Genomic DNA, 211220 nt, shown 5'->3' on the forward strand with positions numbered 1-211220 from the left:
TATTTATTTAAAACATCCTGAAACCTATTTTATATCGATTTTGTTTTGCGTTAAAATTAGAGGGAATCTGATATCATAGCTGTTAGATCAAAGCTATCATAACATATTTGAATTTCCATTTATGTTTGATCACAGCTATCGTTTACTAGCTTGTGAATTATAAAAACCATGTAATTGTCAGTACAAAAGTTAGTCTAAGTTTGGTTCCCATTAAACTACAACTAATAGTTCACAGTTCATAAGTTAGTTTCATTCTGGAAGTGTCCAGATATAACAATAAGGAGTATTCATTTTATTAAACGGAAACCTAAATGTTACGATAAAAAGTTTACGTTTAACCCAAATTTGATGAAACTGGTTTCATCGCGTGTAAAAGTTTGTTGACAAAGCACTGACATACTTTTTGTGTGAGAAAGCGACTGGATTTTGTAAATTGGGACGAATTGATAAAGAAACCCGTGTTTTTATAATTCAAAAGTACTGCTCAGATGAACTATCGTGTAGAAATATTGCAAAGCTTGTGAAACGATCGAAGTCTGCGGTTTATCAAATCATCAGGAAGTTCGGAGAGCACCATACTCTTGAAGATATGTTAAGATCCGAAACCAGAAGAGACACAGTGAATCCACAAATCGAGAAGAAATGTGTTAAGCTTTTGTTGTCACATGAACACAACTCTGTTGGAAGAATTGCCAAGAAACTGAAAATTTCCGTTGGGACCGTCCAAAACATAATACGAAGGAACCGCATTAAGACCTACAGGAAGCAGAGACATCATAAACGGAGCGCGGAACAGCACGAACGAGCGATGCCGGAGACTGGATACGATTTTGAAGAAGGAAGTAACCGTTGCATTTTGATGGACGATGAAACTTATTGCAAACTGGACACAGCCGCTCTTCTTAGGCCGCAATTTTTCAACGCAATTGTTGATGATCTGGCGCGGCAAGTTGTAAAAGAACGACTGCTGGCGGAGGATTTGAAGCGGACCGATCGACATGGAGACAAGGTGGAAAAATTCAAACCAAAATGCTACTAATTCGGCAAGCGAGGTCATCTTCAGAAGGACTGTCGAGAAAACGTTGCAAACGAGGACATTTCTACGAGTCAGTGGAAGGCGGTGAGTTTGGATTTCGGATCGAGTGAATGCCTGATCAACAGCGATGACGATTTTTTCGAATCTAACCGTTTGAAAACTCCCGTCGTTATTAACGTTGCTAAGGAAGGGCAAATAATCGTTGTCAAGGTAGCAGGAAGATTTTAAGGTCGTAGAAACACAGGCACCTTTTTGGTAATCAACGACGTATGTTTTGTCCCTGAATTAAGAGCAGGTTCACTGGTGTTGGAAAAAAGTGGTAGAAATTTTGACACTTTTAGCATGCTGTGATGCAAAAATAGCAATATTTTCATCACATACAGCTGAAATAGAAAACAGTGCTGTAAAAAATACAACGTCCAAAGATCTTGAAAACATTTTTACATGGTAGAATTTTCAAAACGTGCCACAAGTGTCAAAATTTCTACCACTTTTTCCCAAAACCAGTGATCTTGGAGGGATAACTTGATTTCCGTGAGAAAAGTGGCGAGTGCTGGTATCCATGTTACGGCGTGTTCGTAAATTGATTTTTTCTATCGAAGTGATTTTTTTTATCGATGCTGGCGTTCGTAAATACCAAACAAACGTATGCAAAAGCATATGGAAAGTGATTTGACATCTACCAAACAAATCAATCGACTGATGCATCACCCAAAAAAATCAATTTACGAACGCGCCGTTAGTTTTGGAGCAAAGCACTGTTCACAAGAAAAGCGGAGAAATCATAGCAACGGCCAAACAACGTGGTGGTTTGTACGAGATGGAAATTGTCTTCGAGCAGAACTCGGCCAAAGTCAAGAGAAGCTCCAAATCGCCGTTTATCGTGCAATAGGCGATGGAAGCGCTGCCGAATTTGAGTGATAGTTTTGCATTAGTGCCAAGGGGGATGCAACTAAAATTTCACCCAACTTTTGACAGATCTTACGGGTTTTTCTTAAGGAGAGAAAGAAGAACTTTTCGATTTCATCGCCCGTTCTCTTCCGAGCGAGAGGGGGATAAGCTTGAAGTTCCAGGTCAAAGCGATGGCGATATCGATGCCGTTGCCAAAGGTCCCATCGATGATGATGTTCTTGACAAAGAGAACAAGCTTGACGATTTAGAAATTTTCGAAGCAGCTTGTGATGATTTGAGTGCAGAGAACGCAACACCAGGAGCGCTCCCTTCGCACTCAGAACAGCACGAGTCCTGAGGACAAACGTCTTTCCCTGGTAAGTTCCTCAATTTTTCCGTCAGTCCACACTAGGCAACTTGGACTGCGATTTCGGTTGCTGAGACTTGTTTATGTTTTCATTTGATGTCAAGTTTCCCGACAAGTATGGGAGACTTTCAGCAACCAAGATGTAAACATAAACAAGTCTCAGCAACCGTCTCGAGACGAACCGTCTCCTAGTGTGGACTAGGCTTTAGAATTAGGTGTGTGTGGCTCTCGAAACCTAGGTGCGAATAATGTGTGAAGCAGCGTTGCCAGATCTACGGATTTTTCCGTAGATCTACGGATTTTTATCACGTCTACGGATCTACGGATCGATGCTCGAAATCTACGGATTATCAGCATTCCCAACGGATGTGCAACGGATTATCGAAAATTGTCAGGGAATTATACGGATGAACGAAAATTGTACCTGACGACAAAAAAAAAAGGTCTTCAAGTTAAAAATCGGTACGTTTTCAGTTTTTCGCCAAAACTACGGATTTGAGAGGCTTGCAATCTGGCAAGGCTGGTGTGAAGAGAATCAAAAACTCTCACCAGGGTGTTTTGCAACTATCGCACGGTGGCAGGGTTGCCAAAATTTTTTTTTCAAAAATTTTTTTTTGGTCGTCGCACCACAGCAATGGTATCTTATGCAGTTTCTTACTACCCATTTTTCACCACATTCGCTAAAATCAGGGAAATCCATAGGCTTATCAGGTTGTCAGGCTGAGCCTCGAAAAATTATTCAAATCTTAAAAAATCAGGCAGATCCTGAAAAATTAGGCACATTGACATCTCTGCACGTGTTTTTTTATTCTACGTTCTCCTTCTTTCACGTTGGAGAATGGCATCTCTGGTGGCAACAACTGAAAATCTTTTTTTTTCCCTATGCGTCGGACAATCAACACTGGAACATTAAATAAGTAAGTCTTGACCATCTGCAAGGTGGATCTCGTGGGTACGTTTCGTGTGTGGTAGGATAACTCCTCCGAGTTGGGAGAGTATCCCAGTAAAGGCGTTTCCTACGAACGATGCTGCGAGGATAAGACTAGACTTTCTTCGCTGTGGAGCTCGCCGTAGGGCGTAGAGGGGTATTTTACTCTTGAGAGATACCTGCAGACTGGCCGAGTAGAATGGCTTCCGACGCCAGGTGAGCCGGTGTTGGATGACGTCTACGTGGGGAATCATTCGAGTAGTAGCGAAAAAGGTCGACATGCGGAAAAATGAAATAAAAAGCTGCAGGGTTGCTAACTCAAGAATAGACTGACCCCATCGGCGGAAGGTTAAGCCTTGTGCGTGCGGTTAAATCATGTAACTTCATCTCTGGGTAGTATCTTAATAGAGTTGATCCCTTCGATCGAAGCTGTGAAGATAAGGCTTGACCTTCTCCGCATTAGACATTGTAGGAAAGCGGTTGTTGCTCGATGTCGGGTGAGTCATTTGAGTCGTTGTAGGATGGCATCTTCATCGGCAATCATCCAAGTCGTTGCGTAAAGTCGTGACAGGTGTTGTGATAGGCGTAGGTCCAGCATAAGCGACGCACGACGGACAAATTAAGAAACCTCAAATCATTACGAGCAGAGGCCGGATCCTGAACCATCTCCTTAACCAGACCTTAAGTTGTTAAGACGAGAGGTCATAAAATTAATTTTATCAAATTGATATAAGTTTAAAGAGAGCTTGTCAAAGAGTTTTGCCGTGGAGCGCCATCGCGTTAAGGCAGTCCTTAGGCCCCAGATGGGTTAGATGAGAGATCAGTGATGGTCTTTAGGGCATAGCGGGGGTATACTTCTATAGTCTGCATCAGATATTGGCAGTTTTAAAATGGTAGTCATACATTGCTTCAACAAGTATATTTTCGACAGTATAAAACCTGAAAATTTTAAACCTAGGAAAAATAGCTTAAGGAATGACTCATATGTTCGCGCCTGGGGGATGCAGAAGAAAGTTAGCGATATCGCGAGAATGCGTGCAATCGACGAACAAATAAAAGAGTAATGGTACATGATAACATTAGTACGGGTGGCAAAGACATTTTGGTTGCAATTGAACGCGGACGGATAGATTATCGGTTTATGAACTTTTTGTGTAATGATAATGTCGATACATGTTAGCTACACGAGCGATAAAAATATACATAGACGAGAAAAGTTACACAAATCATGGCTCGCAGATAAAATGCATAGGGTGCGGAGTGGATTAAACGGAAAATGGTTGGAACCCAACAGAAAGGAAAAAAAAACAATTTAAATCGGCACTTAGTTTGAGGAGCTTTGAAGAGAACTTAATAGTGATGGTTTTCATGGTAAGTTCACTATGGCCGAAACTAGATGAAACCAAAAACAAAATAATGAAGAAGGAGAGCAATGAAAAAGTAGGAGATTCGATTCTGTTGCTAACCCGTTTGCTCTGGCCCAGGGAATTGGTAGCGCATGCGTTATCTTTCCCCTCGGTAAGGCCACTAATAATTGTTCCACCGTTGGCGACCGCGTGGATCACTCCTCCATTGACGGGACCAGCCCGTGTCCTCTGGCGCTGTTCAGTCTGTTCACTCGACGTGACCGCCAAGCTTTTCGATGAACCATGATGCTTATTCCTATTAATACTATTACTACTATCACTGTGATGAAGACTAGCGAGATGATGATTCGATGCGACTGGCAGCTGGGATGCTGATGCGGACATGCGAATCGCAGCAGAAGACGCTGAATGGTGATGATGGTGGTGGTGCTGCATCGGAGGCAGATCGTGTCCACCCGAAACCAGCGAGTGGATCGATCCGTTCAGGGTGCTTCCACCACCCCCGGTCAGATCGGCTGCTTTGCTACTGTCGTCGTGGTCGTTCAAAGGCACTAGCTCTACCGTCTCCTTGCGGCTGCCACTCATCGAGCGTATCAGCTGTGGCGCGCCACGAATCAAAGGTTGGGGGAGCAGAGAAGTTTAAGAAGGGAAAAAATGGAGGCAAAGATACAGTAGTTTATCGACAATTTTATTCTGACAAATAATGCATTAAAAATAGTTACTGGCGAAATAAATTGCGGGTGCAGAATGTTAATCACAGACATAGCAAGTTCTTTTTACAATATCTTAAAAAAAACAAATTGATCTTGAAGGAAGAAGCTTCTTTGTAAAGGCTTTTTCTTTTCATTTTTATAAAAATGAAAAAAAAACATATTGATTAGGGTGGTGATATGCCTATATTATCATCGAATTTCAAGAACATGTATCTGCAGATAATTCACATTTTATTAATTTGCCAAAAGTCCTTACCAATGCAAAATTTCAATACAATCGCACTTGTTTCAGGGCTGTCTCAAAGCTCTTAAAAATTTTGATTGTGTGACCCTCGAAAATCGCCTAACTTGGAAATTGGAACATGTTCCTTTTTGATTGATGCCAACTTAAAAATGCAGAAAACCTTAAGATTTGGTGTTATTCCTAAGAAAAAAATTGATCGAAAAACAAGTTTTTGAGGCTTGTTCAAAACTTTCTATATTTTTGTTATTCAACAGTGATGTAAATTGCGATCAACAAAATTTCGACTATCTTTTGGAGCAGGTTTCGTCACCGTAAAATTCTTGTAATGTGCGATGAATTAAAACAAAAATTGCCTTGAAACTTGAAAAACAGGGTGGCCACTCAGTTTTAATGTTTGATTTCCCCCCTTTTTCACCGACTTTTTCCGCATTGTTTCACGAAACTTCTTTTTTTTTAAATCAGTCACAAAAGCTCTATTTATGGGTTCTCTATCCTAAATAAGTGGTTTTATTATAACTTTTAAACTAAACTTATAATTCATAGCATATTTAAGAAGATTCCATTTTTGAAAAACTTCACTGTTACCGGGCAAAGTTTTACCGTGGCAAAGATTTAAACTAAACAGAAATGGTACCGGTTTGGGTAATTTATGAGAATACTCAGGGCCGGATTAAGCCATCGGGGGGCCCGGGGCAATTTATCTCGGGGGGCCCTATAATTCGATTTTTTTTCAAATGCTACCCAGAAAATACAAAAGCTTTTAAACGTGTTAAAAAACTGGAGATGAGTTCAGTATACTATCTTCAAATAGCCATGTTGTCTGCGTAGAAAATAGCTTCTAGTATCTTCAAATAAAAATTGTTAATCAATCACGTGCAAACATTGCGGAAGAGTTTCGAAAATTTCTTAGAAATGAAAACTCTTATTTAAGCTGCAAAATGCTAAATTTAATTCTTTTTTTTTTAAACCTTATCATTAACTAAAATTCTCTAATTTTAAAAAATGACCAGATAGATATTTTAAATGATTTTCATATAATCATTGATCGTTTGGTTTGTGCTAATCCGAGAAATATTTACCTAGTGACAATAAGGAAGAATCTTGAAGATTTGAAACAGAGAAAACAAAATTTTAAAAAAATAAACAAAATAACTAAATCTATATTCCATAGAGATACAGATATAAGAGTTTAGAAATTCAAAACTTTAAATCACGTTATATTCAGAACCAAAATACAGTGTCCCAAATCTAAATCATTATCATTCAATCAAGTTTTAAGAAACAAAACATGAATTAAGTTTAAAAAAATAGAGATACTAAGTTACTATCAGAGCAAAATCAGAAATTTCATCAAATTTGAATTTCAATTTAATGTCTTTTAATGATATGTTTTTGAATACGATTCTCATCAGATAATTTTTTTTTTATCAAATTGTTATTCTAAATGTGACGAAAGTTTCATTCGATGCCCTCAAAGCCAAAGGGGTATTAGTGCAAAAATGATCGGTTGAAAAAAAATTGAGAATAAAGATTAAATGTTTAAAACACAAAACCAGTTATTATTGAAAAAAAAATCAGATACGGAATCCAAATGAGTATAGTACGCTAAGCTAAGGTTGCCAGAATGCCCGGTGTTTTCCGGGTTTGCCCGGATATTTAACAACAAATTTGACAAAAGTCCGGTCCTGCCCGATTGTCCGGATTTTATTCACATTATTTGCCAAAGCAAACAGAGAAAATCATATTATGTTGTGTTGTCAATAAATCAACCCAAACGGAATTTTTGAGCAAGTTTTATGAATTTAAAAATGAAAATTTTTTTTTTGAAAGCTTAAATACGATTTATAAATTGCAGATGAAACAAAAATCAAGTTTTTTTTCTCGATTTGTGTACTTCCTGGGTCAACATTTTGGTATTAAATGTCTGGATTTTGCCAGGTTTTTAGCTAAAATAGCCTGGATTTGAAAATTCTGGCAGCCTTACTCTAAACAAAAATCCTGACTTTTCAAAATTCAGAAAAATGATGAAACTGAACTTCAGTAACTGAAGAAACAACACAAGACTTGAAAATCCCAATGAATTGGATCTGGAAAAAGATCACAGAAATATTCATATTAAGAATGATAATTTGAAAAATGATCTGCTGAATTCAGGATATTCACTTCAGTAGATGATAAAATTTTGGTTAAATCAGTTGAAAATGTTCGAGTACAAATTTCAAGTCGAAGACAGAAATTGATATGAAAATTTAATAAAGAAACCCTGTACTGCCGATTGGGCCAATTTAAGCAACTACAAAGATTTAAAAAGATTTTACTTTCAAAAATAGGGAGGGAAAAGGGTTAAGAATTTATAAACCAGTGAAAATTTCAAAAATAATGACTGAAAGGTGGAAAGTTATTATACCCGATATTAACCTGGATACTGCCCGGGTAAAATTCTGAAATGTTTATCATAAAGCGAATGTTATTTAAGTGCAGAAAACCATAACTTGGAAATAAGTTACGTTAAGACGTAACAACAAACATTATTTTTGTGCAAGACGTTTGAATGTAATGAAAATGTGTAAAATTTTACCTGTTCTGAACAGAATATCGTAACTGATATGTTTCGATAAAAAAAGGAAAATTTGGGGTGTTTTGCCTCATATACTTCTTAATTTTTTTTTCGAATTCAGTTTTGTCCAGAAGATTTTGATATTCTCAGCTCGCAAAATGTGGGAGAGCTCCTTCACTGTTTACTCTAGGGGGCCCCTTAACTTTTTAAGACAAAAGCTAATCTAGATATTTTTTCACGTGGGCCCTTTAGTTTTTATATTTCAAGTTTTCATTCCGATTTTCTAGTTTTGATTTCTTTTCATGGATTTGTGGTAGTATGATTAAAGTAATGTTAAAACTTGCCCGGGGCAATTGCCCCTTTTGTCCCCCCCCCCCTTTAATCCGGCCTTGAGAATACTCAAAGCGGTGATAACATTAGAGAAAATAAGTAATTTACCATTTGAAACTTAGTGTTTTTTTTAACGAAATATAGGGGAGATGAGGGCATAACGAGCACCCAGGGCATAACGAACACCCAGGGCATAATAAGCACTCCATTTGTCTACATAAGTACGTATTTTCTTAAAAAAAATTTCATGAGGACTTGTTTCGTACTACCTATAATATTAATTTTTCACCAAAAAAGAAATATCCTTTTCATCTTTACAGAAATATTAAATAATAACCAGCTAGGTTCTCAAGTGACGAAAATATTATAATTTTTGAGCACCACCAAATAAGCTTTTATGACCTTTAAATCATCTTGATCCGAAATGTACGCACTGCAACATGATCTACACATTGTTTCTCAATTTTCAGCATCATAAAATTTTTGATTTTTCACTTTAATCAGTTTTAAAACGCATTTTTACTTTAATTTGTTCACTGGAGGCGAACAGAGCACTATCAATGAAGGCATAATGAGCATTTTCTGCCGGGGAATCTAGCAGCGAATTCGACTCGATGAGGTCAACTGAGTAATAGAGCTACAGCTTGACTTATATCGTCTGACGATTTGGCCTAATGGTTAGATGTCGGAGAGGTAATCAGTAGACTTGAGTTCGATTCCTGTTCGAGGGGATTTTTTTTTCACATACCATTCATAATTGATTTTTTTTATTGTTACATTATACGGCTAATAGCATCAAAGCATCATCCTTCAAACAAAACACCAGAAACATAATGTATGAGCATGTGTTAATTCTTTGAATTCTACAAACAGACCTAGATTATTTTGTTATTGCTTTGTTTGATGAATCTACGCCTCACTGTTTAGTGCAATCATGATCATGAATGATAAATGATAAAAAAATCACCTCCACGAGGAATCGAACTCGAGCCTACTGATTGCCTCTCCGACATCTAACCAATAGGCCAAATCGTCAGACTATACAAGTTAAGTACAGTTTGGTACAATAAAGAACTGGAAAATAGCAGTATCAGGGGTGGCCAGTGAGTTTCCATTTTGAAACTCCCGGTTTTCCTGATTGTGATTTTATGGTTTTCCCTTTTTCAAAATGCGCAATTAAATATGTTATCCAGGTTTTTTTTTATTAAAAATGAAAATATTTTTATGCAAGTTGAACGTAGTTTGAAGTTTGAGAAGACTTATTTTTTTAATTTAATCTTGAAACTCAAAGATTTTTCAGAATATGGTGATGACTGATGGTAATACGGTAAGAAAATAATTCTAGTTGTCCTTATCTTAACCGAAAATTGTTACCTTCTTTTCAGTCTTTCATACCATCTTCGCCTATTATAAAGGGAAAATGCTTTATTTTTATTATTTGCATGAGATAAATATTAGTTTTGCTATGATGCCATGTGAATAATACTTATAAAATTTCAAGCTGAAATAATGAATTTTACTGTAGAAACCTTGCTTCTTGTTTAAGTTGCCGTTAGTTTCTATGTCAATCTGGTGATAAACTGTTTTTCACTTTTTAGTCATTAATAAACTATCTCCCAAACCGGTAAGGCCTGCTCACATCTTCACCTTTGAATCCTGAAATTTGAAACATAATCATGCGCGATGAATTTCGTATTGAATGACCGATCCATAAATCAACTTAATTTCAAGTTTAGATCCGTTATTCAAATTTCAATTTTATTTCTGACGCTTATTTTATTTTTGGAACAAGAAATCAAGTTTGAACTTATAGCCTGGCTACTGATTGATATTCTAATATTTTTCTTATAAAGTTATTAAAAGAGATTCCGATTAACCTTATTCATACTAAGTAATCTGAAATTTTATTTGGGTTCTCATATTGAATACTTAATCATGTTTGTTATTGGATACCTTTAATTTTTATTTTAGAATGCGCTGAGTTCTAGATGCCTGAATCTTTTCACCTAAATTCTGGAAAATTTATCTATATGAAATTTCAGTACTATCTATATAAAAAAATCCATGATTTTATTCGATTTTTCAATTTGAAATCATACTGGTTAGGAAAATGTATACGTGAATCACACAATAACTTGGTAGCGCCTTCTGCCTTCTGTGCGTTTACTAATTAACCAAATAAAATGGTGGCATCTTATTTTATTTATTTTTTTTTCGGCATTTTTCCCGCATGGGAAAATTCCCGATATACATAAGTTAAAATTGAACTAAATTAGAAGAAAATATTTTTTCGAAGCCAAATAAGATAAATATTGATGCAGATTCGAACATCATCAGTTCTGAATTAATGTATAACAATTCCAGTTATAAGATAGATGTTAAGCCTTAGTAAATCTTAGTTTTCGAGATGTAGTTTCAATCGAAAACTGTCTGATTTCAACGTATGAATTTACATCAGAACTAAAAAGTCGCAGCAATTGGATTTTTTTTAATTCGTTCAGGTTTTTAAGTTCTCTTTTTTCCTAAGAAATTGCTCTTGCTTCACAAACCTGAAACAAACGACTATACGCTTTAGAGAAAAAAAATCGTCATGATCTAATGATTTTAGGATTTGATAGGTTTATATATGGGAAAAAATAATCCATAAATAATTTTCCCGGTTTTGATTTCAAATTCCTGGTTTTCTCCCGGTTTTCCCGGTCCCATTTTCAATTCCCGGTTTTCCCAGTTGGCTGGCCACCCTGAATAGGAGATCTGAGAGTGTAGTCTATCTAAATGTCCAGAAACCTTAATTAATAGGCATCGCGACGCTCACATGCATTCGAGAATACCAAACGTGGATAAAACATCCATTTTATAAGGCACATGATCAAAACGATGGTGGAAAATGGATTGTATCCCATTTACCCGAAAACCATTGCCCAGAATGAATTTTTCCCAGAATGACAAATACCCGAAATCAAACCCCAGAATGAACCATTTCCCAGAAAAAAATTCCCCAGAATGCACCATTTACCAGAAATTTTTTTCCCAGAATGGACCATTTCCCAGAATTTTTTTCCCCAGAATGGAACATTTACAAGAATGGCACAAATCCCAGATTTTTTCCCCTAGTATTTTTATTTGTTTTCTTTTTTTTTCTAATGAATTCTTGAATATTTCATATGATTCGAAATTAATTTTTTCAAAATGATTTTTTTGTTGAAACTAAGACTTTGAAATTTTCCAACTAAATTTATTTTAGAACCAATATTGTGCTTTGTTTATGGTTTGGGTACTTTAATTGATTCAATGCTTATCATGGTCCTTTAAAAAACCGTTTTGGTATCCGACTCCTCACGCTGCGCGTTCGAACTTGGAAGACGTTTTGTCCTTCACGCTGTCGCGTGGCGGACGGGGCTAAGGGATCACCCCTAGCTTTCACGCAGACCTAGGAAGCCCCGGCAGACCTAGACCAATGTAATGGGGCCGCCGCTTCCGACGGCGGGTCGGCGGCCACCTCGGATTTGGGAGCTTCGGCGGCTTTGTGCCGCCTCAGCCCCTTCATCCTCGTTGGTTGCGGCTTTGCCGCAAAAGAATTAAGTTAAGAAACCCCATTTTTTTGTAACAATTCCTTTTTTTTTTATTAATTTCTAGTAGGGATAAATGTTTTCAATTTTCTGGGAAATAGTTCTTCTGGCGAAAAAATTTCTGGTAAATGGTTCATTCTGGTGAAAAAATTTCTGGGAAATGGTACATTCTGGCGAAAATTTTTCTGGGGAATGGTTCGTCTGGGGAAAAAAAATTCTGGGGAATGGTTCTTTCTGGCGATTGGAATTCTGGGGATTTTTCATTCTGGGCAATGGTTTTCGGGTAAATGGAGTACAACCGGAAAATGTTCTTGGTTACTAACTTTTGTTATTGACTGCATGTACAGTACATATGTGTGTATGTGAATGTCTGTATGTATGTATGTACGTTTGACATTTATGGGCGCGTTATGTGTGTATGTTCAATGTTAAGTATGTGTGTATGTATCACCCCATAATGTGTATCATGACTCAACAAGTCAAATTTGTACAATTGAAACTGATTTGAAAAAGATTGTTTCTAGGTCGATAAATTGTCATGATTAACCATCGAACCCAAACATACTGCAGTACCTCAACGTCAGTATTATCGGGAGACGGCTGATCGCACAAAAAATTATCAAATTCACTCTTATCAACTCGGCCGCAATTTGTCACGTTGAATTCAGTTTATCAATTAGTCGAAAAGAGCACGTCTCTATCTTGAACAACACGTGTAATGATCCACATCTTCGAGGTGTATCGAAATTGTCTATTGTATTGTTAGCCTATTAATTGTCGTTGAGTAAAGTTAGTTGAATCATTCTTTAAGAAAGCATTTGTTTCAAAGCATATGTATAAAGGCGAATGGTGGTAAACCTTCGATTTGCATAATTCGCACAGATTGACGCTTTCTTATAGAGAGCTCTTTTTTGATAACCGTCGGGATTTAATTATTAAATTGTGCACATAAACAAATTTCAATCAAATTTTACTCGTCATTATAATAATGTGAAAAAATAAATAAAATCATGAATAATGACCATTACAAAATAATTAAAATTATAAAAAGCATTAAAGGAGTGGCAAAACAAACCAGACGACTAAAAAAGGCAACTTAGAAAAAAAAGAGAGAGTTAGTCACGGAACTAAAAGGTTATGAATTAAATCCTAGAATTAGTTATGAAATGAAATATTGATTTCGCCTGATCGGATGAAGCGGTGCACTTACCTCGTCCTCACGTTTTCTCAGATCAGATTGCACCTCCTCCAACTCTTCGGCAGCTTCCGTCGCGGACATATAGTAGCCCTCTTTGAGCATTTTCAATCCGAACAGGGCAAACAGAGCCGTCGAAATGTAGTAGGTGTACACCCGGGGGATGATTGTGGCCGCCATGCCGAAAATGGCCGACAGAACAGTCATCAGGGCTAGCGCTGCGATGGCCCCGGTAAATACGGTCAACCGGGGGTGGCGCATCGCCATAATTGCGGCAATGAAGAATGTTTTGTCGCCCAGTTCGGAGACGATAATGACCGAGAACGACGCGATGAACGCATGCACGAAACCGACATCGGAACTGAAAAAGCCACCGGAGCCGGTTTTCTTGTCCGTCGGGCTTCCACTGCTGTCCACCGCAGGATTCTGGAAATGATCAGTAGAAAAAAAACATATTAGTTTGAATTTGTGCAAAAAGTTTGAAAATTCTGCCAAAAATACAACACTACTGCAAAACGCTTTAAATTCTGAAAGCTTCTCAAACTGATTCTCAACCTGTTTTATTACATTTTTTTGAGCTCAGAAAAAAAATTAGAACGCCAGATCTCGCACCTTATATTTCAGGAACAACTGAACCGATTTTTCAAAACTTTACACCATCGATTTACTAAAAAGTCTCAAAACTTTTTTTTTGTCATACAACATTGATTTATACACTCTACACCAGTGGTTTTCAAAGTGGTCCCTACCGCCCCCTTGGGGGCGATGAGAGCTTTTAGGGGGGCGGTGAGCTCAACTTTGAAATTTGGGGGGCGTTAGAAGGGCTCAGGGGGGCTCAGGGGGTCGAGTCCTTTTTAAATGCACATTTTCACAAATTACGGAACAACTTAAAATTGAAATGACAACGAGAACGTTCAATGCCCAACAATGAAACGATTTTGAAAAACTCTGAAAATCTAATTATAACCAGGTTTAGGACAAATATTTATCTGTTAACTCACAGAGTTGATAAGCATGTTTTTGTCTCTGTAAGTCACAAACACAGACAGATTATTTTTTAATTGTGAAAGATTTCGTATATTCACAATCTGTTTAGTTAAAGTCTCTATAATTCAACAACAAACAAACAAACAATCTGTTTTTTTTATCTGGTTTTGTAAGTTTATTTTGGATTGAACTATTTTTTTTTGTTTCGATTGTAGTCGTTTTACCATCTTTATGGCATTCGCGACTTTATCAACGTTGCAGTTGGCGGATCGTTATTGAAAAACTTATCCGGTACAACTGTGTTCGATGTTTACTCTTGGGCTCGAACTCACGGACATCGGCTCAGGAGACAACAGACTTGCCAACTGAGCTATATCACAAGCCGGGGTTGAACAAGGAAGCAACATTTTGGATGGCAATGTGTTTTAGGTCAAATAAATTTGATGAATTCTTAAGCTTATACAATGCATGAAAATTATTAAAATGTATTCTATTGAAAAATTGACAAAAAATCTTTCGAAGATAATTTGTGATAAAAGGCGTCGCAGATATGGTCATAGATTTTTTGAAGAAAAGAAAAAAAAATGCCAACAACTCAAACAGAGGATCCTTCATTTTTAGTTCTGATTTGCTGATCGTTAATAAAATGAAATACGGCAATTTTCATGAATAAACATCAAAAGTTATTCGATTTTAACTAAATTTTTGGAACCTATGTTAAATTTTAAGACCCATGAAAGAAATAGTGTTCAATTTCAGTCTACAACTGTCATAAATATAAGTTGAAATTTATTTGATCAAGAAATGATATTATTTAAAATACATTTTATGCGATTTCACCGAATTATCAGTAATTATTTTGTGAAAAATATATGGCACATTTAATTAGTAAAGAATTCTGTTTTCCAAAACTTTGATAGGCGTTAGTTGTTTTTTTTTTTGAAGTTTAAGTGTTTGTCCTGAAAAAAAATAATTTATTTCAATTTCAGTCTTGATGTTTGAAGCAATTTTGAATTTATTTTGTGTTTTGATTTGCTACAATTGATGGTTATGCGTTGGCTTTTCGATCTTCTCAAGTCAATCATAACAGTTTTTGAACGTTTCAAATTAAACTACAATAAAATTTCAAAAGCTTTTGGTTTTGCAACAATGCCAATTAGCATTCTTTCTAGAGATTTTTCAAAAAATCACTCAGGGGGCCGGGGGGCAATTAGCTCAAAAATTAAACGAAAGGGGGCGGTGAAGGAAAAAAGTTTGGAAACCACTGCTCTACACCATTTCTAATTTTGAAAAAAAAGGAAAGTGTAGTTGACTTAATAGGATCAATCGGAAAAACTTAGTTCCGCTATTGAATTGTAATTCAAATTTGAATCCAATTTGAAATTCAAATTGAAACTTTTCCTGCTAATTTAGCCTAAATTTCACACCTTTGATTCCTTTTTTAAATTTATCGTCTACTAAAGGAACCCTGAATTTAACATAACAGTTTTTAAATGAATTCTCAGATTATTATGATCATAAAAACGCTCTCATAGTTTAATTGCGAATTTCATTGAGCGATTCTCTAAACATATATCTACATTTTCAATCTCATCTTATTCGAGATTTATGATTCTGTATCTTGAACATTTTATTTCCATTCTGAATTATTATTTTCGGAAGTAACTATTGTCAGAACACTGTTGATTGTGTGTAACTTTTAATGATTACCTGAAAATTAAGATATTTAACAATTGTAAGTTAACAATGATTAATTAAAATAAAAAAAAAGAAACATAAAAAAATCAACATATTCTACGCTCAAAAGATCCGATCAACACTATGGAATTTGAATTGAAAGCTGTTGTATGTTTTAAATTTTGTATTCTTTGTCTGAAGTCTTTATGTTAATGCTCAATAGTCATAGGGAAATATTTATTCTGCTTTCGATAAAGCTCATACTAAGTGATTAATAATTAAATGAAAAGAGTTTTAATATTTATCTTTAAATTTTTCTAATCAAGAGATTTGTAGATGGTGAAAGAGTTATTATGTAAATTGTGAAACGAATTTTGCATCTAACATCTGTAATCAGCATTTTGATTTTTGATTAGTTGATAAATTTTTCCACGTTTAAACTGTGAACCACTGTGATAAGATGTACACTGTAAATTTTTGCCTCGATTTCCAGCAAAAAAAAATTGCTGGAAACGTTCAGCAATCCAAATTTTTGCTGGAAACCAGCAATCGGTTTTCGAATTGCTGGATTTTTCAGCATTCGGTTATGTGCTTGTCATTTTTGCTGAAAAATCAGCAATCGGTTTTCAAATTGCTGGACTTTCCAGCAATTGACCTAGTTTGCTGGAAAATCAGCAATCGAGTTGTCAATTTGGAGTTTGTTTTTGTTTCGTACGCTGAAGTAAGGTGAGATTCTATTTTACGAATTAAGGTTAAATTAATATAATTATTTTATTTTCCTCTATATTCTACCAACCAGGCATCAAGTCAAGGGTAAGTTTTTATTGTACAGGTAGATATTCCATAGAAGATACTCATCAAAACTATTTTTACAGGTGGCGGATGATCAACATTTTGGCACAAAGCGGCCACCCCAGAGCCGGTGTGAAAGTTGTGAAAAAAAAGTTTTTTTTGGAAAATAAATTAATCCCTTATTGAAAATGGGAGAAAATAATTGTATTTATTGCTTATTATATGCACAGCCAATATTAAACTTTAATTTTGAATTGAATATAAATTTCATACTAAATACTGCCGGTTGTGTTGAAAGAAATAGCTGGTTTCCAGCAATCTGGATTACTGATTTTCCAGCAATTTGAATTGCTGGAAACCAGCATTAACGTTTGCTGTTTTTTCCAGCAATTCAAATTGCTGGAAATTTTGCTGGAAAGTCAGCGGGACAAAAACCAGCAAAATTTGCTGTGTACATTGGACGAAACGAAAGGAAACTGATAGATAGATTCGAGAAACACATGGCTATAGCTACACTGCAAAAAATATACACTTAAAGAGTATATGTATCATACACATACCGATTTCAAATCGTTCTACACATAAATTTTATGTTCTTCAAATAATTATTATGTTTTGCACATACAATGTATGTAATAAAACTTTAGCATGTATATGGGTAAAAATGAAAATTATGGGTGAATACAAATAAGCGTACCCGAAATTTTCTGCTTTGTTCAAAATGGCGACCGAGAGAAAAAAGTTGGCGTCTATCGTATTGCACGATATGGAGCTGCCGGTAGAAACGCTGGAAGTGTTTGGTAAGTATTTACGGGGTGTTCGTAATTTGATTTTTTGTATTGCATTGATTTTTCTATCGATACTGGCGTTCGTAAATCAAACAAACTGCATGCAAAAGCATTGGAAGGTGATTTGACATCTACCAAATCAAAAATCGATGCATCACCCAAAAAATCAGTTTACGAACATGCCGTTGATAGATTTAAAATATTTGTTTTAATTTTCGATATTGATTTTATTTTCTTTCAGGAAGAAACCAGATTGACGCGAAGCGGCTAGGGGAGGTATCTCGAGACGAAATTGTGGACCTTTTTGCCTCATCTTCGTCAGGCTCGGAAATCAAATGGAATACGGAAGAAATTTTCCGACGAATCTCGGATTGGCGTCAAATGCAGGTAAGTGTTTTTGTGGCAGGAAATTAGTGACTTTAAATAATCCCAAGTTGTTTGTCACGCTGATGACCTTGAGTGCGCTGCTAGTTTTCTTTTCGAAACCTCTGTATGACCCATTTATTGCCGACGAATCTGCAGTGAAGCACGAGATTAGTTCGGTCCGTATTCTTTTTCTTCTTTCTACTTTTGGATTGCGCACCGTTTCCCGGGCCAGCGCAAGTGGGAAGGGCTAGTGGCAAAGACTATATGCCCGAATTTTTTCATTTTTACTGGCTCGACTACCGGGTGATAACGGATGGAGCTAGTCATATTCTCAACTCAAGCTTGCCTTCCAAAAGACACACTTATCGTTACACATAGCTGTTCCTGCTGGAATGCTAAAGAGAGACGAAACTGGAGACGCTTAACAATCGCAATAAGTATTTGATCAAACGAAACCATCATATCGCTGTTCATGTCAACTTCAACGTCAACAAAATAAAAAATAATTGAACATTTCACAACGCTGAAATTCGATCACACTAATATTACATGACACAGAACTCGGTTTTCTGATGTAAAATACCGTCATATATGAAGATTCTTTTTATTTACATCATATTTGATGTAATTTTTCACAAGAAATTGATAATAACAATATTACGTGACACGGAATTCGATTTTTAATCTAAAGTTTATAATGATGAATCATAAACAATACTGAATTTTGAATGTAATGTAAAAGTTTGATTCCATAAAATTAATATTTTAATCAAAGTCAGTTTTGTTTCGTTAAAAAATCCAATTTTTCTCTGCGTGTGGCAGTTGCCGGCTTATCTACTCGAATTCAAAAGCTGGAACACGTTCGATTTCATTTGGGTGCAAAGCGTGTGTTTTTTTTTCAACACTCTCATCCTGCAGATGCTGGTTAGCAATTACGATGTGACTAACAATTATAAAATCGATTGAAGTGAAGCTATTATTTATTTCACTAGCTAATTGATAGCATCTTCAGAGGGAAATCATAGTTTCATTCAGCCAAAAAGTTCTTAAACCTTCTTTTAGAATATAAGTGTCTTAATTGCATGTTTGCAGGGATACGATTTTATTACGTTCGAAGCAGTAGACGTCGAAAACTGTTCCGAAATCCAGGAAACTGTTGAACCGTTTGTTGAAAACTGCCAAGAAACATCCATCGAGCAAGGTCAAAAAGAACATGAAACATGTATCCCACAACATCAAAGGGAGCAGGAAGCCTTGACTGATAACGACGAGCCTTCATCTTCATTCAAGGTTTCGTCAATTCGTTCTCGCATCGATCACCATTTACACCGGAGGTTCTTTTGGACTTGCTAAAAAAAACGGAAGGTGGGCAATGCATAATTAAGCGCAGCACCTATGGTTTGCTCTCTGTAGAAAGCCGAAAAGAGCTTCTCTGCTTCATTGCCAAATTTCATCTCGATCATGGTTTCCGGACTGACGAGAGTATTCTTAATGAATACATAGCTGCAATATTCACGGTATTTCCCTTCGAAAAATCTATTGCCAACAAATACTTTATCCCAAGAGGTGGTTCGAAAAAGAACCCGGGAGGCCAACTGTATAATTTAATAGTAAATACGAAGCAAAAACGAGCTAAAAGAGCAAAGCTAGAAGAACTTCATCAAAAAAATTTTGCTCCTGTGAGCAACGATTCCGTAGAAGAGGTAGACGTTCTCGTCAATAATGCAGTTTTGTGGTTGAAACAATATTCCAAGCCGTGGACAACTACACTGGACAAATGGAACATTTCTTTTCCAAAAAGACGACCCAAACTTTTGAAATCAACGATTTTTTTGGATTTAACTGCGGAATTTCGTCACTACGGCGATGAATACGGTTTTCAATTGGTAAGTAATCATTTCTATGTTCTAAGAAAAAGGGGGTACGTGTAAAATTGAAACTGATTTTATCAAAACTCTCTATGACAATATATATATATTAATCCTTATTAAACTGAAATTAAAATTCACGAATATAACATGAAACAGATAAAAAACATGACACAAATTATGACTTTTTCAAGGAAATTAACACCTACGACCAAAGTCAAAAACTATAAATTCAAGATCCATGAGCAAATATAATAATTCTTATCAGCTTGTTTTTCACTAAACTACATATTATAACAGCATAAACATTTATTGAATGACAACTAAGCATTTTTTTAACAAAACTTTATTATCTGCAATTTAAAACAATATGTATTATTTTGTCGCAGCTGTGCTACTATTTCAATTCATAAACACCTAAAAAATCTGAATTCTTAAGAGCACTGAAAGTGAATTTCAATTGCATTTATTTGAAATGAAATATTGCGAGAAGTGCGATTATTTTGAACGAAATAGTTCATTCTGCCCCACTATGCTGGTTGAAAACAAAACAAGACGAAAACAAAACAAGACGAAAATTGTTATCTTACACAAAAACATCAACGGAGCTGTTCGATAGAAATCGGGAAACGATGTTCCGTGTTGTGGTCAAGTTAACAAGAAATTTAATCGGGAGTGTATAGGTAAATGAAGATCAGAAGTTTCAACTACCCAATTTCGGATTTCTAAATTTATTCATATTATCAGGTTACCACTGCATCATCCGACAAAAACAGCCGGCGGAACACACAGTATCCGATAAACAAAAGTGCCCAACAATTCACGGTACCGTGAATGAATGCGGTAACCCTTTTAACTGCTACAGCCAACACGGTCCGTTGGTCCATCGTTGGAAGTTTGGCCACCGATACGTAAGTTTCGTCCTAACTGATCCATGATTCCACACGTGATTGGATTTTAACTGCAATTCGTCGTCCACGGCCTTTTCGATCATGTCGGTCAGAAATTCGCCACAGTAGTCCGATACATCTGTGGCAAGCGGGGCAGCAGAATTCGAACTGTTGGAAATATTGAGAAACTTACCAGGGAACCTGCGCCTCAGCGACATTTGTCCTCGGAACTTGTGATGTTTCAAGTGCGGAGGTAGAGCTCCTGGTGTTGCGTTCCCTATACTCGAATCATACTATACTTCAAATAGCTGTCATATCAGTTTGAGCGAGGAGTCAGATTTCTGAAAACGTCGCCGGAAAGTGCAGATAACCTTACGTGATAAAATTTACCGATTTTTCGGCTATGTGAAATTCAACTCACACTTAATAGCGTGTAGTTTAAAAAATAAATGAATAGCTTCAAAGACTTATACAAAAAATCATGGAGCTTGACTTTATTACTAAACTTTAAATTTCAACTATCAGTTTTTTATTTTGAGAACAATTCACATCATATTTATGTTGAGTTTTAAAAGTCTTGATGATCTTCATGATTTTGCTGTACAATAATGATATTTTCTTTTTTCTCAGGTTGATATCGATTTTCGACTTTTGGGAAACGGCAATCCAGATGCTTTCAATAAATGGGAACGTCTTATACCAGCTTTGACCAGGTATCTGAATAGGCAGTACAATGACGAATTATCGAAAGATCTCTTGTACCACTTAACTTCTGAATCATCTGACTCGAGTAAGTATTTTTCTAATTTTGAATTTTTATAATTTTGAAGTTTTTAATGGTGAAGCACTAAAAACATTTTGTATACGATTATTATTTTAGATCCGGATTTCCATTTCCGACTAGTTTCAAGAATCAGATCCCAGCACGGATTATAATTTCGGGAAAAGGTCAAGATTTCAAATTGATATTTTGGACTTACATACCTACTTAACTATAGAGTCGGATCTTAGAATCCGAACAACTTACGAATTAAAATTTCAGATTCACATTCTGAATTCTGATTCAGATTTAAATTCAAAATCCATCTTAAGTTTGCATATTGAGATTTAATATTTAGTTGTCAGATTTGGTATTTGCAGATTAAGATTTTTGAATGAAATTTATTTCAGATTTTAGTAGATATCAAATTTCCAATTGAATCTCACATATTGATTTTTATTGTCATTCTAAAACTTCAGATTTAGGTTCAAATCTCAAAATAATTTCCTGATTCCGATTTCAAATTTCATTATAAGGTTTCATACTAAGCAGCGAATCTCAGAATCTTACACATAAAGATTTCAAATTTTTAATTGAGCTTTTGAATTCAGTTTCAAATGATTGATACCTATTTCCTTGCAGTTAAAATCAAATTTCAAAATTCCGCTTGCAATTCAAAGATCAGAATCAGATTTATCTTACAAATTAAGATTCAGATTTCGGTTTTAAAATGCTGAATTTTGATTTCTACCAGATTTCGAATATGTTTAAAGGAAACAATTTCAAAACCTGGAAGCGGATTCAGATTAAAATTTCGTGTTTATGATTCTCATTTCTGATCTCTTATAGAATGCCGATGAAGCTTGTTAATTAATATCACTAACAGATTTCTGAAATTGAATTTTAGATCCAGATCTCAAGTTAAGAATCCAGATTAAGTTTGTTGAAAATGACTATTATCATGAAAGGCTTTAGTCAGAGAAGTTAAAGAACATGGCAAATTTTTATTTCAAAGTTACCCGCAACCTAGGCCAATACGTTACCGACTCTAGTCAGCGCACAGCACAGTCAGTGAAATTTTTGACATTTCCCTATAAAAAATTATTCATATTCTTTAACTTATCTGGCAACTGAATCTTTTCTGATACACCCATTTGTAAATTAAAACAAAATGCTAAGACTTAGGTTAAAGTCGATAAACGTTAAGAATTGAGATTAAGTTTGCAGATTGAGATTTAGATGTCAGGTTCAGATTTCAGATTTGAAAATTACATCTAAAAGTGATTGCAAATGAAGACTTTTCTTCGATCCCGGTTACAAATTGCAGATTCAGATTTTTTATCTAGCTTGCAGATGTCAGAGTCTACACAGAAAAAAATTGTGTTGACAGAAATGTTTATAGCATTTTTTGTAAACATCTGTCTAAGAATACTTAATAGCCACATTAAGCCTAGTCCACACTAGGCAACATGAACTGCGATTTTTGTTATGAGACGAACTTTGTTGTCTGCTGTTGTTGTTGGAAACCTGAGACGGTCTCAGTGTCTCCCGAAGAAAATGGGAGACGCTGAGACCGTCTCGAGACGAACCGTCTCCTAGTGTGGACTAGGCTTTAATAGGTATTATTCAAAAAAATAATAGAATAAACAACTTGAAACAAACGGCAAATCTCTAATTGTTTGTTATTTCCGAAAACAAAAACAAATTAAATAAAAGCAAAAAACAAAATAAAATTTGATTACAGGCCCGTAATTTTACAGGTGCTTTTGGTTGATTTGTACACTGATAATTACAGGTCCTTGAATTTTATTTCGTCCAGTAAAATTGCGGTAAATATCCTGCTCCTTTTTGTTACAATTCTCGGGCGCTGTATTCAAATTATGATTCAGATCTCGATTAAGATTTTCGAATTAGTTTTGGAGGACAAATTTATAATTTTTTCTAAGGTAGATCTGAGATTTGAAAACTTCAGGATCATTAAATGTTTGAAGTTTAATAATCAGATTTCAGCTTTTATAGAATCGTTTTATTATTGTTCCTGGGTAAATTTGGGTGATCTGTGATATATTTTTTTTCTATTTAAGCTATCAGTAAGAAGTGTCTGACTTATTATATTATTTTTTTTTATAGATGTAAAACTCTGTTCCGTTTTACTGCTGTTGAACAATATCTTCAAGCCTACTAAAGTTACCCGAGAATTCAAGCCAACTGTCGTCTTCGCACAAGAAGACATCATTATATTTGCATCGACGGACGAAGAAGTGGACCAGAAAATCGCAGAAAGGGAAATATCTTACGGCAAATTCGGATTTCCGCCAACACCAAAGCTTTTATTTCGCGGAGAAAATGCCTGGACTTTAACCGGAACATTCGAATTGCATTTCAAAGATATCGTGTACCGTATCGACTCGGTTGCTGGTGCAGTAAACGCATTCGTGAAGTTCATTACTGTATTCGGAATAAATTGTTCACCAGTTTGCAGGCTGGTGTGGAATTTCATCAGATCGTATGTGTACGAAATTCCCGTTGCGGAAAAGTATGAGTGCATAGAAACATTAAGACGTATATTGGATAAGGCATAATGTTTACCTGTTTTGTTCAAAACTGTTGTGTTGAGTTCACATCAGCACTTGCATTTTGCAATCATTTAAAAGAAATTCATAAAACTCCGATAAAATATCGATACAAATGTTCATATAAGAATTGCCAACAAATAGCATCAAACTTTTACACGTTTAAACGCCACGCTATGGCGCACGATGCTTCGTACACTAGTAATAGAAACACAAGTGAAATTATTACACGCAGCCCAGAACATATGAACTCGAGTCAACAATTTGCCACAGCAGTTTGTTCTGAGAACGATGCAACTGATGAAAATAGTCATGCCACCCCGGAAACTCAACGCTATTTATCCACGATTTTGGACATTCAGAAGGGAGCCGTTGAATTCACTCTGGAATTACATAGAGAAAGCAATCTTTCAAGATTAGACGTAAGAAAAATTCAGTTAGATGTAAGTCGAATGAACAAAAGAATAACGCAGAGAATAGAAGAATTGCTTCCATCCATATCCTGCCCTGCGCAAGTGGAATATGAATTGAAAGGTTATTTGCATAAGCTGGAAAATCCATTTGAATTAATTAGTTCGGATTATCGTTTTTTTAAACGCTTGGAATCTATAAATTTATTCAGGCTGCCAATAACAGTTGCAATAGAAAATGATCAGATTGTCACATGTAACGAAACACACCGTTTTAATGAAAATCTCAACTATTTAGTACGAACTGACATTGAGTTCCATATAAGATCTTTTTTTAATTGTCCTTCGATACTTGTAAAAACTATAGAAAACACAGTAAAATTAGAAAACTGTGATACCATTAACAGCATTGTAAATGGATTTGTTTGGAACAATGTGAAATCCAAATATCCAAATGAAACATTGATTCCCGTTTCATTTTTTGTGATGAATTTGAAATTAACGATTCTCTTAGCTCGCACAATAAGAAACATGTAATAGCTGGCTGTTACTGGGCCTTATTCTGCGACGCGAATGACGTGACTCGGAGTCACATTAGTCGTAGTCACGTGACTCTAGTCGGGGTATTCCAAGAGGCGACTCACTCACGGTGACTAGTTCATTGCCTCGGTGGCTTGATGTTCATTTTGACGTTCCAGAGGCAATGAACCAGTTTCATCGGGTTCACCATGCGAACTGTCAAACATGTAAGAAACATTCAAAGCAGGTAGTGTGATATTCAATTTCTTGGATGACGTCATATTCATGAAGAATTTGAAAATAATGCATTGAATTTTTATGTAACCAAACCCAATGTAGGACTTCAATAAAACAAAACACGCATCAAAAAGTTAATTAGCAATAGAGAATTTCAAATAAAAAGATCAAATACAGATTGAAAACTTAAATCTAAAATTTCATTCTATATTAACAATAATCAGATGAATTTTCATTTTTATTTATTTTTAAGAACCTGTTTTAAAAACATACTTCATATTAAAAGTTTCAAAGTTTTTGTTTTGTTTCTTTTTTTGTAAAATTTGGAAAATTTTCGTTTCTGTTCAACAAAAAAGTATAACCAAAAAAAAAATTAAAAAATCTGAAATTTTAATTAGATTCAGATGAAGGTACGCAAAAAACGATCAAATCGGATGATTTTTCAACATACATGCATATATTTCAAACTAGGATTTGAGTTTTTTTTTCATGTATTTCAAATTCATGTGCCAAAGATCATATTCATAATTCAATAGTTTTGACACGAATGCCAAAGCGTTGGTAAAGTGTCACAAATAAACAAAAAAAAAATCAAAAGTTAAATTGAAAAGTTCAGATCAAGATTCCTTACATAGATATGATATGATCAAACTCTTAATATCCAAAATAGAGTTTTAATTAAAAAATTAGATGCAACTTTCATTTTTGTAGTATTTGTCATTTTTTTTTCTAATTTTAGTTGTTTTCAGTTGAAACATCTTTAGTGGTTAACACATACGGCTTACATGTGGATATTTTTACATTATAACACCAGCCAGTTTATCCATTTAAACATAAAATGTATACAAACTGTAAACGACTGAAAGCATTATAACTTTTCAAAATTTCAAACGGTCTCTCCCAAATGGCAAATGAGCAATGATCATAACTAAGACTGGTAATATTCAGTCAATTTCAACTCATTTTTTTAAATAACTTACTAATACGTATGCAATTAACAGAATGTTGTACCTTGAATTTGGTACCTCGACGATTCATTGCAGTTCATTCGAAAAAAAATTCTACAAAGTATATTCATATTCAGGTAATGCAGATTAGTTCGATTTAATGCAAAATTACATACACTAAACTTAAATTTTTAAGCACAAAAACGCTTCGCTCAGTATGTTGAATAATTTCATTGTGTTTGCGTATAATTTATACTATAGTATATGCACATATAGACAGCATTAATGTGACGTTGATTTCTGTTTCGGATCGACTAAATTTGCTCATCATTTATTGCGTCACCTATACTTGTACTGACTTTTTGCCAACTCTCTAAAATGAACAAATTCATCGCGCGAATTGTCAAAACATACAAATGTTAAAACACGGAACGGGCTCTTAAAAAAAGGGTAAGTTTTTAATTTAAAAATAGTATTTGAATGCTTTTCTAAATTAAAAATCTTTTTTCTAGGAACTATGCGAACTAGCTTAACATCCTTCCGTATGTTTGCCGGGATCCGAAGGAGCAGCAGCTTCTGTCGTTCCAGTGTTTTGAGAAGTTTAACCACTCAGTCAGTGGTATTACTGCAGATCGGAGCTGCAGCTGCAGATCGTATGCTGCCAAAGAGGACTAGCGGATTTTTTTCGAAAAATTTCAGCAAACAAGAACCGATTACGAACGATGAGTACCGAAGCGAGATTCGGAAAAGATAACCATCCGGCGGGGGCTGAATCGTTTGCTGTAAGACGACTGGTCGCTGACCAGTTTTTTTTACCATTCAGACGACAATTTGGGATAGATCTGCAATAAGTTAAAAAGACGGATGGAAATATAATGGAGTTAATCGTCCAACTGTTTACCTTAAATATGTACATAATTTATCTTTACTTTTAATTTAATAAAAGCTATTGAAATTGTAAAATCGTGAAATTTTCTTTCGCCTTCCATGTGTCATTTTCCGTCTAAAGTTATTTATATGCAAAGAATTTTCATACGAAGTTATGCACTCTATTGAAGGTTGGTCTTATCACTCGAACCCCTGGAAATATTATAACATCTGAATTGAAATTGAAATATTAAAAAAAAAACATAATATCCAAAATCTCTTTTTTGATAAAGGACTCCTTAAAAGCTGTTCAAATTAAGTCCACTCGAGTTTTAGAAATGTTCCCAATTTGATGTACAAATGATGTCAAACGTCTTCAAGTTTCCCTTGGACTAGAAAACTATTAATTTTATTTTTGTTTTAAATTTTTTCCTTCCAAGTCACCTGCCGAATAGGTAACGACTTCAAAAGTCACTTGGCACCGACTTGAGTCACGCCATTCGCCTCTGAGAATACGGTGACAGTAAAAAAAAGTTCATTTAAGTCACCTAAAGTTCATTCAAGTCACGGCATTCGCCTGCTAGAATACGGTGACTCTAAAAAACGAAGTCACTTCACGTCACTCGCCTCGCAGAATAAGCCCCTTCATTTCCAACAATCCCTGAAGAATTTAGATGTAAACTTCGTAACATTTTTCTAGCATCTGCAATAAAAAAAACCGATATTAGTGAAGTAGGTTTGAATAAGTTGTTTAAGTATTTAATAGAAGAGTTCAAAAATATCGAAGCAAATATCATGGTGTTTAGAACCGATGGCAAAATACTCAATGTTCGCTTTGTGTTAGTTCTATTACAAGGAGACAATTTAGCATTACACAACATGCTACAGTTCATGACATTCAACGCAAATTATTATTGCCGGTTTTGCAAGCGCGATCGGTCACAATGCCAAGTTGATACTAAAGAATACCCTGAATACTTACGTACTAAGCAATGTTATACTGAAGATGTCGAAACAAATAGGCCTTCTGAAACCGGCATAAAAACTGATTCTGTTTTTAACAATTTACCCTCGTTTCACGCAGTTGAAAACCTTTCGGTTGACCCAATGCACGATATGTTCAGCGGAGGTGTTTGTAGTTTTGCTCTGATCAATGTTCTTAATTATTTGATATACGAAAAACGGTATTTTTCTTTAAATGAGTTTAATAATAACAAACGGCAATTTTGCAAGGTTGCTTTAGATTCATCATTATCAAGAATGCCGGATTTGGGTGAAATAACTCACCCCAACAAAAAAGGAAAATCCGTTTCTATACGAGCAACAGCAAGTGAAACTAAAGCTTTTATGCATTTTTTACCCTTATGGTGGGATCGTTCGTTTCACTAGAAGACCCTGTGTGGGAGTTTGTTAAAATTCTTACAAAATTGTCTGATAAGATACTTAGTACATCTTTCACTGAAAATGATATAAATGAATTAAATTTCCTTTGCGCTGAACATCACCGACTTTACAGAGAGTTATTTAAAGAAACTCTTAAACCCAAACAACATTTTCTTTGTCATTACGGAACAGTCATCAGAGCTAGTGGAGCTGTGAATAAATTAATGAATTTTCGATTTGAAGCTAAACATAAGGAATTTAAACAATATTGTAATGTAATGCAATCCAGAAAAAATATTTGTTACACCCTTTGTGTCAAGGCAGGTTTGCAGTTTGCAAATGATTTATTCAAAACAACTTTTTTTCAAAATCCTCCTGACCATTTCGAATGTTGCAATTTAGAAAACAAACTATACTTCAAAATGTTACCTTTACCTTTGCCATTGAAATCTAATAATATTAAAAGTTCACATTCTATGCAGTATAAGGGGACCGAGTTCAAAGCAGGCTTCTATGTCACTTTGACAGAAATTGCGCATATTCAGTTATTCGAAATTGTAGACATACTGACTGATTGTCAAGGTATATATTTAATTTGTGTTGAGTGGACTGTTGGAGGATATAACGATCATTTTGTTGCGTTCGAGGCTACAACAAAAACAGGAAAATACAACATATTAAATATCAGCGATGTAGATGGCCCCGCAATTAAATTGCATTCGTTAGGGAGAAAACAACTGTTCCGTAAGAAAACGGATTTCAATCCATGAGTGTTTAAGGTAGTCAATAAGCTTTAAAAGTTGTTCGCAAATGAAGAGAAATGATATGTTGTAAAATATAATGTATAAAATAATCGATAACTTATTTTTCATTTATTTTTTCATAACCTTCCTTTAAAATACAAAATTGAGTCATAATTAACTAATTAATGATATTTTTAAGCTTCATAGAACCCATTTCGCTACTTTTTAAAATCTATGTGTCTAATTTTTTAAATTATATGTATCGATCTAGCACATTTTATGTTAGGCATTTTATTTTTATGTGTGATTTTAGCTATATGAGTGACACATATTTTTCAACTGGAAAACAAATTGCAAAAATCTATATAGGCTGACACATAGTCTCAATGTGTCGAATTCGTTGAGTGTAGATCTGACTCAAAGAAGAAAATCTTTCCTTCGCAGAATCCTAGATCTGCAGTAGCATTACAAATGTGTGAATCTGGTAACTTTATTGATCGAGAAAATGTTTCGCTGATTTGATCTTTGAATAAAGGGTGTCCACGATAAAATTGCCACACACAAAAATTGATTCGCAAAATTCGAGTTTTCATCCAAATTCCATCAAATTTTCAGGGATCAACCGTTTTCTGCATGCAAACCCATACTTTTTTCAGTTCTTCGAATGTCTTCACTACCTTAGGTCGTTTAACAAAGTGCTGCTCCATAATCGCCCAGTACTTCTCGATGGGGCGGAGCTCCGGAGTGTTGGGAGGGTTGAACTTTTCCGGCACGAAATTGACCTTATTGTCCGCATACCACTTCAGCACGTCCTTGGAGTAGTGGCATGAGGCCAAATCCGAACTAGAAGATTGTTGGGACGTTGTGGGCCTTCAGAAGACGAAGCAGCCACTTCTGGAGGCACTCTTTCATGAACACCTGTCCGTTCATCGTGGGTCACGAAAAGTGCACTCCGCTTCCCGCACGTGCAGATGGCTTGCCAAACCAGGAATTTATTCGCATATTTGGACATCTTTTGAGTGCGGACATGCTCCGGAACGCTGAACTTAACCTTGGCCGTGAAAAACAAGTTGCCGGGATTTGTTTGAAGTCGATCTTCACATATGTTTCGTCGTCCATAATGCAGCATTCAACTTTCGTCAACTTGTTGAGATACAACTTCCTGGCACCGGTTTTGGCGGAATTGTTCTGCTTCTCGTCGCGATTAGGGGCCTTTCGTACCTTGAGCGTTCGAAGCCCAGCCTTAGTTTTGGCCTTCTGGGCAAAACTCCGGCTTAGGTGCAGCTTCTTAGCCACATCCCGAACGGAATTTAATTTATTAGGTGAAAAGAAATACAATAATTTGATTGACCCAAAAAAGGGTAGATAAACAGGGAAAGTAATTACCCTTGAATGCTTATTTATCCTATCACAAAAAAAATTGAAACTACAATATTTTAAGGAAACTTGAATAAATTAAGTCTTATTTTTTCATTTTTAAATAATAACTATGTTTTTTTTATCTTTTCCATGTGCTATATAATGCAAATCCAGTATCTTAAGATAGTACTTAGTACACATATGCGAACGACCTCTTTTGAAGATTATCCCACTTTTCAAGATGGATGATCTCCCTGTAGAAGGTCCTACGCCGTTTGGCCTAAAGTCATTTGGCCTAAAGCCGTTTGGCATAAAGGTCGTTTGGGATAAAATCATTTGGCATAATGGTCATTTGGCATAATGGCCGTTTTGCGTAATGGTCATTTGGCATAATGGACGTATGGCATAATGGACGTTTGGCATAATGGCCGTTTGGCATAAGAATATAAAAACTCATAAGGTAACATAAAATGTTGCTAAAAATTAAAATACCTACATTAGTTTTTTTTTCAATTTACCGAGTTTCTATGTTTATTCAAAGCCCTAGGAAGGCCCCGTGTTTCTAAGTTTACTCGAAGCTAGGGACCTGTAAAAATTGATACTTCCGGATCGTGATGACAATAAAGCTCAATTTCCAAATTCGTAACGTTCCCTTTTATTCGTACGAAGCTCTACCGGGACACGTTTTAAATTCCTACAATTTTAATATAATTAATTTAGGAATATTCTATAGAACAATTTTCAAGCTTACGTTTAGTGAACTTTCTATCGCTTACTTCCGTCTCGATTCCAGCTATTTTCCGCCGCTAGTCCCTACCTTTAGTAAACCTAGGTTAAAGATTCATTTTACACTTTTCTCAATTAATTTCTCACCTCAATTCGATTTTGGTTCAATCTGGCGATTCCTAATTGAAAACGCTTTGTGCGTGGTATTGTAACCTGTGCTCAACCTTCCTGCGCAGTTTCACTTGCAAATGCCTAGATTTGGATAATTTTCCATTATAATTTGCGTTGCGCAATTCAATTTGATTTTAGGCCTACCTTAGCGCGTAAATTTAGGGGTTTCACTCGAACTCAACAATAACCACTGTGAACTTTAGCTTTAGTTTTCTTTGAATCACCGAACTACTATCCTGGCTTGAATTGAACAATTCTAGAGTTTGTTATTGTTTATTTTTGTCCTACGACTTTCCCGCCGAATAAACCGCTTTCTTTTCTCTCGCTCTTTTTCCCTGTTCAACTGTCATCAACTTGAGTGCGTTCAGTGCTGCCCGTTTAGTAGCCCCGTTCAGTAACACTCCCCCCCAGTTTGCTGACTCCGTCTCTGAGCCAGCCAACTCTCTCTCTTAACTCACGACTCTACAAAATGAGCGACCGTGCGTTGATGATGCTTTCAAACCCGACCATAATACTCCCCAAGCTCCTTCTTCTCCACAGTGGTAACTGCGACACCGCTAAGATGGGCTTGACGTATTGCATAACTTGTTCCCAGCTCCCCCCCATATGGGGAGCTACCGGTGGATTGGAACACCAGATGTTGGTCGCCAAAATAAGCCTTTGAGCCATCTTGTACTGATATATAGCTTGCAACCCTTGCTTCAGCTCTCGATCGATGCTAACGAAGTTCTTTTTCCTAGTGCTGTCGCTGTGTAGGTTTGAGGTTAGAGAGCTAGCGAATTTTAGGTAGACCCCAAGGATAAACAGACAAATCAAAGGACCCCCTTTTCTCTTCTCAACTCTACTCCCTATAGCCACTTCCTTTTCGGTTTGTGCGGATGGTCGAGCCAGTGCGGCTGGTTGACAGATCGATGCGACATCTATAGCAGAAGTACGCGGACCGGCGGCTGGCATCGATTTACCGTTCGACAGTTGCATGTCACGTTCGAGTTCCTCTTCAGGGTATCCTTCTGCCTTATGGTCGAAGGAGGCAATGTGATACGTGTAGTGTACCATACTAAGCGACTCTCCCGTCGGCGCTCCACCGTAGATGGTCCACCCTAATGCAGTCTTAACGGCGATCGGCTGACCAGGTTTGCCTTCTCGACTCTCCCTTACAAGTGTCATGTTTGCATATTGCACACCGATCAGTAAACGAGGCTGAATATTATTATACGACTCCAGGGGGATCCCTCGCAGATATGAGTTCTCGGCCTGAAGTTGTTGCGCGTCGAATGTCTGAGACGGTAGTTGCAGTCCGCTTACAGTGCGTACGTCCCCTAGACGAAAGCGCTCTCCTTTTAGGCCAGACACTTCGAAGCTGACACTCTGGCTGTTATCCTCGGTACGGTGCGTGCCTCCAGTCCATTTGAGACTCAAACGATGAGGTTCTCCAGTCAGGTTCAGTTCATCCGCAAGTTCTTGGTCCATGAGCGTTACCGAAGACCCGTCATCTAAGAAGGCGTAGCACTGAATTACAATGCCGTTACCATACACGACTACTGGAACGTATCGGAAAAGACAAGTGTTGGACCCCGACAGGTGAGTGTTGCAGGACCGCTCTTCCCGTGGCGCGTGGACAGGCATCTGGATCACAGTCGACTCTGCGTTCAGCTCTTTGTGCAACAACGGGTGGTGTATGAAGGTGCATCCGTTGACTCCGCAGTTCTGGGAACGACATCCTCCTCTATGCTGCTTTAGGCAATTCTGACACACGTTGGCTTCGCGTGTGATTGCCCACCGCCCATCGTATGACAGCTCCCGAAAGCCTTGGCAGTTCGCGAGAGATGCACAAGATCCCCTGCAGACAATGCACGCTGTGGGGTAGGCTCTTCTGGCACGGGCTGATGTACTACCTCCTGGCAAATGAGCGTGGTACTCCCCCTGGTGCTCAACGTGAGCATTCACGTATGCCTTAGTTCTCCTGCGTGGCTCCTGGTTGTGAGACGATACTTTGGTCTGACGCGGCTTCGAAACCAGACATGCGTCTTCTCCTATTTCGTAGATCCATTTGCCGAAAGTCTTCAGGTTGACCTTCCGAATACTTCTTGAGTGTTTCGCCCACTGTAGTTGCATTGGTCCCGGAAGCTTGGAAACCAGTGAGCTCAGCAACGAAGCATCCTGCTTGAGCTCCTTCCGACCACAGGCGTCGATCGTCACCGTCAGGTTCTGGACGTCCAGCGCGAAATCGACAATCGCGTTCATCGACTCAGGGTCGACCGGTGGAATGGCAAGAACCTTTTCTTTCAGGGATTCGATGATAAACCTCGGCTGTCCAAACTTTAACTTGAGCGCATCCATCGCCCTGTTTACTGTCTTCGGATGGAGAAGAAAACTTCGAACGGCAGCAAACGCATCTCCCTTCAGACAGTTCCTCAGTCGAATCATGTTTTCGTCGGCTGTGTAGCCGCACATCCGGGTCGTGCTCTCAAAGGTGGAGAAAAACATCGGCCATTCCTCGGGATTCCCTGAAAACACAGGCAAGTCCTTAGCGACAACATGGCGAGCGGCGAGCTGATTGCGCGTCAGGTTACAGGTTAACCGGCTACTGGTTGCGACTTTTCGTTTGCTTTCGCCTTTCTTAGCTGGCGTAGAACGACCCTTCGTATTGAAGCTGGATTCGTTACTTCCTCCCTTTTCGTCCTCATCGCTGCTGTCTGTCACCGTTTCCTCCTCGGAATCATCGCTGGAATCCATTTCTCCACCTTCTTCCTCTTCTTCGTCGTCGGAGCACTCTTCTTCTTCATCCGCACTAGGAGATTCCTCTTCTTCTTCTTGGCACCTTCCACCAGTGGCGCCTAACCAGTTCTGCACCTTAGTATCAGCGTCCACTTCCTCTTTATCAGCGTCTTCTTCATCCTCCAGGTCGACCAACTCCTCCAGAATGCTGAAGTGTTTCTCCATCAGCTTCTTTTTCTCTTCTAACAGCGTCTGTTCTGCTTCGAGTTTCTGCAATTGCAGCTCCAGATGCGCTTTCGCCGACCTTCTCGATCCCGCTGACTTAACAGATGCTGCTTTGGGTGGTTTAGTGATTCCCACGGGTTTCCTCGGCAAAGAATCTTCCATCTCTTTCATCGCAGATGAAGTCTTGTTCTTCTTCCCGTCGCTGGTTTTCTCCGGCTTCGAATTTTCGACCGTCTTCGCTGCAGCGGTGTTCCTGGCAACCTTCGTAGCACCCGTCTTCTTCTTTTTCTTCGCCTGGCACTGTGCACAATTCCACTTTCTATTCTCCACACTTTGGTTCACTCCCACACAACTAAAATGGTTCCATCCATCACAATCATCGCACTGAACCATCCGGCTGTTATCGACCAACTTACAGGTTCCACAACTGTGACCGACATTAACAACCGTGTTCGCGGAGGAAGTATGGCTAGTATTGTTATTGGCTATAGGGTAGTGTTTTTCGGAAGAGGTTTTCTTTTTGGTTTTTGTCGTGCCTGGTTTCGATTTTCCGTTCTCAGTGTTAGGGCCAAGAGCAACGGACTTGAGTTGAGGGGGGGTATCACTTTTCGCCTTAGGGGTACTACTAGCTAAGCTCTTACCTTTTTGGGCAGGGGTGGCTGCGGTACTGGCTGAATCAGACATCTCCGTAAACGAATTTAAAATGTAAAAATTGATACTTCCGGATCGTGATGACAATAAAGCTCAATTTCCAAATTCGTAACGTTCCCTTTTATTCGTACGAAGCTCTACCGGGACACGTTTTAAATTCCTACAATTTTAATATAATTAATTTAGGAATATTCTATAGAACAATTTTCAAGCTTACGTTTAGTGAACTTTCTATCGCTTACTTCCGTCTCGATTCCAGCTATTTTCCGCCGCTAGTCCCTACCTTTAGTAAACCTAGGTTAAAGATTCATTTTACACTTTTCTCAATTAATTTCTCACCTCAATTCGATTTTGGTTCAATCTGGCGATTCCTAATTGAAAACGCTTTGTGCGTGGTATTGTAACCTGTGCTCAACCTTCCTGCGCAGTTTCACTTGCAAATGCCTAGATTTGGATAATTTTCCATTATAATTTGCGTTGCGCAATTCAATTTGATTTTAGGCCTACCTTAGCGCGTAAATTTAGGGGTTTCACTCGAACTCAACAATAACCACTGTGAACTTTAGCTTTAGTTTTCTTTGAATCACCGAACTACTATCCTGGCTTGAATTGAACAATTCTAGAGTTTGTTATTGTTTATTTTTGTCCTACGACTTTCCCGCCGAATAAGGCATTTCCCCACTTGTCAGACGAACAGCTGATTCCTCATGTTTACATTTTCTCGGCATATCGTGGTAGGGTAAACATAACAACAACATTACGTATGTTCAATGTCCAGATAGTAACGATATGAATTGGCAATGCAATTGTAGTGGTTTTGCAAGCGCACCTTGGTGAGGAGCATATAAATTCTTTGTTTAATGATTTGTAAATTCATAACAAGTTGAGACATGAAGGTTTTTTGATGCTTTTAATTAAAGAAGTTTTTAAAAGAAAGCATTGAACAGTGCTTATCATCAAAGATCAAAATGGCGACCAGTTGGTGTTTACATTTTTCAAAACAAAAACAAAAAGCTACCCTACCACAATCTGTCTCAGGAAATACTCTATAAACCGCTTTCTTTTCTCTCGCTCTTTTTCCCTGTTCAACTGTCATCAACTTGAGTGCGTTCAGTGCTGCCCGTTTAGTAGCCCCGTTCAGTAACAGGACCAAATGGCTTCATGCCAAACGTCTTTTATACTAAACGGCGTTATGCCAAACGGCTTTATGCCAAATTGGAGTTATTAAAAATCAATGGTTTTTTCAAAAAAATTAGATTGTTTTTTATTTAAATCGGATTTTTTTTATTTAAATCAGATTTTTTATGAGATATGTTCTATAAATTGAATTTCAGGGAAATATTTTAGCATCCGAAGGTTCTTCAAACATGTGATAAAGCTGAGTTGTTAAACTTTCAGATTGAGTTTCTAAAAAGTTTCATGCGATGTTGTAATAGGTTGAAACAAGTTGAGCACCACTGCCTCTCAGTGTGTGCTGCACGGCTAACTTTTACCCAAAACACAAACACTCAAAACCCAAAACTTGTAGCAATTTACATTTTTACTTATACGACACATTAAAAACCTAGGCTAGCTTAACACAATTTCTACTCACGGGCCCGTTTCCTACCATAACATCCAAACAATAACAACAATCATATCACAGCTCGGACGGCACAGGTGTATCACAGCTTAATATCTCGGATTTTCTGGCAACCCTGCCTGGTTGCACTGCTCCACGGGCACGCACCACTGCCCGGAGCACTTCCGCTGTCTGCTTCCAGCTGGTTCTGTTGCGACTTGGCCAAACGAGCACTAATAGTGCGTTGTGCTCCCGAACAATGACACTCGGCTCTGCAACAACGGCCCTGTAGAAAACCAAATGTTGTTCCTTTTTCTCAAAAGTTTCATAAGCGCTAATCGTCACTCACCCAGTTGGGGCCGTTGGAATTAAGACTACCAGCACAGTCTACCATCTTCGACGCTGGATGTTGTGGCGAGATGCCTGGGAGTTGAAAAGAATGGATGTTTATCCAATCCGTTTGTTCCGAATTATTTTCGCTCACCTCTCGCCGATGGGAAACGACCGGTTCCTTTATAATTTACGGCTTCGGGATGCAACGGACTGCGCGACACAAACCGAAACGGTGAATTGTTTTGCTGTTCTATGTTGTTTTCTTCTCTTTTTGTTTATGTTTACACATGTGTTTTCGTTTGACAGGTTACACTCTTAATTATAAACATTGAATGTTGGCTTGAATTAACACAATCACTACACGCTCAGAACTAAATAGCCATCAAAAATAAATTACAATGCTACATACACTACCGCAACGGAAGAATTTTTCATGAATCGGAGACAAACGATTCATGAAAAATTCAAAACCTCTATACCTAGGCAACGATCAGAGACATCGGTCTGGCCACCCTAAGGCAACCACGAAACTTCGCAAGCCACAACAATGCTTGCCAGATCGAAACTTAAAGGCCCAAATCGAGAATACTACTCCAGCGACTTCTGGAAGACTTGACCGAACGCCAACGAGTCTTGGCAAATCGTCTCTGACCGTTCCTGTACCAGCTTTCAAATTCTTGCCTCCGCTACGGTTACAGTCACAAAACAGTAGCTTAAACATTACAAATTTGCTCAAAAACACAAAACATTGAACAAATATAAAAATTAAAAAGAGGTTAAAAATATGGTGATTAAAAAGAGGGAAAAGCAGCAAATCCGTGGAAAGGGAGAATTTAGTTCCCTGATCGCCAAGAGCCCGAATGGAGGTTTTACCGCGCCTCCAGATCGCGTTGCTTTTGAATGGAGGGTTTTCTTGGCGACCCCATTTATGCTACTTCCCTTGGAAATGACAATAAGTTCAGCATGCCTTCTCACAAACGGTTTCGCTTAAAGGAGCGATTTGCTGGTTTGTCACGTTCCAGTAACGGCGTGTTTGCATAACGCATGAACACGGTCAGTTTCTCCCGCCCTGACTAACGGCTGACCCGCAGGAGGTCTTACGGGTGCAAAGTGACATCTTTCGGTGCTGTATTGGGATACCTAGCTTTGGCATTCCAATACTATCTCTTGTCGGAATTCTCTGTGAGCTGCGTCCAGTACACAGAGTACGATTTCTCTCGGTTCGTGAACGGCAAGCGCTTCAGCGCTGAAGAGTCGTTTCCAGGTGTTCTTCGGTCTGCATGGTCCTGTTTGTGACCTCCATTTATAAAGGAGCCTGTCCAGACGGCAACCTGCACACTCCGTACTGCTTCAATATGCGTTGTCAATTTTGGGAGGTTACTGCTGTCGCTCAGGGAGCAGATTTGCAGAGTGAGTTCCGCACTGTCGCTGCGGAGGAGCTCAATCCGCTTGCGATGGCGTTATCTAGTGCTCTGGTTGGGCATATTGTCACGTTCGGTGTAGTGTAGTAAGTAACGCTGTGCGTGTTTTGTACGGTCGATGACGATTTCGTTGTTGATCACCCTAGGTGATAGACATAGCTGAAGTGTACATCAAGCGAGGAGGTAGTGAAATATGTTGTTGCTCACTGCGCTTGACGAAAGCTCGAATTTACCCGTTCGGCTTACGGTGTTTCTGGATCGATGACGATGTAGTACACAGACAAGGTTCTGTCGTCATAGCTTTAACAATATCTCACAAAAATGTCGGTCATGAGATGATTTTACGTTGATCATTTTTTGAAAAGCTTCTCAAAGAAAGATTTTCTTATAAAAAAATGATTTAATTGCATGCTGAACTTCATAAAACTTATGCTAAGATTAAAAAAATAATTTGATGTGGGTATCGATAAGAATAAAAAGTAGTATCAAATCCACAAAATTATAAAGATTAGCATTAATCACCAAATACAACATTAATCTCGAATTCAAAACATAAATCACAAATTCAAGACATATTTTAACTTTTGCGGTAGCATAATTTAGTGGGTTTTTGTGTTGGGCGCCAATGAAACAGGTTGAGCACCACTGCCTCTCAGTGTGTGCTGCACGGCTAACTTTTACCCAAAACACAAACACTCAAAACCCAAAACTTGTAGCAATTTACATTTTTACTTATACGACACATTAAAAACCTAGGCTAGCTTAACACAATTTCTACTCACGGGCCCGTTTCCTACCATAACATCCAAACAATAACAACAATCATATCACAGCTCGGACGGCACAGGTGTATCACAGCTTAATATCTCGGATTTTCTGGCAACCCTGCCTGGTTGCACTGCTCCACGGGCACGCACCACTGCCCGGAGCACTTCCGCTGTCTGCTTCCAGCTGGTTCTGTTGCGACTTGGCCAAACGAGCACTAATAGTGCGTTGTGCTCCCGAACAATGACACTCGGCTCTGCAACAACGGCCCTGTAGAAAACCAAATGTTGTTCCTTTTTCTCAAAAGTTTCATAAGCGCTAATCGTCACTCACCCAGTTGGGGCCGTTGGAATTAAGACTACCAGCACAGTCTACCATCTTCGACGCTGGATGTTGTGGCGAGATGCCTGGGAGTTGAAAAGAATGGATGTTTATCCAATCCGTTTGTTCCGAATTATTTTCGCTCACCTCTCGCCGATGGGAAACGACCGGTTCCTTTATAATTTACGGCTTCGGGATGCAACGGACTGCGCGACACAAACCGAAACGGTGAATTGTTTTGCTGTTCTATGTTGTTTTCTTCTCTTTTTGTTTATGTTTACACATGTGTTTTCGTTTGACAGGTTACACTCTTAATTATAAACATTGAATGTTGGCTTGAATTAACACAATCACTACACGCTCAGAACTAAATAGCCATCAAAAATAAATTACAATGCTACAAGGTTTTAACTTTTTCCAAAAAAAAATGCACGTTTAATTGTATTATCCCCCAATTAAATTACTAGTCGGCTATCAAAGCGTTGAAGTCGTAGCCTTCAGCTTATAGGTAACTCTGAATTTAATTAATTTTTCTTCCACTATAAGGAATTCCAAAAATATTAAATTGGTTGGTTCCTAAAAGCTGGAACATTACTTTTCAGCACTCTGTGCAAATAGTTATTGAACTGAAGCAGTTAATTCATTATGAAGATGAATCAATGCATCCATACTTTGCACACTGCATATTCTTATACTCTCAACACCCCCCGCGACGGTAGGAACCACTTTGAAAACCACAGTTCTAATCCATATATTCTTAACAGGCGAGTACCCAGTATTGTTTCATCCTAAATATAGGCTCATGATTTCATTCAAAACCCTCGTGCTTGTGCCCCGTGCTTCGAACACTATAAGAAACAAAAAAGTCCGCCAAAAATGTCCGCTCTCAAAGTTTCGATTATTAGCAGGCTTTGATTTGCTGTCCAGTACACGTGAGTCACGTGACGTGACCTCTGGATGTTCCTTTGAGACGAAAGTAAAATAAAATAAAGTTATTTTTTCATTTTGAACAATTGTCACCCCGAACAATGGTAGTATTATGTATTGTGCATCCGAATTGAAAATTTGTATTTTTATCCGTCTGGAAACATTAAGATAAGTTACCACACAGGCCAAAAAAAAGCTTTAATCTCTTGATCCAGTCATCTCTTGCACATACGACGTCTTGAGTATGTTTTTTTTAATTATACTCCAGTTATCTATCCTCAAACAATAATGATAGATAAATGGTACAGGCGAACAAAAGCTGTTCAACCTGATAAGTAGTTTTTTTTCGAAATATATAAGCACTTATACGTTTTAACGCTTACGCTAACGCTTACGTTTTCACACATTAGGTATACAAACATAAATCATTGTATATTTAATTAATTTTAAATTTATTTAATTAAATTTAAAAAAAATCAAAGAACAGGCACCTATATATTATATAGAATAACGTTTTTTAAGGTAAATATACTACAGTATTGTACTGTTATATTAAAAAATGTACAAATAAAATTAATTTCAATATGTTGTTGAGAAGTAGAAAAAAGTTGTTTTCAGTTTTTTAGAATTACCTACAACAAGACACCGTCAAGGGTTGAATGCATTCTTATCCTTATCTTCTCGATGATGACCTCCCAAGGATAGAAAACAAAGGCGGAAATGGAACAAGTACCTATAATGTTAAACACCCTTTTCGTTTATACTTACGTTGATTTCCGTTACCATTGATATGTCCTCCTCCGGAAGTTTATTTGCACCGACCCCTGCCGTATCCAGCAGGCAGAGCAAAACCATGTAGAAGAAGCACAGATAGGAACAGCTAACAGCCGCTCGGGTCATGTTTCGGATAACGAATTTGTTCATGATACTTTTTCCAGACATTTTCGAGTTATTAGGTAGCTTTACGGGTAACAAATTTATATAATCAAACTATTCAACATTTATCACTATCACAAGAACCGTCGATTGAATCGCTAGCTCCTAGCTTCCAGTTTCCATGCACTCAGAGGTTGCGTATTATCAACCTGTTTGCCCTTTTCTATTAGCATAAAATATCAATCGATTTTAGGTTCATCAATCTTCGTCCCGGTTTGTTTGTCTTATTAGTGGTGATCCAAGGTTTCGAAAAATGTATCAGCCAAATCTTTAGTCGTAACTAGCTTGATCTAAAGGCAAGATGCTACGTCAGCTTCTTGGTAGACCGAAAACTGCCAACAAGTTCGCTTTGATTAGGGAAGGTACCGCGAACGAAAACACGATCTCCGAACAACACTTTGGAACACTGCGCTCGGCGACTGCTACGTATCAATTAGACGACTATAATCGAGTGGTGCAGAATTTGAATGGAACAGATAAAATTGATTAGATACGCGTTGTTGAATTTTTCACTTGTTTTCCGCAGTACCAGTCACCGAAAAACTCAACACAAAAATTTCCAATGACGTTTCACGACCGACTGAAATGTCAAATTCGCGGAAAATGTCGATCATGAACAGCGCTGCCATATTGAAAGCTATACCATCAATGTTCTCATTCTCAATATCAATTTAGAACACAAACGTGTTAAAAACTGTATAGTAAATTGAGGACCTATAGTCTGGGTTGCCAGGTGCCCAGATTTGTCTGTAAAACCAAGACTTTTGAGCCTTCGTCCAGATATTGGTCAGACACAGATTTTGCCCAGATTTTTGCTGAGAGTGCCCAGATGTTACAGACTTTCAAAATTGAGTGATAAAATCAATATTCATGTATCGGATTTGAACCGTAAGTGGCAGACTAGACTGAAATTTGGCTTGTTTTCATTGGTATTTGCCCAATCATTAATTAAACTTTTTTTTTTTAAATAACATCGGCAATGGTACTTGGCAGGAAACAGTGTTTGTTAATTGTTGTACAGTTATCAACTCGAAAATAACCCGAACACCATAGCACAAACACCCCCCCCCCCCCCCCCCGCTCTCACGATTCATCAAATTTAAGTACCAAATTTGTGATTTTCCTTATGCACAGACACACACAGACTTTTTTTGAAAATTGCCCAGATTTTTCATCCTCAACACCTGGCATCCCTGCCTATAGTTTTATTTTTTGACATTTTCTTCATCTTCTTTTGATAGTAATGGACAGTCCGTGTGTTGTTGTAATTATTTGATATTTTCTATAGATATTTCTTCCCAATATGCTATTTCTTACCATAGCCAATTTTCATTCAATTTATTGTTATACAATATACATAGAGTTTTAATTCTGAATAAGAATTTCTGTTCAGATAGTTTAAAGTAGTATTTTTTCAATAATTTAGTTAGGCAACCATATCCATGAGTTCCACTGAGTTTCGCTTGCGGATGAGTGTATTAATTAGTAACGTTTCATAACGTTGTAATTAGGTCAACTCCTCAACTGAGTCAATTACGGTCTGTTCAATGTATTAATATGTATAATTTCAAATTCCTGATGAGTATTCAAAATAAGTTTTGTTTAAACCGATTTTTTTTTGGAAATTTCTTTTTAAAAATTTAGTAGAAACTGACATGGTAAATATTCAGCCAAAAAAGATTTTCAATATTTTTGTTTTCACTATATCATCCAATCTCTCACCACCATACTTTGACACCGCACCGGGCGTTGGTATACGGGTAGAAAAAATAGGGCCGTTGCCGTCGGCACCGACAGATTCAGCAAACTTGCTTGCCCGTAAAGGGCGTAAGTTTATTTAACTGCACTGGGCAAAATGATCTCTGGCAAAATATTAAAGTCTCGCGTTAGTTTTCATTACGTCGAATGAAACAGAAACAACCAAACAAAAAAAACGCTCTATTTGATTTTGCTTGCGCTTTGCTGCGTTTGCTCTAAAATCACAGAGAACAGACGTAGGCCGATGACATAGTGAATACGATGCGATGCGATGCGGTGAATGCGGTTCAATGCGGTGAACCACATTTGATGAAAATGTATGTGAATCGCTTAAACCCGACATACTCAACGCGGCGAAGCAGATGTCAATTTGTTCCGCCGCTCGAGTTCGCGTAGGCTGCGTCCGTAAATTTTCCGCCAATTCGCATCGCATCGCACTCACTATGTCATCGGCCGTACACGCTAGCCCACGAAACTTGGAAAAATTTCCAACGACCGTTTTGAACCAATTTTAGATTTTTTGCTGGGCCACCAGATGTCTCCAAACACACCAAAGTGACTTGTCAAAACCAAACTGAGAAAAAAAACAAAATTTTGGTCAGTTTTCAACAGGTCGTATGAACTGTTTGGCATGTTTCAAGAAAATTGCTGTTAAAGTTTCGTAACACTTTCGTCCGGTTGCAAAATGGAAAAAAATATTTTCAAAGTTAATCTCTATTTCCTTCAAGCTAGAAGCTATATAGAGCTGGGGACATCTGATGTAGGTGAAGAAAAGCTACCCGTAACGTCAAGTAAACTTAAAAAAAGTTGTTTCACTCATCGAAAAAGGCCAATAAGTATAAACCGTATAAAATAAAGTAAATGAAAATCTGTCCAGTCAAAAGTAACTCCTATTGCATTTATCTAGCAATAAATTGAACCCGTCTATTTCAGAGCAACATTAGTTTAATTATTAATGAGTTCATATATGATTACGCCTTTTCGAAAACTGGGCGCTTGAAAATTTGATTTGTATCTTTTGAACGGTGCAATAGATGGCACTGTTTCAAGTCAATTTCCAACGTATTTTTTGATGTCAGCATTTGAAATTTTGTCACTTTTTTTAAACTTTTTTATTCGAGCTTGTATACTGTTGTATTCAAGAAGATTTATTATGGTATAAAAATGAATTTTTATAAACTTGATTTTTTCTATCATCTGTTTAATTTATTATAATTATCATTGGTTGAAAAAATTTAAATCAATTTTACGCTTTTGATTTATATTGAAAAAAAGTTCTTTTGAGTATCGACGCACGCTTTGCTAGACTAGTACCACCTTTTCCCAGCCTTCACTTTTTAGCACTGGGTGCAGAGGAAAAATGCCAATATAAGTTCCGTTACCGACCATTGTAGGCAAATGGGGCACTGCCGTAGGAATTCAGTGATGCCATACAATTTTATCGCGATTTCAACAAACATACTGTATAATATTATTGTGTTTCACTTAGAATTTGTCCATCTAAAACAAATATTATGCTCTACAGATAAATTTTGAAATTTTATTTGAGATAAAATGATCAAATTCTACTATCTTGTAAGGAAAACTATTTGGAAGGTTGCTTTACTTTCTGTGTTTGGAGTAATAATAGGAAAATATTAGTACAAATTATTAATTGCCAGCCCTGTTCAGCTCAAACTCGGACCGCGATATCGACACGAAGCCAAAAAGAAGAAACTTGCGAAAACTTCACAAACTGCCACAGTCGCGAACGGGTGTGCATTTTCTCCGTCCGTACGAATCTGTTTCCGCGAAATTCGGTCCCCACGGGCTTCGACAAGTAACGAAAGGTGCGTCTCGCAGTATCTGGTATTTTCGACAACTGGAACACCGATTTCCGGTCAACGAAAGTGCATCGCTTCGGTGGGAAAAGTGGATAATTTTAGTCCCATAGTCTATCCATCCATAGTGGATTTTCTTTCTCCAGAAACGCGGAGACGGGGATCTTGTGCTTGCAATAGAGTGTTGAGTTGAAGAGCGCTGGCTGGCTGGCTGATCTTTTCCCCGCTTGCGTCCATACCTTTGCTTGCTGTGTTGCTTTACGTGTGCGTTCCTCCGGCTTCCCTGTCCCTGCATCTTTCTTTGTGACTGTCCAGTGATACCTACAAAGCCTACAGATCGCGCCACGGAGGGGTGGACCCGTTGTGTGGGGATCGTGTTTCTGAAGTTTTTTTTTCTCTCTCTCCTGTCTTATGGCGTATCTGGATGTTGTTGACAAGAAATAGTTTTTTTTTTGACGCCGCCAGCTTGCGGAATCCGTGAAGGGCACCTGGCCAGTTCCGAAAAAAATGGAACCGAGAAAAAACGGAACATCTAATGTGGATCTTACATTTTAGTGGAGTGAATTCCCGATGGAGAATCTCAGGGAACCAACAACGTTTGTCAAAAGCTGATCTGTGGGATTCCAAATAAAGTTTTTGATTCTACATTGTGATTCATAAAATTTTCGGTTTTGACTTCCGGGTTTGCTAATTTCATGTGTTTAACCTACCTTCTGGGTTAGGGTACATTCTCGATACGATATGTCATAAATTGTTACATTAAATGTAACAATTTATGACATATCGTATCGAGAATTTTCTATAAATTTCTGTACGTATGGAGAAAACATTCCTGACAAACATTGGTTGGTGGAAATTATTAGCCAAGAATTGTTGCTTGTAGGCAGTTTTTAAATGTTAAACGAATTTTTCACTTAAGCTAACGCTTTTAACATTCGAATTCACAAGTTGAATTATGTTGTTTTAAATCGTCACAATTTTCAACTATTTTCTGTGCCTTAACGAAAGGGATATCTAGATAATGGTAAACCCTCAAAACAAAAAAAGTATTGAACAAAAAGTCACTTCCTCCATATGATGTTATGTATTCCGATATATTTTTTACAAATTTATTGAAGGCCTTGATCTTGGGGACAAGAAACAGATGAGACGACTTACAAAGAGAGTTTATAATAAACTTTATTACCTACATCTTACTTCTACGAAATACTGTTTGAAAATTAACTGTTAAGAAAAAATAACAAGTTGTGGTACTCCAGTAATGAAGCGATTGCTACTATTTTAACAAAATTCCTATGCAAATTTTAAATATTTTTTTACAAATTTCAACGAAACTTAAATTTAAATAGATTCTATGTGGCTCAAAAAATCCCTAAAGCCGTTTAATTTTCAAAATTAACACATTAGCGACAACGAAGAAATTTCATCGGAGAATCAACGATATTTGGCTTGATTTATCTCAAACTTTGCTAGAACAATTTTTTTGAATTTAATATTTTTGAGTTTCAGAAAATGTTGCGTTCAATTTTGTAGAATGGAGTTTTATAATGTAAATTATAACATTTGAGTTATGCAATATGCTTCATAAAGTATGCTCCTAGAAATAGCTCATTCGTGGCAAACGAGAAAGCGAGAATTCTCGAATTTCGTCCGCAATGAGTAAAGTGTGCTGAACTTATTTTTTTGCAAAATTGTTGAATATTCAGAGAACAACAATTAACAGCTTCGAATTTTATTTATAAACACTCCAAAAGTTTTTTTTTCAACGCAAGTGTTTTCCTTAACCTGAATTCATAGTTCATTGATAGGCTACGTTTAAGTTAATAAATTACAAATTACAATAATCAAGGATGCAAAAAGCTAGAAAATAATATTTCACTTCTTCGTCAGACTTTGACCTGAAAAAAAACGTTATACATTTAACTCTCAAGTATTAACTGCAATCTGGTGTTAAATACATCTAACGATCAAAATTGATTGATGCAAAGCATATCCACTACTTAAGACATTATAATTTTACCATAATTTCACCAAATTAGGGTTTCGTCATTTTCACGATGATTTTTTTTTTGAGCATAATAAAATCGAAAAACTACTGTATCAAAGTTAAACTATTGTTAAAGGACCTTTCAAGCACATTTTTATTTTAATGTTGGTGTTGTTCCGGCAATTTTCGGCTAAACCAAAGTTTCTCTTAGTGTCAGAAGGAAGGTTGAATCAATTTTGAGTGTTATAAACCGGATGTTTTTGTGAGTTGTACCCTCTCAATCGAAAAGTTGATTAAAACATAGAATTCATTCCTATCTCTTGGTGTTCATTAGGAGAAGTTAGTCGTTCGAATTTTTGTGTAACCCAGTTGATTTTCCCCAAATTGAATTAAGTGAACCTGAATGCTGTGACAATGTTTTCCAAGAAGAAGAAAAAGCCACAAATCTCGTTTCCGAGTAATTTCGAGCATCGAGTTCATACGGGGTTCGACAAGCGGGAAGGTCGCTATGTGGGCCTGCCCCTGCAATGGGCTTCGATCGTGGGAAACAATCAAATCCTGAAATCGACCAATCGTCCCCTGCCACTGGTAGACCCTTCCGAAATCACTCCGACTGAAATCCTGGATCTGAAAACAATCGTGCGACCCCATCAAGGTCATGGAGGTCCAATATTGGGCCCACCTTCGACGACCGGCAGCGTAGCGGAACAACCCGGCAAGCTGATCCTGCCCAAAACATCCAGTGTAGCCCGCTCGAACTCGCTAAGAAGTTCCAGTCCACCACGCGTTCGACGTGGCGAGTTGCGGGCTAACACGAACGTACCACCGTCAGTCCCAGAGGAACCGTTGCAGCTCGGCGGAGGACAATCGCCCTTCCCAACGGCCAACAACAGCTTCCCACCGGTCCCATCCAAGCAACATTTCCCCGGAAATCCGCACCATCTTCATGCTCCTCAGCATCAACAACAACAACAGCAGCAGCAGCAAAGTTCTCCTTTCGCGGATAATCAAGCTCATAATTTCAATCATCTTAACAACAACGGCTTCGATCCGCAACACCCGCATCAACATCAACATCAGCACCAGTTGCCCTACAATCACAACCACCAGGCAGCGGCAAACCAACAAACTCAACCGGTGGCTGGTCTCAATCACCACCATCATCATCATTTGAATGGAAATCTTGTCACAGGGCAGCAACAGCAACAACAACAAATCCACCAGCATCAGCCGGCTGCAGTGTCCCCTGGCAGCAATGGTAGCAGCAATGCGACCAACGGAAATCATCTCGCCAATCCGGTGAATGTTGCGACCAGCGATGTGGCCGGTGGGGGACCACCGTATCATAACAGGTGAGTTTGTTTTTTACTTTCATTTTTTTCCTACCGTCACTGTTTTCTTCCACCAATAATACATAGGTCTCGGTTCGTTATATTTAGTTACTTTCTTGCCATTTGAGCTTCTGAAGGGTTTTAAGGGAGTACTATTGGTGTCGGATCGTTTCTGACCGGAAGCTATCGGATTCCGCTCCACATCTTGAAGTTGGTGGAGATATAGGGTTGCATAATTGGGTGAGTTGGAAAAATATATCCACCAAATTTGTTGGGATTTAATAGGAACAAAGTTTGATGTTCCATTAATCGAAATTCTAGGCATGGTACTCAACGAAATTGAGTAAAGTTGTCTTCTATTGGATAAAAAATCAGACTCTTCGATACTGTAAACTTGTTTAGCATTTCTTTTTTCGCATCGAAAATTAAACAAATTTTATTAGAATGTGTTTTTTTAAGATAACTTCCTTCAATCTTCTTAAATTATTGACATTTTCGTGTAATTGAGAATTTTAAATTTTGTAAGAAATATCCTAGAAAAAATTACCAATTTTTTTAAAAATAGAGTTCTTTTTTAACAAGCGAAGACAAAGATTCAAGACTCACATTATGCTAATAAGCTTTTTTAGTGACATATTTTTTTTTTATTTGAGCAAGCACTTACGATATTCGAATTGACATCATACTGATTCATTAATTTTTTAAATCGTCACAATTTGTTGTCAAACATTCTTGACAAAATTGTGTTTTGATTTATATTAAACTACTATCAAGTCACCATCCACTGTCCAGTTAAACGATTTGTCAACTTAAAATATGTGTAATAAAAAACGATGTCAGACTTTTATTCACTTTTTGTTACAATACATCCCAAATTTGTTCTACTTTCAATAAAAGAATAAGTGGTAGCGAAAAATAAACACTTTTGGAAATAACTAACTTAACTTGTGGATTTTTAACGGGTCCTAATGACGCCCACTCGACTTTTTTCAGCTCCGATAATGTTTTCTTATGGAAAATTGGTTCTTTTTTAGCTGTCGAAACTATATTTTGGATCTTCAGAAGATGCAGTTTGTGAAATTTTTCTCTCAAAATTAATACAATTTTAAACAAAGCGTGAATGTACTTGAAAAATTATGATTCCTGGCAAACTGGTTAATTGTTCTTTTTTAATTAATTTTTTTTTGTTTCGATTATAGTCGTTTTAGCATCTTTTATGTCATTCGCGACTTATATCAACGATGCAATTGGCGTAGGGTTACCAGAACCCGCAACATCAAAAAGAGTACATTGGGATCATTTACCCAAAAAGTCAAGAGAAACGATATAACTCTTGTTTTCTGAGCTCCCAGCAATCAGGTTGATACAAGATCCATTTAATTATGGAGCTTTGCTCCCGGATTCAAAACAGAAGGAAAAGGATTTATATATTTCGAATTATCTGAGGAGGCCCTTTCTTCCTCGAATAAGCCGGGATCTACTGTAATTGAAAACCAAATTCAAATTCTGTCAATCTGTTGAGGTTACTACGTACTTCATAATAACTATTTGAGATAAGACACGAATGCCATAACGCTGGTAAAGTGTCAAAAATAAAACCTGAAAAAATATTTAAGATTTGTGCGTATTTAAGCATATTACCTAAATTGTGTACATATTGAATACTGTTAGCATACTCAAAGGCGCTTATCTCGCTGACCTTATTTCAACTAGAAAAGCATGTTAATGAAAACAACATGTTAAAGTAATTTGTTGTAGGTCGTATTCCTTTCGTAGTTTTAGCATAAGATGTAAAACAACCTCATAAAATGGAAGAAATTCGTAGGTTCTTCAGATGAAATGCATTTCAACAAAAAAAAGAGTACATTTAGTGAAATTTCACAAAAAGAAGAGTACGCCCATTTCTCGACCTGAAAAAGAGTACATGTACTCTTAAAGAGTACGTATGGTAACCTTAAATTGGCGGACATTCATTGAAAAACTCATCCGGTACAACTGTGATCGATGTTTTTGTTTACTCTTGGGCTCGAACTCACGGACATCGGCTCAGGAAGCAACTGACTTGTCAACTGAGCTATATCACAAGCCCCGTTACCTGTTACTTGTTCTTTTTAGCGATTAAACATTATTTTCTTACAAGATCACACTAAATGGTTCTTATAACCTACACATCTGACCCATAACGTTTTAACTTTTGTTTAAAAGTTATATAAGTATTCTTTTTGTGAATTTTTCTTAATTCTGAGAAATATGGGAATTTTGAAAAAATAAAATTTCGTCAGAAAATTTGAAATTTCTTTTCGTTTTTTTGGATCTAAAATATTTAGACAAGATCTGAATCCTTGATTGAATGAAAGATAGTGAACAGATTCCAAATATGTTTTTAATTGTCATGTTCATTTATTAGTTTATCAGTTATCAAAGATCGATTCTTCTCAAAACTAATCAATTTTAAAAATTTTCTCACGCAATATCATCAAAACTAGAGGTGTTAAACAAAATCTGACAAATGATTCGCCAAAACTTTCAAAATGTGTTATTAAACCATAGTCACCAAAAATGACCTTCCCGAGAGTTTTTAATAATATGGTTGCTTTCGCAAGACTATATGCATTTTCATCATTTCCAGATACTCTCAAAAATCGTTCTAATACAGTTAGTTCTTCAATGTAGACTAAAAACTTTCATAAATTTGTTCCCAACATATATGAAAAAAAAATATCAAGTCATATCTGTCCCATAAGAAATATCTATTATATAAAATTCTCTTGTAACGGTGTTTGTAGTACTACTCCTCCGAAATGACCCAAACGATTCGAATGAAATTGTTTTTAGAATATTCTGTAGCCATGCGAATCGGTTTATATCGAATAAAAACAACAAAAAGTCGCATCAATTGTCCGTAATCATAAAATTTGTAATAAATTGAATCAAATTAAAGTCATGGCCTTCAATTTTATCGAGATTTTCTTTCTTTTCGGCGCCGGGCGGTTTGTTTTTCGTCTCCATGGTCGAGGCGTCGCGAGCAAGCGTCGTAGGAGATAAGTAACTATGGCATAGCATACTGTTTAGTGAGAATATTTGGGCGCGCATTTCTCAACCAAGTATAATTTCAATGCATGTGGTGGCCATATGAAGCCTAGATGTGTTTTTTCTTCTTGATTCCTAGATCATTTGTACAGCACACAGTAAAGAATGACGCTTACATTTGATCCAGATTGATATTTTGCCGATCAAATCAAAACCATTTAAACGATATGAAAAATTAAAACTTTAATTCGTGTTATTTAAAGAAGGAATTGTTGTCTGAATAATATGAATTTAGTACTGATGCGTATGAAATAATGGTATGACTCTTTGCGGACATTTGAAAAAAGAAAAATGGAAAGATTTGGTTTATAATCCTATTCGCTAGAAATATTTTTCGAACATGTACAAATGTGCTTCACAGAAGTTGTATCAAGCGCCTTTAATTTTATAGAACAACCACAAAATCCGTTGCAAATGGCCAGACACATGAACTGAACAAGAACCTGTCCTTTAAAATAAATTATATAGGATTGATGTTCATTTAAAGACCGAATGCAAAAAAATTGCAAACGTTCAACATTTCCAAAAAAATTGTATGCATGGTTTCTTAATTTTTAAATGGTTGGGCCCAAATACACAATCTGACTAAATAAACTTAACTTTTTTTTTAAATCGTTTACCAAAAAACTGTTTACAGGTTCCCTGTTTGTTTACACAGAATTCAAGTACGTACTTAACATAAATGTGTGTTTTTGTTTAACAAATTTTGACTACATAGAAGAGACTTTAGATCCGATTGTTTGTTGTAAATTTTTTTTGTGATTGATTTTCCAGAAGCATAATTTTTTTGATAGCAGAAGCAGAATTTTTTATTATGACCTAAAAGTGTTGAAAATAATATTAACTCCTGTCATTTCACACGGTGAAACAAGTGGCAACACGCCTTTTAGCCATGAAACATATACCAATTTTTCTCTAAAATAGTCAGATAGGGTATCCCGAGTGTTAAATTTGAAGCGGATATTTAAAATTTTTAAATGTCGAGGTAAATTTCGAGGTAAATGTACATGAGAATTTCCAGAAAAAAGAATGAAATGATCGTAGCCTTAAAAGATTAGTTCTTTTTTATGTATTTAATTTTTCAAAACCTGCATTCCAATTAAATGTTATTGAATCTTGAAAATATCACATAATCTTAAATAGAATCGCAAATCACCTTCAACACTGTTTAGGAAAATTTTAAATCAGACAACAATGGTTTAAATTGGCAGGTATGTCTTTAAGGAAAAAATGAAAATAAAAATGCTTTAATACGGTTGAATAACAAAAAAATTAAACATAAATTTTCTCCTTTCAAAACCAAATTAAATTCCTTTGAACATTAATCCAATAAATAAAGTCTTCTTGATTTAATTTGCATTTTTTGCTCGAACAAATAAAAAAAAGGGCGAACTTTTTTTTTGAACATGATTTTGATGAAAATATGGAAATAAAAAACCACTGCTTCCAAAGGCGAGGAAAGCGAAGCTGCTTGAAAATGGTTTGTAAAAAATCTTATCTAATGTTTTTATTTCTTCAGTTCTAAAAAAAATATACCATCAAAAGCTACTCGGGAGCTAAAAGTGCTGCGCTAGGCAGAATATTGGGCAAAACTCCATAAATTGTCCCGATATTAAAAATTCTTCTTCCATAAAGTTTCATATGCAATGAATTCCAATAAATGAGAAACTTTTGATTTCGATTTAAACCTTAAAGTGAACTCGAGCAAAGCGGTGAAAATCAACTAAATGGTAAACAATAATAAAAACATAGATATAATCACATATGTTATTTATGGAAAAGTTATAAAGAGTAGATTTTTTTTTAGCAAGATGCTTGCCAAGTTTGATGGTAACGTTGCAACGCGTTGAGTGCTGAAAAAATCGAATTTGCAACGGGAAGCTGTTACCTGATTTCATTCGCCAATATTCAAAGCATCCGAATCAAAGAAAAGTAAACGAAAAGGATTCATGTAATATGCATGTAAAATTGATAGGAGAGAATTTTTTAATATTTTATGAAAAGACCCGTGGAATTGAGTTAAAATTCCTAGATTTGATTCCGATATAATTGAGCGGGACAATTCGAGCAAACGGAAAAGATGGATATGTTAAAAAACTAGGACATGTTCAAGAAAGCGATACGATTAACAACTCAAGACTTGATGTTGTTTTTAAGTCAAACAGAGAAAAAAAAATTAAATTGACACCAAGTTTAACATGGTAAGACGAAGTTTACCGGGTCTGCTAGTAAATATATAATAATTCTTTAAAAGTGCAAAGTTAGACTAGATAAAATAAAGTTTTTTGAACAGTGTTAGCGAGAGTCAAAAGTGCCGGGCGAACTGTGTTCGACAGTGTTTATTCAAATGAACAAAAAGAAATAAAAAAACTTCAAATCTAAAAATATACAAAAGGTTTTAGATAACATTTCAACTATACCAAACCTCAACTTACAATCAGTCAACCGAGCAAACTCTTGGCTTGACTTCCTCGCTAACCGGGTACAACGTTTCGGATCCGTAATTGCACGAAATCGCCTTGTAGCGAACTATCCGAAACCCGCACAGCAATATTGTGGTCCGATTGGACGTAAGGGAATCTGTCGGTTCCTAATTTGGTAATATCGAGACTACCTCGACCTCGATTCTCCTTGCGCGACCGCTTAAGCTTCACTTTCTCTTACTACCTATCTATCAACTTTCAAACTTTCTTTCTAAATTTTCACTCTACTTCTATAATTTCCTCTTTCGAACTATCAACCACGCGCTTTTTTTCTTCCTACTAAAAATGAACTCTTCTTTTATTTCTTACTCCTCTTTTCTTTTCCCGCTCATCGAGAACTGTCACACGCTGGAGTGTCGTCAGCTCCCGGTCTAATTGCCCTTGTGGCAACAAACAGTAATGTCAAAAATAACAATATTCACAATTTTTTCAACCAAAGTCTAGCCTAAGTAATGGGTAAATATCACCAAACTATTTTTTTTTTCAATTTCGTATGAGGCTTATTGAATTGTTCGCTTTAAAACAGAAAATAATCGGCTACAAACCCAAGCGACACAGATTAAGAAAACTATAATTTGAAAGTTTTTTTTATGGTTTTACTATAACGTTTTGTTGGCAGCTAGTTTTATAACTGTTTTATTATGGTCATAAAATATGCTTAGATTCTTGATTCAACCATTTGTTTTCAGGTAGCTCTAAACGCTTTTCTAAATATAATGATCAAGTTATTTAGAAAGAGTTCTGAATGCTCTATTAAAACTCCAATAAAACATAAACTAAGAAATCTTTTTTAGCTTTTTTTGCATGTTTCATAAAGGCACGCAGTGCTCGATTTTAAAACCATAATCAAATTCGGTGATAGTTCTCGATACATCGATGTCGATAGATGTCAAAACAGGGCACGCGCATACTGGATTGCACATATTTGAATTGAAACTTTCATTTTTACATATTTTTGATAGGTAATGTGTGTTATTTTTTAGTTAAATAGTTAAATATCGCTATCTTGGCTATCAAAATAGCATCAAGTAGCGAAATTCGACTTTTTCTAGTTCAGCTCTTTCACCCATGCGGGGGTGGGGTTTCACCCCTGGGTTTCATGCGATTTTAAGTTTTTTAGGCTGATGTCAAGCTGAGGCAACAAGCAACGCAACACGTTCACCCGACAAACCAGCTCTCATTTGATCTCCGTGGAAAAAGCGCAGACCTGTCATGCTGAGCGCATTGGAAAGCGCGACAAAGCTGATGCCAGGGTGTTTTGTAGCGCGACAAGTAGGAAATCCAATGGGAATATTGTTTTTTCTCGTTTTAAAACAGTGATTTCGGGTTTTAACCACAATAATTCGAAGATCCGTCCAAATTTGTGATAATAAACTAAATAATATCTGAATCGACAAGAAAATGTTCATAAATTCTTGGTTCCCGCAAAAAAAACAAGGAATTTTGTCGGTTCAAATTTCGGAATTCTTGTAATCCGAGCATGATCTGATAAGTTTTTGACGGTTCCCGAAAGAAAGGAGACGATTCAAAGCATTATCAGATGTAGAGAAGTGATGATTTGTAGGGAATTTGAAGGCGACATGTCGCGCCAGCATGACATCCCAATGCGTTGCATTGCAATTCTTATTGGAACGTAGAACCCAAAGCGTTGCTTGTCGCCTCAGCTTGACATCAGCCTTAGAACAAGTTAAGTGGTAACTAGCATCTTGGAGTTCAAGATGGCGTCAAACAACGAAATTTGACTTCAATTCATGGTATCATTCCACTGGACATTCACAACCAATACCTTATTTATTTCAGGACTAACATGTGAAAAGGGTATTAAAGACAAAGTAAACAAAACCCGTTTTCAGTGGATTGAAGTGGCCCAATATGAGCACCACTTATCACAAAAGCCGTTTTTAGTTTATCAATTTCCATCAGCTTTAAAATGCAATTTGAGCAAAGGGTCTGAAAGAAATATAGCCATAAGATGACATTTTCCTCACAAAAATTGGTTTATACACCCTTAACTCTACAACAAAGAATTGAGAACTTATGCTAACAAAATTGTATTGGGCTCACCCCCCCCCCCCCCCCCTCCTCCCATGTACCTGCTCACTGAAAGGAGGATGGTGTGTCAGATAATCATAGAATCATATCAAAATAGTTTTCCATGTCAACTTTTGTTCATTTCTCGGATTAAAAAAAAAAAAGTTCAATATAAGCTTTCCTCTTCCCTTCCTGAATTCCCAATTCTATTCTCCTACTGACAGAAAGGAATTGTTTCACATAGAAAAGTTTCTCGTATCGAAATACCATCCCATGCCAAATTTGGTTTAATTTGCGTAGTAAATTCTTGAGTTTTGCATAAACTTGAAAGGAACTATCATCCCCCCTTCCGTTCTCCCCATTGAATGAATGGGTGAGAACTTAATATTCATAAAAGTGTTTTTCGTACTCAAATACTTTTTGATGCCAAATTTGGTTTCATTTGCTCGATGAATTCTCGAGTTATGCAAAAAAATTGTATGGAAGCCCTCCTTTCCCCCTTTATATATTTCCGCTGAAAAAAAGGTGGGGCTTAAATTTATAATATATACATTTCTCGTTACAAAATACCCTCACATGTTAAATATGGTTCCATTTGCTCGATCAGCTCTCCAGTTATACTGAAAATTTTTATGGAGACCTCTCCTCCACCTTTTCATCCACCTCTCGTACCCAAATGTCGTACAATGCCAAATTTGCTTAATTAGTTTTTGAGTTATGAAAAAATTGTAAAAGAGGCCCTCTTCCCCCTTTATATCTCCCTACTGGAAAGAGGGAGGGGTCTCAAATAATCATAAAAATATTGTTCGTATCCAAATACCCTCCCATGCCAAATTTGGTTCTATTTGCTTAATTAGTTTTTGACTTATGAAAGAGGTCCCCTCCCCTTTTCTACTGGAAAGAGGGAGGGGTCTCAAATAACCATTGAAATATTTTTCGTGTTAAGAACCCTCTTTGGCGGCGTACAGAAGAACGGAGTGTGGAGGCGAAGGATGAACCACGAGCTCGCGCGACTCTACGGCGAACCCAGTATCCAGAAGGTGGTGAAAGCTGGCCGGATACGCTGGGCGGGACATGTTGCGAGAATGCCGGACGACTGTCCTGCAAAACAGGTGTTCGCTACGAATCCGGTAGGAACAAGACGAGCGGGAGCGCAACGAGCGAGGTGGTTAGACCAAGTGGAGGTGATCTGGCGAACGTGGGGTGCCCGAGAAATTGAAGAACGGTTGCCATGGACCGAGTGATTTCTAGGAATTATGTTCGTCAAGTTATGTCGTGAGACGGAATACTATGTAAATAAAATAAAAATAATATTTTTCGTATCCAAATACCTTCCCATGCCAAATTTGGATCCAGTATCTAGATTAGAATTCGCGTTATATGAAAAATTGTAAGGTAGCCCCCCTCCCCTATGCCTATCACCCCACTGAGAGGACGGAGGGGTACCTAATATTCATGAAAATATTCCTCGTTCCCAAATACCACCCCATGCCAAATTTGATACTATGTGCTTGATTGGTTTTCGAGTTATGCAAAAAATAGTCTTTTATTTTGGAGGCCCCTCCCTCCCTTCATGAGAGAGAGAGAGGGTCTCAGACTATAATAGGAACTTTCCCCTGCCTCCAATACCCCCAACTGATTGATTTGGCCTGAGGAACAATCACATTAAAATTTCAAGATCATGTTAATTAAACTTGTTTTTGCAAAATTGTTGAAATTATGGAGTAAAACAATGAATAGATGCCAATTTCTTTGGATTCTTTCCAAAAATATATGAAACCAATCAATATTGCTGGAAATTTTCCTGGAAAGCTAGCGGTACAAAAAAAATGAGATGTATAGATGATTTATAATATTGAAAAACCTCTCTTAGTTTTAAATAGGAAGCAAGCAATTCAATTTTATGTGATTTTATTCAAATGTAAATAATGGTGTATTCTACGAAACAGAATTCGGATAATATATCTGAAAAGACATGTTTTTTTACTCTTCAGGGTCCTTTAATATAGTCCTTTAAATTGAATGCTATTTCGTACTGTAAAAAAGGACACACAGCTCATTTTGTATTGAATTTATGGTAAAACGAAATCTACAGGTTAGCTAGTGTTATAAAAAAAAAATAGACACATACTAAACGACCTCTTTTATCGATATTTAAAAAAACTTTGTCTCTACCTATTTGAAATTTGCATTCCGAAAATCATTACTAAAAAAAATAGTTTAGCAGTAATCGATTTATGAACAGTATCGGTTTTTGTAAGCCAGGACGCCTCAAAATCCATACGCAATGACGACATCCGAACGAATGACTGATCGATGAGCTTTTGCCCGTCATCAAACGGGGACGACAGGTAGCTTGCTACCTTCCTACCAGTAATCGATTGGTGTTTTTTTTTGCTGATTTTTTAAGCTACACTCAACAATGGTTCCCGTTGCTCCGAAGCTAATTTGATTATGTTTCACCGAAAATTTTATTACTTACGTACTCTCGGCCTTTCCCATTGAACGATAAACGCATGGGAAGCTATAAAGCGTAAAGCAGAACTTAAAACCCAAAGCAAACAGACAAATGACAAATGCTGTACGGAAAAATGTACCTACATTTTTCGTCAACCTAATGCGAACTTTTAGCTTTATGAGACCGAGATAGTCAGTCTTCGAATGCACGGTCTGTTTGTTTTTCCAGCGTCAGTACGACACACATTAGGGCTCATTTGGGAAGGTGAAATACACCTTTTCAGATGAATATATGTATGTACTCTGTAGAACTCACTTGTTGTAGAAGTAAATAAGTTGAGGAGAAGCAAAACGTTGGTGAGAAAGGAAAATGATGAAAGTGGAAAAAACAATCCAGCAGATAAAAAAGTCGTCTGTTTTAGCTTTTTTTACCGCACAGATTGCAAACTACCCTCCCGTTTCGAGTCTAACTAAAGTGACACAGTATCTGCATATCGTTGTTGTTAGTTAGAGAAAAAATGTGTGCTAATCTGTTTCTTCCTGTATGATTCATTCATGTTTCCACGCCCGAGTTCCTTTCCTTAGAGAGCAGTTATACTTGTTCACTCCACGTACCTGCCTAGTATCTAAGTACGAATTAGTCTCATGATGACGACGCATGGTGCTAAACCTGTTATCTCAAACACTCTCACTGTATACTCTTCAGCAATTGCTGCTCATCCGGAGTTGTGGTGGGAAATTTATAACGCAGGAACATATGTAGGGCACTTCCGTTGATTTGCATGGCACATCAAGAAAATACCAACCAGGTAATAAATTAAAGCCAAGCACTAGATGATCAGGTTGACGTATCCCGTGATGTGATTGCTAAATGAGACGTGCTTGGCGCCTTCGTTTAAATAATATTTTGGTTTACCAATCCCTTTTAACTTCACGGCTATTTTGAACCAATAGGGTTGATAAGGGCTTTGAACGAAGGTACGCAATTCCGAAAATAACTTTTAATGCGAAACGCTTCTGGAGTCCATAGAGTATCCATCTCTAAACAAAAAAGTAACCTTCTCTTCAAGTTCACCAAAATATATTCTTAATACCATTTTTTTTTAAATTAAGGAAAATTATAATTTTCCAGAACAAGGAAATAAGCTTTTAGGATAGATGTATCTTCTTGATCAGTAATAAAAATACTGTAACATCAGGGCTAGAAGATGGTCACTTTAAAGTAACTTTGTCACTTTTTTCAGGCTGGGCACTCACAAGTTACTTTTTTCGAAATTTGGTCACTAAAGTCACTATTTTTTCGATAATTTCCTTAGCTTATTTTTTTTTTAATTTTTCCTCCTTTTCTTTCTTTACGAGTCCTGTGGGAATTCACACGATCTAAATTGGGAGATTGGCTCAGATTCAGTAAAGGAAGATTATTGTTTTGTTTAGCTTTGATATATACCTAACACTTAAACATTCTATGAATAAAACTTGAGTTTAAACAAAAATCGTTTTTCGCCTTAAACAATATGTATTTTTTGTTTATTTGTGTCACTTTACCAACGTTTTGGCATTTCGTGTCAAGAAAAAAAAGTATTATTAATAAACTTTTTACATAAAATATTTCCCAAAGAGACACTCTTACAACATGTTCAACCAAGATTTAAAGTGTTATGACTGTTAAAGCTTGAATTTGTTAAAATATAATTCTCAACTTAATTTTAAAAAAATCAATCAAAATCTCTACAGTACAATTAATCACATGGCAGGAAACTTCCATGCTATTAATACTCTTGTTTGTATTGAATGGAAGGTAAACTTGTGAAACGTGACTCAATTGAATCGAAAATATCAGATATTTAATTTCTAAGTTCCTTTATCTCTAGACATTTTGGAATCATTTGAAACATTGGTAGATATACATAGATATCAATTTAAAATTTCAAAACCTATTTGAAGTTTTCCATAACTTTCAGTAATTTCTGTACCTTTTTAGGGGTTTACTGATGATATATTTTCTACAATATTCCAAGAAATTTCTGAGGTGTTTCTTGGATCTGTTATGTTTTTTAAAGAAATGGTCGTGTTAAATCATTTGTGAATATTGTTTTTGATTCCTTCTTTTTTGAACCTCTTTTTTTTCTATGTGAATCATGCAATAAAGTCTGCAGTGAATCTCTTTGAAAATGATTCATTTTTTGACGGTAAATTCTCTTTGAGTTAGTTTTAAATTTGAAAATATTTATTCTACCTTGAAGATTAGTCTCGTAAAACTGTTTAGCCTTTTTTGTGTTATTTTCTTAATCTTAAGTCAATTTTTCGCTAAAGTTCTTTGAGTCCTTGTCAATTTTCTGCAAACATTTGGTCGTTTATCTATTTCCAATCTTCTATCATTATTTTATCAATTTTTCATGAGGATTTATTAAATTTTAATTTCATGACTCTTTCTCGAAAAGAAATTTCTGTAAATGTAAATCTTTACTCAATTTCAAGTAGGGGAGATGAGGGCATAACGAGCGCCCGAGGCATAATGAGAACTACGCTTTTCTACGAAAGTGCGTATCTTCTTAAATAAATTTTCATGAGGATTTGTTTCGTACTTCCTATAGTATTAATTTTTCACAAAAAAAGGAATCTCCTTATCATCTTTACAGAGATATTTAAAAAAAACTAGCTCGGTTCTCAAGTTACGAAAATATTATAATTTTTGAGCACCACGAAATAAGCTCTTATGATCTTAAAATAACCTTGATCTATAATGTACGCACTGCAACATGATGTACTGTTTCTCAATTTTTACCATCATAAAATTTTTGATTTTTCACTTTTATCAATTTTAAAACACGTTTTTACTTAAACTTGTTGACTAGGGGCATATAGAGCACCATATTATCGAGGCATAATGAGCATTTTCTTCCGTAGAATCTAGCAGCGAATTAAAATTGATTTATAGCGCCACACCTTGACTAGTTTTCATCCGACAATTTGGCCTATTGGTAAGGTGTCGGAGAGGTAATCAAAAGACTAGTGTTAGATTTCTGTTCGAGGTGATATTTTTCCATTCACAATTCATGATCGATATTTTTATTGTTACATTATACGGCTAGTAGCATCATCCTCCGAACAAAGCACTTAATGTATGAGCGTGCGTGAATTGTTTGTATTCTACAAACAGACCTAGATTATTTTGTTATTGCTTTGTTTGATGAATCTACGACTCACCTGACTTCATCGAATTGAATTCGCTGCTAGATTCCCCGGCAGGAAACGCACATCTTGCCCTGATTAATGGTGCTCATACTGCCTCAGGGGGAGTTCTCATTATGCCTCCACATTGGCTGGTTTTCAGCTTTTGGCAAAATTTTTTAAAATGCATTTTTTAACGTTTTCATCTAGTTTTTCACGTTTCAGCCCGTTAGGGAATAGGCTTTTCAAGTGTCTGAACACGAAACAATAATGTAACCTCCATATTATAGCTATTAACTATGGTTAAATAACCGTTTTCCTTAAGGTGGCCATTATGCCCCCATCTCCCCTATATTTTTAAACTTGAACATGAGCTGGTTTTTTATTTGAATTTGAAGATTTCTCACGTATAACCATTTTGTATAAAATTTTTGGTTTCTCTTAATTTATTTCGATTTGTTCACTTTTTTTCAATATAATATTAGACTTTTTGAACTGTTTTAGTGACATTGAAAAAAATCGGATTTGGGTGTGTATACACTGTAAAGTGAAGTCTCAAAATTTGTGGATTTTTTCCAAAGAAAATCGATAAACTCGAAGTTCTTGTCGGACTTAGTTGTCCTAGTCTTTCCGGTACGATCTTCTGGTTCCTCCGATTGTTTCCTTAGAACTTAAGGATTCTGCGTTCGCTATTCCTAAATTATCTAAGCTCATTTAAAATGTTCCTCTTCTGTCCAACGTATTGCCTTTCTACTAGTAAGACCAAGAGCCTTTCAAAAAACTTTTTTCAACTAACCGAATTGTCTTTGAAGCGTTTTATTTTTCGGTTTTCGTCTTGTCACTAATTTTACCTTAATTTCACTTCAAAGTAACTATTTTGCCCTACTTTTTTACCGCAGGTCGCTTATAGCCCTGTAACATGATGCACACGTAATTCCTGAAATTTCATTTTCATTCAAGTTTTGGTTTTTCACTAAAGCAGCAGCTTAGCTTAGCTTGATTCATTACTTACATCCACCTGGAGTCATTAAACCCGAAATGCATCACAAAAACATCGTAATCAAATTATATCTAAATATGTTTTCATTATTGGTTTCAAGATTGAGGTTACATACATTTCGAATTCCATGATCGCTGGCGTGACTCAGTGAAATCGCCAATGGTTGCTACTCCGTGATTGACCGAGACCATCAATTTTGTTCATAGGTCAAATGAATGGTGTCTGGGATTGACGGCAAATTGTCAATGTCCAAAACTGATGCGCTCTCTTTGGACATCAATAACGGCGCCAGCCACGTTCTAGAAGTCAAATGATAGGTTTGAAAAGAGAGAAGGGTATGTAAGAATAATTTTGTGCTTTAGGACCGAGATTACCTCTGCATCTTAGCAAATAAAGTGATTGGTGGAATGGGGGAAAGGATTCGATCAGGATACACTTGATGACTGGTGTAATGATGTTAAAATAAAAACCAAATTTCTCTCATCTGTTTTTTCTTATGAAACAAAAAACTTAGATAGAAAATTTTCGTACGATGGTTCTATCATGTGAAGAGGAAAAGTAATAATCCAAATTCTTAGAAAACCAGATCAAAATATATTGTAATGTTAAAAACAAAGATGCAATATATGACACCAATTAGTATTTTTTTTCTTTTAATTATCTTTCACATTGTAATTAATCAAAAATCCTTTTTGAGTACCATTACTATTCTTTTTCATATTTTACCATTTTGATTTTTTATAGGTTTATATTTTTGCGATAGACAAACTATTGTTGAGTAGTTTTGCGTTACAATACATATAAACGTCGAATGATTTAATAATTCGTTTTAAAACTGATGTAAACCTTATTTTATTGAATTTTTAAATTATTTGAAGGAAGATTCCATCAGGATTATCATCGAAATCACATGATTGAATTTCAAATCCCTCAAGATGGAACTGATAACGTTAAACTCACTAAAAGCTGCTAACTAAACCTTTTCTTTTTTTTTGCCACAATCTGATAATGTTTGTGTCGATTTTCTGGCATCTGATAAATTATTAACTACTAGGTAGAAATTGGAAATTATAGAAAACTTAACTGCGTTAATCGATTATTTACAATGAGGGTTCCTTCGGGAAATTGACCATATTGAAGATCAAGTTTTTTGAGGAGGGTTTTATGATTTAAAGTATCAAAGGCTTTTTTCAAATCTAGGAACAATCCTCTAACGATTTTTTTTTTGTCTATATTTTCTATGACAGAATCAATCAGTTCACACATAGCTATCAGTGTACTACAGCCGGCTTTGAAACCGTATTGCAGGTTGTTTTATTGTCTATTTTTATTTACATAGTATTCCGTCTCACGACATAACTTGACGAACATAATTCCTAAAATTCACTCGGTCCATGGCAACCGTTCTTCAATTCCTCGGGCACCCCACGTTCGCCAGATCAAGCTCCACTTGGTCTAACCACCTCGCTCGTTGCGCCCCCGCTCGTCTTGTTCCTACCGGATTCGTAGCGAACACCTGTTTTGCAGGACAGTCGTCCGGCATTCTCGCAACATGTCCCGCCCAGCGTATCCTGCCAGCCTTCACCACCTTCTGGATACTGGGTTCGCCGTAGAGGCGCGCGAGCTCGTGGTTCATCCTTCGCCTCCACACTCCGTTCTCCTGTACGCCGCCAAAGATGGTTCTTAACACTCGTCGCTCGAATACCCCGAGTGTACGCAGGTTCTCCTCGAGCAATATCCATGTCTCGTGCCCGTAGAGAACAACCGGTCTAATGAGCGTCATATACAGGTTACACTTCGTGCGAGGGCTAAGTCTTCTCGACCGCAGTTGCTTGTGGAGTCCATAGTAGGCACGACTTCCGCTGATAATTCGCCTCCGGATCTCACGGCTGGTGTCATTGTCTGCGGTCAGCAGTGAGCCGAGATAGACAAAGTCTTCGATTATCTCCAGCTCGTCGTCGTCGATCGTGACCTTGTTATTACTGGACAAGCGGGTTCGGTCGGTCTCGGATCCGCAGGCCAGCATGTACTTCGTCTTGGACGTATTAATCATCAACCCAATCCTTCCTGCTTCGCGTTTCAGTTCGCGGTAGATATCCTCCACCGCCGCAGATGATCTGCCGACTATATCAAAATGTCATCGGCAAAGCAGATATGTTGACTGGATCTGTTGAAAATCGTGCCCCGCATTTCACCCACCGCTCGTCGAATAACACCTTCTAGCGCCTCGTTGAACATCATGCAGGATAGACCATCACCTTGTCGAAGCCCCCTGCGCGATTCGAATGAACTCGACAATTCACCCGAAATCCGCACACAGCACTGCGTTCCATCCATCGTCGCCTTGATCAGTCTGATCAGCTTCCTGGAAAAGCCGTTCTCGTCCATGATTTTCCATAGCCGGTTACGGTATGCGGCTTTGAAGTCGATAAATAGATGGTGCGTAGGGACTTGGTGTTCCCGGCATTTTTGGAGCATTTGCCGTAATGTGAATATCTGGTCCGTCGTAGACCGTCCCTCCATAAAGCCGGCCTGATGACTTCCCACGAATCAGTTTGCTTGTGGCGTTAGGCGGCGGAGTAGGATTCGGGACAACATTTTGTAGGCGGCATTGAGGACAGTAATCGCTCGGTAGTTCTCACAGTCCAATTTGTCGCCCTTCTTGTAGATGGGGCATATAATTGTATCCCATTTACCCGAAAACTATTGCCCAGAATGACTTTTCCCCAGAATGACAAATACCCGAAATCAAACCCCAGAATGAACCATTTCCCAGAAAAAAATTCCCCAGAATGCACCATTTACCAGAAATTTTTTTCCCAGAATGGAACATTTCTCAGAATTTTTTTCCCCAGAATAGAACATTTTCCAGAATGAAACAAATCCCAGATTATTTCCTCTTGTATTTATTTATTTTTTATTTTTGCGCTGTTAAATCTAATGAATTCTTGTAAATTTCATATGATTCGAAATTAAATTTTTCAAAATTATTTTTCAAACGAAACCAGATGTTTGAAAGTTTCCAACTTAAATTATTTCAGAACCGATATTATGTCTTGTGGTTTGGGTACTTGAATTAATTTAATGCCAACCATGGTCCTTTAAAAACCGTTTTGGTATCCGACTCCTCACGCTGTGCGTTCGAACTTAAAAAAAAATTGGCCAGATTCTTTCCAATGTTTGTAAAGTAGGAATTAAAGTGTTGACAAATATCTTTTTTATTGTTTATACTGCAAATGTTCCCATTCAAGTTCATCTCTGGTCTCGAATCTTTCTTGGAAGTTCCTAGATGAGTGTTTATATTTTTCCATAATTTCACATGCGATGAGTTATTAAGAGGCTTTCAACATTAATCTTTCTTAGCTTTTCTCTTTCTCTTTCTTAGCTTTATGAACGTAATTAGGTCAAAAGACATCCAAGAACAACATTTTCCTTTAATAGTAACACACTTATTAATTTTTTTGGTACATTCACGAAGAAGAGTGCAATAAACAGAGGAAATATTTTGTAAACAGGAATTTGCATCACTCACTGTGCGTGTTTGTGATTAATAATTAATCTAAATGTTTTGTAATTACATGGTCAAGGATATTTTGATTTCTTGGTCTCGTGGGAAATGTATTTGTGCATATATAACGAAACGACTCAATGATGAGTTTGTATCTTATAACTGCTTTGTTGGATTCTAGATTAACTATATTTATATCTTCTTTATATCTCCAACTATCAAACAAGAGTGACTGTCACGAACAGAGGAGAGTAAGATTTCAAGTCTGTCACAGAAATTGTTAAAAGCAAAGGACGGTGGTCTATAAATTCCATGAAAATGGATGAACTGGCCATTTAACGATAGTTCAATGCTGATATTGTGAAAACCATCTAGTTATATATTGCTTTTTATTTCAAAATTTAGATTATTATTGACGTACATCGCTAATCCCCCATTGGACTGACACCTACACGAAAAGATCGACGAGTATCCAGATATATTATAGCGTTTACAGTTTTCTTTCACGAGACAGGTTTCACAAATCACTATCACGTCAAACACCACTTTAGAAAGTTCAATAACCTGAAGGATGTTATCAAACTTTTACAGATCATTCATACTCCGAATGTTCCATTGAAATATTCGTAGATTCTTATTATTGTTAGTGTCTATTGCTAATTTAAAATCTTCTATGTTATCGTTATATCTATTTTTTAAAGTATCCATAACTAAAATAATAGAAACAAGAACACACAAATTTAAAATGAAAAATATATATATTTTAAACCCTCTTGCGTTTGGGTGAAAATACAACACTTTCAACGGAGCTATTGTTATTGTTTGGTGTAAAAACATACTTGGTCATAATACGGTCAAGATCTTCCATATTTTTGACATATTCCAATTCGCGCCGGGGGTCTTCAGATTTTCCCCAAAATTGAAAATTTGGTTCATTTTTGCGTCTGAAAAAAACACATGTATTTTTTCAGATTTCTAACATTTTTATTTTTTAGTTAGCTTCGGTTAAATTTTTTTGTTAATAAAAAATAACCGTTCATCAAAGCTACATAACTCTGTTATTTTTCAACGGAAATTATAAAATAGCACATTAAAATGCATTGAAATTTTATCAGCTTTCCAAATAAAATAGTTGAAAAAATTAAATAATTATGAACATGAAAAGTTGTAAATAAACTTTAAATAGCGTCTAAAAGTACCGTCTGCACCACCGAAAATTTTGCAAAAAATACCATTGTATAGCTCGATTCATGATGCAACTTTCATCTGAAGACATCAAAGTGGGCCATTAACACCTTGAAGAGTTATGAAAGAAATAATGACAATAAATCTCTTTTTTTTTGCATCAAAAACAAACAATGGTCGAACAACTGCACTCACTTATGGAGATAGAAAGCACTTCTAACAACATGGAAACAAAAGAATTTACCATAGCAGGTAAAAACACTACTTTTTCGTGCTTTGTAGAGTGTTTGCAGCAAAACTGACTTTAAATTTTAACCAAAATTTTTAGTATCATATTGTTAATGTGATATAACTAATAATGGTAATGTTGCTTTTACAGCCTGGTCATATACTATATAACTTATTAACTTTTCGATCAAAGATCATTGTGAAGCATTATCAATGCCAATAGTAGAAAGAAGGTTCAGTCCCTGTGGAGGAGGAAGGAATAATTCCTCCAACTGATCAACCAAAATATATTTTCCCCATTTAAAGCATTGTAGATGGCTCTGCAGTACTCACTTCTAACAAATATACCTTCAAAGCTGATTTGTTTTTCCAAGACACACCTTGGTTACCATGGCTAGATGCATGAATCTTGTTGCCGGAACACTTAAGATGGCGTTGCAAACATCGAAAGTCCGTATATAAGAAGTAATGTTCGCGGTAAAGCTCACTTCTTTATCTTGAAGTGACGGTTTCTTTGCCCAAAGGTACGCTTTTTAAATAATAATTCCTCTTTGGCCGAAATTTCATTAAAGATCACCTTAATTGGTACAAGAGGGTCCAATTTATTTTTACTAGAAAATAATCGGCATGCAAATTCAATCTGGCTTGCTTGCAGGTTTGAACCAAGTTTCTGACCAACCTTGCAAATGACATCAATCATATTTTTGTTTTGGACATAAGCAACTCCTAGGATCATGGCATTTTTGGAGATGGAATCTTTACTAACTTTGTCCAGGTGCTTTTACAACTTAGCAACTTCTCCGGAAAGGAATGATTGCGATTGCCCTTATATCCTCCCATGCCAAATTTTGTTCCATTTGTTCGAGTTATCCTCAGTTATATGAAAAATGTGTGGAAGTCCCCTCCCTCTGTCCAATTTACCCATTGGAAGCAGGGACGGGCTCAAAACATTGATTGAAACATTTCTCGTACCCTAATACAATCCTATGCCAAATTAGGTTCAGTTGCTTGGTTAGTTTTTAAGTTATGTAAAAAATAAGAGAGCCCCCCTCCACCCTTCCTACCTGCTACTGGAAAAAGAGGGGTCACAAATATTCATAGAAATTTTCCTCGTACCCAAATACCCTCCCATGCCAAATTTGGTGTCAATTGCTCCATCGGTTGAGAGACTATTGTTTGGGAGGCCTCCTCCCCCCTTACTGTGAGGGGGAGAAGTCTCAAACCATAAAAGGAACCTTCCCCGATCTCCAATACCCTGCAAAGTTTAACGCAAATCGGATCAGTAGTTCCGAATCTAGGTAATCTAGATAACAGACAAACAAACAGACATAAATTCATTTTATATATGTGTACATAGATAATCCTTGATTTGCCTCAAGTTGCATTTAAACTCAGCAAAGGAATGTGCTAACAACTCACTTAGCAGCAACAATAGCTGCAGACAATCTGGGTGGTATCGAACCCCCGCAAGGCACACATGTGCCATTAAAGACGAATATCAGATGGATGTTTTTTTTTATTTGGCGCCTAAAGATTTCCAATATGTCAAAAACGGACGCTTTTCCGGCTCACATAAAACTCAACGAACCGAATGAAAATAACTTTAAAAATTTAGCTGCCAACTTCAGCGGGTGCATCAATCACAACACATCAAATATGATTTACACCAGGGCACACACCCGTTCGTTGATGATTGAAATGTAGCGTTTTACTATCATTTATATTTATAAATATTATCTCGATGGAAGACAAATTATACTGACCGGGGTTAGAGCTGATCGTGATAGGTCATTGGGCCGCGCCGATTTATGAAGATTGTCAGCACAAATCAGCACCAAATCAACTCCGTTCCAAAGTCGTTCACACCTCGCGGTTTCCCATGTTTGCTCTCATTAAAAATTCTGATTCTGATGAAGAACGCTCATGTTTATTGAATTCCGAAAACAACGACAACTTGGCGAAGGCGAAACGCATCCGAATGTAGTGTTTTCTCCTCTATCAGTCGGTATCGTAGAAAAATCTCCATGGCAGGATTAAGCTTTAGCTACATCGTCATCGTCGGTCGATACGTAACAGGTTTTTCTTTGTTGCGTGCCAAATCGTGTGCCGTGCCGATGTGTGATGACCCTCATCAATATGCAACACAAAATTAGGAAGACGAGAGAGAGAGAGAAAAAGACAGAAAAAAACATGTTGGAACCCTCCGTCAAGGTCGCGGAATGCGATTTTATCAAAACAACCAAAAGACGATTATTGAGTCACACGAATCACTACGTGGACGATACCTACCTATGGAGCGAACGAACAGTATCTTATCCAAACCACAGACAGGTGTTTGGAAGAGCTAGAGGACGCTAGAGGACGCTAGAGGAAGGCCTGGTGATGTGTGGTTTGTATTTGAAGTTTTAAGAAGGACTCCCAAAGACTTACGACGATTGACTGACTGACTGACTGTGTCGATTCGACGTCGTTTGTGTACATTTTGCTACTAGCAGCGTGTGGCAATGCCAAATCGTGAGACTCGAATCGAAGACGGCAAAACAGGTTTCGGATTCTTACACAAGAAAGCACGACGCGTGAATGAGCTGGCTTCTAAAGAGACTTAGGAATTTTTGTTGTTGCCATTTCTGATATCAAACAGTTTCCCGAGATAAAAATGGACGCGGAGCTATTGGCAAAACTATTGAACAATAAACTAATCTAGAGTAAATGTTTATACTAATAAAAACGCTCTAAACTATATCGGTTATTAGCACAAGAATATGCTTAAACATAAAATCGGTTTCGTTCATGTTTAGAATGTACTTGAAATATATAACACGATATACGCACCAATTTAAACAAATGTGTTTTGATAAGTATGAAAAGAGGATTCGAATGCAACTGACATTTGATCCACCCCACCCTGAGATGATTGAGTTTGAATTTAAAGTGCAGTTTTTTGAAAATGTCCCAACTTAAAACCAAATTTAAGTCATATAAACTCAACATTAACATTTTTGTCAAAACATACAAAGAAGGCTTTGCTCACGATCTCTGGAATGAGATCAAAAGAATCGCAATACGTCAAAAGATGGCTGAGATATGGCCGATCCAAATTTTCATGTTTTTGAGGGGGTGATCCCAAATTTTTGGCCGGCAGTGTATATGGTCGGTTTTAAGTGTAGGTAAAGATTCATAAATGATATGGAATTCCCTTTTCCCCTCACTGGAAAGAGGACACTATATTGCTACTTCGTGATTGACCGAGGCCATCAATTTTGAAGAATGGTGTCTGGGATTAACATCACATTCACAATGTCCAAAACTGTTGCACTCTCTTTGAACCATGAATAACGGCGCCGGCCACGTCCTAGTAGTCAAGAGATAGTTTGGAAAAGGTAGAAAAGGATGAAAGATCAATATCGCGCTTTAGGGCCGAGGTCACCTCTGCATCCTAGCAAAGAATTTTGTTCGAGGAATGGGATAATGGATTTGATTAGGAGACACTTTTGACTAATGTAAAGGTTTTAACAAATCCTGCACTAAACGTAAAACAGCCTGAATTAGAAAACAAAAAAAAACTCATATAGGTTGAGATATACAGTACCGTTCATGTATGTATGTATGTATGTAGTTAAACTCACCAGTGGCTGGTAGGTCTTTCGACCCGAGTCGGTACGGGAAGTCTCGATCGCACATTCAAATATTGTTCATGCTTAACTCATCAAGAATATATGCAGCACAACCAAGGGGTCCGTTACCACTGGCTTGGGACAGGTTTGAATCATCTCACTCCCTTCAAACTGTTCGAAACAAATAAAGAATCCTGGAAAGGTACCTTAGTGCCCTACACATGATTCCTAATTTGCCGAGATACTCCGGCTGGCTTGAACCCCCTGTCGGCGCCACTGATAGCCCATCCCAGATTGTCAATACATAACGCCGTGTGTGACTGCCTTTTTCTGATAGTGTATAAGCACCTTGTTTTGATTTCCCCCGCATTGTGAGCGTCTGTATTAACAAGTAAGGAGTGATAGTTAGTTGCAGTGAATTTTGAGGAATTTCCGTGATTCTCCAGTAGGAACGGTATCACTAGAGGCCACTTGAGGAAGTTCAACAGTTTTCTATTCATCCAACCGTAAGTTGTCTTTTTATAATGTGTTAGGATGGATTAACAATTCACACTGTTTGTTTATACAGTGATCGCACTATTCCGATACCACTCGATTTGTATAGGCAATTGATGATTTGCCTGATATTTTAATTGAGCTTCGTTAACCGTAAGTGCTAGATGTTTTTACTAAACGAGTCGACCTTAAATAGCTTCATTTCACATTTAGTGATATCATCATCCGGACCGGATAGATTCGGGATCAAAAGACGAGTAGCTTAGCTTAGCGTAGCCAACTTTCTCGCACTAAAATGTAAGTGTGATCGAACTTTAACTTGTGCTTAAACCTAAAACATGTCCCTAAACCTAAAATCGAATATGTATATTTTAGCTTTGAAGCTGCTGTAAATAAAACACTGCTCTCGAAATTTAGTGTCGAGCCCATTTGAAGTAACATTCCCATTTGAAGTAACACCCACAATCCATTGTATATCAGTTTTCCGTTCGTTTGATGCCCTGTCCTACCCCCCACTAAGCCCCCATAATAGAGTTAAGCTATTTGAATTTATGAATATAATATACAATAATAAAAAATAGTTACAAATTTTAAGCATCTTACCTCGTACCATTTGAAAAGGATACTAGAATTTATTGAATGGATGGATAGTTATCTTTATCCCATAAAAAACATTTCTTCTGTAGGCTTTCCATCTGCTGGCTAATCACAACACGTTGCAATCCGCATTTAAATCATAGCAAGCCAAAACTTAAACATACGAAGCGCAGTTCAAAAAAGCAAAACAAAAAATGGTGGCTTATAACGTTTAGGAAAACAAATTTCCTCCCGTCATTCTGCTAACTATTCTATCCATTTTTAAATATCATCCAATACTATTTTTTCCAATTTTGTACCGTAACAACCTGTTATTCGCTTTTTTCTTGTGATTGGATAGATTCTTGTAAACATGCACCGGAACCTATGGTTCTACACAATTCAGTTTCCCGCAACCGCACTTTTAGAACAACGGAAACAACAAATCACCGACTTTTCAACGGTATTGATTAAAGAATCCCTCACCCAATGCGTCCCCTTAAATACACATAAACTATCAAATTTTTCAATCGAAAATCGATGGATTTTGTATTCTTGTATTCCTGATTGCTCCAGCAAAAGCACCGTTATTTTTCGATCAATTTCTCTTACAAAGTTAACATATTGTTGTCATACAGAAGCACCCTTAGGTGGTTACTTTTAACGGATCTTTTTGCAATATTTTCGAATATATTTTGTAAAACTTCTCCATTTGAAAGAATGAAACAAATCGGCGGCGAAACACGACAACAGCAGCACGAGCCAAATACTTCCGCACTCGCCCCAGTTATGACTTTCCTTTTCAACATCATAAAAACCACACAAGCTCTTCCGAAAACTTTTCCGATCACCAGCAGCCACCCGTCTGGGACTCTAAATGAAGCTCCATATCAATGATTTTAAAAAAACATTCCCCGGCCTTCCGGTTATCACTGACTAATTCTAATGGATGATGAATTCCAGCCCCTGATATTCGGTGGTTGAAATTTTCGTTCCGTTCATCTTTATTAAATGTATTTAAACTTTACTAAACGAAATATTCGCGGACGAAAAAAAAAAAAAAAAAAAAAAAAAAACGCGTGCGACTCGCCCAGTACCGTTCATGTATAGAAATTGGAAGCAAGCGCACTGTCACTTCGACTTTGAACTTCCATAACTTTTTACTCTGATGATATTTTTAGATTAATTTTTTTGCTTTAGATAGAACGATTGATTGGTGGAGGAAACGATATTGTTCTCATGAATCGTCCAAAATTCTATAGAAATCGCATTTCAAGGTTCATGCCTGAAATATTGCACCTCGCGTAACTTTTGATCTCATCGATAGAACTTTTCAAAAACTTCAGACATGCTAGCTTTATATTTCAACAATCACTCTGCAAAATTTCAATAAAAAATGTAGCGTAGTTTCAGAGATATTGCAGTTTGAATGAGAAAAGTAGAAAAAGTCCGATTTTCGTAGAATTAATGTTTCTCAGGCCACAAAAACTCCAGAAAGCTCAAATTTTGTGTTATGATAGTGTGATAGTTGATCTATATAATGCAAAAAAAAAATGATCTAAAAATATCATCAGAGTAAAAAGTTATGGAAGTTCAAAGTCGAAGTGACAGTGCGCTTGCTTCCAATTTCTATACAATTATGAACGGTACTGTATGTAGAATAATTACGAAAATCGAGTTCCGAATATGGCAGTCGAAAAATCTAATCAATCTAATCTAAACAATCAATTCAAATAAATAAAAAAGATTTATTTTTTCTTCTAGAGCCTTAAAAAAGCATTAGTATTTTGAAGTAAATTTGTTTACTCTATTAACCGTGCCCTACACTTGTCTCTCATATTGAATTTCTGTTCTGTAAATCAATTCAGATTAACTTTTTGTTTAATATAAAGATCATCAATTTATCCTCATTTGATTGACAAAAAAACAAGTATTTAATATTATCGACTCTAAAGCAATGATTTTTTTTTAGATTGAAGAAATTTAAGATTATGATTAGAATACAGTTTTTAGTAGTAAACATGATAATATTTATAAATTCTCGAAATACAATAAAGTATTAAGAAAAAATCATGCATTAAGTTTTGATCGAATTAAAGAAAATTCAACAGATATCCTGTCCATAATTTTGACAGTTTGGCTGCAAGACCAATAAAACGGTTTGAATTGAACGGAGTTTATGATTGTACTAGGAAAATAAAATTTGAAAAAGGTACATATTTATGTGCAGCCGTTGCAAAATCATCATGGAATGCAATCAAAAATGAAATCGGTTAGTTCAGATCGTAGGCTGCGAAGCATATAAACAAGAAAACTCTTTTAAGGCTTTTAAAACAGCGAAAACCAATGTTTTCGTCACGAAAATTGTTTTTTTTCACAGGAGCAGAGTATTGGCAAATCATGATTTTTTTTGCAAAACATTCAGCAAATAAATACTTTAATATGCTAGGAACTTTTCCACGAGTCATTTGAATTTGTTGGAAATTGATTTTGCACAAGTTTTGTGCTCAATCAGAACTCATCTGTCGCATTGCACCGGGTTTACAGTTATCGATCATTAGCTTCCCTTTAACGCTTGATTTGAACTTTGTGGACATTCTTGACCATGTTTACATCCATTTTTATCACTCAATTCATAGTAATTTTGGTTTAAACAACAATTTTGACAGCTCTAGATTTGATAATGATGGATTTTAAAGAAAAAGGTGTACAACTTTTTTTCTCGTTATTGCATCATGAATATCTCGGGAACGCGTAAGTCATAAATTTTGAAGAAAAAATTTCGGATAGTAGTTTTTACAATACAATCATTATTATTCACGATTTGATAAAATTCACGACTTTGATGAAATAATGCATGACAGCTTCTAGTTTAATTTCTAAATATTTCACCATTAGGGCCTTGCGATGGATCATACAGTGAGTAAATTTAATATTAGGGTTATTTATATTAATTAAGATTAATCACCGTGATTTATGTTTTGAAATTAATTTTTACGGCCTTATCGGTGAATGTTATGCTCTCATAGTGAGAACATTTCAAGAATTGAAAATTATAGATGGATAGAAGAAGATTAGATGAAAATTATAGGTGTTGAAAATGAGCGGGTAGAAATTTTTAAGAAGCATTTCACCACATACTTAACTTTTGTTCAATCACGGATCAACTATTTTGAAATGTTAGAATCGGACAGGGTTGAGTCTAACACAACACAATAGTTGATCTTGCGTGGTTCGCACTGCGAAACTTGCAGTGCGAACGAACAAAAGGAAAGCATGTGGTCGCTCTGAAAAGCTCCCGTAAACGGTACAACGGTTCTATCGACGTCAGACTTGTACCGGTTGTTATCTTTGCGAGCGATCCAACCGGGTTTGATTGTTTTTCGCTTCGGTCGATAGGGTGGTACAGACTGGCTATCGATGCAAAGAACAACGTTTTTTTGATTTTTTATTAGCCAAATTTAATTTTATTAATTAAGATTAATCACCGTGATTTATGTTTTGAAATTAATTTTTACGGCCTTATCGGTGAATGTTATGCTCTCATAGTGAGAACATTTCAAGAATTGAAAATTATAGATGGATAGAAGAACAATCAAACCCGGTTGGATCGCTCGCAAAGATAACAACCGGTACAAGTCTGACGTCGATAGAACCGTTGTACCGTTTACGGGAGCTTTTCAGAGCGACCACATGCTTTCCTTTTGTTCGTTCGCACTGCAAGTTTCGCAGTGCGAACCACGCAAGATCAACTATTGTGTTGTGTTAGACTCAACCCTGTCCGATTCTAACATTTCAAAATAGTTGATCCGTGATTGAACAAAAGTTAAGTATGTGGTGAAATGCTTCTTAAAAATTTCTACCCGCTCATTTTCAACACCTATAATTTTCATCTAATCTTCTTCTATCCATCTATAATTTTCAATTCTTGAAATGTTCTCACTATGAGAGCATAACATTCACCGATAAGGCCGTAAAAATTAATTTCAAAAGGGTTATTTATTTTAACAAAAACCGAAAAACAATTAATATGACCCAGCACAGCTGGAGATCCATCCTAAGATACAGAAATGCAGTTTTCCCTTTGAAAACTTGGTGCACTGAAGTATTTAAGAAGTGTAGATATTCGAAAAAAAATGTAACACTATGTTTTGTGAAAAACTTTTGAATGCATGGATGGAAATAGACGAAATTTTCAGTGAATCTACATAGTAATATGTACGTGTGCAAAACTTAGTGACGATCTGTCAAGTGATTTTTGAGATAGCGTTCAAAACAGAAACTTATATATAAAAAATTTTAGGCAATCAGGAAAGTTCCGGTGGGAGACCCAAAACAGCTGAAAATCAACTATTCGACCAAGGTTCATCTGGTAAATCGTTTAAGGAGTCCTAGAGAATCCAGCAGTGAGCTAAAATTTAAATAAAAGTGAAGATGATTGATTCCATGAAGTTAAGGAATGTAAGAGGTTTTATCAAGCGCAATTCGAAAATTTAAATGGGAGAAGTGATAAAAGAGGTAAATTTTTTCTGATTGGTTAATCTAACTGAATAATAAACAGTCCTGAATTAATTTCTAGAAGGTAGAACAGCTGTTCACTGGTAAAATTAACAAAATGATCAACCCTTATCCGCTCTTGAGTGTATTGGAAGTTTGGCGCCTTGTAATTTTATTCGATTGCATCCAAATAATAGAATTTCTTCGGGGACCCTCAGTGAGTTCTTGAAATCCTTAATCAGGCATGTCCAAAACACGCACTGCACTGTGTTCTCTGTTTCAAACACGCCACCGAGTGCATACCATCAACCACTCAGTGGCAGTGCTCGATCGAGACGCTGCATTGTAGCGATCATAACACCGGTGTCAGTGGCGGTGCTTTGCTTATCGTTCGGCAAACACCGGAGCCGAGTGCTTTAACTTCGGAAAGGCACCGGAGCCGAGTGCCTTCTGTTTCGTGAAAGCACCGGAGCTACATGCTGCTTGCTAGCACTGAGTAGCAAATTCGAACGATCATACCCAACAACGCGGCGGTAGTAGCTAGGTACCGTGTGGAGTTTATTATTGGGATGGATTTGAATCATTTGGGGTGAAGTTTATTACTTCACTGTACAGTTGTCCATCAAGATAGAAAGTTCATGTCTTCAGCAAAGTTGTTTGTATTGACATAATCTGTAACTTTGTCGAAAATATTAGTTTTCTATCTTGTTGGAGAACTGAATGGTAGAGTAATCATCTTCACTCCATTGATCAACTACACTCTGCTCTACGGTACCAATTTTTTTTATTCCGCTTCAGATCCTTGTGCTTCTCTAAACGGAACTGGTAATGCGTTTGGGATAAAATTGTTCGGGTGGAGAAAAAGTTGGTATAGAATGATTTTGTTTTTCGACAGCGGATTTAATTTTTGCAATAAGGCCGGAAAATTTTTTTTAAATGTTTTATTTGATTAATCTTATACAGGGCCGAGTTAAGCCATAGGGGGGCCCGGTGCAATTTTTTTTTCTCGGGGGGCCCCTATGATTCGATTTTTTGTTCAAATGCTATCCCAGAGAACACAAAACATTTTAAACGTAAAAGAACTGGATATGAAGGAAATTTTTGGTAGAAGAATAGTTTTAGTACCTTGAAATAAAAATTATTGATAAATCAAGTGCAAACATTGTGGAAGAGCTTGGACATTTTTAAGCAATGAAAGCTCTGATTTAAGCTTCAAAATTTTACATTTAGTTCTCAGTTTTTGTTAATACCCTTATCTCCAACTACAATTCTCTGATTTAGAAAAATGAACAGATAGATATTTTAAATGATTTTCATTTTATCATTGATCGTCTGGTTTGTGATTCATAGAGAGATATTTACCTCACGACAATTGAGAAGTTTCATGTAGATTTGAAACATTGAATACAAAAAAATAAACAAAATAATGAAATTCAAATTTCATAGAGATACAGATATAAGAGTTTAAGAATTCAACACTAAAAATCAGATTAAATTCAGAATCACAATTCAGTGTCTGAAATCTTAAATCATAATTTCAAATAAAATTTTGAGAAACAAAATATGAATCTAATAAAAGAAAGAGATTCAAAGTTACAATCAGAGCAAAAATTGTACCAAATGTGAATTTCAATTTTATATCTGTGAAACACAAAAAAAAACGTTTTCATGAAATGTTTATGAATGTGATTCTCATCAGATAAAAAAATTTGTTATCATATTGTTATTCTTAATGTGACAAAACTGGTATAAGTGCAAAAATGATCGTTTGAAAAAAAAAAATAGATTAGAGCTTTAATGTTTAAAAAACAGATTCAGTTATCATGGAAAAAGTCAGATAAGGAATCCTAATGACCATGAAACTGAACTTATGTAACTGAAGAACCAACACAAGACTTCAAAATGTCAATGAATTGAATCTGGAAAAAGATAAGATTAAAAACATAGAAATATTCATGTTAAGAGAATCACTCAATGATATTTGCAACTTAACTATGAGATCATTTTTAAAAATAAGTTGAAAATGTTCATATGAATGTTCATAACATGAGAATTTCAAGTCTGATATTGTCTGATTTCAAGACAGATATTGTGATGGAAATTCAATAAAGAAACTCTGTATTATTGCAATTTATACAACTACAAAAGATTTTATTTTTAAAATTTTGGAGGGAAAAGGGTTGAGAAATTTATAAAACAACGGAAATTTCAATATAAATGATCGAAAAGTGAAAATAATAAAAATACCCAGTATTAACCCGGATAAGATTCTGAAATGCTTATCATAAAGTTTCTCTGTTCTCTCTTTGCAATGTGAGTCTGTTTTGGTGAAATTAGCTGCTATTTTAGTGCAGTAAGCATGACTTGGAAAGTTAACATAAAAATAAACATCAATATTGTGTAAGACGTTTGTATGCAATGAAAATAAGGAGATTGATTAGTATTAAAAGGTTATTTCTCATGTGTAGTTATCAAGTACCATAGCAAATAGTTCACTGTTCAACTTGATAAACATCATGTTTGCCAAGTTTTTATTGCTTAGGCGCAAACGATCATCGGTTGATCCAGAAAGAATTTTGTTATCTCTAGATTGGATGACGTAAATAAAGATTAACTTCGCATTGAGAAATAGGGATGGATAAATAAAACAAGTACTATATTCGGCGTACTTGTAAATTTATTGTCTTACACATTTATTCATATCGATTCTAAAAAAACGTTTATTCACAGTGTGCTTTTAATCGAACAATGAGAATTGAGCGAATAATGATGTGGACTGATTTGCGGTTGTTTTGAAATTTGAATGCCATCGAAAAGTTTTCATGAAACAATATTAAAATTCAAAAAAGCCAATTGGCTTAATCTGTGTTACTTAGGATATGAAAAACAATCACCCATAACGAGGGATTCGTTTTGCAAACGAACTGTTGCAAAATACACTGGTTGGAATGGTTCAATAAATTGGTGTATGAACTGCCAGTCGAGGGTTTCCAACAAAAATTCCATATCAAATCTTATAAGTTTATTTCTATTTTTTTTTTTTTTTTCATTTTCCTCCCCTTCCCTTCTTGATCATCCAAAGAGTCCATTGACAAAAGAAGAAAAAAAAATTTGTTCCGGCCTTATTGCGAAAAATTAAATCCGCTGTCGAAAAACAAAATCATTCTATACCAACTTTTTCTCCACCCGAACAATTTTATCCCAAACGCATTACCATTTCCGTTTAGAGAAGCACAAGGATCTGAAGCGGAATAAAAAAAATTGGTACCGTAGAGCAGAGTGTAGTTGATCAATGGAGTGAAGATGATTACTCTACCATTCAGTTCTCCAACAAGATAGAAAACTAATATTTTCGACAAAGTTACAGATTATGTCAATACAAACAACTTTGCTGAAGACATGAACTTTCTATCTTGATGGACAACTGTACAGTGAAGTAATAAACTTCACCCCAAATGATTCAAATCCATCCCAATAATAAACTCCACACGGTACCTAGCTACTACCGCCGCGTTGTTGGGTATGATCGTTCGAATTTGCTACTCAGTGCTAGCAAGCAGCATGTAGCTCCGGTGCTTTCACGAAACAGAAGGCACTCGGCTCCGGTGCCTTTCCGAAGTTAAAGCACTCGGCTCCGGTGTTTGCCGAACGATAAGCAAAGCACCGCCACTGACACCGGTGTTATGATCGCTACAATGCAGCGTCTCGATCGAGCACTGCCACTGAGTGGTTGATGGTATGCACTCGGTGGCGTGTTCTTAGTGGGACAAGGCACCAGTGCCGCACGGTTCGGTGTTTTTGCCAAGCCTGTCCTTAATTTTGCATCATTGATTTTTTTATTGACGCACCTTGAAAGCCCAAGAAAAAAACTCTCTAATCAAACCTTGAGTGTCAATTTGACACTCCTCGCTTAAAACCGCTATATCTCTCTTGTTTCTCAACCGATTCTCACAAAATAGTTTGTAGATATAGTTTTGGAAACCTCGTAATGTAACTCAAATATTTTTTTCAGACATTATTTACCTACAACACTTCAGTTTTACGTTGTTCAAAGTCTAAGAACGAAAAATCTGAAAAAATATGCTTCGGGAAAAAGACTGAAGATTAGCTACGGAATGTTAAAAATAATTTCACTTAGTGTGAAGTTAGAAACTGTACGTTGCACATATATTTTTTTTTTGATTTTTTTTTATGATCATTACCTTAAGAATGTAAAATTGGTGTAAAAACCGTACGTTTCAATCAATGAACCGTGAAAATTGTTCATAAATTTTGAGAAGAGGATTGAAAAGTTGACGAAATTTGGCACATTTTTGCATTTTTAGATTGTAAAAATACTTGTTTGTTTTTGATAGGAGTTTAACCCATTTAGGGAATTCTTCCTCGAAATAGTAAAAATAGGAAACACAGAATTTTGACGCATTTTGAAAGGCAGTTGAAATTTCGAATTTTTTGATTTTCTTGCACGATTCTCTCAACTTTGCACTGGCTTTTGAGTATATTCACGTTTTTCGCAATCAATTTATATTCACCAGAAAGCCAATTTCATACCGATTATAGTGGTGTAATATAATTACATAAGCGCTGCAATACTTTACAAAAAATGATAAATATAAAACCAAAAATATATCCAGAAAATTTACGCGGACGCTTGCGTTTTTGTCTGTTTTCAGTCATCCGCATCTAAAACAAAGAAGTTAGAAAGGTTCAGCGTTTTTGGCGCAGGTTCAACGCCAATGTTCAACGCCGAATACTCAACTGGTACTGGTACCACCTTATGGATTTGGTCGTTTTTGTCGCCCAGTCCTACCCAATTTCGGAACGTACAAGCAGCTGCTAGCTTGCGCTAACTTTTATGAATATTTAGAATGTATTTCACATTTTTATTTTTCATGGCTTTCTGGCGAATATAAATTTATTGCAGAAATCTTGAGTTAATACACTCAAAATCCAGAATATAGTTGAATTTAAGTGCAAACAAATCTGAGAAAATGAAAATTGTCAAAAAGGTTTGAAAAACAGCTACTTTTGAAAAAATGTCAAAAATTCTGTGTTTCATATTTTGACAATCTTAAAATGCAAAAAAGGGCCAAATTACCTCAACTTTTCAATCCTTTTTTCAAAATTTATTTGGTGTGACTTAAACAATTTTGACAGTTGATTGATTAAAAAGTACGGTTTTTACACCACTTTTTTTACATTCATTGTGGTCATGATCATAAAAAATTACAAAAAAATTTATCCTTGTGTGCAACGTCTAGTCACGAACTTCAGCTTTCTTGGACACTAAGTGATTTTTTATTTTGAGCATCCCGTAGCTGATCTTAAGTCTTTTTCTAAAGCATGTTTTTTCGGAACATTTTTCTTAGACTTTGAATAACGGAAAACAGAAGTAGGTCAAAAATGTCTGTGAAACATATTTGAGTTACATCACGAGGTTTTCTAAACTATATATTTTGTAAAATTCGGTTGAAAAACAAGAGAGATATAGCGGTTTTAGTCAGGAGTCAAGAGTGTCAAATTGACACTCCAGGGACTGTAACGAGTAAAAATTTAAGGGACGGATGAGGGTTAAATAAAACTGAAATATGATTTTTCAACTTATATAACGTGCATTTAGCCTTTAGCTGTGATTTATTCTGGATCAAAATATGAATTTGCTAAAAACTTGTTTACAGTTTTGACTCCAGTTTCAAAACTACTCAGTTGATCTTAAATACTAAAGTTATTATGAATTCGTTGAATTCGTATGGCGATGAAAATAATGAAGATAAATACAAGATTTTTCGATGAAAATCGTTGTTCTGAACAAAGCGTGAACTGCCGAAAAAAAATTCTGCTGAAGGTTTTAGTAGGTATCTGGATCTGCATTTGTGGGTCAGTTAAAATGTCCAACTAAGCTAGAGAGCAGATTATCGCTCCATTTCGAGCTATTCTCGATCGTTCCACTATACAAATTATGTCTTAGAGATATCTGGACCCAAGGTGGTCACTTTTGTGCTTAATAAACTATGAAATGAAAAAAATGAAATAAGGACATGAATCCATTTAATGCACTGTAGCTGAATACCCATCGAAAAATACTGGGTTATTTTGAAGTTTGAAGTAAACACTACGAAAACATCTTGAGGAGTTCGATCCTGAGGAAGAAATGAAGAAAAAGTTAATTCCCGTAGCTGCAGCAAAATGTGTACAAAATTTAATGAATGTTAGACTGAAAATGCGATTGTATGGATATAATATTTAATTCTAATGAAGTAAATATGCCTAAAGTTTACTAATGTGGTATATTTCGTTGCCTGAAAATTTGAAAAAGATCGGTCAATTAGTTTATTTTCTACAGCGTGTTTCTCGTGATCGGGAATGCAAGTTGGGCGGGGTTTGTAACATCTTGAAAAATTTTATCGTTAAAGTTTTGATTTTGAAACACATCAGATTTTTGTTGATTTTATTAATATACAGCCTTCCTTATTGTAAACTTTTTTAAACCAAAAACGCCATTATTTTTGAATAACTCCCAATCGAGCATGCAAATGCAGTACACTTGTGATTCTCTATATTCTGAACATAAAGTTCATCATCAAAAAACGTGAACCATTATTTGCTTACACATTGAAATCCATTATTGGTCACCTCTGTCCGGGTCATTTATGCATAAAACTAAAGGTCACGTTTCATTGAACTTGTATGCGGTAACCATCAACATTTTAACGTATTTCGTTCCCCTCCCCGAATATTCCAAAGGTACTTACCCAACTACATCTATCGAATCGAAGCTGGTGCATTGCATGTGCCATGTGAGGTAAATGTTTGCTTCTGCGGTTTATTTTGTTTTCTCCGTTTCCTTTTTGAGTTATGTTTTTTTTTTTAGTTATCATAGTTAGGTCTTCCGCCATATGCGACTGTTGGGTTAAATTTCATTACAAAAGGCTATTTTTATGGGCCTATGTGGTAGCTAGGATAGGAAGGGGCAAAAGATCATAGAAAAAACAGACTTCCATAGTCACAGATTACAGCTTGCACCGCATTGCCCTTCATTACTAGCGGTTTCAAAATTATTACCATTTATCTTTTTTTTCGATTGCTGCCCCAAACAAAACGGTAGTCCGAGAAATTGTAGAAAGATGCGATGGTGATTTGTTTACCTGACGGATGATTTTGATTGATGTATGGATATGGCCGTTTACATTGTTTCACCGAAAATGGAGGGTGAGGGTATTTTGTTATTTTTTACTCATTTTCGGTGGGCGGCGTATTTCGGGCTTTATAAAGATCACAATGGATTGGTTGAAGCATTTTTACCCCCTTCAAGAGTATCGCTCCGATCGATAGAGGTCTGTTTATAAACATTACTTGTACTGGAAAAGCTTGAAGTTTTGATCAGTTGAAGAAAAATAAACAACGATCACTTTGCAATTCCAACATTCTAAGCTGCCTTGATAAGTTAATTTGACTCACATTAGGCTCCTTATCGAATAATCGTTGCTCGAGATCTATGTAATTTACTGAGACATGGAATAAAAACACGCCCTTGATTTGGCCAAATAAATTACTGTCTTTGCCATGAAGTACTTTATAGACCATGAACTTTCACTATTTCTCAGGTACCGAGCGCTAAAACACCTTGAACTAACCCAATGACGGCACTTAAACTTGGCTTAATATAGGGTGTCTCATTATGTTTAAGCACGATTTAAAACAAATAGTATAAACACAATTTAGAAGCATATTATTTTTTTTCACTTTTATGTTCTCTATAGTCTTCTTTTATAGTGGATCAATAAAAAAATATACTGCAGTCAATCGTAGGCCAGTGCTCATTAGCTTCTGCACAGACTGCTTTGCAATTATTTTAGCCATTTTTTTCCAGTCTTTTGCATATTCTTCGATAGAATTTGCAGGCTTCACAAGTTTTCTCAAATACGATTTGGTAAGGGCACAAAAAGTTTCAATCGGTCTCGCTTGAGGACGATTTGGAGGATTCGTCTCCTTCGGTACGATCTGGACTTTGTTGGATTTGTGCCAACCCATCGTGTCTTTTACGTAGTGAATTGATGCCAAATCCGTCCAAAATAACCACGGGCGTAAACATTGTGTCAGTGGGCACGAACGGCTCTTAAAGCATGCCACATTCACATGTGGCTTCCCGATCAGGAGGGAAAAACAAAATTATATCAAAATGAGATATTTTGATACTTATTTTTTTCTATCTCAATGAGTTATAATTCAGTACTCGTAGGATGTTAAAATATCTCAAATTATATCAAAAAATCTATACGATAATAGCTAAATTATATCAGTTTTTGATATGCTCCTATCAAGATTATATCTCGTTAGATAGCATAGTTTGATATTGAACATAACAAATTATACCAAAATTATAACTTATCAAGATATGAGTGCTTCGACAAAATTTTCTAGTGGAAAGTCAATAAACCACATTATTTTATAAAACCATGCCCCATTTTTGGTTTCCCAAAAATTTGATTCAATTTTATGAATCTGTTGAGCGAAACTCATTAATGTAAGGTTTGAGCCGTTGACTTCGATGTCCGTGTTTCAGAAAAAGTTGTACGTATATCAAAATAAGATATAATCATTTTATTTTAGGACAATCCGAAAAAAAAACTTGATCATTGAATATCAGCTCAACCCCATTCAAGTTTGTCAATCAGAATAAGATATACCATCAAGACGCCATTCACCGCCCAGACACCATTTACCGCCCAAAATCACCCTTTTGTGTGTATTTTGAAAAAAACTAGGATGTTTTCTCCAAATATAAGACCGGTGTTCTGTGTCGGCATCATTGTTCGACAATTTCACCGAAAAAACATCACTTAATTATGCTAACTATAGCCAGAAATAAAATATTTGGTTTTTCGTTTCCGGTCAAATTATTGAATTCGACGCCTGTTAGCGAACTAAGCATTACTGTACTCCTAGGGCAAAAAGGGTTTTTGTTTACTAGATAGTACCTATTGGACCTAAAATCGACTTGAAACGATAGTTTTATTTTCGTAGAATAGATTTGCATCAAAAAATTTTCGATTTTTTCAATAGTTGTTGTTTTTTGAAGCGTTTAGTGATGGGCGGTAATTGGTGTATAAAAAAAAGTGTGGGTTCCTAATGACCGGTCACGCACAATTTCTTTGTTTTAAACGCATGTATTGTGTCAAATGTGTAAACTGTAAGAAGCATTTAGTTTGATTATGTTAGAAAATGATGTTTTATCGCTGAAAGTAACCAGTTACTTGAGGTTGTTTGCCGGGAATCATCATTTTGTCAGTCAGCGCACTTTGTTAAAATTTGTACTAAATTTGCGGAAAAAATTTCACAAAATGTATTCTCTAAAGAGCCAAAATATGGTTTTGACAGCTCGTTGTATGGAAAATACTAAAAAACACAGTTTCCGTGTTGTTTAGATAGTTTTTCCTTAAGAAAACATTATCGATACCCGAAAAAGTCGAGTGGGCGGTAATAGGGTCAGTTGAACACCCCAAAGTTTAGTTAATTATTTTGAAAAGCGTACATTTTTCGCATTCCACTAATTTTTTAATTTAAAGTAGAGCAGTTTTGGGATGTATTGGTAAAGAAAGCGAATAAAAATCTGCCGTCGTTTTTTTATTACACATGTTTGAAGTTGAAAAACCGCTTAACTGGGCGGTGAATGGCGTCTTGATGGTAATTCAGATTGGAAAAACTTAAAATCGAAAATTTGGAGTACTTAATTATAACTGAATCAGATGTTAATATCTTGGTTAGATACGTTTGAGTTATTATTTTGATATGCTCTCCTGATCGGGTTGCCAAACCAACCGAATTTTTTGGTAAAAATTGATTGCTTCGTATCGCCAATACTTTTGCCATTCCGAACAGTGTAATACTGGTCATCTGGAAGCATTTTGTATTCAAACTTGCAACGGGTTTCGTCGACGATGATAACGCACACCGATTTTCCATACAGCAGTTGATCATATAACTTACGAGTTCTTGATTTGGAGGAAGCAGCCTGTTTTTGACTCGGCTTCGGCTTTTTCTGCTTCTTATATGTCTTTAGACCCAATCTTACCTTGGTACGATGGACGGTGATGAAAGAGTATCCATGTTTTTTGCCACATCCTGAATTGGGACAGTTTTCTTACTGGCGTAGGCACGCATGACTTTCCGGTCCAAAGTTTTGTCCACCGAACCCGATTTCCGCCTAGATTTTTTTTTGTTCACGAAGCTACTTTCCTCTTCATACTTCCGAATCGAATTTCGGATCACTCATGCTTCCATTTTCACCAACTTACTTGGCGAAATGTTGGGGATAATACACCATTTGTGACGATATTTTTGTGCTTCTCCGGGAAAATGCTTCTCCTTTTCACGAAAATTATGAGAAGTGGAGCTCACGATACACAGAGTTTCAAGTCAAACTGTAAACAACAACACCCAGCAGAAATCAGTCGTTTAAACGTCATCCGAAATGAGCAGGGTTGTATCAAAATCGTGCTGAGACATAATGGGACACCCTATAGTGCCGTACAAATTCCCCAAGGAACGGCCATGTGTGTATGTCGTGCTTACAAGATTTACATTTAGTAGGTAGTGCCTATTTCTCGTTTGCGGCCGCGTGGCATCCAGTATAATGTAGGTTACATAGATGGAAGTTCGAAGCAAAACAAAACAAAAAACAACGTGTGGGTGGGATCTTTTCAGCCGGCGAAAATGACAACAGTAAAATATGTGTAGCCAGATTGGGACGATGATGATGATGCGTGATTTGGAAATTTGCTGTAAACATTTTTGGAATGTCGTGTATGCGCAGCAGCGGCACAACAAGCAGTGCTAATTGTTCCAGCTGGCATACCTAACTATTTTTTATTACGATTTGACAGGAATAGCTAAAACAGTTGAATGGCTGGGCTTTTAAAAAACAGAGGCACGAGTCAATGAGGCAGGAAAATTGTCTAGTAAAACACATTCCATAAAACTAATTGTGAAGGCAATTGCAAAAATAAGTTTGAAGAAAAAATGGAAATAACTTTGGATTTGTTAGGATTCAAATATTAAAATTCGCCTTCCCCAACCACAAAAAGTTTAAATAAAATGGAAATATGTCGCCCAAAAACTACAATGTATACGAAAATTGAAATTATAATATTTAAGTCCAACACGAATTGATTCAGCAATCGCCGAGCCGATTACTGGGTTCAATCCTCTTTCCGCATGGAAATTCTGCGCAAAATAGATAAGCATCCTATGCACCAGGCCAATTCCATCATTTGATTTTTCTACCTAGTTTCACTGTTATGTTGAGCAAAATAAAAACCTTGGCCAAGCTATAAAATAAACTTCGGGGCCGTTATAAAACTTTGTTATAAACAACACTTTGGTGACTGATTTTTACCTATGATTTTTCTCAACAATGCACGAATAAAAAAATTAAAACAAATTTTGTTTGTAACTTTATGTTTATACATTAATTATTAAGTACCCCTTAATAGTTTTCTTATTGAATCGTAACTTCAGAAAAGTGGTCCTTAACCTAAAGGGTAGCGTAATTTTTTATAATAAAACCTTAAGAAACAAAATATGGAATTTGCTGAATTTGAATTTATGGTTGAAATCTTTCAATTTGTTTAAGAGTCTTAAGCTTAACATAAGTTGTTTTTAGGGTAGCCTTCAATTTCTTAAATAAAAAACATTACCTGTACTCAAACCAATCTTCCAAACTCTTTTGCAAATTCCAAGATTCTAACATTTGATGAAAATAAATAAAAATTTTCCAAATAAAAAAAAGTTAGCGATAAAAAAAAATCGGATCAAATTTGCTTGATGCAAACTTGAACCAAATTTATGATTTTAGTTTGGCTTAAAAATCTGCTATGAAGATCAGGTACATGTTTCTTTAACAGCCAATACTTTTCATAAAGACTCAATTTCATAATGACAATCCTGTAGATGATTATTTTAAATAAAATTTAGGATTTTTTCCAAAAAACAAATCTTAGAAAATGAACTTAAGTTATACTTTATATTTGTGATTTTCATGTAAACTAATTTTGAATTAAAAATTTAAAATCTGGAAATTGCATTGACAAACAAATTTTTAGTTTAAACTATTTACATACAAGCTAAATCTTTTTTTTCTGAATTTTGTATCTGCATTCTAAATCTGAATTCTGAACCTGAATTCAAAAATTGAACTTTGAATCTGTTTCCGAAGTCACATACGAAATGTACAAAAATACGATTTCCGAATCTTAATTTCAGATCACAATATAAGGAGCCAAGTTTTAGAGCCTTCATTCATGAATGTATTATTAAAATTCTGTAGATCTGGTTTAATCTTAATTCATTTTTTCAATTATTTATTTTTTATCTGTATTGTGAATCTGATTTAGAAGGTGAATTTCAAATGATAAAACTAAATTTGAGTTTTCATTTTTGGATCGCCATTTAGAAGTTTGAAATGTATAAATTTTGTGTTATAATTAAGTTTAAAAACATCGAATTTGAATATAAAACAAAATTCTTCTTTTCTCGTATTCGGAAATGTATTGTCAAAACATTGAAAATGCATATAATTTGCGAAAAACATGGTTCAAATTTGATATGAAATGCAAAACTAAATTTGAACTAGAATTTCGAGGCAGCTTTTCATTTCTAATTTTTTATGATTATTCGAACTGAACATCAAGAATCCTAAACTGGATACAGAATCAGAAATACAAAACTAAAAATACAATTTTAGTTACGGAAAAAAAATGGAAAAATGGAACCAGAATCTCCGAGATGGGTTTAATTCAAAATTGAATATTCAGACCTTTGAATATTCTATGAACAAGTGAGAAAATTATGAAAAACTGTAGCAACATTTTGAACTTGGGATGGATTTTTGAGGTTTTGGCATTAGTTTTTAGTCTAGATTGTTACTATTGAATAACTTTACTCTATTATCACAATTTGATTATGAATTTTAAATTTTAAGTCTAGAGTAGAATACCTCGCTTGCTTTTTTGGTTCCTCATGGAGGGGAGGGTGGTTGATCCCCAAACCCCTCCCCCTCTCCGTTCCTATGGTCATGGTTGCAATACTCGATTTTTGCATAACTTTTCTTAATCATCCAACCTGGCAAGCCTCGTTGGATGATTTTATGACTCGTACTGAAAACAACCCGTTGATTGCAACTATTTGCATAAACAAGTACATATTTTGATTATGGGTACTGGAAAAAAACTAAAACCCAAGAATGGCAAAACAAGAATTTCACTTTAATTTTCTAGAATATACGCAAAAAATTATTTTAACACATTGCCGACATTATGCGGATTATTTGTTGTGACCTGAGATACAGCAAACTGCAATATCTTAAAAATTAAGCAACACCCATTGTTGAATTTTTATAGTATTTTCTCAAACACAAAACCACTTACATGACACCAAGGTTGCCGAAATTACAGAAAAATCTCTAATTTCACAGAATTTCGAGCAAATTTTCATCACAGTGTCACAGAACACAGAATTTTGGAAATATTCACAGATTTCACAGATTTTCTAAATTTTGAACGGTTTTTCCAAAATTATAAATTTTATCTCGACATACATTTTGAATTTCTAACTTTGTTTTGGAATAACATGATAAGATTGGTAATGTTTATTGATTTTTCTTAAGTAAAATGTTAAAAAGACTCATTCCTTCATGACTTTTCGGAGAAATTTATGCTCTTTTCATCACAGAAAAACCATCACAGAATTTCTGGGTAAAACAGAAAGTCAAGATTTTTTTTTTCGGAAAAACACAGAAAAAATTTCGGCAACTTTGCATGACACTTAGAACATACATAAACCCGATCATTTTCGGCTAATTTAATTTTAACCTGCAAAATTTGAAAAAAAGCCCTGTAAGCAAAATTTACCTGTTTAACCCGATTGAATCTTCGGGTGGCACTTTCCAACTGCGAATGGATTTAATCAAAAGCGATCGATACGCACTTTGAAATAGACATTCCGTACTGCTGGGAAAAATTGTGTTAAATTTTTCGATTTCTATAGAACTTTAGACGATTATTTGCTTACGAAAATAATATTTTCCATCCAATAACTAGTAACACAATTTTTAAAATTTTATTTTAAATCATGAGATTCTGATTTAAAAACACGAATAAATCATTTGTTTAATTTTTCGTTATTACTGTATTCAGAAATTTAAAGCTTGATTGCTGGAGTGAAAAAATGTGCCCATGATCTCCCCAAAATTCTATAGAAATCACATTTTCAGTTCAATTCAAAAACACTGTACCTAGCGTAACTTTTGATTCAACAAATTCAACAAAACGAAGCCTAACATGTCTCAAAAATTTAAGACATGTGTTAGGCTTTGTTTCTCGAAAATTACCATGGAATTTGCCATACGGAGAGCCGGATTTCGACGTCGAGGACGATACTTTGTTGATGATTATCAGAGGGCGAAAAATATCAAACCTACAAAAGTTGATGGAGCAGAGTAACACCGTTCAAGAAGAAGACGTTCAGACTGATGTGATGAATAATAAAGAAATTGTGAAGGCTCTTTTAAATCTCAATAAGGATACTTCATTCTATGATGGCAATGATACAATTTCGAAAAAAGCTATTTCTTCGCCAAGTGTGGATCCACTAGTCGTCATATCATTCACTTTAAAACGAGGGCAAAATTATTGTTTTTTTTAATTTATTTTCAATGTTAATGGAATCACGAAAAATAATTCCAACGGATAAAGGAGTTAAAAAAACGGATAATCGAACCACGAATAAACCAGGCATTATTGAAATGTAACGGATCAAAAATGATTTATTTTTTATAGGAATTTTACCCATTAAGGTCAATTTTATTCGACATTAAAAATGATTGAAATCTTCAATTATTCTATGAAATGGCAAGAACTTCAAGTTAAATATTTCAGACACACATTACATGTTTATCGTTGGGGTCCGATCGGGCAGAAAATGGAACATTTTTTCCTAGCGCTTGTGTTTTATTTCACCTCAAAAGTGTCTTCAGAAAATTTGCTCCTTCAAGTATGCTTGATAACTTGAAAGCATTAAAAAATTAGTCAAAGTCTATAAAAAAAAAATGAAAATTCCAACTTTTTTGTTTTAAGATTTGTTGAATTTTATGCTTTGTTGAAAACATTAAAACTCATCTCTGTTCATAGCAGATTAGAGTTATAGACCTTTAAAAGTTTCTTTTAAGTAATTTTTTTATGTTCAACTATTGTTAGAAAAGAGTTGGAAAGGATGAATGATTTGAAGAAGTTAAAATCCGACAAATTAAAAAAAATAGAAAAGGGTTTACATAAATAAGATGTCCTAAACATTTGTTTTGCAGTTTTGCAGAAGTTTGCAAAATTTTACGGCATTTCCTAGCAAAGTTATTACAACTTCAAGTGTTATTTTTTCTCAAATTCACGAGCATTTATTGCAAAAATGTGCAAGTGGATTTGTAAAACTGATAGACAACATGGAAGCTTGAACAAACGCAACAAATTGGTGTTTGCGCCATTTGTCTTCACACGCTCATATTTGAGTACAACAAGCATATATTTGATGTGTTTTGCGTATTTTCATGCAAACATTCTCGCATGGGCTTTCATTACGTCGTATGAAACAAAATGTAAACAAACATTTTTATAAGGAAAAAATACAAAACTGACATAAACTAGTCCCAACTTCTTTCCATTTTAGTATATTTGTAGCCTGGACAACATATTCTATATGTGAAATAAAAATTTTAAAGTTGTTTTGATAATTTTTGCAGCAGTTTTCTGTGAATTCTTAAGGTGTTTCATTCTACGTAATAAAAGCTCACGCGAGAATTATTTTCAATTATCTTCTGCATAGCATGGGAATCAATTTTTGTACCACTCTGGTACGGTCTTTGTAGGGCAAATATCAATTTCGTACAATTAATTTTTTTCCTATTATTTGAACTCGGAATTCGGAATTGTATGTATGTATGTATGTATGTATGTATGTATGTATGTATGTATGAAAACCCACCAGTGGCTGATAGGTCTTTCGACCCGAGTCGGTACGGGAAGTCTCGATCGCATATTCAAATATTGTTCATGCTTAACTCATCAACAATAATTGCATTACAACCAAGGGGTCCGTTACCACTGGTTTGGGACAGGTTTGACTCATCTTACACTCTTTCAACTGTTCGAAACAAATAAAGAATCCCGAATGGGATTCTACTCATGATTCCAAATTTGCCGAGATACTCCGGCTGGCTTGAACCCACAATCCATTGTATATCAGTTTTCCGATCGTTCAATGTCCTGTCCATTCCCCCCACTAAAACCCCGTAATAGAGTTAAGCTATTTGAAATACAGTTATTTATATCATTGATCATTGTTTAAACTTACCATAACATCAATACAAAAGAAATTATCACGGATACTTATCTTTGTGTAGCAAACTAGTAATCTTCCAAGTCACAGTAAGCCGTGATTTAGACGACATTTAGAAAACCGCATGCACAGCAAAGGAAAACAACTGATTCCAAGCCATCACAAATTTTGTTTTAATGAAAGTGATTATTTGAAAGAAAATGCCCACACATACTGTTTCTACACTTGAAAAATGTTTTTCTAATTCCAAGGAAATGCTTTCATGAATAGAGTTTTAGTACCTTCTCTAGGTTCATTTCTCTTCTCTCCATCAGCGAGTCAATTCAAAACAATTTTCCAATAGTCACAATTTTAATTTTTGGCACCATTCCCGATGAAATCCAAGGAAGTACACATTCGAAACCGATGGAGATATTTTATTATTCAGTAATTTTCTTTTTGGCCAAACTATTGGCGGACTTTTCTTAGAAAACTACAATTTGGGGGCAAAACACTAGCGAAAATGGCTCATTCAAAAGCTCACCCATGCTGGGGGAATAACTCGTTTCACTTATAACAATATCACTGCCATAAAATGTATTGGTCACCGATGTTGTTATCTTCCTTATCAACCAAGTAACTTTTAAAACATATTTAATAAAAATTTTAGGGAGCTCGAGAAAAACGCGTGCGATGCTCGAAAGTCATCGCCTACTCCTCATTTGAACTCGGAATTCGGAATTGTACATAAAATTGAATTTGATAGTCTAGAAAACTTACAATCAATATTCATAAACTCTGAGAATTGATAAACGCTAGGAAACAAATAGAACATTGTTACTAACAAACTGTGACAAACTCTGCATAAAGACGAGGAAAGTGAAACTCTAAAAGTCAGATTCTCTATAGTTACAGAATTTTGGGGATCTGATATTTATTGTTCCATTTTTTCTTTTGATCAAAGTATTTATTTCGAAAGAGAAAAATGAAAACAGCTTCTTTATCTGAGATCTCAAATTGAAATATAAAATGCTTCTACACTGATTTAATAATATTGACAATAAGTCTTCCGCGAAACATCAATCCCATGGCCCAATGCGACCCCTGATGCTGTAAGCTACTGTTCTGGTTCAGTGATTCGAAGAACTCCTCCTTCCAGTGATTAAAATTTTGTCGTCTCACAACGGTGGCAGAAAAGAAAGAAAGTTCCATTCAGGTGCAGTCGGTTGAGCGAAGGTAGGATGGAACAATTGAATGCAGGTATTCAGCATCGATTTGTTTGAACACTGATAATTATAAGCCCAACCATCAGTTGGATACAACTTTTTATGACTAGAGACTAGGGCACAACATTGCAGCACGTTCCCTTTCCAAATTCCAGCTTCGTTAGACAAAGGACTGTTAAATCAGTTGATTATTTTTACAGACGAACCTACATCACCTGTTTCCTCGACAGGGGTACGCAACATTATTATTGATGCTACTAATTCTGTAAAAGGTATTTTTCTGTCTCGTCGTTGAATATTCAAATCAACCGAGACGAACGATTTTTCTTGGGTAGGGCCTTCCGAATTTTACGTGATTGGAATTTGATTTGAAAAAAAGTGTTTGGTACGTTATTCTATTCGTGGTTTGAATGCAATATTGTTGGGAAATATCCAGTAACGCTCGGTTGTCTTCCTTTCGAAATTGTCGTTGACCTTGAAACCTAGAATGCAAAGTGATTGAAACGATAGTTGTCGTTTGAAGTACGACATGGTGGCCAGAGTTCTGCTGCATTCTGGTAACAGGTTTAAATTTAGCAACAAACCGCTAATAAATTACTCTATTTTTACACGGATCTTTGCTTACCAACATTAAATACAACGAACTAGAATCGAATTTGCATTTTCTGTTTTCCCCTGTATTTTCTTTTCTTAATCTGTAGTTTCTATAACTGAGATAAATTTTCAACAACGTTTTAATAAATTTTATTTGCTATATATTTATTTCAGATCCCAGAAACCATCTCCCACCGGATCGGAAGGTCTGTTGAGGTACCCGCATCAAAGCTTTCCGGGTCAGTTTCCCGGATCGGTTCATCCGCAGCAACATGGCAATGGACCTCCTCCGCTGCATAATAAACCCGGCGGATTCAACAACATTTCTCCGCTGGGCCAAAATTCATCCGCCGTGCCACCTCCTCACAACAACCATCACCATCAAGGTATGAACGAATCGAATATTGAATCGAAATTGAGCCCTGATGCAAATGGTATATCAGCAGCAAATCCTGCCAACCATCACCATCACCATCACCCGAACCATATAGGTGGGCCTGCCGGTCTTCACCCGCAACAACCTGGGCAACCGTCTCCCGGTGGACATCATCATCCGCAGCAACCTATGACAGGAATGGTTACCGGTAATGGGCCCATGAATGGTCCAGCCGTCTCCTTCCCTGGTCATCACCATCAATCGAACCCTAACCACATGCATCAACACCAACACAACAAAATGCCCTCGCCAGGATCGGTGACGGGATCGATGACGGCAGCAGATCCTAGTGTAAATAGCCTGAACAACAACAACAACAATATTCATCCCAGTACAAAGGCAAACAGCCGAGCGTCCAGTTCCAGTGGTGGAAACGTATCGGTAGCTCACAGTACCAGTTCATCCGTACAGACGGGAAGCACCGGCCAGCAGAGTGGAGCGGCAGCAGGAGCGGCCAAAGCCGAGCAACGATTGACCCATGAACAGGTAGGGAGAGAAATTTGTAGAACATTGTGGTTTTACGGACTTACAACTATTTTCATTTATTATAGTTCCGTGCGGCACTTCAAATGGTAGTTTCCGCCGGAGATCCAAGGGAAAATCTGGAAAACTTCACCAAGATTGGTGAAGGCTCAACCGGTACCGTGTGTATAGCGACCGATAAATCTACTGGTAAGTTTAAGAATTTCTTTTCATTCTCTGGGGTAACCTGAGGAATCTTTTTCAAGCCCTTCCCCTATTTTAAGGGAAATCAAGGGGGTATGGCCAGCGACCACCTCCAATCTGCGAAAGACACTTAAGTATGTCTGTCAAGTTTGGTGCAAAATTTGTGTAGTTTTCCCTGTTCGAGAAATATGCGGCGATCTTCCTTATATGACAGTTACGCGTCCCTTTGTCCCAGTGTTAAAAATCGAGTAAGAATACTCCTTAGATTTCTTGTACAAACCTACAAAAATACGTATCGTATGTATGTGCGTCAAAAGAAGGGAGGGGGTGCAGCTTATTTTTGTATTCACAAGCTTTTAACTTATCTAATGTTTCAAACGACAAGTTGCGGGAGCGAATTTCTTCATACTTCCGGCAAATAAGCTTTATACAGTTATAAAGGCACCCTTCAAACTGTAATAAACAGTAGTTTGTAGTATTCAAGAATCAGTATTCAGCAATCGAATGGTTGATCTTGTATATTTATTACCTAGCATCGGTATGATTCAGGGTGACCAGCGAACCAAGAAAACCGGGAAAAATTCAGGTATTGAAAATGGCACTGAAGAAAACGGGAAAAAACTGGAATTTTGAATCAAAATCGGGAAAATTGATTTTCTGGTACAAAAACCTATTGAATCTTAAAGTTCATTCATTTCATCACGATGAAATTGTTTTTCAGAACTTTTTAGTCGTTTATTTCAGGGTGGATAACCATTCGGGAATAGCAAGAAAAAATCTCATGAGTGTAATGCGGGGAAAAGTTAAGAATTTCTTAAAAATCGGCATTTAAGAGCTCAACGCATACATTTCAGGTCTCTGAACTGTTCCAGTTCCTGTTCAAAAATATTTTAAATGTATGTATTTTAAATTAACGAAACGTCGTAGAAAAATATTTCGCAACCAACTTATTTTGAAGCTCCAGGATATTGTTCAAGACGAAAAAAAGTCATAGAAATTAATTAACTTTTGATTACTGCGAAGCTTGAATACGTTAAATTTTTGGTAAATAGCTTTTATGACTGTAATTGACAGAATAATTTTATATTTTGTGTCATAGTGCATTTTCTTTACTTATCTCTGGAAAAAATGACCATAGGTGAAGAGTTAAGTTATTTTTTAAATTTGGGAAAAAAAATTAGGGCATTTAATTCATTTTTTTTGTGCCGTGTATTCATTTCACTTGTGTTACGTTAATAAGACAGGTAGCCGAATCGTCGCAGCGACTCAACTTGTATTAAAAATAATTGAAAACAATTGAAATTCATACGTTGAAATCAGATACATTTTTGTTTAATTATAATTTACATCTCGAAAACTATGATGTTCGAAACTTCAACAGAAGCTCATTTTTTTTTTTTTTAAAAAGGTTGAATCGAAACTTGAAAAAATGGACAGCCATGTAACAAACATATTTGAAATGGGGTACAAATTTTAAGAGTTTTATCAAAAAATCGAATGAATTCGTTTGAACAAATAAAAATGATATGTTAATGGAACTGAAAAAGATTGTTATAAATTTTGTATTCATTCAGTCAAAATTTTACTATCAAATGTTATATTTAAATGATTTTAAAATTGGGAATTTTCTTACGTTACTTTACATGTTTTTGACTGTTTTGAATTTAGTTCACAGAACTTTTATAAAAAATCGTAATATATAGTAGGTACATGTTTTCATTATAACGATACTCAAATATAAAAAATGCGGGAAACAAAGAATTAAATTTTGTTGCCGCCATGTGATTTGGTTAACTGAAAGTTATGGTGAAAGAAGATTGTAACAATTATATTTAAACTTGGTTTATTTAATCACCTAAACCAATTCGGAACCAAAATCATGTTCAAACAAATTGCAAACAATCAAACATCAAGAGTTTGTCGAGTTATTTTCTCCGTGTACCAAATATGAGATAAGCAATCCTAACGAAGACCCACCCTGTCATCGTCAAATCGCCAAGAAAATTTGACACTCAAGCTAGAAAACGTCAAACGTAAACCACCAACTAGACTTCCGTTCAAAGTGTGCTCAGTTGTGCAAGCTGTAAGAACAGCAAAAAAGTAAGCTGCTGCTAAATTTGTTTGCCCCTGTCGTTGGGAAACACGGCCACGGTTTTTGGAACGGCAAAACATCACCAGCAGCAACTTGGTGAGTAAGATTTGGAAAATCAAGCAAGGAGAAAAAACTAACCCTTTTCTTACGGCTCCGTCAGCGCACACGCTTTTCAGAAAAAGCAAAAAGCACCAGCAGCAACTTTGTGCACACGCTAAAGAAAATCACCGTTGGGAAATACGGCCACGGTCTTCTAGAACGGCAACACAGCAGAAGCAGCAAATTTGGTGAGTTAATTTCGTGAAAAACGTGGAAAGAAGAGAAACTAATCTTATATTACGGCTCCGTCAGCGCACACGCTAAACCAAACGGAAAGCCACGCTAAACAAGAAACCGGACCAGACCATCAGACCATAAAAGAACCCCTCTGAAAAGGGTGAGTGGAAGAGCCAAATTATCCGGACATCTTCTAATGGAAAATTGACCTTAGGGTTCTTGTTACTTGATTCGGATCTTGATTCTTGCATTCTTGAATCTTGGTTCTTGTTTCGGGTCCCTCGGTCCTTGTTCTTGTTTCTTCTTTTCATCTAGCTTGAGCTCATCACAGCACGAAAGGCGGATAACGATTCGGATTCACACATCCCGAATATTCGACAACTCGAAGGACGTCCGGTTCATCGCGTTTGCTAACGTGATTTTGGAGCTGAAAGACGGTGGGCACGATCGAATTGCTATTGTGTTGCTCATCCAGGAGGTTTTGCGACTACGGGGTGCGGTGCACCGATCAGCTGAAGTGACGCCAAATCGAGAGCAGCCGGGAAATCATCCGGGAATCGGTGTCAATCGCCGAATCACGGAATTTTGCAACCCGAATCGTCAAACATCATCAGTGGTGACATCTGGTGACAGGAATTGGAAGCGAACAAGACGAAGGAGTCTGCGACAGCGAAAAGCAGTCGTTTTTTTCCGTGAGCCACCGGGGTGTGTCAGCCAGCTACTGGAGGCGCATTTCTCGATGGCGAACGTGAACATTGGTCCAAAGATGACGGGAGCACTCGCCGAGGGATTGGAAGAATTAGCAAGGACGTACAATCCATCGAGAGAAGCAGTGCGGAAATTGAATGTAAGTCAAAAATCATAAATTTGCTTTCTCACAACTATATGATCTCTCGACCATGAGCCGATTAGGCAAAATTAAAAAATTTTTAACGCAATGTTTTAAATGAACATGATAAATTTTGCTTTTGTAATATTATTTGAAAACAATACTATTTGTCCTTGGCAACCTTTAAGAGCTAGCCGGCGCCCTGAGGAGAAAACGTTTTGATTCTTCTCCTGAGGCGAAAACCCTCAAATTTTACATTGGCACCCAACGTTAAAAACCCACACAGCACAACAGAAATTATGGTTTTTCGATGGTTTTTCCTCCTTATCGTTTAAATTTCGAAATCTTGTTAAGATTTCATCAGTTGGTTCGTTTTTGGATTTATGTTTCGATTCTGCTGCTTCAGAATAAGTAGCATTAAGAGATTAATATCATCATTAGTACAATACAAAGTAAGTAAATAATTTTAAGATGGATTTTTCGTTGCTATCAGAAGAAGAGATCGCTTACGAATTAGCGTTACGACACATTTTGAATGTGAATTCACTTACACATCGCAGCAAAGTGTTGCGTTTAAAAGCACTTCTTCAAGAAGAACAAATTAAGGACTTTTTTCACAATAGTTCAATTCATGTTATGAGTCCAACAATAAATATTGAGAATTGCACAGTTGGCATTAAAGATCTACAAACTTTTGCCGATTTAGCTTGCAAAACAAATAACAACCAGGATCTTAAAATAGCTAGAGCTAGATTGCTTCATTATGACCAAAGATTGAAAATCATAGATCCACCAAATTATCTTATTGATGTCCTCACTTCCCTTCAGTCAATTGTAAGCGAATTGCTTAAAAAAGTGCGTGCGCATATTGAAAACGGTGCTAGTGCAAACTCAAGTTTAGTGGCAGTGGAAGAAGAAGGAGTCGGAGGAGAAAACAGTCTGGCTGAGATTTTCAACGCTTCAGCAAGCATTCAAAATACGACAATTCAGGCAGGTTCACCACTCAACACAATCCGAGGTCGAGGGCGAGGAGTTTCGCCACATCAACAGACAGGAGCCGTTCCAAAGCAACTAGTGTTGAACAACGACTTCGAAACCAGCAACCCTCAACACCTTCTCCCCAATCCTCATGCGCAACAACAACGGGTTTTGAACAACAATGCATCTGCAATCAACCGTGATCAACAACTACAGCAATCAACTGAAGACAACAACGAAGGTAATCGACGTAACTTCAGATCAACACAGGCAGGAAACAGCAGCACGGAAAGAGAGCGTTTCGACGATCTTAGAAACGAGCTCTTGAACAACCTGTTGCAGCTACAACTTCAGCCACGCAGAAACGACGAGAATAGCAGGATGCAGAAGGCGATACACCACTGGCGTTTCTTCTTCAAAGGGCGCGAAGACGTCGAGAATCTCAACACGTTCCTGGATCGAGTTGAAAGCTTTGCGGTTTCGGACGATATTTCCGATGAGGTTTTGCTATCAGGCGTCAAGCATTTGCTTATGAACGATGCGCTAGAGTGGTATGCAGATAACCAACGTCAACTGGTGTCGTGGGACGCGTTCAAGCGTATTATTCGCCGTGACTATCTAGGTGAAGAGCATGGTCAGTTGCTGAGGGCTGAGGCGTTTTTCCGTTACCAAGGTGAAGCAGAATCGTTCGACCAATACTTCAAGGACATTTCTACGTTGTTCCGGTTTGCCGATCCACCGATGTCCAACGCAGAAAAGCTGTTCCTGGTAAAAAAGAATATGCGCATGGATTACTTATCAGCAGTCACAGCAGCAAATCCTACAACGCTCGAGCAGCTAGTTCGGACGTGCAAAACCCAAGACAACATGAAGCTTTTACTGGACAGACAACAGCGCATGTCCATCCCGCGCGAATCGTTATTAGCACCGAGGTTGGCTACTCCGAAGAGCCAGCAGAAACCGTCGTACAACCAGCGCTTCTCTAAGGTGAATCTGGTAGAGAAAAACAACGCGGGAGAATCTTCAGCAACAACTCGACTCCAAAAAGAAGCGGCAGAAGCAGACGACGATGAGTATTGGCACCTGAAAATGGAAGAGCTGACGGAGCAGATCAACGCCATCAAGACATTCGTGAATCGTAGACATCCCAGGGCCACAAACAGACAGAATCAACCGCCGATACACAACCAACAACAACAGTTACCGCATCCGCAGTACACGCAACAGCAGCAGCTGCAGGCTTCACAACATCAATGGCAGAGGTCTCGGTATCCGGTAGAACAGCATCAGTTTGAAGGAACGCAGCAGTATTCAGGGATCCAGAATCAACAGTTTCAGTATTCACAGCAACCGTGGCAAGGTAATCAGCAACGTTCCTCGAATTACAATCAACAGTATCAGCCCATCCAACCGAATCAACAGCACCAGACAACTCAACAACAATTTCAGCAATACAGACAACCCTGGCAAACACAAGAAGCATCGTCTCCAAAACAGCACTTACAGGACCAGCGGAGAACTCTGACAACTTGTTGGAATTGTGAAGAAGCAGGACACCGATTCGTCGATTGTGAGAAGGAGCAGACTTTCTATTTCTGTCATGGCTGCGGCAAAAAGGGATTCACCCTGCGCAACTGCACATCATGTCGTTCTAGCGCGGGAAACTTCAAAGCGGGGAGTCATCAGTAGAGGGAGATGATTCAACAAACCCAAGCAACACCCTCAGTGAAACCTTGATATTGACACAACTCAACTCGATCATCATTAATCCCGGACAAGACAACAGGCCGCATGCTGTTATCGGAGTTCTAGGCAAAGAACTGAAAGCTTTATTGGACAGCGGAGCCACTTGCTCACTACTAGGCGGCAGCAACGTGAAAATTGTAGACGAACTAGGATTACGAAAAGGAAACGCTAAAGGAGGGATACAAACAGCTGATGGGACGTGTCATAAAGTTGTCAGCTTTGTTCGTCTTCCCATAGCCTACAATAACCGAAACGAAACCCTTCCAGTATTGTTAGTCCCGTCGATTCCAGACTGTGTCATATTGGGCATGGACTTCTGGAACACCTTTGGTGTTAAGGCCGTGTGTTGTACACTGGAAACCATACCCACAGTAGCAGAAGTAGAAGATCCACCAGAAGAACACGTAACGAAGACACTATCGGATGAAGAACAGAGACGGTTAGATTTGGTTGTGCAGCGATTTCCTAAAGCAGAAGATGGCGAGTTAGGCAGAACACAGCTGTATGAGCATCGTATCGACGTCGGAGATGCACCGCCGAAGAAACAAAGACACTACCCGATGTCTAAATACGTGCTGGAGGAGGTGAACAAGGAGATCGATAGGATGCTGGCCATGGACGTAATCGAGGAAGCCATGTTTTCCCCTTGGAACAACCCACTCGTCGCTGTTAAGAAGAAAAACGGGAAATGTCGTGTCTGCCTGGACGCCCGCCACCTGAATAGCGTGATGGTTAATGAAGGCTACCCGATTCCCCAAATTTCGTCAATCATCAATAACTTAAGCGGTTGTACATACATCTCGACCATCGATTTGAAGGACGCATTTTGGCAGCTTCCATTGCATCCAGACTCTCGTCCACTAACCGCATTCACAGTACCCTCTCGCGGTCATTTCCAGTTTCGCGTTGTTCCTTTCGGTTTATGCACGGCTAGTCAAGCGCTAGCGAGAGTAATGACGCACATCTTCGCCGACATGGAGCCGCACGTGTTTCACTACCTCGACGATATCGTGGTTTGTTCAAAAGACTTCGAGGAGCATTTGAAGACATTGGAGGAGGTCGCTCGAAGACTGAGAATCGCGAACCTAACAATATCCAAGGAAAAGTCGATGTTTTGCCGGAAGGAGATCAAATACTTAGGATACGTCTTGAACGAGCAGGGTTGGAAAGTCGACGATGAAAAGGTAGCATGCATAGTAAAGTTCCCGGTTCCGACTCAGCGAAAGGAGTTGCAGCGTTTTTTGGGCCTCTGCAATTGGTACCGTCGCTTCATCCATAACTTTGCCAAGCTCGCAGCACCACTTACGGAACTCACCAGAACCAAGGTTAAATTTCGCTGGACCAAGGAAGCAGAAGAGGCATTTTTAAAGCTGAAGTCCATGTTAGTATCCGCTCCAATTCTTGCCATGCCGGACTATTCCAAGCCGTTCGCGATCGCATGTGATGCAAGCGATGTCGCCATTGGAGCTGTACTCACCCAGGAGATTGACGACGAGGAACACCCGATATGCTACTTCTCCCAAAAGTTGTCAGCATCGGAGAGGAAGTATTCGACTACAGAACGGGAATGTTTGGCGGTAATAAGGTCAATAGAGAAGTTTCGCTGTTACGTGGAAGGAGTTAAGTTCATCGTACATTGCGATCACGCTGCATTGAGCTATTTAAAATCTATGAAAAACCCGACAGCACTACTAAGTCGCTGGATTCTTCGTCTGAACGCCTTCGACTTTGAAATCCGATATCGAAAGGGCACAATCAACGTCGTTCCGGATGCCTTGTCGAGAGCAGTCGCCACAATTACACTCTCCAAGGACGAAACGAAGGACACTTGGTACATCAAGCTTATTCAGCATGTGGAAAAAGAGCCGGATAAGTATCCAGATTTTCGGACGATCGACGATGAACTGTATAAGAACTGTCGCTGTCGTGACGAAGCGGGATTGGTGACACACAGATGGAAGAAAGTTATTCCACTTGAAAGTCGGCAGGAGGTAATCAAAAGGTTCCACGATTCCACTACAGGAGCTCACCTGGGATTCTACAAGACCTTGAACAAAATCCAAGCCCACTTCTATTGGCCCAAAATGCAGGACGATGTCAGCCGTTTTGTTCGAAGTTGTGACACTTGTAAAGCTAGCAAGGCGCCGAACACGAAGATGATGCCACAAATGGGCAACGCCAAACCAGCTAAAGTTCCATGGGAGCTGATTTCGGTGGACTTCGTGGGCCCTCTGACACGCTCGAAGCAGGGAAACACCGTGATGTTCGTCGTAGTGGACTGGATAACAAAGTACGTGGTAGTGCAGCCCATGAAAGCAGCAGATTCAGTTCGGATGGTACGCTTCTTGGAAGAGCAGGTGTTCCTGAAGTTCTCCCGTCCCAGGATCATTCTTTCCGATAATGGCAAACAGTTCGAATCAGCCACTTTTAAATCGTTACTGGCACGCCACAAGATCATCAATATGCGAACTGCCTTTTACTGTCCTCAAGTGAACAACGCCGAACGCACCAACCGTGTATTGATCACATGCATCCGCTCGCTAATAGACGAAGATCATCGCTGCTGGGATGAAAATCTACCGGCGATCACAGCAGCAATCAACAGCGCGAAGCACGAAGTCACTGGAGTCAGCCCGCACTTCGCGAATTTCGGCCGTGAGTTGATTCTACACACTGATCTCTACGCACAACAGCACTTGAACGCCGCGGATGATCCAAAGATCACACAGGATCTACGACTGTCAGGAATCAAGCGAATCCAAGAGTTCATCACGAAGAGGATCAAGAAAGGTCACGAAGACTCCAAGCAGCGATACAACTTAAGGAAGCGGACGGTAGATTTCAAAGTTGGTGATGTAGTATGGAGAAGAAAGTTCAACCTGTCATCGAAAGCAGATCACGTCAACCAAAAGCTGAATCCGAAGTTCGTGCCAGCAGTCATTCGAAATGTGCTAGGTGCGAATCTGTATGAGTTAGAAGATGTCTCGAGCGGGAAACGCGGACGCTATCACGCGAAAGACATCAAAGCAGATTAAGTTTCAAGCTATGTAAGCAACAACGCTGACCACAAGCTCACTTAGAGCACAAAACACGAAATGGAGAAGGCTGAAGGACCAACATCATCTTTGAAACCTCGCCACCAACAACTCGGAGCAAATTTGCAGAATTCTTCAATTCAAACAACTCAACGGAACACAGCTGATGCTAATTCGTCGCTAGCACACCGACGAACACAACGAAGTAGGCGTTTATGAAGGAGACAACGGCCTTGCGTGGGACCAGCGTCGGCTGAATGGACTCTAAGAACTCTGCCAGGAAGTTCGTCAGAATTTGGAGAGGGCCGGCAACCTTGCGTGGGATTGTCGCCACTTACAGTCCAGAAGGCAATCCTGTCATCGTGAAGCAGCGTAGCAGCGCTGGGGATAGTAGCACTGGTGAGCTACCATAGTCAGGCGCTTCACACCATCGCAGAGAACCCATTCAGGTTCGGGATATTGGAATGTTCGGAAAGTCAAGTACAGCAGCTCCAAATACCACGTCGCTGCAATTGAAAGGATTGTCAGGACATCAGAAAAAGGATTCAGCACTACGGAATACAGTTATGCGAAGAAGTTGTGAGGAGTAGACATCATGACGGCCGCTACTGCCATATCGACTCTCTCTCGCTAACTGTCGTAAGCCACACGCCCATATAATCAAGCTATGTACACAAGGCAAAGCCTGTCAACAACGAGCACAGCTCCAAACACAACATCCAAGGTGTGACGAGCAACAACCATCTCTCAACCAACTCTCCACCTGAAAATGTTCAAGAATACCACAATCATGCTAACGCAGCAATCAACCAAGCTTGATAGAACGAAGCACAAGAATCAAGAATACACATCCGTTTTCAGACCGTGACAAACTGACAACTTAACCAACACTCAACCATCAACCCATACGAACTGAAGGAAACTCCGAAGGCAGAACCAGCCCCTTCAGGCTCGGGATATTGGAATACGGGAAATTCAAGTACAGTAGCTCCAAATACCAAGTCGCTGCTGTCGAAACGATAATCAGGACTTCAAAACGGGCGAAAGAGTTAAGCACCTACGGAGTTTTGCGCAGAAGTTGTGAGGGGTAGACATTATGACGGTCGCTACTTCCATATCGACTCTCGCAAACTGCCGAAAGCACCATGCACTAAGAAATCAAGCTATGTGAACACGGCCATGCCGGTCAACTACGAGAAATCTCCAAAAACAACATAAATGGTGTGATGAGCAACAAAATTCTCCGCAACTACCTCGCCACCAGAAAATGTTAATAAGTACCACAACCATCATTGACACAGGAAAGAACCAAGCTTGACAGAACAAGAAATCAAGAGCAACAACACTTAACCGTTCTCAGATCGTGACAAACTGACACATAGCCATGTAGACTACAAACCGATGACGAATAGAAAGAAGTACTGAAGAAGAAGAAACCGTTCGCCGGACGAGATAAACCGTGCACACAGAAAGCGACAACCATCACAATCTCTTTGTATTTGCACTACGTAGAGGATTTGAAGCTACTTTCTCATACTAATAACTCTTATTATCAAAAAAAAAAAATCCAAATACAAACATTCGTAGAAATTTTCGGGGGTCAGTAAGAAAATTCAAAAGGAACGCGAATTGGAGGCGCGGTAAAACCTCTACTCTGGGCTCTTTCTGATTTAGGAGACTAAATCCTCCTTTACCTGGAACTCTGCGAATCACCACGAACCTGTAAATAAAACCATCACGTTTTTCTGTAAATACTTGTACATAGTATCGTTTAGTTTCGTTATCATTGTTCGATCTGAATCCTTTTGCTTAGTAAAGATTTTTGATCGTTTCTGCGTGTTTGCTGCAGCAGAAATTCGTTGAGAGAAGCAAGTTTGAAATATTGGTCGGTGACTTTGTCACATCTTGGTGACGCAACTTTGATCACCATTTGCCAGAATTCGCTGGTGTTACTTTTGGTTAGAATAAGTATCTTCGTCTTGTACTATGTGCACTACTTCTGGTGTGCCTATAGGGCCACGCAACTAAGTTAGTTAATAAGTATTTTGAGTTTAGCTCAAGCCTTCTGATCAATAATAGCTCCGACCAATTTCAAAGAAAGTTGTAATTTTTTTCATGAGCCGCCTTACACCGTCTCATGAAAAAAATTTTCTGTTGTGGCAGTGCTGTGTAACAATTATATTTAAACTTGGTTTATTTAATCACCTAAACCAATTCGGAACCAAAATCATGTTCAAACAAATTGCAAACAATCAAACATCAAGAATTTGTCGAGTTATTTTCTCCGTGTACCAAATATGAGATAAGCAATCCTAACGAAGACCCACCCTGTCATCGTCAAATCGCCAAGAAAATTTGACACTCAAGCTAGAAAACGTCAAACGTAAACCACCAACTAGACTTCCGTTCAAAGTGTGCTCAGTTGTGCAAGCTGTAAGAACAGCAAAAAAGTAAGCTGCTGCTAAATTTGTTTGCCCCTGTCGTTGGGAAACACGGCCACGGTTTTTGGAACGGCAAAACATCACCAGCAGCAACTTGGTGAGTAAGATTTGGAAAATCAAGCAAGGAGAAAAAACTAACCCTTTTCTTACGGCTCCGTCAGCGCACACGCTTTTCAGAAAAAGCAAAAAGCACCAGCAGCAACTTTGTGCACACGCTAAAGAAAATCACCGTTGGGAAATACGGCCACGGTCTTCTAGAACGGCAACACAGCAGAAGCAGCAAATTTGGTGAGTTAATTTCGTGAAAAACGTGGAAAGAAGAGAAACTAATCTTATATTACGGCTCCGTCAGCGCACACGCTAAACCAAACGGAAAGCCACGCTAAACAAGAAACCGGACCAGACCATCAGACCATAAAAGAACCCCTCTGAAAAGGGTGAGTGGAAGAGCCAAATTATCCGGACATCTTCTAATGGAAAATTGACCTTAGGGTTCTTGTTACTTGATTCGGATCTTGATTCTTGCATTCTTGAATCTTGGTTCTTGTTTCGGGTCCCTCGGTCCTTGTTCTTGTTTCTTCTTTTCATCTAGCTTGAGCTCATCACAGCACGGAAGGCGGATAACGATTCGGATTCACACATCCCGAATATTCGACAACTCGAAGGACGTCCGGTTCATCGCGTTTGCTAACGTGATTTTGGAGCTGAAAGACGGTGGGCACGATCGAATTGCTATTGTGTTGCTCATCCAGGAGGTTTTGCGACTACGGGGTGCGGTGCACCGATCAGCTGAAGTGACGCCAAATCGAGAGCAGCCGGGAAATCATCCGGGAATCGGTGTCAATCGCCGAATCACGGAATTTTGCAACCCGAATCGTCAAACATCATCAGTGGTGACATCTGGTGACAGGAATTGGAAGCGAACAAGACGAAGGAGTCTGCGACAGCGAAAAGCAGTCGTTTTTTTCCGTGAGCCACCGGGGTGTGTCAGCCAGCTACTGGAGGCGCATTTCTCGATGGCGAACGTGAACATTGGTCCAAAGATGACGGGAGCACTCGCCGAGGGATTGGAAGAATTAGCAAGGACGTACAATCCATCGAGAGAAGCAGTGCGGAAATTGAATGTAAGTCAAAAATCATAAATTTGCTTTCTCACAACTATATGATCTCTCGACCATGAGCCGATTAGGCAAAATAAAAAAATTGTTAACGCAATGTTTTAAATGAACATGATAAATTTTGCTTTTGTAATATTATTTGAAAACAATACTATTTGTCCTTGGCAACCTTTAAGAGCTAGCCGGCGCCCTGAGGAGAAAACGTTTTGATTCTTCTCCTGAGGCGAAAACCCTCAAATTTTACAAGATTCCAAGTTTTAAAATGATTTTAGTATACATTCTGCGCTTTTACTTGTAACCACATTCTTTATTAGATAAAAAAATATTAAAAACCGCAGATCATAATTGATTGAATAATTGAACCATTTTCAAATCAATAAAAAGCAAATTTCACCTAAAAATAATTTCTAAAATTTCGATTAAGATTTCATATGTTAATCAATTTAGATAAATAGCCAAAATCAAAATCCTGCACTGAACACTCAGGTTCTTGAAACGTATTTAAAAATATTATTTTGAAAGCTATCCAACCTCTTTCATTTTTTAGGTTAGCAATCGAAACAAATGTTTACAATGCTTGATAAGAATAAGATTTAGCGTAATCTGTTTTGAAAATTGCAGTAAAAGAATCAAAATACCAATCAGTAGCAATTAACATCAAACTTGATATGTGACTCCGGAGCTAAACACCAGAAATTGAAATTAAAATTCGAATTATGAATCCAAACTTGAATTAAAGTTTTGATTTACATCAGTTAGTCAATCCGAGATTCTTCAAATATAATAAAAATTTCAGAATTCAGAAGCCAGAGCTCAATACTAAAATTCAGTAGGGGAAAAGTTAAAGTATTACATGGCATCATATCAAAACCATGTTAACATAAGGATTTCCCCTTATAAAAAGCAAAGTTGGTGTGAAAGACTGAAAAAAAGGTAACAATTTTCGACAAGATTCCGCAGGATAAAGTTAATGTTATGATAACTAGAATATTTGCTTATCCTTTTTTTAAAATTTAATTCTGCAAATACTACAATTTTCTGTTGAAATTCCAACGAACATCACTTTAATCTGAACTTTTTTTTTCAATTTAAAAATTCAATTTCTGAAAATTTACATACAACTTTTATAAAAATGGCTTTTTGTTCTGATAAACAAATTTATATATGTTTTTTTTAAGTGGAGAAACACTTAATCTCAATAGGGAATATCGGGAAAATATCGGAAAATGGAAACTCGCTGGCCACCCTGTATGATTACCAATGTCAGGCAAATACTAAATATAATGGTACCCAAACATAAAACGACGTATAAAATCTAAATTGCTACGTTCAAACGCAAGTAACAATTTCGGCATTAAGGCACAATTTTCCCGTTTGTTTGGATAATGTGCCGCTATCAAGCCTACCCTTTTCTGAGGTTTGTTCCTATTAGCATCGGGCCTTTTTTTTATTTACTACAGCGCCTCCAGTTGTCGTATCACGAAACTAATGGCAGCGTTTTGATCTGGAAAGTATGTTATTGGCGATTTGCAGCAAAACTTTTTGACATGCAACGCCAACTGGATTTCAATTACGGTACTAACAAAAGGGTAATGATAGCTGTTTTCTTACACGGGACAAATTGTTTTAAATTTTTTTCACTAAACAAAACCCTGCTGATTACAAACAATAAAAATGGCTAAATCGTGTAAGAAAATCATCAATTTATTAGTTCACATGATTTTTGTAAAAGAAAATTTAATTTTTGAACGTTTTTTCATCATTTTTAAAAATTGGCGATCAAGAACAGGCTATTCCGTTAGACAACAGTTTGATAAATGTGCAAGGCTTTGTTGGTGGTTCTATCCGGTGGATTCGCGAATGGTTCAGTTTTGGAAGCGAAATTGGTTCATTTACGCGCTAAACGTAAAAAACGAAAAAAAGAAACTCAGCTTTATTAATCAAACCTTGGATTTTCAAGAGCCGGGATATTAAATACAAACTTTGAATATTCTTTTTTTATTTGGTGCTTTTAAACCCTTGAATGAATGCTTTTCTTAAAAAAGTTGTTTTTAAGGCTTCGAAAAGAAGAGATATTGACTGGAACGGTTTTGGCACAAGCATGATGTAAAACAAAGAATGATAAGAAAATTTCAAGTTTTTTGAAATAACGTACACCAAATTGGTTCCATCAATCCATTAGGTAGCTGGTAGAAAGATTACGATATCAACTTTGAGCACTTGCTGTCACTGCTCTTATTTCAGATTGATTTTGAGTAAGAACAATAATTTTCTCCGAACAAACATGCTCTAGAAAATCTTTTCCAATACTTTTGAAGGTGGCAGTGCTTTTGTTGACCGATTTGATTTATTAAAAATTTAAATTTTTCATCAAAACTCTTCGAGTGTCTGAAATATTACGTTTCAAAGATTAATACATTTTTAGAGACCCGGTCAATATTGAAAATGATGGAAAAACTTACTGGAAATGAAATTTCGATCTTCCAATTACTTAGAAATAGTTAGCGGTTTCTAGTCTTTCAAAAAACTTTCTCCATCCATAACTATTCGGGGTTTCAAAAGTGGTACTGGAAAACGTCTTACACGGGGACTACGGGGTGTTTTGAATTGGCTACTCGCAGACTATTCCAGAAATCTAAAAATTATCAAAGAAAGAATACTATGCGTTATGACATTTGAATCCATAACATCATCATTTCAATCGCAGTGCCCTCTGCGAGTCGATTTGAACTGCAAATCGCCAATCTGGGGGTGGAAATTTCGTCTGGCCCTTGGCAAAGTCGTGCAAAACGCAGAAATAAAATCGTCAGAATTGGTACACGCATTCATCCAAGATGGAACGCGAGAGACGAGAAATAACTGTGCACAACCACGCTGAAAATCCAGCATGGTCACAAGAAATGATCGCCAATTTCTCAAACTCCCGAGATCGAAAAAAATCCCGGGTGGAAAATTTTTCCTTGCTAACCGTAAGGGGAATGTTCCAAGTAGGTTGAAATTTATTTTCGCGAATAAATTTGCCCGCAAGTTGATGATTTGGTAAGCCGTTGAAAGAAGACAAAAGCTTACATCACTAAGCATGGACAAGTTTACAAGAAGAAGTGTCTTCAGAAGAAAGTTTTAAATTATTTTTTAGTTTTGCTGTTCATCTAGTCCCACAAAGGCTTATTGAAGTCCTGGCTCAATCTAGCTAGCTGTCACTACACCTGGGATATAAGGAGTAGGAGTGTATTCGATAAAAATGCAACACTTTGTTGTGTGAATAACTTTTGAATGCATTTATGGAAATGGATGAAACTTTCAGCGAAGCTGCTTAGTAATTTAATGTTGACACGTGCAAATTTATGTGACGTTCTGTCAAGCGGTTTTCGGAAAAGCGTCCAATGAGGAAGTTTTTCGACTTTAAATTTTGGGCACCACGTGCGCCATCTATAATGTATACTATGAACCACCCTTTTTCCAAATCAAAGCTATTTGTGATAAAATTTTCTGTTTCTTGAAGCTTGCCCTTCAAAATAATAATAAAAAAAAATTGGTAGAAGTTAAGACAAATTTAGCCGTTTGTTCTTTATCGGCACAAAAAAAAACATAGTTGACTTTTTAGCACTCCACACCAGTTTTTGCGAAATGGCACGATTCCAGATCTAACCGAATCAAATTATAATGTCATGGGACCTTTTTTAAGTGCTATGCAGGGAAAACTGTCGCATTTGGAAGCAGTTCTCTTTGTATATTTAGCCATTCATCGTGCCAATCGTTATGAAACATCGACTGATTTGCAGCTTCAACAGATCATTAGACTTCTGCTAGACATCAACTACTAGACATCAAATTTTTCATTTTTTTTTTCTCCTTGCTTATTTTCGGAACACCCAGGCGAGGCTTGTCAACGAAAAGTTTTTGGCTGGAAATCTGCTAAGTGCCCGCTAAAGAGTTCATTGTCGTTACCATTGTGAAAAGTTCTAGAATTCATCAAAACAGCAGCCATTTTTTTTGTATTTGTTTCTGAAAGTGCAATGAAAACCCTGCAAAAACATATTTTTTCCTGTTTTGTTGTACGACGCATTTACAGACAACGAAAGTCGCCTTCCCAGCGGATCTCCCCGGCAGATAATTATCTATTCATGAGCTTCCGGGCATGCTTTTTATTCGATGTTTATCTGGAATAAAGATCTCGCTAACATCTCTTTGCTGCGTATCTCGTTCCTGTATGTCGATTTCTATTGTTTTTTTGATAACATCGGCACTGTGTGTGATATTCCGCAGGCAATCATTTACAATTACTTGCAGTTTTCGCAGAATCCCCTTATATAAGTACCAAATTTGCACCCGTACAAAAATACAGATTTGACGTTTAGTAGACGTATAGTGATCTGACATAAACGCCAGATGTAACGGAGAATCCCAAACGTAATTCGACTCTTAATGATTCGGACTACGATGTTTTAATGATATAAGGTAAAGAGACTATAGTAAACAAAGAGGCGCCATCTGATTCCTTTCAAAATAATACAATCAGCAACCATGCTGCAGTGTTGCCTCAGGATTGCAATTAATAAATCTTCGTGTGACTGGTGTTTCGGACGAATGGACAAAGTTAATCTTACTGTTACTGTGAGTATGCTTCTTCTTCTAACTGTTACCATGCTACCATCAAACTGGAAAGATTTTCTGTGTGGATCCATGAGATGATGAAATACATCATTGTATCGGTTCACCTGTGGATTGGATCAGACAAGACATCATCGTGCAAAACTTTCCACGAAAATGCCTTATATTGTCATCATTGCACAAAAATGCCTCAAACGATGATAGAAGTCCATAAATTCGCTTTGATCTCAGCTAACAATGTCACGAATCCGTAGTGACACCTTAATCCGTAAGCACAAACATGCGATGGTCACTGTGAAGGACGCAGCCTTACTTAATCTGAAGTTGGTGGAATAACTCTGCCCCTTTTAGAGTAATACTGAAATATGATCCCAAAGGAGTAAATTGTTGAGGTACTAAATCGTTGAAGTACGATTTACTAAAGGTTTAAAATAAAAATATTACATCGAAGATTGATAGATTTTCACCATGTTCAGCCAATTCTTGGTCAGAGTCGAGTCTGATGACGAAGAATAAACTTTTCGTAGGTTGCTGCGGGTTGAAAAGATCCTTGTCGGCATATTAATTTGCCAAATCTGGAATTGTGTGGCTCAGCTGGAACGAAATTTATTAAACTTTGTCTTAAAGACGTCTTAAAAACGCTTTGTTCGTTTCTAAGGATAGTTATTCCATTTTTTTCAAACTATTGTTTAGATTAAGTAAATAAAACGTAACAGGAATTTACGATACTTTTTCCGATTTAAAACAAGGTCGCCAAGTGGCCGTCAAAAAGATGGACCTGCGCAAACAGCAGCGCCGAGAGCTGCTCTTCAACGAAGTCGTCATCATGCGAGACTATCACCATCCCAACATTGTCGAAACCTACAGCAGCTTCCTGGTGAATGACGAACTGTGGGTGGTGATGGAGTACCTGGAGGGAGGAGCCCTCACCGATATCGTGACCCATTCCCGGATGGACGAGGAACAGATCGCTACCGTCTGCAAGCAGTGCCTCAAAGCACTGTCCTATTTGCACTCTCAGGTAAGTTTTTTTTTGTTGGTTTGTGGTCTGTGGTTTAGTATCCGTAATGTGTGTTTACTTGTTTATTCTACCAAAGGGTGTCATACACCGGGACATCAAATCGGACTCGATTCTGTTAGCTTCGGATGGACGCGTAAAGTTGTCCGATTTCGGATTTTGCGCTCAGGTGTCCCAGGAGCTTCCGAAACGTAAATCTCTAGTGGGTACCCCGTACTGGATGTCTCCGGAAGTGATCTCCCGATTGCCGTACGGCCCGGAAGTCGACATCTGGTCTCTCGGAATCATGGTCATAGAAATGATCGATGGGGAGCCACCGTTCTTCAACGAACCCCCGCTCCAGGCAATGCGAAGAATTCGCGATATGCCTCCTCCAAAGTTGAAAAATTCTCACAAAGTATCCAGTCGTTTGCAAAACTTCCTGGACCGGATGCTGGTTCGGGATCCAGTTCAGCGGGCTACAGCTGCAGAGCTGTTGTCGCATCCGTTCCTCCGACAAGCTGGTTCGCCTTCGCTTTTAGTGCCTTTGATGAGGGGAGCTAGACACAGTAACTGTTAGAAGTGCATGTATAAACAGAAGGAAAAAAATCTAGTAGTATTTTGGAACAACTTAAAGTTAGGTATTTTAAAAGGGTCTTACTGTATATATCTATTGACTAATCCTTACTTTCGCCATTCAACGAGAATGTATAACGAGTTTCAAAACTTCGTCCTCATTCGTACGGCCCAATTTTATGTTAGGTTTAAGTTTATTCTCCTCGAACGTGATTTTTCGTTATCCTCCTGAAATTTGTAATTAAGTTTTCTCATTTTATTGCAAACGAAAAGTATATACATACATATAAACTGGATAAGATTGATTTTTCTGTATTTGAAGGTGGAATACATCTACCACGGTGAATTTATTGCGAACAATATTATATACGATGAAAAAAGTACTACATACTTATGCAACTTTTGTAAGCTTAACATTCCAACAGTATTTTAATAAACATAGGCAGCAAGGAATCGCGCCTCTAATGGAGCTTTTAAATTATGAATTAGTTGTTTTAGGCTTTTAACGGCAACTTGAAAGTTTGTGTCATTTATAAATTAAAAAAACGCCTTTTCCCCAGGTTACTGTTTGAACTGTTTTTAAAACGGTAGAGTTAGTATAAGTTAAAGTCTTTTAAACGCTCCACTATCCGAAAAGTATTTATTATTGCGAATATTACCCGAAAGTATAAGAAATCTCCATTCCTGTATTTCAAATCGATCTGTTTCAAAGCTGTAGCGCTACGAATCATTTCCAACCGAACTCAACCGAAACGTCAAGGACTGAAGTGTGAAAGTAATAGTTGCCTTATACAGAAAGAGAGAAAAAAAACAATATTTTTAACGCCAGACCCCATATGAGAGATAAGTACCCCATGTATGATACATCTGATTCATGTGATGAAAACAGAATTGTTTCCTATGAAAATTTTACAAAAGAATGGGAACACAGGAACTTTGCCTTCATATTGATAAGTGTTTTTTTTTAAAGAATATTGAAAATAGTCCTATTATGCAAAACAGACCATCCCATTTGCTAATCATAAGTTTAGCTTAGTTATGAAAGTTTTTATGGTTTCCTACGATATATTTTCTGTCAGTTGTGATAACGTTCATTTTTCACGAAATGTTTATTTTGGAACCAATCAACAGGGAGGCAAAGTTCTTGTGAATGCAAGTTTGCAACGTGTATGATCTACTCAACCACCCGTTTCAAACCAGCAAAAAGTTAGGTATATATTTTAAATACGATCTAGGTCAAAAACTGGTGGAACAACATGTCAGTAAGAAGATAACCTTATTGCGCCTCGAAGGAACAGTGTGACTTTTTTGACGTTACTGATATTTAGCAACAGGACAATCGAAAGTACATACATTTGTTACTCTAAGTTATCGATACATCTAGCAGCAGTTATTACTATGTTAAACCATATGTTACAACTATATGAATCTGTAAAGATTTTTAAATAAACGTAATCATAGAACCGTGTGTCTGTGAGTTTTACCTGTTTCCGAAACCTTTCCAAACTTTTGATTGAAACTGCGCTTTCTTCGAAAAGGTAGACAATTCTTCAATTTCAATCGATCAATCGTGTAACGGGAATGTGATTTTTAATTATAAAAAAGAAAGTTTTCGTCTGATTCTTTATTCATTGTCCATAGATTAGAGTAATTCACGATTCAAGATTTTTTTTATAGCCAATGTAGGTATCCTATCATATCAACATTTACAACATTTCAGACTGGTTTTTGTTGGAGCATAGGCCAGCGTTTTAATCATATTATCATTTTTATCTTTGCGACTACAAGCCACATGCATGCATCACTGGGATTCTGTGATATTTTTCCATGTATGTAATAATTCCACTTATTCTGATGTTTGTTTTTATAACACTGTTCGGAGCTTACTGTAGAGATATTTTCATAACGCTTAAGAACTGTAGGATGAAGCATCTAACGTCTCACTTTCATTGTACCAGAATTCGTGTTTCGAGTGTAATCTGCCAGCCATTTTTATTTCAGAACTTTACAGTGTTTACAAAGTGTCTATGAGCTTAGTGTTTTTTGTTGTAAATGAATGATTAGTTGATTTCAACGCAGAATAGACGCTGACAAGTGTTTATCTAAGAACGACTGTTTTTAAGTTTTTATATTCTTCATCACAATGATTCAAAATTGTGCTTATTCAATTAAAAACCACATCCTTTAACTTCGCTTTAATTAATAAACAGTTGAAACGAATAAAGTCTGTTTCACATAGAATCTGGACGCATCTTTTCATTTACTGCAGCGCCAATAGTTGTCAAATCGCGAATCTATTGACAGTGTTTTGATCCGGATGGTTTGTTTACTTAGTGATGAAAATTTCATCAAGATTGAAGCAGTCAGTCAAAAGTTATCGACGATGGAACGCGAAAGGTGAGAGAAAATACTGCACACTCACGTAGAGAAACCGACGTGGTCCGGGGTAAAGATCGCGAAATTCCTGAAATATCCAAAATCGACTGTAAATTCGGTGCTGAAATGTTACCAGGAGACCCTTACGGTGGATCGAGCAAAACAAACCAGGCGTAAAAGTGGAACATATGAACGGAAGCTGCGAGCAAAGGTAATTCGATCAGTTCACAATAATCCTGGAATCTCCTTGCGTGATTTGGCGAAAAAGTTTAAGACGAACCACAGTACAGCTCGACGAATTTGTTTGCGAGAAGGCTTGCGGTCGTATCATGCAAGCAAACACCCCAACAGGACGCTGAAACAAAACCTGGTTGCCAAAACCAGGGCAAGGAAGTTGTACGAGAAAGTGTTGATCAAGTACAGCGGATGCATTTTGATGGACGACTAAACTTACGTCAAAATGGTGTTGCATCGTAAATTATTCCTTCATATTTATTGTTAAAATTGATACGTTTTGATTATGTGGCAACATTTTTTGAGAAAAAACCCATTGATGTCCGATTATTAGAACAAAACGCACAAGATTTGAAGAATCGTCGGGCCAGTTCTCCCGACAGGGAATGTCAATGTTTTGGATTTGAAAAGTTGGCGGCAGCGGGGATGAAAAAAGTTGACAGATTGTCAGATAAAGTTCCGGTTGACCACGTAACAGACGCGCACAAAGAAAGGCGGCAAATGAAAAGTGACCACGCAGAAAGTGGGCCAGCTAAAGTCCCTAGAGGGAAAAAGGTGATCTACTCGGGAAGAGAGGTAAGCGCAACTTATAAACAAGGAATTTTATGCGTTTCACCAGTGGAACTCACTTTATCGCAGACTTCTCGGCCACACAAGTCAGGCCAGGGCACCCGGTCAGCAACTCAGGGGCGACAGCAGGTACGATAAACGACACAAAGATCGGGAACGAAAAGTGCCAAGTAGGAACCATCACAAACAGAGGTAGAGCAAGAAAGTTATTGTTTCTTTTCCTCCCACAATAGCTGCGAAACGCGCTTATCGGCATTCGAGACTAGCACCAAGGCACAAGGCCTCAAGGCACCCAGTCAGTAGCTCGAGAGCGACAGCAGGTCCACTAAGAGACATTAGCGTCGGGAACGAAAAGCGCAAGTAAGAACCATTGGAAGTAACTGTTTCTTTTCCCCACTAATAGCTGCGCCAAGCGCTCATCAGCATCTTGAACAAGCGCTGTGAGAAGAAAAAAAAAAGGGGTCAGAAACGTAAGTAGCCTCTATGCGCCAAGTCCGACGGAACAACTAACATCACGCACCCCTCCGCCAGAGCCCCTTTTTTCTCTATTTCTTTTCCATCTTAAGATCTCATCGCTCATCGCTTTCCGAGTGCATCCAAATCGGACATCGTAAGCACATCCCCGGCATTGTGCACTTTTACTGAATCAGCGGCAGTCAGCAGCTTGGCAAAATCGATCGGAATCCTTCGGCGGTTCCAGCTGTCCATGTGCCGTGGTCGAACGCCAAAGCATCCCAGCAAGCAGAGTCGGGTGTCATCATTCGCAGCGCCGGTTGCGATCAACTGTGATAAATCTACAGCTTCTGTCGCATTGGCTGCGAGGTGTCAACTGTGGCTTTCAAGTTCAACGGGAACCTACGAGGCCAACGGAGTTCGGTCAGCGGTGTCGTTCGCAGGATCAGCCGTGGCATCGGCCACGAACCGAAATTGGAAGAACGTCTTGATTGCAGCGGAGGCAGCATCAGCCGTGGCATCGGTCACAAACCGAGATCGGAAGAACGTTCTGGTCACCCCGAGGGCAGCATCAGCGGTGGCATCGGCCACGAATAGAGTTTGGAAGAACACATCGACCACAACGAAGGCAGCATCAACTGTGGCACGACCACAATCTAGAATTGGTCATTATGTACTGTGGTAACGACCACGTATTCACAACGAGGGCAACAATCGGCTCAAGATCAACAACAAAGACGATGGTGTCGCACCCTATGGCTGAGCGAGGCGCGACGAGGATGCCGAACCCTGATGTGCGCCATGCGCCAAAACTGAAAAAGCTGTAAGTGCACGTTTTTCATTCAAATCTCGAAATAGCATTTTAAGGAACTTGGGTACAATGTTGCCAAAAATTTATAAATCAAAGTTAAAAATTTAAACCCCATTGAGCGTAATTATTTATGTGGCTCCGACCATGATCAGCCCTCATAACAATGGATTTTGGACAAATACCCGGTAACAAATTTTACCTTGCGAAGCGTAAAGGGAATGTTGCGGGTAGATTCAAGTTTGTTTTCGCAGATAAATTTGCTCGTGAGTTGATGATTTGGCAAGGGATCTGTAGTTGTGGGAAGAAGACTGAGATTTTCATCACTGGGGACACAATGAATAGAAATGTTTACTAAGAAGAATGTCTCCAGAAGAGGGTTTTGCCATTCATTCGGTCCGGTCCGGAAGGTCCGGTGGAGTTCTGGCCGGATCGGCAAGCTGACGCTACAGCCGGGATGTCGTATTAATGTATGTATGGAAAAAGTAAAAAATCGTATTTTATTTTAATTTTTTTTTATTTATGTACTCATCATTTCCAACTGTTTGAAATCTGTACCAACACGTGAAAAGGATCTATCTCCAAAAATAAACAAAAACCATTTTCAGTACCTCATGATAGGCCAACAGTTGCCCTACTTAACGGTAAAACCCTTTTGAGAAAATAATATTCCGTTACATTGAAAACTCAATTTGAGTAAAGGATCTATAAACATTCTAAAACCAGAACTGCCATCACATGGATATACACCCTTTACTCCGGAACAATTTTTCGCTACTACTCCGCAAACAAACTCAAAATAATCAATTTGACTCTTTATTCAACATAAAAATATAGTAGCAAATGAATGCGAGCTTATAATTAAAGCTAAAAATAAGAAAATAGCAAAGGGTGTATAACCAGGTTAGAAAAAATATTACGTGAGCTAGGTTCTATCTACGATAGCGCGTTGTTTTTTTTTTCATGAAAAATGATATTCCTTTATTCTAACATGGGATGCTTCTTAAAAATCCTTTGTCTTTCATTAAAACCAAAAATTTGAAGTGATTTTTAATTAGGGATTTAAAATAGGTTGTATTTTTTTCAAACGCGTTTTTCTTGATACGCCGTATATGTAGATAGATGCTTTTTATGTGTTGGTAAAGATTTGACACTTTATTGAACATAAAAACATAGTTACAAATGAACGCGAGCTTAAAACTAAAGCTAGAAATGAGAAAATAGCAAAGGGTGTATAAACAAAGAAGACAAAATATTACGTGAGCTAGGTTCTATCTACGATAGCGCGTTGTTTTTTCATTAAAATTGATATTCCTCTATTCTAACATATAGAGGATGCTTCTAAACATCGTTTGTCTGTCATAAAATGCAAACATTTCAAGTGATTTTTAATTAGCGATTTAAAATAGATTGTATTTTCTTCAAACGCGTTTTTCCCGATTCGCCATATATGGAGATACATCCTTTTCACGTGTTGGTACAGAAATGATTTTTGAGGAAAAATAAAAAATCATGAAATGAAGGGTTAAGGTAGGCTTGCTAGATACTTTCAGAAAAAAGCGGGACATTTAACGACAAATAAGCGGGACACAGCTGAAAAAAAGCGAGACATTTAAAAAAACTCTTAAAAAAGCTTAATTTTATTGTCAAAACTATACGCATACCTTCAGCCAGAGTTATTCATAGAAAGTACACTAAGGTTTTTTTTAAAGCTGATTGATTTTGCTCAGTTTTTCTTACATGGTTTTCATTTACACGGTTTTTTTGCAATAATCAGGGTTGTTTACACGGTTTTCGCAAATCAACACGTTATTTGAGAGAAATATTTCAAGTTCTACATGTAAACGGCGGATTTGATATCGCGTAAAAATCCTTTGTGTGGCAATTACAGAAAACTACCATCATTTGATACTTTGGAATTTTAAGCCGATTGAGATAGAGTATGGCAATGTAACTAAGATTCTGTTGAAAAATTAAGTTCTTATAATCATTTGGGAGTAACTTAAACTATACATTTTTCATACCCAAATTGAACGTGCTCCAAAAACGCTTAAATAAATCAGAATCATACCGTAACTTTAAGGTTATTCAGTATTGTCTAATGTAACTCTGAAGAAATGATGCTTATTTTGAGAAAAAAGATGTATTTATTCGAAAATTATTTTGTGTTGTGTTGCTTATTTCGAGAAAAAAAACGTATTGGAAAAATTTTGTTCGTGTTAACCAATGAATTAAAATTTGATTTCTTCCAGTGTAAGTCAGTGAAATTTGTAAAAGTTTTCCATGAAAAAAGCGGGACATTTTGAGTAAAAAGAGGGACATTCAACAAAAAAGCGGAACATGTCCCGCTTTTGCGGGACAGATGGCAACCCCATGTTAAGGGCGAACTGAAGAAATGTGGCAGAACCATGAAAAAACCATGAAAAGTGGTGGAACTACACTGATAAATCATTTTACACATTTTGCAAAATAGTTTCACACATTATTGGCAAATGTATGGAGCTGTCAAACTGGAGTGAGATTTTTACACACCGCGCAAGTTGTGAATTTTCACACTATCCGAATTAGCAGCTTAAGAAGAAAGTGTGTAAAAATGGCCTATCCAACAGTTTGAAAACCATCAAGGAGACAAAACCAGTCAAAAAAAAATGTTTGAATAAAATTGAAAACTGCGTCGTTAGAAGTAATTTTGGTTAGTTTCCGACATAAGATCAACATATAAAAAAAATCATTAACAATTGATTTTAATATTTTTCAGATCGTGTCTATCGGGGTAGCTGCCAACAGCCGCTTGGGGGAATTAATCCTGGACTTCGAAAATATCTCCACTCTCCTCCATGCAGATTTGCAGCGAATTCTTATATTCAGCATAAAGCAAATAAAAATACTCTGAAAAGCATGTCTTTCGAATATTCCATTTAATTTCGAATCATAAATTAATATTGCGAACTCCCTGAACTCATATTTCACACATTTGGCCCGTTAATTTTTTACATTTCACACATTTTCTCATTTCAAACGCTTTTCGCATAATGTGTAAAACGCTCACATTTCGTTTCCTTAAGCGATGTTTTACATTAATGTGCAGCAGTACCTTCACACATTTAATGGTCTATTTATTTCCAAAATGTGTGAAATTTGACACACTAAAGTGTGAATTGATTTGTAGATGATGTAGATGGCGAATGAGGTTACCAGCAGTAAATGATGGGTGGTATCACAAAAAAAAATCATCCGAAAAGCTGACGAATGATTTTTAAGTATTTTTTTCCTTAAAGTGCAATAAAAACCCTACAGAATGACATTTTTACTTTTGTTGTACGTTATTTCTTTGCGAAGAAATGTTCCGACCAGATTCTATGTGAAACAGACTTTAAAGTATAGAGTACAGGCTAAGTCCGCAAACTAAGTTTAAATATGCAATCAAAATTAATATTTTCAAAAATTAAAAAAAAAACAGATTTAACCTTTTTTGTCGTTTGAGACAAATTTGGGAAAATCCGGCTTCAAAATCGACTTGAAATCCAAACAAAAGGACGTAGTTCATAAAACTTTGAATCTTTCAAAATGCCTCCTTCTACAAGTTTCGAGCAGTTTAGTGCCACGTGTCACAAGCATTTTCGTTCGTGCATATTTTTGGCATCGTTTGTTTGTCTCGATTCCATCACGCGCTCCCATCTGCCAACGCTAAATCATAAGTTCTATCATACCCAATATCGAACATCCATCCATTGCCAAAGCGACAAATTGTGGGCGGTTTTGGAGCGTGGTGTCACCCGATGATTGTTGGGCCCAATCGTGACACTTTTCCTATTCTGAGCGAGGCGCCCCATTATAACGGAAGGATTAAAAATAGTTTTCTCCGCTGTTGCTTGGCGCCACCGAAATGGGCAGATTCCGTTTTGTTGCAGTTGTTGTACTCTTCAAATGGAAGTTTTCCGATTCACGTTTATCAGACGAGTTAAAATAAAAAAAAGTCCTCCAAGGTACACACAAGTTCAAAATTCGTGACACGCGGTTTAATTACACGTCGTAGAAAACTCGTCAATAACTAATTTGACATAAGTACATAGGAAACTGTTAAACGTATATAATTGAATCACCCTTACTTCGCTGTATGAAGTATGTATTTGGTAACTTCATTTTCTTGTATTGATATTGTAACAGAAATTATTATACTTTCACTGTTTAGTTAAATAACGAAAAAGACTTTAAAACTAGGTGTCTATTGCGACAACCAATCACAGAACACTAGAATTTTTTTGGACTGATACACTGTGAAACTACTTACAATACAGAGACTTTTCAAAGATGCGTAAGAAGTTTGCGAGTCCCTCGGGTATCGATGGCTGTAGAAAATTTGAACTGTGAATAATTTTTTGTTGTAATGACTGATGAATTTGCGCTTTTAATTGGAGCTCCAGACATTGTTACGCGTAATATTTAGTAATCCCATTATGTACAGCAATAACATTTCGTTACAGTTTTTTCTTCATGCTTTATCTATCCTACGAGACAAGTTTGAAATAATCTATACCTAGCTAAACAGAATCTCAAGCAGCGATAAACCGGAAGCTTACATCCGAAAATTCTCATTAATGGCTGTATAATTATACTAAAATAATGTCTTTTCTTTCGCCAGAAATACTTTTCCGTTGTCTTTTGGTATCAGTTTCAGTTTGGTGATAACAGCTAAACATATAAGAATTCACTTGTTTTAAGAGCGTTGTGCCTTTATCATAAAATAGCAGCACTGTTGTAGGACCTACTTCTTACACCCGTCTTGTGGTTCAGCAACCTCGTAATGCACAATAACGCCATCCGCGCTCACCGGGCTCAGCTTGGAACTTCCGCCCGATGGACTCGGATTCCCAAGCCCCTAGCTGCATCAGTTGTCGATTTCGATCGGGGCATCGTCGATGGTGTGCAGCCAGTTGAAGATCAGCATGTGCCGTTCGTACTTGGACAGCGGCTTTCCACGCTCGTTTTCGATGTCTAGGAAGGTGAGGTTTTTCTTAGCACTTGACTTGCCGCTCGCGGATTTCTTAGATTGGCTGGAGCTGAGTGCCGATCCCGGAACGAGGCAAGGACTCGTGGAGCCGGTTGCCGCAGGACTCGACGATTTCCCACCGATTGGCGAGGCCGAGGCATGCGTTGTCGGTACAATGAGTTCCGTGGGTCCCGGGTTGTTCGCGTTATTTGCAGCGAACGCAGCGGCCTCCAACCGATCCAGATTGAACTCACTTTGGGAAAGTCTTTCAATGGCTCGATAGGTCGTGTAAAGCCTTCGACGTATGTAGTTTTGTCTGATTTTCTTATTAACCGAACTTATCAAATCGGAAACCGTGAAACTAGGCGTCGGTGTGCTATTACAGATGGTTGGTACTTGGTTGGAAGATTGGCCGCCATGGGGCGAAGGCAGTTGCGATGTGGAAGCCAACTCTCCGACTGCCACCCAAGTAGAGTACGACCGGGAGGTGTGGTCCAGGCGCGGATGATCAAAGAGGTAACCGGCCTTCTGGAACGGAGTTAGAGCGATCTCGGACGTGGACAGTCTTCCGCCGAGATTGTGCTGATCGGACGGCAACTGGTAGATGTCGGTCGTGCTGAAGCTCTTGTGGATCCCCAAGGCCGCCGACAGTGTGGCACAATTGCGGATGAGGTCATTGCTCTCACCCCATTTTTCGGTGAGTGTGGAAGACCTGTAAATTTAATGAATAGAGATAATTAGATCACTGAATAACATGAAGTAGATGCATATAGATTTCCCATGTTCATCAAATATACAAAAGAACTGCTCTACACTTGATTATAAAATAAGTCTGTATTAGTTCTGGTGAGTGCTTTATCAAAGCTTCATTTTCTTTTTATCTTCAAAAACTGTAATGTTACGAGTTTAGATCTTATCGTTTTTCAGAACAAATTGTTCAATTTTCCCATACAAACCTAATAGTTAAAATTTACTCATACCAACATTACTAAAAAAAATATGAATGAGTTTTGTATCAGTCTCGGTAAAATGTGCATAACAGTTAGAGCCAAAAAAGGGAATTTTGCAAATTTCGATACAAACGTGAGCGTCGTTGAGCGAACACTTTAAGCGAATGAGCTGAATTTTGGAATAGGTCCTTCTGGCCGGCCAATGAACGCTTTCAGTTCCAATTTTTTTCATTCCCGGAACATACCCTTATTTTTGGACCACCCTACCTAAAAACATGAAAATCATTTTAAAATAGCACACTGCGCTAACTATCAAATCATGCAACGAGTATGACCACCTATGGTATGCACGAGCGCATGTGAGCGTCGCGACGCCTATTAGTTAAGGTGTCTGGTTATTGTAAATGAAGTCCACTTTCAGGCCTCCTTGAATGCTTTTTTCGAGTTCCCAAGCGTTCCTGAGACTCATTGAGTGTTTTTTAAAGAGACTCATCAGCTCGACCCGCCTCATGTTGTACGAGACTGACTACTGCAATATATCCCTAAACGCCTAGAAAAGGCCAAATCTGAGAGTGTACTCGATCTATATATATATATATATATTTTTTTTTTTTTTTCAGGAATTTACCACTTAGGGCATTCTTTCCTAGGCTCGATCTATAATGTCCAGAAACTTAATTTAATAGGCGATGCTACATTCTCTCGTGAATACCGACTCTGGGCCAGGGAAGCAAATCCAACTGATCTGATACTGATAACTGATTTATCCCTTGTGTTACACTTAGCGATAAATATGAGAAAGCGATTACTTCTCATCTGTTTCCATTGACGATAAAGATAACTCGCTACACATTATTTTGTCTCCGACGGTTCACCAACAGATGAAAAAATTTCAAAATACTCACACTGAAGCAAACCGACCGAATCGATATTACATCAGCAGAAAAGGCTAACTGAAATAGTTAAATCGATAGGTAAATTTTGAAATTCGAGGGCGTTACGTCTAAAGAAAGCGCTCGTTGCGATGATAAATCAATGTTTGAGGGTTCTGGTAACTAGTAATAGTTAAAACAAATTAGTGATGATTAACGGCACAAGTACCGCGAGAAATGAGTTTAGCTCCGATTGAGACTTGCGACCCCTCTAGTGAAAGGGTTTGACTTGTAGGTGACGAAAAAAAGTGTCGCGAGTTCGCTAGTACAAGCTACTAGTGTTAGTACAGCGAGAAATTAGTTTAGCTTCGATTTCAACTTGCGACCGGTCAAGTGAAAGGGTTAGACGTGTAGATGGCGAAAAAAAGTGTCGCGAGATCGCTAGTACAAGCTACTAGTGTTAGTACCGCGAGAAATTAGTTTAGATCCAATTTCAACTTGCGACCGGTCAAGTGAAAGGGTTTGACGTGTAGATGACGAAAAAAAGTGTCGCGAGATCGCTAGTACAAGCTACTAGAGTTAGTACCGCGAGAAATTAGTTTAGCTTCGATTTCAACTTTCGACCGGTCCAGTGAAAGGGTTTGACTTATAGGTGACGAAAAAAAGTGTCGCGAGATCGCTAGTACAAGCTACTAGTGATAGTACAGCGAGAAATTGGTTTACTAGCTCCAATTAAGACTTGCGACCCCTCTAGTGAAAGGTTTTGACTTGTAGGTGACGAAAAATAGTGTCACGAGATCGCTAGTACAAGCTACTAGTTACTACCGCGAGAAATTAGTTTAGCTTCGATTTCAACTTTCGACCGGTCAAGTGAAAGGGTTTGACTTGTAGATGACGAAAAAAAGTGTCGCGAGATCGCTAGTACAAGCTACTAGCGTTAGTATCGCGAGAAATTAGTTTAGCTCCGATGTTAACTTTCGACCGGTCAAGTGGAAGGGTTTGACTTGTAAATTACGAGGAATAGTTCCGCGAGTTCGCTAGTACAAGCTACTAGTGTTAGTACCGCGATAAGTTTCTCGTTTTAATCGGAGTTAGCTTAAAATTTAGCTCCGATTTCAACTTTCGACCGGTCAAGTGAAAGGCTTTGACTTCTAGGTGACGAAAATTTGAAACGTGAGATCGCTTGACCAAGTTACTAGTGTTAAAAAAAAAACTGATTTCTCGCGGTACTAACACTAGTAGTTTGTACTGGCGATCTCGCGACACTATTTTTCATCACCTACAAGTCAAACCCTTTCACTAGAGGGGTCGCAAGTTGAAATCGGGGCTAATCTAATTTCTCGCGGTACTAGCACTAGAAACTTGTACTAGCGATCTGCTAACACGAATTTTGTCACCTCCAAGCAAAACCCTTTCACTAGACGGGTCGCAAGTTACAATCGAAGGTTAAATAAACGAAACCATCTATTGAATTAAACAAATAAATCTGAATGCAAAAAATGACCAATCTTCTCTTGTTAATACTTGCGAGGAAGGGAGAACTTATCCTTAACGTTACACTTATCGATAAGTTTAAATCGGAATGCAAACCTAATCGAGAACAAATTTGTTAATGATGAGTATGAGTACAGTACACTGGTGGATGAAAATCTCCTTCATGGGTGTTTTCATCGGCAAGTTCTAGCGAAAGATAACGATTTTTTGTTTCCCTGCTCTGGGCATTATCGATGCTTGATTTGATAATTTATGCCCTATTTAGTTTTCCTTTTTACCTGATTTTTCATATTTTACTGAAAAAAAACTTGTAGAGGAATGTCGGGTAAGACGGTCACCCTTAAGTAGAATCGCAATAGAAAATAAGATATTGGCCCTTATTCTGCGCCGCGCGTGACGTGATGATTGTCACCTCACCTCGGAGTCACCGTGACTTTTGTCACCTTATTCCCGGAGTCGATATGGGTAAAGTGACAGACGTTCATTCAACGTGAGTGACTGAATGAACACGTCTGTCAAAATGGTCGAATTTGTTCTGGTTTGTTTTGATTTTGATCGCATTTCGGATTTTGCGAATCAAATTTCAACAAAATAAGTAAAAATTCCGGGTTTGAAAAGGCCGCATTCGGATTGTACGGAAACAGCAAGCTGCTCGAAAAAAAAAAAACGGTCAAATTGTGTGGTCCAAATGGATATTTCATTATCCAAGGTTGAGTCCGGAACCTGCATCGAGTTGCATCGAATGTGGAAGTCGACGACTGTCGCCCGAACCGATCGGTATAAAAAGGAGCGGATTAAATGCCAAACATCAAAACTTTCTCAAGTAAGTAAAGTTATTTTCGTCTTGTGCTGCAAGTTGCTGGAAATTCTGTTTGCGCGTAAATCGATGGATGGCCACCATAGGGCTGAAGTGTAGATATAAATCGGATCGAAAAACGGGCGTCTATAGAGAAAAAAAGGACCAGCTGCTTTGCGAGGAACTTTGGGGAATGGTCATCGACGTTTTAATATATGCAGAAAATGATGGCCTCATTTCGACGACAGGTTCCCTAGAAAAGCTATAGGTAAGTATAGAATGCAATTGATGTTAATTGTTTTAAATTTTAGTTTTAACCGATGAAATCACACATGTATCCACCAACTGGAAAAGCAACGAATCTCAATGGAATTGATTTTCGATTGATGGATCATAGAACAACTTTTCGTTCAATCAATAAAAATGTACTTTTTAAAAGGGAAAAATGTTTTTCCCAAAATCTAATGAAAATATCTTATGATACCAGTTATTTAATAAACTTTTTTTTTCACTGAGAAAAGATAGTTTTTTTTTTAAATTTAAGTAAATTAATCTGATTGTGTTCAAAATTATCAAACTTTAATGTAAATAAATACTTCGAACCAAAATATTCCATTTTGTATCAATTTTCCATTCAATTTCTCTCTCGTCGCCACCTGAAAAGGTACCGACAATTGTCACCTAAAATCGTCACCTGAATGCGACGTTTCTCACCCACGTTGACTATCAGAATAGGGTAAGAACTCACAAAGTTCATCCGAAGTGACGTTCCTCACCCAAACCGACTACTGGAATAGTGTGACTTGGGTGAGTCGACTATCGTCACGTCACTCGCGGCGCAGAATAAGGGCCATTGCTTTTCTCATCGTAATTTTCAATCAGATGGGCAGCTTAGGTTGTTTACTTTCGCATTTACAATTAGAATTAGTAAATTTCCTCCATCAAGACTGTTTCTATAGCAATCTAAAAAAAGCTTGCAAATTACACTTTTCTAAAATGGTCGTCTAAAACGGACACTGCGTGGAAAAGGTACATATTTCCGAAAAAATGCTGTAAAAGTACATATTTTTGTGAGCTAATTATTTGAGAACATTTTTAACCAAAATGGAACCAACTGGTCCGAGTCCAAAAGCAAAACAGTGTGGTTTTTAGGATTCCGTATTTTATATGCGCTGTCTTCACCAGGAATCCAGTTTTTACAGTTTTTATGGCCTGATTGAGATGGTGAGTGCTTTTCGACCAAAAATTGCTCTTACCAAGGTCTTTTATAGGCAGGTGTCCGTCTCACCCGCCTTAGCAACTTTTTTCGCTGATTTTCTTCCAGATGGTTAAAGAGAAGCCTAATAAACACCGTTAAACACCGTTGAAATTTTCGAAAATGTTATGAGTTATGAACTATTTTCTGAGAAAAGAAAATTACATCAAATAATGGATTCTTAAAGTTTTACTTTGTTTTGTTTGCTATTACGAGACGTTGCTTGATGTAAATAAACAAAGGGTCTCGAAAGTGTTGATACACTTTAGCAAAAATGTTTCCATCATTAGATTTTTGTCACACATTGTAATTTGAAAGTTTCCATTTTACCCGATTTTTCCCTACTTGTAATTTTGCATACATCTTTCATGGTATATTTTTGTTATTTGTTTTAAATTTTTTCTACCTTACACCAATAAAATAATGAAGAATTTTTCTATTAAATATGAGGTTTTACAATTTGGGGTAATTTAAAAGTTAGCTGATTATTTTAAAGGAGTTTGGGAATAAATGTATAAAACTTGATTTTCTGATGTACACGGATGTGAAATATACGGATTACGGTTCGAAAGATCTTGACGAGACAAGAAAAAGTTACTATGGAGCGCAAAATATCTACTTCCACATGTGGAAGAAAAATGTTTTGAGGACTGTTTTCGGTTTAAAATCAGAATTAAGAACCATCTGCATGTTGACAAGATTATTTTGGAATTGGCCCTCTACCTGAGCACCTTTGCCACTTTTTTTTTCCAGATATTCCACTCAGGTCTTTTTTTCGCGTTAATTCCGAAAAACCGCGTAAAAAAGACCTTGTGAACTTCAGGCCCATAGAAAAAAACCGCTTAGGGTATGAAGAGAAATTTTAAGGAAATGGATACACTGTGCCAGGACCTTATGAGGACTCCGAAAAATGGGACACAATTTTGAAATTCAAGATGGCCCAACTTCAAAATGCCTTGAATGACAGAAAACCGTACGAAATCCCTGAAATATGGGTATTGGGTGAAAGGGCTCAACGAGTAGAAGTCGAATTTCACTGTTTGAGGCCATGGCGTGTCATCTTAAAATCCAAGATGAAGGCTTCCGCTTAACTTTAACATGTTGTAAATTACAACAAATCACATGAATGAAACGATCTTATTTTACACGGTTTTATTTTGAACGATTTTTTTTACACGATTTTTTCGAAAAAAGACGATTTCCGCACACGTCGAAAACTTGTTCTAGACGTTCCCGTTTTTTTCCAAAACACTCTTGGGTGGTAAATAAATTCGGGTGTTGCAGCCCAACCAAACATTGGTCGGAATGGCAACTTAGAAACTCTACGGAAGTTCCGGAACAACCATGGCTTAAAACCCAAAACAAATCAATTCAAAAGAAATATTCGAGTTTCCCGATTTTACTCACATCCCCTCAGAATGACCTATCTGGTTGGAAATGATCGATTTACAGCCCAAGTTGGCCACTTTACTCGAAATGAGCGATGAATTTCGCCCGGTTGCTTTGAACTTTTTTTAAACGATTTCTTTTTTTGCACGTACACAACAATCGTTTAAAAAAAGAATCCGGTGTATTGTCATATTTGTCATATTTTTCATATTTTTGTCATTTTTTGTCATAATTTTATCACATTTGTCAATTTTTTTTTCATAATTTTGTCATATTTTTTATGTTCCAGTTTTGTCTAATTTTTTTCATTTTGTTGACAAATTTTTGTCATATTTGCCAAATTTTTGTCACATTTTGTCATTATTTAGCTATATTTATGTCATATTTTTAATTATTTTGACATATTTGCCATATTTTTTCATAGTATTGTCAGATTTTGTTTTTTCATTAATGCAATTTTAGTCATTTAAAAAATTTTAAAGTTAAGCGGAAGCCCCAATCTTGGATTGAAGATGAGCCCTTTGACCCAATACCCATATTGTGGAGGTTTGATACGAATTTCAGACATTTTAAGCAATTAAAAGCTCAATGGATGCCGCCATCTTGGATTTTAAGATGGCGTCGGACATCGAATTTGAACTTCTATACTTCTACCCGTTGAGTCTCTTCACCCAACATAGATATTGTGGGGATTTAATTCCTTCGGTCGGCAATTTGTTTGCATTGAAACAGATTGAAAATATTTTCTCTCTGATACCGTGTTAATTGCGAAAACCGCGCTAAAAAAACGGCGTCAATTCCAAAAAACCGCGTCAAAAACGACAGCGTAAAAATACCGTGTAAAAAAACGAGACCTCAGTGTACAACTATTTTTTTCCAATGTGGTTTTTCTTGGCCCCAAGATACTATTTCACCCTTACAAACCATTACCTCCAATGGAGCTGCGATTACCGTGTCACGACATATTTCGGCCATCGCTGCGTTCTGTTATTTTCTAGAGTATAGTAGAGATGTTCCGAATATTCGAAGCCGAATACTAGAGTATTCGGCCGAATAGGCCGAATATTTATTTTTAAAATTTATAAAATAGAAGATTTGTCAAATTTTTCAAATGATGTTGGATAATTTATGAAATATCCAAAAGTAATTTTGAAAAAGCTACCCAATACCCAAAATTTAAGGTTTCAGTGAAACATCTAAGGTGTATTCGTGTATCTTTCACTGTAGATCGTACTAAAGAATGCTGACAAATATCGCTTTTTGCTTAGATTATCGATTATTCCCGTTTTTTTGGATGCATTTAATGAAGAGTTCGAGATGAGCCAAATCAGACCAGGATGCCCAGATTTTGTTAAAAATTTCCCGCATTTCTTCTCGGGTTTATACACATTATTTGCTTGATTTAGTTTAAAAAAAAACTCAAATTCCTCTCCTTCTTAGTTTTTGTGTCTAAAAACGGTTTTTGAGAACTAATTGAATAATAATCATCCATTTTTAAGCATTTAGATACGATTTGAACGCTGCTAATATGATTTGAGGAAAAATTTGAATTAAAAAAAATCTTTTACTTTACTCATAAATGTTTTGGAATTTAGTTAAGCCCTATTTTTTCGAAATTTTTCAAACAATTCAAAAATTAAAACATTTCAAAGCATGCAGTAGAAAGTATTACATATGTATTATGTTATTATTTATATGCTTAAGGTCAAGGATCATCGTTCTTTTAAACTACTGTTTTGAAGATATCTTTATAAATAAGCAATTTCAAATTACTTGGTACCTTTTTTCAACAAGTAATATTCCAGATTTCACTGGAAATAAATCTCTTTTTGATAGACGCCCCAGAAGCGACAAGTAGGGGAGAAAGAGGATACTTGATCTCTGGGGATACTTGATTCCTTAGCTAGATCTCGAAACTGGAGTGTCTTACGAAGATCAAATGTTCTAGAAAAATGTGCCAAAATGGGCAAAATAACAATGCTTGTAGTTTAAATTTTTTTAACAAAACAATTGTTTGAGTAATTGAACTTTGTTTGAAAAATTTCACAAAATGTAACTTGAAGATCTTTTTTCATCACTTTAAAATGTTTCTTACATGGGGAAATTATGAAAAAAATATTTGTTCCAATGTATCAAACGTTCGAGCGTAAGATGAACTTCATAATGCCATATTTTCAAAGCAATGGAAAACTCTCAACTTTTTTCAGAAAAAGTTTTCTAAAATAATGATTATGGGTATAATTGATCCCCTAGAGTTGGGTACAATTGATCCCCCTTCCAAACGGCATATTCTTCATCTGAATTGATCGTTATGATTGCTGATTACGAAATTACTAATATTTATTCAAAAACTAATATTTATCAAACAATTGTCTGAGGAAAAGAGCAAAAATAATTAATTTTCTCTTAATTATAAAAAAATAGCGCCTTTAAGTATGCAATGTTATTAGCGTTGAGACAAAGTTATAGAATTTTCGTCTTATGGCTGCTATAAATTGTGAAATGAGAACAAACATGACCAAAATAGTCAATTAACATTCTATCTTGGGGTTTTGTTTGATTTTTATACAAGGATTAGGGCATCCTGAATAAAAGATCAAGTCTCCTTCAATAGGGAATCAAGTCTCCCCTAACTTCAGAAAAATCGCAATTTTTTTACTCCCACGAAAATGCTTCTAGTTCATCAACGGGTTCAAGTATCGTACAATTTTTGGAGCATAGAAATTCGAAGTTACAAGCTGTCAGAAAATTTCAAAGACGGCGAGTTGCTAAATTTTTCCAAAAAGATATGGTGAAAATAAGAAAAGGGGATCAAGTATCCCCACTCTCCCCTAATGTTATTTTGAAAACCGTCCGATCTTTCAATGGAGCTCGCTGAAATAAAATTTAACTCTTGAAATGTAGAAGACCCATTCTAGAAGAAGGTCTTAATCACACACCAGGTTGAGAAAAATAGAAAGAATTTGAAATAATCGCTTTTGTTTTTTTTCTAAAAAACTTTACAGAATATTCAACCGAATATTCGGCCGAATAGTTGATAAGGTCGCCGTTCACCGAATACCACTATTCGGTACATCTCTAGAGTATAGTATAACCACTGATAAAGTATAACATTTTGTTCATAGCTAACCTAGACTAACTTAATCAATGACAACAAAAAGGTGATGAAAAAGCTTGGAGATGCTTAAAATGCCACAAAAAGCTAATCGACAACAAATTGGCTAAGTATCCTGTAACAGTCAAAACTAAGATGTTGAATTCGATGCACTTTTTCATGATATTTTTCCCAAAAAGTTTGATTTTGATTTAAAATTGACTTGATAAATGTTAATAAATTTCAAAAATAATTTATCACGCTCTGTATCCTGTTCGGCATGGAAGATAAACAATAAAAAAACGCAAATCTGCTAAACAACTATTTCCCGTTCTTACCGATTTTTCTTGGCATCCTTCAGCAACAGGTTTCCCAACTTTTCCTCCATGGTTTTGGTGAGCAGACCGCAGCTAGATCGATTCAGCACGCTGGTCGCCTCCGAGGTCATCGACGAGACGGAAATCGAAATCAGCGATAGATCCGTCGAGAAGCTTTCGTGCGACGGCGAGCGGAGAATTCGGCTGGAGACGGTCAGGGCCGAGGGAATGGCCGGCGCTTGTGTTGCTACTGTCGTTGGTTTGTTGCTGCTGCTGATACTGGTGGCCGTCGTCGTAACTATGCTCGTCGTGCAGCTCTTCGGTGACGTCATTGGGAACGCTCAGCGTGTCCTTTCAGCGGCCAGCAGCCTGTAAGTGAGCCGAAAATAGAATCACTGAATAAGTACCTTGATAGGACCTACTGACTGAATGTGGCTACTGGATAGTTGCTTGAGATAGGACAACACATAAAAATAAGAACGTAAAGTGTCTGTTTGCATAAGCGACACATCAATGCGCGCCCTATTCGGTCGGGGAGCTAGAGCAAATTCAAGAGATTATTAGATTACGCTTCATGATGACATTAGCATTTCCCCCCGCTGGAGACAGCAGCGGTGCAATTGAATATACATATTGTATAACGGTATCTGGAGAGAGTATAAGGTGCAAAAACATTAGGCTCACGTGTCACGTGACATATTTTCCTCAGAAGGTTTCTATCTGTCTTGTGGAACATTTTCGCGCTTCTTGACTATAAGAGAAACAGTCAAGAGCCTACCTACCTAAATTGACTCAAGCTGAGGCACGTAAGAAAAAGTCCATAGCTTTCTAATACTAAATAAATCTATAAAACTTAAATTAAGAACTTCCATTTGGGCGTTTAACGTTTAGTTTCTCAGGAACATCATACACAGTAAATTTTTGCCTCGGTTTTCCAGCAAAAAAAAAATTGCTGGAAAAGTCCAGCAATCCATTTTTTTTTGCTGGAAACCAGCAAACATTCTCCTTCTTGCTGATTTTTCCACCATTTTATCTTCATTGCTGAAAAACCAGCAATCGACCTGTCAAACTCAAATTTGTTTTTGGTTTTTGCTAGTTATTTTTCGTTGCGTGCTAAAAGTGTTTGTTTGTTTCTCGTGTATCCAACGGTGGAGACATCGAATTTATTTCCTTCTTTATTCCAGCAATGAAGTATTTAAACCAAACGTATATTTTTTGAAGAGATAGAGTTTTGCATAAAGAAACTAATAATTTTATTTTTATTTTATATGGAGAACGATGTCCAGCAAAAACAGGCCAACCCACTGGCCAATATTATTTTATTTTGTTTTAAAAATATAAATAAATATAGCTCAAGAAAAATAAAATAACCAATGTCTCATTATTAATATAAGCCATGAGGGCTTAATATTGATATTAAAAATTAAAATCTAATTTAAAATACCAAGATTTCCAGTTGTTTCTTGGAAAAAATGCTGATTCCAGTAATTGAGATAACTGCACACAAAACTTTCGAGGCCGGAAATTAGCAAAATTTTGCTCAAATTTGACCAGCTAAAATCTTAGCAATCAATTTAGCAATTTTTTCGAACTAAAATTTTAGCAAACGAGAGACAAATTTAGCCGCCGCAATTTTTGCTCACTTTTCTAGCAAAAACCGGAGGAAAAGATCTCCCCGGACCTGAAATTTCAATATTTATTGTTTTTCTTTGCAATTTCTTAGGGAATGTTAGATTATTGAAAAGAATACAAAAATAAGTTTACTTTCAATTGATTTTTCTCTTTATTTCGACACTTCATGGAACTTATTTAGTTCCGATCCTGGGAACGCGAAATGCCAAGCGATCGACACCGGGGTTGTTCCGGACGCACCGCATTGAAATTCCAGCTTTGTCCCTTTCGATTTTCGGACTGTTGCAATTAAAACCCGGAACCCCACCGGCAGCAGCAACCTAATAGGAAAAAAAAACATACATTAAAAAACGGAAAACATTTTACACTTCTTGATCGACTCTTACCTGTTTGCATCCACTATCGATTTGGCTACCAATTTGTCGTGAACTTAGCCACCAAAAGAACCGCCAGCATCGAATTTCCGGAACGGCACTGAATCCCGTCAGTTTATTTTTTTGTCTCTACCGGCAGCAGCTGCTATCTAGAAATAAGGCGGCTAGAAAACCTTCGTTTTACTAAAATCGAGCAAGATTAACTTTCTGATTACTAAAATCAAGTAAATTGTGCTTTTTGCTAACTCAAAAGTAAAAAAATATTTTTGCTAACGGAAAGCAACAGCGAATTTTTGCTAAGTGGAGCCTCGAAAGTTTTGTGTGTGGTTTCCAGCCATTGAGATTTTTGGATTTCCAGCAATTAAGTTTGCTGATCGTTTTCAGCAATTCAAATTGCTGGAAATTTTTCTGGAAAGTCAGCGGGACAATAACCAGCAAAAAAAAAATTCTGTGTACGAATTGTACTACCTCAAGCAGACAGTTTTGATATCTGAATTAATGTCTGAAGAGATTCGACGGTTGAAATCCTGACAGAGAACTTAACCCTTTGATCCCCTTTTTTTTGGAAAATTCACGGAAGTTGTTTTTCTTGATTACAGACAACTATATTGATGGAAAATATTTGGTTTATCCAACAAAATATGTTTGGGCAAGTTTTTTATTTCATCATTTTTAACCAACGTCATATTTATAACTTTTTTCAGATGAAAATCTTTGTGAAACTACACTGCCGGTCAAAAGTTTGGGATCACCCCTTAAAATCACATTAAAATTTTGATCGGGTACATCTCAGCCATCTTATTCTATATTGGAATTCTTTTGATCTCATTCAACAGATCGTGAACAAAACCTTCTTTATATGTATTTGACAAAATGATAATATTGAGTTTATATGACTTAATTTTAATTAAAGATGGAACATTTTTCAAAAACCTAACATAAAATTCAAACCCGATCATCTCAGGGTGGACAGTTTGCTACTGAGCGTTGTACTGGTCAGACGTGTTTTAAGCAACAAAGTTTCAAGGTTATCTCGTGAGCAAAATCAGCTTGCTTTTGGTTATAAAAGCAAGTGTGATAGTGTATTGATTCAATATGGTGGACAATAAGCTTAGAACTAATTCTGTGAGGATCCGATTCGTTCGCGGATCTCAGGAACCGACTGAAATTGAAGTTTTCGGTTTTATGACTTCCAAAATGTATCTAACGTCTGATAAACTTTTGTCAATGTATAAAGACAAATTAGATCAATTTGTGATTATCAAGTTTAAAAAAGAGGAGGACATGCACAAAACTCTCAAGGATCTACCCCAGACCATGGATTTCGAGTATGAGAATAAAAGAAGTGTTCAGGTGAGTTTATCCTCGGCTGATGCTATTGTGAGGTACGTGCGGTTGTTCAACTTACCGCCGGAAGTTGAGGATCACGAAATCGCTACAATCATGGGAAATTACGGGAAAGTTGTCAGAATGGACCGAGAAAAGTATGCTGAAGAGACAGGATTCCCTATTTGAAATTTCGTGCGTGGAGTGCATTTGGAGATAAAGGAAGAAATCGAAATACCAGCCAACGTGTGCGTACGGAATCTAAGAGCACGTGTTTATTATGAAGGGATCATTAATAGATGTTTCTTGTGCGGTATTGTGGAACATCTCAAGGCCAACTGCCCTCAGAAAAAGACAACCAACGAAAGACTACAGCAAGCAGGAAACTCAAGTTTGTATACCGCTGTTCTTGCAAGCGGCTCAAAATGGTTCAAGCCAACTGCGGATCCAAAGCCAAACACATCTATCAGTGGTGAGAGTACGCTCCATGTTTCTCTCCTTCAGCGTACCACAGTGCAGCCAACATTTGAAGGCCAAAATGAAAAGACGACCTGTGAAAACGTTCTTGATCAGGAGAAGACGAAAAATGGAAGCAGCGTCATGACAATTGATAGCGAAGATGAATCTCTCGAAGAAATTGGCCGAGTAGGAGCCGAAGTAAACGTCGACCCTAATCAGACGGAATACATTTCAACAAAAAACAAGCGTGAGCGGAACCAAGGGAAGAAGAGTAGTGGAAAAACGAAAGGTCAACTGGAATCCGAAAACTCTACTACAGATTCGGATACTAACGAAGGTGTTGTCAACGTACCTACCTAGTACTCAGCTATGTGAATCAACAGATCGCCTTACAAGAAGTAAAATCAAGGCAAAGCAGATGAAAATGACGAGCAACTTAGAGTAGATCAGACACGACAGAAAGCAGGAGACAGCTGATAGTCTAGTTAGATAGGTTCAGGTTTTTGAGCATTCAAATTTATTTGTAATTTTGATCAGTTCAGGATAAATTCTTTACTTATACGTATATATATTTAAAATAAGTAACAATTATTGTACTATTTACACAAAAAAATATAATAAAATTATAATAAAATGAAAAAAAAAAATACAGTTGGTGTTCGCACTTTAACCGGAGTGGTCGTCTTTTCTTAGCTGTGACGTTTCGTTTAGCCTTGAGTAGCTGAGCTACTTATAAAGTTTGCTTTTGTTCAACACAATAGCTTATATCCAGTCGGAGAGATTCGTGACAATGGGATCCAAAATGGAAGAAGCTAGAACCAACTCGGTGAAAATTTTTTTTGGACCTGGCAAATCTGAGCCGTCAGATTTTGAAATCTTTCAGTTTTTGAAACTGAAAATGAAATTAGTTTGTGGAAACCTTCTGGCAATGTACAAAGAGCCAAAGGATCATTGTGTGTACTTAAAATTCAAGACTGAAGAACTAGTGAAAGGAACGTTGTCGCGGTTGCCATCATCGATGGAGTTCTCTTACAATCCCAATATTTCGACAGTTGTGACCATTTCTGAAGCATCCACCGTCTTCAAGTACGTTCGAATTTTCCATTTACCACCGGAAATAGAGGATAAGGAGTTATCGGATGTCTTTTCAAAATTTGGAGTTATACAGAGAATGGTTAGAGAAAAATACAGCAGCGAAACTGGTTTCCCGATCTGGACAGGTGTGCGTGGACTCCATATGGAAATCAAGAATGAGATTCCAGCGACAGTGCACGTGCGCAATTTTCAAGCTCGCGTGTTCTATGAAGGCTTAGTAAATAAGTGTTTCGTTTGTGGGAGTAAAGAACACATCAAGGCGAATTGTCCCAAACGCATTACAGTGAATAGTAGGTTATCTCAGCAAGTTCCACGGTACAGTGATGTTGTTGCAGGACCAAATCGTCAGTTACAGACGGCTGCAGATGCGCAGAATGTTGACAATGCTGTGCAGAGTCAATCATCTGATATCCCATCAGTAGAGAGCTCGTGCGAACAGACCAACGAGGAGGTAAGCGAGAAGGCAGGAAGTGAGGTAATCTGTAATGGAAATAACTCAAAACATCGATCGGAGGTCTCGGAAACATCGAATAATCTAGAGCCTGAGAAAAATGACACAGCTACTGAACAAATGAAGACTGCATATGCGAAAACAAACGCTGAGAGGACGAAACGTGGACGGAAGGAAGTTAAAACTTACAGTAGAAATGGTTCCGAAACATCTACAGAATCAGATTCAGGTTTCTTGACTGTTAAACCTTCTCCTAATTTCTTGGAGGCACAGACAGCACTTACTCGAGCTCGAGCGAGGCAGATCGAAATTTAAACAGCAAAAACAGCACTGAAAATCTTTCTCTCTCTGCTCAGTAGTTTGGAGTTATGTGAAGTAGAAAAGATAATTATATGTTGGCAATTTGAATAGTTGTATTGTTAAATGGTAATCAGTAAATATCGATCAGTTGTAGTTTTTAGATTTAAAGAATTTTTTTTAATGGTTTAACAGGCAGTGTACCCAACTGTAGATGACCCAACTGTAGATGTAAAGTTTAGTTTAATAAAAAAAAAAAAATAATAATAATAATAATAATGTCTGAAGCAGGCTTGTAAGTGGTCACCATCGTTTGAATTTTTCCGGAGACAACCACCACACATCGTTCGTGACAATCGTGGAGAGCGCAATCGTTTGATCGGAGAGCAAAAAAATGTCAAATGAAATTTTGATCTTTGGTGTAGTTAGTCGTTTGACTATCATCCCTCTTGCGTAGATAATCGCGATAATCATTCCACATTGTTCGACCAACACATCCAAACATCAGCCGGCGCTGCAAAGTGGCGAATTTTTTTTCAACAGGAGGGAGTGAATAGAAAAGATTGCATTTGCTTATTGAGTCTGTAAGTTCTGCTGCGCGAAAGAGATAGGCGATGTCGTAAACTGTCGGGAATTATGGTCGTTTGACCATCAAATTATCCCTCTCGTGTACCAAGACACGAAATTTCGTTCGACAATCACACAAAGAAGAATGAATGTCGTTTCGTTTGATGGTAGTCGACTGTTCGGCAAATTTTCGGTCGCATTCGTTTGATGGCACGAACAATGATACTGATAAAAGCAGGCTGTGCGACTGTCAGAGAAAATGTCGATGGTTTACAAGTCTGGTCTGAAGAGAGATTCGACGGTTGAAATCCTGACAGAGAACTTAACCCTTTGATCCCATTTTTTTCTGGAAAATTCACGGAAGTTGTTTTTCTTGATTACAGACAACTATATTGATGGAAAATATTTGATTTATCCAACAAAATATGTTTGGGCAAGTTTTTTATTTCATCATTTTTAACCAACGTCATATTTATAACTTTTTTCAGAACGAAAAACTTTGTGAAACTACACTGTCGGTCAAAAGTTTGGGATCACCCCTTAAAAAACATGAAAATTTTGATCGGGTACATCTCAGCCATCTTATTCTACATTGGAATTCTTTTAATCTCATTCAACAGATCGTGAACAAAACCTTCTTTATATGTATTTGACAAAATGTTAATATTGAGTTTATATGACTTAATTTTTATTAAAGATGGGAAATTTTTCAAAAACCTAACATAAAATTCAAACCCGATCATCTCAGGGTGGGGTGGATAAAATTTCAAATCTCGAGTTCATTCGAATCCTTTTTCAAACTTATTAAAATACATTTGTTTAATTTTGTGCGAAAAATTTGCAATGTACTTAAAATACATAAAAAGGCTACTTAAGTTATCGACCAAAAGTTTGAGATCATCCCGTAGTATGATGTAACGGTCAAAAGTTTGGGATCAGTCTTCTAAAACCTATGTTATCAAACAACGTATTGTTTATCTGGTAAGCTGTTTTGGAAGCTAATGAGTTGAACTTGCTTTATGGATATTTAGTTGAAATATTTTGAAGACTAACTTCTATAGAACTTTAGCTAGTTTCATCATTTTCTCATGATCAAGCATGGAAAAAATCGGATCAAAGTACATTCAATCTGCAATCCGTGGTGAACTCATTCAATTCTAACTGCCAATCGAAGCAACCGGGAAAGGAAAAAGTTAACACACCACAATGAACACTAACGATTGCAATCCCGAATGAATGAACTTTTAATAAGTTCGGGTGAACGAAACGAAGCCCGAAACATTCGCCGCGTTCAATTGGATCGTTTTTTATTTTCACCACGACGTTCGCAAATGATTGTCGAAACACAATCGCCAAACGATTGTAAGATTGCATTCGCGAATGTTTCCGTAACCAGTAAAGGATTGCGCCATCAGGTGCTTGTTTTCGGCTAATATTGTGCGTGTTTTTGCCCCCGCGCTCGCTTATGGTTTGTTTTCTCATGATGTTATTTTAATTTATGTTCGAATAGGAACATTCAACATATAATTAGTAAAAGTGTGGACTTTTGCACATTGCGTAGAAAAATAAACTGACAATGGGGGGTTTGAAAATAGGAGGCAAGGACGTCGGCCTGGTGTCGATCAAAGCCGTCGATATTGTTTCAGTCGAATAAACGTCGTCTTAGCTGCTGATTTTCCGGTGCGGAATTCGCTTTTATGTCCCAATGGGATACGAACACGAAACATACGCACGTATTAGGCTTAGTATTTTTATAGTTATTTCAATTAACAATAAAAATTTAAAAAAAATTCGAGCCAATACCTCACCATTTTTTATTTCCTTCCGAAAACCAATTCGAACAAAACAAAACGCCTTCAAGTAGGCAAGCACGTAATCGCCCAGATGTAGGCAGATATTTAAGTGCTATGTCGGCTTACAATATTTATGTGTGGGATTTTATAACTTTTATGTGACGCATATGAAAGTAATAATTTTGTATTCTGTATTCTTGCAATCTCAACATAATTAAATGATTATTTGGCAATTTTGGTTAAAAAAATTTCCCAGTAGCCAAAAGCTAAATCCCTAGGCTTCGTAAACAAGAGTGGACATTTTCAAACCCCCCATTGTCAGTTTAGTTATCTACGCAATGTGCAAAAGTGCTGAATGTTCTTATTCGAACTTAAATTATAATAAAATCATGAGAAAACAAACCGTCAGCGAGCGCGGGGGCTAGAACACGCACAAAATTAGCCGAAAAACATGCACCTGATGGTGCAATCCTTTACCGGTTACAGAAACATTCGCGAATGCAATCGTGCAATCGTTTGGCGATTGTGTTTCAACAATCATTTGCGAATCAATTCACCCAACGAACGTCGTGGTGAAAATTAAAAAACGATCCAGTTAACTGCGGCGAACGTTTCGGCCATCGGTTCGTTCACCCGAACGTATTTAAAAGTTCATTCATTCGGATTGCCAATCCGACCAATCAGCGGTCGTCTGTTCACGCTCGCATCGCCGATGCTATCATCGTGAACGGAGCGGTGATTGAGAATCATTAGCGTTCATGCTGGTGAACGAATTTTTCCATCCTTGCTCATGATTTTCACCAAAAAAATAGGCAAATTTGTTTGGGCCATAACTTAGTTGTCTTACAATTTATTGCAGATCAGATTGGCTTATTTGAAAGCTTATGACCAGGGTTCAACACGCAGGAGTGCGTCGAATGAGAAAGAGCAAATAAAACGCAGCTCTTTCGTTCTCGGTTCACGGGCACATTTGATTGCTCGAAATTCTCTCGAGAAATTTGCGACCAAAACGCAGATTGAAAATTTTTGAGCTGAGCGAATTTGCGCGCGCCTATTCGAGAGCTCGAGCGGTTCGAAAACTGCGTTTGCGATTATCTAGCCGCGTGCGTTTAGGAACACCGAGCATCTACCGTGACGACACGGCGGCTCACCGATCAGCGCACGCGGCTCTCTTTAGCACACGGTGTGTGGGCCGTGTGTTTTGTGTTTGGGGGGCGATTAAGAAATCTGTACGAATAATTTAATTAATAGAATTGGTTAAACAGTTTGTAGCGCGCAACGGGATTGGTGGGAGGGTTATTACAATGAATGTTAAAAGTTTTAAAATATTTATAAGTTATAGTTACCAACACTAGTAACTATGAAATTTTTACCATGAACTAGTAAAATTTCGCGAAAAAGACCAAATTAAAGAGCAAGGGATGTTAAAATGAAACCGTTTAGATCGATCATATTGATCGATGGTTGGAATATTAATTAGTTGTTGTGTCTTTGGGGAGATTAAACGCGAAATTAAAACAAATTAATGATGATTAACGGCACAAGTACCGCGAGAAATTAGTTTAGCTTCGATTTCAACATGCAAACCCTCTAGTGAAAGGGTTTGATTTGTAGGTGACGAAAAATAGTGTCGCGAGTTCGCTAGTACAAGCTACTAGTGTTAGTACTGGTAGAAATGAGTTTAGCTCCGATTTCAACTTGCGACCCCTCTAGTGGAAGGGTTTGACTTGTAGGTGTCGAAAACTAGTGTCGCGAGCTCGCTAGTACAAGCTACTAGTGTTAGTACAAGTAGAAATTAGTTTAGCTCCGATTTCAACTTGCGAACCCTCTAGTGAAAGGGTTTGACTTGTAGATGACGAAAACTAGTATCGCGAGTTCGCTAGTACAAGCTACTAGTGTTAGTACTGGTAGAAATGAGTTTAGCTCCGATTTCAACTTGCGACCCCTCTAGTGGAAGGGTTTGACTTGTAGGTGTCGAAAACTAGTGTCGCGAGCTCGCTAGTACAAGCTACTAGTGTTAGTACAAGTAGAAATTAGTTTAGCTCCGATTTCAACTTGCGAACCCTCTAGTGAAAGGGTTTGACTTGTAGGTGACGAAAACTAGTATCGCGAGTTCGCTAGTACAAGCTACTAGTGTTAGTACTGGTAGAAATGAGTTAAGCTCCGATTTCAACTTGCGACCCCTCTAGTGGAAGGGTTTGACTTGTAGGTGTCGAAAACTAGTGTCGCGAGCTCGCTAGTACAAGCTACTAGTGTTAGTACAAGTAGAAATTAGTTTAGCTCCGATTTCAACTTGCGAACCCTCTAGTGAAAGGGTTTGACTTGTAGGTGACGAAAACTAGTATCGCGAGTTCGCTAGTACAAGCTACTAGTGTTAGTACAGGTAGAAATTAGTTTAGCTCCGATTTCAACTTTCGACCGGTCAAATGAAAGGGATTGACTCGTAGGTGACGAAAACTAGTGTCGCGAGTTCGCTAGTACAAGCTACTAGTGTTAGTACAGGTAGAAATTATTTTAGCTCCGATTTAAACTTTCGACCGGTCAAGTGAAAGGGTTTGACTTGTGGATGACGAAAAATAGTGTCGCGAGTTCGCTAGTACAAGCTACTAGTGTTAGTACCGTGAGAAATTAGTTCAGCTCCGATTTCAACTTTCGACCGGTCAAGTGAAAGAGGTTGACTTGCAGGTGACGAAAAATAGTGTCGCGAGTTCGCTAGTACAAGCTACTAGTGTTAGTACCGCGAGAAATGTGTTTAGCTCCAATGTCAACTTTCGACCAGTCAAATGAAAGGGATTGACTTGTAGGTGACGAAAAATAGTGTCGCGAATTCCCTAGTACAAGCTACTAGTGTTAGTACCGCGAGAAATTAGTTCAGCTCCGATTTCAACATGCGACACCTCTAGTAAAAGGGTTTGACTTGTAGATGACGAAAAATAGTGTCGCGAGTTCGCTAGTACAAGCTACTAGTATTAGTACAGGTAGAAATAAGTTCAGCTCTGCTTTCAACTTTTGACTGGTCAAGTGAAAAGGTTGACATGCAGGTGACGAAAAATAGTGTCACGAGCTCGCTAGTACAAGCTACTTATGTTAGTACAGGTAGAAACTAGTTTTGCTCCGATTCCAACTTTCGACTGGTCAAGTGAAAAGGGTTTGAACTAAACTTATTTCTACCGGTACTAACACTTATAGCTTGGACAAGTGAATTCGTCAAGTCAAACTCTTTCACTTGACCGGTCGAAAGTTGAATTGGGAGCTAAACTAATTTCTATCGGTACTAATATTAATAGCTCGTACTAGAGAACTCGCGACTTTATTTTTCGTCACCTACAAGTCAAACACTTTCACTTGACCGGTCGAAAATTGAAATAGAAGCTAAACTCATTTCTACCTGTACTAATGCTAGTAGCTTGTATTAGTGAACTCGCGATACTAGTTTTGGTCACCTGCAAGTCAAACCCATTCATTTGACCGGTCGAAAGTTTGGATCGGAGCTAAACTAATTTCTACCTGTACTAATACTAGTAGCTTGTACTAGCGAACTCACGATATTACTTTTCGTCATCCACAAGTCAAACCCTTTCACTTGACCGGTCGCAAGTTGAAATCGGAGCTAAACTAATTTCTACTTGTACTAACACTAGTAGCTTGTACTAGCGAGCTCGCGACACTATTTGTCGTCATCTTCAAGTCAAACCCTTTCACTTGACCGGTCGAAAGTTGAAATCGGAGATAAACTAATTTCTACCTGTACTAACACTAGTAGCTTGTACTAGCGAACTCGCGACACTATTTTTCGTCACCTACGAGTCAATCCCTTTCATTTGACCGGTCGAAAGTTGAAATCGGAGCTAAACTAATTTCTACCTGTACTAACACTAGTAGCTTGTACTAGTGAACTCGCGACACTAGTTTTCGTCACCTACAAGTCAAACCCTTTCACTAGAGCGGTCGCAAGTTGAAATCGGAGCTTAACTAATTTCTACTTGTACTAACACTAGTAGCTTGTACTAGCGAGCTCGCGACACTATTTGTCGTCATCTTCAAGTCAAACCCTTTCACTTGACCGGTCGAAAGTTGAAATCGGAGCTAAACTAATTTCTACCTGTACTAACACTAGTAGCTTGTACTAGCGAACTCGCGACACTATTTTTCGTCACCTACGAGTCAATCCCTTTCATTTGACCGGTCGAAAGTTGAAATCGGAGCCAAACTAATTTCTAGCTGTACTAACACTAGTAGCTTGTACTAGCGAGCTCGCGACACTAGCTTTTGTCACCTACAAGTCAAACCCTTCCACTAGAGGGGTCGCATGTTGAAATCGGAGCTAAACACATTTCTCGCGGTACTAACATTAGAAGCTTGTACTAGCGAACTCGCGGCACTATTTTTCGTCACCTACAAATCAAACCCTTTCACTAAAGGGGTCGAAAGTTAAAATCGGAGCTAAACTAATTTCTACTGGTATTTGTTCCGTTAATCATCATTAGTTTGTTTTAATTTCGCGTATGTACTATCTTCCTATAGAAAAGCCAACAAATTAAATTCGAATCATATTCTTATTTAATCGATTTGAATCCCATTGTCTGAATTTACTTTGCATTAATAGTGGTCGCGACAGTCAAATTCATAACATTTCAATGTTACGATTGAAATTTCGTGACATTATAAATATCGATGTCGCCGTAGCATTTCCAAAAAAAGGATGTCATTCTTGGTATCGAAATTTTACTAGTTAATGGTAAAATTTTCATAAATACTAGTGCTTGGAGCTATTAATAATATGTAACGTAAACCTCCTACATTGATTATTTTAATCCTCCCGCCAAGTCCATTGCCCGCTACCATTTGTTCTAACTATTTTGCTGATGAAATTAAACACACAGATTTATCAATCGGGCCACGGCAAATACAAAACACAAGCCCCACACTAGAGCCCGTGCGCGCCGCCCGGTGACAAAAAGAGAGCCGCCTCAGACCGTTTGGAGGGCCGCCGCGAGCTGCATTGAGAGCCGCTGCGTGCTGTTCTGTTAACCAAAAGAGAGACCTCGCACGCCGCTCGGTTAGGACGCGCAGTGAGCTAGCCGTGCCTGTCTGACTCGGCCGCTCGCGCAGATTTCGGATAGCGCATCTCGTCGACGAGAACGAGTGGAAAAGATAGAGCGAGCGTGTTTTTGTTTAGAGCGAGAGTGCGTCAACGGCCAGAACGCAAACGATGAAGTGTTTTGCACGAGAGAATGGTTTGCGTGTGTTGCGCGTGGCTAAAAGAGTGCGTTTTGTTGAACCCTGCTTATGACCTGCACTTACTTATGAAATAGTTATTAAAAGTATAAATCTTAAAATCATATGATTTATGTTATCACAACTTCATACTCATTTAAAAACTAATATTCTTAATTTGGGTAACGTTCTGATGATAATCATTTGTGATATATTTCAGCTAAGCCTTCAAAATTCAGTGCAATGCATAAGCTTGCAAATAAGCCAATCCGATCTGCAATAACTTGTAAAACAACTAAGCTATGGTCAAAACAAATTTGCAATTTTTTTTATGGTCGAATTATTTGGTGAAAATTATCAAATAATGATCAAATTTTAGCTAAAGTTCTAATGAAGTGAGTCTTCAAAAATATTTTATCAAAACATCCATAAAACAAGTTCAATTCATTAGCTCCCGAATCAGCTTACCAGATAAACAATACGTTATTTGATAACAGAGATACGCATGAAATAAAAATGCATGTTTTAGAAGACTGATCCCAAACTTTTGGCCGTTACACCATACTAAGGGGTGATCCCAAACTTTTGGCCGGCAGTGTATGTGTAGTGAGATTTCGAAAATGTTGATTTTTAATAAAAAGGGCCATTTATTTGTTTTTATCATTACTTTTAAGTTATCAGAAAAGTAAAGAAATTGTTACGCATTCTAGATACTTACGTTGATAAAAATACGAAACAATTTGGTTTGATTGCACGAATAATCGAATCCGAACTGCATTTTAATTCTTTTAGTAATCCGGGTCAATATGATGTTGCATTTTTTGTACAACAACAAAAAGCTTTTTTATAATGATTTTGTAACGTTTATGGCGTCCAGGGCTGGAAACAGAAAAAAAGGAAACAATATCGCTCAAATGTCCAATTGGTCCAATTAAATCTCCGACCAGTGAGTGAGTTACAAATTTTGTTTCTTGAAGATGATCATTAAAAACTTTTTTGAAGTCTTTAAGAAAGTTTTTCATTGAAATGGTTTGCAAATTTCACATTCATAACATAATTTCCTTATACATAAAATAATAGTTTTGATGATTTTGTATGGTTCCGGTATAAATTTTTATCTGAAACGATTACAACTCTTCAGAAACTGCTTCGTTTCTTGTCGAAAAGTAAAAAAATGCTGCAGCGAATTTCTATTTGCCTCGCCCAGGGCGCACTGACTATACTGACTGGACATTCGATTTCGTTTATTGGATAATATTTCCAGCAGTTCGTAATATCGATTCCAGAGTGCGCATCGATCGCTTTTGATGAAATCCCCTGTTGGAAATTGTTACCCAACTTTCAAGGGATTCAGTTCACCTTCAATTCTTCTAGCCACCGGTCATAAGATCAAATCCCGGGCACGGCATACATAGTATACTTTTTGTGGGATGGTGGGTTAGTATTTGTAAGATGCTAGCCATCATATCTTCGAAAGATGTACGCTTAGAGCTGAGTAAAAGGAATTTCTTCGAGAAAACATAAAGTTTCATTGAGATCCTGTATGTGCTTGTGTTCGATTTAACACTAGAAAGACCGCACCAGTCAAAATGACTGGTTTGACACTTTGTTTGTTGAATATCTTTTAAATACTTCGCTTTAACAAATCGCAAAAAATACGACTTTTCATGAATTTAGAATCTCTACAAAACTGTGTATTTTTTATTTCACTAGTTCTTTTAATAAGCGAGAAAAATTTCGCCATGGACACTCGGACCGTGACCAATCAAAATGACTGGTAAAATTCACAACATTATAAGTCAAACAAGATAGTTTTCATTCGCTTGTTTTTGGTTTCATTTGCAATCTACAGCTCTAGTTGATTTATGGTGGGCAGAAGTGTTAAATTCGTTATGAAATTATTGATTTTCGATGCGATTTGTAGAAACAGTTCTCAGTGTGGCGCTTCAAGCACTTGACTCCCAATTTTTTGGTCTGTTTTGTTGCTCAACTAAAATCAAACTTTCTGTCAAAATTTGGCGAAATTTCATCAAGATTTGTCAAAGTTATGTTAGATTTAATACATATCCATCTGAGTAATCGAATAGTTTTAGGTGATAAAAATGTGTTATACTAAACTAGTATGAGTATAATAATTATGAATTGTGTACTCATTTATTTAAATTTAAGGATATCAGCTATAAAACTGAATAATTTAAATGATATTTCAACAAAGGTGCACCGAATATTTTAATATGTTGGTTATCCACCATGGGTGCACGGATTCACCGCAGTTTCTGCCTAAGTATGTGTTCACATGCATTCTTAGATTATTAGGTTCGACAAATTTACAATGCAAGTTCACTTACAGGTATTCTGGCACCCGTTTATAAACCTGGCTAAATGGCAACTGATTGAACATTCTTATTGAACATTCTCATTATACGAGGAAACACATCTTACCTGTCGGCAACTTATGGGGTTTGAACCCAAGAGTTTTCTTGCCGATACCGGGAATCGAACCCAGTACGCCTGGCATACCTAGACCAGACTCCCGCCAGCCTATCTGATAGACCACATCGGCGCTAAGATATTTCAACATGGGTGCACGGAATGGCTGTAAATTCGCCTTTCTAAATTATATAGAAATACAAAGTTTTCAACTTGCTTCAGAACACAAAATATTTTTGAGTTTGATATGATAAGTATTTGAAATGCAATATTGGTCAATCTAAAAACTTTTAAGGGAAAAAAATCAACGTGTACATTGGACAATGTTGATTCATTATTTTTATTTTCACTGTTTTCCGTCGCACGACATTAGGGATCATTCAAATATTACGTAACGCTTTTAGGGGGGGAGGTGTATAGAAGCTTGTTACGCTTTGTGAATTTTGCTTAGAATTTCTGAGACGAATGTGTTACGTAGCTACGTAGGGGGGAGGGGGGGTTAAAAACACTCGAAAAATTGTGTTACGTAATATTTGAACGGCCCCATAACTTGATGCACATAATTTCTAAAATTCACTCGGTCCATGGTAACCGTTTTCCAATTTCTTGGATGTTGATAAGATCTTATCACATAAATATACGATTGCAAAAACCTGTATTTTAATAATAAATAAATAAATTTATTATTTGCAGATATAATTGAAATATTTCTTTTCCAGGAATAAAGGTTATGTTCGGCTTTCGGTCTTTCGGTCAAGATTTTACAACACTTTTTATGTGCTCTTCATCCAACGTTTCGAATATTTATTTATTCTTTTTCAAGGAACTAAAAATAAAGCATAAAGCATAAAACATATTTCTTGTGAAACGAAAAAATGTTCACTTACTCGAACATTCGTGCTATAGTCCGAAATAGATGCGCTCCTAAAGCGTTCATCAATCGTCGGTTTCTGGCTATAAAATTTGAATTTGAAAATGGTTCAGCTCAGAAGTGAGGAGGATAGCGTGTAACTTACGTGCCCAATACTATAATCTGGCCTGGGCGGCGGCGCCTAATCCGTATTCCGAATGACGTCCGAAGCACAACTTTATCCACTCGACTCACAGTTTGTTATTGTTGTTAGGGTTTCTTCTTCATTGCCAGGAACCGGCGCCGATGAGTGCTTGTGAGCTATCTGAGAGAGTGTGTGGAACACTCCGCCGTAGGAGATCGCTCTTCTGTCCGTGTCGCTCTGTATATTGACGGTATTCGGAGTGCTTTGGATATAACACATTTCGAGTACCTCTAGATGCCGGCGGTGCTTGTTGGAGCTGTCGAGAACGGTGGCTTTTTCAAAGTCGAACATGTGTCCCTGGTCGAAGCAATGTTCAACAACGGCCGATTGTCGTAGCTCTCTGATGGCTGGGTCTGATGCTGTGGACCCTGAGGCGATGATTCGGTTTAATTTGGTGACGTCACATTTATGCTTGGACATTCTAGTACGAAGTTTGTAGCTAGTTTGCCCAACATAAACTTTTGAGCATGTCTCGTTACGGTCGGATGCGCCTGCGCATGGGATATTGTAGACCACATTGGAACGATCGATCGGTTGTATCGGGTCCTTAACCACAGGCAGTAGGCTGCGTATCGTATGTTGTTGCGTGGTGCCGATGCGTACTTGCGGATAGTCCGTTTTCAGTGAGCGAACTATGTTCGCAGTTAGGCCGTCGATGTTCAATATGGATCGGTAATGTTGTGTGGGTGTGTCTTGTGTGTTTTGGCTGGTGGTGTCGGTTTCGTTCGCTTTCTGCACTAATCTATTAATTAACGTTGTTGGGTAATCGTTTAATTTCAAATTTTCTTGGATCAACCTGAGTGCGGCGTCGGGGGAAACGTTTGTCGAAAAGGTTTTCACACGTTTTATGAAATTCAGAGCCGTGTTGATTTTGAGCCGTGTGTTATGAGCTGATCTGAAGTTTAAAAAGCGACCCGACGAAATTGCTTTTCGATACCACTCGGTTTTTATTGATTGGTCTGCGTGTCTGATCAGTATCAAATCCAAGTACGGGAGGCGATGATCTGACTCTATCTCGACAGTAAATTGGATTTTCGGGTGGTATTGATTGAACTTTTCTCTTACCTGTTCGACATGTTCTCTTGGTAGGGCTAGCAGTAGGTCATCAACGTATTTCCTTAGGATCGGGATCTGGAAATCGAGTGTCCGTGTGACATTGTCTAAAAGTGATTCCATCACAAAGTCAGCTATCGGGCTGGACACAGGATTGCCCATCGCCGTGCCGTATGTTTGTTGGTAAAATTTGTTTTTGAATCTGAAATAACTGCAGCTCATGCAGAAGTTAACGATTTCGAGGAACATGTCCAAATTTATGTTTGTGTTCTTCTTTATCGCGTCCCAGTTGTTGATGATGTTGCGGAGAACTAGGTCCCCAGGAATGAAAAAACGGAACTTAAAATAAAAATCGTTATTTAAATCGTTATGTCTTAACATGGAAGACATGGTTTCGATTTTGGTTTAGTTAAGATTTGTCTAAATGCTTTTTAATAGTTTTCAAAAAGTCCAATATTTGATTAAAATGCGGTGAATCCGTGCACCCATAGTGGAAAACCATGTAAATAACACAATTTTGGATCTATAAAAGTCTTTATTCTTCACCTTTAGCTGGCAAAAAGGTAATTTTGGATGAATGGCGGTGAATCCGTGCACCCATGGTAAATTGCTCTACTTATAAAAAAATATGCTTCAAAACCTACAATATCAGGTATAATTTATAGGCAACGTGTTGAAAAATTTCAGAGCGATGGATGCTTGAAAATATCTGCTAAAACAAAATTGAAGTGAAACCGTGCACCCATGATTTTATAATTAAATTGATAATGTGTTTTAATTTTTTGATAAATATTTGAAATATTCATTTTATGACATACACGCATTCGTCAACTATGCCAAAATGAGGTGATTCCGTGCACCCATGGTGAAAAAAGGTTTCCATTTTACATTAAAAATATTATAGAACATGTTACAAAATAATAGCAAAAGATAAAAGTTCAAAATAATATGTTATAATGAATGTTTGTCTGTCTGTCTGTTCCCTATAGACTCGGAAACTACTGAACCAATCATCGTGAAACTTGGCATCTGAGGGTTTTTGGGGCCGGGGATGGTTTCTATAATAGTTACAAACCGCTCCGACTTAAGGGAAGGGGAGCTCTCATACAAAATTTGTAGTTTTTCGAAACAATTAGTCATGACATCCATTTTCTCGAGATTTTTTTTCCTTTGGGCGGTTTGTTTTTCGTCTCCATGGTCGAGGCGTCGCGAGCCAACGTCGTGAGAGAATAGTTACCATGGCATAGCATACTGATCAGTGGCAATATTTTGGCGCGTATTTCTCAACCAAGCATATTTTTAATGCAAGGGGTGGCGCTATGAAGCCTTGATATGATTTTTGTTTCTACTTGATTCCGAGCTCATTAATTTGTACAGCGCATGGTTATGAATGACGGCTAGATGTGACCCAGATTGATATTCTTCCGATAGAATAAAAAATATAAATTTTTTTTTGTCAAAATCTGAAATTGAAAAGTCATGGCATCCATTTTTAGAGATTTTCTTTTCTTTGAGGGTTTTGTTTTTCGGCTCTATGTTCAAAAAAATGTCGTCGCTGGAAAAATTCAACAATTAGGCGCCTGTTTCCTATGTTTCTATTGCACGTGGGGGCGATATGCAACCTAGATGTGTTTTTTCTTGCTTAATTGTACACAGCATCTAAAATATATAAATTTAGTTTTGATGCTAATGAGATAATGGTACAACACTTTGCGGACAATTGAAAAAAAAAGATACTGAAAGTAATGAATTTACACACAATTTTTCAACCAATTGTGCCTACAAGGTTATTTTTGAATCATATTGATAACAGAAATATGAATAAGATTTTTGATACAGAGGTTGATCGGAAACATTTTGTTGTACATGTAAAAATGTACATAACTGAAAAAGAAGATAAAAAAAATCAGATCCGACACATGAACTGATCAAGAGCCTTTTCTTTAAATTCGATAAGATAGGACTGACGTGTTCATATGTGGAAGGTATCAGTGGAATGAACTGATTTTTATTGACCAAAAGTGAGGGATTTCATTTTCCGAAAGAATTTTCATTCAAGGAACACTAGAGCATGTTCAAACGTTCAACTTCTCTCTGTTACATAAAAATAAAATATTAGTTCTTCGGCTTAAATACACAACTGAAACGAATTTATGAAAATGGGATCTTTTTATTCTAAATAATTCTGAAAAAACATCGTACTTTTTGCTTACATACCAATTCAAGTACGTACTTTACATGAAAAGTGTTTTTGTGTTACATGGCTGCATAAAAGATACTTTTGATCCACTTCTTTTTTTAAAAGTGAGACTTGAGAACTGATATTCAACTGGAAGCCAAATTTTCATGAGAAATTTTTAGTATACCCTTAAAGTGTTAAAAACAATATTCCCTCCTGTCAACTTACACGGTGGGGCAAGAGCAAACGTCGAACTTTTAAGAAATTCATCTTCAAAATGATTCATTATGTTGGAAAGACCAGAAGAGGTATTCCGAGTGTTGAAACTGAAGTGGATTTTTAAAATTCTTAAATGGCTTTGTAAATGAAGGTCATTTGCTTTGAACAGCATTCGTTAAAAGTGGAATATCAAACATAAATTTATTCTGCTGGAATACTGCAGATATATCAATTAAACTTGATAAAATAAACAAACAGATATACGTATTAAATCCATTTTAAAGCCATTACTTTGACGAATCTGAAAATAAGCTTTGCATTTAAACGGGACAAATGTTAACTTAGAAATTTGTTTTTGCCATCATTTTTGAATATTTGACTTTCAAAGAAAACATAATAAACGCGGAGAAATTATTTAGTGATGCAACTGATATTTGTTGCATTAATAAATTTACTAAAAAAAAAGAAATTTGCACTGTATAAAATTGATCATTTTCATACCATAATAAGTGTTGTTTGGGAAAACTTCAAGCTACAATGTCTCATGTCCACGAGTTTGGCGATTCATTTTTTTAACATAATTTTGGCGCAAAAAGGATAGATATTCAAACTGCTTCGAAGGGCGAGGATGGTGAAAAAAGCGGTTTGAAAATGTTTATTAAAAATCCTTTTCATCGTTTTTTTTTATTTTTTTTAAATTTCGATAGCTTATTTTTTTAACTCCAAAACATACATCGTCTAAAGCTATTCAGGGGCTGGAAGTGCTCATAATACAGAATATTAGGAATATACTCAAAAAACTATCCCGATTCACGCTATTGATCAGTTTTTAAAATACTATTTCCATAAAGTACAATGTGCAATAAATTCCAATATGCGAATCTTTTTCTTTCAATTAGAAATTTATGTTAACTCGAGCCAGGAAAATCAGCCTACCTTCTTCAAGCAGTGGGGGACAAAATTTAAAAGAGGTTTTTTTTTGCGTACGGATATTTGGCATAACTCAAAAATATTTGTGACAAATGTTTTTATGGAAGTTCGTAACTTCCCACTTTGAGAAAAAAGGTGGAAAATCTATTGACATAATTTAAGTCATTATGAAGCTTTAAAAACAGAGTACAAATTTCCGATCCCGAAAAACAAGTTTAGAGATCAAGTTTCAGTAAATAATATATGCCATCTTTGAATTGCAATTCGGAACTCCAGCTGCAGCTTGTAACAGGTAGCAAAATTAAGAAATTTCATTTATTTCTTAATTCAATTTAGCGTTAACTTTTATTAAAACTCCGTGAACGAAGATATTATTTTATCGAGAGATTTAGAAGAGAGAACCCACCGTATAATCACTCACAAACATTTCCAGCCGACCAGTACTCAAATTTGCCGCCGTCTTCTAAAAAGCTTTTCCACAAGTGACTGTGTCCTCGCTTAGTCATTTTAGCCGCCGCAATATTAAATGAGTTCTGTTGCCTAGCGCGGGCGGCTATTTTCTAAATTTGGGGTTTTCTAAATTTGATATATGCAACACCTTTAGAGGGCGATGACCGTTTGGGATGCTTTGTCCGTGTATGAATCTGATCCAAAGAGAGGGAAGAAGTTCTTCTTTTTATTCTTATAATTTCAAATCTCAGCCGAACTTCGATTCTCAATTTTCGTACGACGCCTCGGGATGGGCAACCGAAAATTTGAGTTTTGAAAAGAAATGTTTTTTCGGAGAAAGTCGTGACTTCGAGAGTCGGCACGAATTTCGGTTTTGAAGAAATGTATGGACTCGCTATTTTCCTTTGAGGGATTGATACCTTGACTCGTCCATTTTGTCCTAGTTTGTGGTAGAGGCAGGACCGGGTACTATAATCCGCGAGTCGTGTGCTCTTATTAAAGGTAGAGCTTAAAATGTGAATTTTCTACCCTTTGGGTTTTTAGTGGAATTAATTTTATCGTTTTCCCCCCGTAGTATAGTGAAGCATTCGCCAATAAAGTGCTTCGAAAATCATAGGATTTTTCTTTAAAGTGTGATTCAGAAGATCCTTAGGTAAAATAATGCGGAAAGATATTAGTGCGAAGCGTGTTCTAACTCTACTCCCAAAAAGCAGATTCAGATCACACTTCCGGTACTGCATATCACCGACTCGTGACAAAACACGCCAGCCGAAGCTCCACCCCTACAACAACGGTGGTACGTTCAGGCGGAATAGCAACCGTTACCCCTGAGCGGCATACGCAAGACGGCTTCAGTTTTCGGCTCGACGACTACGATTTTCATCGGGACGCCGACGGCATCGACCAGACCTCAATAACGACGTCGACATCCGGTGAAGCACGCTGGTGAATCCACTGGCGGTTGTAACCGTGCTATGAGCAGCAGCAGCATCATCGGCAGCAGCAGCATCGACAGCAGCACAGCAACGGTAGATTCGATGGGTAATTAAACACCAAGCCCCATGAATCTCTAAGAGTGAGTACTCACATTTGAAACAATTATCCATGCGCATGTGATGTAACTTGATTGGTCCCTAGACATATATTTTCGCCACCACCTGACAGCCTAGTCGTCAGCGTTGGTGCTTTACGATCCAATGACTTGAGTTCGAATCTTGGATCTAGACCAATCATTTTTTTCTGCACTGAGTTGCTTTTTTTAAGACGGTTGTCGTTATTAGCCGTCAAGTCCATGGCCGGCCAGCAAACTACTGAGCCGTTTTTTTGATTAGAACACGCACTACTTTTCCGCACCTGAGTTCCAGCTAAAAATAGAACAAATTAGGTAGCTCAGAAGTTAATTGGGGGAAAATCTGCAGAGTAGGCCGCACCAAGGGTGCCGAGTTATAAATAGAAGCTAGCTAGCAAGAAGGAGTTGAATCCCGAATACAAGATTGTAATAAAAGTTGTATAATGGAAATTATTTTTTTGAATACAAAACTCTTTTCGTTTTTCTACCGATAAAATTTAGTTTTACTGGAAATTTTAGAGGAAGGGAATTCACATTTCATCGGGCGTATTTTTCTTTTGAGTTGGGTTGGCTCCGATGTTTTCCAACCTCCGTTTCTTCCTCCAAAGCAATCTAGGATATCCCGGTCAGAAGAGGTTGACCTATGATAATTTTGCGTTACTTTCCAGAGTTTCTCTCTTAGCCAACCGAACATTCATTTTTCTCAAATTTTTTAAATTTTCCACCGAACATTCTGTTGGCATCGATCAACTGTTGAGGATCCCAGGGACAGTTGGGGGCTTAATCTTATTTGGGTTAAAACTAAGGACTATACCCGCCCTGCGGATAGGTCTCATAGCCGGGCAAAGCAAAACAGGTGGAAGATCTCCCTCTGGGGAGTGGCGCATAAATCGGCCACTTACCTACCCCTTTTAAAAAACTCCCCCAACCGAACCGCCTCCGGTTACATTTGGCGCCCAACACAGGCTCGAAAAAATTTTATTTTTCATGAGTGATTTTCTTTCGTAGAAGATATAAATTTTGGAAACAATTTGTTTTTATTTGTTATTTATTTAAACTGTTCTCTAACATTGTGTATATAAATTTTTTCTCGCTTCATATTATATAAATAGTTTCATTACCCTAAGATTCCAACTCAGAATTTGAGTTGATAATTATCGCACCTTTATGGTGAGAAACGATTTCAAACACGGAATCACATTATTTTTTTTTTGCTTCAAATCTCTCACACAATTTTCATTTAGGTTATTTCTAGTTTTCTATTTACAATTTTCTTTTTTCCATATTTTTTTAAATTTTGTTTTAGTTTCAAGTAGCGTAGTTACAAATTTACCTACATAGTATATTAGTTTTTAAAGTTTACTTAATTCTTTTGTTGTTTCTATAATTTGCTTCATTTGGTTTTGCTACATTGATTGTCAACCCCTAATCTTTGTCACGAAAAAGTACTCAGATTATTTTTCGTCATGGATCGATTTCCGTGCCCGGAGCACTTGAGCACTGAAGAAGTTGATTATGAGCTAGAAATTCGCGGACGTCTTGGCGACGTAGCCAAGAATTTAGACCTGACAGGTAAACAACGGTTATTAAGAACAATGTTTAGGGAAGATTCGAGCGAGAAGAGAAATTTTCGTTCGTCGGAGTCAATTTCACTAAAATACTACGATATTGCTAACGTGATCGATGATATTATACAATCATGCGCACGGAAAAGGATAGATGGAAAAAACGAATCGCGTTTACTCCATTACTGGTATCGCACGAAGCGTTGTCAGGCTGCTTCAGAGGATCAACGAAAAATGAGAAGGGATCTTATACGTAGGATTGAACATTGCATGTCCGCTAATAGGGTCCTTCTCCCTGGTACGCCAATCAAAGAAAAGATTAAGGATTTGATAAAACCTAGCGAGCCGGAGCAAGAAGCTGAACAGGAACCAGCGTGTAGCTATTCTAGTCCAAAAATGCGGCCTATTGTCAGGTCAAAGTGGGAGGAACCAGATCGCAGCGATAACATGTCTCAGAAGATCGCAAATTTAGAGGGGAAGTTAGACAACGTTCTACGTTTTCTTAACAGGACAGTCCAGGGTAACCAAATAAGGTCAGAAGCTTATGGTCATACAGATTTGAGTAGCGATGAGGACAGCGACGAAGAATTTTACCAGCGAAAGCCTAGGGACCGTTCGGAAGAGGAATCGAACTGTAGCAGGAATTCGAGGAGGACAGTTGGTTGTCAGCATTCGCGGTATCAAGAAAGGCGTAGAGATGAGGGCTGTAGGGTTGAAAAATGGAAAATACGATTTTCCGGAGATCAACGTTCGATAAGCGTAGAGGATTTTCTTTTTAAAATAAAAAAAATTGCAGAGCGAGAAAATGTTTCCAGACAGCAACTGCTCAGAGACATTCACTTGTTACTGGAAGGGCCTGCGTCGGACTGGTTTTTTACCTTCGTAGATGAAATCGAAAATTGGGAACAATTTGAAGGGAAAATCAGGTATCGTTTCGGGAACCCTAACAGAGATCGAGGTATCAGGCAGAAGATTCACGAGCGGAAACAACATAAGGGTGAGTCTTTTATCGCGTTTATAACAGAAATTGAAAAGTTCAACAAAATGTTGACCAAACCAATGTCTAGGAGAAGGAAATTAGAATTGGTGATGGATAATATGAGGCCGCATTACCACTCGAGGCTAACTACCGTCGAAATTCGGAACCTTGATCAATTAATCAAGTACAATCAGAGAAGCGATGCTGGCGACGCGCTCAGGCACCAAAATTGGGAGCCTCCGAGACGCACGGTTAATAACATCGACGTTGAAGGAAGCGATACCGACAGTGAACATTCATTTTCAGTGAATGCAATCAAACCTCTCTCGTCGGTAAATGGGCCGCAGAATCCAAGGGATCAGCAGCAAAAAGAGCGTGCGAATTTTAAACCTCGAAGTCAGCAAGCCACCGCACAGACTTCGCGAGATGTGGATCAGCGAAACGTGGACCATTCCAATTGGGTTTGTTGGAACTGCGAGCAAAGAGGACATAGTTGGAGGGCCTGCACAGCACCGAGAATTGTTTTTTGTTTTGGATGTGGGAACTTGGGTCGAACAATCCGAAATTGCGAGCGATGTGCAGCCAGATCTGGTCGCAGATCGAACGAACCTCGTCAGGGAAACTAAGAAAGGGATGCATCGAAGGGAATGCGATTATCCCTCAAAATGTCACCATTCCCGAAAATACCGATTTTGACCCCTTACTTCGAATACACCAAATCCGAATAAACAAGAGTAATTGCCCTCACATTCGGGTGAAGGTATTCGAAACCGAAATAGATGCGCTTTTAGACTCTGGAGCTGGCATTAGCGTGACTAATTCTGCAGCTCTTGCCAATCAAAATGGACTTAAAATTCTCCCAGCTGCAGTGCGAGTAAGTACTGCTGATGGCACCGAATACAAGTGTCTTGGGTATGTCAATTTACCTTACACTTATAAAAATATTACCAAGGTTATTCCAACAATCGTAGTTCCACAGATTTCAAGGGAACTTATTCTCGGCACCGATTTCTGGGAAAGCTTCGGGATAACCCCGATGATCGATACTGGGAACGGGCTAGAAAGGATTGAGACGTTGGAAGCCGGAAAAGATCCTTCGTTGTGTTTTAATATTGAACCGTCCCCGGAGCTCCCGAAACTTGGTCAGGACCTGACTGACGAAACCCTAGATGTACCAGCCTTCGACACACCCCCGGAACCGGTTCCAGAGGCAGTCGAGACGGAGCATGATCTAAGTGAAGCGGAGAGGGCTGAGCTGATCGAAACGATTAAAGCTTTTGAATTTACGGCACCTGGGAAGCTAGGGAAGACTTCATTCATCCAGCATGAGATTATTCTCAAGGAGGATGCAAAACCGCGCAATCAGCCAGTATATAAATGTTCGCCGTTTATCCAAAAAGAAATTGACGCAGAAATTGAACGTTTTAAGGAACTAGATGCAATCGAGGAGTGCTATAGCGAATGGACCAATCCATTGGTCCCAGTCCGGAAATCGAACGGGAAAATCCGTGTCTGTTTGGATTCCCGACGCATCAATGCCATGACAGTTAAGGATGCATATCCCATGCAGAATATGCAGGATATTTTTTTCAGATTGGAAAAGGCTAAATATTACTCGATTATTGATCTTAAAGATGCCTACTTTCAGATCCCTCTGAAAGAGGAAAGCCGGAACTACACTGCATTCAGAACATCCAAAGGTTTGTTCCGATTTAAAGTTTGTCCTTTTGGTCTCACAAATGCTCCTTTTACGATGTGCAGACTGATGGCAAAAACATTGGGATTCGACCTGCAACCCCATGTTTTTGTCTATTTGGATGACATCGTCATTGCGACAAAAACATTAGAGGAGCATTTGAAACTATTACAGGAAGTAGCCAAACGTCTAAAAAGAGCCGGTCTAACAATATCGTTAGAAAAATCCCGTTTCTGTAGGAAACAGGTCATGTATCTCGGTTATCTGTTAACAGAAAGAGGGGTTTGCATTGACCAAGCTAGAATTCAACCAATTCTAAACTACGCTCGTCCAAAATGTGTCAAAGGCATAAGAAGGTTGATGGGATTAGCAGGATTCTACCAGAGGTTCATCCCTAACTACAGTAAGATTACTGCACCAATAACAGACCTCTTGAAAAAGGATAAGAAAAAAGTAACTTGGACAGTAGAAGCAGAAATAGCATTCAACGAGTTGAAATCCGTCTTAACTTCCGCACCTATCCTAGCCAATCCGGATTTCACGAGGCCATTCACAATCGAGTCCGATGCATCGGAGAATGCTGTTGGAGCAGCTTTGGTTCAGGACCAAGACGGGGAAACTAGAGTAATTGGATACTTTAGTAAAAAGCTGAGCGCTACCCAACGAAGGTATTCAGCCGTTGAGAAGGAATGTTTGGGAGTTCTGTTGGCAATAGACAACTTTCGACACTACGTAGAGGGTACCAAGTTTAAAGTTGTCACAGATGCCAGAAGTCTTCTTTGGTTATTCAAGATAGGAGCAGAATCAGGGAATTCGAAGCTACTTCGATGGGCTCTTCGGATACAATCCTACGATATCGAGCTCGAATACCGTAAAGGTAAGAACAATATTACCGCCGATTGCCTTTCCCGTTCAATCGAGACCGTAACCGTTATCCAACCAGATCCAGAATATGAGGAGCTGGCAGCAGACATTCTTGCTGATCCTGTTCGTTATCAGGATTACAGGGTAAACGATGGAAAAATTTTGAAATATGTTCCAAACATTAACAAACAAAGTGACCCGCGGTTTGCATGGAAGGAATATCCTAACTCATCTGAACGTAACATAATCATCAAAACGGAACATGAAAAAGCCCACTTTGGGTACGAAAAAACTTTAGCTACGATTAAGCAACGGTTTTTCTGGCCGAAGATGAACGAACAAATTCGCAAGTTTTGCAGACAATGCCTGCGTTGCCAGACGAGCAAAGCTGGAAACACTTATGTAACCCCACCGATGGGATCACAAAAACCAGTGGAATATCCCTGGCAATTTGTTACCCTTGATTATGTAGGTCCCCTTCCACCTTCTGGTAAGAATCGCCACACCTGCCTTTTAGTTGCTACTGATGTATTCAGTAAGTTTGTATTGGTTCAACCCTTTCGCCAGGCAAAAGCAGAATCGCTAGTTGAATTCGTAGAGAACATGATATTCCGACTATTTGGTGTACCTGAGATTGTCCTGACCGATAACGGATCGCAGTTCACCTCTAAACTATTCACAGACCTCCTAAAATCCTATCACGTTAACCACTGGCTAACACCTGCCTACCACCCTCAGGTGAACAACACGGAGCGCGTGAACCGTGTTATTACAACAGCCATCCGAGCTACTTTGAAGGGGGAACACAAACATTGGGCTGATAATATTCAGGCCATCGCGAACGCCATAAGAACAGCAGTCCACCAGTCTACAAAATACAGCCCTTATTTTGTGGTGTTTGGTAGAGATCAGGTTTCTGATGGTAGCGAATATTCCCGGATCAGAGACCATACTAAAACCGATGCACAAAGTCCTAACGAAACGCTCACATCACGAAAGAAACTTTTCGAAGAAGTCAAAAAGAATTTGGCGGCTGCGTATAAGCGTCATGAAAAAACCTATAACCTTCGATCAAATGCAAAATGTCCAGTCTATGCTGTCGGAGAGAAAGTCTTGAAAAAAACATTCGACCTTTCTGATAAGGGGGCAGGGTTTTGTAAAAAACTTGCACCTAAATTTGATCCTTGCGTCGTCAGAAGAGTATTAGGATCTCACTCATATGAGTTAGAAGATTGTGAGGGCAAACGATTAGGAGTTTTCTTTGCAAACCATCTAAAAAAGTTCAACACTCAACCATCAGATGCAACAAACTAAGATAGGAACCTACAGCTATGTCACTTTTTCCTTAGAAGCAACAAAATCTCATAAAACACCTTTGGGGTAAAAACTCATTGATCTCGGTACTAGAAGACTCAATTACAACCTAGTAGTTGGTTGGATTTCGTTGATTCAACTAAATAGTAAAGGACTTTCTAAACGATAGGTTGAGTTGAGTAATGACCTACAATTAAGTACTGCATAATGCAGGAATACGATGGCCCTAACTTGAAGTCGCTGGAAAAGTTGACGTGAAAACGACTTCCTTTTCACTCGAACCAATTTAGAGGTATTAAACATCCCAAAAGAGCGAGCTCACCAATACTAAGTTTATGAAAGAAACCGTAAGACGAGGAGAAACTAACCGAAGAACGGTAGTATTGAGTCAGAAGACCATAAAAGATCACAGGACTAGATGGAAGAACATTTCCCTGAGGGAGTCGAAAGAATAATTTCCGATGATTCCCATAGAAGTCAACTCGTATGTGAAACGCGCTAGTCCTGGATGATGACCTGATCAGAGTAATATTCGATATGAAGTTTAAAGCGAGTCCGTTCTAGCAAAAATAGCATACAACGAGAAAAGCGCGGATGAAGAAGTTATTCGGGAAACGAACGAAAGGAAAAGTTCAACCTGACTTCAGTCAAAACGATTCAATTATGCAAAAACGCATAAAGCCATGTAAATAGTAATTTGTAAATTTTGTAGATTAGTAGTTAGTATTTTGGTTCTACAACCAGGCCTAGTTCATAATTTCTAATTTTAGTTTTCTTATTGCTAGTGTTAGTTTTTCTTATTTTAAAACTCACGATTTACATCCATCAAGCCTTCATTCAATAGTTCCATCTCCATGAAAGATTAGATCCATTCACTCCAATAGAGCTCCATTCAAGTTTTTCTCCGTGCTAGTTGCCTTCATTTAATATTGTCCAACATTTTCCACCAGCACGTAGAGCTAAAAGACTTAAAAAAATGTTAGAGAATGCAAAAACAGGGTTCAAATTTGTTTAGAATAGGTTGGATTAATTGATTACTTACTTGATTCATTTTCACCTTCTTCTTATTTTTCTTTTTAACTTTTATTTTACTGGTTGTTCCGTGAATGATTTGAGTGTGGACAGTCGTCTTCCCGGGCAAAAGTCAGAAATCCACTAAACATGCCGAAAAGAAAATGCAGTGATCCAGCTCCGAACGTTTTTCCGAGGAAACGCCTTGATTTTTCCTCGCATTGATTGGCAATTTCCCCACGGAACCAGATTGATGGAGGAGAGCAATGATCCAGCTGGAAAGAAAGAAAAGACGAAATTTTTCCTACTTACTCAACGATAGTCGATACAGATTTATGATGTTTACTCTCCTAAGGACCATGCAAGACGCCTGTGATGGAATTTGATGAGGAAAAACATGATTTTTCCCGGTTTTCACATAATTCTTCCGAGGTAAAAATCGCGACGGACTGAAAATCGGAATTTTTTGTTTACGTTTTGACTGACATTTCAATCGCGCGCCTGAGTGTCTCGTGAGTTACCGAGTTATTGTGACGGTGGGTCACATAGTAGAAAAAGTTAAATACTTTTTTTCGCAACATAATAGTTTGCGTCAAACGTTTTTTTTTATTCAGTTGCGATTTGAGTTTCTTCGAGTTTTACTTGATAGGTTTAACACGTACAGAATAATAGTTGAGTCTTTGGATAGGGAAATGTCAGTACTGGGAAAGTATTTTCTAGTGTATTATCTTCTAAACAAAGGCAGACCATTAAGGTTTTGATGCTGATTTCACAGGATTCTTAGTTGTTATATTGAGGAGTGAAAGATGCAGAATACCGAGTATTATTTTTCAGTTAGTAAGATTATCCCATAGATCTTAGGAAGTCCTGAGGAATGGGCTCTGGTCGAATTAACTAGTTCTTTTTATAGGAATGTTACATGAGGTGTAGTGATCAAATTTGCAGTAGAAAACTACGGTGATCAGCTTTATCGAATGTTGACACGATTGAGGTTTTATTTTAATTCACGAGCACGAAAGGTCGTCCAAGAACAGTTCTGTTATAATTTACTGAAGCAGTGGTCAATTCGATCTATGAAGTCAGATAGTTCGATTATTATTTTGAAGGCAAGCGATTATTACTTCGGTCGAATCTTTGAATAACCGTTCTTAAGATTAATTTCTTTTTCTGCTGGAGACCGGAGTTGCAAAACGCTGATGGTCAGTACAAGTGTAACGATTCTGCTGCATCTTGTAAACAGAGGAAGAGTCGATCTTTTAGATTGATGTTGACAACATATGACCCCAGAATAAAGGTTTTTATTAATGGTTTTCAATGCGACCTTCGAAAATTTGATTGAATTTAAACTTGGTTTAATTCAATCAAATTTTCGAAAAATTAGTAGGGAATGATGTAACAGGTAGCAAAATTAAGAAATTTCATTTATTTCTTAATTCAATTTAGCGTTAACTTTTATTAAAACTCCGTGAACGAAGATATTATTTTATCGAGAGATTTAGAAGAGAGAACCCACCGTATAATCACTCACAAACATTTCCAGCCGACCAGTACTCAAATTTGCCGCCGTCTTCTAAAAAGCTTTTCCACAAGTGACTGTGTCCTCGCTTAGTCATTTTAGCCGCCGCAATATTAAATGAGTTCTGTTGCCTAGCGCGGGCGGCTATTTTCTAAATTTGGGGTTTTCTAAATTTGATATATGCAACACCTTTAGAGGGCGATGACCGTTTGGGATGCTTTGTCCGTGTATGAATCTGATCCAAAGAGAGGGAAGAAGTTCTTCTTTTTATTCTTATAATTTCAAATCTCAGCCGAACTTCGATTCTCAATTTTCGTACGACGCCTCGGGATGGGCAACCGAAAATTTGAGTTTTGAAAAGAAATGTTTTTTCGGAGAAAGTCGTGACTTCGAGAGTCGGCACGAATTTCGGTTTTGAAGAAATGTATGGACTCGCTATTTTCCTTTGAGGGATTGATACCTTGACTCGTCCATTTTGTCCTAGTTTGTGGTAGAGGCAGGACCGGGTACTATAATCCGCGAGTCGTGTGCTCTTATTAAAGGTAGAGCTTAAAATGTGAATTTTCTACCCTTTGGGTTTTTAGTGGAATTAATTTTATCGTTTTCCCCCCGTAGTATAGTGAAGCATTCGCCAATAAAGTGCTTCGAAAATCATAGGATTTTTCTTTAAAGTGTGATTCAGAAGATCCTTAGGTAAAATAATGCGGAAAGATATTAGTGCGAAGCGTGTTCTAACTCTACTCCCAAAAAGCAGATTCAGATCACACTTCCGGTACTGCATATCACCGACTCGTGACAAAACACGCCAGCCGAAGCTCCACCCCTACAACAACGGTGGTACGTTCAGGCGGAATAGCAACCGTTACCCCTGAGCGGCATACGCAAGACGGCTTCAGTTTTCGGCTCGACGACTACGATTTTCATCGGGACGCCGACGGCATCGACCAGACCTCAATAACGACGTCGACATCCGGTGAAGCACGCTGGTGAATCCACTGGCGGTTGTAACCGTGCTATGAGCAGCAGCAGCATCATCGGCAGCAGCAGCATCGACAGCAGCACAGCAACGGTAGATTCGATGGGTAATTAAACACCAAGCCCCATGAATCTCTAAGAGTGAGTACTCACATTTGAAACAATTATCCATGCGCATGTGATGTAACTTGATTGGTCCCTAGACATATATTTTCGCCACCACCTGACAGCCTAGTCGTCAGCGTTGGTGCTTTACGATCCAATGACTTGAGTTCGAATCTTGGATCTAGACCAATCATTTTTTTCTGCACTGAGTTGCTTTTTTTAAGACGGTTGTCGTTATTAGCCGTCAAGTCCATGGCCGGCCAGCAAACTACTGAGCCGTTTTTTTGATTAGAACACGCACTACTTTTCCGCACCTGAGTTCCAGCTAAAAATAGAACAAATTAGGTAGCTCAGAAGTTAATTGGGGGAAAATCTGCAGAGTAGGCCGCACCAAGGGTGCCGAGTTATAAATAGAAGCTAGCTAGCAAGAAGGAGTTGAATCCCGAATACAAGATTGTAATAAAAGTTGTATAATGGAAATTATTTTTTTGAATACAAAACTCTTTTCGTTTTTCTACCGATAAAATTTAGTTTTACTGGAAATTTTAGAGGAAGGGAATTCACATTTCATCGGGCGTATTTTTCTTTTGAGTTGGGTTGGCTCCGATGTTTTCCAACCTCCGTTTCTTCCTCCAAAGCAATCTAGGATATCCCGGTCAGAAGAGGTTGACCTATGATAATTTTGCGTTACTTTCCAGAGTTTCTCTCTTAGCCAACCGAACATTCATTTTTCTCAAATTTTTTAAATTTTCCACCGAACATTCTGTTGGCATCGATCAACTGTTGAGGATCCCAGGGACAGTTGGGGGCTTAATCTTATTTGGGTTAAAACTAAGGACTATACCCGCCCTGCGGATAGGTCTCATAGCCGGGCAAAGCAAAACAGGTGGAAGATCTCCCTCTGGGGAGTGGCGCATAAATCGGCCACTTACCTACCCCTTTTAAAAAACTCCCCCAACCGAACCGCCTCCGGTTACAAGCTCTCATTTCAAAGTTGTTGGTTCTAAACCATGATGAGGTTTGATTTAGAAAAATGCTTACAAAAATCTAAATTTGGATAAATAATTACAAATTACATTTATTTTTGCAAGGTGTAGCAATGCACACCGGGTCAGCTAGTATGTTATAAAAAATTCCCCTTTACCAGTCATTTTGACTGGTCACGGTCCGAATAGGTATATTCAATTTGCCGGTCCTTCTAGTGTTAAAAAAAAGTTTCCTCCTGTCCTGGAGTACACTTAAAACAGCGACTTTATGAAGAATATTTTATAAATCTTTCATGAAACATTATGAGTTGCTCCACAACTTTTAAATGTACCGATTATACGCTTTCCTCATTGTTTTGAAGAGTGAGTTACTTACATAACATCAAAAATGTTTTATTTACTTACCAATTCTCTTGGTATTGAAGCTGGTTTTTCAACACTGGTTCGACACGAAAAAACTCGTACAGGCTTTTTTTTCCTTAAAATTGTTCTTTGTTCCCCTTTGGCACGAACATCGGTTGTACTTTAAAAAACACCAGAGTATAACACAATTCTACACAAAAAAAAAAACACATATTTATAAACCCAAATAAGCACGCTGTCGATTTTTCGATAAAGATAGTTTATCGCCCAGCCAACTCTTGGAAACCCGGCCTGGCGCCCTTGGCACTTTCTCCAAGCTTTTGCAATAATAACGGAGTGGAATTTTATGAATCCTTCGCCTTCGTTTCGTTATAACAACCCAGAACCTGCGACACGATTTTCAGTATTCCAAGGGTGGAAAGTGTGCTACGTAGTGGTTGGTTTCGTTTATGAAAGACATTCCCGGCGTTTTTTTGGGGTGGGGATCTGATGGTGGGTGGTGGAAATGTTTTGTGAAGATATGTCGCGATGGATAAAACCAAAGAAAACCCCTACAGGGTCAGATGTCTGTCAAACTCGTGTGGGTGGCAGAATGAAAGCAGTTAGGAGTTACCGCTTAACTGGTGATGGTGTGTAGGTGATAATGAATGTTTCTTGGAAAACTATAATGAAGGAATGATTCTGGTGCAAATGATAACTGATGAACAATTCGGTATAAGTAAAGGAATGTATTTCTGTATTCTTTTTTAAGCATAAAACTAAATTTGGAAATACATTTATAAAAAAAAGTTCATAAATAACAGCTTCTTACCGATTTGATGAGTCACATAAAAGTTCCTTTCAACTTCTGCATCGAGTACATAGTACTCAAAAGGATTTACTAATAATTCCTTCAAAAATTATTTGTTCAGACAGAGTAGAACGTTGAAAGCAAGCTAATAAGTAAGTTTCAATTTTTTCATCTCGAAGCTAGCTGAACTATGACAAACATGTCAGTCTAATTTCCAGGGTTTCATGTAGCTTTAAAAAAAGTGATTGGGTATGATTACTTTTGCTGTACTGCATAACTTTTTTCTAGTGCTGCTCAATCAAGTCTTCTGAATTTTAAACCTGAAACCGAAAAAAAGATCTAAAATTCCAATCTGACGCCCGAAAACGATGTCTCTATTTAAAATCAAAATCTATCCGATAACGGGATCCTGAATCTGTGTACTGTATCTGGAGCTGAACTCTTAAACTTAAAACTGAATCTGAATCTTAAGTTTTCCGTATCGAATATGTTTTCCAAACAAACTTGAGACTCGTTGAGCGATCCGTTAGAGTTAACCAAATGAGCTGATATTTGGCATGATGTTGAGTCCGACACATAATCCTATTTTTGGCACCCTATTTATTTTACATATTTTAGGGACATATGGACAGAGTCCGTCATCCGAACTACTTAAAAATTCTCTCTCTCTCTCTCTCTCTCTCTCTCTCTCTCTCTCTCTCTCTCTCTCTCTCTCTCTCTCTCTCTCTCTCTCTCTCTCTCTCTTCTCTCTCTTATTGAGATTATCCCTTTAAAGAAAAAAACCAACTTATCTTCGCTACCGAATCTACGTCTAATCAGTATATTGAGTGCCCTATCAAAAGTTTCCGAACGAATAATGAAAAAACGAATATGTACGTATCTAAACCTCAACAACTTAATAACTGAGCATCAATCTGGATATAGACCAGGACATAGTTCAAAAACAGCCATGTTTAAAGTAAGCAACGATGTTTCAAAATTCATAGATGAAGGCCATAAAGTTCTTCTGGTGCTGCTCGATTGCTCGACGACATTCGATACAATTTCTCATGAAAAACTCTGTAGAAAATCGAACATAAATTTCGATTTTCAGCCAACGGCTATTGAATTGATTTATTCATATCTAAAGAACCGGGATCAGGCATTGTTTAGCAATGAAAGTTTTTCTAGTTTTCTACCAGTCAATTCCGGAGTGCCTCAAGGATCCGTATTAGGCCCTATTTTCTTCGCTATGTATATAAACAATTTACCAAGCATTGTAAAATATTGCGCCATTCATTTGTTTGCTGACGATATTCAGCTGTATATTAATTGTAAAAACTAAAACAAACTGGTTAATGAACCAAGATTTGCAAGCTATAAATACGTGGGCAAAAAATCATCTGATGACGTTGAATGCATCCAAATCCAATGCCCTTTTGATAACACGAACAGTGCACAAATAAACCTTTCTTACAACAAGGAGATAATGAAATTGTTTTTTCGAACAAGGTTAAAAGGTTAGGATTTATCGCTGATAGTAGATTTGACTGGGATAACCACGTATTGAACCAATGCGGTAAAATTTACGGCTTGCTTAGGAACATAAAGCTTAAGTCAAATTTCCTAAACCAGAACATCAAATTAAAACTTTTTAAAACATTCATTTTACCGTATTTCTGCAAGAGCTCTCGACCGAAAAAAATTGCGCTTAATTTTTATGTTTGTTAACGTCTTTAACTCATTTGCAACATAAGTTGTTAGGATATTCGTTTTACAATTTAAGTAATGTTCGGTCATGTCTTATCTATAGACTCGGAAACTACTGAATCAATCATCGTCTAAGTTGGCGTTTGAGGGTTTTTGGGCCGGAGATGGTTTCTATAATAGTTACAAACCCATCCGACTTAAGGGAGGGGGGGGGGTGGTCTACATACATACAAAATTCACATAAAATATGACACAATTCATACAATTTGTTAGTAATTTTCATCAAATTTTCCACACAAACGTGTTTGGACATCATTAAATGACTTATTATGGTGGTAGACGGGTTTAGATGTACTTTGACCAATAATTGTATTTATAAATATTTTTGTAGGAAAGGGGGGGGGGGGTTATTACATATTCGTTGTAAAATATATCAAAACTCGAACAATTTTCAAATGATTTTGATCAAATCTGGCACATGTTAAAGTTCTTTATGTCATGAGATTATTTGAAGATTTTTAAACGTTTACCGTTACTGTAAAAAAAATCTTCAAAAATATAATTAAATACGAACAGTTTTGAAAGACTCTTTCCATTCAAATAATAAGGGCACTCATCTATCTTCTCTATCTGTATCTATAAAAATGAATGTCTGTCTGTCTGTTCCCTATAGGCTCGAAAACTACTGAACCAATCAATTTGAAATATGGTAGGTATGTAAAATACTTTTAAACCGCTCCAACTTGAAGGAGGGGAGCTCTCTTACAAAATCAATAAAAATATAACACAAATCGAACAATTCCCGAAAACTACTGAACCGGTCGACTTGAAATTTGGTTTGTAGCCGTATTCAAGAGCGAAAATGCTTACTATAATACTTTCAAACCTCTCTGAATCTAAAAAGAAGGGGCTCTCATACAAAATTTCAAAACTTTGACAGAATTCGAACAATTTTCAGAAACTACCGAACCGATTAATGTGAAATTTGGTGTGTAGCCGTTTTCAATACCGGAAATGGTTTCTAGAATTTATAAAACCCTTGCAAATCCAGAAAGCGGGGGCTCCCATACAAAAAAAGACAATACTTTACAAAATTTCAACAATCCTCGAAGAACTTTTGTTCAAATTTGATAAACGTAACCGTTTTGACATAATGAGATGATTTATTGAATTGACAAATAAGTTTTAACATAATTTAATGGTATATTGTATTTACAGACGCTTCCCATTTTCACGAATGAAGACTCTCATATTCAACAAATGTAACATACATATCATTATTAACAAATTCAATGTCTTAGTGTTCTCATAAAGTTTGGCACACTTTTTGATTATGTGCGAATTTGACTGTTTAACTCCTCCCGCACCAAAAGGGGCGATTTTTTTAATTCAAAGGGGTTTTTATTGTTTTGAAGATCCCTCCTATTTTTTTTCTAAAGGGTGGCTCCTTCAACCTACAAACCTTCAAGTTACGTTGAGACTCAAGACAATTTAGGAACTCAGGTGCCATGAAAAATAGTTCGCTTTTGAATAATGTTGAAATTTAATTTGAAAGGAAGTTTATTTTGATTATTATAACTATTATAACTTTAACGAACTTAATTTTTTCCATGGAAGATGTGGCAAAGCACACCGGGTGAGCTAGTGTTTCATAAATTCGTCACCACTAAATATCCTTCATCTCTTTTCAATATGCTCCAACCCTTGAACGGCACTAGGGCGCGAAATTATATGGCCTGGCTTCGACCAGACCGAACTGAACGCCATGAGAAAAATTTAAAATTGCAGATTTTGAAACTCATGTCATTCGTTTGAGAGACCAAAACAAGTAAATTTATCCACTGGGGTGTGTTCCTCGGATTAAAAACTATCAATTCTGGTTAATAAGTTTTACAGATTTTGTCCAAAGTTGAAAATATTAGTACATTAAACTAAAGTGTCTCGAAAAACTGTTGATGGCGTTCAGTTTGATCTGGTCGCATCCCGACCATATGATCCCCAATCATACAACGTCTTTTTAAAACTGCACATTTTTTGTCAAAGTGTTGTTCTTTGGAATTTACTACCAAACCCAATGAAAAATATTCCTAATTTAAGCACATTTAGAAAGCAATGTTCAACGTTATTTAACTAGAAGAAATGTTGATTGTAGACAAAACAATCATTCTATAAGAGATTTAGATTAAAGTAATGAGTGCATTCCTTCAATACGATTGCGCCGCTGTGGCAAAATGAAAAGACGCTATTTTGAATAAAAATAAACTAACTAAACTTGGAAAATCTTGCAATATTTTCGCCACTAAGGGAATACGTAAACTGGATCGGTGTACGGCTTCTCGTAAAAGATGTTGCTGCACATTTTGAATTATTTACTTTCAGCTTGGCTCTGATCGTTAACTTAGAGAACACAATTACATCGTTCTGAAGTTTTCTACAATCTTATATCCCTTTTACTGGCAAAAGTAGTTTCACATCATCTGCGTAAATCAGCACGAAAGCATCCAAAAGAGAGTCCGGCAATTGTTCATCAGAAGAAATAAAAGCAAAGGTCCCAAGTGACTGCCTTGAGGCACTCCAGAAGACGCTTCAAAGGGTGCAGAGCACACAGAATTGACAAACACGTACTGATACTTATCCACCAGATAAGACTTGATCCAAGGTAAGATGTTTCCTGCAATACCAATTCACGCTGATGCATCCAAAATTTCGTTGATTCGTGATACATCGAAGGCCTTCGACATGTCGGTGTAGATTCAGTCCACTTGGAATCCCTTGCCCATCGAATCTAATACAAAGATTTGTTACCACTGATTTTTTTTTGAAGAGTCCGTTCTGATGGGGCGAAATTCTATTCTCAACCGCTGTATATAGCCGGTGATACACCAACTTCTCTTTTTTTTTTGACAAAGCAGATAATATTGCTCCCCTGTAATTTTCTGCAATATTTCTAGATCCTTTTTTTGAATGGGGGTCACTCGCGACTATTTCCAAACAAAAGGGGAACAATCCCGAATACAAAGGACTAGCCAATTCATTGCTGAAAGCCTTTTAATATCGTGTATGACAGGATCGATGGGCATTTCGTTTTGAAAAACTCAGCAAAAAGCTGCGCTGTACTTTGTGAGTGCGTCAACATGTTGTTTTGATACTTTACGATCGTTTGTTTATTTTTCTTTTTCGAGATAACATATTTCCATAATTGCTTTGGGTGGGACTTAATTTCGCGTTCGACTCTCAAAATGTACGCTGAGTAAGCCTCTCGGTGGCTCGGTGGGCTTCTTTGAAGATTCCGAGGATCACTTTGTAATTTTCTTGATCATCGTGTAAATCATTCGATTGTATGAATCCTTTTTTCCTTGCTACAAAGCAACAGCAGATTTCTATCAAACCATTCGGGAAATTCCCGCTCTGAAAATTTGCGTAATGCTATGGCAAAACATATATCGTATAACATTTTGTAGAAAAGCAACACATAATCTTCAAAGCTTATCCATGGCATGTGTTTTGAAAAGCATTGACTGATTTCAAATATTGAACTACTTGAACTACTTTCCAAAGAAGATTTCTCTTCTTGATACTGTTGCGTGAGCGACAGATAGAGGAATAAAATTTTCCGATTTCTTAAAACGACCTTTATTTAACAGTATGTACGTTTATTCGGTGTCGTTAATAAATTCCTTCAATGATAAAATTTGGTACAAAGAAATTCCTACAATAGTTGCCACATTGTTAATGATTTCTTTTGGTTCGAAAGGTTCTTATAGTTTAGTGGAATAAATGACTTACGTTTAGTTTCCTTCTGCCTAATCTGTGCTCGCAACTTGGGTAGCACGTGTTTTGTAGTTTTGTATGCTTTCGTGTAGCACGTCAGCTGGGAAGATTAGTTTAGGTTAGGTTACAATTTATATATGCTGTTGTATAAATTTACCTGATTGGTACAGTTATTTTTTAGAGAATGTTCCTACCACTTACAACTGCTTGTAGCTAATCTAACTGACTAAATTAGGGAAATAAGAATTTACAAACAATATTTGCTTAAACGTTTCACAATTTTACCTCGGCACACAATGCACTCGCACACTTGCTCTGCTTATGATTTTTCGTTAGTAAAGACCTGCGGTTACTTTGATCACATTTCGTGATTCAAAATTCTGATTGACGGCAAGTGGCGAGGTGGCTATTAGTGAAAGGTGCTTCACTCCGGACGGTTGTGACAGATACAATAAAAACTTCAAAACAATAAGATGGAACAGAGAGGACAAGCAAAAATAAAAAGGGATGGAAAATTCACGAAAAATTTTTAATTAAAGTCTTTTTCAAAAGTTGAAGGTTCTATAACATGTTTTTTTTTTGTTTTTTTTCTGTACAGAACTTTCTGTCGAGAGCGTTTTCTACATGTTTTTAGGGAATATGTTTTAAATTGAACTTTAAAGTCCAAATGAAATAACTTTTCCTTTCCAAAAATATGCGTTTTTCGATCGTAGTTCAAAATTTTCAACCAAGGAATATTTAAAGGAGGTAGTGCCGAGGCAGCCTTGCTTTAGTATTAGTACCGCCTGTGACGTCACTGTTGCCAATAATCTGTGAATTTATATGGAAATTTTTCCTTTTTTATTAGCAATTACAAAAATTTGAAGATTTTTTCTACTTTGAAGGCACACAATTCTAGAAATATTATTGTTCTTCAAGACTGATACTAAAAAAGTTAAATGTAGTAGTTGTTTTTCTTTAATTCAGACGATTGAAGTTGCTGAGGTATCCTAACTCAAATTGACAAAACTTGATGATTAGTTCAAAATTTTGCTTATAAATGTTGAAATCAGTTAGGTTTGAATTGTTGATAAAATAAAATAACCAAAAATAGTATTTTTCGAATCCAACCACAATCTTTTATTTGAATTTAGTAAACCAAAGTTGCAATGGTTTTATTGGGGTTAATTGTTCTAAATTAGTAATTCATATGGTACACCATGTTAGATTCAAATCATGACGATGAGGTGCACTGCCATAAACTACCAATCAGACCTTTTGAAAGGGGAAAATTATTATTTCTGCACGTTTCACATAGAGCATGACTGTGCATTCAATAACAAATTCAAGAATAATACACACTGCAGTTTATTAAACACAAAAAAACCTCATAGCACAATCAACTAGTAACCTTACAACATAATCCGAATCAAATTGGATTTTAATTTAGTTCTTTAATGTGTTTAACTTTGAAATTTTGGGTTCTACCAGTATAAACCTTCGACAGCTTGGCAACAGTGACGTCACGAAAAAAATCCAATACGGCTCTCGGCACTACCTTCTTTCAATATTCCTTGATTTTCAACTGTTTTTTTACGTTAAAGTGACGTTTCTATGATTTATTGCAATTTTTTTATCTGAGAAAAAAATCTCAGTACATATATGAAAAGGAACGTCCGAGCATTCGTTTTTTCGCGACGGAAGGACTGTCCAAATATTGTTTTAAAAGTAAAAAAATACCTATTCTAAACGTTATTTTGGTTAAGAACTTTTTGGTCGGGTCACCCTTTTTGCGCAGATATTTAAAGTTATGTACCGACTATTACTGTTTGCCATTTGCAAAATTTCGTTTTTAAATTTAGGTTTTCCTTTAATATTTGTTAAAGTTTTTTCTTCTGTAAAGTGAAATGACAATAAACCCGCCACTAGCGCAATTGTTCCAGCGTTGCTAATCATCCAACACACAAACTGTAAGTAGGTACTGCTAGGTAGGTACTGCAGATAATTGGACATCTCTAGATGTTTGTATAGCTATCTGTTTGTCCACCGCATTCGGAAGGGCTGCTGCTGTTGCTGGTTAGTATCCAGACCTGCTAGCACTCTTCACCGACGAAAACCTCTCACGCTTTTCATCTTCCAACTTCCAGGAAAACGCCTCATTAAAGAAACCTAGCACAAGAAGGTTCTCCAGTCACACCGGTCTGCGTAGAAGCATTCCACGTTTCATAATACCGTGGGATATTTTCGCACATTGCTTCGTCGGAAAAGCGCACCAGACTTCCCACCGTAGGAGCATTGAAGGAATTCACTATTATGGGGTCAAATTTTTCGATCTGTAAATTTTTTTATAATTTTACAGCCTCGAACTACTGGTCAGTTCAGATCACATGCTACTTGAATTGTATCGATTCTATGTAAATAACACTTTGTAATAATTTCTTTAACATTTTTTTAGGGATGGATGCTTCACGAATCTTCCAAATCCATCCCACTAATTTGGTTACGAAAAATTTTCACACACGCCTTCTTAGGCAAAATTTTCACCCGGAAAAAGTTCTCCGGCAGCACACTTGTAATGACTTTTCAAACTCCCCCTTCGATTTTATTGAGATCTTACTTCTGGTCGAGAACACTTATTCCATTCGTTGGAACGTAGAAAAGAAATTTGGATGTATGCAGTAAAATTTTCCACATCAATTGGTACAATTTCACTTGTTTTTTTTCCGATTTTATCACCTTTCCCTATCGCACCACGACTCCTATCCTGGAGCAGAACCGGACGAATGGCGGTTCATCCGTCTTCACGGCGCACAAGGACTGTTTTGCAAAAATCGCCAAAAATCAGCATGGCTCACTCACCGTGCCCAAGCACTATTAAACATCAAAACTCGAAAGGCGCTCTTCTTCTCACATATTGGTAAGCGAAAACTCTCCGGGTTTCTGCTCATCCCTCCCAAAAATACCACCCTCTGGCAACAAATCCTTGTGGGACGGGATGAGGATGGAAATGTCCTTCTCCCGAATAACGTAACACTGTGCGAGGACTAGACAGCTTCAACACGGCTTCGAATCTCGTGACTGATGTGTGTAATTATTCCATCACTACTTCCGGTGTTTGGTTCCAAACTATTCTTCCAAAAATTAGTTAGACCGTTTAAATAATATCGATACTTGAACCGGTCCCACATACATACATCACTGAGTCACGTATGTGGCTTGTTAATTCATGCGAGCACAGAAAAGGAACAACAGCGGAAAAATTCTGTTGTCCGCTAAACACATCTGTGAAAAATAATATCTATAGACAGAAGTAGAGTCACTCCAATCCAACCGAGCGTTACGTTGGATGATCCTTTTTTCGGTCCGGCTTTTGTCGCGTTCAGATGAGCACTGACTGACTGACTAGACTGGGTTAGGGGGACCTTCTCCGGTGTGGTCAGGTCGGCAAGTTTATGGTACGCGATACGCGTCACATTAGGCACCGAGAGTTGCTAGAAAGGTTACTTTTGGTGAATTCTAAAATCGAGAACGTTAAACTCGTTATTATTTTTTTAAGTTATAACTTTTTGAGATTTTGGTTTATTATATACGGATAAAGGGTGATACGGTCAAAATTTGGTCAATATCAACTTCACGTATTTCTTTCAATTTTGCATTTAAAAAACCTGAACACCCCTCATTTCGAAGGTGTGTGTGTGTGTAGAATGTTGCTCCTATTTTGATTTTGGAATTCACTCTTCAGTTGTCAAAATGCCGTCCAAGAAAGAAGAGCAGCGTATCAAAATTTCGCTCGCGCATCGCGAAAATCCGAGCTACTCGCACGCCAAGCTGGCAAAATCGCTAAAAGTTGTCAAATCAACCGTTACAAATGTAATTAAAGTGTTCGGGGAACGTTTATCGACAGCCAGGAAGTCTGGATCGGGGGGAAATCGAAAACCGGAAGCCGCTGAGACGACAAAGAGAGTTGCCGGTAGTTTCAAGCGAAACCCTAACCTCTCTCTCCGAGATGCCGCAAATCAGCTGGGTGCATCGTCTACAACCGTGCATCGAGCCAAAAAACTAGCCGGACTATCGACTTACAAGAAGGTAGTGACTCCAAATCGCGATGATAAACAAAATACGACGGCCAAAGCGCGATCCCGGAGGCTGTACACGACGATGCTGACGAAGTTTGACTGCGTGGTAATGGACGACGAAACCTACGTCAAAGCCGACTACAAGCAGATTTCGGGACAGTAGTTTTATACGGCAAAAGGAAGAGGAAAGGTAGCAAATATTTTCAAGCACATGAAACTGTCAAAGTTCGCGAAGAAATATCTGGTTTGGCAAGCCATCTGTACCTGTGGCTTGAAAAGCAGTATTTTCATAGCTTCCGGGACTGTCAACCAAGAAATTTACGTGAAAGAGTGTTTGAATAAACGTCTGCCGCCTTTCCTGAAGAAACACGGTTGTTCCGTACTGTTTTGGCCGGATTTGGCATCTTGCCATTACCGTAAAAAGGCCATGGAGTGGTACGCCGCCAGTTGTTTCCCAAGGACAAGAACCCTCCCAACACGCCAGAGCTCCGCCCAGTTGAGAAATACTGGGCTATTGTCAAGCGTAACCTAAAGAAGACCAAAAAACTGCTAAGGACGAGCAGTAGTTCAAGGCAAATTGGCGTTCTGCGGCGAAGAAGGTGGACAAGGTGGCTGTACAAAATCTGATGGCAGGGGCTAAGCGTAAGGCCCGGCAATTCGGATTTGGAAAAGCGGAAGCCTAACTGAATATTTTTCCTGAATTTTATATATTTATTATTTAAACTTGAAAAAGAAATTTAATTTGATTTTTTGAATAAACGATTTCACCGATTTACAAGCGTTTTCCTTGACCAAATTTTTACCGCATCAACCTTTAGAAGGGTAGAAGAAATGATAAGGTGTTGAAATGAGCGAGTAGACCTTAATTCAAAAGAGTTTTCATAACATGTCATATTTATGTTCATCACTATTCACGGGTTCAGGCCCATTTACTGTTCTTGTGAAAAAATTTACATCATCAATAATGGAATGGTTGAATGATGAAAAACCGAAGGGTCTCGTTTTTTTAAACCTGCTAGAACTGTTTTTATTCCGATTCAATCGTTCTGATGAAATTTGGTGAAAACCAGTGTAATCGAAATAAAAACATTTTAAAAAGGTTTTAAAAACCGAGTCCGGCTTTAGATTCATCGTTCAACCATTTGCCAACATGTCCACCATGTTACACATGCTAGTTGTGTTGCGTTTTTGAGATTACTGGTTCCAGAAGAAATATATCTTTTTTGGAAACTCCTGGAAGTTATGCTACTGCTAGTTATGAAACTAAAAATAGTGTCAAATTGACACAATATTTCACGGATGGATTTGAAAGGGGTCCTTGATCTTAGTCTAAGCGTCAAGCGTCTACAGCATTTTCATTCTGCGAGGCCGAATTTGTTGCTCTGTCGTGTACTGTGGAAAGCAACTCCTAGAAAAGTGTTGGGACCCCCCGTCATCATCGTCATCAACCAACTAATCCGTTGACAGCCGTCAGCCTGATAGACGTCACGGCTCCAACGATGATGGGCGGAAGCTCAACATAAGTGTCATTCCATCTTTACACTTTTATATTGCGATCTCGAGTAGTTAACACGTTTATTGTAGTCCTTAGAGTTTTAATATACAAGTAGAATTTTAAACTGTCTAATAGTGTTTTACTACGCCCACACAAAGATATCGCAACAAAAAGATCAACACGTGATTGAGATTTTCTCCAAAAATCAATCCACAATTTAAAACAAAACACGTGGTTACCTATACGATATTGTTCCGTCAAGAATCTTCTGGATTGAAGAAGTTTTCCCATCGAAGCAATCAGGAGCAATCAAGTTTTCTCAAGAAAATTGTTTGCTATGATTCATAGCAAACAATGTTCTTGAGAAAACCTGATTGCACCTGGTTGTCCATTTCTCCACTCTGTTTCGGGATTTCTCCTGCTCACACAGTAGTGTTGATATTGGGACACCGGGTTTGCTCGGCACTTGGCTTCGGCTGTGCTCGGAAACCAGTGTAGAGCATTTCGGAATGAAGTGGGGTGCTCTACAAATCGTAGAAGATAACGGTGCGATTTACACAGCGCACTGTCGGATTTGAGAAGTGCGGACCAACCATGGCCATGAAGAATCATCAAAATTTTCATTATGTTACTTGCCATTACGAAAACTACACGCGTTTCATTTTATTCTGCCCATTAGGTTATGGGCCCAGTGCAGTAACGATAATCAGGAAATCTTTCTGCAAGAATTTTTAGCAAGTAGTTAAAAAGCATGAGCACAACGAGAAGAGTTGCTGCTAGCCAAAGCGGAAGAGGAGATGGTGTACAAGCTCGGAACCAGAACACACAGGGCCACCCAGCGATAGAGCTGCTGGTCGGGTTCGCGGGTTTGCAGTCAAGACCTATCTGGAAGTGGAACATCTCTGGGACGTGGTGCAGCCAAATACCAATCCGGACGGTTCTTTGCCTGCTGTGGTTCCTAGGAAGGATCGAATTGTGCGTGGAAAAATCATTATTTTTCTCGACCCCGTGAACTAGATTCACGTGGAAAACGTGAACACCACTGCTGATGGGTCTCAAGAATTCTGGCATTGCAATTACTGGCGACGTCATAAAACCAAATTGCTACTGAAGATCGAGATGCCCGAAGTCAATCCCACTCAAGCCTTTGTTTCAAGGCGTCCTTTCAAGCCAACTCTTAAGGTTTCCCAAAATTCGCCAGGTGCTCCGAATAAAGCGAAAGGATCCCAATATCGTCACTACGAAAAATGTATGGCCAGAGAACCAACCAAGAACAAAGTCGACAGGAAAGGTGATGCATTTTGTGTTGTACTGTCAGCACTGGATACAACCGAGGACAACGAATGGTACTTCGACTCTGGAGCGCTAAAACATCTGACCAAAAACGAAGCCCTTTTGGAAGATATCAAGGAATCGTCAAGGAGTATCATGTATCATCGCTGCCAACAAACAGTCCATGAAGATCGTTGACGAAGGCACAGCAAAACTTCAACCAACATGCAAGAAGTATTCCATAGACGTCAAGAATGTGGAATTGGTTGGTAATTTAGCAGTAAATCTTCTGTCTGTAGGAAGAATCGTGGAACAAGGGGTGGTATGAAAAAAACTTAGTAATTGCTTTTGCTAAACTGAATCGAGCAGTCGAGCAGTCGCTTAAAGCAATTGCTTCGGTTGTTATGAATAAAGTTTTTTTTGACAGCTGTTTTCTCAGTCAGGAGCTTTTACTTTTAGAACAAGCTAGTTTGGTATGAATAAAGCTCAAATCTGAAGCAATCGCTCGACAAATCTCATAGCAATTGCTTTATTTTCTAAGCATGCTCGGTAGCAGACTTTTCCAATAAAAAATTCTTTAGCAATGTCATGAATTTATTAAATTAGCAATATTACACTTCAATACAATTCAAAAAGGCATTTTCAACATGGATAAAGAAAAGTCGGAGTGATAATCCAGCTTTTTTTTTTCATATTCCTGTCGTTGTATGAAATGATTCGTCTAAGATGAAACTAAACAAATCAATCAGTAAATATTCTAAATTAAAAATTCCGGCTATAGTGGAAGAAGTCCCAATCGGCTTGAAGTTGGAAGAAAATTGTAATAATTTAAAACATAATTCAGACTTAAAAATTTATAAGATTTTTTTTATAATTCTAAGATTTAAAAAAAAATTAAATTAAGATGCGCGCCTATTGCCTATTTTTTATACATCGGATTATCCCGATCCGAATACGTGTGGGAGAGCTATGATAAATGTAAAAGTTAGGCCATTTGTTGTTTGACTATATATTCGAATATGTATTCATTTTTCTTTAAACATCAACATACGAGCACGCATTAACAAAAAAAATCCGGTCGTTTTTACACGCACCACCCGCTTCGTCGACTTCAAGGCTACTTTAGCCGTACTTTTCAATTTTCTGATCGTCTTCTTCCATTTTACTTTAGAAAACTTCAGATTCTGCTGGTTGGATAGCTCTATTTTTCGAAGCAAAAGCTATGTTCTAAGACTTTAGTACACATCCGCTAAGCAAATGTTTATTCATACCAAACTAAGCAAATGCTTTGGACTTTTGCTTTGATTGATTTCGAGCTAAGTAAAAGCTACCGAAGCAATTGCTAAACCTTATTCATACCACTAAAGGTCACACTGTCACATTCGACCAGCATGGATGTGAGGTTCGAAATTCCCAAGGCAAGCTGATTGCAGATGGTTGCAGATCCAACGACTTGTTCAAGCGTCAGCAAACCGTTGCTTTATCCACATGTGAGGCCGAATACATGTCGTTGTCAGCTGCGGTGCAAGAGGCTCTATGGTGGCGAAGACTGCTTGGAAGAATTGAGGAGGAGAAGGGTGTTATAATCCACTGCGACTATTAAAGCGCTATTTTCGTTGCTCAGATTGGTGGATATCATGCAAGGACCGATATTCGTCATCATTTCATCAGGGATGCATTGAGAAATGCGAAGTTGCTGTGGACTACAAAAAGCAAGCTCCTGATTGACTATCCAAGCCATTTCTTTCAAAGTGCTCTCGGTCTGCAGCATCCAGAAGTTTGAGGAGGAGTGAAGAAGGTTTTCTCAAGAACATGGATTGCTATGAAGAATCAATAAAATTTTCATTATGTTACATGCAACACGCGTTTCATTTTACTCTGCCCATTATGGATATATACTTAACAATAATCAGTGATTTTAGATCTAGAACATCCAAATAATACAACGTTCACAATTATGCAATCGGAAAAATCCACTAAAAAATCAAGATTTGAGTGTACGAAATGAGTGCAGGAATTTTCCGGTCATTCGAACGAAACGCCACCTCTCTGTCTGTTGTATTGAGAGAGCGAAAAATTTTCTCCGCATTACCGCCGAGCCGAGCACTGTGCTGGCCTGGGGGTGGAAATGGAAAAATCATGTACACACATACAAGCTATATCGATTGTGTTACAGAAGGACCAGAGTCGTTCTCCCTTTTCGCATCTCCACATTATGATGGAGCTACACGTTGAATGGCAAAGCCGGGGGGATTTATGTATTCACTGGTTGTTGTTGTGGTTCCTTTTAGAAGAAAGGCTTTGAATGTACCTTCCGGTGAATGGTTACATTTGATGCATAGTAGTGCGGATGCTTCTACAACATTCCATAAGAATAGAAACTGGAAAGCTCCGATTTTCTTGACTTCTCGTACGTGAGTTCTGTAGTTTGGAAATCCCACTGGTTAAGATAATAATATCATAATATGACCCCATTCTGTTGGCTTCAAACAGTGAGAGTTTTGGTCCCAACTTTATTTTCAACATACACCGGTCGAGTTACCTTGACAATCATTTATAGACTTTTTAACTGATGTGCCAAACTTTACATAAAAATTTAAGGGAACGTGTCGTCAAAACACTCAATTAGTTCGGATTTTTTTTGAGCATTGTTACTAACAGGGTTTTGGGTGGCCAGGACCGGGGCTCAAAGAACCTGTATCACCTTGCATTGCAGTTTTCCTTAGCTTATGACTATAAAAAATGAGCCAAGAGGTCAACTCAAACATATAGGTAACAATTTCATGTGGATTGAGAGGACTGCTTACCAACAAAATCAAGTCAATAACTGGAACAAGGGAGGAAACTGAGACTTTCAAGTGGGTGGCGAGATCAGCATGAAGAATTAATGCTGAATTCTAGTAAAGGTCAAAATAGAATAGGAGACGACTTGAGAACAAACAATAAAAATAGAAATAAATAGACGATACCTAAACCACATTCCTGAGAATTCTGAGTGGATTGAAAGAACAACTTGAATAAGTACAGAAATATTGTTACTTCGTTACTCAATTTATCGGCCGTATTGGTGCAAAGTGATGTCCCTTTTGGTAATAGCATCTTAAGATTATGAAATTTTATAGATGGATAGAAAGTTAGAAGATATGAAACATGATGAAAATGAGCGAGATTTTATAAGAAGCATTATCATCACATAAAATTTTTGTTCGGCACGGGCCATCTACTATTAAGTGTTAGATACAGATAGAGTTGCATCTAATACCACACATTAGTAGGCTCAGATAAGCTCCCTTTAACTCAGAAATGGATCTAGCGATGTGCAGTCTTCTCAGTTTATAATCGCGTTCATTAAACCCAGTTGTGACGAACACAATGTGATATATTGCCGGTAATGGCATCATTGCTATCTATCTGCTATCTGCTATCTTGCTAAACATGCACTGAAAATGGAAAGTTCCCAAACTTGAGAACTTCCACCCCCCAAACCTGAATTCAAAATTGACTCATCACGTTCGTGAAGAAATGCCAATATGCCAAACTTGCCCTTCAAGCGGAGTACTGTTTTTGGGGGATTTTTAATGTTGGCAAATCTGCTTCTACTACCTCAATCGTGGCAGATCTACGTTTGGGTCAATTTGGGTGGTCAGATCAAAACGAAGAACTGTTTTTTGGGTGATAATTTTATTCCTGCATCCTTCGTAGAAAGCCTCACATATACGTTGCTGTAGCAGTCGATCCCAACAACTCTTCGGTGGTTGAGCGGTTAGCTGGCGGTTAAATGGTAATCGTAGCGCCACTGCCGGTATGGGTTTGATTCCCGTACCCGCAAGTTTTTGTTTTTGTTTTTGGTTTCCATTTTATTGCAGCATCAGGTTTTGGGGGATGAGTTCTTTTTCAAGAGCTTAGCCTTAGGCTAAGCCGTCAATAGCCAAACCTGTATGGAGGGAGTTTCATTCGCGATTTCCCGATTTGCGTCTCCGGAACATCTGGCGGTCACGCCAGATCTCTCTACGAACGAAAATCCGAATCTTCAACTCAAACGTCAAATTTGTATTTTTGTACGGGTGTGAAACTTAGTGCACATATGCGGTGACGACGCGAAAACTGCAAGTATTTCTAATGTGACTCGCTGACTGCGGAACAAATCGCTAGAAATCGAGATTCGGGAACTTAAGTGGAGATGGATTGGTCACACGCTGCGAAGAGATGAGAACAAGATTTGCAGAGAGGCGCTTGAATGGAATTCAGAGGAACATCGAAGGATAGGCAGGCTCAGAAACTCGTGGCGGCGAAGCCTAGCCGCCGAAATACGAACTGTCGACGAGAGTCTTGACGGGGACCAAGTGAAGACGCTGGCTTCGGATCGTCGACAGTGGAGGTCTTTTACCACGGCCCTATGCACCGGAGGATCGACGCGGGAACATTAAGTAGTAGGTATCAAAATTTCATAATTTTAAGATGTTCTTACTGAAAAGGAAATCACTTTTCACCGATAAATTAAGTAACAAACATGAACGACGATGAATAATCTTTTTAAAAAATGGTGTCCCTTGTTAAGTCTCACATCTTACGTCTCATGTATCATACTTCAAGTCATAAGTCATATGAACCGTGTCTCAAATTTGAGGACTAAGGTCTCATGTCATAGGTCTAAATTCTCATGTCCCAGTTCCAGATCTTAGATCTCAGGTCTCAAGTTTGAAGTCTAAGGTGTGAGGTCTCCTGCCTTAGTCTTAGGTTTCATGTCTCAGATTTCATTTTATTAGTTTAGTGCAGTTTTCATGTTTCAAGTCTCAGGTTACCTGTTTAATTGAGGCGCTAATATCAGAGGGTTGGTAAGTGCTCAAATAATAGTGTCGAGAAAACGCGTTTCAAAGTTATCAAAGCCCTCGATTTTTCTTTAGTTTTTCAATCTCGAGCTATTGTAATTCACTCGATAAAGTGTAAAAAAATTATGAAAAATCTGAGATTAGCAGCAGGTGTGCATTGACATTTGACAATACGATTCGTATACTTAGCTTCAAATTGATGATTTTGGCCCTACCATCCCTTTGATCCTAATGGCTTTCATTGCCTCAAGCTTCAAAGCTTCGGAATTAGCGCCGTTTTCCGCAAATAGAACGGTTTTTCTTAGTAAGCATGGGTTTTACACGGTTTTTCGGGATTTAACATATTATTTATGCACGTTTTTTATACGGTACGTATCCCCGTGGAAAAAAACGTCGTTGTAATGAAGAGTGAAGAACAAATCCTATATAAAATGTTCACAGAAAAGCAGTTTTTTTTTCCGGGAATTTAACACCACGGTCATTCTTCCCATCACACAGAAAAGCAGGGATTGTTAAAGGTGTTTTCTTTCGAAAAAAAAATGACCAATTTATATTATAATCAGTATGTTAACCTTATATTATTGCATTAAAACAACGCAGCTCATCCATCAGCCGACTTTACAGAACACATAACTTTATACCATCTATGAGTAATGCAAAAACAATAGATTTGATGCATTCTACAGCTCTTTCAATACCACCAGCTTTTCGCAATAGTTGTTTAGTTTTTGTTTCAAACGATTGAATTCGTTTTGTTTTTGGTAAAAATTCAGAGTCGAAACGAAATAAACACTTTCCGATATTTTCTCCGAACCATCACACGGTCGTCGTTTCGATCAATTTTTCGTTGTGAACTTGCCCAAACCAGTCATCACAGACATTGTTCTGTGCGAATGATAGATGTTCAATTAACGTGTACATTTCCTCGCTACCACCAACAAAATACAATCTGGTGAAATTGGTTCCCAAGGAACGATACGCTCCCTGCTTTGAGACAATCTTAGTTTTAAGAGACAAATAAAACGATTTTTTTTATTCAACTGAAATTCATAACGTCTTTTTGAATACAATCCATTCGGTTGATACACACATTATGAGTATAACGAAAAAGGAAGGTCCATACTCGGTCTGCTCTCGATGACTGGTTCACGCAATAAATACACAACAAGCTTACAAGCTAAGGGGGCTTCCAATCAAACAGCTAGCAATGTTCAAATCTTTTCAAAAGATGACTCTTGTCCTAGTTCTGGTTGTTAAGTTAGGCGTAGAATAAAGTTTTTTTTTGTGTTTTTGTTATGTAGTGTTCGATAAATTTAAACTAACTCTCTACTACATAAGTCTACCAACTAGTTTTTTACAATGGGTTGTGGGTACGATTGGGAAAGGAATTAGAATGAAGTGTGGATGTGGGAGGGGGACCAAATTAATTCTTGTTTTCCTTCTTTTCGGCTTCTTCACTACTGCTGCTAGACGAGCTGCTGCTTCCGCTGCTTTCACGTTCGGATGCCATCTGAGGGATAAAATGTTCTATATGAATAAAAGTTTCAATTGAAATCGTCTGATTTTCGACAAACCTTTTTGTAAGCCATCTCGAACAATTTCAACGAGGACTGTTGCAGAGTGCCGACAGTTTTTCTGATTTCTTCAGGATCAGCACTGTCTTTGTTGGCCAAGATTTCCCGCACCTTGGTAATTTCTTCACGCAGTTTGTCGCACTAAAATACAATACAATATGTTAGGTATATTGCCGCCTTTTTTTGCATGTTCATCTCTAAACTTACCTCTTCTTTTGGGAGTTGGTCTTTGAATTCCTCCATCTTAGATTCTGTATCGTGCACAATACCTTCCGCTTGGTTGATAGCCTCGATCCGATCCTTTTTAAGCTTATCATCAGCGGCAAACTGTTCGGCGTTCTTGATCATGTTTTCGATTTCGTCCTTGCTCAAACCACCAGAGGACTGAATGATAACTGGAATAGATTTGAAGGAACTTTATAATTTACCTGTACAATTTCTTGAATCTCTTATTGAACCTACTCTGTTGTTCCTTTCCAGTACCCTTATCCTTTGCAGACACGTGCACAATTCCGTTAGCGTCGATATCGAAGACAACCTCAATCTGAGGAACTCCACGAGGTGCTGGTGGGATTCCGACCAAAGTGAATGAGCCGAGCATCTTATTGTCTGACGCCATCTCACGCTCACCTTGGTGGACCTTGATTTCGACTTGAGTTTGACCATCAGCGGCTGTAACATAAATTTTGAAATTATGGCGAATGTTACAGAGTTTATTTTTTTATCTACTAACCCGTTGAGAAGACCTGCGATTTTTTGGTTGGAATGGTAGTATTGCGGTTGATAAGCCTGGTGAAAACTCCACCCAACGTTTCAATACCCAGAGACAGGGGTGTGACATCCAGAAGTAGCACATCGGTTACATCACCAGCTAAGACACCACCTTGAACGGCAGCTCCAACAGCTACGGCTTCATCTGGATTGACAGCTCGCGATGGAACGCGACCAAAGATTTCCTGCACCGTTTGCTGTACCTTAGGCATACGGGACATACCGCCAACCAGCAACACTTCTCCAATGTCAGACTTCGAAACCTCAGCATCAGCCAGAGCCTTTTGGCAAGGAGCGATAGTTCGTTTAATCAAATCTCCTACCAATTGTTCAAGTTTTGCCCGTGTAAACTTCAGATTCAAATGTTTTGGTCCAGTTGCATCCATCGTGATGTAAGGCAGATTGATATCCGTTTGAACGGATGACGAGAGTTCACACTTGGCTTTTTCGGCAGCTTCTTTCAGGCGCTGCATAGCCATTGGATCCTTAGTGATATCAACGCCTTGTTCCTTCTTGAACTCTGCTACCAAATAATTAACAATAGCATTATCAAAATCTTCGCCTCCCAACATGGTATCGCCATTGGTTGATTTGACCTCAAATACACCCTTCTGGATTTCCAGGATTGAAACATCGAATGTGCCGCCTCCCAAATCATACACGGCAATAATCTTATCCTCGCTCTTGTCCATTCCATAGGCTAAGGCGGCAGCCGTTGGCTCGTTGATAACACGTAGCACATTCAAACCTGCAATCTGTCCGGCATCTTTGGTGGCTTGACGTTGCGAATCGTTGAAGTATGCCGGCACCGTGATGACTGCATTCTTGACCGGAGTATTCAAATAAGCTTCTGCTGTTTCTTTCATTTTCATCAGCACAAATGCACCGACCTGGCTGGGCGAGTAAACTTTGCTGTCGCTTCCCTGGACCCACGCATCTCCGTTCGAAGCCTTGACCACTTTGTATGAGAGATTCTTAACGTCCTTCTTGATTTCCGAATCTTCGAATCGGCGACCGATCAGTCGCTTGGTAGCGTAGAACGTGTTGGCGGAGTTGGTTACGGCTTGTCGTTTGGCGGGCATGCCAACTAATCGTTCACCATCCTTGGTGAAGGCTACATGGGATGGGGTCGTTCGGGCACCTTCGGCATTTTCAATCACCTTTGCTTGTTTGCCCTCCATCACGGCCACACAGGAGTTGGTAGTTCCCAGATCGATACCGATGACGGCACCCTTGACGGTGTCGGATCTGCAGAATGCGTGGGAGCATGAGAATGTGTAATATTTATATTTTTTTAAGTAGACACTAGGTGATTAACAGAAATCTTTTAAAATAAGTTACTTAACAAAATTAAGTTGTGATGGCAGAATGTTACGTTTATTAGATAAGCGTTCTTCATAAAAAAAACTTCAGGTAAAAGTTATTTAGGAGTTCTTAAACTTATTGAGAGCTATAAAGCAATGTCAGAAGTGCCTCAATTGTTTAACTATAAAAGTTTAAGAAAATTCTTGACAATATTTGTTATATCATGTTCCTTGCATATTTCTTAAGGAAACCCGTACATTTGAAGAACCATTAGCAACGATTTTTGGGATTTGGAATGCCTTTCAAATCTGGATATTGACATATTCTTTCATAAAGAATTTAACCGTTACTTAAGTGTTAAAAATACTTCAGCTATCGACCTTATCGACAAAAGTTAAGTCCTTTTAGTGAGAAAATTTCAAGATAATGAACATTATAAGCACATAGAAGGTAAAATGTAAAAAATAAACTAGTAGAATTTTATTCAAAAGCATTTTAGTTAGGTACATGATGGCATAATTTGTCGCGCACAGATAAACTATTTCGCATATTCTGTACAGAATCTTCTAGGTATTTTCGATTTTGTAAGTTTTCAACGAAAATGTATAGTGAGTGACTTTGCAGTTTTTTAATGTGGCAATAAAAAAAAAAAAAAGGATTTTGTTTGTCCGAAACGTGTGACAAACTTCGTATTATTGACAGCTTTTCAGTAGATTTTTCGTCAGCTTTAATCAATTGCCCAGCTTTTATTCCGGTTTTGCTTCCTGCATCAATAATATTTCATTTATGTAAACCGTCGTGACACATAAAAAGTAATCATTGCAAAATCAAGATCATCGGAATCATCAGAGCTTTTTCAGCCCATTTCTCTAACATTTACTGGATGATTAAATTATTTCTTAAAGAAGTTTGAATTAGTTTGAGGTGGTTCCTGAAGGATCGGATACAGCTTATAATAAGACGGCAGAACAAAGATGTTGAAAAGTTGAAATAAGCAAAGCAAGATAAGGAATACCGAATATTACTTAATAAGATAAGTATTTTAGTTTATTCATCTTGATTCATGAAAAGTAGTAAAATTTCAGTTCCACAATAAATCTGAAAAAGTTTTAGTTTGAGGAGATAAGAAAGAGGAGTCTCATTTTCCATCTCTTAACAGAAGTTGCTCATTATAGTCTAGAAACTTCTCGTTTCTCAGAAATAAAGCTTGGGCAAACGAGGATGACTTCATGCCTGCAACAATTCGAAATATATTTTAGTTCGACTAAAAAAAGTTTGGACAAAAAAACCCTATCGGTTTTGTAAAATTTTCACTGTGTCAATTTCACAACGACCCATCACCGTCTGTCTATCCATATCAACTGATAGTGATAGTTTAATGGATTCTTAATACTCACTTGAATCGGGCCAGCATGCTGTTACCGAGGTCTCCTCCCTGGAAGGCAAGAAAAAAAAATCGTATCAGTTCAATTGGCAAGACGATTTCTAAAACCATAATTTCGGAAAATGTAAAACGAAACATCGGAAGATTACACAAGAGGTAGACTTTTAGCACCTACACCTAACCTCACATTTTATGCCTACTTCCATGATGTTCTGAAGAGGCTTTACCATCGGTGAAATACTTACATTTTTCAGCAGGCAGCGGTTTTCCTGCGTGAGGGTGCGGGTTAGCAAACGGGCTGCTTTCAACATGGTTCCGGTTTAGGGCTGCGGTCCAATATTCACGAACTAACAATCACGTTTCGCTGCCAGAGCCTGGAAGTTATGATGCAATATTCGATGGAGAATCACCCGAAAAGCAGATTTTTGACAGTTCTCACACACACGGTTTTACTCGGCGGGAGCAAATTGACGAACACGTCCGACGGCGTACTTGATTCGATTGCAAATGAGCAAAGCAAACCGCAGGTTTTTGAATTTTTCCTCTCTCTGTGCTTGAAATTCAAAAATGAACTCCGGGACGGGATTACAAATCATCACGCATACTAAAGAACGCTGTAAAACTCGGTTTTAATAACTTGAGTTCTATTGGTTTATTGATTTTTTTTTTCATTCACAGTTTTTTCAAACATACTATATTATTTGTTTGAAATATGTAGATTAAAATCACAGTAACTTAAAAGTTTAAAACATTAAATTTAAACAAAGAGAACGGTTTTTGAACGAACCTAACATTCGTTGGACCGCATGAACTTTCTCTCAACAGCGGTTCTCTCGGGAGCGAAGAAATCGGAGAGTTTTCTGCTTGTTTCTGGAGAAATCTGCGACTGATGCCGTTATCCCAGGTGGCAAATTTGTGTTATGTAATTATGCACGGATAGAAATTTATCTTTGAAAACCTTAAATTTAAACAAATTCAATATTCAAGAATGAAAATAAAAGTTTTTATTTTTTTGAATGCATACAGTAGATTATCAGTGAATGAATCAATTAATCAACAAATCCAATAAAAACCGAAGGACCGTTTTAATGAAATACATTGATTCATTCAGTTAAAAAATGATCAAAAGGATTCAAGCCATGTATAAATCAATAAAAATGATTTGTTTTCAGTTTGATAAACATTGTTTGATCAACAGCTTTACGGCGTGTTAGTAAATTGATTTTTTTTTCTATCGAAGTGATTTTCTGTATCGATGTTACATTTGTAAATTAAACAAACTGTATGCAAAAGCATTGGAAGGTGATTTGACATCTACCAAACAAATCGATGCATCACCTAAACAAATCAGTTTACGAACACGCCGTTAAACTGTTATACTTGTGTTTATAGAATTAATTTGAAGGAAAATGCATGGTTTTATTGACACATAAATTTATACACGCAGAGAAAACTTGGATTTTGATACAAAACAAAACTGACTTTGATTCAAAACATTCAGTTTTTTGAATCAAACTCCTATTTTCTTTGAATCAATGAATTATCGTTCTGATTCAAATGAATAATTTTTGAAAGAAAGAATTAATTTTTTGAACTGAATAATTTTGGACTTTGATTTTAAACAAATTCTTTGATTCAAAAGAAATTTGTTCAATTGCACATTTCGTTAAAATCAAAGTAAATTTTCTTTCAACCAAAGAAAATTGTTTTCAACAGAAAGGAATAATTTGTTTAAATTAAAATTTTAAACTTAGAAGATATTTTGGATTGAGCAAGAACCGAATTTCGAATAAAGTTTGTCCGGTTGTGTTGAAAATCAAAACTAGTGATTCAGAGATAGCTTTAGGAGGATTCAGGATGAAGAATGGTAAGTTTGTGTTAATCCATTAATCAAAAAGTGAATGTTTCAGATTTTATATAAGCTCTTGCATTACAGGACCACGGCAGATTCCGCCCCAAATCCAGCGGTCTGATTATCTTCGGCCCGATCTTCAGCGGTAATCACCAGTTGGATGACCATGCGCCATGCACCAAAGATAGCAACCGGAGCTGCTTCCGGAAGTCTATTGAGCGGCCCAAGAAGAATGCCCTTAGGCCAAAATTAGGACCAAAATTATAGTGAACCAGTGTTAGTGTTAATTTTGTGAATAAAAATGAATTTAAAATGTAAATTCTTTCTTTTTATTATTCAACATTCCTAATAGGAACTTCGGGACAACAGAAAATATTTCGTCCAATTGGAATAAAAGAAAAATGGTTCAATGAATCAATCCTTTTAAATCTAAATCTAAATTACATTGTAGCAAACGAGAACAACTTTGCATCAAATGGAACTGTTTTTTGTTCCAAAGCATTAATATTTTGATTCAAAGATTTTTCAAAAGAAAAATTCTTTGAAACAAAGGAAAATGCCTTTGAATCAAAGGAATTTTTATTTATCCCAAAATCAAAGGAAAAAATCCTTTGTTTTTGCGGCACTTTCCTTTGAAATAAAAAATCTTTTCGCTGCGTGTACCAGAGTCGGTCAAGCTTTGAAGGATTTAAATTGTTTCATGCACATAACTGATTTAAATAGATTAAAATTGTAATATTAAAAAATTGAAAATTACAATTACAATTACGAAACTATTTGTATTTAGATTAGATCTAGGTTTTATTTCACCTCTATTCGAACATCAAATAGTGAAATCCTTATGTTACATATCCTTAACCTGAACTATAGTTTATAACTGACAGGCTCACGTACTCCTAACAATAAACATTAAACATTAAACATTAAACGAAACTTATTTTGAATTGATTTGAAAAATTCTGCAAGTGCCTTCGAAAAGCATTCATTTTAATGATTTTGAGATTTTGACAATGTGTGTTCAATGGAAGTTAGTCGAAACAGGTTGAAATAGATCGAAACAAGTAAGAATGGATTTTGACAGTTGATAATCTGTCTCTTTCCAATTGACTTCGACCGATTTCAACCAGGTCGTCCGTTGAACATACGTTCACCAATACTAATGTGTGTTTTGTGCGTTGTACACACGAATTTCCAGACAGACCGTTTTCATTCAAAAATTTTTGGAACCTGCGAAACGATTACATTTATGCTTTTCTAAAAATTCAATTTGGTTAAAAATTTCTTTCAAAATTCATTAAATGAGCACAGGGTTCAACAAAACGCACTCTTTTAGCCACGCGCAACACACGCAAACCATTCTCTCGTGCAAAACACTTCATCGTTTGCGTTCTGGCCGTTGACGCACTCTCGCTCTAAACAAAAACACGCTCGCTCTATCTTTTCCACTCGTTCTCGTCGACGAGATGCGCTATCCGAAATCTGCGCGAGCGGCCGAGTCAGACAGGCACGGCTAGCTCACTGCGCGTCCTAACCGAGCGGCGTGCGAGGTCTCTCTTTTGGTTAACAGAACAGCACGCAGCGGCTCTCAATGCAGCTCGCGGCGGCCCTCCAAACGGTCTGAGGCGGCTCTCTTTTTGTCACCGGGCGGCGCGCACGGGCTCTAGTGTGGGGCTTGTGTTTTGTATTTGCCGTGGCCCGATTGATAAATCTGTGTGTTTAATTTCATCAGCAAAATAGTTAGAACAAATGGTAGCGGGCAATGGACTTGGCGGGAGGATTAAAATAATCAATGTAGGAGGTTTACGTTACATATTATTAATAGCTCCAAGCACTAGTATTTATGAAAATTTTACCATTAACTAGTAAAATTTCGATACCAAGAATGACATCCTTTTTTTGGAAATGCTACGGCGACATCGATATTTATAATGTCACGAAATTTCAATCGTAACATTGAAATGTTATGAATTTGACTGTCGCGACCACTATTAATGCAAAGTAAATTCAGACAATGGGATTCAAATCGATTAAATAAGAATATGATTCGAATTTAATTTGTTGGCTTTTCTATAGGAAGATAGTACATACGCGAAATTAAAACAAACTAATGATGATTAACGGAACAAATACCAGTAGAAATTAGTTTAGCTCCGATTTTAACTTTCGACCCCTTTAGTGAAAGGGTTTGATTTGTAGGTGACGAAAAATAGTGCCGCGAGTTCGCTAGTACAAGCTTCTAATGTTAGTACCGCGAGAAATGTGTTTAGCTCCGATTTCAACATGCGACCCCTCTAGTGGAAGGGTTTGACTTGTAGGTGACAAAAGCTAGTGTCGCGAGCTCGCTAGTACAAGCTACTAGTGTTAGTACAGCTAGAAATTAGTTTGGCTCCGATTTCAACTTTCGACCGGTCAAATGAAAGGGATTGACTCGTAGGTGACGAAAAATAGTGTCGCGAGTTCGCTAGTACAAGCTACTAGTGTTAGTACAGGTAGAAATTAGTTTAGCTCCGATTTCAACTTTCGACCGGTCAAGTGAAAGGGTTTGACTTGAAGATGACGACAAATAGTGTCGCGAGCTCGCTAGTACAAGCTACTAGTGTTAGTACAAGTAGAAATTAGTTAAGCTCCGATTTCAACTTGCGACCGCTCTAGTGAAAGGGTTTGACTTGTAGGTGACGAAAACTAGTGTCGCGAGTTCACTAGTACAAGCTACTAGTGTTAGTACAGGTAGAAATTAGTTTAGCTCCGATTTCAACTTTCGACCGGTCAAATGAAAGGGATTGACTCGTAGGTGACGAAAAATAGTGTCGCGAGTTCGCTAGTACAAGCTACTAGTGTTAGTACAGGTAGAAATTAGTTTATCTCCGATTTCAACTTTCGACCGGTCAAGTGAAAGGGTTTGACTTGAAGATGACGACAAATAGTGTCGCGAGCTCGCTAGTACAAGCTACTAGTGTTAGTACAAGTAGAAATTAGTTTAGCTCCGATTTCAACTTGCGACCGGTCAAGTGAAAGGGTTTGACTTGTGGATGACGAAAAGTAATATCGTGAGTTCGCTAGTACAAGCTACTAGTATTAGTACAGGTAGAAATTAGTTTAGCTCCGATCCAAACTTTCGACCGGTCAAATGAATGGGTTTGACTTGCAGGTGACCAAAACTAGTATCGCGAGTTCACTAATACAAGCTACTAGCATTAGTACAGGTAGAAATGAGTTTAGCTTCTATTTCAATTTTCGACCGGTCAAGTGAAAGTGTTTGACTTGTAGGTGACGAAAAATAAAGTCGCGAGTTCTCTAGTACGAGCTATTAATATTAGTACCGATAGAAATTAGTTTAGCTCCCAATTCAACTTTCGACCGGTCAAGTGAAAGAGTTTGACTTGACGAATTCACTTGTCCAAGCTATAAGTGTTAGTACCGGTAGAAATAAGTTTAGTTCAAACCCTTTTCACTTGACCAGTCGAAAGTTGGAATCGGAGCAAAACTAGTTTCTACCTGTACTAACATAAGTAGCTTGTACTAGCGAGCTCGTGACACTATTTTTCGTCACCTGCATGTCAACCTTTTCACTTGACCAGTCAAAAGTTGAAAGCAGAGCTGAACTTATTTCTACCTGTACTAATACTAGTAGCTTGTACTAGCGAACTCGCGACACTATTTTTCGTCATCTACAAGTCAAACCCTTTTACTAGAGGTGTCGCATGTTGAAATCGGAGCTGAACTAATTTCTCGCGGTACTAACACTAGTAGCTTGTACTAGGGAATTCGCGACACTATTTTTCGTCACCTACAAGTCAATCCCTTTCATTTGACTGGTCGAAAGTTGACATTGGAGCTAAACACATTTCTCGCGGTACTAACACTAGTAGCTTGTACTAGCGAACTCGCGACACTATTTTTCGTCACCTGCAAGTCAACCTCTTTCACTTGACCGGTCGAAAGTTGAAATCGGAGCTGAACTAATTTCTCACGGTACTAACACTAGTAGCTTGTACTAGCGAACTCGCGACACTATTTTTCGTCATCCACAAGTCAAACCCTTTCACTTGACCGGTCGAAAGTTTAAATCGGAGCTAAAATAATTTCTACCTGTACTAACACTAGTAGCTTGTACTAGCGAACTCGCGACACTAGTTTTCGTCACCTACGAGTCAATCCCTTTCATTTGACCGGTCGAAAGTTGAAATCGGAGCTAAACTAATTTCTACCTGTACTAACACTAGTAGCTTGTACTAGCGAACTCGCGATACTAGTTTTCGTCACCTACAAGTCAAACCCTTTCACTAGAGGGTTCGCAAGTTGAAATCGGAGCTAAACTAATTTCTACTTGTACTAACACTAGTAGCTTGTACTAGCGAGCTCGCGACACTAGTTTTCGACACCTACAAGTCAAACCCTTCCACTAGAGGGGTCGCAAGTTGAAATCGGAGCTTAACTCATTTCTACCAGTACTAACACTAGTAGCTTGTACTAGCGAACTCGCGATACTAGTTTTCGTCACCTACAAGTCAAACCCTTTCACTAGAGGGTTCGCAAGTTGAAATCGGAGCTAAACTAATTTCTACTTGTACTAACACTAGTAGCTTGTACTAGCGAGCTCGCGACACTAGTTTTCGACACCTACAAGTCAAACCCTTCCACTAGAGGGGTCGCAAGTTGAAATCGGAGCTAAACTCATTTCTACCAGTACTAACACTAGTAGCTTGTACTAGCGAACTCGCGATACTAGTTTTCGTCATCTACAAGTCAAACCCTTTCACTAGAGGGTTCGCAAGTTGAAATCGGAGCTAAACTAATTTCTCGCGGTACTTGTGCCGTTAATCATCATTAATTTGTTTTAATTTCGCGTTTAATCTCCCCAAAGACACAACAACTAATTAATATTCCAACCATCGATCAATATGATCGATCTAAACGGTTTCATTTTAACATCCCTTGCTCTTTAATTTGGTCTTTTTCGCGAAATTTTACTAGTTCATGGTAAAAATTTCATAGTTACTAGTGTTGGTAACTATAACTTATAAATATTTTAAAACTTTTAACATTCATTGTAATAACCCTCCCACCAATCCCGTTGCGCGCTACAAACTGTTTAACCAATTCTATTAATTAAATTATTCGTACAGATTTCTTAATCGCCCCCCAAACACAAAACACACGGCCCACACACCGTGTGCTAAAGAGAGCCGCGTGCGCTGATCGGTGAGCCGCCGTGTCGTCACGGTAGATGCTCGGTGTTCCTAAACGCACGCGGCTAGATAATCGCAAACGCAGTTTTCGAACCGCTCGAGCTCTCGAATAGGCGCGCGCAAATTCGCTCAGCTCAAAAATTTTCAATCTGCGTTTTGGTCGCAAATTTCTCGAGAGAATTTCGAGCAATCAAATGTGCCCGTGAACCGAGAACGAAAGAGCTGCGTTTTATTTGCTCTTTCTCATTCGACGCACTCCTGCGTGTTGAACCCTGAATGAGCAAAAGTCATCAAATAGAAAACTTCTATAACTTTTTTCGCAGAACGCAAAATTATTTGAAGTATTAAGGAAAGTTTGATAATTGATTCAAAACTATTATTCTAGAATGTCACGTTTTTGTTTTCAATTTTTGTCAAAAAGCGTTAAATTATTTTTCAAACTATGTTCTTATTCAGTTACACTTTTTAATTAAAACCCATTCAAATGACGAGCTAGTGTTTTTGTATGTCTTATTTAAAGTTTCAATTAAAACAAAAGGTTAATTGAATTGCAATTTAAAATTTACAATTTAACATATTTTCAATTATAATGTCGTCAAATGAAATTAGGTTGATTAAAGTGTTAATTCCGTCGGAGGCAAACCAAATTTCTGACTTTTTTGTCAACACTTATTATTAAACACCTTTCAAGGTCAAGTAATATTCCGGAACTCTACGAAAATTTTACTTGGAAAAAATCTCCATGGGGGCGGGTTCGCACGGCTTTGGTTGGTACCTAAAAAGTTCAAAAGTATCTCCCGCAAGCACCACATCAAACCGTTTGATTGCGGTGCCAGCAGAAATCATGTATGAAAAATTTATTGCAGGAAGCACAGCGACAATCCCGACCCGAAACCAGTGTTCCGAATATCACTCAATTCTCATGAGAGACACTGAAACGTTTTCAACAGCGAAAGCAAAACCTAAATTGTCGGTTGGTTTATCTCCCAGTGGGGCAAAGATTGTGTTCGACAGCGCTGCTCCGAGAATCAAAGAAATAAAATTTGAAAGAGAGACGTTTCTTCTCCAGTTGGAATTCTCAACTGAGTGAGGAGCTACCTGATTTTCAGTTTCTTTTTTCAGTCAATAACTTTTCTTGCTCAATCACTCACTCACTCACTCGTTTACTGATCGATGATCGAATGCTGTCTGCCTGATACATCTTGCTTTGTTGTTGCTGTTGTTGGGGAGGATTAAAATAGTCATTCAAACACGCAGGCAGTACGTATGAACATATGTTTCTGCCGCTTTGCCAGAAAGTACGCAGGCAGTATGAACCGATGCAAGGCCGCATTGATTGAGTTTGAGTGAGTGAGTGAGTGGATTTTCGAATTGGATCTTGTATCAGTCAGTGTCTCAATCACTTCTGATACACCAGGTAGTGAGCTTGAGAGATCGACTTAGATGCGAGTCCGCTCTCGCTTTTGAATCTTGTTTACATTGACTTCGCATTGTCGCTCTGCCGATTCTCTAGGGAACAACAGGCAGCAGCAATCGGCTTTGAATGTTTCCAACTAGAAACCTATCATGAGCGTTTCTTCCGAGTGATTTTCGGAAGACTGCCCGAAACAAACAGGACCGACCGCCGACTGAATCCAAACATCCAGAGCACGAAAGTGAAATGGCGAAAACGAAACAAAAACATGCTCTCTGTCTAACACACACGCTGCATGTGTGTTAGTGTGGTAGAAATGAATCCTGCTTTCGAGCTGGATCGGTTTCGACTAGTTTCGATCGATTTCAACTTGCTCCGTTGAACAACGACCAGATCTGTTTCGACCAAAACATCAGCCGATTGAACAACGACCACTTGACAGAAACTAGTCGAAACCAATCGTTACTTACGATTGAACGCAGCGATAAACTGCGATCAAAATCAAAACAAACCAGAACAAATTCGACCATTTTGACAGACGTGTTCATTCAGTCACTCACGTTGAATGAACGTCTGTCACTTTACCCATATCGACTCCGGGAATAAGGTGACAAAAGTCACGGTGACTCCGAGGTGAGGTGACAATCATCCCGTCACGCGCGGCGCAGAATAAGGGCCCATGACAGATGTCAACGAGAGCTGTCACTCTGAACCGGGAAAACCATTTCAAGTAGAATCGGTTGGGCCATTTAATGCTTGAATTCAATGGGAGGAATGCTTGAAGAATGCTTGGAGTCCAAGCATTCTTTCAAGCATTCCAAGCATTTTTTTGTTAAGCGGGTCATTTTAATGATTTTTGAGATTTTGACAGTTACTGATGAACAACAAAACTGACAAAGGCGCATGCAGATGAACCAGATGAATCATTGTTATTTTTATTCTTCCGAACACAAAGTTCATACTTAAAAATTCGGAAAGTTTTGTTCGGAACAGTAAAAAAAGTGATTATTTTGTTGTATGCTCCGCTAAAAGTGAGGAAATTATTAGTAAATCAGTAAGCTCTATCTTAGCTCAACCGGGACCAGGTAAATAGTCAAGATGCAAACGGATATTTTGGCCACATTTAAAATCCTCATTATTGGAGAGAGTGCTGTTGGGAAATCGAGGTGCGTATTAAAATATTTTTACAGATTGTTGAACTCTGTTCTTAGATTATTTCCAGCAGGTCAGTATCACTGCATAAGATATGTACTATTTCATTTGAATTATTTTAAATTGCGCCATTAAAATAGCATTTTCATGACTCTGATGTAATTTTTTTTTTCCAGTTCTTGTTTAATAATGATCATTATTTTGTCCTTGTTCTGACAGTGGGTAATTTAAGTCGCAAAACTCTTCACATTTAAATAAATTAAATTCTAGTATAGATAAATCAAATTATAAATTGATGTCAATAATGTTTGACTCAAAGTTAATGAAAAGTTTCAAACAAGAAGTGATAAATTTCATTTCGTTAATCAAAAACTCGATTACAGCCTGATGCTTCGTTTCACCGAAGATGACTTCGGCAAGGACCATACACTGACTATTGGTGTGGTTTGCAAAACGAAGACAATAGAAATCGATAACATCAAGATCAAACTGGCTATCTGGGACACAGCTGGACAAGAACGGTTTCGTGCCCTATCTCCGAGTTACTATCGGTAATTAACGATCTCAATTGAGGGAATTTCGTACTTGTAATTTTACATAATTGAAATGTCTCTTTCCAGGGATGCACAAGGAGCGATTCTCGTATACGATGTCACAAAGAAAGACTCATTCCAAAAGCTAGAGTCCTGGTTGAACGAGCTGGAAATCTATGGCACTCGTAATAATATGGCAAAGATGGTTGTGGGAAACAAGACCGACTGTACGCAACGGGCAATCAGCAGGGAAGAAGGATTCCAATTCGCCAAAAAGCACCGAACGATGTTTATCGAAACGTCTGCTATGAGCAACGAAGGGGTGCGGGAAGTCTTCGAAGAGGTTGTTCGGAAGGTATTCTAACTGCCTAATAAGATGCATGGACGATAGAGTGAATACTAAACTATTTTATTGATTGCAATTTCACAGATTTGGGACACTGATGGACTATGGGAACGCAACGATAATGGGGACACCCTGACCCTACAAAATGGAGGGCAAGAAAACAAAAAATGCTGTTAGTTGTTTTAATACCCCTTTTAATATTCTAGCTACTAAGCCATACTAAATGTAAGGGAAATAGAAGATAGGTAGTAAGCTTTATGTTGTCTCCTGAGCCGATGTCCGCGAGTTCGAGCCCAAGAGCAAACATCGAACACAGTTGTACCGGATAAGTTTTTCAATAACGATCCGCCAACTGCACCGTTGATAAAGTCGCGAATGCCATAAATATGGTAAAACGACTATAATCGAAACAAAAAAAAAAAAAAAGTAAGCTTTATTTAATCACAATCGTCATAGCTTAATCGAATCACGGGATGGTTAGGACCGAGAGATATTTTTTATAACAAAAAATAGATAAAATTAAAAAAAAAATACTACATACAAAAAAAATATTTGTGTTGTAACGATCAGTAACATTCGGTTTGAGTTTCTGTTTTTAAAATACATAGCTTATCAGACATCGATAAAGGTAACCGATGCCCTAATAGTGGAGCGATCAGTTTGGTTAAGTGTCATAAATAAATTCGAAACCGAAAGTATCCCAAATAAAACTAAAAAAACTAGTTGTTTCATTCAGAACATTTTTGAAGACTCATTTGGCTGTTGATATCTGTCCCAATATTATTCCAAAACTTATTTGGCAGCGAATGCAATACAGTTTTGATTCCATTATTCACCCTGAATCGAATAAATTGATTTTAAATTATGCTTCGTAACCCTATGCCAGACAATAGACTTTGTTTGAAACTTAACGAATGAAAGAAGGTGATACATTTACATGTTGACAATATTTTTTTTTTTTTTTGTATGGGTTTATGAGCTACCTGGCTGACCCGGAAAAGAAAAACAGATCGGGGGACAGAAGAGGAAAATTTACATGAGAGTAGAATAGCTTAGAAAAGGATAGCGGCAACATAGCCCGAGGGTTCTGAGGCACCAGTTTAGGGAAGCGTTAAGATAGTGCTCGACGGACTGGGACAATTGGGCCCTACTTGAGCTTCGAGTTAACCCAACCTCCAATTCAACCGAGCAGTAACAGTATGGTATCAAAAGTTATCATATGCTACCGCCTCGATATCATTGTCAGAAGGGTTCACTATCTTACCGTAGTTAAGTTATCCCTACCTGTCACCTAACCTTACTCGATTCAATAACTTTGAATTTATGATCGTTTTTACTCGAGATTAACATAGATTGACTAATAAAACATATTTCCCGAATTCAGAACAAATCATCTTGATAAGAAGCTATCTCTTAGTGCAGCAATTAATAGAATTTCGCTAAACACCAATAATAATTGTACCAAATTTTGTGAAAAATTAAAAAATAAAATAGAGATACAATAATAATTTGCATGATCAATATCTGCGGCTGCTCTGTAATTATACTGACAACTTGGTTAGCATAAAGAAGGAATTTCTAATCAAAGGTGTCTATCACTCCAGCTTTTGTAATAATTTTACGTTACAGTTACAAACAATAAAATAAATAATATGATTGACATAATATTCGAACTTAATAACCGGACCATACTGCTAATGACAATGATGTTCTTCTAAAATCTCGAACTCTTAACAACCTTTCAGAGCAACTTTCCTCAATCTGTTTCGGATGAAATAAATTACACTCCTATTTATAAATCTCCAACATTATTTTCCTGGACTATCATCTATCTTTTACTTCATTATTTGAATTTCACACCTAACCAAAAAAATAGACAAATCTATCAAAAAGTATTGAAACGAAAAGGAATTATTCCTGACAGGAAACTGTCTAAACAGCATCTGTTCTTGTAAAATGCTTGATTTAAGAATAAGCCTTCGAAATTCATAAACCGCAAATGCACACTTGCTAGAGCATTGGGGAGAAGAATACTATTACTTTACATTCGTCTTGCATCAGTTGTGACTAGTGGACGTGTTTTTTTTTCTACTAGTGCACCGGGAAATAGTTTAGTGCGAGAAGTTTTGCTACCCAGCAAATCCGGGTGTGAACACCGTGGGGTTGTTAGATTCCCGATAAGACCTAGGTGAGTGAGTCTGGATTGTCGCTATCGGATCACCATCGAATCCGATCAGACCACATCGCTTTTGTCTCCATCATCGCCATCTTCATCTTACCGGTCGAAGACAAAAGACCTTGCTGTTGTGGTTAATCGACGTCGACCAGCAAAAAACCACGTTGTTGGCGGGATTGGTACAGTGCGTACCAGATAAGTATCGACGTTTTATTTTTTCTTTCTTTCTCCAAAAATTGACTGTTGTATCCTTTTTTTTTTAACATTTTCCTCCATTATCAGAACTAAATTTTTTCACCATTATCATAATTTTATTTACATCATAGTTTAATTAATTTTTATTAAAAATATATTTAATAAATCTGGTTTCGCTCTCTACCCAAACCCGTTATGTCGGAACGCAACCGCATAACGGATGACGACGGCGAGGACGATAAACATCCTCCATTTCGGGAAGAATCATCGTCCCAGGAATTAATAATGGAAAGTTATTCCCCCAATCCCTCCATGTACGTTTCGGACACGGAAGATTCCCCTTCCCCCGTTTCCCAACCAATAGGAAAACCCTTTCTATTCGGCACTCCCTCTTCTTCCACAAATCAAGCTAATTGCTCCCCTGAAAATGTTACAACATTGCCGAAACTTCCCCCTCGTCGTCGGGTTTACCAGAATGAATCGACGGGACCCTGGGTAGTCTATTTCCGGTCCAAAGCAAAACCTCTAAACATCATTTCTATTTCCCGAGACCTCGACCGATCGTACCCTTCCGTAGTCAGCTACCAGCCGATGAGTCGGAACAAAATGCGCGTTGTTGTTGGTAGCTTGAAGGAAGCAAACGCCATTGCTTGTGACGAGAGGTTTACGATCGAGTACCGCGTTTACGTTCCCGCTCGTGACGTGGAAATTGACGGAGTGGTAACCGAAGAGGGTTTGACCGTCGATGACCTAATGGAATCAGGGGTTGGCCGATTCAAGGATCCTGCTCTTCCAACGGTCAAGGTGTTGGATGCGCGTCAACTAAATTCAGCATCTGGCGAGGGGGAAAAACGGAAGTTTTCCCTGTCGAACTCTTTCCCGCATAAATGAGGATTGTAACCAAACGATTTCTCAAATAATCAAACGACGATTTAATAAAGCGTAAAAAAACGTTTAGCAAACGATTATTCAAACCTTGAAAAACGTTGGCCTAATCGTGAATTCCAAATTCACAGTATTTTTAATATGTCGTTAGGTTATGTAATTGTTAAAAACTGTTTAAACATTTGTATGAGAGAACTGTTCTACAAGCAGTTCGGTTAAGGTTGAAAAACCAATTGTGGAAAACATATTTAGTTCATCGAACTGTAGTCCTTATAGTTATTTTGAAGAGCTCCTCTTATCTCAACCTTTACGTAGATACGTTCAGTAACGATTTGACTATACGTTATTCCAACTTTACGCAGATTGTTTGAGAAACCATTCGTGAAAAGAGCACGCACACAAATGCAAAGTTTTTGCCATGTTTATTGGGAACATTTCGGATAACAATTAGAAATATTTTACATTTCACAATTTTTATTAAACTTCTTAATTAAAATAACGAATATTACCCTTAATCTAGTCCCAGCGGGTAATTTTCATTCTGCTTCCTCCTGTCGAAAATTTTGATCAGCACGCCCTGTAGATGGTTCCGGTGCCAGCACGTCCCTGTGTGGTTCTTGAAGATATTCGTCGTGCATCGATGAATTCAATTTGATAATGGGCCAACAAATTTCAATAAGCATTAAGTTGCCGAAAAGTCGTTCGTTTGTAGCTGAAGCCGATTCCATAGTGTGAATCAAAACTGTGGAAGTTCCGGGTGCACAACCTAAAATATGTGAAACAATATCATTAGGTCTGTTTTTCGAAGAGTTGTAATTTTACATACCTGTCACCATCGGGTTTTTGTATTCCGTTAAAACGGAATGCCTAAGCATTGCCGATTGCACCAAATCCAGCCGGTTCAGCGAAAATTTAAATAATTTTCAGCTGCGAAAAAAATTTTCCCGGCGCACCAAAACAAATGCAGACCGTTTGCGTCAGTGGTGCCAGGTTTCATGTTTTAACAATATTTGTGAATATATTGAAATCCTAATTTGTGACGACTTTCGTAAAATCTCTTCAAAAAACGATTACTGGCGACAACAGCAAAAGAAACAACACAAACCATCAATACTTCAAATTCTACCCAGGATTCAAATCGAATTAAGAATTATTGTTTCTCCAAAAAATTAAGCTGTTTGAGATAATGCTACAGCTCGAATGTCAAATTTGTGATTGCGTGTAACTCAATGAATATTTTTTATCGAATTAACGCCACTTCATGTTCACAACTTTACAAATGATTAACTTTTTTGCCAGTTGTTATTTCCTTCTCCTTTATTTCCTACACCCTTTTCATCTTGATGTAATCTTGCAACTTGCTCAGAAATGCTGATTTTTATCAAAATGATTCGTAGAAGCATTATCATTCACTTCTACGCTATAAACTTTACAAAATATTTTGATTTTGAAAATGTATAATTTATTTGCATGAATATGTACATTTAAAAAAAAACCATCTGGCATCTCTGACCCACGTTAAGATTATTTTTGACGGGGGTTTGACATCAAACATGAACGCTATGGGTAACGGTTGGAGATCATTTTAACGATTACAGAAAAATTTAAATATATTGTCCATACCGTTCTTTCACCTTTTCAGAAACCATCACTTTTCCACATGAACGTTCATGTTACGTTCTTATCGTTCTTGAGGTAAAGTCTAATATAATTGCTACGCTAACAAAGACCATCACCATTTCTGGTGTAGTAGATGTATCGTGTAGACTGTTTAAGATACAGTTTTTTAGTATGCGGGTTTCGGGTTACCTTTTCCGGCACTGCACTTCCTGATTACGTTGCTATCGGGAAGGTTCGTCTACCTGTGAGACTTTATGTGCCTTCGGTCATGTTCTGCCAGAATTGCAAGCAGTTGGATCATACGGCCGCCTACTGCTGCAATCAGGCACGCTGCTCTAAGTGCGGGGAGAAGCATGAGGAAGCTTCGTGTACAACACAAGCAGCAAACAGGTGTTTGTATTGCACTGGTGAAGCATCTCATGCTCTCTCGGCGTGCCCTAAGTACATATCGCGCCGGGAAAAAATCAAGACTTCTCTTAAAAATCGAGTAAAAATGTCCTATAGAGACATGGTTCTAAAGTCTTTGCCAATCGTCTCAGAGAACCAGTTTGACCGTCTAAGCGAGAATGAGTCCGGAGGGGAGGATCCATGTGAAGGAACATCAACTGGGCCATTTTTAAAAAATAATGTTTCACAGGCTCCAAAAAGGAAACGCATTACTAAAACACAAACCGGATTAGCTGCCAGCAAAATTAAAATTAAAAGAAATCCTCAAAGTGGATATAGTAATTCTGCCCCTCCTATTCTGAGTCCTCCGGGTTTTAATCCGTCCCCGAAGGACTTTCCTCCACTTTCTGGGAAGTCAAAACCCCAGGCTTTCCTTCAGAATTCCGGCCCATCAGTAGCTAACAGGAATGCAACAATTCCCAGAGAAACTGCATCTGATCCATCGACGAATGGTTTTCCCAGCTTTTCGGCTGATGGTAAGATGAAATTCTCGGAAATTGTTGCGTTCATCCTGGACTTTTTTAGTGTTTCAGCAGGATGGAGGACTATGATAAATATGTTTGTACCCCTTTTGAGAGAATTCTTGAAAAAGAAAGCTCTCACTATGACCCTCATCGCAGAAGCAATTTCTTTCGATGGATAATTCATCCAATGAGGGGAGAGAAATTGTTTCTGTATTGCAATGGAACTGCAGAAGTATTTTACCAAAATTAGACCCATTTAAAATATTGGTACACAATTTGAATTGTGATGTGTTCGCCTTATGCGAAACTTGGCTCTCTCCAAACGTAGATTTCACCTTCCACAGCCACAACATAATTCGCCTGGATCGTGATGGTCAAAGAGGGGGTGGCGTTCTTTTGGGGATCAAGAAATGCCACTCGTTCTATCGTATTCCACTACAACCATCTCCGGGTATTGAAGTCGTTAGTTGCCAAGCTAGAATAAAAGGTCAAGACCTTTGTCTACACACAAAATTTTCGAGGCCGGAAATTAGCAAAATTTTGCTCAAATTTGACCAGCTAGAAACTTAGCAATCAATTTAGCAATATTTTTTAACTGAAATTTTAGCAAACGAGAAAAAAGTTAGCCGCCGCCTTTTTTACTCAAATTTTTAGCAAAAACCGGGGGAAAAGATGGCCCGGATCTGAAATTTTAAAATTTATTGTTTTTTTCCCTGGAGGATCAGGGGAATGTTTGATTATTTAATAGAATACTCAAATTTCATTCAGTTTTAATTTATTTTTCACATTTTTTTTTTTAATTTTACACATTTTGAAAAAACTAAGTTCCGATCCTGGAAACGCACCTTCCGGCGAGCGAAGAATCACGCCATCTTCCCCGATGGATGCGCCGGGGTGTGTGCCTGAATGAAACTCATTGAATTTTTAGCCGTGGTCCCTCTTCATATCCGTTGCACTTTTCTTATTGCAGTTGCGACCTGGTAGAAAAAAAAAAACAAACAATTTTGAAATTAAAAAATCGAAAAATCTGTACAGTTTATGATTGATCCTTACCTGTTCACTTCCGGTGTCGATTTGGCCAGTAGGGGCCAGTACTTCGTTGCTGACTCAGCCACCTATTGAACCACCAGCATCTATCTTTCGGAACCGCGCTCAATCGTGTCAGTTTGTTTTTTATCCTTTCAAGCCGCGGCGGCTGCTGTCTGGACACAAAGCGGCTAGAAAACCTTCGTTTTACTAAAAATCAAGCAGGATGAACTTTCATGTTGCTAAAATCAAGTAAATTTAGCTTTTTGCTAACTCGACGGTAAAAAAATATTTTTGCTCACGGAAAGTAACAGTGAAATTTTGCTAAGTGGAGCCCCGAAAGTTTTGTGTGTAGCCTCGGTTTATATTCCGCCATCTTCAAGCGTTAGCCGGAACCAATTGGCGAATATTATTTCACTTCTACCAGAACCCCGGCTAGTTCTGGGGGACTTCAACTCCCATGGCGTGGGCTGGGGTAGCTCACGTGATGATGATCGTGCTAACATTATTTATGAGCTGTGCGACGACTTCAACATGACTGTCTTAAACAATGGGGAAGTGACTCGAATTAATGGATCCCAATCACAGCATAGTATTTTAGACCTTTCTTTAGCTTCTTCCTCTCTGAGTTTGGATTGTACATGGAAGGTAATCCAAGACCCTCAGGGAAGCGATCATTTGCCTATCAATATTTCTATCATCAGTGGTCGTAGTCCACCCGAAGAAATCAATATTCCTTATGACCTCACAAGGAATATAGATTGGAAAAAGTATGCATCGGGTGTCATTGAAGCCATCGATTCAACAGACGAACTGCCTCCGGAAGCAGAGTACAGTTTTATATCCGGGACAATTGTAGACTGTGCAATCGGAGCACAGGTCAGACGGAATGAAAGCTCGACGATACAGAAACGGCCTCCCACTCCGTGGTGGGATGGAGATTGCTCATGCGCGCGGGGTGAAAAGGGCAAGGCGTTTGTTGAGTTTCGCAGAACCGGATTGCCAGAGAAGTTCCAACGTTACTTGGCCTTGGAACGCAAGTTCAAGAACTTGATCAGGGGCAAGAAACGGGGGTACTGGCGGCGATTCGTGGATGGGTTATCTCGAGAAACGTCTTTGCACACGCTTTGGAGAACGGCACGAAACATGCGAAATCACACTCCTTCGAACGAAACTGAAGAAAGTTCAAGTCGATGGCTGATACAGTTCGCGAAAAAGGTCTGTCCGGACGCAGCACCAGCTCAGAAACACTATCGGGATACAGAGAATAGTTCCGAAACGGAGGATCAATTCTCGATGGTTGAACTTTCACTTGCGCTCTGGTCTTGCAACAAATCAGCTCCCGGATTGGACAGAATCAAATTCAACTTGTTGAAGAATCTGCCAGATACCGCTAAGAAACGCTTGTTGAATTTATTCAATAAATGTTTAGAGATGAACATTGTTCCGCATGACTGGAGACAAGTGAAAGTCATCGCCATCCAAAAACCGGGAAAACCAGCTTCTGAATACAATTCGTATAGGCCGATTGCAATGCTCTCGTGTCTCCGGAAATTGCTCGAAAAAATGATTCTCTTTCGGCTGGATAAATGGGTTGAATCAAACAATCTGTTGTCAAGTACACAATATGGATTCCGTAGAGGCAAGGGTACGAACGACTGTCTAGCATTACTTTCATCAGACATTCAATTGGCGTTTGCCCAAAAAGAGCAGATGGGGGCAGTATTTCTGGACATCAAAGGGGCATTCGATTCGGTGTCCATAGAAGTGCTATCTAGTAATCTTAACTCTTGCGGACTTTCACCAATTTTGAACAATTTTCTATATAACCTGTTGTCTGAAAAAATCATGCATTTTAGCCATGGAGAAATCAAAGTTGAACGGATTAGTTACATGGGTCTACCCCAAGGCTCATGTTTAAGCCCCCTGCTATACAACTTTTATGTCCGAGAAATCGATGCTTGTATGGCACAAAATTGCACGCTAAGACAGCTTGCGGATGACTGTGTTGTTCATTTCACAGGTAATACAGAGACTCAAATAAAACCTCCGCTACAAGAAACTCTAAATAATTTATCACATTGGGCCAGGAATCTAGGCATCGAGTTTTCGCCTAGTAAAACCGAGTTAGTAGTTTTTTCAAGGAAGCATTCCCCTCCTCAAATAGAGCTCCTTATGATGGGTAGAACTCTAACTCAATCTCTTAGTTTTAAATATTTGGGTGTCTGGTTCGACTCTAAATGCCTCTGGGGAAAACATATTAGGTACTTGACTCAAAAATGCCAAAAGAGAATAAATTTTCTTCGAACGATTACTGGAACCTGGTGGGGTGCTCATCCACAGGACCTCATCAGGTTATACCAAACAACGATACTGTCGGTCATAGAATATGGAAGCTTTTGCTTTGGGTCCGCCGCGCAAACCCACTTGATTAAACTAGAACGAATACAGTATCGTTGTTTGCGTATTGCCATGGGTTGTATGCAGTCGACACATACGATGTGTCTCGAAGTACTGGCGGGAATAATGCCGTTGAAAAATCGGTTCTTCGATTTATCGCTACGTTTCCTAATTCGAAGTGAAACTATGAATCCTTTGGTGATAGAAAATTTGGAAAGGCTTATGAATATTAATCCGCAAGTAACATATGTAAATAATTATAAAACTTTTAGTCAATTAGAAATAAATCCTTCTTTATTAAATTCGGACACGAGTCACTTTTACCCGAGTAGCAGTTCCTTGATAAGATTCGATCTGTCCATGACCGCTGACATCCGTGGAATACCAGATCACGTCCGACCCAACATTATTCCTTCAATCTTTGCTTCAAAAGTACGTGAAATTGATCCTATAAAAATGTTCTTTACTGATGGTTCTAGAATCGACAATGCGACTGGCTTCGCAGTGTATAATGAGGGCTTTGAAGCTTCGTTCAAGCTTCGAGAGCCATGCTCCGTTTACACTGCTGAACTAGCCGCTATTTACTGCACCTTGAAACACATTCGCACACTGCCCGCAGACCACTATTTCATCTATTCTAGTCTCAGCTCCGTTGAGGCAATTCGATCGATGAAACTGATGAAGCG

The 211220-nt window shown here is 37.7% G+C and overlaps 5 protein-coding genes and 2 long non-coding RNA genes across 14 annotated transcripts; 4 read left to right on the plus strand and 3 right to left on the minus strand.

The window, feature by feature from the left end:
• Positions 1-4472: 4472 nt before the first annotated feature.
• LOC129748484 (uncharacterized) lies at positions 4473-41700 on the minus strand. The gene is made up of 3 exons (XM_055743123.1): positions 40951-41700; positions 13213-13623; positions 4473-5186 (listed from the first exon to the last, which is right to left on the minus strand). The coding sequence occupies exons 1-3, from the start codon at positions 41122-41124 to the stop codon at positions 4488-4490; spliced, it is 1284 nt and encodes a 427-aa protein (XP_055599098.1). The 5' UTR covers positions 41125-41700; the 3' UTR covers positions 4473-4487.
• Positions 41701-44566: 2866 nt separating this feature from the next.
• On the plus strand, positions 44567-115800 carry LOC129748153 (serine/threonine-protein kinase PAK mbt). 4 transcript variants are annotated; one of them, XM_055742662.1, is made up of 7 exons: positions 44589-44778; positions 47018-48035; positions 94706-94917; positions 94975-95453; positions 95519-95639; positions 113509-113780; positions 113857-115800. In XM_055742662.1, the coding sequence occupies exons 2-7, from the start codon at positions 47098-47100 to the stop codon at positions 114334-114336; spliced, it is 2502 nt and encodes an 833-aa protein (XP_055598637.1). In that variant the 5' UTR covers positions 44589-44778; positions 47018-47097; the 3' UTR covers positions 114337-115800. The 4 variants fall into 4 exon arrangements, with proteins under 4 accessions (XP_055598636.1, XP_055598637.1, XP_055598634.1 ...); XM_055742663.1 differs by having other exon boundaries at positions 44590-44778; positions 94978-95453; XM_055742661.1 differs by having other exon boundaries at positions 44567-44705; positions 94706-95453.
• Positions 97629-99027, plus strand: LOC129748170 (uncharacterized). Its single transcript, XR_008737667.1, has 4 exons — positions 97629-97821; positions 97886-98012; positions 98077-98161; positions 98216-99027. It is a non-coding gene; the product is annotated as an uncharacterized LOC129748170 (long non-coding RNA).
• On the plus strand, positions 105039-108438 carry LOC129748169 (uncharacterized). Its single transcript, XR_008737666.1, has 4 exons — positions 105039-107127; positions 107192-107318; positions 107383-107467; positions 107522-108438. It is a non-coding gene; the product is annotated as an uncharacterized LOC129748169 (long non-coding RNA).
• A 152-nt stretch (positions 115801-115952) lies between the features above and the next one.
• Positions 115953-177515, minus strand: LOC129748160 (uncharacterized). 5 transcript variants are annotated; one of them, XM_055742674.1, is made up of 4 exons: positions 176866-177514; positions 167943-168090; positions 133952-134299; positions 115953-124475 (listed from the first exon to the last, which is right to left on the minus strand). In XM_055742674.1, the coding sequence occupies exons 3-4, from the start codon at positions 134260-134262 to the stop codon at positions 123662-123664; spliced, it is 1125 nt and encodes a 374-aa protein (XP_055598649.1). In that variant the 5' UTR covers positions 134263-134299; positions 167943-168090; positions 176866-177514; the 3' UTR covers positions 115953-123661. The 5 variants fall into 5 exon arrangements, with proteins under 5 accessions (XP_055598649.1, XP_055598648.1, XP_055598651.1 ...); XM_055742673.1 differs by having other exon boundaries at positions 176747-177514; XM_055742676.1 differs by lacking the exon at positions 167943-168090 and having other exon boundaries at positions 176866-177515.
• An 8833-nt stretch (positions 177516-186348) lies between these two features.
• Positions 186349-191354, minus strand: LOC129748156 (heat shock 70 kDa protein cognate 5). The gene is made up of 7 exons (XM_055742666.1): positions 191081-191354; positions 190849-190886; positions 188109-189394; positions 187838-188047; positions 187583-187770; positions 187376-187516; positions 186349-187311 (listed from the first exon to the last, which is right to left on the minus strand). Exons 1-7 carry the CDS (start codon positions 191144-191146, stop codon positions 187225-187227), a joined length of 2016 nt encoding a protein of 671 aa, XP_055598641.1. The 5' UTR covers positions 191147-191354; the 3' UTR covers positions 186349-187224.
• Positions 191355-200154: 8800 nt separating this feature from the next.
• Positions 200155-202043, plus strand: LOC129748165 (ras-related protein Rab-18-B-like). The gene is made up of 4 exons (XM_055742682.1): positions 200155-200456; positions 200826-200993; positions 201063-201330; positions 201406-202043. The coding sequence occupies exons 1-4, from the start codon at positions 200389-200391 to the stop codon at positions 201496-201498; spliced, it is 597 nt and encodes a 198-aa protein (XP_055598657.1). The 5' UTR covers positions 200155-200388; the 3' UTR covers positions 201499-202043.
• The last annotated feature ends 9177 nt before the right edge of the window (positions 202044-211220 follow it).

Source organism: Uranotaenia lowii, chromosome 2 (genome assembly GCF_029784155.1).
Source record: "Uranotaenia lowii strain MFRU-FL chromosome 2, ASM2978415v1, whole genome shotgun sequence".
NCBI lineage: Eukaryota > Metazoa > Arthropoda > Insecta > Diptera > Culicidae > Uranotaenia > Uranotaenia lowii.

What these genes read in the sequence shown, in the direction of transcription:
- LOC129748484 (XM_055743123.1), bottom strand. Translation starts at nt 41,124, where the DNA reads ATGTCTGGAAAAAGTATCATGAACAAATTCGTTATCCGAAACATGACC. An exon ending in CAATGGTAACGGAAATCAAC is followed by an intron (nt 13,624 to 40,950) that starts GTAAGTATAAAC and finishes GATCATTTCCAG; the next exon opens with AATCCTGCGGTGGACAGCAG. An exon ending in TGAGAAAACGTGAGGACGAG is followed by an intron (nt 5,187 to 13,212) that starts GTAAGTGCACCG and finishes GGCGCGCCACAG; the next exon opens with CTGATACGCTCGATGAGTGG.
- LOC129748153 (XM_055742661.1), top strand. Translation starts at nt 47,098, where the DNA reads ATGTTTTCCAAGAAGAAGAAAAAGCCACAAATCTCGTTTCCGAGTAAT. An exon ending in GGACCACCGTATCATAACAG is followed by an intron (nt 48,036 to 94,705) that starts GTGAGTTTGTTT and finishes TATTTATTTCAG; the next exon opens with ATCCCAGAAACCATCTCCCA. An exon ending in AACGATTGACCCATGAACAG is followed by an intron (nt 95,454 to 95,518) that starts GTAGGGAGAGAA and finishes CATTTATTATAG; the next exon opens with TTCCGTGCGGCACTTCAAAT.
- LOC129748160 (XM_055742676.1), bottom strand. Translation starts at nt 134,262, where the DNA reads ATGACGTCACCGAAGAGCTGCACGACGAGCATAGTTACGACGACGGCC. An exon ending in AAGGATGCCAAGAAAAATCG is followed by an intron (nt 124,476 to 133,951) that starts GTAAGAACGGGA and finishes TTAAATTTACAG; the next exon opens with GTCTTCCACACTCACCGAAA.
- LOC129748156 (XM_055742666.1), bottom strand. Translation starts at nt 191,146, where the DNA reads ATGTTGAAAGCAGCCCGTTTGCTAACCCGCACCCTCACGCAGGAAAAC. An exon ending in AGCATGCTGGCCCGATTCAA is followed by an intron (nt 189,395 to 190,848) that starts GTGAGTATTAAG and finishes CGCATTCTGCAG; the next exon opens with ATCCGACACCGTCAAGGGTG. An exon ending in ATCGCAGGTCTTCTCAACGG is followed by an intron (nt 188,048 to 188,108) that starts GTTAGTAGATAA and finishes TTTATGTTACAG; the next exon opens with CCGCTGATGGTCAAACTCAA.
- LOC129748165 (XM_055742682.1), top strand. Translation starts at nt 200,389, where the DNA reads ATGCAAACGGATATTTTGGCCACATTTAAAATCCTCATTATTGGAGAG. An exon ending in CTATCTCCGAGTTACTATCG is followed by an intron (nt 200,994 to 201,062) that starts GTAATTAACGAT and finishes GTCTCTTTCCAG; the next exon opens with GGATGCACAAGGAGCGATTC. An exon ending in TCGAAGAGGTTGTTCGGAAG is followed by an intron (nt 201,331 to 201,405) that starts GTATTCTAACTG and finishes GCAATTTCACAG; the next exon opens with ATTTGGGACACTGATGGACT.